At 42.5% G+C, this 288,358-nt stretch overlaps 3 protein-coding genes and 1 pseudogene across 3 annotated transcripts; 1 reads left to right on the top strand and 3 right to left on the bottom strand.

The window, feature by feature from the left end:
• Positions 1–38,955: 38,955 nt before the first annotated feature.
• On the top strand, positions 38,956–41,626 carry LOC132534679 (transcription initiation factor TFIID subunit 10-like; annotated as a pseudogene).
• Positions 41,627–75,223: 33,597 nt separating this feature from the next.
• LOC132534632 (tripartite motif-containing protein 75-like) lies at positions 75,224–216,110 on the bottom strand. Its single transcript, XM_060178838.1, has 2 exons — positions 215,673–216,110; positions 75,224–75,670 (listed from the first exon to the last, which is right to left on the bottom strand). Exons 1-2 carry the CDS (start codon positions 216,083–216,085, stop codon positions 75,415–75,417), a joined length of 669 nt encoding a protein of 222 aa, XP_060034821.1. The 5' UTR covers positions 216,086–216,110; the 3' UTR covers positions 75,224–75,414.
• A 4,943-nt stretch (positions 216,111–221,053) lies between these two features.
• LOC132534678 (tripartite motif-containing protein 75-like) lies at positions 221,054–221,944 on the bottom strand. Its single transcript, XM_060179144.1, has one exon. The coding sequence runs from the start codon at positions 221,942–221,944 to the stop codon at positions 221,054–221,056; it is 891 nt and encodes a 296-aa protein (XP_060035127.1).
• Positions 221,945–241,382: 19,438 nt separating this feature from the next.
• LOC132534677 (tripartite motif-containing protein 75-like) lies at positions 241,383–242,789 on the bottom strand. Its single transcript, XM_060179143.1, has one exon. The coding sequence runs from the start codon at positions 242,787–242,789 to the stop codon at positions 241,383–241,385; it is 1,407 nt and encodes a 468-aa protein (XP_060035126.1).
• Between the last annotated feature and the right edge of the window lie 45,569 nt (positions 242,790–288,358).

Raw genomic sequence — 288,358 nt, 5'->3', positions numbered from 1 at the left:
TACATCTACAAAATTAAAAAGAGGTTTACTGACATCTCCACAGTGTGCATTGCCTTAAGGCCATGACAGTTATGCTTACAGCAGGTTTTCTTTTTTTAAAATTTTTATTGGGGAATTAATGTTTTACATTCAACAGTACAATAGTTTGTACATGTATAACATTTCCCAGTTTTCCATATAACAATACAACCCTCGCTAGGTCCTTTGTCATCCTTTTTGGACCTGTATTGTCCCCCACGCCTCCAACCACCGCAGAGTCTTTTACTTTGGTGCAATACACCAATTCCAGTTCAGGTTCTACTTGTGCTTTCTCTTCTGATCTTGTTTTTCAACTTCTACAGCAGGTTTTCTTAGTCTCAGCACTACTGACATAGTGTGTACCTATAGAATATTTAGCAACCTCCCTACCTTTTACCACTAGGTGGCAGTAGCACCATTCCAAGTTGTAGCCCCCAATCTGGTCACCAAGTGTTGTCATGTGTTTGCAGAAGGGAAAGTTTACTTGTCCCCTGTAGAGAAATTAAGAATAGAGGAAAAAAAAGTAAAATAAGATGCAGTTAACCTGGTTGCCACTTATATGTAAAAACACTACATATAGTATAAGGGGAGATGGGACTCTGGTGGTTGAAATGATAAAGAATTATCTACCTATTATCTTATAATTTTGTAAATTAGTATTAAATCACTCATAAAAAATTAAAAAAGAAGGGGCCAGGTGGTGGCGCACCTGATTAAGCCTTCACATCACAGTGCACAAGGACCCAGGTTCAAGCCCCTGGTCCCCACCTGCATGGGGGAAGCTTCACAAAGTGGTGAAGCAGGGCTGCAGGTGTCTCTCTATCTCCTCCCCCTCTCTCAATTTTTCTCTGCTTCTATCCAATAATAAATAAATAAAAATATTTTTAAAAAATTAAAAAAGAAAGAAAACAAGGGCTTGAACTTGGGGGGGGGGGGGAGTTCGTCCTTGCAGGCTCACCCTTTGGTCTGCCAGTCTCCCCGCTATTGGGAGACGTAGGTCAAGAGTGCCCCTGTGGGTCCTGGAGCAGCTCAGCGTGTTGAGGGCGACGTGCACAGGGAGACAAATAACTCAGTCAGCCCTGGGAAAAGCCTCGGAGGGGGCAGTTCACTTATTTGAGAGAGAAAGCAAGTACATATACCCATTGCCCGGGTAGAAGGTCAAGGTCATCATTAACCCAAGCACAGAGCTACACAATGCATAGCCCCATGTTGACCTATAAACTATTTGGTCATAAATGAAGAATTACCATACAAGGTTTGATCACAAGCTTCACAATGCATATTTACCCCGGGGGGTAAATTACAGGCACCTCAGGATAAATTACAGGCACTTCAGAGGAAGGGGGGGAGGAGGGGGCAGTTGAGCAAGAATGTATGTGTTGGCTTCCATGTTAGGCCAAACACAATGTACAGTAATTCATGGCCTTTGTTTTGAGAAGACAGGCATGTGCAGAAAGATAGCCCCCTTTCCAGAGAAGCCATCCATCATTAGTTAAAGAGGTCAGGGGGACCTGCCCTTGTCTCAACCTAAAGGGACAGTGGCTTGGACTTCCCGGGACAGTGGGCCCTATTCTCCAACACATCCTGTCTGAGGACCTATCAGCATGCAAAGGCTCCAAAGACCCCAGGTTTAATCCAGGCAGAGATAAACTGTCCTCTGCTTTCCTCTTTTTCTTGTCCTCTCCTTCAAAACAGTAAATAAATAAATAGTATTTTAGGAAAAGATTAGAAGGACTTTTACTGGTTAGAAAACAACCAAAGTCGGAAAACTTTCACAGCCAGCATAGGCTGTAGAGCCAACTTCAGGAAGAAGTGACTGAGGCTGGAGCATGGTTCATCTGAGAGGGTGTGTGCCTTGCCTTGTGTGCTGCCCAGGTTCAATTCCCAGTAATGCATGCTAAGTGCCCCAGCACTAGGGGAAGTTCTGGCATCAATCTCTTTCTTTCTCTCTCTTTTCATTTTCTTTCTGTCTCTATTCAAAATAAAAAAGAATGAAAAAAAAAATCAAGCCCAGAAGCAGTGAAATTATACTTGCCCAAGGCCCTCTTACTATTGGGGCATGGAGGCGGGGGAGGAGGGGGAGGATCAGGGTTTGGTTTTATACCAAACTGAGAGTGATGGCCACCCATTATATATATCTATTAAGTAGTGTCCTGAGGAAGCTATGCAGAGAAGCTATGTGTTGAGAAACATAGCTGAGCATACATAAGAGAATGGTGGCGTAACTGTATAGGGTCCGATGGTAGAGTAACTTTATAGGGTGTGACTGTAGTATGGTAATGAGGAAAGAGAACTATGAAAGTAGTAAGTTAAGGAGGAGTCCACTCTACAACCTCAGCTGATAAATTCTGACCAGACTGCAGGACTTACCAGTACAAAAGTACTCCATGCGCCCCCCAAATGTTTCAGGGGGTGGGTGGGTATCAGATAATCCAAACTGACAACTCCAGTCAGTGTGTGTTTGTTTCTTTTTGCCTTCTTAATCCAACAGAGTCTGTAGAGACTGTCTCAGTTTTGGACAAGGTGGAAAGGGTGTGTGAAGTTTCACAAAGCTTTGATTATAAAGGACATGAAAACAATAATTAAAAGGGACATACACACCCCTGTGTTTACAGCTGCGCTACTCACAGTAACCAAAGAGTGGAATCACCCTAAATGTCAGAGGACTGAATAAAGAAGTTATATAATCCATGGGATACTCCTCTGAAATAATAATAATAGTAATAATAATAATGTCTGGGAGATGGTGCAGTGGATAAAACATTGGACTCTCAAGCATGAGGTACCAAGTTCAATTCCCAGCAGCATATACAACAGAGTGATGTCTGGTTCTTTCTCTCTCCTCCTATATTTCTAATAAATAAAATAAAAAAAAAATGATAATATATCTTTTGGCACAAAATGATGCAAACGGAGGTGATTAGTAGGAGTAGAACAAGAACAGGTTTGTATAGAAAATTTGGATTGAAAAAAAAAGAAAATTTGAATTGAGAAGGTACCATGCATTGTTAGAAGGGAATAGCAAACATCCCACAATTATAAGAACACTAGGAAGAAGACACTTTAAAGAAATTTACCTGGGGAAATTAAAAATTGCCACAGATAAGCAAATATAATAATCTTGGCTCTTCATAAAGTAAGAATTACCTACTTGTAATATTACACATACTGGCATATGAATTCCAAGATTATGTATGTGGGACCTTATATAAGAATGTTAAATTGGGGTGGGGGTCAGGCGGTGGCGCATCGGGTTAAGCGCACTTGGCACAAAGCGCAAGGACCCCCGGTTCGAGTCTCCGGCTCCCCACCTGCAGGGGAGTAGCTTCACAGGTGGTGAAGCAAGTCTGCAGGTGTCTGCCTTTCTCTCCCCCTCTCTGTCTTCCCCTCCACTCTCCATTGCTCTCTGTCCTGCCCAACAACAATCACATCAATAACAACAATAGTAACTACAACAATAAAACAAGGGCAACAAAAGGGAATAAATGAATAAATATTTTAAAAGAATGTTAAATCTGGATAGGGCAATGGTACAGCTGATCTAACACACACATTACCATTTACAAGGACTTGCGTTCAAGCCCCAGGCCCCTACCTGTAGGGAGGAAGCTTCCTGAGTGATTAAAGCAATACTACAGGTGTCTTTCTTTATCATTCATTATCCCACACCCCTTTTAATTTCTCTGTTCCTGTCAAAAAGAAAGATGAAAGAAAGAAAAGTGGGAAAGAAGGGAAGGAGGAAGAAGCAAAGAAAGAGGATGCCAGAAACTTTGGATTCCTCATGTGGGCACCAAGCCCAGCAATAACCCTGGTGGTAATTAAAATAAAGAAAGAATAAAAGGGGGGATATTGACAGCTATTAAAGTAATTTAAGACAGGAGTGTGAGCTGACAAGCATCATTTTAGTCAATGAAAAAGCTACAGAGTTATGATATGGGACAACTAGGTGGACCTATGATTCACTAATATTAAAAACTCAAATAAATCCTCCTCTGCCATTCTGGGCTGAATCTCTGATGCCCACTCAGTCCTCTCCTGCCCCACCAAATCCTTGACTTTGGTAAAGGTGATTAGATACAACCAATTCACATGTAATCATATAAGTATTTCCCTTTTTAAAAAAATCTGCTTTTTCCATTCTTTTATAAGTGAGATCCACCAGTATTTGTATTTCTTTTTCTGGATTATCTCATTTAACACGATACCTTCACGTTCCATCCAGCCTGGGGCAAAGATAATGATTTCATCATTCCTTACAGAGGAATATGGGGTAGGAAGACCGTTGGGCTTTAAGCACAGATATACAGCTCTCTTAACCATTCATTCGTCCTTGGGCATCTACGTTCGTGTGAGAACTCTGAATGCCCTTGCTCACATAGTGGAAATGAAGAAAGCAAGGGAATCAGTAAATGAAGACCAGCCTTTGTTTTTACACTGCAGAACTGAGGTTATCCAACTGGCAAAACAGCTCACACCTGGTGATAAATTTTACATCATTTTCAAATCTTGGCTACTGTGATGCTTCCATACAAGTATATGTAGATAATGCAGTTTTCATTCTGAGTTAATTTCCTTTGCATACAGTACCCACAAGTGAGAGTTCTGTACCATAAGTTGAGTATATTTTTAATTTGTTGATGACTCTCCACACTATTTTTCATAGTGGCTGTATTGATTTATATTCTAACATTACATCACACCTCTTTTTAATAGGGGACTAAAAATTCAATCAATTATTCATCTTATAATAGAATTGAAATTGGGACATATGAAAAATCAATATAAAATATAGCTAGCAAAAATGCATTTCCAAAGAGGCTTGCTAATTAAATTAATTCTATGCTTACATTTTATTTTAACTTGTGAAGCAACTTGATTAAAACTACAGGCTTTCTAAGATAAGTGTGTATTTGTTTTTTTAAAATATTTTATTTATTTATTGATGAGAAAGATAGGAGGAAAGAACCAGACATCACTCTGGTACTTGTGCTGTGGGGAATTGAACTGAGGACTTCATGCTTGAGAGTCAAGTGCTTTATCTGCTGCACCACCTCCCCAACCACAATAGGTGTGTATTTGAACCCTACCCCCTGTCAAAGATTCAGTAATTCACTTTCTCTGCCTGGTTAATGTGAGATGAAAACCCTTAAGAGTATAGTAAATGCAATAAGTGATAACAATTCCTAGAAACACTATTTTTGTGAAGAAAAATAACACTAATTTTCTCAAGAAAGATCACACACACACACACACACACACACACACACACACACACACACACACACGGAAACCTGCTCACCACAAGAATCACAAAAATCTAGAAAAGCCTAGGACACTAGCTGAACACTACTCAAAATTGTGATTTACAGAAACACCAGTGATTGTGCAAGAAGAGGCAGAACCACACCGTTTGTAGAGACGGGGGTGCTTAGTGGTAGGATAATATCCTTTGAGCAGGAAAGAGGTGCTCTTAGCCACCCAGACTAATTTCTCCACAAATAAACCATCTAAGTGTCTGCAGGTCTCGGGCGCAGTGCGCCACCCTGTGGCAATTTAGCGACTCAGTACTGCTCTGACTGCCTCCTCTGCATTGCAAGCCACTCGCTGTGCTGGTTAACAGTCTCTGCTGGTGGTGGCCAGAGGGACCAGACAGAGAGACGCCTGGATGAAGTGACTGCGACTCTGACAGCTGAGCTACCACACAGCTGCGTGGGCAGGAGGTCTAGTGACCTTTGCACAAGGGCTGCAGGAGGGTAGGAGTCACAGCTCCTTCCGCAGGGCAGGGATCCTGGCCACGCCCCTTGCCAGCATCCTTGCCACACCACTGGGACCAGGCCTGGCAGGGGCTCTGACTTAGGGGACAGGGCTGCAGAGATGAGGATCTGAGACAGACTTTCTAGGTGTCAGTAGGAGGGGATATGTGAAAGTAGGTGCCATCTCACCCAAACCGACCACCTCACCCCCAAAATTTGCACCCACCAACTGACCTGGAGTGCCTCCCCAGCTTGCTCTCCCCCAAAACACTCTCAGGACTCAGACCCCCAGGGAGCAGAGGCCATTATTTCAACCCTTCTCACCTCAAACCCAAGCTCCAGCCTCAGGTGTGCCCCAGGGCTGGAGAGAGGGCCCCAAGACTCTTCTAGGCACCCCTCTTCCTATTGGCTAATTCTCAACAAACCATGATCAGAAACACTAGACACAGGACAGGTGCTTCCCATTCTGGGGAGGTGAGGAGACCCTTGCTCCAGCCCTGGCTCCTTTGACCCTGGCTGCTCTGGAGCTGGCCTGCCCAGCCCAGCTGCACCCAACAAACTGCCTCGAAGCTCAGCAAGGCTGCTGCTGCTCCTGCCTCAGCTCACAGCACCCATGGCCCCTAGGTGCTATTGAAGGATAGGCACTGAATTTTAACAGTGTTAAGGTCCTGGGAGCTCATTTCAGCTTAACCCTTGGTATTTATGTAGTCCTTATACATGTTGATTTTATAGGCCTCTATATTACTTATTAAAGTGTTATAGACTATTATTAATTTAAAATCTGTAACTATTACTTTTTCCTTTCTTTTTTACTTTGTCATTTTTATTATCTTTATTTATTTATTGGATAGAGAGATCCAGAAATCGAGATGGAAGGGGGTGATAGACAGGGTGAGAGACAGAGACACACCTACAACATAGCATCACTACTTGCAAAGCTTTCTCCCTGCAGGTGGGGACTGGGGGCTTGAAACTAGGTCCTTGCACATTGTAACTTGTGCGCTCATCCAGGTGCACCACCACGAGGCCCCTCTTCTTTCTTCTTGTTTACTTCTCCCTGTGCTTAGCACTAAGCAGCCTGGTAGTAGGATTTGAACAGTGGGTAAAGTGGCTTCATATAATCAGCATCGCTGTCATTGTTAGGTTTCCCATTTGTTAGACATGGTTAGTGCTGGTGGTCAGCTCTGATTAGAGCATGGTCAAACAGCCATCAAATAGGAAGTTGCAGCCACTTCTGTGTCCAAGGAGAGCAGCTTCCACAAGCATATCCTCAGGCAAAGAACAGCAGAGGGGCCTTGGCCAAAGCCAAGTTGGTGTCATGTCACTTCAGTAGCCCAGAGGTCACCATGGAAACCACAGAGAAGAGGAGCTGTCCAGGCTCCAGGCTCCAGATCAGCAAAGGAACTGGGGGGGAATCTTAGACCACCCATCACTTCACCACTGTCACTTTGCATGAGGTGACCACAAAGAACATCTGACCATCCCACATCTGGACCATTCCAGTGGGAGACCTCTTTGGACTCTTGGCGAGCAAAGTCCCTAGTAGGAAGAGCAGGTCCCCCAGAAGTCCTGCAAGCTTCCCTGGGGAGTCCTTCCATGACAAAATCATCGCCCTCAGGGACCTGAAGCCTGAGAACATCCTGCCAGTGACAAGCACACTCTCAAGCTGACAGACTCAGTGAGGCTTCTGTGGGCCAGTTTCTGAGCACATGTGTGACAGGCCCTTTCTTGCTGTCCTAGAATCCCCACTGGTGGCACCAGAGGGTGTGTGAAGCCTATGGATGTGTATGTCATGTTACTGGGACCTGCCTCTGGAGGGGGGAGGACAGTACTTGCTTTTGAATTTGAAACATTTAAAGACAGTGACAAACCACGGCCACACCCTCCAAAAGAAGACAATGGACAAACATGAAACATCTGTGTCAGCTTGGCCATGAAAGGACTCAGATTCTAGAAGGAGCTGACCCCTGGTCCTGACCTCAGCGGCCCCAGCCCAGTCCTAGCCTGAAGGCTATGCTGTCCTAAGTTAGGACTTGCCCTGTCAGGTTGCCAGTCCCTTCAGCTCCTGAAAGGCTGAAAATGGCCAAATGGAGAAGCCTCAGGAGCCAGGGCCCAAATCTCCCACAGGATCTGACAGTTGGGTCCCAACCTTGAGTTCAGCACTGTCACCCACAGCCCAGCCCCAGCATGGCCCTGGGAACTGCCCCACACCCACAGTTCCAACAGCAATAGAGCAGCCTCAGAGCTCAGCTAAGGATCCCAGCAGAGTTCCCTGCCCCCTCATGACCTCGTGACCTGTGCATCACCTCTTCCTCTTCCTCTAGGAGGCTGCTCGCCTTCCCCTGACTGTGCTCTGAATATCACACACAAAGGATTCCTCCAAAGAAATTGCATCCCTCCATGGAGTGAGGACTGCGCATGGGCACTGCAGCTTTGTGAAGGGTCACCACCTCTACCCAGACACAGACATAGCTGGAGGTGGTTGCAATGAAAACAGAGTCCTGTGTGTCTGCTCTGAGGTGAAAACACAAGGATATATAGTCCCTGGAAAATGTACAATCTGCTTTTGAGTCCCCCATCTGGACACCTTGAAGACCTTCCAAAGCAGCATTCCTATTAGGACCTGGTGAGTAGAGCCTAGACTCTTTGGAGTCTTGGGAGGACAAGAGAAACTCCTTCCTGTGGGTGGTAGTCACCTTCCATGCCCAAGGGGAAACCTTGGATTCTTCACTCTTCTCCTGGGACTTTCTCCCAACCCTGCACTTTGTTTCTCCTTCCATCCCTGTGGGGACAGAGGATACTCTTAGGAAGTAGTTGAATCTTCTGGACCTTTGAGTCCTACTGACACTAGAGAAATGTAGCCATGATATTCTGTGTGCAGACTCAGTCATGTCCACTGATATGCCCATTCAAGCTTTGCTCTTCCCCAGATGGAATTACATAAAAATATACCGCGGTAGTACCCAGGTGGCATACACTCACCATCCCAGTGATCACTGGGGATATCTTTGTGAAATTCCCTGACTGCTATTTGATTCTTGGGTGCTTTCCTCACCACACACCTTTGTCTCATGAGCAGCGACTTCAGAGGGCAGGAGAGAATGAATGAATAAAGAGGACCACTGGTTCGGGAAGTGGTGCAGTGATAAAGCTTTGGACTCTCAAGCATGAGGTCCTGAGTTTGATCCTTGGCAGCACATGTGCCAGAGTGATGTCTGATTCTTTCTCTCTCCTCCTATCTTTCTCATAAATAAATAAAATATTTTAAAAAATAAAATAAAGAGAACCAGTGAGTCAAGAGTCACAGGCAACAGGTGAAAGAGCTGGGCTTTGAACCCATGGCTTCTGCTTCTGTATCCTACTTCCTATGCAGTGCGACCCTGTACCCTGCTGGAGGAACCTGCAAGCAATCCTGGATACCCAGCAAATAGCATAAATGGTGAGATTATATGGTTAATCTTTACATCCGAGTGGTGTGTTATTCTTATTTAATGTGATAAGGAAGACTGAACCCAGATCCAGGGGCATGTCTGATACTACTGAATTCCTACCTATCCAGATTTATTTTCTTTCCATTTTAGGCAGGGAGGGAAAGTGGAGATATTGAGACACAAAGAGGGGAGAGATGACACATCACTTCTTCACTGTCCATGGTGCTCCCACTTGGTGCTGGGGTTTGAACCCAGAGTCTCACACACAGGAGGTGAGCTATCTTCCAAAATCTAAGTGGTATTTTCCTCACCTGTAGCAAGTCTAACCTGACTGATCCCATTTAAAAACCCAAGTGCAGTTCCAGGTTGAAAATCGGGCATCCACAGTGCTAGCGGCAGCTCCAGAAAGAAAGTCCTGGAGTGGGGAGTCGGGTTCCAAATGGGACATCAGCACAGACACAGAGCCCAGCCAACAGCCTTGTGAGAGGCCACACAAAGATGGCAAAGATCCTCCCTTTGCCTAGAGTCCTGGGGACAACAGAATGGAAAGAGTCAAAGGTGAAAAGCCTTTGGTTTCACTGATGAATTTTACTCAACTTTTGTTACACTTTTCTCCTTCCTCTAAAATCATTGAGTTTTAAATGGAATGCCAAGACCCAGATGCCCTGCAACAATTATTATTTCCTTCTAGATTATCCTGAATAGAGTGTGTATGTGTGTGGGGGGATATATGAGGAGAATGATAAACTGAAAAAAAAAAAGATCAGCAAGAATGAGAACACAGAAAACACATTTTTGCCGTATCCAATTCCATCATTATTATCATTTGGAGAATTTTCTAAAGGCTAGAACCTGTTTTTCTTCGTCAAGTCTGTTGTGACTGTTTGTCATCTCACACGACTTATTTGAACTTGAGTTCATCTATGGGCGATAGGTCACCATTAGATTTCATACTAATTCCTTAATGCTAAAAATCACTAAATATTAGGGTGCCCAGATAGATTGTGATGTCACTAAGTTTTCTGTTACTTGGCAGGAGAAGACCGAAGTGTACCAGCATGATATACTCAGTGGGAAAGTTTCTGAGTACTCCCAGTACTCTAAACCAACCAGAAACCCCCAACCCCAACAGACAACATTTTGGGTTTCTAAGGGGAAGACTTGACCTCCATGTTAACAGTATCAACAGCACTCCCTGGAAAATAAATCTTATATTGTTATAAGTATAACCCTGCTGTGTTCATCAGAATTAGAAAGAGTTGGGCAGGTGTAGTTAACAATGGTTATGCAAAAAGACTCTCAGGCTTGAGGCTACAAGGCCCCAGGTTCAAACCCCACACCACCATAGGCCAGAAATGATTAGTGCTCTGGTAAAAAAAAAAAAAAAAAGGAAAGACTGTGGACCCCAAAACACGTGTAGTTGCAAAACCTTGGAGAAAGTCCGGAGGTTACCAGAGTGTGGCATAGGTAAAGTGATCTCTCTGGTGTGATGCCTCTAGAGCTGGACCTAATTTGAGCTTTTGGATAAACAAGGTAACCATGAAATGAGAAATAAAAACAATGTTCAGGGTTCAGGCAGTAGTGCAGCGGGTTACATGCACGTCACACAAAGCGCAAGGACCTGCGTAAGGATCCTGGTTCGAGCCCCGGCTCCCCACCTGCATGGTAGTCTCCTCACAAGTAGTGAAGCAGGTCTGCAGTTGTTTTCTTTCTCTCCCCCTCTCTGTCTTCTCCTCCTCTCTCCATTTCTCTCTGTCCTATGTAACAACAATGACAACAATAATAACTACAACAACAAGGGCAACAAAAGGGAATCAATAAATAAATATTAAAAAAATCAATGTTATCTGTATTTTTGAAATCCATTGATTTTAAAAGTCATCTCTTACCATCAATTCTTTACAAATTTTATTTCCTAAGGAATTAATCACTTATATATACATTTTTATCAGAAAAAATGTTTGTCTGTAAGATATAAACATGTCAGCATGTACAAATTTCCTCATAACCAGTTACTTCTGAATGAGTTTTTTTTTTGTTGTTGTTGTTGTTTCTGCCTCCAGGGTTATTGCTGGGCTGGGTACCTGCCCTATGAATCCACTGCTCCTGTGGCCATTTTTAAAATTTTATTATTACTATTTTTTGATAGGATAGAGAGAAATTGAGAAGGGTGGGGGAGATAGGGAGAGAGACATAGAGACACCTGCAGATCTGCTTCATCGCTTATGAAGCACCTCCCTGCAGATGGAGAGGCAGGGGCTCTTGCTCAGATAGTTGTCCTTCACTTCATACTATGTGTTCACCTGACTCTTGAGCATGAGTCCTAAGTTCAACTTTTGGCATCATACATGTCAAAGTGATGTTCTCTTTCTCTCTCCGATCCTCTCACTAATAAGTGAATTAAAAAAAAAAAACACAAAAAACTGTCAACACAGTATGTAAAATGTCTGCTAATTTAAAGGGGTTAATACCGCATGAAGATGATTTTCACAAATACTTGTTCATAGTTATGACAATTTGCCTACAGAAGTTCATGAAGAAACAAACCCTAAGGTAGTGACGTTTAATTTCAGTAGGGAAGCTTTATTCCTGTACTATTCCTGTTGTGTGATTTAGAACCTTAGGTCTAAATGGTGATTTCCATTTTGCTCTTTGAAACTTTTTTGTTTTATTGTAGTCTTATCCATTTAATAGTACATAAGCTTGGTGTATTGCACCAAAGTAAGACTCTGGGGTTGGTAGGGGGCAGTGTTCACCTGAGTTGTGCCTGTGATGACCATTATGTTATCTACCCCTGCCCTCTTTTTCAGTATGCCTTTATCTTCTGCTCATCTCTGGTTTATTATGGTGGTATGGGGGATTGAACCTGGGACATCGGAGCCTCAGGCATGAATGTCTCTTTGCATAAACATTATGCTATCTATTCCCTCCCAAGAAAAGAGTCTTAAATAGTCCATGTATAGTTGAAAATTGGTGTCTTTTAAATTATTTTATTTCATTTGACATTATCACCTGAACTTCACCATTCTTGGAATGTCAGTTTTCCCCCCAGATAGCTGCAGGGGCAGACAGGTGCGGGGGGGCGGGGGGCAGGGGAGGATCTTGATTAGATGTGAAGCAGTGCTGCAGGTCTCTCTCTCCCTTATCTGTCAATTTCTCTTTGTCTCTATCCTAAATAAATTAAAAAATAAGGAAAGTTTATTTTGAGACTTCCCTTTTAGGTACATACTCATTTAAGAAAATCAAGAGCTGGTGAAGGCAGATAGCATAATGGTTATGAAAAGAGACTCTCATGCTTCAGGCTTCAAAATCCCAGGTTCAATTCCCTGCACCACCATAAACCAGAGCTGAACAGTGCTCTGGTAAGAAAAAAATAAGCAGGGACAAAGCAGATAAGATTAGGGATTTTAGGATGGAAGAAAGCTAGGAAGTCCATTTTAGAGGGAGCCGGGCGGTAGCGCAGCGGGTTAAGCGCAGGTGGCGCTAAGCGCAAGGACCAGCATGAGGATCCCGGTTCCAGCCCCCAGCTCCCCACCTGCAAGGGAGTTGCTTCACAGGCGGTGAAGCAGGTCTGCAGGTGTCTGTCTTTCTCTCCTCCTCTCTGTCTTCCCCTCCTCTCTCCATTTCTCTCTGTCCTATCCAACAACGACAACATCAACCACAACAACAATAAAAAGATAAAAAGACAACAAGGGCAACACAAGGGAAGATAAATAAATAAAAAAAAAATGTTTCGAGAGACCCATGACTATGGTAGTTTTTTGCTTGAGTTTCATAGATAACATGGAGTTAGACAAAAATATTGTCTGAGAAAATAGTGTCACAGTAGAGAAAAGGGCTAGGAGCTAGGAGTAGCTCCCATTATTGGAAAAAAATAACTATGAATAAAATTAACTCTTTACCCCATTCACTGGACCCAGGCACATATATCTAGAGCCTGTGTAACCTCTGAATGCCTATTGGCCTGAGCTTTCTTCATCTACATCTTCTTTGCAACTGTCTGTCCACATTTATACATAGCTTCCCCTTCTTTTTCTGATTCAGTCCTCTTTTCCCTCTAAGTCACTCATAACATCATAACTACCTCCATATGTCCCTCTCCTTTTCCTTCTCTCTCTCTGGGTGCTGACTGAGCTAGAGTTCAGAACCCTCTTATCTTCATCCTATCACTTCTCCACTGCTGGGAATATGGATCAAGGTTGTTTATGGGGAGCAGAAGGTTCTGGCTTCTGTAGCTGCGGTTCTACTTAGCTGGGCATGAACAGGTCGATCCATACCCCCAGCCTGTTTCTATTTTTCCCTAGTGGACCAGAGCTCTGGAGTTGGGCATGTCTAGGACACATTGGTGAAATCATCTGCCCAGAGAAGTTGGGATGGTGTCAGATTCCATGTAGCATCTGTAACTTGGCGTCTGGAAGATGACATGAGTTAAGTTGAGACAAGATGATTAATGAACAAGAACCAGGATAGAACAAGAACAGGGTAGAAGAAATCTAGGAAAACCATTTTAGGCATGTTACTGGGAACATACAACTATGGTAGTTTTGCTTAAGTTTGCTAGCTAGTCTGAGGTTGGATAAGAATATTGTCTGATGGGGTAGCACAAGAATTAAATAGACACAGAGGCCACTCTAGCCCTTTAAATTGCGACCATGATCTCTGATGACTTTTAATAGCTAATGTGTTTGAATTATCTGCACAGTGGCACAAGGAAAAGATGTGTAACTGGCAGACTTGTCTCTCTCCTGTCTTTGCATTGACGGAATCTTTTAATTTTAGCCTTTTTGTTCAATTTGGATAGACTGAATATCCACTGGAACAATGAAATATTTTTTATAAGTTTTATTTATAAAATGGAAATGTTGACAAGACCATAGAATGAGAGGGCTACACTTCCATACAATTCCCACCACAGAACTCCATATCCCATCCCCTCCCTTGATAGCATTCCTATTCTTTATCCCTCTGGGAGTATGGACCAGGATCATTATGGGGTGCAGAAGGTGAAAGGTCTGGCTTCTGTAATTACTTCTCCACTCACCTTGGGCATTGGCAGGTCGATCCATATAGTCCATACTCCCAACCTTTCTCCCTTTCTCTAGTGGGGCAGCACTCTGAGGCTCCAGGACACATTGGTGGGGTCGTCTGGTCAGGGAAATCCAGCCCTTGAACCTCTAGGGTGGAACTTACTTTCCTGCATGATTCTCTAAATTCATACCAACTGATTCTGTATCTGTTGATCCCAACCTAATCAATGCAACCAGTATATTTCACAATGCATCAGCATATTTCACTTCAGACTGTGTCCAGAGGTGGCAGGCATGGAATATCAGCCCTTCAGCTTCATTACTCTGGTGAGACATTTCCTAGCTCATAGGAATCCTTGGTTCCATTTCAGGTGGTGCAGTTCTTAACAAAACATCAAAATATAGATATGGACCAGGGCCCATAAGATAGAGCATATGTACACATGTATCCACAAGTTGGGGGAAAATATATACCTTAAAGCAAAAAGGCAGAAAAGTTTCCAGTGAGTCAATAAATGAAATCTGCTTCTTCTTTGTTTAACAGACACACCAACTTTGCTCAACACTCATGTGGAGGAAAAAAGCCCCAAGTTGTACATAGATGAGGAAGCAAATGAGGCTGGTTGAAAGCTGGAGATAAATTTTCAGGTACAAGAAGACAGCTTGAAATATCCCTGGGCAACTATGAAGATTACAGACTGTGAGAAGAGTTGATCTGGATCCAGTCTGACTTTCTTGAGAGAAAATTAATGTTCCCCACAATTATTCATTTTACTGCTGTCCCAGTATAAGTGGTGTTAATGGGCATTGAGGGGATTAAGGAGGGATGTGAATATGACCATGAGATTGTGTAGATCTCCACTGCTCCAGGGTAGCCTGATGCCATTAAGGGATATGAATCCCTCCCAAAACAGAGCTCACAATTTTCTTAGCCACAGGCCAGCCCCACCCTGCCCTAGGTGGAGTCAGTAGTCACTGAAGGTGGGTCTCAAAGTTCCACCCACTTTATGTCACATAAATACTCTGGTCATATCAGAGAACACACTTCTGTTCCAGACTGCTTCACAAACCCTCTTGGTAGAACACACAGCTCAGGAGCCTTGAAGAGTGCACTCACCATTCAGGTAAGATGGCAATGGGGGTGTTTTAAGTCCAGGCTTTACCAGGACAAAATGATGCCCAGGGTGTATGATATCAAAACAAAACAAAAACAGAACTTAAAATAGTGTCTATCAATGACTTTCTGGCCCTGCGCTTTATGTTCTAGGTCAATTTTTTCAGGTAGAAAGTCAGAAAAAAAGACTGAGAAGAAGACACCAAAGTGTGGAAGAGGTAGGGTTTTGCCTGTGACAAATCAAACCTATTATGGAACGAGTTAAAAATAGCTCATCCCAATTCTTCTCTGTGTATTCAGATGAATCTGGAGTCACAAAACACACTTTGCTTATGCTCTACGGGTCTTTTCAGTATGCTTTTATTCCAGTTGTTTTCTACTTGCTTACTCAAATATTCAAGAGAAGAGTCTTCCCCATCATATGAAAATGTTAAAGAACTTGCAAAATATAGACTTGTATGCATAGAGGAAATATAACAAAGGACACAATTCCTACTGTAGTGGTTAAATGAGTATTTTACAGACTCCAACCAGGTAATCACATGAAAACTTTATTTTTTTAAGATTTATTTTGTGTTATTTTTGTTTGTTTATTTATTTTTAAATTTGTATATTTATTTATTTTCCTTTTTGATGCCTTTGTTTTTCATTGTTGTAGTTATTATTGTTGTTATTGATGTCATTATTGTTGTATAGGACAGAGAGAAATGTAGAGAAGAGGGGAAGACAGAGAGGGAGAGAGAAAGATAGATACCTGCAGACCTGCTTCACCACCTGTGAAACAACTCCTCTGCAGGTGGGGAGCCAGGGGCTCAAACTGGGATCCTACACTGGTCCTTGCGCTTTGCGCCACATGCGCTTAACCCGCTACGCTACTGCCTGACTCCCTGTTTATTTCATTTAAAAAATTATCTTTATTGGATAGAGATAGCCAGAAATTCAGGGGGGGGGGGAGGATAGAGAAGAAGGGAGAGAGAGAGACACTTGTAGCCCTGCTGTGTCAGCACTGTCAAAGCTTTCCACCTGTGGGTGGGGAGCCGGGCCTCAAGCTGGTCCTTGTGCATTGTAACATGTGCATTCAACCAGGTGCACTACCATCTGGCCCTCATATTCTATTTGTTAATGATATCAGAGAGAGAAGGAACTAGATCATGCTGGGGTACATAGAATACAAAGAACCAAAGTGGAAAAGCCATGCTCCAAAGTTGAATAGGTTTTGCAAGTTTTTTGGCCATACACACATACTGAAAAAAGTTATTGGCCATTTTAAAATGCCATTCCACAAAAAGAAACCGTTAAAAAATATGAAGGAAACAAAAACTCTATTCAGTGTTTAGATATCCATTTTATTTTATTAACTTTCATAGGATTCAGATATAGTTACTAGTCCAATTGCAAGATAGTAGATAGCCCCGATGTCAATTTCAGTTAATTCTCTGCAAAAATGAGATGTAAGAGACCAGAAGGATTAAGAAAAGATTAGCATTTCATTATGTAATTGATCCATTCTCCTCTGATCTTCCTCCCAGCCCCAGGCCATTTTCTCCCTAGTTTGTGGGTGGAGCCACACGCTTTGAAGGATGCCTCTAACAGCTCCACCCTCTTAGTGATTCATAAAAGTCCTGGTGTGGAGACTGCACTTGCACCAGCTCTCTGCAGAGAACCACTTCAAGCTCAGCTTCAGGGATCCACCCCACAGATCTGCCTTGAACACAACAGAATCCCTGGCTTAGGTAAGTGAGGGTGTGGGGCTGTGTGGGCACTGGAGGCCAGAGCCTGCTGGTTCCCAGGTGTTCCTGGAGTGTCTCTGCAGGCAAGATATCAGCTACTGGAGACAGCCAACCATTTTTTTTTTAATCAGACCCAGGATTTTAGCTGCTATCTTTTGATTTGAGGGCAAATGTTTTCCCACAACACTGCTTCCTTTTGACTATAGTTATCTGAGGGGTTGAGGATGTGGGTGTGTGCCTCACTCAATTATTGGAGCTGTGGTTCCAGGTCACTGTTCATAATCCCTTAAGTCCTTCCTGATGTTGGTGTGGGTGGAGGTGGGTTTTGGCAGAAGAACCACTGGTTGCCTTAAATGACGAGGTGGCCAGGGTCCTAATCGTCATCAGCTTTATGAACTAATAGGATATTTTCTCTCCCCCCAGGTGGAATGGAGACCTCTCTTTCTTGTGACCAGGAGAAAGAACTAATTAGCTGACTTATCCTTTCAGCTATTTGGACCATCACTCCTGTTCTGAGCTGTAAGGTGACTGTGCTTCATTCCCAGGGATCCTCGGTGTGATCAAACAGGGAGCCAGAGGAGTGAGGGAGTGTTTCTCATTGGCAAGAAATCTGAGAGCTGAACCTTCTGAGGAAACCCTGTTTGACCTAGCCCTTCCCACTTAGTGCAATGGAGGCCTCAGCAGTCCTGGAAGCAATGCTGGAGGAGACCAGATGCGCCATCTGTTTGGAATGCATGAGAGAACCTGTCACCATTGACTGCGGGCACAACTTCTGCGGCTCCTGCATCCAACAGTGTTTGAATGACCTCTGGTGTAGATTCTCTTGCCCTTTGTGCAGGTACTCTTGTAAAGGGTGGCACTTGAATGTCAACAGCCCACTGGCAAGAATAATTGACATCACCCAGCTCCACCACAGCAGGCAAAAGGAGCTGAGGCAGAAGGAGGAGTGCCTGTGTGAGAGACACTCCGAGGGCCTGAGTCTCTTCTATGAACAGGACCTGGGGGTGCTGTGTCCCCAGTACACTCAGCCCCCTAATCACCAAGGCCACCATGTGAGGTCTGTGGGTGAGGCTGCCTTCCATCACAGAGAAAGGCTCAGTGGCTATATTGAAACACTGAAGAAGCAGGTGGCAGAGGTGCAGAATCTTTTAGCCACACAGGACAGATACCTCAGAGAAATGAGTGAAGTGAAGGACCTGTATGGAATTGGGGACAGCAAACAATAGGCAAGTCTCCTAGCTAGCTGAGGAATATTCAGCAGACACTTAGCCAATGTACTACCTACCGCCTTTTCTGATTCCCACTCCACCCCTGACACTCTGCTCCAGGAGATGACAAAGATGACTGTGATGTCAGAACTAGACTTGCTGAGTGACTTCAGGAGTATCCAGCACAGGACTGAGAATTGGAGCCCCCAACCTTGTGCTCCTTCCCATAAAGGCGGGCTGCAGGCATCCTCCATTCAGACCAACCTGGACCAGATTAGAGACATTAAGAGAGCATTCAATTTGACTCAGCAATGTTCTTGTTAGTTTGTGACATTGAGAAAGAACAGTGTTAGGTCCTCTAGAGACTACGAAGAATTCTAGTGGGTCTTTGATCCTGGGCTCTGAAATTTTCCACTGTGGCCACTATTACTGTGAAGTACTGGAGTGCTGGTGGAGGACAAACTTAACTGGGGGCTTTCACCAGCTTTTCTTTTTTTTTTTCTGTGTAGAAGATCAGAGCCTCTTAACCTTCGTACCCTGGAAGCTTATTAAGGGTGAACTCTGAATTTCTTTGCTTCTTGTAATGTATGGATATCAGGCTGAAAATCTGAAGATTCTCAATGTTTCTCCATGAACTTTGGAAATAAATTATTTGACATTAATACACTCACAGTATTTTTGCATTTTTCTTTCTGTGTTACTTTCAGTATGTTCATAGATGTTTATGTGAATAACAAATTTGATTTATTTTTTATTAAAACATTGGCTGTCTTATAATCAAACAGCAAACAATCTTGGCTCAACAAACTTGTCCCCAGTGTAGAACACATGGCATTTCTGTACCAGGATGCCCCTGGGTTTTAAGGACACTGAAGGGTCCTTCTGGGCCTGGTGCCTAGATGAGGGCTGTGTGAGAACCCTATTTTGGCCCTTTAAGAAAGGGCTGTAACTCTAGGAGTGAAGACTTTGAGCTCTTGGAATCTCTGGGAGAGCAAATGCAGCTGAGTTTGGGAGAGTGGACTAAACTCTCCTCAGCTGCAGGTGTCTAGTCACAGGAGCCAGTGAAACTTAAAAAAAGGAATCTGTTGGAGGGGGAAATGGCATAATGGTTAATTAAAAATACTTTCATGCCTGAGGCTTCAAATCCCAGTTTTAATCCCCTGTACCACCATAAACCAGAGATGAGCAGAGCTCTGGTTAAAAAAAAAAAGTAAAAATTAAATAAATTTTAAATGAAATTTGAGTTCCCTTATCTCTTTCTACTTTTTCAAATTAGAAATTATTATTTATTCCCTTAATGAGACATCAATTAAAATCATAATGATAGGGTGGGGGAGATAGCATAATGGTTATGCAAACAGACTCTCATGCCTGAGGCTCCAAAGTCCCAAGTTCAATTCCCCATACCATCATAAGCCAGAGCTGGGCAGTGCTCTGGTGTTTCTCTCTGTGTCTCTCTCTGTCTGCATCTCTCTCAAAAATAAAGTAAATTAAAAAAAATCCAAATGATAGTATCTGTAGAAATATAGTAAAATATTTTTTAAAATTTTTATTTATAAAATGGAAACACTGACAAAACCATAGGATAACAGGGGTACAATTCCCAACACCAGAATTCCGTATCCCATCCCCTCCCTTGATAGCATTCCTTTTCTTTAACCCTCTGGGACCCTCAGAACCCAGGGTTGTTATGTGGTGTAGAAGGTGGAAGGTCTGGCTTCTATAATTGCTTCCCCACTGAACATGGGTGTTGGCAGGTCAATCCATACTCCCAGTCTATATTTTTATTTATTCATTTATTTATTGGGGAAATGTCTTACAGTTAAAAATTAATATAATACTTTGTACATGCATAACATTTCTCAGTTTCCCACATAACAATGCAACTCCCTCTATGTCCTCTGTCATCATGTTCCAGGAACAAAACTCTCCTGGAGTAAAATCTTTTTAATCACAATTGGAAAATGATTTCCAAATTGCAAACACAAGGTAGTTGCTATTAGTCAAAACTTATTAGCTCATTAGGGAAAGGAAATTGCAGGGTAGTTCGCTCAGGGTTCCCCACCTCACAGGCCATTGCTTGATGGAGGGTCAGAGCACCACCCCCCCCCCCAGGGGGTGGCTCAGGGCAGCTCAATGTGTCAAGGTCATGTGCGCAGGAAGACAAAGTCAGCTCTGGGAAAAGCCTTGGAGGGCAAATCATTTATTTGAGAGAGAAAGCAAGTATATATACCCATGTTTCTACCTTTGGGAGGCTTTTAGCTGTAGGTTGGTCCTGATTCATCTCTCCAATGGTTCTTGTTGGTTTAACCATTATTATAGTGTGTTATGAGGCCTTATTTCAGCACTTTTCAGTCCACTGATCACTCCTGCCTGGATTGACTTGTGTCTAAGTAAGGTACTTTAAGAGTTCACAGTTGTGGAAATTAACAGTTGTTTCAATGTTATCTCAATCCCTGAGTTGAAGCACAATGACTGTTAAGCCCCTTTTGTTCTTTCTCTTCCCTGTAGGCTATGGTAACCTGAGGGCTTTTTACCTATAAGTAGGTTTTTTTTTTTTTTTTTTTTTTAGCTTAATCCCTCACTCCTGACCAAGAGATAAAGCAGGGTGAGGGGGGGAGATAGCAAAGTGGTTATGCAGAGACTCCCTCACCCCAAGGACCCAACACTCTAGGCTCAATTCAGCTTCTCTGCCAAGCCAGGCAGCACTGCTGGCTCTGTGAGTTTCTAAACAAGTCCCATTTATAGTCTGTAGGTTCTGAGGCAATTACCATGTTCTCATCAGGAGAAAAATGTGGAAAGGCTCCCACCACACCGCCCCACTGCTAGACCACCAGGGTGTCGATCTTCTCCTGAGTTTCTTGGTCAATTCTCTGCTCCCCTTCTGTCAGTACAGGGCCTCCCCACTGTAGCTCTAGCCTCTGAGGGCAGTAGCAATGGAGACTCACAGTTGTGTTTGGTGAGTCTTAGGGAAGTCCTCTCCTCCCTTCAGCATTTTTTGTTGTTGTTGATAAAACAGATTGGAAGTGGCTCCTCAAGTGGCAAACTGTCAGAATGTTACCAAGCTAAGGAGTAGGTATGGGCTTTAGCCCCAGGAATCTCTCCTTAGGCTCCTCTCTGTCCATGAGCCACATGTTTTTGCATTCACTGGTAACTTGGTGGGTGCCCAAAGTAGTCCCAGTCTCATCTTGTTGCAGTCTCAGGTGATCTTTGATATTCCTTTTTCTTTAGAGAAGTTTCTCAACTGGGTAGATTGGAGTTCTTAGCACAGTTTTGGTTTCTGGATGCTCTGGTAATTTGATGTGTTCCCAAAGTAGTTCTAGTCCTGTCTTGTTTCAGTCCCAGGTGGTTTCCTTTGATATTCCTAGTTGACTGAGGAGAGGAAAGAAACGTAGCTGCTGAGCCCCCACACCTATGGACATTTAATCTTTGACAAAGGGGCCCAGACTATTAAATGGGGAAAGCAGAGTCTCTTCAACAAATGGTGATAGAAACAATGGGTTGGAACATGCAGAAGAATGAAACTGAATCACTGTATTTCACCAAATCAAAAGTAAATTCCAAGTGGATCAAGGACTTGGATGTTTGGCCACAAACTATCAGATACTTAGAGGAAAATATTGGCAGAATTCTTTTCTGCATAAATTTTAAAGACATCTTCAATGAAACGAATGCAATTACAAAGAAGACTAAGGCAAGCATGAACCTCTGGGACTACATCAAATTAAAAAGCTTCTTCACAGCAAAAGAAACCACTACGCAAACCAAGAGACCCCTCACAGAATGGGAGAAGATCTTTACATGCCATACGTCAGATAAGAGTTTAATAACCAACATATATAAAGAGCTTGCCAGACTCAACAACAAGACAACAAATAACCCCATCCAAAAATGGGGGGAGGACATGGACAGAAATTTCACCACAGAAGAGATCCAAAAGGTCGAGGAACACATAAAAAAAAATGCTCCAAGCAATTACAGAAGCCAGACCTTCCACCTTCTGCAACCCACAACGACCCTGGTTCCATTCTCCCAGAGGGATAGAGAATGGGAAAGCTATCAGGGGAGGGGTGGGCTATGGATATTGGGTGGTGGGAATTGTGTGGAGTTGTACCCCTCCTACCCTATGGTTTTGTTAATTTATCCTTTCTTAAATAAATAAATAAATAAATAAATAATTTTAAAAAAGAAAAAAGAAAATAAAAAATGCTCCAAGTCTTTGATTGTCAGAGAAATGCAAATAAAGACAACAATGAGATACCACTTCACTCCTGTGAGAATGTCATACATCAGAAAAGGTAACAGCAGCAAATGCTGGAGAGGGTGTGGCATCAAAGGAACCCTCCTACACTGCTGGTGGGAATATCAATTGGTCCAACCTCTGTGGAGAACAGTCTGGAGAACTCTCAGAAGGCTAGAAATAGACCTACCCTATGATCCTGCAATTCCTCTCCTGGGGATAGATCCTAAGGAACCCAACACATCGATCCAAAAAGATCTGTGTACACATATGTTCTTGGCAGCACAATTTGTAATAGCCAAAACCTGGAATCAACCCAGGTGTCCAACAACAGATGAGTGGCTGAGCAAGTTGTGGTATATATACACAATGGAATACTACTCAGCTGTAAAAAATGATGACTTCACCATTTTCAGCTGATCTTGGATGGACCTTGAAAAATTCATGTTAAGTGAAATAAGTCAGAAACAGAAGGATGAATATGGGATGATCTCATTCTCAGGCAGAAGTTGAAAAACAAGATCAGGAAAAAAAAAAAGCCACAAGTAGAACCTGAAATGGAATTGGCATATCCCACCAAAGTAAAAGACTCTGGGGTGGGTGGGTGGGGAGAATACAGGTCCCACAAGGATGACAGAGGACCTAGTGGGGGTTGTATTTGTATTGTTATATGGGAAACTGGGGGACATTATGCATGTACAAACTATTGTATTTACTATTGAATGTAAAACATTAATTCCCCAATAAAGAAAGAAAAAAAAAAAGAAATGCAGCAGCTGCTACTCTCCCCTACATTAGTTTTTCAACTAGCATCTGGTTCTAAACAGTGAACTATCTCTAGGATTCACCAACAAGATGTTATAAATATTTATATCTTCCCAGGAGGACACATGCCCTCTGTTCTTCTGTGCTAGGAATGACTTACATGCCTTATGAACAACAAACTTCGTCACTTCTGTTTATTTCCTAGTGTTCTTCAGACCACTTGGAGACTTTGAGCTACAACATCACTTGGTTTATATTTTCATGAAGGCTGAAGTTATTTCCTCACCTTTTCTGCAAATATTAATGTTTTTATATCTAAATCTTAGGGGCAGTAAAATAGGTAACTAGGATAGAATACATGCTTCACCATGTATTGAACCAGGGTTCAAGCTGGTGTCTGTCTCACTGCAGTGCCAAAATCATCGGTGCCTTAGTACTGTTCCCTTGACTCCTGCTTGTCTCTCTCTGATTGTCTGATTGAAAATGCCGTCCTGGAGTGACGATTCCCACAGAACAGATAAATACTTACTTATTCATGCAGATATCAATATGAGGAAAGGGTATTCCCTCTTGCATCACTTTTTTAAACAAAATGTTTTATATAACATTTGGGAAATTGTTAAATTAAATTAAATATAAATTGTTTTATAATTCGGGAAAATATGAAAAAGATACCTTCTGACAATAAAAATCTTGCACATCAACATTACTGCATTAAAGCAATAGCAAGCAGAAAAAGAATTTATTTAGTGTAGTAAAATGTCATTGCAGAGCTGGGGACATAACATAATGGTTATGCGAAAAGACTCTAATGCTTGAGGCCCTGATGTCTCATGTCTCAGGTTTGATCTCCAGCCCCACCATAAGCCAGAGCTGTGTAGTCTCTGATAATGTAGCTAAACCATTACATTTTATTTCTATTTTAGAATACAATATTTTCCTTCTATAGAAATTGAGTTTATACCCAACACATCCATCCAAAAAGATCTGTGTACACATATGTTCTTGGCAGCACAATTTGTAATAGCCAAAACCTGGAAGCAACCCAGGTGTCCAACAACAGATGAGTGGCTGAGCAAGTTGTGGTATATGTACACAATGGAATACTACTCAGCTGTAAAAAATGGTGACTTCACCATTTTCAGCCAATCTTGGATGGACCTTGAAAAAATCATGTTGAGTGAAATAAGTCAGAAACAGAAGGATGAATACGGGATGATCTCACTCTCAGGCCGAAGTTGAAAAACAAGATTAGAAAAGAAAACACAAGTCGAACCTGAAATGGAATTGGAGTATTACACCAAAGTAAAAGACTCTGGGGTGGGTGGGTGGGTGGGGAGAATACAGGTCCATGAAAAATGATGAATGAAATAGTGGGGGTTGTATTGCTAAATGGGAATCTGGGGAATATTATGCATGTAAAAAAAAAAAAGAAGTAGAAACGCAAAGCAGAAATTGACTGAGTTTGGAGTATGGCATCAAAGTAAGAAAGCAGAAGTACACTAGAGTTTGCAGTGAGTACCTCCCTAATGCTTCCTCTCCACTTTTCCAAGCTTTGGGTCCATGATTGCTCAACAATTTGTTTGGCTTTGTATGTTAACTCTCTTTTCAGTCACCAGGTTCCAGGTGTAATCAGGATGCTGGCCAGACTTCCCTGGATTGAAGACCCCACCAATATGTCCTGGAGCTCAGCTTCCCCAGAGACCCACCCTACTAGGGAAAGAGAGAGGCAGACTGGGAGTATGGACCGACCAGTCAACGCCCATGTTCAGCGGGGAAGCAATTACAGAAGCCAGACCTTCTACCTTCTGCAACCCACAGTGACCCTGGGTCCATGCTTCCAGAGGGATAGAGAATGGGAAAGCTATCGGGGGAGGGGGTGGGATATGGAGATTGGGCGGTGGGAATTGTGTGGAGTTGTACCCCTCCTACCCTATGGTTTTGTTAATTAATCCTTTCTTAAATAAAAAAAAAAATTAAAAAAAAAGAAATTGAGTTTATTATGTATAGCATATTGACAATTCTTCATTTTTCTTATCTGAAAATCTTTTCCCTTTTAATAGTTATTTAAGAGAAGAAAAAGGAGGAATATAAATAATAGTAGGAGGACAGACCCAGAAAATTACTCTGCCCTATGTAATGCCAAGATTGAATTTAAGACACTTGCTTGAAATTCCGACACTGTATCTACTATAACACCTCCCATACCACATTATTTGTATAGCAATTGGCTCATTAGCATAACATTTAGAAAAATATAGATATTACAAGTGTTTGGCTTTAGAGCTAGCATCCTACAACTACTTTTACATTTGTCCTGTATGTCCCCCTTTTCAAATGATTTTACTTAATGATTTCTCTTACACTCAATAGGTGTCCATCTTTGTGACCCACTGTAGAAGTACTTGTTTGGCTGTGTACATGAAGTAATATAACACAGATAGGGTTAGGAATCCTTCATGATATGTTTTTATTTCTTCATATACTTTGCTTCTAAAGCTGTTAATACTCCGATTATGTACAAAAGTATTGTTAACATTTCTCCCTTAACTAACCACTTTTGTATATGTTGTGTGGGAAACAGAACTCAGAACCTCACTTATAGGAGTGAGTCATGTTTTTTTTTTTAATATTTATTTATTTATCCACTTTTGTTGCCCTTGTTGTTTTATTGTTGTAGTTATTATTGTTGTTGTCATGGTTGGATAGGACAGAGAGAAGTGGAGAGAGGAGGGGAAGACAGAGAGGGGGAGGGAAAGAGAGACACCTGTAGACCTGCTTCACCACCTGTGAAATGACTCTCTTGCAGGTGGGGAGCCAGGGGCTCAAACCAGGATCCTTAAAATGGTCCTTGTGCTTTGTGCCACGTGCACTTAATCCACTATGCTACCGCCCGACTATCTCTTTTTTTTTTTTTTATTTAAGGCTTTATTTATTTATTCCTGAGAAAGGAGGAGAGAGAGAAAGAACCAGACATCACTCTGGTTCATGTGCTGCTGGTGATTGAGCTTGGTACCTCACGCTTAAGAGTCCAATGCTTTATCCATTGTGCCACCTCCTGGGTGACAAGTCATGTGATCATATGATGAGCTACCTCCTTAACTCAACTTTAAAAATAATTTTAAAATTATATATTAACATTAGAGAAGCAGAAAGAGAGAGAGACTAGAAGAACCAGAGCATCACTCTATCACCAGTGATACTGAGATTGAACTCAGATCCTGCTTTTACATCCAATATTGTCACCATGGTGCTGACTTCTATTCTTCCTTACTTGTGATTTTATATCAGAGATAAATGTAGAGGTTAAAACCTACAGATGAGACAGAACATCATTCCTGACTTGACTTGTTTTTGTCTTTGTTGCCTTCATTCATACGTGTTGCCAGCTCTCACACACAAAACTTGGAGCATTCCTGCATGTGCTCTGTCTTGTGTGGTGCTGGAAATTGAACCTGGGAACTCAGGGCTTCAGGCATAAACATCATTTTCATAAACCTTATGCTATCTCTCCAGCCCAGGGATCAATTATCTTTCAAAGTGATTAAGAAAAATTGAGTTTATTTTTTATTTTGCATTTATGAAAATGAAACACTGACAAAACCATAGAGTAAGAGGGGTACAACTCCACACAATTCCCACCACCAGAATTCAGTATCCCATCCCCTCCCCTGATAGCTTTCCTATTCTTTATCCCTCTGGGAGTATGGACCTAAGGTCGTTATGGGGTGCAGAAGGTGGAAGGTCTGCGTTTGTAATTGCTTCCCCACTGAACATGGTGTTGACAGGTAGATCCATACTCCCAGTCTGTCTCTCTCTTTCCCTAATGTGTGTGTGTGTGTGTGTGTGTGTGTGTGTGTGTGTGTGTGTAAGGTGGGGTGGGTCTGGAGATGCTGGAGATGTGGGGCTCCAGGACACATTGGTGGGGTCATCTGCCTAGGGAAGTTTGGTTTGGCATCATATTAGCATATGGGATGCATTGGATCGACCTTCTCATGGTGCATCCCGTGAGTACCCATTCATTGGGGAAACTGATGATCCTTCCTAGCCAACTGAATCCACATGGATCCCAGTCACTTTCAAAGTCAGCAACAAGCAGCTCCTGACAGCTTTCAACCTGATGCTGTTGACTGGCTACATAAGAAGGGCAAACGCTAGAAGAAGAAGAATTAGCATATGGAACCTGGTGGCTGAAAGAAGAGTTAACATATAACACCAAACAAAATGTTGAGTAATCATTAACTTAAAGGCTGATATAGTGCAGATGAAGAGTTGAAGGGTTTCCATTTTGTAGATAGCTAGTAGGCCTATTTTAGTTATATTCCAAAGGGTCTGTGACTATCCTAGTTTTTTTATTTGTTTTCCTGAGCCTGACATTTGATATGCAGGTGTATTCAAGTTGTCTGGGGAGATGATATCATGGCTGGAAAAAGGACTAGAAAGCTGCATCAGGGAAGAGAGTAGCTCCCAAATATGGGAAAGGTGTATAAATATTGTTGATTGTAAACCCCACCAATTTGTGTGATCTGGGGCCCATATTCAGCTTAGAAGCTGATGTGACCTCTGCATCCCTGTAGATCTGAGCTCACATTCTGTGGTCATGTGTAGGAATGATCCAGGCTGCCCCAATATCAGGACCCATCTTCCTCAGGTGGAAGATAGAGTATGTTGTCCAGCTTCCCTTCAAAGAATGGGACTTTCTCTACTGTTGATCCACATCCTATGGGGGCCCACAAAGGGTTCTATTGTGTTGTTCCTGATAGAGATGTCTGGTAACAATGGAGAGAGGGATCTATTTGAGGTCTAGGCCCATCATGTCTGTTTGGGAATCTCAGGACTCCCTGATTAGGGCCCCAGCTGATGGGGTGGCCTGATAGTGACTAAAAGGTCATCATTAAAGTATGCCAGTCTCTTGCCCTTATTCAGCTTTTGCAGTCCTTACTTTGATAAGGTTAGCTTTGGAGTGACTGAGGGAAGTGTAATAGGAAGTAGGTGAGTAGGGTATCTAGGTCCAAATAGAAACTATTTCATTAGGAACTTTTTGGTGTCTTTCTAGGTCTTTCTACTTGCTTGCTGCATATACTGACTCACTGTAGGATATTGTGCACTTTTGCTTTCAGGTATATATGTTGCTTTAAATTATGGATACATGTGAACATGTGTTTTATCTCATGGGACCTGGTCTATATCTAGGTTTTGGGACTTTCTTAGGAAGTGATCTACCTGAAATGGAATTAAAGAATACTATGAAAGGAACCTGAGTAATGAGGCTGAAGGGTTGGCATTCCATGTCTGACGTCTCTGGACAAAGTCTAAAGTGAGGCATGCCGAGGTGGTACTTTTTGCGTGATTAGTTTGGGATCAGCAGACGTAGTATCATTTGGTATGAATTGAGAGAAGCATGTAGGAAAGTGAGTCCCACCTTAAAGTTTCCAGGATTTGGGGAAATATAGTCTCTATAGAAGAAGTGGGAGGTTCCTGCTGTCTTAGGCTTTAAGAAGGCACTAGATAGAACCCACCTTCTCTGATTCATCTTGGATGGAGATAGAAGGAATCATGTTAGCATATGAGTGAGCTAAGTCATAAAGACAAATAAGAGTTTTTTCCCTTTTAATTTGTTTCAGGTTACTAAGCACTTTATTGGCCTAGAAATTCATTTCCTTAGTACCTTATTGATTCAACTATAAAAATGTGTTCTAGCCTGAAATTAATTTTACAGTATTTGCTTGAAAATATTTTCTTCCAGTTTTAAGAAAAACTATTAACCAAATAATTAAAGATATCTACTTCAATTTTTGTATTTTATACCTGAGATCCCAATATTTTGGAGCTTATAAAATTCTTTTTAATTAATTAATTAATTAAAAAATTATTTATTTACTTATCACTGGTTAGAGACAGAAGTTGAGAGGGACAGGGGAGATAGAGGGAATGAGAAAGGAGACAACTCCCACCTCCATTCTTTCCAGGAGACATTTTCCCACTCACTGAAGCCTTATTTCTGTGTGGGACTAGATTCAAGTCCTCTTTCCCTCTGTGGAGTAGGCGGTTATCAAGAATGAACTGTGACAATGCCTTGTTTCCTGCCCGTGATTATGAATGACCTTTAGAATGCTGTACAATAATTTTATGTTATTTTCTAACGTTTTGAAAGGACTCATCTATAAAAACTGAGTTTCCTGCCTTGCTTGCATGAAAATTTACAACTATGTACAGTAAAATTCCCTTGCTGAAACCTACAATCAACCTACATAGTGCTCTCTGCTCTCTCTTTCGAGATCATATCACTAAGGAATGTAAAATCAATTAGCAATTCATATTTATTTAAGTATCCAGGAAATTTTGTTTTTCTTTTACATTTTCACTTTCCTTCATTGTGACTAGTGTTGTATGTAGTTTTGTAACAGGAATTTGCTTATAGCCTCTCAGCTGGGAAAGTAAAGAAACCACATTTTTGGGCCCCACCATTGAATGTATGAGCCTGATTATTATTTTTTGATGACTACAAATTAATAGGAGTATACACAAACACCATTCCCACCACCAAAAGACTGTGTCCCAGGTGGTGGGGGTGTATGTGGCATGGGACACAGTCTTTTGGTGAGCCTGATTCTATAGTTTCAACTCTCTTATCATTCCTAAATAAAATAAAGTGGGAATAAAAGGAAGTGAAGAAATTATCTAATGTCCATATATAAAATCACCATTTCATGACTAGGGTGGTTCTTGTGTTCCCTACACCCTCCTTCTTTTTATAAAAAATTCTGTTTTGTAAGTGATTTATATCTTCCAGGTGGGAGCAAAGGGAAAAGTTCACACAGCTCATGGAGGGGTCTCTCACACCTCCCAAAGGATTAGGAGGAAGACACTGATCCCCTCAGATTATGAACCCAGTTCTTTGTAGTGGGTATAGCCTTGAAGAGAGTGGGAGAGCTATGCAGGCCCAGTATCTGTTTGTTGCTCATGATAGAATCAAATAAAAACTTTTTTGAGGGCTGAGAAGATTGCAGAGTGGTTATGCCTGAGGCTCCAAGTGTCCATTTTAATTCTCAGCACCACCATAAGCAGAGCTGAGCAGTGGCCTGGTGAAAATTAAGAATATAAATAAGTAATAATTTTTAAAAGGTGGGGGTGTGTATCATAATAATTATACAGATATTATTATGCCAGAGGCTCAAAAGTCTCCCATGTTTAATCCTCCAAACAAAAGTAAGTTAGAGCTGTGTACTACTATGGTAAAACATACCAAAATAAAAAAAATAAATAAAATAAAAACAAAAGCTAAAACTTTCTAAGATGAATTATTTAGTTCTTGCTGACAACCTATTGAGTATACTAAAATACTTTCTTTCTTGAAACTAAGCTGAGGGTGAGCATCATTAGCAAAATAATTACACAAAGAGACTCTCATGCCTAAGATTCAAAGCCACTAGTTCATCCTCTGCAACACAGTAAGCAAGAGCTGAGACATTAGAAAGAAAGAAAGAAAGAAAGAAAGAAAGAAAGAAAGAAAGAAAGAAAGAAAGGAAACAGATTGCATTGCTAAGTAAAACATCATTTTTTACATAAGGTGAATTGACACTTAGACATGATACACTAGTTCTTCAGTCTCCTTTATGTCATTTCTTCATCATCTATTGTTTGTTTATTTTTGTCATCAGCATTGTCTCTGGGCCATCAGACCTGCACTAAGAATCTAGGTGTTGCAGGAGTGGCCTTTTTTTTTTTTTTTTTTTTTTAAATTTTCTGGCTGAATGACTAGGGAACTAAGAAAAATCACCTGTAAGCCAAAAAGGGGTTAGTAGCATAAAAATACCTGAAAACAGGAAAACAAAATAAACAATCTCTCCTTTTTCTTAATCTCTTTCAAAGAGAATTGAACCCCGGGGCTGGAGAGACAGCATCATGTTTATGTGAGTGACTTTCATGCCTGAGGCCCTGAGTTTCCAGGTTCAATCCCTAGCACCACCAGAAGCCAGAGCATGTGCCTGATTGCTCCAAGCTTAGTGTGTGGGAGCTGGTACCACATGTGGAAGAGGCACAGACAAAAATACATTGAATTCATGGAGTTATGCTTAGGTGTTGGCGTTTTTCATTGTCTCTGATAGAAAATCACAGTTGAGGGGCTGGGTGGTAGCACACCTGGTTGATTGCACAACTTACCATGCACAAGGACCTGGATTCAAGCCCTCAGTTCCCATATGAAAGAGAAAAGCTTCCCAAGTGGTGAAGCAGTGCTAAAGGTGTTTCTCTGTGGCTCACCCTTTCTATCCCTTCCTCTCAATTTCTGACTGTCTCTTATCAAATAAAGATAATAATAATAAAAATAGTAAAAAAAATCACAGTTAAGGATGAATGGAGTGTGGAGGTAGATAGCGTAATGGTTATGCAAAGAGACTCTCATGCTGAGACTCTGAAATCCCAGGTTCAATCCCCTACACCACCATAAGCCAAAGCTAAGCTATGATCTGGTGTTTCTCGGTGTCTTTCTCTCTCTGCATCTCTGTCAAAAATAAAATAAAATACTTAAAAATAAATTGCGAGAGGCTGGGCAGTAGCATACCTGGTTGATTGCACATGTTACAGTGTGCAAGGACCTTGGTTCGAGTCCCTGGCCCCCATCTGCAATGGGAGAGCTTCACAATTTGTGAAGCAGTGCTACAGGTGTCTCTCTGTCTCTCTACCTCTCTATATCCCCTGTCCTGTCAGTATCTGACTGTCTCTGTCTTTATCCAATAAGCAAATAAAGATAAAGGGGGGGGGCAGAGGAAAGTTGGTGCCATGGATGTGAAAACATTGCATGTGAAAACATTGGATGTGAAGCAGGTTTCTGAGTTCAATCCCAGTGTCACATGTGCCAGAGTGATGCTCTGGTTCTTTCAATCTCTCTATTTCCCTGGTGTTAATATACAGTTTTTTTTTTTAAATATACAGTTTTAAAATCATTTTGAAAGTTGAGACAAGGAGGTAGCTCAGCAGAAGAGCACATGACTCACTCCCATGCATGAGTTTCAGAGTCCTATCTCCCACCAACATACATATTTAAAAAAGGGACTACTTAAGGGAGAAATCTTAATAGTATTTTTTTAAACAGAATTCAGTACAAACAGTTTTGGAAATAAAATATTTGAGGAAATAAAATTATATTGTTGTAAGTTTCATACCCTGATATGTGCTATATTGCTTCATGTAAACAGCAGAAAGTTAAAGAGAAATACCAGAAGCCTGACAAGCACGACTTGAGTCTGTCACAAAGAAGGGCACCTGACGAGTGTAAGAGAAATAATAAGATAAACTAGATCCATTTGGAAAGGAGAATATACAGGGAAAATATAAAAGAATTCTGAAGATGGTAGGTCTGAAAACAAACGTGGGGCCAGGTGGTGGTGAACCTGGATGAACACACATGTTACAATGTGTAAGGATCTGGGTTCAAGCCCCCAATTCCCACCTGTGGGGGGAAGCTTCACAAGTAGTGAAGCAGGGTTGCAGGTGTCTCTCTATCTCCACATTCCTCTCAATTTCTGGCTGTCTCTATCAGTATATAAATAAAGATAATATAAAAAATAAAAATAAACACATGTACTATCTCTATTTCCTTAGGGGATGCTAATGAAGCAATAGGAAAATAATGAGTTCTGGGAGGTGGCATAGGGGATTAGATGTTGGAATTTCAAGCAGATTTCCTACATTCAGTCCATAACATTACATGGGGCAGAGTGATGTCCTTGGTCCCTCTTCATTCCCTTCCTCCTCCACCTCCTCCTTTCTCTTCCTATCTCCACAGTGTCTCTTATCCAAATGAAGATCCAAGGTCTCTCCACTCTACTCTCACGAGTAAATAAGATTTATTATATATAGCATACAGACACTGTTCTTCACTTTTCTTATCTGAAAATATTTTCCCTTTTAACAAAGATTCATTTACTTATAGAAATAAAGGAGGGAGGGGCCAGGCAGTGGCACACTTGATTAAGTGCACATGTTATAGTGCACAAGAACCTGGGTTCAAGCGCCTGGTCCCTCCCTATCTGCAAGGCGAAGCTTCACCAGTGGTGAAGCCGGGCTGTTGGTGTCTCTCTGTCTCTCTCCTTCTCTACCTCCTCTTCCCTCTAAATTTCTCTCTGTCTCTATCTAATAATAATAATAATAAAGAAATAAAAGAGGGAGTGGAAGAGGGAGAGAAAGAGTAGTTGTAGGAAGAGGATAGACCCAAAAAATTACTCTGCCCCATGTAATGCTGGGATTGAACTCAAGACACTTGCGTGAAATTCCAGTACTGTATCCCAGGCCACATAACTTGCCTCTTGATTGATTCATTAGCATCCCTTTAGTAAAATAATACTATGACAAGTGTTTGGCTTTAGACCTTCATCTTAGTGCTGCGTTTATATTGACCCTGAATGTTCTCCTTCTCAAATGGATTGATTTGATTTATTTCTCCTACACTCATTAGGTGTTCATCTTTGTGACACACTCCAGAAGTACTTGTTAGGCTTATGGCATTTCTCTTCAACTTTCTACTGTTTACATGAAGTAATATAACACAGGGTAAGAATCCTATGATGGGGCTGGGTGGTGACACACCTGGTTGAGCACACATGTCACAATATGCAAGGACCCCTACAGCCAACATCATACTCAATGGTGAAAAACTGGAAGCATTTCCCCTCAGATCAGGTACTAGACAGGGCTGCCCACTATCACCATTACTATTCAACATAGTGTTGGAAGTTCTTGCCATAGCAATCAGGCAGGAGCAAGGAATTAAAGGCATACAGATTGGAAGAGAAGAAGTCAAACTCTCCTTATTTGCAGATGACATGATAGTATACATGGAAAAACCTAAGGAATCCAGCAAGAAGCTTTTGGAAATCATCAGGCAATACAGTAAGGTGTCAGGCTATAAAATTAACATTCAAAAGTCAGTGGCATTCCTCTATGCAAACACTAAGTTAGAAGAAATTGAAATCCAGAAATCAGTTCCTTTTTCTATAGCAACAAAAACAATAAAATATCTAGGAATAAACCTAACCAAAGAAGTGAAAGACTTGTATACTGAAAATTATGAGTCACTACTCAAAGAAATTGAAAAAGACACAAAGAAGTGGAAAGATATTCCATGTTCATGGGTTGGAAGAATTAACATCATCAAAATGAATATATTACCCAGAGCCATCTACAAATTTAATGCTATCCCCATCAAGATCCCAAGCACATTTTTTAGGAGAATAGAAAAAATGCTACAAATGTTTATCTGGAACCAGAAAAGACCTAGAATTGCCAAAACAATCTTGAGAAAAAAGAACAGAACCGGAGGCATCACACTGCCAGATCTCAAACTGTATTATAGGGCCATTGTCATCAAAACTACTTGGTACTGGAACATGAACAGACACACTGACCAGTGGAATAGAATTGAGAGCCCAGAAATGAGGCCCCACACGTATGGACATCTAATCTTTGACAAAGGGGCCCAGACTATTATATGGGGGAAGCAGAGTCTCTTCAACAAATGGTGTTGGAAACAATGGGTTGAAACATGCAGAAGAATGAAACTGAATCACTGTATTTCACCAAATACAAAAGTAAATTCCAAGTGGATCAAGGACTTGGATGTTAGACCAGAAACTATCAGATACTTAGAGGAAAATATTGGCAGAATTCTTTTCTGCATAAATTTTAAAGACATCTTCAATGAAACGAATGCAATTACAAAGAAGACTAAGGCAAGCATGAACCTCTGGGACTACATCAAATTAAAAAGCTTCTTCACAGCAAAAGAAACCACTACGCAAACCAAGAGACCCCTCACAGAATGGGAGAAGATCTTTACATGCCATACGTCAGATAAGAGTTTAATAACCAACATATATAAAGAGCTTGCCAGACTCAACAACAAGACAACAAATAACCCCATCCAAAAATGGGGGGAGGACTTGCACAGAATATTCACCACAGAAGAGATCCAAAAGGCCGAGAAACACATGAAAAAATGCTCCAAGTCTCTGATTGTCAGAGAAATGCAAATCAAGACAACAATGAGATATCACTTCACTTCTGTGAGAATGTCACACATCAGAAAAGGTAACAGCAGCAAATGCTGGAGAGGGTGTGGGGTCAAAGGAACCCTCCTGCACTGCTGGTGGGAATATCAATTGGTCCAACCTCTGTGGAGAACAGTCTGGAGAACTCTCAGAAGGCTAGAAATGGACCTACCCTATGACCCTGCAATTCCCCTCCTGGGGATATATCCTAAGGAACCCAACACATCCATCCAAAAAGATCTGTGTACACATATGTTCTTGGCAGCACAATTTGTAATAGCCAAAACCTGGAAGCAACCCAGGTGTCCAACAACAGATGAGTGGCTGAGCAAGTTGTGGTATATATACACAATGGAATACTACTCAGCTGTAAAAAATGGTGACTTCACCGTTTTCAGCCGATCTTGGATGGACCTTGAAAAAATCATGTTGAGTGAAATAAGTCAGAAACAGAAGGATGAATACGGGATGATCTCACTCTCAGGCCGAAGTTGAAAAACAAGATTAGAAAAGAAAACACAAGTCGAACCTGAAATGGAATTGGAGTATTACACCAAAGTAAAAGACTCTGGGGTGGGTGGGTGGGTGGGGAGAATACAGATCCATGAAAAATGACGAATGAAATAGTGGGGGTTGTATTGTTAAATGGGAATCTGGGGAATGTTATGCATGTAAAAAAAAAAAAGAAGTAGAAACGCAAAGCAGAAATTGACTGAGTTTGGAGTATGGCACCAAAGTAAGAAAGCAGAAGTACACTAGAGTTTGCAGTGATACTTACCCTAATACTTCCTCTCCACTTTTCCAAGCTTTGGGTCCATGATTGCTCAACAATTTGTTTGGCTTTGTATGTTAACTCTCTTTTCAGTCACCAGGTTCCAGGTGTCATCAGAATGCCGGCCAGACTTCCCTGGATTAAAGACCCCACCAATGTGTCCTGGAGCTCAGCTTCCCCAGAGACCCACCCTACTAGGGAAAGAGAGAGGCAGACTGGGAGTATGGACCGACCAGTCAACGCCCATGTTCAGCGGGGAAGCAATTACAGAAGCCAGACCTTCTACCTTCTGCAACCCACAATGACCCTGGGTCCATGCTCCCAGAGGGATAGAGAGTGGGAAAGCTATCGGGGGAGGGGGTGGGATATGGAGATTGGGTGGTGGGAATTGTGTGGAGTTGTACCCCTCCTACCCTATGGTTTTGTTAATTAATCCTTTCTTAAATAAAAAAAAATAATAAAAAAATAATAATAATAAAAAAAAGAAAAAAAAAAACAATATGCAAGGACCCAGGTTTGAGCCCCAGTCCCTACCTGCAGGGGGAAAGCAGTGTTGCAGGTTTCTCTTTGTCTCTCTCCCTCTCTATTATCCCCTTTCCTCTTGATTTCTGGCTGTTCTATCCAATAAATAAAATAAAGATAATTAAAAAAACTGAAAAAACCCCTGCTATAATGTAATTTTATTTTCTCATGTGCTTTGCTTCTCAGTTGTTAGTACTCAATACTGTACAAAAGTATTGTTAACATTTCTCCCTTAACTCGCCGTTTCTGTATATGTTATGTGGGAAACAGAACTCAGAATCTCATTTGTAGGAGGGAGTCATGTTTTTTAATGATTTTTTTCCTGCCTCCAGGGTTATTGCTGGGGTTCAGTGCCTGCATTATGAATTCATCACACCTGTGGCCATTTTCTCCATTTAGTGCTCTTATTGGACAGAGAGGAATTCAAAGAGGAGAGGAACACAGAGAAGCAGAGAGAAAGCTAGACACCTGCAGACCTGCATCACCACTTGTGAAGTGACTCCCCTGCAAGTGGGGAGCCAGTGGCTCGAACCCGGATCCTTATGCTAGCCCTTTTGCGCTGCGTCATGTGCGCTTAACCGGCTGCCACCGGGCTGCCATGTCATATGTTTTTAAGCTGATATACTTCTTTAATTCAATTAAAAAGATAATTTCAAGATTATATATTCACTATGGAATGATCTCACTCTCAGGCAGAAGTTGAAAGACAAGATCAGAAGAGAAAACACAAGTGGAACCTGAACTGGAATTAAAAGTAAAATGTAAAAGACTCCGGGGGTGGGGGTGGGGGTGAACAGGTCAAAAAGGGTGACAGAGGACCTAGTGGGGGTTGTATTATATGGAAAACTGGGAAAATAGAAATAACCTTGGAGGCAAAAAAAAAAAGATTAAATATTCACGAGAAAGAGAGAGAGAGACACCATAAATCTGGTACATGTGCTTGAGTTTGATCAAACTCAAGACCTCATGCTTTAGAGTCTAATGCCGCAGCCACGGCACCACCTTCCGATCACCATAATTAATCCTTTAAATTTAGTTGATAGACACAAATACATATGACCTAAATTTTTATTAAAAATTATCATGGGGGCGGGGCTGGGTGGTGGTCCACTGGTGAAGCGCACATAGTATGAAGAGTAAGGAGCGCTGAAGTGATCCAGGGTCGACTCCCCAGCACCTCACCTGCAGGAGGAAACACTTGTAAGCAGTGAAGAAGGTCTGCAGGTGTCTCTTTCTCTCTCCCTCTCTGCTTCCTATCCCATCTCATTTTTCTCTGTCCTATCTAATAAAATGGAAAATATGGCTGCCAGGAGCCAGATTAGTAATGCCGGCTCAGAGTCCCAGAGATAGACCTGGGAAGAAAGAAGCAAGCCAACCAACCAACAAACAAACAAACAAAATAGTCACCTTACCATTCTTGCTATTTCCAATACAACATAAAACACCAGAATAGGGAGTCAGGCGGTAGTAGCACAGTGGGTTAAACTCACGTGGCACAAAGCCTAAGGACAGGTGTAAGGATCGCAGTTTGAGCCCACAACTCCTCACCTGCAGGGAAGTCGCTTTACAGGAGGTGAAGCAGATCTGCAGGTGTCTATCTTTCTCTCCCCCTCTCTGTCTTCCTCTCCTCTTTCCATTGCTCTCTGTCCTATCCAACAACAATGACATCAATAACAACAATAATAGTAACCACAACAATGACAAAACAAGGGCAATGAAAGGAGAAATAAATAAATATAACACTAGAATAAAATGTAACTCACTAGAGTTCAAGTGCATATGCACTGGGAACAAAGGTGAATAACAATTTAAGTACAATTATATAGACACAGAGGGCATTCTAGCAGGCACAGACTAAACTGAGACCCTGACATCTGATGGCTTTTTTTTTTAAAGATTCTATTTATTTATTTATTTATTAATGAGAAGTATAGGAGGAGAGAGAGAAAGAACCAGACATCATTCTGGTACATGTGCTGCTGGGGCTCAAACTCAGTACCTCACGCTTGAGAGTCAAAAGCTTTATCCACTGCGCCACCTCTAGGACCACCACACTATCCGATAATTAGATATGTTTGAATGATCTAGACAGTGGCCTCCAGTTCTTCAGCACAAGGAAAATATGTGTCGCTAACAGACTTGATTCTCTCGTGTCTTTTCATTGAGGGACTCCGCCCCCCTACCCAATAGACATAGTTTCCTCTTAAACAGTGAAATTTGGTTTCTCCTTGTTTAACTGATCCCCTAACTTCACTCACTCTCACATGTTACAAAACATTGAAAAATAGAGATCAAGTTGAAGCTGAAGCACATGAGGCTGAGGGGAACATGAACATAAATTTTCAGATAAAAGAAGATTGCTTGCAAGACCTCTGGGCAACGGTGCAGAATCCAGACTGTGAGTAGAGCCACATTTCATGCAGTCAGACTTTCTGGGGAGAAAATTAACTCAACAGACAGGTGTTCCTTTCACTACTATCCCAGCAGAGGTAGTGTTAAGGACACTGACAGGATAAGGAGGAATGAATGAAAAGCAGTGAGATCGCCACATATCCTTGGGCTCCTAATTCCAATAAAAGGAATGAATCCCTCCCACAGACATAGCTCATAATCTGCTCAGTCCCAGGGTAACCATACACACCCTTATGCTGAATGAATAGTTACTGAAGGTGGGTGTCAAGCTCTACCCACCTGGAGACACATACATAGTCTGGTCACATCAGAAGAGAGCACACTTCAGTGCCAGACTGCCTCACAACTCCTGCTTGTGGGAACACAGCTCAGAGGCCAGCAAAATACTTGCCTTGAAGAGAGAAAAGTCACTAGCGCAAGTAAGGAATCTGTGGGGACCTTGGAGGCCCATCATTTCCCCAGGACTCTGGGGTGTCCAGGATGTAGATTCCCATGGGAGATTTTATTGTAATTTTACAAATTAAAGACATAGCACAGTGTGGCTGTGCTTGGCTTTAAAACAATCAAGGTTGTTACATGTTGGTTTATGGCGTGGCTTGGCAAGGGTTAAAGACAATTTAAGTTTTATTATGGCAGTGCAGTAGTATGGAAAGATGCATTTTAGGCACAGCAAAGAGTATGACAGGCACATGAGTCATAGCTTAGTGACTACAAGTTCAACTCCAAGTACTCAGTTTCTCTGGTCGGAAGCAGCATAGTGGGTCCTGGGTAGAAAACCAGGATCCATCTGACCAGGAGAAGGACCAGGGGTAAAGAGATTCATTTCCTGCCATTTTTACTTAAGTCTGTTATGATGCACTCACAATCCCTTGTGGTTTGAGTGAAGTCAAGTTCATACTGTGCACCATAGGATGCCATCAGCTAATTGCTAATTACAGCCCCTGCTAATTACATCCCATAGTCTTTCCTAACAACAGATTTTACTTAGACACTGGGGATCATGTATTATATTATATTATATTATATTATATTATATTATATTATATTATATTATATTATATTATATTCTTATTATATTATTTTTGGATACAGACAGAAAGTGATCCAGAAGGAAGGGGAGACAGGGAGGGAGAGAAGACGAGAAAGACATCTGCAGCTCTGCTTCACCAAGACTTGGGAAGCTTTCCCCCTGCAGTTGGGCGCTGGGGGCTAGAACCTGGATCCTTGCACATTGTTACATGTGTTCAGTCAGGTGCATTACCACCTGGCTCCAAAGCTCATTTACTTTCCACAGACCTAGTCACTTCTGGTGTAATTGATGTGGGTGGAGATGGCTTGGGAGCAGGAGAGAAGCTTCACTGGTTTCTATCAATGGAGAATGAGTAGGGTTTGAAACAAACCCTGAGTATCTTCAAATCTTCCTACAATCAGAATTGCTAAACTGAGCTCAATAGTCTACCAGCTATCTGAGGCAGCAAAGTCATTAAAACTAAGCTTCAAATGTTGAGTAGAAATCTGTGGCACCAAGCTCTGTACTTGGGGCTACTTTTCCCATGTTTCAACAGTGGCTGTGTTTCCCTCCCAGGAGTACTGTGCACAGAGGCTTGAGGCTGTGTCTTCCTACTCAAGTGAAACCTCAGACCCAAAGTTTCTGAGGAAAACCAGTGTGTCCCTCTCACCCAATGGAGGCATCAGGAGTCTTGTCAGTCCTGCAAGCAGAGTTCAATTGCCCCATCTGCTTGACCTGCATGAGAGCCTGTCACCATTGACTGTGGACACAACTTCCGTCAATCCTGCTTCCAACAGTGCTGGGAGGAACCTCAGAATAAATTCTCTTGCCTTGTGTGTCAGCACCCATGTCAGAAGAGGCACTGGGTTTCGCAGCAGCCTCTCCCACCGGCCTGATGAGGGGCAGCCGCTCTGGCGCGGACCCGAGACAGCAATGATCTCAGCCCCAGGCCTGGAGTCCGTGGTCTGGACTCCCACCACACTGCCTGCCAGCCCCACTGCAGAGAACAAGGCTGGAGCTGCGGAGGGGGGCTCGAGACCTGTGGAGGTGCAGGCCAGGGAGCTGATGGAGCAGTGTGGGGTGGCTTTGGTGATTGAGGGTGGCAAGGTGCCCCCCGAGGGGGCCTTGTCTAAGGGCAACAACGACCTGCTGAAGTCAACACGAAGCCTGTGGTGTCCAGTGCTCTGTTGGTGGACTTCTTGATGCAGCTGGACGACTACACGCCTACGATCCCAGATGGAGTGACCGGCTACTACTTGAACTGCACAGGCTTTGAGGCTTCAGACCCACACATAATATGCTCATCTCCCTAGCTGCCCAGAAATTCATCTCAGATATTGCCAATGATGCCCTTCAGCACTGCAAAATGAAGTGTACAGCCTCTGGCAGCTCTGGAAGCAAAAGCAAGGACCACAAGTACACTCTAACCATGGAGGACTTGCCCTCTGCCCTCAGCGAGTATGGGATCAATGTGAAGAAACCGCACTACTTCACCTAAGCCACCCAATCGAAATGTACTTGTCTGTCCCCTTGTCCTAACACCAGCCTGTTTTCATAATAAACTTTATTGTGACAATAAAAGAAGAAGAAGAAGAAGAAGAAGAAGAAGAAGAAGAAGAAGAAGAAGGAGAAGGAGAAGGAGAAGGAGAAGGAGAAGAAGAAGAGGCACTGGACTGACAATAGGCAGCTAGCAAGGATAATTGATATCACTGAACTCAGCGACATTAGCAGCAAGGAGGTGAGTCAACAAGAGGAGAACCTGTGTGAGGGCCACAACCAGGTGCTGAGTCTCTTCTGTGAGGAGGACCTGGAGGTGCTCTATCCTGGCTGTGTTCAGCTCCATGACCACCAGGGCCACCATGTGAGGTCTCTGGAAGAGGCTGCTACCTATTACAGAGACAATATAAAGGGCTATGTCACACTTTTAACAAAGCGCTTAGGGGAATTAAAAGTGGAAGAGAGGCAAGGCATAAAGTTCCAAGAAGGGAGAGAAAAAAAAAAAAAAACAGAAGTCTAAGTTGGCCTCTAAGAGCACTTAAATGAATTTATGAACACAGAGAAAGAGGCAGCTCTCTCCACACTAGCTCAAGAAAAGAATGACATTCTGCAGAGAATGGAAATGACTGTCACTGCCTTTAAAAACCACATCTCCACGACGAAGGCTCTGCTCCAGGAAGTTTCAGAGAGAAGTGTGATGCCAGACATGAACATTCTGAGTGAGGGCAAGAAGTTTGATGAAAGCTATGAGAGCCAGGAGATCTCAGCTGTGTGCTTCTCCCAGCTAAGGAGGGAGGTATATAGTCTTCCTCCACTGTATTCAGCCCTAGAGAAGATTCAACAGAAATTCAGAGCAGAGGTGACTCTGGATCCACATACTGCCCATCCTCATCTCTGAGTTGTCCAAGGACATGCAATCTATGACACTGAGGGAGACAAGGAGTACAGTTCTCCAGAGACAGCAGACTAATCCATTTAATCTTGAAGTCTTGGGTTCTGAAGTGTTTCATGCTGGCCGCCATTACTGGGAGGTGCAGGTGAATGACAAGTCCAGCTGGGCCTTAGGGCTGTGTAGCCACTCCCACTCCAGCAGGGGGCAGCAGCAGCCAAGGTCTGGTCTGAACAGGCGCTGGACCATTCACCTGCAAGATGGAGACTATGTGGCAGGAGGTGCCTGTCCTTTTCTATGACCTTGAAGAGAAAGCCCAGAGGGATTGGAGTTTACCTGGATTGGGAGCTGGGGCAGATTTCCTTCCAACTTGAGTGACAACTCCCACCTCCATTCTTTCCAGGAGACATTTTCCCACTCACTGAAGCCTTATTTCTGTGTGGGACCAGATTCCATTCCTCTCTCCCTCTATGGACTAGCTGATCTTTAGAATTCTGTACTATGGGTTTGGATTCTTTTTCTGAAAATTTCAAATGTCTCATCTAGAAAAACTGAGTCTCCTGCCTTGCCAGTATGAAAACTTACAATTCTGTACCGGAAAATTGCTCATGCTGAAAACTACAGTCAATCACACCGTGCTTTGTGCTAATAATAAAAAATTATGTGTTATGCATGTACAAACTATTGTATTTTACTGTGGACTGTAAACCATTTATTCCCCAATAAAGGAATTAAAATAAAGACAATTAACATTTATGTAATGATCCAGTAAGTTTTTGTTTTTCTGTTTGGTTTTCATTTTTCTTCATTGTGACTAGTGTTGTATATAAGGTTTTATAACAGTGAGGTGCTTACAGCCTCTCAGCAGGCAAAGTGGAGAAACCCCTTGCTTCATCAGCACTGGCTACTGAGTTTGGGCCCCACCGTTGCATGTATGAATCTGGTTCTCTGGTTTTATCTCCCTTATCACTAGTAAATAAAACAAACTGGAAGGAAGAGAAATTGAAGGTATTTTAGATATGCACTTATGTGAGTATGTACAATTGACATTCCATGACTAGAGTGGTTTTCCTGTATCTTACACACTCACTCTTTTTATACATGCTCCTGATTTGTAAGTAATTGATATCTCCCTGGTGGACAGCAAAGTGAAAATTTCACACAGAGTTCTTACGGTTCTTTCACACCTCTCTATGGTGTAGAAGAGTGCTGTGCATTTCCCCAGATTAAGCCTTCATTTGATGGTAGTGTGAGTGGAAGTGAGTGAGAGGCTTATGCAGGCCAAGTGCATGTTTGTTGTCCACAATAGAATCAAATAAAAACTTTTTCCCAGATGTAACTAAAATATGCCTACTCGCTATCTACAAAATGGAGGTCCCCCCAACTCTTCATCTGCACTATTCCAGCCTTTAAGTCCATGACTGGTCAACAATTTGTTTGGCTTTGTATGTTAACTCTCTTGTCAACCACCAGGTTCCAGATGCTAGCATGATGCTGACCAGACTTCCCTGGATAGACAACCCCACCAATGAGTCCTGGAGCTCCACTTCCCAGAGCCCCATCCTACTAGGAAAAGAGAGACAGGCTGAGAGTATGGATTGACCTGTCAATGCCCATGTTCAGTGGGGAAGCAGTTACAGAAGCAATTACAGACCTTCAACCTTCTGTATCCCACAATGACCTTGGGTCCATACTCCCGGAGTTTTAAAGACTAGGAAAGCTATCAGGGGAGGTGATGGGATACAGCATTCTGATGGTGTCAGTTGTGTGAAGTTGTACCCCTCTTATCCTAAAGTTTAGTCAATGTTTCCTTTTTATAAATTAAAAAATTAAAAAAAAATTTCCAGGACTGGGGAAATAGAGTGGTTATGCAAATAAACTTTCATGCCTGAGGCTCCAGGATCTATTCTGACCACCTGTTCCACCATAAGCCAGAAATTAGCAGTGCCCTGGTATAAAATAGGAATAGACAGCTAAGTGCATGTTCTGCAAAGTGCAAGGATCCCGGTTCGAGCCCCTGGCTTCCCATCTACAGGGGAGTGCCTTCACAGGCGATGATGCAGGTCTGCAGGTGTCTATCCTTCTCTCACCCTCTCTCTTTCCCTCCTCCATTTCTCTCTATCCTATCTAACAAGTCATCAATAACAACTACAACAATAAAATATAGGAATATAAATAATGATTTTTTAAAAGTAGATAATGTTGGTTATGCTGAGATTCTCATACGTGAGTCTCCAAAGTCTCAGGTTTAATCATCCACACAATAGTAAGAAAGAGTTGAGTAGTACTTTAGTTAAAAAAAAAAAAAAAGAGCCCAGGTCAAGTCACTGGCTCCCACATGTAGGGGGGTCGCTTCATGAGCTGTGAAGCAGAGCTGCAGGTGTCTGTCTTCCTCTCCTCTCTCATTTTCTTTCTGGCCTATCCAACAACAACAAAAGCAATGGCAACAATAACAACAAAAGGTAGAAGATGGCCTCCAGGAGCAGTGGATTTGTAGTGTAGGCACCAAGTCCCTGTCATAACCCCGGAGGCAGAAAAAGAAAATAAATAAATAAAAGAGAAAAATGATAAATAAATATCATTCTGGGATGAATGATTTAGTCCTTGCTGAATACTCTTTTTACTAAAATGAACTCTTAAAAAACTGAGCTGATGGTGGGGGTAGATAGCATCATGGTTATGTAAAGAGGCTCCTGCCTGAGGCTCCAAAGTCCCAGGTTCAATCCCCTGCACCGCCATAAGCCAGAGCTGAGCAGTGCTCTGGTGGAATTAATAAAAAGAGAAAGAAAGAAAAGAAACTAAGCTGAGTGTAATCATGTTAAGTAAAACTTTAATTTGGGCACATAGAAATGATACACAAGCTCTTCAGTCCTCTTTATGTCATTTATTCATCTTTTATTTATTTTTTTGCCATCATTATGCAAACGAACTGTCATGCCTAAGTCTCTGGAAGTCCCTCGTTTAATCGGCACACTACCATTAACCAGAGCTGACCAGTGCTCTGGTTAAAAAACAAACAAACAAACAAACAAAGGAATCTAACAGTCCTACTCCAGGTGATGCAGCAGTGGCCATTTTGTCTACTTTTCACGTCTCAGCCTCAAAGAGAAGCTTACAGTGCTGAAGAAGGCATTTTGCACAGCTGTAGTTTGGATTAGAAAGATAAATTACTTGAATGCTAGTTTTTTTTTCTTTTCAACTGATTCTCACGACAAGAATTTACAAGAATCAGTAGTGACTTCATTTCAGATTTCCTTTCACCAGAACTCATAGAAACAGACTGCTCCCCCACCTCCGTTCACCCCAGCCCCATGGAATTGTGGGAGATTGTTAGGTCTTCTCTTCACAAGAACATGAATAGGACAACTTTTTAGTATAAAAATTCTTTTTATAAATTGTTATCTATGAGCACCTGTGGCCAGTAGTTTTTGTAGTCTTCAGGTCAGCTCCTTGCAGTGCTTACTAATCCTCTAGCAGAGACTTTCAGACTCCCTTCCTCTTTTCCTTATTTAGGCAACAGGGAGACTGTGAGCTTTGAAGCCCAGCCCAGGGGTGAAGGAGACAGTTCTGAGTCTGGTATAAAAGATGGGAGAGGGAGTTGGGCGGTAGCACAGCAGCAGGTTACCTGCACATGGCGAAAAGCTCAAGGACCAGCATAAGGATCCCGGTTTGAGCCCCCGGCTCCCCACCTGCAGGGGAGTCGCTTCATAGGCGGTGAAGAAGGTCTGCAGGTGTCTCTCTTTCTTTCCCCCTCTCTGTCTTCCCCTCCTCTATCCATTTCTCTCTGTCCTATCCAACAATCATGACAACAATAATAACAACAACAACAATAAAACAACAAGGGCAACAAAAGGGATAATAAACAAATAAATAAGATGAAAGAAGGGTGAAGGGGGTACACTGCTGCAAAATGGCCACTGTTGGCAGCATGCTTTTTGCAAAATAATAAATGTCTTACTTCAACTCCTTATTTTTTGCCTTGATAAGTAATTTTTTATTAATTTCTTTTTCTTTTTTTTTTAACTGGGGAATTAGTGTTTTACATTCGACTGTAAATACAATAGTTTGTATATGCATAACATTTCTCAGTTTTCCACATAACAATACAACCCCCACTAGGTCCTCTGTCATCCTTCTTGGACCTGTATTTCTCCCCCACCCCCACCCCAGAGTCTTTTACTTTGGTGCAATACGCCAACTCCAGTTCAGGTTCTACTTGTGTTTTCTCTTCTGATCTTGTTTTTCAACTTCTGCCTGAGAGTTAGATCATCCCATATTCATCCTTCTGCTTCTGACTTAATTCACCTAACATGAATTTTTCAAGGTCCATCCAAGATCGGCTGAAAATGGTGAAGTCACCGTTTTTAATAGCTGAGCAGTATTCCATTGTGTATATATACCACAGCTTGCTCAGCCACTCATCTCTTGTTGGACACCTGGGTTGCTTCCAGGTTTTGGTTATTACAAATTGTGCTGCTAAGAACATATGTGTTCACAGATATTTTTGGATGGGTGTGTTGGATTCCTTATCCTAGGAAATAAGGAAACCAACACACCCATCCAAAAATATCTGTGCACACATATGTTCTTAGTAGCATGATAAGTAATTTTAATTGAACATCATTTACAACAAAATGGTGTCACCTTGAAGCGGGAATGAAAGGAAACAGCTGGAGGAGTGGGAGAGCAGTGACATTTTCTCAGTTTCATTTAAGTTTTACAATTTACCCAGGGCTGCTGAGCTCTGGCCTATTTTAGCAGTGACCATGGACCACTGAAAGTTCAGGCATGACTGGCTTTGGTGTGACCCTTGGTGTCATCACCCAGCTCAGTGACCATATTGTTTACTAGTATTAAGAGATCTTGCTATTGGAAATTTATGAGGTTAAAGTTATAAGAAAATTCAAAGATATTTCTAATATGTCTGCATTTGTATTTTCTGAAGTATAGAGACAAGGAATGAAGTAGTAACATTGGTGATAGGCACCAGGACCCTAAACTCCCAACCTTCTCCCCTCCCTTTGCTCCAGAATCCCTTACTTTGGTGAAATACATCAAATCCACTCTAATCTTTAATTTGTTTTTCCTCTTTCAGGTTCTTTAACAGCTGCCAATGAGGTGAATAATCACATTCATCCTGCTCTTTGGGGCTTAGCAGAGATATCATTTTTTTTCCCCAGTTCTGCCCAATCTTATCCAATCTCAAGCAGAGCCCCTTTTCATAGAGCTAAAAGAATTGGAGTTCTTAAGGTGATCAATGACAGCTGAGACAAATCTCATGACTAATATTAAGGATGCTTTGCCATCTGTGTCAGGATGCTCAGGTCTCAGTACCTAATGGAGGCCGCCATCTCTCTAGCACATCTGTATTCCAGCTAATCAGACACCAGACTGTTCATATATTCTGTTATTTGTGGAAGTGATCACCCAGGGTCTGTTGCCCTGCCAGTCCCTAACAGCACTGTTTTGGCTTTTTTTTTTTTTAATATTTATTTATTTATTCCATTTTTGTTGCCCTTGCTGTTTTTTATTGTTGTAGCTATTATTGATGTCATTGCTGGATAGGAAAGAGAGAAATGGAGAGTGGAGGGGAAAAAAGAGAGAGGGAGAGTAATAGAGACACCTGCAGACCTGCTTCACCGCTTGTGAAGCGATGCCCCATGCAGGTGGGGAGGCAGGGGCTCAAGCTGGGATCCTTATGCCCGTCCTTGTTCTTTGCTCCACAGGCACTTAACCCGCTGCGTAAGTCTTTTCAAACCATTAGGAGTTAATTTTAAAGAAATAGTTACTTATAAAGAAGCAAGAAGAAACAGAGCGACTCCCCAGTATCTGTGAAGTGAGGGATCAAACTCAGGACCCGATGCTTGAGAGTCTAAGGCTCTATCCATTCAGCCAGCTCCTGGACCACAGGGCATTCTTTTTAAATCATAAAGAAAAATAACTTCAATCTACTAAATTATCTTTATTCATTTATTGAGTAGAGACAGCCAACATTTGAGAGGGGAGGGGTGATAGAGAGGGAGAGAGACAGAGAGACATCTGCAACACAGCTTCACCACTCTCAGGTTTCCCATGCAGCTGAGGACATGTGTCCTTGGGCACTGCACCAGGTGCATCAGCAGCTACTCTGAGGAAAGTAACTTAAAAATCCTGCAGCGGCTCTGCCAACACATTCAGACGATGAAGGAATGGAGACATTTAGAGAATCTAACACTGCCATGGCAAGAAAGAGCATTTGCCTCAAGTAGACATCTGTTTCAGTTCTACTAACTCCCTAAGGAGACAAAGGTACCTAGAAAGGGTTAAGAGCAGATTCCCATTATTATGTAGTTAGGAAAACCTAATCAATACAGATCCCTTTCTCAGCCCCAGGATTTCTCAACCCACCCTTACTTGTTCCTCTGAAAGTTTTGTTCTAAGCCCCACCCACATAGTGTCTGCAAATGTCCTTGTCACAGCTGACAGCAGATTATTTTCCAGACCTTCTCACAAACTGCGTGGAAACTCACATAAGATCTCACCAAGCACACTCACCCCACACCTGTCCTGAAGGAGCAGGGCCACTGATCCAGGGAGACGGGACTTCATGGGCACTGGAGGTCCCTGCAGTGGCTTCCTGGCTCCTACTCTCTGCAGCTCCTGAGATGCACCTCAGAGGAAAGACAACCTCATTAGGTTTATCTTTAATCTCATTCAAACTAGCACTTGATTTGATCACAAGAAGTTTCTCTAGTCCACTCAAGTCTAGGTGAATTCAACAGTAGTTTTTACATATCCTGGTTCCCCTGACCCAAAGCTTATAAACTTTCTCTCAGTACTATGTGGTTCCTGAGGGTTAGATGTGGGTGGAAGTGAGTCTCAGGGAGAAGAGAATCAGTGGCTGACTCAAGTGTAGTGTAGAAAAAGATGGAGAGGGAGAGGGAGAGAGAGAGAGAGAGAGAGAGCACTGATCAGTTCTTGCTTTTGGTGGTGTGACGGATTGAATCTTTGACTTCAGAGCCTCAGGCAGGAGAATCTCTTTGCATAATCATTATGCTAACTAGCCTGCCTGCAATCTTACACTTTTTGCCATGCACAGATATTTTCTCTCCTTACATGATGTGGCCACTGACTGCCTTGTAATTAGGAGAACAAACTCTTAGCTGAGCTTCACCTGTTCCCAGCTGTCTAAAGCAACACACCTGTCCTGAGCTACAGGAGGTGACAGCAGACCCCCTGCAGCAGAGGCCACTTTTCTTGTACTTCAGAGGGTGCCTTTGATTCCCAGAGACAGTCAGCACAAAGGACAGCAGTCAGGTCCTGGGACATCCTATCACAGAGAACCAGAGAACTGAGATCATGCTGTTCAGATCTCCCCACTCAGCACGATGGAGGGATCAGCAGCTTTGGAAGCAATGCAAGTGTCCTGTTTGTTTCAATGGCATGAAACACCCCATCATCACTGAATGTGGGCACAACACCTGCTGCTTCTGCATCCAGTAGTGCTGAGAGGATCCTCAAGGCTTGTTCTTTAGCCCTGCTCCCACTCCAGTGTCACCTCTTGTCCTGTCTATTACCAGTGTAGCTCACAGTTGTCCAAGCTGTAGCCATCAGGAAATCATCTTCCCTTGTCAACTTTGCCCTGCTCTTCAAGAAGAGCAACTTGCCTGCCCAGCCTGCCTCTCTTATGTTGCCAGACATCCTGGGGCACCTAGGTGGAATTTCAGCCCTGATGCAAATTTAGGCATTCTGAGTCTGAAGTCAGTTGGGGAGAATAAAATGAAAGGGGAGTCGAGCTGTAGCGCAGCAGGTTAAGTGCAGGTGGCGCAAAGCGCAAGGACCCGCATAAGGATTCTGGTTCAAGCCCCAGGCTCCTCACCTGCAGGGGAGCTTCACAAGTGGTGAAGCAGGTCTGCAGGTATCTATTTTTCTCTCCCCCTCTCTGTCTTCCCCCTCCTCTCTCCATTTCTCTCTGTTCTATTAAACAATGACGACAACAATAATAACTACAACAATAAAACAACAAGGGCAACAAAAGGGAATAAATAAATAAAATAATAAAAAAAGAATAAAATGAAAGGAAGGGGACAGATGCATTAATATGAGTAAGGAATGACTGTGCCCTGCTCACCAGTATCCATTTTTCTTTTTTAATTTTTTTAAATTTAGAAAATGGAAATATTGATAAGACTATAGGACAAAAGAGGTATATTTCTACACAGTGCCCACCACCAGAGCTTCATATCCAGTCTCCTCCCTTGATATATTCCATGTTCTTTTTTCTTTATTTATTTATAAAATGGAAACACTGACAAAACCATAGGATAAGAGGGGTACAACTCCACACAATTTCCACTACCAGATCTCTGTATCCCATCCCATCCCCTGACACTTTTCCTATTATTTAACCCTCTGGGGTATGGACTCAGGTTCATTATGGGATGCAGAAAGTGGTATGTCTGGCTTCTGTAGTTGCTTCCCTGCTGAACATGGATGTTGACAGGTCGATCCATACACCCAGCCTCTCTCTCAGTTTCTCTAGTTGGGTAAGGCTCTGGGGAAGTGGAGCTCCAGGACACACTGGGGGATTCAACTGCTCAGAGAAGTCCAGTTGGCATCATGGTAGCATAGGAACATGGTGGCTGATAAAGAGTTAAGATATAAAGCAAAACCAATTGTTGACGAATCATAACCTAAAGATTGGAATATTGCAGATGAAGATCTGCTCCAGTTTGGAAAAAGATAGTAGGTCTATTTTAGGAACATTTAATGGAAAGAAGAGAGGTACCTCCATAATGTACTGCAAGCATCTCTCTCTCTCTTTTCTAAATAATTTATTTATTCTTGAGAAAGATAGGAGGAGCGAAAGAACCAGCCATCACTCTGATGCATGTGCTGCTGGGGATCGAACTCAGGACCTCATGCTTAAGAGATTAGTGCCTTAGCCACTGTATCACCTCCCGGACCACATCTCTCTCATTTTTAAATTTTTCACCAGAGTATTGTTCATCTCTGGTTTATAATGGTGCAGGATATTCAACCTGGGACTCTGGAGTCTCAGGCATGAGAGTCTCTTTGTATAACCTTTATGCTATCTACCCTGTCCCCCTCTTAGTTGCACCTGGCCTTGTTCAGGTCCTGGGGGACTACATAGGTCTGACTGCAGAAACTGGGAATCCAGGCTCATTCCCCTGTGTGTCTACTGGCATCACACGGGGCCAGTTGGCAGCAATGTGTGCCCCAAGTAGGCTAACTGTGCGCAAGCTTCTAGAAGTGACACCCCTTTACAAAGACACGCACAAACACCACACATACACACCAAGAGAGTGGCCAGGGTGTCCAGTTCCTACAGTCAGTCCTGTGCCACAGCTATAGTGGGCAAACCTAGCACACATGATAGCTGTTACAAGCCTGACCTACATGAAGCTATGTAAGGCCTGTGCTCAGCCTCCTGGCTGTCCAGAAAATGGGGCTCCAATTCCTTTGAACTGTGTCTCCAGCTGAATGGTGACTGGCCCACCCCAGGGTGGCTGTGATAACTGCTGAAGCTTTTTTTGTTGTTGCTGTTTTTCCTCCAGGGTTACCACTGGGGCTTAGTGCCCACATTAGGAATCCACTGCTCCTGGAGGCGTTTTGTTTTGTTTCGTTATTGCTGTTGTATAGGACAGAGAGAAATTGAGAGAGCAGGGGAAGATTGAGAGGAAGAGAGAAAGATAGACACCTTCAGACCTGCTTCACTGCTTGTGAAGCGACCTACCTGCTGGGTCCTTGGACCAGTGAAAGGAATGGTCTAATCCTTGTACCAGTCCTTTCACTTCACACCATAAGCGCTTTATCCACTGCTCCACTGCCCAGTTCCACATAACTGCTTAAACTTTCTTTTTTTTAACTTTTTAAAATATTTATTTATTTATTTATTCCCTTTTATTGCCCTTGTTGTTTTTTTTATTGTTGTAGCTACTACTGATGTCGTTGTTGCTAGATAGGACAGAGAGAAATGGAAAGAGGAGGGAAGACAGAGAAGGTGAGAGAAAGATAGACACCTGCAGACCTGCTTTACCACTTGTGAAGTGAACCCCCTGCAGGTGGGGAGCCGGGGGCTCGGACCAGGATCCTTAAGCCAGTCGTTGTGCTTTGCACCACATGTGCTTAACCTGATGCTCTACTGCCCAACTCCCCTGCTGCTTAAACTTTCAACAACAAATTTATGAAGTTGTAAAGAAGATTATATGAGAAATAATGCACAGTATGATTATGAATTGGCTTCTACAAGATCGCTAGATAATTGATACATGTGCTAAATCCTTTAGAAGTTTCCCTGCTGTGTCTGGGCAGGGCACACACTACCATGGGAAAAGACCTGGATTTGAGCCCTGCTCTACATCTGCCTGGAGGATTTTTCACCAGCAGTGAAACAAGTCTGCACTGTTCCTCTTTCTCTACCCCTATTTACTCCCCCCATTTCTCTCTGTCATATATATATATATATATATATATAAAGATTAAAATGGCCACCAGAAACAGTGGATTTGTAGCTTTGGCTCCTAGTCCTATCAATACAGATGATGGCAATTAAAAACAGAATAAAATAAAATGGTTTCTCTTGGGTGGGGGAGATAGCATAACAGTTATACAAGGAGGCCCCAAGACCTGAATTTAAACCACCTTAAGCCAGAGCTGAGCAGTGCTCTGGTAAAATAAATAAATAAATAAATAAAATTCTTTTAACTTGTGGGTTTTTAAACTAAGACTTTTTGGCTTGATGATCAAAAGTTCTATCATTGGGCTTTCACACAGCTTTGCTGGCCAGATCTTCTGCTCTTGTGCTTATATTATTGACAAATGAGTGGAAACTTGAAGGCGGTGCTCATTTTATTGCCCTTAATCACCTTTTGAAGGGAAAAGCTGGGTCTATTTTCTTACAAAGACATGAGTCAGCAACTCTTGACTCTCACACCACACTCATAACATATTAATCAAAAATGGTTTTCATCCCTGAGTTCACACACTAAGACCTCTGAAGTGATATTTCTACTTTAAACTGAGTCTACCTGGACTTTCACTGGAAAAAACTGTTTTCCAGATGGATTCTATATGCAATAGGCTGTTAAAGGGGCAGTGGTTTTAATCTGAAATTTGGAGAGTAAAAGTGTATTTAGATTCAACATGTGCATAATATGGTTATGAATTGTGGGAGGATTTGAAGAAGGGAAAATGGGGAAATATGGCACCAGTTTTTCTGTGTCTATGCCAGCATGTCAAGGCCTGATATTCAAGCCATAAATGAGAGCTCTCCCAACTCAGAATGACACAGAACTCTCATGACCTCTTCTGTGTCAAGTGTGCTGCAGGTTGATAGCTGAAATTGCCAGTAGCCATTGTGTGGATGTCGTGGAGTCAGAGCACTTATGGGGGAGGAGTCTTTACACATACCTAGGGACCAGTCCCCAGTGCCTCCCTCTTACTTCTACCTGCCACAAATGTCTGCCTGCATCAAAACCCTCACTACTCAGCACAGCTGGCTGAGGCTGGAGATAGTTGACAGAGAACAGAGATGTTCTTTCAAATCCAACACTTTTGCCATTAGTGGAGATGATAAGCGATGGGTGGGCAGCCTTGGGATCAAGTGTCAAATCACCTTAACTGTGCTGATCATTTTCTGTAGGCCAAAGTAATGTGGAGGGAGAGTGAATCTCTCTGTTTCAATTACATATGAACAGACTTCTGGGGGGGGGGTGTAGGCTTTCCCACCTGAGCTGAGGATTTCCAATGTTTGAGAGTAAATCCAGGTCTGGCTTCAAACTCTGCTCCACTACTGCATCTAACAGATCTCTGAGAGTCGACAAATGCTCTGAAATTTGGCTTTTGTTTTGAATTAATTTTTCTTGCATACTGGCCTTCTATTTAAGCAGTTTGTTAAGTTTTTCCACTTCCTGCTTTTTCAGGAAAACCTTCATGTCTTTAAATTCAAAGTACAACCCTTCCTTCCATTTATCCACTTTCCACTTAACTTCTTCAGGTTTTACAACTTGGCACTTATATGCCCTATTAGCTTCTTCCAGTTTCATCTTCAGACTCTTCTTTTTCGAAGTATTTTTTTTGTTAAATTTTTAAATATTTATTTTCTTGTTCCCTTTTGTTCCCCTTGTCTTTATTATTGTAGTTATTATTGTTGTTGTTATTGATGTCATCGTCGTTGGATAGGACAGAGAGAAATGGAGAGAGGAGGGGAAGACAGAGAGGAGAGAAAGACAGACACCTGCAGACCTGCTTCACAACCTGTGAAGTGACTCCCCTGCAAGTGGGGAGCCGGGACCTTGAACCGGTATCCTTAAGCTGGTCCTTGAGCTTTGCGCCATGTGCACTTAACCTGCCGCGCCATCGCCTGACTCCCTCATCTTCAGATTCTTCGGGTACTTCTTGAGAATCCTCAGGTGACCAGCTGTAGCATATTTAATAAGCATCAGGTGGTGATTCCAGAGCTGAGAGGAGATGCCACACTGGGGACACAGGAGCTCCAGGTCCTGCTCACAGAAGCGAACAAACTCTTGGTTGTGCTTCTCACACAGAAAGCCCTCTTGCTGCCTTTCCCTCTTGCAGGTCCTGGTGGGAAGCTGCTTGAGAATGTCAATGATGTGACATAATAGAGTGTTCCTCTGTGTGTGCCTATCAGGGCAGTGATGGAGGCACAAGGGGCAGGGAAAAACATCCTGGAGCCCTTCCCAGTGCTGCTGGATACAGGCTTCATAGAAGTTGTGCCCACAGTCCAGGGTTACTGGGTCTCTCAGGTACTTCAGTCAGACAGGGAAACTGGCCCCTGCTTGGAGCTCTTCCAGGGAGGCTGCAAATGCCATTGTGCAGAGTAGAATCTCTTTGAGGATAAATCTGACAGTATCCTGGTTCTCCAGAAGCTAGGACAAATAGAAGATTAATTGCATGCAACAATCATTTAGGGTTCCAGAAATGTAATGCCATACATCTGAGGGAAGTTTAGGCTCTCTAGGTTTCTTCCCTTCATGAATTAATGAAGTCATCTAATTTAAATAATTTTAATGGCACCATCATTGTCAATCATAAGTATGACATTGTTCTCAATAAACTAAACTAACCTACCTCTCTCTTTTCTTTCTTTAAGTCTCATCTTTTGCCGGACTGGGCTAGCTTCATGGGCAGTAGAGAGATGACCAGGGACTCTCATGGCTGAGCTGGGAAGTAGTATCTCATTTATTAATCAGATACATTGCCTTTTATGCATCTCTTCACCGGAAATGGCAAGGGAAAAGAAAATGACTAGGAGAGGGGGCGGAGCAAAAAAAGAATGTGAACAGAACGTAGAAAGCTTCCATCTAACCAGTGGGGATTAAACCAATACCCTGTAGGCAGGGCAGGACCCAGGTAAAACAGTGATTATGTAAATAGACCACATCGTAGGTAATACAAGCAAACCTAATGTGATGATCAAAACAGAAGGTCTTATAAGCAGAATTTAGAAGCATACCAACATTTCCCCCTTTCTTTTTAACTAATGGCCATAATATCAGGAGAGTCCAGTGAACAGAAACCTATATCGTACAGGCATTTTCAAAAGAACTGGCAAGCAAGAGAGCAGCAAGAACCAGTGTGATGCCAAGGGGAGGCCGGAGGGGGCGTTTCCTGCCTCAAAGGGCAAGGCCTATCAGGCGAAAGGGCATTTCTTGCCTCTGGGGGCATCTCTTTCCTCTGGGGGAGTTTCATGCCTCAAAGGGCAATTCCTGACTCTGTGGGCAGAGTCTGCAAGCAAGGGGACATTGCCTATAGAGTCCCAAGGCTTTGGCTGCAAAGTCCATGCCCTGCTGTGGTCAGTCTTTGAGAAACCCAGCAACATAAAGGGAAACTGCTGTAAAGTTGTGTAAAGTGTCCAAGAGGTGTGTCAGTAAGTTCGATAGAAGTGTCAGTCCAAAGCAGATGACCACTGATGAAATGCCAGGGGATGAAATGCTGCACGTCTGTCTTGATGGGTAAGGTCAACCATTGTAATTCGGCTTTTCTGTAGAGAGTGACAAAGAGCCCTGGAACATTCACCCCACTCCAGTGTATTCCAGCATGGTTGACTGAGTCCCAGCTGCACTGCCCTTATGAATATATACTGGTTCTGGTTCCAGAGATGTCTGACACCAAAATTCTAACCCCACCCTACACAACCCCAAAACAGTTTTACTTTTCACTGAGATATTATGGAATGCCATACAAATGTGTGACCTCAGACTAACATCTCTGGAAAGACAGCCATCTGTAGTCTTCACTGTTTCTGACCCTAGGACAGCACTAGAATGTATATCTTATAAGGATCTATGTGACTTTGGTCTATGCACTATAAAAATTAAATTCCTTTTAAAATTGCTTTTTAGAAAGTTAAACAGAAATTAGTTTTCCTTTGGACATTAGGTTTACCTCCTCTCTCAGGAAGAAGCAAATTTAGGAAGCTAAGATCTATCCATCCTGGCCTCCCAGGTGCCCCGCATTGTCACGTGGCCCTGCTTAACTGGGACTGGCTGTTCAGGATGATACTTATCTTAATTAAGGCCTGGTCTCTGGCACAGAAATCCTGGGGGATTGCATCAAGTCATTGGAATGTGAAATCTGTTTGTTCTCCAGTGTGACCCGGCACTTATATCCAACTTAGTTGGTGAGTTAATGGGACCCACCCAAAGTTGGAGCTGCCTCAAGGAGAGATGGGAACAGCAGAGTGTATTCCACAGGATTCTTATAGATGCTGGAAGAGGATCTCCTGGGAATTGAGGCCAGAGTTCTGTTCATCTGCTTGATGTCATCAGAATGGTCTTTAGACTACTGAATTATCTTTTTTTTTTTTTTTTGCCTTTGTTGTTTTTGTATAGGAGAAAGAGAAATCGAGAGAGGAATGGGATGATGGAGAGAAGGAGAGAAAGACCCCTGAAGACCTGCTTCACAACCTGTGAAGCAAACCCCCTGCAGGTGGGAAGCCAAGGGCTCAGATCAAGATCCTTAATCCAGTGCTTGTGCTTTGAGCCATGTGTATTTACCATCTGTGCTACCGCCAGGCCCACCATCTTTTTCTTTTCTCTTCTTTTCTTTTCTTTTCCCCTACAGGGTTATTGCTGAGGCTCAGGGACAGCACTATAGGTCCACTACTCTAGACTGCCTCCCCCTGCCCACCCATTTTAAGTATAAGACAGAAAGAAATTAAGAGGGGAGGGAGAGGGAAATATAGACACCAGCAGACCTGCTTAATCCCTTGTGAAGCATCCCCTCTGCAGATGGGCAGTAGAGGCTCAAGCCCCCAGTCCTTACTTGGGTCCTTGCTCATTGTGCTGGGCTTAACCAGGAGTGGACCAACCTGCCCCTACCTGATCCTCTGATGTCACTGAATCCCATCATAGAGGAGCTATGGAAAGCAAAAGGATAGTTAAGGGAAATTTATGTGTTTAACCATATTTTATTTGCTTTTCAAACTGAGCTCCCTCTAATACTCCCTAGAGGTTTGGAAATAATTTTCTGTCTGATAAGCATTATCTTTTAATATGCGACCAACTTCATCCAACAGCTACATTATCTTCAAGCACCTAAAGCTCTGTGATGGAACCACTTGCCTAAATGCAAATGCAAAAAAGCCATGGATGTATCTTTCAGTATTCTTTTATTTAAAATATTTATTCCCTTTTGTTGCCCTTTATTATTGTTGGTGTAGTTATTATTGTTGTTGTTATTAATGTCATTGTTGCTGGGTAGGACAGAGAGAAATGAAGAAAGGGGGAAAGACAGAGAGGGGGAGAGAAAGAGAGATACCTGTACACCTGCTTCACTGCTTGTGAAGTGACTCCCCTGCAAGTGGGGAGCTAGGGGCTTCAACTGGGATCCTTCCACTGGTCCTTGCGCTTTGCTCCATGTGTGCTTAACCCACTGCACTACCACCTGACTCCCTCTTTCAGTATTCTTATTCCTTAAGTCAACCAATAAACCAAGTCAAAGTCCAGGGTATTTCTCTCAAACCTTATGCATACGGATCTCTCTCTTTTCAGCCTCCCATTTATCGTTAGTTATTTTATGGCGAATTCCGTGTTTATGTATGTTCTGGCAGGCAGCAAGGTGTCATAAATCTAGGCAGGTTCTTGTTCTTCTCAGAATTAGTACTCATTCTGTCCTGCTTCGTCACTGAGATTATACGGCACAGCACAGCTCTCCTGATCCATGGAGGGGTTTCTGTTACTTCAATGGGAGAGGTCTGGAAAGCTTTCCTGAGCTATTTCCTCATGTCATAAAAACTTCTAATTGAGGGCCAGGTGGCGGCCCACCTGGTTGAGCGCACATGTTACTGTGTACAAGGACCCAGGTTCAAGTCCTTCATCCCCACCTGAAGGGGGAAAGCTTTATGAATGGTGAAATAGTGCTGCAGGTATCTCTGTCTCTCTCCCTCTATATCTCCCCCTTCCCTCTCAATTTCTGGCTGCCTCTATGCAATAAATAAATAAAAATTAAAAGTTTGTTTTTTTAAAAAATTCTAATTTACACGAAGTCAATATAGTGTGAAGATTTGTGGTGTGTCTGTGGTTTTAAATGGACATGGTTAAAAAATTATATATATATATATATATATATATATATATATATATATATATATAGTAAAGGACAATTTTTGACCCCAAGAGAGACTTTAGTATAACTATTAAACAAGTAAATGAGATTAAATTAGACTCCACTAAAAACCTAGGCCTATCTATTTCTTTTCTAACTCAAGGCTGGACTCTGTAACTTTAATGTGGGCTTGGATATAACAAATGGCCATCAATGCCTTAAGAACTAGGAGAAAATGAAGTGAGGCTGGGTCACTTAATGATGTTTATTTTACTCAGTTCCAAGCCACCTCATAACTTGGGTCCTAATCAAGGAATGCTTGCATTCTCTGATGGATACTATGGACCCAGACCTCAAGGGGATTCCTTTCTTTGTCATAACTGGTCACTTCCATTGAGAATGTCTCCATTAATTCTTCTGTTGGATTTTTAAAAAATATTTATCTATTTATTCCCTTTTGTTGCCTTTGTTGTTTTATTGTTGTTGATATTGATGTCGATGTTGTTGGATAGAACAGAGAGAAATGGAGAGAGGAGGAGAAGACAGAGAGGGGAAGAGAAACATAGTCACCTGCAGACCTGCTTCATCGCCTGTGAAGTGATTCCCCTGCAGGTGGGGAGCTCGGGGCTCGAACCTGGATCGTTACACCAGTCCTTGTGTTTCACACCTTGTGCGCTTAATCAGCTGCGCTACCACCCGACTCCCGGATTTTAAAATTTTTTATCAGAGCACTGCTCAGCTCTGGCTTGTGATAGTGCCCAGGACTGATCCTGGAACTTTGGAGCCATGAGAATCTCTTTCCATAGCCACTATGTCATCTACCCCCACCCTTTTTGGGACTCCCTGGGCATTACCCTCAATACAAACTAGCAAAGTAAGAACTGCCCCATTCTCTGGAGAGAGGATGAATCATCTTATTCTGCCATTGGAGGAGGGCTGGCCCAGTAATGTGTTCTAGAATGGTTATCATTTCAAATTAGAAAAGCATTTTGCAATTGTTCTCCGTAAGATTTCTGTACAAAAATCCTGATAGGAAATATGTAATTTTTAAAATTATTTCTGAGATAGTAACTCTAAAGAAATTAATTTTGTATACCACACAAACAGTTCAAAAATCAGCAGCTTTCAGTACAACAGAGAATGAGATTGGGGCACATTGGTATAAACCTTCTTGTATATTAAGACATCAGTGACTACTTTATTCTCCAGAGAAACCAGTTACAATACTAGAATTAGCTAAGATATTAGAGATTTGGTCTCTGATGGATAGTATGGACCCAGACCTCTAGGGGATTCTTTTCTTTGCCATAAGAAAGGACCCCAGTTCATTTATCTCACATTACCTCTGGTATAATGTATATGTATATAGATTATACATGTATATGTTTGCTTATGGTATAAGCAAATATGACACAAATCAGATTTCATAAAATATTTTAAATTAAGTTTGTGTATGTGTGTCTGTTGTATTTTTTGAACTGCTCAATTCTGGTTTATGGTGGTGCTTGGGATTGAACCTGAACTTTAAGGGACTCAGGCATAAAAGTATATTTTTATTTTTATTCCCCAAACACTGTGATATCTCTCTAGTCCTTAAATGAGTTTTCTTTGTGTGAGTAAACATTTATTATTAGCTCTGGAAACTTTCAAGATTGAGGGTTTTTTTTTGTTTGTTTGTTTTTGCCTCCAGGGTTACTGCTGGGGCTCAGTGCTGGCACCATGGATACACTGCTCCTGGAGGCCATTTTTTCCCCTTTTGTTGCACTTGTTGTTGTAGCCTTGTTGTGGTCATTATTGTTTTTGTTGATGTTGTTCGTTGTTGGATAGGACAAAGATAAATTGAGAGAGGAGGGAAGATAGAGAGGGGGAGAGAAAGATAGACACCTGGAGATCTGCTTCCTGGCTTGTGAAGCAACTCCCCTGCAGGTGGGGAACTGGGGGCTCTAACTGGGGGCTCAAACCGCGATCGTTATGCTGGTCTTTGCGCTTTGTGCCACATGTGCTTAACATTCTGCGCTACTGCCAGACCCCCACCTTTTTAAAAAAAAATTTATGTATTTTTAATGATTTTGAGGTAAACCTGGTTTACGAGACTTTATTAATTACCAGAAAACTGCTCAACTCTGGTTTATGATGGTGTGAAAGATTAAAGCTGGGACTTTGGATCCTCAGGCACAAGAGTCTCTCTGCATAACCATTATGCTGTCTCCGCCACCCATTATTATAGAGGGACTTTTCATCTTTCATAAGTGACACTGCACACACCCACAATGCAAGTGCCAACCTCCCTTCACCAAAGTTTCCTGACCCACTTCTGCTCTTGTAGCCCAGTTCTTCCTACATTCAATCCCACCATTTCTCTAGTCTGAGTCCAAACATTTATCTCTATTGAATTTTTCCTGTTTACCTTGCCTTGTTTGTCCCTACAAGTGAGGTCATGTTTTCATCTGACATAAGTCCCCATAGTATTTATGCTAAGACTGATTTTGTGACGATTAATTCCTTGTGACAACTAATTTTCAATTAGACTGCTTAACTAAAAAGATCCTCAACATTCCCTCAAACATTGCTAAGGAAGCAGCATGGAGTATCTCTGGCTGGATACCTTTTCCTTTCAAGACTGAATATGCACTGCCATTCCTTCTTGCATTGACAAATAGAATTATGCATTTTATTATTTTAATGAGAGAGATACAGAGAGATAGACCAGAGAACTGTTTCCCTGTGGTGTATGGTGATGTTAGGGATTGAACTGAGAACTTTGGGTATCTGGCATTGGGCATGAAAGTCATTTTGCATAACCATTATGCTGTTTACCAGCCCTGGGATTTTCTTTCTTTTTTGTTTTATCTTCATTTATTTATTGAATAGAAAAAGCCAGAAATTGAGAGGAGGAGAGGAAATAGAGAGGGAGAGAGACATAGAGACACCTGCAGACCTGCTTCACCACTTCCAAAGCTTTCCCCTTGCGGGTAGGGACTGGGGACTCGAACCCAGGTCCTTGTGCATTGTAACATGTGCACTCAACCAGGTGTGGCACCACCCAGCCCCATCCCTGGGATTTTCTTTATATCAGCCTCTTTACCTTTAACCTTTATTATTTTCATTTTATGTCTTGGGGAAAGAAAAATAGCAAGAGATTTTCATGTCTGTGGATCTGAAGTCCCAGGCTCAATCCCCCATAATGCCATAGGGCAAAGCTCAGGGTGGGGAGAGGTAGTTGGTCAGTATAGGTTTACAGTTATTTTCTGTGTTTTAAAAATTTTAAGATATCACTTTTTTGGGGGGGGGAGGTGTTGATTTATAGGACCACTGTTGCTCAAGGTGTGAGATTGCAAAAATCCTCATGGAATGTGTCAGTGCTCTACAGGCTCCAACATCTCTTCTGCCTCCAAATTTTAGATCCTACTACCTCTTCCTCTAGACTTGAATCTGCTACAAAAGATCATGTCTACTTAAGCTTTATCATGAATTTCTTCCCCCACATTTTTTTTTGCCATTTTTCCTTGTGTGCTTATGTATCTGTGCTCCTTGTGACTCTGTTCCCTGGGAAGACCCTGCTATCAATTGAACTGGATGCACAGGAACCGATTTAAGAGAATGCAACTAAACTCTGTATCTACATATTCTTAATGCTTTCATGTGGAGTGAACCCAGGGCCACATGCATTACTGATATTCCTTGTCCATATTTATAATCTTTCTATTTAAGGAAAGTAGAGGAAGCAGAAAGAGAGAGATGGAGAGGGCAGAGATACTAGCACACTGCTTAGCCATTCATGGGCTTACATGTGGTGCTGCGATTCCAACCAGAGCTTCACAACCAGCAGGTGAATTATCTCCCAAGAAACTAAGTGCTATTTTTATCACTTGTTGCAATTCTTACTGCTCTGATTCTGTTATCAAATAAAAGGAAATACTAATACAATAATAGCAGTAATAATAAAACAGAATGAAGTTCCAGGTTAAACATCAGGGATCCACACAGTTAGGGACAGCTCCAAGAAGAGAGTCCTAGAGTGGTGGCACATGTTCCAAATGGAGCCTCAACACAGACAGAGCCCAGTGAACAGCCTCATTGGTACATGTGATAACAGAGGTCACATTTAGAAGGTCATGCTTGAATTCAGTATTGAATCCACTTTGCCAACTGCAAGGCTACAAACACTAACTTTATTATTTATTTACTTTTTTGTTTATTTTTAAATGCTTGAAGCCTTCTATCTCTTTTTTGTTGAACAGAACAGAGAAATTTCGAGGTGCTGAGAGTAGAAGGAGAGAGACACAACTGCAGACTTGCTTTACAAATTGCAAAGCATTTTCATGTAGGTGGACATTTAATTTTCTTTTCCACCACTTGACAAATATACGTAATCACAATGAGAAAATAAGACAAAAAACAAAACATTACTTCCTATGCACATCTATCTTTCAGGGTTTTTAAATTCTGTTTTTCTTTTACTAGTATGATGTAGAAAATGGGAGCACAGAGCATATCTTAGTGCACATGGATCTTTCACTTACAAATTATTTTACATATTCAACTGATCCCACTCAAGGCTTCATGAATGCAGGGAGGTGAATTTAACTTCTTGATGAGACACCTACCAGTCCCATTTTTACCAGATCAAAGTCAGTACTAGAATAAAATTTTTGAGCAGAAAATGATGTCATTGTTCAAACTTCCTAACCTCTGACTGCACAGAGGGAAAGAGGTATCAAATCTGGTCCCACACAGAAATAAGGCTTCAGTGAGTGGGAAAATGTCTCCTGGAAAGAATGGAGGTGCGAGTTGTCATTCAAGTTGTAGAAGGAAATCTGCCCCAGCTCCCAGTCCAGGTAAACCCCGATCCTTCTGGGATTTTCTCCCAAGGCAAGAAGAACAGGACGAGCACCTACAGCCAGATAGTCTCCATCCTGCAGGTGAATGAACCAGCGCCTGTTCTTACCAGACCTTGGCTGCTGCTGCCCCCTGCTGGATGGGGAGTGGCTATACAGCCCTAGGGCCCAGCTGGGCTTGTCATTCACCTGCACCTCCCAGTAATGGCGGCCAGCATGGAATTCTTGAGAGCCCAGGACTTCCAGATCAAATAGATTAGTCAGCTGTTTCTGGAGAACTGTACTCCTTGTCTCCCTCGGTGTCACAGATCGCTTGTCCTTGGATACACAGAGATGAGGATGGGCGGTATGTGGATCCAGAGTCACTTCTGCTCTGAATTTCTGTTGAATTTTCTCTAGGGTTGAATCCATTGGAGGCAGAGTGTATCCTTCTCTCCTTAGCTGGAAGGAACACACAGCTGGGGGCTCTAAGATCTCACACCTGTGATGGATCATCTTGGCCTCATTCAGCATGTTCAGATCTGGCATCATACTTTTCTCTGCCACCTCCTTGAACAGAGCCTCAGTGGTGTAGATGTAGTCTTGAAAGGCAATTCTATTTGTCTTGTATTTATGCTGAATTATCTTCTTTTGTCTAGCTAGCCTAGAGAGAGCTGCCGTGTGCTCTGTGTTCATAAACCCTTGCTTGTGGAATACTTTAGAAGCCAGCTTCAGCCTCTCATTTGCTACTTCCTTTCTCATATCTTGGAGTTTCCTGTCTTGCATGGATTCACAGTCTTGCAGTTTCCTTACATACTTCATGAAGGGCCTAATGAGAACATTGACCTTCTGTCTGTAACGGGAGGCAGCCTCCGCCACAGACCTCAAGGGATGGCACTGATGATGAGGGGGCTCAACACAGCCAGGACACAACAGCTGCATGTGCTTCCCACAGAAGAGGCTCAGCCTCTGGTTGTGTCTCTCACACAAGCGCTCCTCTGGCTGCTTCAGCTCCTTGCTGTTATTGTAGAGGAGGAGGAGTTGGATGAGTTTAGTGATTTTTGCTAGTGGGTTGTTGAGGCTCAAGTCCCACCCTTGACAAGGGTGTTGGCATAAAGGGCAAGGGAATCGCTTCTGAGGATCCTTGCAGTATTGTCGAAGGCAGGAGTGACAGAAGTTGTGTTGACACTCAGTGGTGACAGGCTCTCTCATGCAGTTCAAACAGATGGCACATTTGCTCTCCTCCAGCACTGCTGCCAGGACTGCTGAGGCCTCCATTGCACACAGTGGGAAGGGTGTGGACACACGGTGCTTCCTCAGCAGGTTTGACTCTCACAGTTCTCTCCAGCGAGAAGATACTCCCTTGATCCTCTGGCTCCCTGTGCTGAGGAGCCCTGGGAATGGAGAGCAGCCAGTGCTGAGCACTAGCAGGTGGCCTCAGGTAGAGGCAGATAGATACCCAAGGGATTCTACTCACCTGCTGCTCAGAACAGGTGTGTCGGTCCAACCAGTTGAAAGGATAAATAAGGTAATCAGATATTTGTCCAGGTCACAAGGCAGACGGACACTACTCCACCTGTGGGGAAAGAAAATATCCTTGCAGGTCCTAAAGGTGATGATGATTCTGACCCTGCCCACCTCCTCATGCAGCCAGTGGTTCTTCTCCTGCTCACAACACACCTCCACACACACCAACCCCCATGGGACCGAGGATAGAGTCCTAGCACCACAGCTCCACTCACTGTGAGAACTCCATACTCTTCATCCCTATAGTGGAGGGGGAGGAGTGTTGTGGAAAAAGTTTTGCCCTCAAATTTAAAAAAATAAATAAAGAAGTTAAACATTTATACAAATTTATAAAGTGTGCTTTATAAAAACTGAAGTCAAATGAGTATCACTGGTTAACCTCTCACCTGCCAGGAAGTTATGGGTCCCCACAGGCTCTGACTCCAGTGCCCCCACAATCCCACTGCCCTGCTTACCTGAGCCAGTGACTTTGATGTGATAAAATCTGGTCTATGTAGTGGATTCCTGAATCTGAGTTTGAAGTGGTTCTCTGCAGAAGACCTGACAGCCAGTCTGGAAAGCAAGTGCTCTCTTCTGAGACCAGGGCTTTATGGACCACTAGGAGGGTGGAGCTGTTAGACGCACCCTTCAAAACCTGTGGCCCTGGGCAGGGGTAGATAGCATAATGGTTATGCAAACAGACTGTTATGCCTGAGGCTTTGAGGTCCCAGGTTCAATCCCTTGTACCATTGTAAACCAGAGCTGATCAATGCTCTGGTGAAAAAAACAAAAAACAAAAACCTGTGGTCCTTTCCCCAAATTAGGGAAAGAATGGCCTGGGGCTGGGAGGAAGGTAAGAAGGGATTGGGTTGATTGAAGTTGCATAGGGAAATGCTACTTTTTTCTTACTCTCTGTTCTCTTCCATCCATTTTTGCAGAGATTGCATTGGAATTTTCATTGGCAACTCTTTGATAAAGAGGAGACTCTGCTGGCCAGCAAGGGAAGAATCATGCAACAGAAGTGGTAATTATATCTGAATCTTATAATTAAAAAAATAAGTAATAAGAGACCCACAAGAGGTTTTACTATAACATTAACAATGGTAAGGCCAGCCCCACTCTCCAAAGGGAGTCTGGGACATTCTGCTCCACAAAGGATGTTACTGCTGTGACCATGGACTGTGAGCTCAGACTGACAGGGACTCAGAGGCACTTGTGTTAATGTGAATGTATATAGGCCCTGGGTGAAATGAATGGCATCAACAGTTCACTTTATTTATATACTTTCTTCGGGTTAGAGAGTTGCTCTCTGCATTAATCTAGCTTTCTAACCCTGCTGTCAACTATGACACCATCTTCCCAGATAGTATGTTTAGTCCACCTGCATGTAGCCACCAAGCTTATACAAACATTATTAAAGTCATGGGCCTCTAAAAACATACATAAAATAGACTTTCTAGCTTCTTTCTACCCCAGAATCCCTAATCTTATGTGTTCTACTTCAACTTTTTGTTCCTGCTTACTAAACTCTTTGCCCTGCTTTATATTTTACTTCCTTTCAGTTATCAAGTTGCAGATGCTACTATGATTCCATCCTGACCTCTCTGGGCAAATGACCTGAAACATCATCTCTCCAGAGCTTTACTCCATTAGGGAAAGATAGAAGTAGGCTGAAGTTATAAATTGACCCACTGATGACCATATCTAGCTAAGAAGCAATTGCAGAAACCAGAACTCACACCTTCTGCAACCTAATAAGAATTTAGGTCCATAATCTTAGAGTGCTAGAAATGTTAGGGCTTAACCAGAGGGTGCTGATTCCCAAACAGACACGATGGGCCTAGAGCTTAATAAATCCCTCTCTCCATTATTACTGGCCATCTCTATCAGGAACAACACAATAGACACCTTTGTGGGCACCCATAGGACCTTGCCCTCAATTTGGATCAACAACTGTAGAGAATGTTCCATCCTCTGGAGAGAGGCTGGGGTTACTCTGTGCTATACCAGAGGAAGATGGGTTCTGATATTTGGGCAGCTTGGAATGTTCCTACTCATGCCACAGAATGTGAGCTCAGATCTATAGGGATGCAGAGGTCATATAGGCTCCTAAGATGAACATGGGCCCCAGATCACATCAAATCAATGGGGTTTATAATTAAGAGTATTTCCCATAATTGGGAGCTACTCTCTTCCCTGATCCAGGTTTCCGATCCTTTTTACAGTCATGACATAATCTCCTCAGACAATAACTTAGATCCATCTGCAGATCTGATTTCAGGCTCAGGGGAAAGAAAAAAAAAAAAGCTAGTATAGCCATATAGCTACAGGCTCTTTGGAATATAACTAAATATGCCTACTAGCTATCTAAAATACGGACCCCACCCCCAACTCTTCATCTGCACGATTCCAGCTGTTAGGTTCATGATTAATCAATAATTTGTTTGACTTTATATGTTAACTCTCTTTTTAGCCACCAGGTTCCAGATGTTAGCAGGATGCCAACCAGACTTCCCTGGATAGACAACCCCACCAATGTGTCCTGGAACTCTGATTCCCCAGAACCCTGCCCCACTAGGGAAAGAGAGATGCGGGCTGGGAGTGTGGAGCAACCTGTCAATGCCCATGTTCATCGGGGAAGCAATTCTTCTTCTAGCGTTTGCCCTTCTTCCGTAGCCAGTCAACAGCGTCAGGTTGAGCCTGATGTAAAGTTTGAGACCTCCTTTGAATCTGGAGAGGTGGCAGTCGTTGACTATGTGGGTCATAGTCTGTCTGTAGCCGCAGGGGCAGTTCGGGTCATCTCTGGCTCCCCAGCGATGGAACATAGCGGCACACCAGCCATGGCCTGTTCGATAGCGATTGAGGAGGGCCCCATCATAACGTGCTAGGTCAAAGCTGGGTTGACGCTTGCAGGGGTCTGTGATGAGGTGTTTGTTCTTTACCTCAGCTGACTGCCAACTCTGTTTCCAAGAGACTGGAACAGAGAAGTTCAGTGTAGGCGTAGGAGACCAGATTGGGGAAGCAATTACAGAAGCCAGATCTTCCACCTTCTCCATCCCACAATGACTTTGGGTCCATACTCCCAGAGGGTTAAAGAATAGGAAAGCTATTAAGGAAGGGGATGGGATGCAGAGTTCTGGTGGTGGGAATTGTGTGGAGTTGTAGCCCTCTTAGCCTATGGTTTTGTCAGTGTTTCCTTTTTGTAAGTAATTAAAAAAAAAAAACAAAGCAGACTGGAAAAAAGGACATGTTGGATGTAGTAAGAAATATAGGTGTGACTCAAAAAGAAAGAAAAGGTAGCAGTATATAAAAAATAGGGAAATGTGTGTGTGTGTGTGTGTCTGTATATAAACACATAGTCAGTGACGATAGATATCAAAATGGTCATGAAAAGAGACTCTCATGCCAGAGACTGAATTCCCGGTTTCAATCCCCCATACACTCACACCCACACAAGTCAGAGCTAAATAGTACTCTAGAAAAAAAACAAAACAAAACAGATGTCATAGAAACAATAGTCAGGAAGTCGGGCAGTAGTGCAGCGGGCTAAGTGCACTTGGCACAGAACACAAGGACCAGAGGAAGGATCCTGGTTCAAGCCCCCGCCTCCCCACGTGCAGGGAAAGTTGCTTCACAGGCGGTGAAGCAGGTCTGCAGATGTCTGTCTTTCTCTCCCCCTCTCTGTTTTCCCCTCATCTCTTGATTTCTCTCTGTCCTATCCAACAACGATGGCATTAACAACAACAATAACTACAACAACAAAACAACAAGGTCAACAAAAGGGAAAATAAATAATAATAATAATAATAAATAAATAATAGTCAACAGACATCTGTGACCTGGGAAGAGCTACTACAGTTTCCAATTTAGTGAATGTGGACACAGAACTCTGGTGGTGGGAACAGTGTGGAATTATATTCCTATTCTCTCATAATTTTGTAAAACAATATTAAATCACTACTAAAGAAGAAAAAAACTATCAATTTGGATTTTGTGTCTAAGTATGTAATCCTCATTTGTATGAGAGATTATAAATTTTCTGTACATGCATTCATTAGCTTTACATTTGTTGTTTATCAGTCCTTAAAATGTTTTTATGCAAATTTTAGGACTGATGCTTAGATTTTTATAAAAGTTGATGCTAGAGTTTTGAAGAAATAATTATCTGGTAAGTTTTAGTGCTTTGGAATCTTTATGTGAAGCCTCAATGGGCCTGTTCATTAAGGGCAGCCCCTGATGAATAAGACAAGTGTCCTCAGCTGCAGGATCAGTGCCCAGGTCTGCACTCAGCCCCCACAGCTCAGCACAGGTGTGTTGCGTTAGACAGCAGGAAACAGGTGGAGCTCAGCTAAGAGTTTGTTCTCCTGGTCACAAGACAGTCAGTGCCCACTTCCTGTGAGGGAGAGAAAACATCTGTGCAGGGCAAAGAACATATGATACCACCAAGCAGGCTAGTTAGCATAATGGTTATATAAAGAGACTCTTCTGACAGAGGCTCTGAAGTCACAGGTTCAGTCCCTCACACCAACAAAAGCAAGAGCTGATCAGTGCTCTGGGATTTAAGGAAAAAAAAATGTTAAGATTGTCATCTTCTTCTACACCACACTTGAGATAGCCACTGATTCTCTTCTCCCCAGGATTCACCTCCACCCAAATCAACCCCAAGCGTGCTACATTGGACTGAGAGAAGGTGTTGGGACAGGGCTCCCAGGATATGTGAAATTCCTATTCAATTCTCCTATACTTGAGTTTACTGGAGAGACCACTTGTGCTCAGATCAAGTGCTAATTAGGCTTGAGGTTAAAGAAAAGGTTGTCTGTCCTCTGAGGTGAATCTCAGGCCCTGCACAGAGTAGGAGCCAGGAAGCCACTGCAGGGACCTCCAGTGAACACTAAGTCCCATCTCCCTCTTGACCTAGAAGTAGTGACTCTGGTCTGTCAAGGCAGTTGTGTGGGGTGGATACGCTGGCCTGGTTCTTAAGTATGTCTCTGTGCAGAGTTTGTGAGCCAGTCTGGAAGGTAATCTGATGTCAGCTAGAAAAAGACATTTGGAGCCACCATGCAGGTGGGGTTCAGGACGCAACTTCCAGAGTGAGGAACAAGGAGAGCTTGTTTGGCCTGGGGCTGAAAGAGGGCTCTGTATTGATTAGATTTTCCTAACACAACAATGATGGTGATCTGCCCTAATCCTCTCTACGTCCTTTAGACTGACTTGGAAGTGAATAGAATTGAAATAAGTGTGTGCTTGAGGCAAATTTTCTTTCTCACCATGAAAATGTTAGAGGTTCCCCAGATGCCTCCATCCTTTCTTTTTTTTATTTATTTAAGAAAGGAGACATTAACATTAACATTAATTAAAGGAGACATTAGGAGGGGTACAACTTCACGCAATTCCCACCACACAATATCTATATCCCATCCCCTTTCCTGATAGATTTCCCATTCTCTATCCCTCTGGGAGCATGGACCCAAAGTCGTTGTGGGTTGCAGAAGGTGAAAGGTCTTGCTTCTGTAATTGCTTCCCCGCTGAACATGGGCATTGACTGGTCAATCCATACTCCTGGTCTGCCTCTCTCTTTCCCTAGTTAAGCTTCATCACTCGGGTGAGACGTTTCCTTTCATAGCATTCTCTAATGCCTCCGTCCTTTCATAGCATTCTCTAATGCCTCCGTCCTTTCATAGCCTCCAGGTGTTGACAGAGCTGCTAGAGGATTTTGGAGTTATTTTTCACTATGATTTGAGAGTAATTCCCTGTGGTCCAGAAAGTGGCTGAGTAGATAAAGCCTTAGACTCTCAAGCATGAGGTTTTGAGTTTGATTCCTAATATTGCAGATACCTGGGAGATTCTCTGGTTCTCTTTGCTCATTTGTAAATATTCATTTCTTCAAAATGACCAGATTTTTTTTTTTATCCCATCTTGCCTGCTTTTTCAAACAATTCTGTTAGTGACTGGCAGGGCAAGAGACTCTGGGTTGCCGCAAGGGGCTGCTACAAATCAAAGAAAGTAAATGACCCGTCAGGTGTCTGTCTGATCAGCTGAAATGCAGATGCCTTGGAGATGGCTGCCTCCACAAGCTGCCGAGACCTGAACATGATGACACAGGACAAGAGGCAAAGCACCATTAATATTAGTTCTGAGACTTCTCCCAGCTGTCATGGAGCACCTTAAGGACTGAAATTCTGTTAGTCCTAGGAGAAGGGACTCTGCTTGAGACAGATAAGACTGGGCAGAACTGGGGGAAAAATCACATCACTGTTAAGCCAAAAAGAAAAGGATGGCTGTGATTATCTAACTCACAGGCAGGTGTTATGATACCAGAAAAGAGAACAACAAATTAAAGATTGAAGTGGGTTTGATGTATTTCCCCAAAGCAAGAGACTTTGGAAAGAAGGGAAGGGAGAAGTTTGGGAGTCCTGGTATCACCAATTACACTATTTCATAGACTATTTTTCTGGACCTTTGAAAGTACAAATGCAGAGATCTTAGAAATATCTTTGAATGGGAATTATTTGACTTCTAGGCCCATCATGTCTGTTTCTGCCAAGATCACAAATAAATGCCTCTCCCCATTGTTACCGGTCATGTTTATGAGGAACAATAAAATGAACCCCTTTGTAGGTCCCCCATAGGACTTTACCCTCAACTTGGATCAACAATGGTAGAGAATGGGAGGATGGACAACATACTCTATGCTACACCTGAGGAAGATGGGTTGATATTGACGTGCCTTGGAATGTTGCTACTCATGACCACAGAAAGTGAGCTCAGATCTACAGGAATGCAGAGGTCACATAGGCCCCATAAGCTGAATATGGGCCCCAGGCCAAATCCAATTGATGGGGTTTACAGTCAACAATATTTATACACCTTTCCCATATTAGGGAACTACTGTCTTCCCTGATCCAGCTTTCTGTCCCTTTTCCAGCCATGACATCATCTGCCCAGACAATAAGTCGGATCCACCTGCATATTAGATATCAGACTCAGGATAACAACAACAAAACAAAACAAAACAAAACAAAAAACAAGTATAGCCACAGGCACTTTGAAATATAACTAAAATATGCCTACTAACTATCTACAAAATGGAGGATCCCCCAATACCACTATTCTAGCCTTTAGGTCCTTGATTGTTCAATAATTTGTTTGGCTTTGTATGTTAACTCTCTTTTCAGCCACCAGGTTCCAGATGCTAGTACGATGCTGACCAGACTTTGCTAGACAGAGGACCCCACCGATGTGTCCTGGAGCTCCATTTCCCCAGAGCCCCACCCCACTAGGGAAAGAGAGAGGCAGGGATCAACCTCCCAACGCCCATGTTCCTCAGGGAAGCAATTACAGAAGCCAGACCTTCCACCTTCTGCATCTCCCAATGACCTTGGATTCATACTCCCAGAGGGATAAAGAATGGGAAAGCTATCAGGGGAGGGAATGGGATACGGAGAGCTGGTAGTGAGAATTGTGTGGAGTTGTACCCCTCTTATCCTATGGTTTTGTTAATGTCTCTTTTTTATAAATAAAGAAAGAAAAAAAGAAATGTCTTTGAATTTTTTTAAATTTAACCTCAGAATTTTCCAACAGCAAGATCTCTTAATACTAGTAATCAATATTGTCACTGAGTTGGGTGACGACACCATGGGTCACCCCACAGAACATCATGCCTGAGCCTCCAGAGGCTCCTGCTCCAATGCCCAGTGCTACCACTGGCCAGGGCTCACAGCACTCTGGGTAAATAGTATAAATACAAGGAAGCTGAGGAAAGGATGTCACTGCTCTGCGACTCCTTGTGTCTAGATCTCTCAAATATTTCCTTTTCATTTTCCCTACAAGGCCATATCATTTCAAGGAGCTGGAGTGGTGTGTGTGTGTGTTAGGGGGTGGGGGTTTCCTTTTATGATTCCTGACTGGCTGAAATGTGATATGGAGTGACTGCTGACTCTTGTTAATCCACTTACCAAGAATCAGTTGTAAAGGAAAGAAATAGACTAGCATTCAGGTAATTTAGCCATCTGACCCAAATTGAAGCTGTGCCACATCCCTTCATCTGCAGTGTCTGCTTCTCTTTGAGTTTGCTTTGAGTGAAGGTGTGAAAAGTACAGAGAAACGCCCACTCTTGCATCACCTACTGTAGGAGTGGCAGATTTCTAGGGTAGTTCCCGACCTCCAGAGAGAATGATGATGACAAGAATAAATATACAATAAAGAAAAAGAAATGACGAATGAACTTGTGTATCACCTCTGTGTGCCCAAATCATCCTACGTAATAACTGACTGTTTACTTCACGTCACATTCAAGTAAGAGCTTATAAGAGCTTAAGTAGAGGATACACAATAGGTAGTCCGCAAAAACTAAATTGCTTACCATGGAGTGTGAACTGACATGTGTGTGTTAAAAACAAATTCTTGTTCATCTTCTTTTTTTAAGTCAGAGAACTAGCTTATGGTGGTGTGGAGGATAGAACTTGAAACCTTGGAGTGTCAGGTATGAGAGTCTCTGTATAACCATTATGCTACCTATCTCCACCCTTTAATGTAAATTATTTACTTATTATCTATATTTTTACTTTTTAAAATGTATTTATGTATTCATGAGAAAGAGAGGAGGAGAAGAGAAAGAACTCAGGACCTCATGCTTAAGAATCTAATTCTTTATCCACTGTGAATCTAATTCTTTATCCACTGTGAATCTAATTCTTTATCCACTCCCAGACCACTATATTTTTACTTTTCACCAGAGCACTTCTCAGCTATGGCTCATACTCTCAGTGGGGATAGAAATGGGCCTTGCTGGAGTATGGATCCACCTGTCAATGCCCATGTCCATTAAGGAAGTAATTTCAGAAACCAGACTTTCCACCTTCTGCACCACATAAAGATGTTTGGCCCATAATCCCAGAGGGATAAAAATAGGGAATCTTCCAATGAAAGAGATGGAATACGGAAATTCTGGTGGTGGGAACTGTATCCTCTTCTCTCACAATATTCATGTTCATTATTAAATTACACATACAAACACACACAAAAAAAAAGTACAGAGAAAAAGGCAATGGGCCTTTGGAGCTGTAGGCATGAAAATTTCCTTGCAAAACCTCTCTGTTATCTCCCAATTCCTGAGGAAAAAAATCCTTATTTGATTCTATCAGAAACAGCAAATAAGCCCTTGGCCTGAACAAGGTTGTGCCCAGTATTATCATCTGAAGTGCTAATCTGGGGAGGTCCGCCATACCTCCAATACCATAGAGCAGTGGGAGAGACCCTCTCAGAGCTGTGTGTGAAATATTCACTTTGCTCTAACATGGAAGATACAAGTTATGTACAAATCAGGAACAGGTGTAAAAAGGGGGACTGTGTAGGACACATGAGAACCACTCTAGTCATGGAATTGCAATTTTTCATACTCACATCCGAGCATAACTAAAATACCTTCAATTTCTTTTCCTTCCCGTTTATTTTATTCACTAAGGGAGATGAAACTGGAGAACCATACTCATCCATGCAATGGTGGGGCCCAAACTCAGGAGCCAGTGCTGATGAGGCAAGGGGTTTCTCCACTTTGCCTGCTGAGAGGCTGTAAGCACCTCATTGTTATAAAAGTTTACATACAGCACTAGTCACAATGAAGAAAAGTGAAAACTGTGGTACAGGATGTGGTGCAGTCAATAAAGTTTTGGATTCAAAAGTATGATGTTCAGAGTTCAATCCCTGGCATCACATGTACCAGAGGGATGGCTGGTTCTTTCTCTCGCTCCTCCTATCTACTTCATTAATAAATAGTTTTTTTTATTTTAAAAAAAAGGAAGTTAAAAAGAACAACAAAAATTTACTGCATGATTACATGAATTTTAATTGTTTTTTTTATTTATTGATTGGAGGATAAAGGGTTTACAGTCCACAGTAAAATGCAATAGTTTGTACATCCATAACACATAAATTTTAACTTTTATTAGCACAAAGCATGATGTGATTTAATGTAGGTTTCAGCATGAGCAATTTTCCTGTACAGAATTGTAAGTTTTCATACAGGCAGTTTTTCTAGATGAGACATTTAAACAATTCAGAACAAGAATCCAAACCGATTGTACAGCATTCTAAAGATCAGCTAGTCCACAGAGGGAGAGAGGAATGGAATCTGGTCCCACACAGAAATAAGGCTTCAGTGAGTGGGAAAATGTCTCCTGGAAAGAATGGAGGTGGGAGTTGTCACTCAAGTTGTAGAAGGAAATCTGCCCCAGCTCCCAGTCCAGGTAAACTCCAATGCCTCTGGGCTTTCTCTTCAAAGTCAGAACAACAGGACAGGCACCTCCTGCCACATAGTCTCCATCTTGCAGGTGAATGGTCCAGCGCCTGTTCTGAACAGACCTTGGATGCTGCTGCCCCCTGCTGGAGTGGGAGTGGCTACACAGCCCTATGGCCCAGCTGAGCTTGTCATTCACCTGCACCTCCCAGTAATGGCGGCCAGCATGGAATTCTTTAGAGCCCAGGACTTCCAGATCAAAGGGAATCCTCTGCTCTCTCTGGAGAACTTTACTCCTTCTCTTCCTCAGTGTCACAGATCGCTTGTCCTTGGTCACGCACAGATGAGGATCTGCCGTATGTGGATCCAGGGTCACCTCTGCTCGGAATTTCTGTTGAATCTTCTCCAGGGCTGATTCCAGTGGAGGCAGATGATATACCTCCCTCCGTAGGTGGGAGAAGCACACAGCTGGAACCTCTCGATTCTCATAGATATGATGAATCCTCTTGACCTCACTCAGAAGCTTCATGTCTGGCATCACACATCTCTCAGAAACTTCCTGGAGCTGAGCCTTGGTGGTGCAGATGTGGTCTTTAAAGTCAGTGATATTTATCTTGATTCTCTGCAGAAGGTCTTTCTCTTCTTGAGCTAGTCTGGATAGAGCTGCTTCTTGCTGTCTGTCCACAAATTCTTTCAAGTTCTCTATACTAGAGTCTAACTTGGACTTGTGTTTAAGTATTTGGTCTCTCAATTCCTGGAACTTTCTGTCTTCCCTCTCTTCCACTTTCTGTAATTTCCGTAAGTCCTCTCTCAAGAGTGTGATGGAATCATTTGTCTTGTGTCTGTAATAAGAAGCAGCCTCCTCCAGAGACCTTACATGGTGTCTCTGTTGGTCATGGGGCTCAGCACAGTCAGGACAGAGCACCTGCAAGTCATCCTCACAGAAGAGACTCAGCACCTGGCTGTGCCTCTCACACAGGCTCGCCTCTTGTGGACTCACCTCCTTGCTTCCGTTGTCCATGAGCTGAATGAAATCCACTATATTTGCCAGCTTCCTGTTGGCAGTCCAGTGCCTCTTCTGACATCGGTTCCGGCACACAGGGCAAGAGAAAGTATCCTGAGGACCCTCCCAGCACTGTTGGATGCAGGAATAACAGAAGTTGTGCCCACACTCAATGGTGGCAGGTTCTCTCATGCAGGTCAAGCAGATGGGGCAGTTGAATTCTGCTTGCATGGCTGACAAGACTCCAGATGCCTCCATTGGGTGAGAAGGACACGCTGCTTTTCTTCAGCAATTTTGGGTCTGAGGTTTCACTTGAGTGACAAGAGGCAGCATCAGGCCTCTTTGCTCAGCACCCCTGGGATGGAAGCACAGCTACTACTGAACTACAATCACAGTGGCCCCAAGTACAGAAGTTGGTGGCCAAGATTTGTACTCAACACCTGAAGCTCTGTTTCAGTTAGTTTGTTGCCTCAGATAGCTGCTCGGATATTAAGTTCAGTTTAGGGATTTGATTGCAGGCAGTCAGTCCTCCAAAGTAGCCGCTGCACCTGAAGGAGAGAGATCAAAGATATAAAAAGGCTTTGGGTTTGTTTCAGCCTGCTCACTCTCCACTTGAGGGAATCAGTGAAGCTTCTCTTCTCCTCCCAAGCCATCTCTGCACATACCAACTACACAAGATGGGACTAGGTCTGAGGAAAGTAAATGAGCTCTGGTACTTGATCCTCAGAGGCTAAGTGAAATCTTCCACACTAATCTACACCCTGGAGCCATTTCCACCCACATCAACTACACAAGATGGGACTAGGTCTGAGGAAAACAAATGAGCTTTGGTACATGAAATCTCCCATGGGAATGTACATCCTGGACACCCTAGAGTCCTGGGGAAATGATGGGCACCCCAAGTTTCCACAGCCTCCTTACCTGTGCTGGTGACTCTTCTCTCTTCAAGGCAGGTCTCTGGCAGGCTCCTGAGCTGTGTTCCACAGGCTGGAGTGATGAGGCAGTCTGGAACTGAAGTGTGCTCTCTTTGGATGTCACCAGAGTATTTATGTGTAACCAGTGTGTGGAGCTTGACACCCACCTTCAGTAGCTATTGGCTCAGCATCAGGGTGTGTGAGTGGCTGGTTTGAGACTGAGAGGATTATGAGTTTGGTTGTGGGAGGGATTCATTCCCCTTTATGGGGATCAGGCCTCCCTATAGCTAAGGAGATTTACAGACTACACCTTTGCATTTCTCCTTAATCCCCTCAATGCCCCTTAACACCATACTTTCTGGGATAGTATATGATATGATTAGGTCTCCCTACAGCTATGGAGATCTACACAATCTTGTGGGCTTAGACACCTGAGGACCTTGTGCAGGTGGCCTGCTGTAACCCCTTATGAGACCATCAGCTTCTAGGGCAGTCTTCATGATGCTTCTCCACACCACAATCCTGAAGGCACAAAGACCTTTCCAGTCACGTCTCAGGTGCCCAGGTATAGTTGGTCCAATGCTACAATCATTTGAATTTGATAAACAGAGATGATATATAAGCTTAAAATGTCTATGTCAGGGAATCAACATGTTATTACCTGAGACCAATACAAACGTTCCCACTTAAATTATAAACTCCAGGTTAATTTTATATTATCTATAGCTGAGATGGACAATGTGCTGTTGTGTGTCTTTGTTATTTTTCCCATGCCATGACATTTTGGCCTGATGATCAGATTGAGTCTTCGTGAAGGCACTTAGAGCACAGTTTCTTCTTGTTGAATAAAAGTGCAATCAGCATAGATAAGAGAGAGAGAGAGATCTACATAATCTCACTGTTGCCTTAACTGGGTTGAAATATGCAGAATGAAACTGAACCACTTTATCTCACCAGAAACAAAAATCAACTCCAAATGAATCACGGCCCTGGATGGTGAGCAGAAAATATCAAATAGTTAAAGGAAACTATTGGCAGACCACTTCCCATCTAAACCTCAAGGGCATCTGTGATAATTCAATCCCAATTGCAAGGAAGACAAAATCAAAAGTAAATCAATGGGACTGCATCAAATTGAAAAGCTTTTGCACAGCAAATGAAACCATCCCCCAACAAAGAGACCTCTCACTGGGTGAGCAAAGATCTTTACAAGCCATACATCAGACAAGAGGCTACTAACCAAAATATATAAAGAGTTCATTAATGTCAGCTTCTAATCAGCAAATGACCCAATCCAAAAGTGGAGGGAGCATAACATCAGATAATTCACTACAGAAGAAAGACAAAAGGCCAACAGACATATGAAAATTTGCTCCAGATCACTGATTGTCAGAGAAATGCAAATAAAGATAACAATGAAATCCCACCTTATCCCTGTGAGTAGCTCATACATCAAAAATCCACAGCATCAACAAATGCTGGAGAGGTTGTGGGCACAAAGGAAACCCCCAGCCCTGCTGTAGGGAAGGTAAATTGGTTGAACCCTTGTGGAGAGCAGTCTGGAGAACCTTAGCCGGTCTTGAAGCTGACTTCCCTTATGACCCAGTAATTCCTCTCTTAGGGCTATATCCTAAGGATTCAATCAAAGCCATCTAAAAAGATACATGTAGCTATGTTCATAGCAGCACAATTTGTAATAGTTCAAACCTGGAAGCAATCCAGGTGCCCAACAACAGATGAAAGCCTTAATCCCCTCAGTGCCCCTGAACACCACTTTTATTAGGACAACAGAAACAATGAACCTGTGTGGAGAATTTGCTTTCTTCCCAGAATGTCTAGCTTGATCCAAATGAGCTCTTCTTACAGTCTTTCAGTCTTCAGAGTTGCCTAGCGATCTTTCAAAGTAGTTCCGTACACCTGATCATTTTTTATATCCAGGTTTCCTCTGTCAGTGTCATTTGCTTCCACATACAACTTGGTGTGTCCTTTTTATTTTTGAAACCTGTGGTTTGAGTGAATTTAGGAGAATCAATTAAACAAGACCCAGAATTCAATTTAGTGAAAACTCAGTCTATCCATATTGAAAAATCTAAAAGCTATACTTGGAAGATTCCCTCATTTAAAGAACAACAACAACAAAAATCTAACAAAAACAAAACAAACAAACACTGCTAGAAAGACAAGGCTGCAACTACATCTGTCTTTTTTGTGCTAACCTCCCAGAGGCCACTATCCAGACAATTCAAGTATTTCAAGCTATTCAAAGTCATCACAAACCATGGCCTCCAAACTGGCTGGCTAGAGAGCCTCTGTGTCTGTATAATTGTACTTAAACTATTATTCAGCTTTTCCCAATGCATATGCCTCTAAACTCCTGTGAGTTAGACATTTGCATTTTATTTTGCTTTTTAAGTAGCAAAAGTATTAAGATGAGTTTTAATATAGATCTATGTTAGATGGATGTGTAGCTCTCAACTTTATTTAAAGATTTAATTACAGAAGGGAGGGATAAAGAGTGGAAGATGGATAGGGAGACTCAGAATACAGGACGAGAGGTACTGAGGACTGGACTCAGAACCTCACTCTTGGAAGTGTTGTGTTCTCCCAGTGAACCCCTACAAGGGAACTATAGGGAATATACTCATTATTGTCCAAAATGAAGCCCATGTTCTTAATTGTATATAGAATATGAATATTACAATAATCAAAAGTCATTTTTTCAAAGAGTTCTGGAAATTTTCACTTTATTTAAATATATACTAATGCGATAAGATAGAAAGGGATAGAGATATATGGAGAGAGAGAGAGAAAAGGGGGGGGAGATGAAGGGATTCAGAATTAAGTTTTCCCAGGATTATTACTGTGGATTCCCACCGCTAGTATTTTTCAGTTTCCAGAGCCATATATTTTTCCTTCCTTATTCTTTTCTTTTTTCTTCCTATATCAAACTGAGTGTCAGACTTTCTCTGTAGACATTTCAGTGAAAATCCTAGGAAATGTTATTTTTCTTACTTCTCATTCTTGATGTCTATATACTGTGTGTTGATATTTTTATTAGCTCTTTAAGTATGCAAATACATATTTTTTTCACTTTCAATGAAAAAGGTGGCAAAATACCCAACAAATTTAAAAAATATTATATTTATTTATTGATTGGATAGAGACAGTCAGAAATCGAAAGGGGAGGGAGGGATAGAGAGGGTGAGAGACAGAGAGACACACCTGCAGCACTGCTTCACCACTTGTGAAGCTTTCCCTCTGCAGGAGGGGACTGAGTAGTGGAACCCAGGTCCTTGCGCATTGTAACATATGCACTCCACCAGGTGCTTCGCCGCCCGGCCCCAAAACCCAACTAATTAATTCTAAGATAAGAGTAATTCAGAAAACATAATCTATAAAAGAGCGAGATCACAGCTCCAGGGAGTGCCCAGTGCCATAGCTCTTCTCCATGCAGTGAGCGGTCAGCTGGGCGTTACAAAGCAATGCGGGTACCCTCACTACCAGGGAGTCAACTCTTTGTCCTTGGAATTTTATAAACCAAAAAGGAATGAGATCTCAGGTCTAAAACATAAAGATTAAATCATCAATCCTTCTGTTAAAATAATATTTTCTTCAAAATAGGAAAAACATTTTTTTCAAGCAAAGCCTTATAAAAATTATTTTCTTCCGGCTAGACTACAACCTTTTTTTCCCTTCTGGTTGACTGAATATGGTACTAAGAAAAATAATTTCTAAGCCAATATGTGATTAATGTCATGAAAATGCCTGAAAACAGGAAGAAATTGAGCAATCTCTTCTTTTTCTTTTTTAAAAATTTTATTTATAAAGAAGAAACATTGGCCAAACCATAGGATAAGAAAGGTGCAACTCCACACAATTCCCACCACCAATCTCTTCTTTTTCTTAACCTCTTTGAAAGAGAAGTGAACCTGGGCTGGAGAGAGAGCATCATGTTTATGCAAATGACTTTCATGCCTGAGGGCCTGAGTTTCCAGGCTCAATCCCCAGCACCACCAGAAGCCAGAGCATGTGCCTGAATGCTCCAAGCTTTGTGTCTGAGAGCTGGGACCACAGTTGAAACCAACACAGACTAAATCATGGAATTCATGGAGTCTTGCTTAGGTTTTGGCGTCTTTCATTCTCTCTGATAGAAAACTACAACTGGGGGCAGGGTAAGGGCGCACCTGGCTGAACGCACATGTTACAATGCACAGGAAGCCCGTTTCAGCCCCCTTCCCCACCTTCAGAGGGAAAGCTTTACGAGTGGTGAAGCAGGGATGCAGGTGTTTCTCTGTCTTTCTCCCTTTCTATCACTGCCCCTTCCTCTTGATTTCTGGTTGTCTCTATCCAATAAACAAAGAAATAAAAAAAAAGAAAAGAAAGAAGAAAACCACAACTGAAAGTCGTCATTAGCACAGTGGATTAAGCGCACATGGCGCGTAGCGTAATGACAGGCATAAGGATCCTGGTTCGAGCACCTGGCTCCCCACCTGAGGGGAGTTGCTTCATAGGTGGTGAAGCAGGTCTGAGGTGTCTATCTTTCTCTCTCCCTCTCGGTCTTCCCCCCCCTCACTCCACTTCTCTGTCCTATTGAACAACGATGACATCAATAACAACAACAATAATAACTACAACAATAAAAACAAACAAACAAAAAACCAAGGGCAATAAAGGGGAAAATAAATAAGTAAATAAATAGAAAGAAAAAAACAGGCTAGGGGTATTGATGAGCCTGCCAATGCCCATATCAAGCGGTGAAGCAATCACACACACAAAAAAAAAAAAAAAAAAAAAGAGAGAGAAAGAAAAAAAGAAAAAAAAGAAAAAGAAGAAGGAGAAGGAGACGGAGACGGAGACGGAGACGAAGAAGAAGAAGAAGAAGAAGAAGAAGAAGAAGAAGAATGAGAAGAAGGAGAAGAAGGAGAAGAAGAAAAAAAGATAAAAGAAAAAGAAAAGAAAACCATAACTGAGGGAGAATGGAAATTGAAGGCATGCTTACAACATTGGATGTGAAAGCAGGTTCTGAGTTCGATCCTAGTATCACATGTGACAGACTGATGCTCTGCTTCTTATACTCCATCCATCTTTCTCTAATGGTAAAACATATTTTTGAAATTATGCTTAAAGTTAAGTTAAGGAGGTAGTTCAGCATAAGAGCACATGACTCACTCCTAGGCATGAGTTTGAATCCTATTTCCCATTAACATAGAAAGCAAAAGTGACTACTTAAGGGAGAAATCTTTGTAGTACTTTTTTTTTTTTTACAGAATTTGATACAGTTTAGGAAAACAAATATATGAGAAAATAAAATTATATTGTAATAAGATTCTTATTTTATCATGTGGTATATTACTTCATGTAAACAGTAGAAAGTTAAAATGAAATGCCATAAGCCTAACAAGTACTTCTAGAGTATGTCAGACACACACACACACACACACACACAAAAAAAAAAAAAAAAAAAAAAACACCTAATGAGACTAGAGAAATAATAAAACAAAATAAATCCATTGGAAAGGGAGATATATAGGGCAAATATAAAAGAATTACTAAAATGGTAGGTCCTAAAGCAAAGCTGGTGTGGGTGGTGGAGAAGCTGGATGAGTACACCTGGTACAAGGTGTAAGAACCTGGGTTCAAGCCACCAGCCCCCATGTGTAGGGGGAAAGCTTCACAAGTAGTGAAACAGGGCTGCAGGTATCTCGCTATCTCACCCTTCCTCTCTGTTTCTGTCTGTCTCTATCAATAAATAAATAAAGATAATTAGAAAATAAAAGCTAACACACGTAATATCTCTATTTTCCTTAGGGGAAGCTTATAAAGCAATAGGAAAATAAGGAGGTCTGGAGGTGGTATAGGGGATTAAGGGTTGGAATTTCAAGCAAGTTTCCTAAGTTCAGTCCACAGCATCACATGTGGCAGAGTGATGTCACAGGTCCCTCTTCATCCTCCCCACGCCCCATCCCCTCCTCTTACTCTTTCTGTTCCTCCTCTTTCTGTCTTACCACCACCACCCATTTCCTTCATGAAAAATATTTATTAAAATAATCAAAGATTTATAAAACTGAAGGACTGTCTATATGTGATACATAATTAACCCAGTTTGTATATAAACATTTTATTAACATACATGATTAGGAAAACTACTTGATTCTAACATAGAGATAAAATAAAAGGCTTCAGCTACATCATTATCAGATGTAGTTTAAGCATAAGGATGTGTCTTCTTCTGCTGTATTATGAGCAAGAAGAGCAAGGTTATCAGAGACAAAAAGAATGAAAGATACTGTCTATGATAATCTTAAATGGATGTGAACCTAAATAGGAAGTTTCCAGGTGTGTGTTCACTTCTTAGAAGCTTGCCAGAATGGTTAATGGGCTAGTGCCCTGCTTTGCCATCTGGTGACCTGACTTTAACTTGGGGCCCGCTGGATTGGAAGAAGCCTCTGTTCCATGGTCTATTTGGCTCTCTCCCTCTTTGCTAGTTTGTCTTTGTCTCTATATGGGAAAAAAAAGTGGCAACCTAGGACATTGGAGTCCAGGTACTGACAGGAGATTTTAAATACAATACAATACAATACAATACAATACAATACAATACAATACAATACAATACAATACAATACAATACAATAAAATACAATACAATACAACAAACACAATACAATTAAATGAACCCCTTATGCAATACATTAAACCTAAATCCTCAACCATACATGAAATATTTAAAAGTCCTCACTTTCTGTCTCTTTACCACTAACATTATTGTTGGGGGTCAGTGTGCATGAGAAATCCACTCTCCTGAATGACGATTTTCGCTTTTATTTTGCCCTCTTTATTTTGTTATGGCAGAGAGAAATTGAGAAGCAACAGCGAGAACAGAGAAGGAGAGACACACACAGAGAGAATACCTGTCGCACTTGCCTCACCATTTATGAAGCTTCCCTCCTGAGGTGGGGTGGGAAGCCCCCAAATCAGGTCCTTGAACACGATCATTTATGCACTCAACCAGGTGCATGGCCACCCAGCCCCCAAGATTTTTCTCTTGAGTAAGTGACTCACCAAGTTGAAAATAAATCAGAAAGATAAAGGCATACTGAAAATACCTGTAGAACACAAGAAGAACGTGTTCTGTGATTTTTGACTAGTAAGAAACTAAACACATTGAAAATAATCACTATAGGGTCACCTACATAGCTGACTCACTTCCATAGAGGGTGAAAGAATAGGAAAGCTATCAGAGAGGGGATGGGGTACAGAGTTCTCATGGTGGGAATTGTGTGAAGTTGTGCCCCTCTTATCCTATGGTTTATTCAATGTTTCCTTTTTATAAATAAAAAATTAATTGAAAATATTAATCCTCCAATATGAAATAAACAAACCAAAAGAATTGGCCCATGTTAATATCAAATACCAAACCACATTCCGGAAATCACAGAGAAAAATTTATCAGGATAAATACTCCAAAACCTATACCAAGGCTCAGCATTTTCAAATTTCAGAAAAGCCAAAGTGAAAAAATAAATCTTGGAAGTTGGGCGGTGGAGCAGCCGTTTAAGTGCACGTAGTGTGAAACACAAGGCCTGGCACAAGGATCCTGGTTTGAGCCCCCAGCTCTCCACCTGCAGGGCAGTCGCTTCACAGGTGGTGAAGCAAGTCTGTAGGTGTCTGTCTTTCTTTCCTCCTCTTTGTCTGTCTCTTCCCTCTCCATGTCTCTCTCTGTCCTATCCAATAACAGTGACATCAATAACAACAAAAATAACTAAAACAATGAATCAACAATGGCAACAAAAGGGAATAAATAAATATTTAAAAAAGAAATAAAAAGAAAAATCTTAAATTAAATCACATATTTAGAAAAAATTTTATTTAGAGAGAAGCAGATACAGAATTAATATCTGGCTTCATATAAATCGTGCAAGCAAAACAGAATAGAGAAAATGTTACAAATATTTTAACATTTCAAGAAATCTTAAAAAAAAAAGTAAACACAATGCAGGCCAGAAAGTAGGACCTGTATATAATGTAAACAGAAATGTGAAGTTTCCATAATGACTTTCCATTTATTTTAAACTTGTTTAATACATTGAAAATAACATGCATACCAAAAAAAAAAAAAAAGGAAAGAAAAAGAAAATAGCAATGGGAGCAGTATACTCAATTTTGTATAATTAAGATATATTTTACCTTCTCCCTTTAAAAAATGTATGGGGAGTCAGGCAGTAGTGCAGCAGGTTAAGCATAGGCGGCACAAAGTGCAAGGTTCAAGCCCCCGTCTCCCCACCTGCAGAGGAGTCTCTTCACAAGCGGTGAAGCAGGTCTGCAGGTGCCTATCTTTCTCTCCCCTTCTCTGTCTTCCCCTCCTCTCCGTTTCTTTCTCTCCTATCCAACAACAACATCAATAACAACAACAATAATGACTACAACAATAATAAAATATCAAGGGCAACAAAAGGGAATAAATAAGTATTTAAAAAATATATGTAGTGATGGAAGTGAGAAGGGGCTGTAGGGAGAGGAGTTCGCCCTGTAGCTCTGGCTCCTGGTGGTGATGGAGACAGGACCTGAGCCTCTGTGTCCTCCGGCAGGAAGACAGGAGCTCTAGCCTTGTGATCTCTCTCCTGCCCTCTTAGTGATTTTATGAGTCTATTACATTTAGGCACAGTCTTTTGTTCTCTCAATCTGCTGTGGATCTCAGAGTTCTCTAAAATGAAGCTTCACGAAAACAATGAAAAATGAATCACACAGTTAAGTGAGAAAGAAAAGCTTTATTTAAGAGTGAGGAGTCAGAAATTCTTGAGCTGGACATGTGAAGTCACCCTAAGTAAATCAAAGGTCAAGAAAGAAACGAGAATTAACTGTTGAACTGAGCTTAAAGACAGAGGCAACACTCAGAGAATATTTGAGGATATGGTTTTACAAAGAGGTCAGCGAACGGCCAAGATCATATTTTTTTAATTTTAAAATATTTGTATTTATATATGAGAGGGGTAGGACGCATTGCTGTGAAATATAGAATTGGAACCTCCTAGGCTACTTTATTTAACACAATGGCCTATGCTGTTGGAGAAATATCTTCTACTTGTAACATTTTGACATAGTGTATGCATTTAAATTAATTTGTTTATTTTCCTTATTTAATTTAATTAATTTTTGTTGCCCTTGATATATATATTCCATTTGCTGCCCGTTGTTGTTGTAGTTATTATTGTTATTGATGTCACCATTTTTAGATAGGTCAGAGAGAAATAGAGAGAGGAGGGGAAGACAAAGAAGGGGAGAGAAAGATGGACACCTGCAGACCTACTTAACCACCTGTGAAACGTCTCCCTTCAGGTGGGGTGCCGGGGCTTGAACTGGGATCCTTACCCAGGTCCTTGTGTTTCGCGCCACGTGAGCATAACACGCTGTGCTACCGCTCAACTCCCGTGATTTTTTCTTTTTAATCCCCATTGATGGCCTGGTAAAATAGCTCAGTTGGTAGTGTATTGCTTTGTCACGGACACAGCCTAGGTTCGAAATCATCCACTACCTTTGTGGTATGGGAGGTGGTGCAAAGGATAAATCACGGGACTCTCAAGCGTGAGGTCCTCAGTTCAACCCCCGCAAGCACAGGTACTAGAGTGATGCCTCATTCTTTCTCTCTCCTTCTTTTTCTCATAAATAAATAAGATCTAAAAAAACAAAAAAATCAGCCACCACCATAGTGAAGGAGGTTTTGGTGATGTAGTCTCTGTATTAGTCTTTATCTTAAATAAATTTACATAAGTAAAGACGAAAATGCTCTGCTGTAATTAAAAACTTAAAGGACTTTGGTCGGAGTGTGGAAGCTGTTGGCATGGCTTAAAACAGAATTTAGTACATGGGGGTTCAGCAGTATGGAACGGTGTATTTTAGGCACAGCAAAATAAGTAATCATTGACAGGGGTAAGAATAGGGCAGAGCCATGAGAAAAGTTAATACTCAAAGCTCCGATTCATGTGTGTACGAGCCATGGGAGAAGCAGCCATGACTGGGCGAGCATCTAGGAAAGCTGGGAGCTGGACCAACCGACCACAGGAACCACCAGTAACTACAGCTGTGAAGTGTGGTAACAGCTCAGGTAAAAGAAAGGGCTGGACTTCCAGCCACCTGCAATTAAGTAACTTGGTTGACATCAGTCTGCTCAGCCTGACATCAGACATATGCTAAGTGTGTCCACATTCCTATGGTGAGCTAGTGTGTAGCATCACAACAATGTTCATTGCTGCTGACTACATTTTAGCTCACTCTGTCCATAAATTATCAACTCTCTGAATTTATTCATGGAAAAGTCTAGCGTAGGATGCATTGATTAATGCCTTGATTAATGCTGGGATGTTTTCACAAAGTCCATGTTCTAATAAGATTATTTGGAAGACTACTAGGGTTCATTAAAGCATGTAATATCATGAGGAGTCTCCTTTAGTATCTTCTAGAATGACTACGTAGAGAATAATCATCTGGGGTCCAGGTGGTGGTGGACCTAGTTAACTGCACACATCACCATGCTCAAGGACCTGGGTTCAAGCCTCTGGTCCCCACCTTTGGGGGAAAGCTTCACAATTGTTGAAGAAAGGCTTCAGTTCTCTCTCTCTATATCTCTCACTCTTTCCATCTCTCTCCCCCCTCTTCTCTATCTATCTATCTATCTATCTATCTATCTATCAATTAATCTGTGTGTCTGTCTTTTTCCTACCCTACTCAATAGTTGTGTTTCTACCCAGTCATAGATAAATTTTAAAAAATTAAAAGAGAATAACCATTTTCATTTTTGAGATTTCTTCATTTTCCTTGAGGGAAAGTGATCCATAAATAAAAATCCATTTCTCAATCAACATCCAGGAAACATGAAGCACATACCTAAGAAATTGCCCCAAAGCTAAGGAGGATTTCTAACAAGCCTTTCTTAGTGGATTTTACATATTTCATCAGAAAGTATCAAGTTCTCAAATTCTCAGGAACACTGAAGGTGGAAGTATTTTTGCATTCCAAATGTGGTGAAAGGTGCCAAGTATGGAAAAAGAACATCACCAGAAACTGGCCATTTCTTCTTTCCCCCCAAAAATTAAGTATTTAAGATCATATTGTTAACATGTTTATTTATGTATGATTGGATAGAGACAGAGAATAATAGATAGGGAGTGGAAAATAGAGAAGGAGAGAGAGAGAGACAGAGAGAGAGAGATCTGCAGCATTGTTTCACCACTTGTGAAGCTTTCCCCCTGCAGGTGGGGATGGGGGATTGAACACGAGTCCTTGTGCTCTATAATGTATACAGTCAACCAAGTGTGCTACCACCTAGCCTCAATACTTAGGATTCTTAGATGTTAAATTACTAAAACATTTCAAAGAAATTATTGCTTTGGTTCTTTTTAAATTTTTTTTAGTTTTAAAAATGTGTTTCTCATATTCTCTTTATTTTTATTATATTTTTAAAATTTCTGTATTGGGTTTAATATTTTACATTTGACAGTAAATACAATAGTTTGTATGTGCATAACATTTCACAGTTTTCCACATAATAATACAACCCCCACTAGGCTCTTTAATTTTTTATAAATTACTTTTATTTATGTATTGGATACAGACTGTCAGAAATCAAGAGTTAAGGGGGCGATAGAGAGGAAGAGAAATGGGGAGACACTTGCAGCACTGCTTCACCACTTACGAAGCTTTCCCCCTGCAGGTGGGGATCAAGGTCTCGAACCTGGGTCCTTGCCCATTGTAAAATGTGCAGTCAACCAGGTGCGTCACCACGTGGCCCCGACTGCATTGGATGCTTACACAGTGATCCACCCGACAATATGGCTAGATGCCTATTTATTATTCTAGCCATCATCATATTGATTCATCTCTGTATCTGTATTTAAATGTCTATGAGTATGTAGTTATGCCTCCACCAGTGTTATGCATGTCATTCCCTAATACAAGCTATTCTTTGATGGCATGATTTTTTCATTAAATCCTTTGTTAAAAATATTTATTTTCCCTCTTGTTTTTTATTGTTGTTGTAGTTCTTATTATTGCTATTGATGTCGTCATTGTTAGAAGGACAGAGAGAAACGGAGAGAGGAGGGGAAGACAGAGAAAGACAGAAACCAGCAGACCTGCTTCACTGCTTGTGAAGCGACTCCCCTACAGGTGGGGAGCCAGGGGCTCAAACCAGGATCCTTATGCTGGTCCTTGAGCTTTGCACCACCTGCGCTTATCCCGCTGAGCAACCATCTGACTCCCCCACTGGCATTTTTTTTCATGCTGATCATAAATTATGCATTTTTATTTCTCTCTCTCTTTGAATTATCTTCATTAACTGGATAAGGATGGACACAAATTGAGAGGGTAGGGGAGGTAGAGAAAAGAGAGAGAAAGAGAGACACCTACAGCACTGCTTCACCACTTGCAAAGCCTTCCCTCAGATTTTGGATTAAACCATCTGTGAAAACAAATAAGTCCTCATCCTCTACACACTTCTTCCTCTCCTATGGCGTAAACAGAGGACCTAACTTACCTAAGAGAGTGAATGTCTCACAACAAGGGCAGTCCTGGGTTCAAGCGTCAGCAACACACCACATGGAAGCACCATGGCTGGCACTGGGGGAGGTACAAGGATGGGAGAGAACTGCTGTGGCATCTCCCCTCCTCTCTCTATCTCTCTCACTCTCTGAAAAGATGAGACAGTGAGAGGTTACTCAACATTGGTATCATACACAATTTCATAGTTCTCTTTTGTTGGATTTGTAGAAGTTAGTGTTCAAGGATAATACCACAAACGTCTGAATAATTAAAGTTGCTGCTTCCAGTGTGATACCTCAGCTGAGTTGAAATCAGAGAAAGTACCTCATATTTCATGAGGAAAGGAGTCTGAGGGGTGCTGAGGAAATGGAAATCTCAAAGGTAATTACTTAGGATGCCCCCGAATGGAGAACTTGCAGGCCAAAAGCTCTGCACTGCCAGCTGTTAATGTCACAAGTGATGGAGGAGCTGAATGAGTCATGAGAGTGGAAACATGAAGGACTCCTACCATAAGGAGCAGAGAATGTGATGGAGGGAAAAAACAGATGAGAAGTGAGAAGCCACAAAGTGACTAGGCACTAAAGTATGCACTCCTTCCAAAGTACAAAATTTCAAAATATCCCCATGGAAACATGTTTATAGCTACTTTTCCTCAGTGGAGGGACCACTATCGATCCTCTGAAAGGATAATGTGTGGGTAAACATGCACCTTTGCCTGGCTAACCCAGAATGAAGATAGGACATAGACAACTAGTGACAGAAATGACAGAGGAACAGCACTATGGAATCAGGCAACACCATTGGCCATCAACTGAAACACTAACAGGAAGACTACTTTTATCTGGTCCAAGTGAATTTAAATGGATAATGGAATACTTTTGTTTTAGGCTTAAAAATCTCCTTTGTCTTTGTAGTTAGTAGGCTATGAGTCTGAGGGACATGTTTAGCATTGTGTCAAGACACTGTTTTGAAAATAGTTTGGCGAGAGAGTATAATAACCCAATGCAGCAGAGTTTATCCATTCTCAAAATTATAGAGCAATGTTGATTATTGCCATTTTACATTTTTTTCTAGATGATTTAAAAATAATTTACAAAGTAAGTCATCCTACAGTTAACTATAATAGCAATGATCAGAAGTCTAGGTGAATGTTTCTTGATAATAAGGATAACCTTGTTCACTAGTATAACGGTACTAACTACCTTTTGAATTTGAAAATAAGCATGTAACATATTGAAAAGCTGTTTGTTTTGTTATGACATTGAGCGTACCTTAGATAATGTGGATATATTAATTTACAACAATCTCGGATACGTAACTAATAAATTTTTATTTATTTTTATAGGGACAGCGAGACATTAAGAGGGGAGGGAAAGAGATAGACGTGACCAGAGAGAGAGAGAGAGAAAAAACAGAGACAGATAGAGAGACTTGTAGCATTGAAGTTTACCCCGGTAGGTAGGACTAGGGGCTTACACCACAGTCCTGTGCACTATGTGTGCCATCAGCCGGGTGTACCACCATCCAGCCCCTGTAAGTAAATTCTAGCATATATTTGATAAAACACTATGTGTAATAAACTATGACAAGTAGTATTTCTAGAATACATATGACAAAATTTCCTAGAAACACACCTGGAAAGCACTTTGGCATTGTAATACAGCAAAAAACGTTAAGAGAAAAAATATAGAGGCCATATCTCACAATACAAGTTATAAATATGTGTATATCTTCATAACTGTATAGACTTTTGCATTTTTTCCATGAAAATACTATATAGGCATCACCCTGTTCACAGTCCTTGGTATCGCTTTTCGCTGAGTTTCATATTTTCCAGCCTACTTAAAATAGAGAATCCTGCTGCCCTAAAAACATTTGTCTGTACCTTGTAGTTCACTTGAAAACAATTCTGGTGAGCTAAAGCTGAGTTACTGTGCTATACTCTCTAAAATGATGCAGAGCAATAAGGAAAGCAAACAGAAGTAGACACCATATCTGATTCTCATGACATCAGGAGACAGAGTGTTTTGCAAAGCTTGCATGACTGTGGGTCTGGAGTTGGCGTACTGGCTTAAGCGCACATAATGTGAACTGCATGGAACCACGGAAGGATCCCAGTTCGAGTTCACGGCTCCCCACCTGTAGGTGGAAAGCTTTGCAAGTGGTGAAGCAGAGCTCCCCATCTCTGTCTTCCTCTCTTCTTTCAATTTCTCTCTGCCCCATCCAACAACAGCAGCAGCAGCAACAACAACAGTGATAAACCTGTAGGCCAGAAAAATGGAAAGAAAGAAAGAAAAAGAGAGAGAAAGATAGAAAGAGGGAAAGATAGAAAGAAGAAAAAGAGAAAGAAAGAAAGAGAGAATGATAGAAAGAAAGAGAGAAAGAAATAAAGAAAGAAAGAGGGAGAGAGAAAGAAAGAAAGAAAGAAAGAAAGAAAGAAAGAAAGAAAGAAAGAAAGAAAGAAAAACCATGCATGACACATGAGTAGAGAAATGAATATGAAGGTCCAATAAATGACTGGACCAGAGTCCTGAGCTGAGACTGTATAGAACCTGGTGACACTAAAGGGTTAGGAGAGGATCTGGGTGATGGCAGAGCAAAGGCAGAAGCTAATTTCATCGCCAGACTGATGTTATTAGGTCTTAAAGGTCAGCAATCCTTTCACAGGTTTTTGTCTTGTTTTTGACATGCCGTTTGTTTTTATCTGTGGTCATTTGAAGGAGAGACTGATAATAACTTATATTTGCCTCAAGTATAACTCTACTAATGATTCTTGCCTAAAATATAGTTAAAATTCAAGCAGGGCCAGAGGCCAGGTGGTGAGGCCCTTGGTTGAGCACATATGTTACAATGTGCAAGCGGTGAGGCAGATCTGCAGGTGTTCAAGGCCTCAGTCCCCACCTGCAGGGGAAAAGTTTCACAAGCTGTAAAGCAGTGCTGCTGTAGGTGTCTCTCCGTGTCTCTCTCCCTCTCTAGCTCCCCTCCCCTCTGTATGTCTCTCTGTCTCTATCAGATATATAATTTGAAGAATTCAAGCAGCAAAGATTTTTCTAAGCATGACAGTACCCTCCCTTAGTGAAAATAACAGTAAAAAGTTAGACCTGGGTGTCAGGTGGTAGCACAGCTGTTTAAGCTCATGTGGCACGAAGCACAAGGACCAGCGTAAGGATCCCGGTTCCAGCCCCCATCTCCCCACCTGCAGGGGAGTCGCTTCACAGGTAGTGAAACAGGTCTGCAGATGTCTTTCTCTACCCCGTCTCTGTCTACCCCTCCTCTCTCCATTTATCTCTGTCCTATCTAACAATGAAGATATCAGTAACAACAACAATGATAACTACAATATCTGTAAATAAAAAAAAAACACACAAGGGCAACAGAAGGGAAAATAAATAAATATATTTTTTAAAAAGTCAGACTTACTGGAACATATAAAATTAGCATAGAAATGAGAATTAACTACACTTATAAAATATCAAAACTGTGTAGTAGAATTAGTAAAAATGTTTAAAAGAAGGTATAAGATTCTATGTATTTATGTGACTGAAAGATACTCCCTTGCTGACAAATACTTTATATGCTAAGTGTCATAGCCTTGATAATGAGATAGGAGGAATGAACGTATGGTCATGAGATAAAATATCCCTCTAAGTAAATAGCTTCTGGAGTTATATCTCTAGATTTATTAAAACAAACAAACAAACAAACTAACAAAAAAACGCGGAGAGGTCAGTGGTAGTGCAGTGGGTTAAGCTCACATGGAGCAAAGCACATGGACCAGCATAATGATCTGGGTTCGAGCCCCCAGCTCTCCACCTGCAGGGGAGTTGCTTCATAGTTGGTAAAGTAGGCCTGCAGGTTGCTTTCTCTCCCCATCTCTGTCTTCCCCTCCTCTCTCCATTTCTCTCTGTCCTATCCAACAAGGAATATACCAATAATAATAATAATAACTACAACAACAACAAAAAACAAGAGCAACAAAAGGGGAGAAATAAATAAACAAAAGATTAAAAAACAGCCATTTTTGAATAGTAACTGCTTTAAAATAGAATGATAGCTCATCTGAGTGTCATACACATTTTGCTTTTTTAACAATATTTTGCATTTTTACTATATATTATATTTTGATTTTAAAGACAAAAAGTTATATTTAAAGTTTACTTAAGAGCAATGAGGTAATTATTTTTAATAAGCATAAGGAATATGTACTGATATATGAAAGAACTGAGCAGAATGACAATATAAGCACTCTTGTTTGTCTAGAGACAAGGTTTGGTGTTTGTGGGATGTCACTGTTATAGTCTACTTCATAATTCAGATAGAGGGACAGTGAGAGAGAGAGAGAGAGAGAGAGAGAGAGTTCCGTCAGCACCACCGCTTCCTCTGATAGCATATTAACTCCTGTTTGATGCTGGGGCTTCAAATCTGGGCCAAGTGCAAGGCAAGGCAGGCACAATATGCAGTAATATATCTCTATGGTCACAACACTCAGTTTTGCTAAGTGTTGGAATAGAAACCTGTGGAATGAAAATAGCTGGTGGGGCTGGGCAGTGGTGCACCTCGTGAACTGCACATGTTACCATGCACAAGGACCCAGTGCCCCCCCACAGGGCGAAAGCTTCACAAATGGTGAAGCAGTGCCAGAGCTGCAGGTGTCTTTCTCTGCCCCTCTCTATCTCCTCTTACCCTCAATTTCTGGCCGTCTCTGTCCAACAAATAAAGAAGAGAAAAAACAAACAAACACATAAACAAAGCTGGTATCCACCACAAGAATTACTGGGCACGTAAATTCTGTTTAGTGGGAAAGTCTACACTGCCATTTTTCACAATTTAAATGATGACAGGAATTGGGAACATCAGAATCTATGATTTTGTCTAAAGTGAGAATGTGTGTGGATCTTGAAGACATCCTGGGGATATACCGACCTGTGGAATCAAGAGCTTAGGGAAAGTGGAGAGTTAACTGTATACCTCAGTTTTCAGCAAGGTTTGGATAGGAAATAAAGGTAGCAGATTGCTCTGTTATCCTGTCAGCCATAACACTGCATCGTATGACCCTTTCTCTCATCTCACTGCCTATTCAGAAACAGGATAAACCGTATGGTAACTGCTGTGATTTTAGTTCCAATGTTGGTGAACTCATCTGTGGTTTATCCTGATACCCAATTCACAGGATGGCCTCTTCATAAGACATGTGTCATTACGCTTACTATTTGGATGTGTTGTAACTTCAGATTAGTCTGAGAAAGTGCCACTGAAATAGTGCTAATCTCTTTTGACCTTGATATCACACTTATTTTAACTTTATTGAAACAGGAATACAAGAACAGTATCAAGGGTTTTCCTAGGATATATATACATATATATATATATGTATATATATATATATGTATATATATATATATATATATGGTGGTAATTTTAGGTTTCTTATGCTTTAGCTTTCTTGAATGGATTAAGTCTGAAAAATACTGCGGGATGAATATCAACTTTTATATACAGACACGAGAGTGAAAAATTGAAAAAAAAATCCATATACTTTCTACTATGTCCATTACCCCTATGGGTTTATGTTTCTCAAAATGTTTCTCATGATATTCTAGCCCTTCATTAGGCATTCATGTTCACACTGCCATCTCTATGCACACCGAGTCAAACCCACCACACTTAAAAGAGTGACTGGCATGGATCTGTTATTCTGAACACAGAAACTGAACAACAAATGGAATGAGAAACCTGACATTCAGAGCCTCAAAAACTCACACTGGTGACTCCTTTGCTTATTATATGCAGTTTTTTATTCCCTTCAAAAGAACAGTTTTCAAAGTCTGACCCTCAGTAAGTTAGATCTGTGATAGTCCATATAAATTTTGTTACCATGCCAACTGAGAGCTTCAGCTTTCTTCACCAGCCTGGTCACTGCACAGTGCCCTCGGGATTGCACCCTGTTCAGTACCAGAATATCCATGTCAGGAAGGGTATTATAATACACGCACACTATGACCACTTAGAACACTAAATTAATTTAGATAAGATGTAGAAAATTTTCTAAGGGTCAGGCAGTGGCACACTTCGTTAAGCACTCACATTACACGACACAAGGACCTAGATTAAGCCCCCGGTCCCCACCTACAAGGGAAAAACTTCGTGAGTGGTGAAGCAGGGCTGCAGGAGTCTCTATTTCTCTATGGCCCCCTCATTTGTCAGTTTCTCCCTGTCTCTAACCAGTGACAGATAAAATGCATTATTTTTTTAAAGAAAGATATTTCAAATTAAAAAAAAACACCTCTATTTTCCTTACCTGGTAGAACAGAACAAAACTGAGAGGGGAGTAGGAAAAAGAGAGGGAAGGAGACAGAGAAATACATGCAGCCCTGTGTCATCACTTGTAAAGTTTTCCCCCTGCAGGTGGGGATGGGGATTCGAACTCGGTCTTTGTGCTTGGTAATATGTGTACTTAAACAGGTGCACTGCCACCCAGCCCCTAAAATGAAACTTTTCTAATCCATCTCGGTACAGACATAAATCAGTATCACCTATAATTATTTCTGACCAGGAATGATAAGGACAAAGGTATCAATAAAGCATAAGAGGCCCTAGATGGTTTATAATTTTAATTGTTATTTTCAAAAATAACTATCTGATATCAACTGACCTACCTGTAAGTTACAGTGAATGCATTTTAAATATCAAATGAATCTTAGCAGTGCATGTTATTTATTTATTTTTAATTTCTTTATTAGGGAATTAATGTTTTACATTTGACAGTAAATACAATAGTTTGTACATGCATAACATTTCCCAGTTTTCTATATAACAATACAACCCCCGCTAGGTCCTCTGTCGTCCTTTTTGAACCTGTATTCTATTCCCCATCCCTACCCCAGAGTCTTTTACTTGGGTGCAATACGCCAACTGCAGTTCACTTAACATAATTCCATCTAGCTCCATCCAAGACGAGTCAGAGAAGGTGCGTTCATTGTTCTTAATAGCTGCGTAGTATTCCTATGTGTCTGTATACCACAGCTTTCAATGGAATACTACGCAGCTGTTAAGAACAATGAACCCATTTTAATAACTTGTAATGTAGCTAGAAGACACTGGGCATGCAGCTATTGCTTAGCTTATTATTGCTATAATGTAAATATACTAATTATTTTCTTGAAAATCTTGATAATGCATAAGGACCAGGTGGTAATGCACCTGGGGAGGCACACACATTGCAGTGTGCTAGGACCTGGGTTCAAGCCACACATGAGAATGATACGTGAACTTTGGCAACTATTTTGGCTGGTCGATGAATTCAGACAGAGTTACTAACCACCCAGAAGATTTTAGCCAAGACAAATACGTTGTGTTCATGGAAAGTCATTTACAGAAATATGGATAGCATTTTATTTGTAACTGCCAACACATTTTAAGGTACCCACGCTCCCTTCAACTTTGTAGGCTGGTGCAGAAATGGAGGCACTTCTAAAATTAAGCATGGCTCAGCACTGAAAAGATAACTATTCTTTGGATACGCAACATCCTGGATAAATATCAAATGTGCTAAGTGAAATGAGAGGCATCAGATGGAAAAGAGGACATGGTTGTTGCATGGCTTCAGAATGTGAGCAGATTCCATAGAATGCTATCTGTAAAAAAAAAAAAAAAAACTTTAACAGGGCTTAGACACATTAACTGGAAAAGACAGGTGAGTGGTTGCAGAAGCTGTGTATTGAAGACTGAGCACAAATAGAGAAACTAGTAATACCCCCTACTAACAAGTATGTAATCACACAGACTTATTGAAACTGATGGAGACCTGCACCAGCCACTGGAGCCCTGGGAGTCAGATGGAAGGTGCCTTGAGTCTGGGCCAGGCTGGGGTCTGAGGCAGGAGGAGAGACCCTTTGAGCAGTGAGGGAGGACTGCGTGTGTCATGGCCATTATGATGTGTGCAGCCTGTACTTTGACTCGGGCACTGTGACATCTTCCTGACAAATACACAAGTTGGACCAGGAAGCCAGCTGGGCAGTACTGGACAAACCCTAGGCCTGAGAGGAAGTGTGCCACCCACCCTGTGGCTCAAAAAAAAAAAAAAAAAAGCACCACCACTCAGATTAAAGCATAATCATCTTTTATTTTACTTGATTTTACTTTCAGCCCCACAACCCATCAGCAGACTCCTCAGCAGAAGCAGTTGACAGCAGAGCTCCGCAGAAGCTGAGGCCAGGGGTTGAGCTGGATACAGGGCCATTAATTAGTTCCCAGCAGCAGTGAGACTCAGTGTGGGGGCTGTCACCAGGGGCTGCGGTTGTGGGCACTCACCAGCCTGCAGAGGGGCTCTGGGTCATCAAATGCTGGCCAGCTGTGCAGAAGCTGAAGCCCCTGCTTGAGCTGGGGATAGGGCCAACACTTTGCTCCCAGCGTGACCCCTGCAGAGGAGAGAACAGACCAGTGAGACTCAGTGTGGGGGCTGTCACCAGGGGCTGCGGTTGTGGGCACTCACCAGCCTGCAGAGGGGCTCTGGGTCTTCAAATGCTGGCCAGCTGTGCAGAAGCTGAAGCTCCTGCTTGAGCTGGGGACAGGGCCATCACTCTGCTCCCAGTGTGACCCCTGCAGAGGAGATAACAGGCCATTGAGACTCAGTGTGGGGGCTGTCACCAGGGGCTGCGGTTGTGGGCACTCACCAGCCTGCAGAGGGGCTCTGTGTCCTCAAATGCTGGCCGGCTGGACCTGGGCCCTCCTGCCTGTTCGGGAGGGTCCAGAGCAGCAGAAACAGCAGAGATGTAGCAAGCCGTTGAGCAGCCTTCGGCCTTTACCGTGGCGCACTGGGATCCAGGTGGAGGGCGAGGTGTGGCTGGCTGCTGGGCCTTGGCTGGAGCGGGGGACATCTTCGGAGGAGGGGACGACAGAGCCAGCAGTGAGGGCAGTGGACCCAATGTTGGGACTCCCCGGCGGGGGGGCAAGGTCGGAGATGGGTGTGGAGGCAAGGTGCCAGTTGCCTAACTTTGGCATGCTCCATCTCCTGTAGGGGCTGCCAAGCTCCCGGGCTTGGGCTTTGGCCTCCGAGGCTGGGGCTGGTGGTGCAGAATCACGGTTTTGCCACAAGGCGACGAAGGGCATGCTGGACGCGGTGGGCTCATCAGCGGGCTCGGGTTCCAGGTGAGCCCCTGTTGGCCCGGAGCCCTGGGTCACCCAGGGGTGACACAAGATCTGGGTCCACCCCATTCGCCGCCTTGGGCTGCTCTGTAGCAAACCCTTCAGTAGGTGCTGGACTTGGGAGGAGAGGGTGTTACTCTTTTCTTCAAATGGCCCGCATCCTGGCCGGTGACCCTTAAGCATTTCGTGGAGTATTACTCCCAGGCCCCATAAATCCACCCCGGGTCCATAGTTGTGCCCCAGGTATACCTCGGGTGCTATGTACCCAGGAGTTCCACACAGGCCTCTCATTGGTTTTTCGAGAAAGTAATGTCCCATTCCGAAATCGGTGACGATGACCTTGCCCCTATCACTGTCCATCAAGATGTTTTCAGGCTTCAAATCCCTATGCGCCACGCCCTTGTGATGGCAATAATGAATTGCCGAGGTCAGCTGCAGAAAGATTCTTCTGGCCTCCTCCTCCCTCACCGGCGCGTTGTTACTCAGGTAGAGCCGCAGGTCTCCCCCGCTCACATAGGGCATGGTCAAACATACCCTGCCTCGCCTCTCAATGCTGTCCAGCACCCTCATAACATTGGGATGCTCCAAACCTCTCATGATCGTCTTCTCCCAGCGCGCCACCGCCAGTGTTGACCTTCCAGGCTTGCTCATCTTGACAACGTAGTGCCTGTCACTGCGGACATGCCGGACCAGCATCACATCGGAAAAGGTACCTGTCCCGATGGCACCTAGGACAAGGTACCTGGGGACCATGTCCTCTCCCAAAGGAGGGGGCTGGTCCATAGTGTAACTACACTAGCTACACTCACTAAATCTGTCTGTCTGTTAAACAAACAGAACCCACCCAAACCGAAACCCACCCCTCACCCTAACCCCAAACCCAAAAAACTATTTACAGTATATACACACTAGCTAGGGGACGGGGTGTGAAGAGGGGATGGGGGAATAGCAAAGAGAATGGAGGGAGGGAAGGGGGAGGGGAGGGGAGGGGAGGGGAAAGAGAGGGGAAGGGGAGAGGTAAGGGAGGGGGAGAGGGAGAGGGAGAGGGAGTGGGTGGAGGGTAAGGTACAGGGAAAGGTGGGTCAGAGAGTGCAAGGGTGAGGGAGAGGGAGAGAGAGAGATGGAGAGCGAGTGTAAGTGTTTGCGAGGAGAAGGAGGTCGTCTAGCTAGGGTCCGCCACAGGTCACCGAAGGCTTCCAGGGCATGTGGACAAAAACCCCAGCTCCGGCTGCGCTTTTTATATGTTTCTGGTCGGTCCCCATCATAATGGCCACCAGGAGGTCACAGCAGCAGGGTGGGGCAGGCATGGCCAAGTTGGGGCAGCAGGGCAGGGCAGGCATGACCTGGGCGGGGCAGTCATGGCCAGGGGTCACGGGGAGGTCAGCCCCAGGTTTTGCCCTTAATGTTGGAAAATCCAGCACAGTTGTATGATAGGGGTCTCCGGCCCTTATATGTCCCTGTGACCAAAAGTATCTGGCAGTGACTAGAGATGAACATTTGCTGAATCCAAAGCTGTAGGATCCTTCAGAGCATTCCCATAGCTAGTTGGAAAGTCTCTGATCATCTTGCCTCAACACTTGTGCCTCCTTTCCAAATGAAATGGATCCATAAAACTGAAGCATCACACCAGTCTTTAGGATATTTAGGGAACTTAGGAAAGTTGGGAAAACACACACACACACACATTTACCCAATTTTACCATCCTAGAGAATGGTTTTTATTGTTTTTTTAATATTTATTTTTTATTTATTCCCTTTTGTTGCCCTTGTTTTATTTTTGTAGTTATCATTGATGTCAAAATGCAAAGATAGGGAAGGAGGTGGCGGGGGGAGAGCTACCTGCAGACCTGCCTCACTCCTTGTGAAGCTTCCCCCTGCAGGTGGCTACCAGGGCCTGGAACTCAGTTGGGTCCTTGCACACTGTAATATATGCACTCAACCAAGTGTGTCACCACCCGGCCTGACTCAATTCTTTTCTAGTGTTGGCCAGCTGCTAGGGAAATAGATGCTTTAGTCCTTGACTGAGATTTGCTCTTCCCTGTCTCTGCTCAGTCCCCACTTCACCTTGTGACATGAGTGTAGAGTCAAGGGGCCCTGGTGTCCCTGTTGGTGCAGAGACCATGCAGTGAGGGGAAGAGGAGGAGGAGGCAGGGAGACAGACCTGAGCAGCCAGATGTGGGCCTGGGCCTTACCATCAGCAGCCAACAACACAAAGGGCTGCATGCTGCCTCTCTCTCTCTCTCGCTCTCTCTCCCTTTCTCTCTCTCTGTTTAATCTTTCTTTTCCTCTGACCTATTTATTGTGTCTATTCCACATTCCATGGTGAGAACCATGTGTCCTGTCTGTTTGATGATGTCTGGTCTACACTATGGCAACAGCAGGGCTGGGGGCAGGGCATGAGGGGGCACTGTGATGGAAGCCTCCTCCCCTCTGAGCCTTCTGTTTAAGACTATTTCCTTCTTTGGGCAAACATCATGGGTGTTGTTTGGAACATGGAAACTCCAGAGGCTGTGAACTTGAGCTCTGCCATAGAACTGGTACTTGGACCCAGGAAGTGAGGAAATGCCTTGCAGAGATGTGTTCTGAGGACCTTTAGGACATCAGGATAAGTCTTGATGGCTGTCGGAAGACCCCATCAAGGAGAACTAGGTTTGGCTAACTTTATCCTAATAAAGACCCTGTTTTCTAATCAAACATAGGATGCTTTTAGAAGAAGTGTGTGTGTGTGTGTGTGTGTGTGTCTGCAGGTCAAATTGTATCTGTGACTTCACAGAATATTTTCATTTTAGGGACTGTACCCTCACTTCCCAACCTCCCACCCACTTCCACGGCCAAATGTAGTTGTCTTATGTTAAAAGGGCATTTATCGAGGACACTTTTTTTTTGCCTCCAGGGTTATCACTGTAGCAGTATGAACCCACTGTTCCCAGCAGCCAGTTTTTCCATTTTGTTATATAGGACAGAGAGTAATTGAGAGGGGAGGGGAGACAGAGAGGGAGAGAGAAAGGTAAATATCTATAGACCTTTTTTGCCACTTGTGAAGTTTCTCCCCTACAGGTGGGGAGCCAGGGACTCGACCCCGGATGCTTGTGTGGGTCCTTGGACTATGTGTGCTTAATCAGATGTGCTACCACCTATTCCCCACATTAGTTTCATTAAGATACATATTTCTGAGTATTCACAGATGCCCTCTTTATATCTCTACATCCTGCCACGTCTTGTCTACTAATACAGAGACCTAAAAGAACACTGATATGTAGCAGAAACTGGAGAGTTAGACACAGACCAGATCACAGGACTCTGGAGAAGGAGCTGAGAGGGGCCACTCTGACTGCTACACTACTTGCTGCCTGTGTCAAAGCTGGTACCAAGTCATTCTAATCAATGTGATCGTTGTCTTCACTTTGTGGAAAAAACAGAAGACAACAACCGATCTCTTTTTGTTAGCAGAAATGCCTACTTAGGTGGTTCCTTCAGAGAAGCTGTGAGGGAGGCATAACGAGAACTTTTGTCAGGCAGGGACTGTTGTGGTGTTGTCATGATTAGACACATGGACAAACTAGGCCAGGTTGGTTTAGTCATGCCAGCTCTGTACCAGTGAGTGGTGGAGCAGGGTTCTGTCCCAACAGGCTGACTTCAGAGCTGAGCCGGCCTCCACTAGAGACCTGCTGTGTCCCAGGGATTGAAGGCTCCGCTATGTCCTCACTGTCTCACCCTCCATGGACTGTGTACTCAGCAGGTTCACAGAAGAGGTGACTGCCTCATAGAGCATCACCTGGCAGGGGACACGGAGCCACTTGGGTGGGTCACACTCACACTCCCCTGTCATCTCTGCCACACAGAGACAGGACCCCAGTGTGGAAACTCTCTCCTGCTGCTGGACTTGCTGTTTGGGAATTTCAGACTCTGCTCCTGTCCCCCACCCCGCCATGATCCTGAACTCATGGAGGATCTGTGGAGTGTTGTGTGTGTGTGAAGTGAGGAGATGCTGAGTGTGGGGTTGAGGAAGTGAGGCTCCCAATCAAGAATTGACCCTCATCCAAGTAAACTGTTTCCTGCTGCCAAGCTTACTTGCCAAACTGCTGAAAGAATAAATTTGCCATAGGTTAGAAAAACAGCTTGTGAATAGATACAACAAGGACGAGCATTCACAATGAAAATAGCACTCTCAAAACAGAACAGGAAGAAAACTGCCCAAGTAGACACAGGCTGCTTTGAGGGGGCTCAGCTGACAGAGCGCAGGACTTGCCAGCCTGAGCCCCCAGCTTCAGTAAGAGGTACTGCACATCTCAGGATGGCTCTTGTTCTCTCTCTCTCTCTCTCTAGCTCTTCCTCTCCCTCTCCCTCTTCTTTTCCCTCCCTATTTCTCTCTCTCTCAACTCATTTTGTTTTATGAGAGAAACAGAGAGAGAGTCAGAGAAACAGACAAAGGATGGAAGAAATGGAGAGAGAGAGGCCAGCTCTGCCATATGGCTTTCCCTGGGATTAAAAGAATATATTAGATTTCTCACAGGAAGCTGATCTTCCTGTTTGTTCTCCCCAGGGGCAACAATGTTCAGGGTGAAATAAGCCACTTTCTATGCAGTATAAACCTCAGTTCCAACACATGGGTGCACAGTCTTCATTCCTGGAAAAAAATATTTTGAACATGGAACTCTGGTGTTGGGAACTGTATGGAATTGTACCCCTGCTCTCTTAAAATCTTCTTAACCACTATTAAATCACTGATCAAAATAAAAATATATAGTATTTTGAAATGTATGTCAAGCGATGTGTAGTGTTTCTTGGGTCTGTGTTGTTTACCCTATCAGCGATGAACACAGGAGAGAAGTCACAATATGTGAATGTCCCCTTCACAGACCTCCTAGCAGTGAGCTAGGTTTTGAGAAGGCCTTGAGCTGAAGGAACAGCAAGAAAACTACCCAAGTAGACACAGGCTGCTTTGAGGGGACTCAGCTGACAGAGTGCAGGACTTGCCTGCCTGAGCCCCCAGCTTCAGTAAGAGGTACTGCACATCTCAGGATGGCTCTTCTCTCTCTCTCTCTCTCTCTCTCTCTCTCTCTCCTCATTTTGTCTTTGAGAGAAACAGAGAGAGTCAGAGAGACAGAGAAAGGATGGAAGAAAGGGAGAGGGAGAGGCCAGCTCTGCCATATGGTTTTGCCTGGGATTAAAAGAAGATTTGGTTTCTCACAGGAAGCTGATCTTCCTGTTTGTTTTCCCCAGGGGCAAAAATGTTCAGGGTGAAATAAGCCACTTTCTATACAGTATAAACCTCAGTTCCAACACGCGGGTGCACAGTCTTCATTCCTGGAAAAAAAGAATATTTTGAACATGGAACTCTGCTGTTGAAAACTGTATGGAATTGTACCCCTGCTCTCTTACTATCTTGTTAATCACTACTAAATCACTAATCAAAATAAAAAATATATAGAATTTTGAAATGTATGTCAAGTGACGTGCAGTGTTTCATGGGTCTGTGTTGTTTAGCCAAGGAGTGATGAGCACAGGAGAGAAGTCACAATATGTGAATGTCCCCTTCACAGACCTCCTAGCAGTGAGCTAGGTGTTGCGAAGGCCTTGAGCTGAAGGAACAGGAAGAAAACTGCCCAAGTAGACACAGGCTGCTTTGAGGGGACGCAGCTGACAGAGCGCAGGACTTGCCTGCCTGAGCCCCCAGCTTCAGTCGGAGGTGAGTGTCCCATGAGAGCTAGAAAAGACCAGTAGAAGGAAATGTCTTTGCCTCGTTGTTCCCAGACATACAATGACAAGCCTATTTAGCCTGTCCATAAAAAATAATTCTGTAGGCGTAGAGTTCAGCCTAATCCAGAGAAGGCGGGTCATTTTGACAGTTCAGTGTGTACCCTCGTATGTATTTATGTGAAATCGTCATTACTGGTTTACCCCCCTTAGGTAGGCAGGGGATAGTCTGTTCTCATGACAGGGCCAGGGCAGTGACAAAACAAACCAGCAAACAAACAAAAGCACTTCAGCCCAGCATAGTAGTTCACCTGGACAAGGTGCCCCCTTTGCCTAGAGCACAACCCAAGTTCCAGCACAGCCCCCACTGCACTGGGTGGAGCTTTAGGGCTGTGGTCTCTCTCTCCATTTCTCTATCCACGAAGCCCTGGACGTGGAAAAACATACAAGCAAAGAAGCGCCATTTCACCCTAGAGACCAGGAGAAATCACACAGTCAGTCATGACAAAGTTGCACACGCTGACTCTGAAAGGACCTGGGTTGCTTTGTGCACAGCTGTGTTCATCCTCAGCCTCAGTGATCCCGGGATCATGTGCCAGTTGGCTTCTATTCACTTCCATGCAGTGCTGCAGGTCCCTGTGTCAGTTTGGGCACCAAAACCCCTCTCAATTTCTCTCTGTCCTATCAAATAAGATGGAAAACCAAATGCAAAAGAACAAAGTGGCTTGCTGGGTTCATAGTGCCCTCACTGAATCCCAGGGACGAGAGGCAACATCATCAACAACAACAACCGCCACCACCACAAAAATTTAGAAATACCACAATAAATGCTTTTCCTGTGACAAAATTTTAGTAGCTACGACAGCCAGCCCATGGTAGAGTTAGCTCTGCAGGATTAAATAGCCCTCTCCAGAACTTGGTGACTTAGAAGACTCAATAGAAAAGTCCATGTGAGGACACTTTATTTTTTGATCACTGAGTATGAAGTATTTCTCTTTTCTCAAGAGGGAAGAGAAAACACTTGATCCTTCTAAGCTCACTGTGACTTCTTCCATACACACTAGAAGAGCTTGTAGTTTGATTCTTCATCTGAAAGAGCAGGGAGTATGCGATTTCTCAGAGTCCAAACTTTATGCACCGAGTCATCATTGTTTGTTGAGAGCTTCAGTTGAAGCTCAGCTTCATGAGTTGCTTGAATTTGTGTTTTGCTAAGATGCACCTTATTCCACAAAATGAGGGTTCCAAGTGCATGTTTATGCCTGTAAGAGAGACTCTTTAAAGTGCTGCCTGCATTGGGCCCCTTGGAATAGACCTAAAATAGACCCACTAGCGTTTTCCACCATGGAGACCACCAAATTTTCCTCTGAAATATTCTTGCCTTTAGGATCATGATTAGTCAGTAATTTATTCTGCTTCATATCTTAACTCTTTTTCAATCACCATGTTCCAGACGATACCATGATGCCAATGTCACTTCCCAGGGCAGACGACCCCACCATGAGTCTTGGAGCCCTGCCTCCTCAGATCCCTGCCCCACTAGGGAAAGAGTGAGACAGGCTGGCAGTGTGGATTGACCTGCCAATGTCCATGTTTAGCAGATAAGCAATTACAGAGGCCAGACCTTCCACCTTCTGCATGCCATAATGATCTTGGGTCCATACACCCAGAGGGTAAAGAATATGGAGGCTGTCAAGGGAGGGCATTGGACATGGACTTCTGGGGTTGTGCACTGTGTGGAAATATATCCTTCTTATCCTATAGTCTTGTCAATATTTCTTTCCATTTTATAGATTTTTTTTAAGTGCTGCCTGAAACACCCTGAGATAAAATGTGGGTGCTAGGTGTGAAAAGTCACCAGGACTTCTGCAGAAGGGACAGGTTCCTGATTGTGTCTGTCTGCAAAACAGTCCTCTCATAGTTGCACAGAGAGCCCTGCTTTACTATGAGCACAACCCAGGTTCAAACCCTGCGTCCACCAATTGACAGAAGCATCAGTGCTGTATTTTCTTTCCCTCACTTTCTCTTGTTCTTTGCAATTCTGCTTCTCTGGGTTTTTTTTTTTTGAAGTAAAGAACAAGAGTTAGCAAGGAGCAGGGAAGCTCCAGATATTACTAAAATATGTATTTATATTTTATGTATAGATTCAAGAGCTCTGTGCTACTGACTAGACACTTCCTGACTGGAGGCTTATATTTTAACTTTGATTTCTTGATCAATCTAGGATAAGTCACTGCACCTTATACTATAGTTATCACAGAAAAGAATGAGAAAACACAACTCAGATGGGTTTAATGAGAACCTCTTTTGTTCACATCCCTGAAAAACACAGAGATAGAATTAGCTGCAGGAGGATTCATACCTATTTACTGATGTCAAACGGATAAACACACAGATATTAAGCCGAGTAACAATCCAGGTGAAATGCTGTTCTTTAAATGTCATAGCCCAGAGTAGGCACTGGCTTCTCCAGTGGACATCCACCAGCATGTCTTATGTGTAGCTCAGCATAGTGCTGCCAATCAGGATAGTTCCATCAGCCAGACCTGCTAGTGCAGAAGCCAAGGTGGAATAATGATAAGGTGCATGGATTTAAGTTGCTCAGTGCCCACTGCATCTAGTTGTTAATATTTAGTGAATGTGTGTCACACATAGGATGTGCCCATAGCTGTAATATAATCCCCTGACTGTGCCCACTGCTACCCCCACAGTTCTCCGTATCTAATAGGTGCAGGTGGGGAAAGGGCTTCACTTCCTACTTGAAATTGGGACATCTCAGAAGAGAAGGGCTGCTGAGGAGATATCAGAGATTGCCCCCAACATATGGGCCAACATATTCTGCTACTCGAGGAAGACTGGCCTGAAATGAGAGCAGCCTAGAATGTTCCTACCTATGATCAGGGAATTCAGGTTACAGAGTGACATGGATGCATGGGTGATAGAAGCTCCTGTGGTAAATATGAGTAGACAGGGGCCCTAGGTCAGCGTGATGGGGTTTACTGTCCATGGTGTTTATATACTTTTTCCATATTTGGGAGCTGCTCTCTGCCTTGATCCAGCTTTTTAGTCCCATTCTCAACTCTGACACCAGCTTACCAGACAATATTGCTATCCCAGCTAGATGTTAGCTCTTGGGCTCAGTCAAAAATTAGTAAAGTCATGGGCCCCTTGGAATATACCTCAAATAGACTTCCTAACTTCTTCCAACATGAAGACCCCAAATCTCATCTGCTATATTCTTACCTTTAGGTTCCTGGTTACTAAACAATTTGTTCTGCTTTATATCTTAATGCTTTTCAGCCACCAAGTTGCAGATGCCACCCTGATGCCAACCCAGACTTCCCTGGGAAGACAACCTCACCAATGTGTCCTGGAACATCACCTCTCCAGAGCCCTGCCCCACTAGGGAAAGATACAGGCTGGTGTATGGATCACCTGTCCACACACATGTCCAGCAGACAAGCAGTTACAGAAACCAGACCTCCCACCTTCTGCTGCCCTTAAAGATCTTTGGTCCATACTCCCAGAGGAATAAAAAGAATAGGGAAACTCCCAATGGAGGGGATGGGATATGGAAGTCTGGAGGTGGGGATTGTATTGTACCCCTCACGCCTTGTCAATTGTTATTAAATCACTAATAAAAAATTAGAAAAAAAAAGAAAAAAATGGGTGCAGGGTGCAGTGGATTCATAGTGCCAGCACTGAGCCCAGTGATAATCCTGGTGGCAATAGAAAATAAAATACATAAATAAAACATAGCACTGTTTTTTGTTTTTTGTGGTTCTTCATTTCCCCCACTCTTGCATACTTAGTCAGTGCCAGTGTCCTACCCTTCTTGACCTTCATCCTAATGGTGACACAGCACATAAAAGGACACACTCCACAATTTCAGTATCTTCTGCTTCTTACACTCTAGTTTATCAACTGATTATATAATTGTCCTGGAAATAGTTGAAAGACAGATTTGCCAAATATATATATGATTCTTGCTTGTCGATTTATGGCACCTCATTCCCCATATGTAAAGTCTCTGAGCCAATGTCCCAAGAGAAAGGAAGAAAAGTAAAAAAAAAACTGGGAACCAGGTGGTGGTGCACCAGGTAAGCACATAGATTAGTAAGTGGATATCATAATACTAAGTGCAAGGATCAGTGCAAGGATCCCCACAAGGACCTGGGTTCCAGCCCTCATTCCTTACCTGCAGCCGGGACCCTTCACAAGTGGTGAAGCAAGTCTACAGGAATCTTCCCTCATCTCCCTTCCCTCTCTCAACTTCTCTGTCCTATCAAATAAAATGGGGAAAGGGGGGGGAAAGGGGCCTCTGGGAACACTGGATTCATGGTGCTGGCACCAAAGCTCCAGTGATAAACCTGGAGGCAAATAAATAAATAAATAAAATTAAAAAGTATTAAATGAGTTCCAGGTAAGTATAGAAATCCTCTCATATTTATAAATTTTACATCTCTATTCATGTCACACACACACACACACATGTCTTGTTGCTGTTATTTGAGATTCTCATATAGGTTCTGCAAACATAGCATGACACTGTACATTTCTGAAACCTAAGTTAAAATTCCCAGTGTTGAAAAATAATGTTGTTGAGAGGTCGAAATGAAGTATTGGATTTGTGGTGTGGGGATAGACAATTAAAATGTTTTCTTTGGTCTCCTCTCCTCTCCCGGATCAACTAGGAATACCAAAGGAGACCACCCGGACCGAAACAAGACAGGACTAGAATGACCACAGAAACCCAGTAAATCACCCGTGAGTACAAACACGCGTGGCTGGTGACAGAGAGGAGAGAGGGGCCTAAGGAGAGATTAAGTGACTGCTAACAGTTCGACAGTTTGTCAGTGGAGACACCACCTTCAGTCTGCTCCACCAACAAGGGGACAGCTGAAGGGAGGAAAGGACTCCCCAGAGACTCACCAAGTGCAACTCTGAATCTCCATTGCTACTACCCTCAGTATCTGGAGCAGCAACAGGGAGGGACACCAGGGTACAGAGATCTAACCGGGAAACTCAGAAGACCTATACCTCGGTGGCATAGCTGAGGGGCTGTGAAAGTCTCTTTGCATAACCACTGGATTATCTCTGCCACACCCTGCTTTATCTCTTGGTCAGGAGTCAGTGATTAAGCTAAGAAGCCTATTGATAGTTTAAAAGCCCTCAGGCTCCCATAGCCTACAGGGGAAAAAAAAAAGGCTTTTACACCACTGAACTCCAACTCAGGGATTGAAAAAACTGTTAACTTATTTAAAATGGTTAAAACAACAAGAAAAAATATTGGAGACTCGAACCAGGACAAGAGTCCAGCTAAAAGTCCTCTAGAGGGTGAAGCACAAAACAACGAGTTCAACATCCAAACATTAGCTAAGGAAATAATAACAGGAGTGAGTAAAGAATTTGAAAAAATTGTAATCAGAAATGCAGGAACAACAAATGAGAATATGGAAGAAAATTCTAATTATCTCATGGTTATTAGAGAGCTGAAAGCTGAAATTGCTGAGCTAAGAAGGCAACTAGTTGAACAAGCTAAAACAGTATCAGAGCAGGGCAACAAAATAGATGAACTCCAGAAAGCAGTAGAGGGCAGAGAGAATAGAATCAATGAGGCTGAAGACAGAATTAGCAAGATTGAGGATGAATTAGAGACAACTAAAAAAGAAGTAAGAGATCTCAAAAAGAGATTAAGAGATGCTGAAAACAACAACAGGGTCCTATGGGATGACTTCAAAAGAAACAATATACGCATTATTGGCTTACCAGAGGAAGAAAGAGAAGGGGAGGAAGAAAGCATTCTCCAGGCCATAATAGCTGAAAATTTCTCTAGTCTAGACAACACCAAAGACATAAAGATTCAAGAAGCCCAGAGGGTCCCAAACAGAATTAACCCAGACCTAAAGACACCAAGACATGTCATACTTAGATTGGAAAGGAATAAGGATAAAGAAAGGATCCTCAAGGCTGCAAGAGAAAAACAAAGAGTCACCTACAAAGGAAAACCCATAAGATTAGCAGCAGACTTCTCCATACAAACACTACAGGCCAGAAGAGAATGGCAAGATATCTATCGAGTGCTCAATGAGAAAGGCTTTCAGCCAAGAATACTATATCCTGCTAGATTGTCATTCAGACTAGATGGAAGCATCAAAACCTTCTCAGACAAGCAACAGTTGAAGGAAGCAACCATCACCAAGCCTGCCCTGAAAGAAGTTCTGAAAGGTCTCCTATAAACAGTCAGACCACCACAAATAGGACATATATCAAAACACTCTAAAACTCTACAAGAATGGCGTTAAAATATCTTCAATCTTTGATATCAATAAATGTCAATGGCCTGAATTCACCTATTAAAAGACACAGAGTAGGAAGATGGATCAGAAAACACAACCCAACAATGTGTTGTCTACAGGAAACTCACCTAACACAACAAGACAAACACAGACTTAAAGTGAAAGGATGGGAAACTATCATTCAAGCCAATGGCCCACAAAAAAGGGCAGGAACAGCTATTCTCATATCTGACATGATAGACTTTAAAATAGATAAGATTAAAAAAGATAGGAATGGACACTACTTAATGCTCAGAGGATCAGTCAATCAAGAGGACTTAACAATTATTAATATCTATGCACCCAATGAGAAGCCATCTAAATACATCAAACTTCTACTGAAAGAGCTACAGCAATATATTAAATGGACCTACCCTATGACCCTGCAATTCCCCTCCTGGGGATATATCCTAAGGAACCCAACACATCCATCCAAAAAGATCTGTATACACATATGTTCTTGGCAGCACAATTTGTAATAGCCAAAACTTGGAAGCAACCCAGGTGTCCAACAACAGATGAGTGGCTGAGCAAGTTGTGGTATATATACACAATGGAATATTACTCAGCTGTAAAAAATGGTGACTTCACCGTTTTCAGCCCATCTTGGATGGACCTTGAAAAAATCATGTTGAGTGAAATAAGTCAGAAAGTGAAGGATGAATATGGGATGATCTCACTCTCAGGCCGAAGTTGAAAAACAAGATTAGAAAAGAAAACACAAGTCGAACCTGAAATGGAATTGGAGTACTACACCAAAGTAAAAGACTCTGGGGTGTGGGTGGGTGGGTGGGTGGGGAGAATACAGGTCCATGAAAAATGATGTATGAAATAGTGGGGGTTGTATTGTTAAATGGGAAACTGGGGAATGTTATGCATGTACAAACCATTGTATTTACTGTTGAATGTAAAGCATTAATTCCCCAATAAAGAAATAAATTATTTAAAAAAAAATGTTTTCTTTGTCTATGATGCTAGGATTTAAAAATGATTCATCAGCACCTTGGGAACACAGAGCTATGCAAACATGTATGTGCTATAATCTAATATGAAAGTATAAAATGATCTGGGGAGACAACATAAAGGTTATGTGAAAGAATTAATGCCTAAGGCTCTGTGGTCCCTGGTTTCATACCTGGCACTATTGTAAGGCAGAACTTAGCATTGCTCTAGTCTTTTGCTTTGTATCTCTAGAAGCAACCTAGGTGCCCAACAATAGGTGATTGGCTGACAAAGGTGTGGTATACTACTCAGCTATTAAAACTGATGAGTTCACCTTCTTCACCTCATTTTGGATGGGGCATGGAGACATGTTAATTGAGATAAGCCAGAAAGGGTAGGTTGGGTCTGGGATGATTTCACTCATGGGAAGAAGCTGAGAAATAAGAACAGAAAGGGGAAACACAAAGCAGAACCTGGACTGTGCTGTATTGCATTAAAGCAAAGGACTCTAGGGTGGGGGTTGGGGGGCTTTCAGGTCTCGGTGCATGATGATGAAAGAGCACCTAGGTTGGAGATGAGAGTATTTGGAAGAATATACATGTATCAAAAACTGTATGTACTGTAAACCATTAGTTCTCCCAATAATTTTTTTTTTTTTTTCTTAACCAGAGCACTGTTCAGCTCTGGCTTATGGTGGTGCGGGGGATTGAACCTGGGACTTTGGGGCCTCAGGCATGAGACTCTGTTTGCATAACCATTATGCTATCTACCCTCCGCCCAATAAAAAATATTTTTAAAAGACTTTAAATAAAAGAAACTAAACAACAAACTTGTGAGCCGTCAATCTGAAGACATCTTTAATTTTTTTGACCCCTAAAGATTCTGGCCTCCACCCACCCATAGCCCTAGGATATTGGATCTCTGGATAAAATACAATATATCTGTGTAGGGAGAAAGACTATAATAGTAAAATAAAGCAAAGCACCATTCTCACTGGTGTGAGGTGATAAAGTCATTGTAATTTTCATTCCCTGTAATATCATGAAAGGATCTACATCTTTGTCTAAGACTATCAGTATAGCTTCTTTGGAGAAGCATCAGTTTATATCTTCTGTTTGTTGTTAGTTCTTTTGTTGGTAAGTTGCATGAGTCTTTACATATTTTGGATGAAGCTCTTTGTCAAGTGTCTGATTTGCAAATGTCATCTGGGTTTGTAGTCTCTTATTGTCCTTTTTTTCGGGATGCATTGGATAGACCTTCTCGTGGTGCATCCCGTGAGTACCCATTCATTGGGGAAAACTGATGATCCTTCCTAGCCGACTGAATCCACATGTCACTTTCAAAGCCAGCAACAAGCAGCTCCTGACAGCTTTCAACCTGATGCTGTTGACTGGCTACGGAAGAAGGGCAAACGCTAGAAGAAGATTGTCCTTTTCTTTTATTGTGAGATTAATGGTTTATAATATAGTTGTTGGCACATGAATACACTTTCTCATATAAGATAGGTGTCTGAAAATCACCCTCACTCACACAAATTATGTCCTGAAATGTAATGCCAGACTTTCTTTTCTTTCTTTCTTTCTTTCTTTCTTTCTTTCTTTCTTTTTTTCTTTCTTTTCTTTTTTGCCTTCAGAGTTATCACTGGATCTGAGTGCCTACACTAGGAATCCACCGCTCCTACATTTATCTGATTTATTTATTTTGGGGTAGGACAGAGAGAAATTGAGAGGAGGAGGAGACATTGTTCCCAGACATGCAATGACAAGTCTATTTAGCCTGTCCATAAAAAGTAATTCAGTAGGCGTAGAGTTCAGCCTACTCCAGAGAAGGCCGTTCATTTTGACAGCTCAGTGTGTACCCTCATATGTATTTATGTGAAATCATCATTACTGGTTTACCCCCCTTAGGTAGGCAGGGGATAGTCTGTTCTCATGACAGGGCCAGGGCAGTGACAAAACAAACTAGCAAACAAACAAAAGCACTCAAGTTAAACATGGTGTTCCTGGCCTGATGAAATTTTAATGTTTGGCAATTCTTGATTTAACAAAATTATTCAGTCTAATATTATTATTTCAAAGTGAGGTAAAAGATTATTTTAAACATTTAAGCTATGAGGTTTATCTTAGCCTTTTAAGTTACATATCAAAATCAAAGTGTGAAATCCATTAATAAAGTCTTGTACCCACCCTTGCTCATAGCCACTTCAAGGATGTGATAGATTTGTGATGAGTAAAGATCCTAACAACAAACTAAGTTTTAATATTTTACTTAATTTAAAAAAAATTATTGGGGAATTAATGTTTTACATTCAACAGGAAATACAGTAGTTTGTACATGCATAACATTTCTCAGTTTTCCATATAACAATACAACCCCCACTAGGTCCTCTGTCATCCTTCTTGGTTGGATCTGTATTCTCCCCCCCACCCACCCCAGAATCTTTTACTTTGGTGCAATATGTTTTACTTACAAATTTTAAGTGATATTAGAATAATGCTAAAGAAATAGTAATCATTTTAATCATGTCAGCATATTAGGTACAGACTTTCTATAATATACTGGTATATTTTAATAAACAGAGATCCTTCTAAAATCATATGAAGATACTTAAGCCAATTCTAACCATTGAGTCATCAATTCTAATGAACTTTCTTTTTCTTTTTTATATTGGGGAATTAATGTTTTACATTCAACAGTAAGTACAATAGTTTATACATGCATAGCATTCCCCAGTCTAGTGAACTTTTAGCTTGGTACAAGTTTTCTTCCTCCTAAGTAAATGATTATAGATATAGTCTTCACAACTGCTCACATAATAAAAACCAACTGCTCATATTATAAGATTTAAAACTAAAAAATTTTTCTTTTCATATATTTTATTCATGGGTGTGTGCTGACTCCTAAAGTCACTCTCATCCATAAGTTTTATATACTTCCCTCCTCTTTTATAAGCCTCTTAATTTTTAACTCGTCCCATGCCATAATGAGAGCACTTGACTGGCTCCTCCCTTGCTAGTTTAATTAAGACACCTGCTATTCAGACTCTTGGGGTTAACCCCCATGGCATAAACGCCAATGTCCTCAGGAAAAGTAAACAAAAATATGTTTTTGTCTCAACTTTTCTAAATTCATGTAGACTACAACTCAGACTGAAAAAAAGCTCAAAAAAGGTTATGAGCCACATGCTCTTCTGGTTTGCTTCAATAGACATTCCCATTAAATGTATTTTTGTTCCCTTTTGAACATTACTCTCATTACAATATTCCCTATACTATAACCTTTAGGCTCAATTAAATAAAATAAGAGGGGGACTGCCTCCCCAATATTCAGTTGGCTAAAGTGTTAATGGAGTAACTACAGAAAACCTTCTTAATATTTACAAAAATTTGAATTTTCCACCTATTATATCTCACTTCCAGTCATAGAGACATTTTTTTTTTAATGCTGGATGTCCACATGTCTGTTTTCCTTTTGATAAATCAGGCAGTGGCCTCACAGCTGTTGGTTATTATGGTGGATGCCTTTTGGTCTTGTGATATCCATGGAGTCCCTGTTGGCAAAGCCCTTACCAGAAAGGGCATCATGTCAGTATATAACCCTAGCCACCAATATTTTTATGGTTAAAAATTTCTTACATTCATTATCCATGACTCATGGTAACCCAGGTGGGCCTCTGGAGTCATTGGAAAACTTTATTACAGTGATGTTTCTAACACTCTTTCTGCTGATATTTTCATTTCTCGATAGTCCTTGCCTCTAGAGAAATTCAAATTCAAAATGTGATAACCAAGCAAGAACAAACCCTCTCTAAAGCTCTTGCCTCTCATTCCAGCTATGATATCTCATGGCCTGATTATCTTCAATATGCTATTTCTTTTGTTGACCAATCCCCTGTTCTTCCAAATGCCTCCAATTGCTTTTTATGTGCTTCTCTTCATAGACCTCTTCTAGCTGCTACACCAGTAAACAATACTCCAGCCACCCTCACCAGCCTACCCAAGTCCTCGCTTTCTGCTGACCTACCACCCCTTACCTCAATTCCTCTCTACATGGAAGCTATTAGCTCTGCCTTCATCCTTACATGTCTATTGTCCTCTTCCTTGTCTCCCAATATTCCTCGATGTCAAAGAAGCTTACCTTAAGGTCTAATGTGTATGTACCCCCTCTGTTCGTGTTCTGGTGTAATACCACCCTATATTTTCATGTCAATTCTTCTGACCTGGTCCTTGCCTCCTAGTTTCCCTTGCTCCATAGCTAAACCTCTACGAAGAAGAAGAATTCCATTAGCTGACTTTCCACCTGAGGACCAGACATGTGGTGTTTCTCTCCCTAGTCATTGGCATCAGATTGACTGCTTCCCTTGTGCTTGCTGGTGGTGCTCTGGGACGATCTCTATATATGTCTCATCAAGAATCAACTTCAACAGTCCATTGACTTCACCTCTGACAGTATGGTGTCTCTCCAGAGACAGATAAACTCTCTTGCCAAGGTGGTACTCAAGAACCGTCATGGTTTAGACTTGATTTTAACTCAACGGGGTGACTTTTTTTTAACACAAGAAGAAAGTTGCTTTTTCATAAATGAAACTGGATTTGTAGAAAAAAATGTTGATACCTTGCATAAACATAGCTGTGATATTAAGAATTCCTTTTCCGCATTCAGTACTAACTCTTGGTTTTCTTCTCCTCTAACATCTTGGCTTTTGCCTTTCCTAGGCCCTTTGCTAGCTATTATGGGTCTGTTTCTGATTACTCCTTGCCTCATCCAATTCCTCAAAAAGCACATACACACTATTATCAACGTTAAAGTTAAAAGGGTTTCTTTTCATTCCTACACTGTTGTTCCTATGACAGACATGACATCCTTTGCTGACATAGACCCACAGAAACTGTTCATTAATGAAAGAAAAATGGAGGAGATGTGGGACTATGTGAAAGCTTGTTAGAATATAGGGGAGCTCACCCATCCTTGGATGGAGGTCTGGAAAGACATCCTACTTGTTAGCCTCTGTCCTTATAGAGATGAGCCAAGGGGAAAAGTCTTAAAATGACTCAGTTTCCCCTTGTTAGTCTATCAAGCCCACAGAAAGCCCACAAGCCTCTCACACTTACTTCTCCCTGCTAGCAGGACAAATGGCTGCCTGCTTGAGGCTTCACTCAAAGTTCACTATAGTCATTCAAAGTTCACACATTTACTATAACTTAATTTTTTATCATATAGGAGAACACGCTGTATAATACACCCCTGCCAGTACCCAACAGTGAGACCCCATATTCTATTTCCTTGCTTCCTTTGATATCTGTGATTTACATCAAGTTTTGTTTTTTCCTTCTCTACCTCACCTTATAGGTTTAACCCCTATGCTTCTCTCAAATACTTTTAGATAATCAAATTGCCTACATCATGGAAAATTATTGTCTTGACCTTTATGAATCTCATCAATTCTTATCATACCAACCCCCTACCATGGGGGCAAGCTGACTTAACAAATGTGGAATTGGGAGTCGGGCTGTAGCACAGCGGGTTAAGTGCAGGTGGCACAAAGCACAAGGACCGGCATAAGGATCCCAGTTCGAACCCTGGCTCCCCACCTGCAGGGGAGTCGCTTCACAGGCGGTGAAGCAGGTCTGCACGTGTCTATCTTTCTCTCCCTCTCTTTCTTCCCCTCCTCTCTCCATTTCTCTCTGTCCTATCCAACAACGACAACAACAGTAATAACTACAACAATAAAACAACAAGGGCAACAAAAGGGAATAAATTAATAAAATAAATATTTAAAAAATATATTAAAAAAAGAGAAATGTGGAATTTCTGACATATGTGAAAAATGTTCTTTGTTTAACTCAGCATAAATCACTGTACCCATCTCCAAATAAACGGATGTTCATACCAGAATATCCCTCGATACCTCTTTGTAATTCATGCAGGAACTAGAGCTAGTAAGGGAGGTTTGGAGGATTTTTCCCCTGTTTGGAGCCACTCCACATGAGCACAGGCAGGCAATGACACACTTGTTCATCCCCTCCTACTAGCATGTGACAGAGCTGAGCAGTCCTCTGGTGAAACATATATAAGTAAGCAAATCAATCAATCAATCAATCAGATAAACAAGGTAAAGTGTGATGTCCATGTCAAGATTAACTGTAAATGCAAGGTCATAAAAATACTGCATGCAACAAAAGAGTGAGTGAGCCTTTCATATCCTACCACAGATTTGTAAATTTGTAACTTATCTATAATTAATTCACTTCCAGGCACACAGAGAACAAGGAAAATATCTGGGTAGATACACATTGAATGGAATGTTTATGCTTTTACTTGGGTAGCAACAATTCACAACTCTTAAGCTGACATTTACTACTGTTTCTGCCCATCAGGAACTACTTGATGCCGGGCTGGGACAGTCCCTGCTGAGAGGAGGGTCACCTGAGGATAGAGTCAGACAGAGAGATAGCAAGTCTGCACCCAGTGGCAGAGGGACTCTAAGGGCTGAGCCACCACTGCCTAGAACTTCCCTCCCAGAAGCTTGTGTGTGTGAGGAAAAGACACTTTTCCAGCAGGGCTTGGAGAGGCTGGGAGGCTCAGCTCCCTTCCCAGAGCAGAGACCCTGCTCCTGCCCCTTCCTGCTGCCAAGTGACTGGCTGGTGCTCTGTCTTAAAAGCTGGGGTGTTATGGCAAGAGGCTCAGTGCCTGGCTCTCAATGTAGAGCTAAAAGGACTGACAAAGAGGAGAGGTCATATATCCTCCACACCTGGGCCTCTGTACTAAATACTTCAACAGCATAGCAGCCAGGAGGATGCCCCAACATGCTCCCAGACCTCTCAAAAATCATATGCTCCCTACCATGCCTTCTGGCCCCGTCCCCTCAGGCAGCTGAGCCCAAGTTTCTAGCACTCAGCCCCTTGGCAAACTCCCATCTCAAGCATCCTGCCCAGGCACTTAGAAGATAGAACTATCTTCTAGGCACCCCTCTAACCATAAAGCACTTCTGACTCAACATGGTCCCAGACAACAATGAGGCCAGAAGTAGCATCTCCATTCTGAGAAGCTGAGGGCACCCTGGCTCCAGCCTAGCCCCCTAGGACTCTGGCACTTGTAGATCTGGCCTGGACACACAGAGCTGTGCCCACTGGCTTGCACCCAGCAAACTGCTAAGGAGCTCCACAAAGCTGCTGCTACTGCTGCCCCTGCCTCCACTCAAGAAAACAGTTCTTCCTCTGTTTTCCTCCCAGTCTGTTTCTACCCTCTGGCTTGAGGTCAAAGAGGAGGAGGTCTGTGACTCTCTCCTGAACTCTGTGCCATGGGTGATTTGTGTTGGAAATGGTCCCGTTGTCCCCTCCTGGGAGTCCCCCAGCATGATCTACCAAGTCAAGAGCATGTAAGAGACATCAGTGTGCAGAACCACCTGAAAGGAGGTTTCAGACAGGTGGCCAGGAATAACTTCAAGACAGTCACATCTTTGTAGTTTTCATGCTTTTTATTGAACAAAGATAATGAGAGGTGGGATGAGAGCTTCACGGGGAACAGGTGAGGGTGGAGATCCCAGCAGGGAAGCAAGGCTTGAGTAATAATAAAGCAAGAATTTATTCCCTGTGCCCACCTTGTGACAGGAATCTTTGACATCACATTTCCTAGTACTAGTGGGTGCAGTGAAGAAACAGGGGAAAACAAATACAAGGGAGACACAAAATGACAGACCCTTGGTCAGCAGACTGATGTTCAGTTTCTTGGGCAGTTGGGCATTTGTGACTGACTGGTGAGTGAGATCTAGCAAAGGTGAACACAGAGGACTAAAGTTTCACTTCTTAGAGAACAAGTCTGATTCAGGGCAGATACTTATTATTGTCTAGTGTGGTCCAAGGAAGTGTGAGGATCTCCCAATGTTGGTCATTAAGGCAGGTCTTCTACATTGCTAGATGTTGCGGTCTATTTGCATAGTCACTGTCCTGTCTGAGATCAGCCCTGCCTGCAGGGTATTGGTGTAATCCCCATTGGTTAGATGAAAGCTTTCTATGTTCTGTTCACGCCTTTTTTTGCTCCGCTACCTCTCATAGTCATTTCCTTTCCTCTTGCCACTTCCAGTGAAGAGATACATAAAGGTGATGTATGTGATCAATAAACGAGGGCATATTATGTTGCCGCTAAGACACAAGTTCCTGGTCTCTCTGTCTCCAGCGTAGCTAACACGACATGCTGTGCCCGAGAAGGGATTTTAACCCTGGACCCTCACATGGGACTTAACCCACCCATCCCCCAGATAAGTATATACTGCTTGGCTACCTGTCTGCCATGGATTACCTTCCTACCTCTGAAGAGGTTTCCCAAACCCTCTACAATTTTTTCATGAGACATTTTCTCTGTCTCTGGAACATTTTTTCTCTGGGCCACACCCTCTCAAGGGCCACACCTTGGTTCCTTATGACCATGATCGAAGAGCTTGGGGGATGCACAGAGATTTCCCCTGGGCCTTTCTGGACTCCCTCTCCTGTGTTTCCCACAGAGAAGGATGACTCTAACTTGCAGAGCCTTATCCACTCCCTTGGCAGTCCCCAAGAATGGAGACAAGTGGTTAGTTCTACCCTCCTGATTCAATACTTTCTTCGATGGAAAGACGTTTTTGGGGATGGGTTCCTGCAGCAATCTCGCAGGAACAGTCAAAACCATCATAGCTGCAATTTTGAGGCCTTTTTTGAAGTAGGACGCCCTCCGGGGACTCATAATGTGACATAGAGGGATATAAATAATCTGCTTCAAAATACCTACAAAAACAAACAAACAAACAAACACCCTACTGCTTTTCTCCCCTCCCCAGCGCTCTCTGAATATCTTAAATTTGCTGTCTAACTCCTCTGATTTCAGTTGTGTTTCATAAGAGAGAGATTTGAATGACTGAATTTTTCTATGACCTATTTTTCTCTGAGTATTCTGAAATTTAATTGACTTTACAAAAGAAACAAAAATGCTGGACGCAGCCATGATTTCTGGAGATATCCAGAAATAGTCCAAAAAATCTGTTTTTTTTCTCTTTTGATTTTTTTTAAGTCTTGTTATAAATGTGAAACTTTTAATCTTTAAAAGTATATGAGTATGGGTGGGGTAGATAGCACAATTGTTATGTTAATGAATCTCATGCCTGAGGCTTCTAACCATAATTCTTCTGTTTACCTTTCCATTTTATTGAGCTTAAACTGTTTAAACAACCTTAAAACCATACTAGAAAGGACTTCCAAAGTTTTAAAGTTACTTAAACCTATTATAATCGAGTTATAAATTATAGTAAACCTCTAATGTGCTACAAGTTTTGTTTCACAAGTAAGTGAATTACAGATGTCAAACCTTCACATGAAAAATCATCTGCTCATATGGAATTCCCAGAAATCCATTTGGACCCCTGTCCTCTGACATCGCCCCCCCTGAAAACAATGATGAGACCTGGAACGACCTGAAGAAACTGATTCACAGACTCTAAAGCTCACTCTCTACAGAAAAGCAGAATTACAGGGGCTGACCTTCCCCTGTGTACCGTTTCAACACCTAGCATTTCTTCAGTATTGGACTGACACATCTACTGGATTTAACTGGTACACCTCCTGGACACTTTACACAACTTTACAGCAGCTTCCCATTACGATACTGGGTTTCTCAAAGACTGACCACAGCAGTCTATGGACTTTGCAGCGAGCTGTCTTGGGGACTCTACCATACCAAATAGCCCCTTTGCTTGGGGGTCCACGCCCCCCACCTACAGACCCTGTCCCCAGAGGCAGGAAATGCCCCAAGAGGCAGGAAACACCCTTTCGCCTGATAGGCCCTGTCCTTTGAGATAGGAAACACCCCTCAGGCCTCCCCTTGTCATCACACTGATTTTTGCTGCTCTCCTACGTGTGCTCTCCTACTGTCTTGTGCCAGTACTTTTGAAAACACCTGCATGATATAGGTTTCTGTTCACCCCTACTCTGTTTTTCCCCTGACAGATATGGAGTCTTTTGCAGACACTGACCCATTTATATACGGCCATTAAGTAAGAGGGAGATGTTGGGAATTTGTGAGGATGTGGTTGAGCTTGGCAGGGCTTGAATCTGAGGGGTGTATCCATCCTGTTAGTCTCTCTCTCTACTGAGAGGTTGAGAAAGGAGGGACAATAGTACCAAAGGTGTGCCTCCTATCAGTCTCCCTGCCTCACAAAGCACTCCGCATGCCTGATACTATGGCAGTTAGATAAAGAGAAAGAGGGAGATATTGGTCATTAAGCCAGGTCTGCTGCATTGCTTGATGTTGTGGTCTATTTGCATAATAACTGTCTTGCCTGAGACCCTCCCTGCCTGCAGAGAATTGGTTTAATCCCCACTGGTTAGATGAAAGCTTTCTATGTTCTGTTCATACAGTATTTTTTTTGCTCCGCCCCCTCTCCTAGTCATTTCCTTTCCCCTTTCCACTTTTGGTGAAGAGATCCATAAAAGGGGATGCATCGGGGAGTCTGGCTGTAGCGCAGCAGGTTAAGCGCAGGTGGCGCAAAGCACAAGGACCGGCATAAGGATTCCGGTTCGAACCCCGGCTCCCCACCTGCAGGGGAGTCGCTTCACAAGCGGTGAAGAAGGTCTGCAGGTGTCTATCTTTCTCTCCTCCTCTCTGTCTTCCCCTCCTCTCTCTACTTCTCTCTGTCCTATCCAACAATGACAACAACAATAAAACAACAAGGGCAACAAAAGGGAATAAATAAATAAAATAAATATATAATAATAATAAAAAAAGGGGAATGCATCTTATCAATAAATGAGGGCATATAGCGTTCCGGATAAGCCTCAAGATCCCGGTCTCTCTCTCTCTCCAGCGACGCTAACCCAAAACCCCAGAATTGTTTACAACTCTGCCCAGCTCACCCATCCTGACATCCTACTTCACAGATGGTGAAGTGGATGAGTATCTGGTCCCACAGCAAAATAAAGCTTCAGTGGATGAGCAAATCTCTCCTGCCAGAAAGAATGGAGGAGAGACCTGTCATTCCAAGTGTTAAAGGAGATCTGCCCAAGCTCCCAATCCAGGTACACTCCAATGCCTGTGGGCTTGGTCTTTGGGGCCAGAAGGACAGAGAGTGCACCTCTGGCTACAGAGTTTCCATCCTCCTGCAGTTGAATACATATCATTCATTCCATCCCCCTCTGCCCAGGGAGCTGAGCACACCTTTCTAGCACTAAGCCCCTTGGCAATCTCCCATCTCAAGTGTCCTACGCAGGCCCTAAGAAGATAGGAGCCCCTGGCACTTCTAAGCACCCCTCTACCATTGAAGCACTTCTGACTCAACATGGTCCCTGACAACAATGAGGCCAGAAGTAGCATTGCCCATTCTGAGAAGCTGAGGGCACCCTGGCTCCAGCCTAGCCCCCTAGGACTCTGGCAGTTGTGGAGCTGGCCTGGTCACACAGAGCTGTGCCCACTGGCTTGCACCCAGCAAACTGCTAAGGAGCTCCACAAAGCTGCTGCTACTGCTGCCCCTGCCTCCACTCAAGAAAACAGTTCTTCCTCTGGCTATCCATGGGAAGCCCACAGGGATTGTTTTCCTCCCAGTCTGTTTCTACCCCCTGGCTTGAGGTCAAAGAGGAGGAGGTCTGTGTCTCTCTCCTGAACTCTGTGCCATGGGCGATTTGTGTTGGAAATGGTCCCGTTGTCCCCTCCTGGGAGTCCCCCAGCATGAGCTACCAAGTCAAGAGCATGTAAGAGACATCAGTGTGCAGAACCACCTGAAAGGAGGTTTCACACAGGCTACCAGAAATAATTTCAAGACATCCACATCTTTGTAGTTTTCATGCTTTTTATTGAACAAAGATAATGAGAGGTGGGATAAGAGCTTCACGGGGAACAGGTGAGGGTGGAGATCCCAGCAGGGAAGCAAGGCTTGAGTAATAATAAAGCGAGACTTTATTCCCTGTGCCCACCTTGTGGCTGGAATCCTTGACAGCACTTGTCCTAGTACTAATGGGTGCAGTGAAGAAATAGGGGAAAACAAATACAAGGGAGACACAAAATGACAGACCCTTGGTCAGCAGACTGATCTTCAGTTTCTTGGGCAGTTGGGCATTTGTAACTCTCTGACGAGTGAGAACTAGCAAAGGCAAGCACAGAGTAATAAGATGTCACTTCTTGGAGAACAAGTCTGAGTCAGGGAAGACACTTCTTATTGTCTAGGGAGGTCCAAGGAAGTGTGAGAATCCCCCAGTATTGTTTACAACTCTGCCCCGTTCACCCTTCCTGACATCCTACTTCACAGATGGTAAGTGGATGAGAATCTGCTCCCACAGTGAAATAAGGCTTCAGTGGATGAGCAAATCTCTCCCCCCGGAAAGAATGGAGGAGAGACCTGTCATTCAAAGTGTAAAAGGAGATCTGCCCCAGCTCCCAGTCCAGGTACACTCCAATGCCTGTGGGCTTGGTCTTCGGGGCCAGAAGAACGGAGAGTGCACCTCTGGCTACATAGTCTCCATCCTGCTGCAGTTGAATAGTCCAGCGCCTGTCCTTGACTAGTAGTGCTTCTTGCTCCTTCTTCTCCTCTTTCTCCTCCTTGTTGTCCTTCTCGTTGTCCTTCTCAGGGTTCTTCTTCCTCTGCTGCTTCTGCTGCTCCAGCTGCTGCTGTGTCCTGCTGGATGGGCAGAGGCTACACAGCCCCACAGCCCAGCTGGGCTTGTCCTCCACCCGCACCTCCCAGTAATGACGGCCAGCATGAAATTCTTCAGCGCCCAGCACTGGGAGTTGCAAAGTCATGCTGTGTGGTCTCTGCAGAACTTTGCTCCTTCTCTTCTTCAGGGTCACACTTCGCCGGTCCTTGGACACAGAGAGCAGGGGATGTGCAGTGTGTGGATCCAGAGTCACCTGGGCTCTGAACTTCTGTCGAAACCTGTCCAGGGCTGAATCTAGTGGAGGGAGACTGCAGTCCTCCCTCCTCAGCTGCAAGGAGCCCAGAGCTGGGTGCTGCAGGCCCTCACACCTCTCAGGGATCCTGCCCACCTCAGGCAGCAGGTTCCTGTCTGGCATGACAGTCTTGCCTGCCACCTCCTGGAGCAGAGCCTCAGTGGTGCGGAGTTGGTCTTTCAAGGCACTCTTGTGAATCTGCAGTCTCTGCTGAATCTTGGCCTCTTGCTCAGCTAGCCTGGAGAGAGCTGCCTCTTGTTCCCTGTTGACAAGTTGGAGCCTGTGTTCCAAGTCCGAGTGGAGCTGCCGGCTCTGTCTTCTCCCCCATTCTTGCAGTTGCTGGAGGCCTCTCTTCTGTCGGTCTTGTTTCATCTGAAAGGAGCCTTGAAGCTGCTGCAGGGGAGCGATGAAACCCGAGGTCATCTGTCGATAATGCATAGCAGCCTCCTCCACAGACATGACAGGGTGGCCCTGGTGCTCAGGGCTCAGCTGCACACAGCCACGACACAGCACCTCCAGGTCCTTGTCACAGAAGAGACTCAGCACCTGCTTGTGCTTCTCACACAGGTGGTCCTCCTGCTGCCTCTCCTCTCTGTCGCTGCTGCTCTGGAGGAGCTGGGTGAGGGCAGTCACCTTGGCCAGCAAGCTGTTGGCAACCCGCTGCTTCTCTCCACATGGGTGGTGGCACACGGGGCAAGGCGATGGGGCCTGTGCTTCCTTCCAGACCTGTTGCAGGCAGGAGTGACAGAAGTTGTGCCCACACTCGAGGGTGGCAGGCTCTCTCAAACAGTCCAAGCAGATGGCACATTTGTTTTTTGCCACCATGGCTTCCAAGACACTGGATGCCTCCATGGGGCCCGGGCCCACGGACTCCACCCTGCTGCCTTGGCTCAGCTGAGTCTCCTCCTTGGTGCTTTTTCTGCTCACAGGAGGAGACATTCAGGCTCAGGTCTCTGCCTCTCTGTGCTGAGTGTCCTTAGGAGGCTGGAGCAGCTCTGCTCCAGAAGCTACTGTTGCTGTTGCTGTTGCTGCCGCAGCTGCTGAAGACAAAGCACCAGGTGCAGAAGGGAGTGCCCAAGGAAGATTCAGGGCACCACCAGCAGGTCTCAGTGGGCTGGGAGACGTTTCAGCTCAGCTGCCCATGTCTTCTGGGTCATGGCCAAACTGCCTCTGTTTTCAGCCACATCACCTGAAAGAGAAAAGTGATGTGTCCATGGGTTAAATAACTAAGGATTCCTTTCAGAACTGTTGGCATGCGTCTAAATTCTGCTTATAAGACCTTCTGTTTTGATCATCACATTAGGTTTGCTTGTATTGCTTAACCCTGTGGTCTATTTACATAAGCATTGTTCACACTGGTTTAATCCCCACTGGTTCACTTGCTTTGTATTTCTACCCACCCCCTATCCTACTGACATCCTCTTCTGACCGGACACTTCTGCCTCAGGAGATATATGTATAGGACAGGATTGTGATTTGAGATAGCTTAGCTTGCACTGCATTCCTCATCAATAAAGATTGAACTGCATTCCCAGCTCAGCTATGAGTCCCTGGTCATCTCTCTCCCACCCACAAAGCTAGCCGGGCATCTGGTGCCCCGACTGAGACCAGCATATGGTGCCCAACCAATGTGAGACCTAACCCACCCATCCCCCAGATAAGTAAATACCTATCCACTATGGGCTGCCTTTCTACTTATGAAGAGGTTTCCCAAAGCCTCTACTCTTTCTTCATGAGACAGTTTCTCTGTCTCTGGAACATTTTGCTCTGGGCCACACTTTGGTTCCCTGACCGGAAACTTTGGTTCCTTATGACCGTGATAATAGAGCTTGGGAGATGCTCGGAGATTTTCCCTGGAGCTTTTTGGACTCCCTCTCCCATGGTTCCTGAGGAGAAGGACTACTCTAACTTGAACAGCATTCTCCGGTACCCTGGCAGTCCCCAAGAATGGAGACACGGGGTTAGTTCTACCCTCCTGATTACATTCTTTCTTCTATGGGAAGATGTTTTTAAAAATGGGTGCCTGCAGCAACCCAGCAGGAATTGTCAGAAGCACCCTAAATGGAATTTGAGGAACTTTTTGGACTAGGATGCCTTCCAGGGACTCATGGTGCTACATGGTAAGATATGGATAATCTGGTTCAAGATGAAAGAAGCAAAAACTGCCTACCACTTTTCTCTCGATTCCCCCCTTGTTGTTCTCTCTGAATATCTAAAGTTTGCTGTCTGCTTTAGTTGTGTTTCGTAAGAGAGTGATTTGAATGACTGAATTTTTCTATGACCCATTTTGCTGTGAGTATTCTGAAATTTAATTGACTTAAAAAAATGCTGGATGCAGACATGCTTTCTAGATACATCCAAAAAGAGTAAAATAAAATTGTTTTTTTCTCTTTTGATTTTTTTTTTTATGTCTTGGTATTAATGTGAAACATTTAATCTTGAACACTGTATGAGTATGGGCGTGTTAGATAGCACAGTGGTTATGTTAATGATTCTCATGCCTGGGGCTTCTAACCATTTGGACCCCTGTCCTCTGAGACTGCCCACAAGATCGCATGAAACAACTCCTCAGGCCTCCCCTTGGCATCACAATGGTTCTTGCTAGTTAAAAAGAAAGGGGAAAATGTTGGTTTGCTTCTAAATCCTGCTTATAAGACCTTCTGTTTTAATCATCACATTAAGTTCACTTGTATTGCAAAGTGAAATGGGGGATGGATTCTCTGTTGCAGCCTCTGTTGAAATTGAAGGACAATGACAAGGGGAGAAGAAGAAGAAAAAGAAAAGGTGGGGAATTAAGAAGAGGAGGGGGAGAAGGAGGAGATGGATGCCTGATCACTTGCCTGCTGAAGTTCCAGATTACCATGCACAAAAGCTTGGGGTTGAGTCCCTCTTCCCCACATCCATGGGTAAGCTTCCCAAGACCAGAATCAAGCACTACAGGTATCCTTTTGTCTCTCTTCTTCTCCAGAACCCACTCCCCAATCCAATTCTCTCTGATATATAGGGCAAAAGTAAAATAATTTACCAAAGAAAGAAGAAATATTATGTCTCCCAAGAGAAAGCACTGAGTTCTCTTCTGAATTTACTGACAATTAAAAAGATCACAATAGCTGTGATCAAAGAGGAAACATAATCAATGAAATTATTACAATGATAAGAATCATATCAGATGGAGTTTGTCGGTAGCACAGCAGTTTAAGCGCAGGTGGCCCAAAGCACAAGCAACACTGTGAGGATTACGCTTGGGGCCCCAGGCCCCCACCTGCTGGGGAGTCAGGTCACAAGCAGTGAAGCAGGTCTGTAGGTGTCTCTCTCTCCCTCTGTCTCCCCTTCCTCTATTCATTTCTCCTGTCCTATAAAACTATGATGGCTTCAATTCCAACAACAATAACTACTACAAAATTAAAGAAACAAGGACAACAAAAGGGAAAATAGATAAATATTAAAAATATATATCAAAGCAAACAAACAAACAAAAGAATCCTATCCAGAATGGTTAGCTGGAAAGTCATGTCTTCTGCAGGGCATGCATGACACTTGATCTTTCAGGTCCAATGGCATTTGTGCATGGGAGGATGAGCATAATGATTAAGCAAATCGATACTCATGCCTCAGGCAATGGCACACTTGTTAATCCCCTCCTACCAGCATGTGACAGAGTTGAGCAGTGCTCCAGTGAAACATACATAAGTCAATCAATCTATCTATCTATCAATCTCTCTATCTATCTATCTATCTATCTATCTATCTATCTATCTATCTATCAAATCAACAAGGTAAAGTGTGATGTCCATGTAGAATTAACTCTAAATCCAAGGTCATGAAAATGTTGCATGCAAACTCTGAAGAGTGAGCCTTTGTTATCCTACCACAGATTTGTTACTTATCTATTGAAGTAATTGACTTCAAGGCAGACAGAGAATAAGGAAAAGATCCGGGTCATTACACATGCAAAGGGATGTGTGTGCTTCTCCTTGGCTAGCACCATCTAGCAGCTCTTAAGCTGACATTTCCACCTGTTTCTGCCCAACACGGACCACTTGGTGCCGGGCTAGAACAGTCCTGCTGAGAGGAGGGTCACCTGAGGATAGAGTCAGACAGAGAGATATCGAGTCTGCACCCAGTGGCAGAGAGACTCTGAGAGCTGAGCCACCACTGCTTAGAACATCCCTCCCAGAAGCTTGTATGTGTGAGGAAAAGACACCTTTCCAGCAGGGCTTGGAGAGGCTGGGAAACTCAGCTCCCTGCCCAGAGCAGAGATCCTCCTCCTGCCCCTTCCTGCTGCCAAGTGACTGGCTGGTGCTCTGCCTTAGGAAGCTGGGGTGCCGTGGCAAGAGGCTCTGAGCCTGGCTTTCAACTTAGAGCTAGAAAGGACAGACACAGAGGAGAGGTCATTGCTCAACCCTGTGGTCTATTTACATAATCATTGTTATCACTGGTTAAATCCCCACTTTTTTGCAAACTTTTTCTTTCTCCCCACACCCTTTCCTACTTACATCCTCTTCTTTTTTTATTTTTTTATTTCTTTATTGGGGAATTAATGTTTACATTCAACAGTAAATACAATAGTTTGTACATACATAACATTCCCCAGTTTCCCATATAACAATACAACACCCACTATTTCCTCTATCATCCTTGATGGACGTGTATTATCCCCACCCACGAACCTCAGAGTCTTTTACTTAGGTGCAATATGACAATTCACTTAAATCCTCTTCAGACACTGCATATGGCTCCCCAGACTGGGACCAGCATATGGCGCCCTACCAAAGTGGGACCTAATCCACCCCGAACTGGGACCAGCACACAACCTGCTCACAACCCCGCTGGATATAACCTGCTAGCTGGAAGCCTCCTTCCCTCTGTGCTCCCCACCAGGCAGCTAGCTCCCCACACCTCCACTCCCAGTAGCCTGGAGACTGTACTACAGCCACTTGGAGACAAGATGCACAGAGGCAGAGAGAGATCTTCCCTTGAGAGATCACCCCATCCTGGGCCCCAAGGGAAGCTCTGGGCCCACCAAGTCCCCACTGCCTACATACCTGAGCTGTTCAGTCTGCTCTCTTCAAGTCAGTCCTCAGGATGGTTGGTGAATCAGCTCTCCTAAGCAGCACCTTCACAGCCAATGTGGAGCACAATGTGTTCCTTCCTTGTTGAGACCAGGGTATTTATGGGCCACTCAGTGGGCGGAGCTTGGTACCTGCCTACAGCAGCTATTGGCTCCCCCAGAGGGAAAGGAAGGCTGCACCTGAGAAGAGGGCTCCAATTGGCTGTGGCCAGAGGGATCACTCCCATTGGTAGGCTCACTAGGGGCTGCCTGGAGTGGGCATCTCTAATCCCATCATGGCTTGGGATGAAGGGTTCCAGGACAGAGTCTCATGTCGTCCATTCATCCTGGCCTTCTGCTTTCATCCATGGAATGGGTGAGCCATGGGACATGGCCTAGCAACATTGCAACTGTTGGTACAGAGACTAAGGACAGCCTCAGCTCTGACGGTGGGCTTAGAGGAGTAGGTTAGGCCTGAGCTGAGGCTCTGTGTCCTTGTAAGTTACTGGTCTTTGGAGAGTAGAGGGTGGGCATGGGGATCTGAGCCCCAGGACATAAGGAGAACATGCTGACCAAGATCTCAGGGCCTCTTCCCTGGGGATGGGTTTGATTTTCAGTGTCAAGGGTCATCCCTGGGTTTGATGCCTGCAAGATAATGGACCTACAACCAGAGAGAGGGAGATCCAGATGGGCTTGATGCTGAGGAGAAAATAGAGCCTCTGCAAAGTGAAATGGGGGATGGATTCTCTGTTGGAGTCCACTGTTTGGTATTTTCTTCTTCTTTTTGACTTATGCTGTTCTCCTTTTCAGGTAGAAATATTGAGAAAAAGAGAAAAGAAACACAGCTATTTACACCTCATAGAGCACATGCATTTCTACACACTAAGAAACCCAGTGCATGACACTGGGCCAAACCAGCCGGTATGAAAGTTCTGCAGTATGTATCAGAAATCAAGCCAGCTAGACAGAGAGAAAGAGAGGAAAAGAAAGTATGGAGGAAGAAGTAAGGATACCATGAAGGAAAGAAGCATGAAAATCATGCATTAAAAGCAAAGAAGAAAGGAGGGGATTAGGAACCAAGTAATTAAGGAAGGAAGGATGAAGAAGGGATTAAGGTGGGTGGGGACAGGTGTGAGCAATGAGACTGGAGAGATGAGGCTGTTGTGCACACAAGCCAATCCCTGAAGACCCTGTTGGCAATTAAAAATGAAATGCAATGAACAATAGAAGTAGTAAGTGTGGAAATTAAAAAGAAAAAGGATGAAAAATAGAGTCTAGTTGAAATATGGAGATAGCAGACTGCTTATGCTCAAATTGCTGTCATTCCTCAGCCATCCAAGACCTGGGTCTTTTCCCAGACATCATAAGCCAGAGCCAAGCAATGCTCTCATCAATTCAATGAATAAAAGAAGAAATCAATACTACACAAATGGAAGAAAAAGAGTTCTATCACAGCCTAATTAGCTCTCAAAGAAATACTCAAGATCATTGAAGTAAACTGGGTGGGATCTTTAAATCTACCGGTGTGTGTGTCAACAGTGTTTTTAGGTGCTTTGCTATTCAACAATATGGCTGCTGGAAGCAGTGCATTCCAGGGCATAAGCAGAGCCCCAACAATAATCCTGGAGAGAACAGAAAAGAGAAGAAGAGAAGAGAAGAGAAAAATAAAGAACAATTTTGTGACAATGAAATTGAAGAGGGACAATGATAAGGGGAGAAGAAGAAAAAAAAAGAAAAAGGTGGAGAATTAAGAAGAGGAGGGGAGAAGGAAGAGATGGATGCTTGATTACTTGCCTGCTGAAGTTACAGATTAGCATGCACAAAAGCTTGGGGTTGAGTCCCTCTTCCCCACATCCATGGGGAAGCTTCCCAAGACCAGAATCAAGCACTACAGGTATCCTTTTGTCTCTCTTCTTCTCCAGAACCCACTCCCCAATCCAATTCTCTCTGACCTATTGGGCAAAAGTAAAATAACTGAAGAAAGAAAGAAGAAATATTATGTCTCCCAAGAGAAAGCACTGAGCTCTCTTCTGATCTTACTGGCAATTAAAAGGATCACAATAGCTGTGCTCGAATAAGAATCATAATCAATGAAATTTTTCCAATGAAAAGAATCATATCAGGTGGAGTCTGTCAGTAATACAGTGGGTTAAGTGCTGGTGGCCCAAAGCACAAGCAACACTGTGAGGATCACTGTTTCAGCCCCAGGTCCCACATTCAGGGCAGTCGCTTCAAAGGCCGTAAAGTAGGTCTGTAGGTGTCTTTCTCTCCTCCTCTCTGTCTCCCCTTCCTCTATTCATTGGTCTCTGTTGTATCCAACAACGACGACATCAATTACAACTACAAAATTAAAGAAACAAGGGCTTCAAAAGGGAAAATAGTAAATATTACAAAATATCAAAAAAATTTAAAAAAGAATCCTATCCGGAATGGTTAGCTGGAAAGTCATGTCTTCTGCAGGGCATGCATGACACTTGATCTTTCAGGTCCAATGGGATTTGTGCATGGGAGGATGAGCATAATGATTAAGCAAATCGACACTAATGCCTCAGGCAATGGCACACTTGTTAATCCCCTCCTACCAGCATGTGACAGAGCTGAGCAGTGCTCTGGTGAAACATACAGAAGTCAGTCATCAATCAATCTATCAATCAATCAATAAACAAGTTAAAGTGTGATGTCCATGTGTAGATTCACTCTAAATCTGAGGACGTGAAAATGTTGCATGCAACATCTGAAGAGAGAGCCTTTGCTATCCTACCACAGATTTGTAACTTATCTATTAAAGTAATTAACTTCAAGGCAGACAGAGAACAAGGAAAAGATCCAGGTCATTACACATGCAAAGGGATGTGTGTGCTTCTCCTTGGCTAGCACCATCTAGCAGCTCTTAAGCTGACATTTCCTCCTGTTTCTGCCCAACACAGACCACTTGGTGCTGGGCTGGGACAGTCCTGCTGAGAGGAGGGTCAACTGAGGCTAGAGTCAGACAGAGAGATAGCGAGTCTGCACCCAGTGGAAGAGACTCTGAGAGCTGAGCCACCACTGCTTAGAACATCCCTCCCAGAAGCTTGTGTGTGTGTGTGTGTGAGGACAAGACACCTTTCCAGCAGGGCTTGGGAGGCTTGGAGGCTCAGCTCCTTTCCCTGAGCAGAGATCCTGGCCAAGTGCTTATTTCCTGCCAAGACAGGCTGGTCCTCTTCTTTAGGAATCTGGGGTGCCATGGCAAGAGGCTCTGAGCCTGGCTCTCAATGTAGAGCAAGGAAGGACAGATGAAGAGGAGAGGTCATCTATCCTCCACACCAGGGCCTCTGGACCAAATCCTTCAACACCACTGCAGCCAGAAGGATGCCCCAGCCTGCCCCCAGACCTCTCAAAACTCATAGGCTCCCTACCATGCCTCTGGCCCCCTCCTCTCAGGACCTGAGCCCACGTTTCAAGCTCTCAGCTTCTTTACAAGATCCCATCTCAAATGTCTGGCCCAGGGCAATAGAAGATAAGAGCCCCTGGCACTTCTAGGCACCCCTCTACTTATGAAGCACTTCTGACCCAACATGGTCCCAGACAACAATGAGGCCAGAAGTAGCATCTCCATTCTGAGAAGCTGAGGGCACCCTGGCTCCAGCCTAGCCCCCTAGGACTCTGGTAGTTGTGGAGCTGGCCTGGACACACAGAGCTGTGCCCACTGGCTTGCACCCAGCAAACTGCTAAGGAGCTCCACAAAGCTGCTGCTGCTGCTGCACCTGCCTCCGCTCAAGAAAAAGTTCTTCTTCTGGCTATCCATGGGAAGCCCACAGGGATTGTTTTCCTCCCAGTCTGTTTCTACCCCCTGGCTTGAGGTCAAAGAGGAGGGGGTCTGTGGCTCTCTTCTGAAATCTGTGCCATGGGTGATTTGTGTTGGAAATGGTCCCGTTGTCCCCTCCTGGGAGTCCCCCAGCAACAAAGATAATGAGAGGTGGGATGAGAGCTTCACAGGGAACAGGTGAGGGTGGAGATCCCAGCAGGGAAGCAAGGCTTGAGTGAGAATAAAGCAAGACTTTTTTTTTCCTGAGCCCACCTTATGGCTGGAATCCTTGACATCACATTTCCTAGTACCAGTGGGTGCATTGTAGAAACAGAGGAAAACAAATACAAGGGAGACACAAAATGACAGACCCTTGGTCAGCAGACTGATCTTCAGTTTCTTGGGCAGTTGGGCATTTGTAACTGTCTGATGAGTGAGATCTAGCAAAGGCGAGCACAGAGCACTAAAGTGTCACTTCTTGGAGAACAAGTCTGAGTCAGAGAAAACACTTCTTATTGTCTATGGAGGTCCAAAGAAGTGTGAGAACCCCCAGTATTGTTTACACCTCTACCCAGTTCACCCATCCTGACATCCTACTTCACAGATGGTAAGTGGATGAGAATCTACTCCCACAGTGAAATAAGGCTTGAGGGGCTGAGCAAATCTCTCCCCCCAGAAAGAATGGAGGAGAGACCTGTCATTCAAAATGTAAAAGGAGATCTGCCCCAGCTCCCAGTCCAGGTACACTCCAATGAATGTGAGCTTAGTCTTTGGGGCCAGAAGGACAGAGAGTGCACCTCTGGCCTCATAGTCTCCATCCTGCTGCAGTTGAATAGTCCAGCACCTGTCCTTGACTAGTGGTGCTTGTTTCTCCTCTCCTCCTCTTTCTCCTCCTTGTTGTCCTTCTCACAGTTCTTCATCTGCTGCTGCTGCTCCAGCTGCTGCTGTGTCCTGCTGGATGGGCAGAGGCTACACATCCCCACAGCCCAGCTGGGCTTGTCCTCCACCCGCACCTCCCAGTAATGATGGGCAGCATGAAATTCTTCAGAGCCCAGCACTGGGAGTTGCAAAGTCATGCTGTGTGGTCTCTGCAGAACTTTGCTCCTTCTCTTCTTCAGGGTCACACTTGGACACAGAGAGCAAGGGATGTGCAGTGTGTGGATCCAGAGTCACCTGGGCTCTGAACTTCTGTCGAAACCTGTCCAGGGCAGAATCTAGTGGAGGGAGACTGCAGTCCTCCCTCCTCAGCTGCAAGGAGCCCAGAGCTGGGTGCTGCAGGCCCTCACACCTCAGGCAGCAGGTTCCTGTCTGGCATGACAGTCTTGCCTGCCACCTCCTGGAGCAGAGCCTCAGTGGTGCGGACACCTTAACGGAGGAGAGAACTCCCCAGAGACTCACCAAGTGCAACTCTGAGTCTCCATTGCTACTACCCTCAGAATCTGGAGCAGCGACAGGGAGGGACACCAGGGGACAGAGATCTAACCAGGAACTCAGAAGACCTATACCTCGGTGGCATAGAAGAGGGGCTGTGAAGTCTCTTTGCATAACCACTGGATTATCTCTGCCACACCCTGCTTTATCTCTTGGTCAGGAGTCAGTGATTAAGCTAAGAAGCCTATTGATACTTTAAAAGCCCTCAGGCTCCCATAGCCTACAGGGAAGGAAAAAAAAAAAGAGGCTTTTAAACCACTGAGCTCCAACTCAGGGATTGAAATAACTGTTAACTTCCACCACTGTGAACCCTTTAATTAACTTACTTAGACACAAGTCAATCCAGGCAATAGTGATCAATAATTTGAAGAGTACTGATAAAGGGAACTCATAACATAATATATAAAATGGTTAAAACAAAAGAAAAAATATTGGAGAATCGAACCAGGACAAGAGTCCAGCTATCCCCAGAGACCCACCCTACTAGGGAAAGAGAGAGGCAGACTGGGAGTATGGACCGACCAGTCCATGCCCATGTTCAGGGGGGAAGCAATTACAGAAGCCAGACCTTCTACCTTCTGCAACCCACAATGACCCTGGGTCCATGCTCCCAGAGGGATAGAGAATGGAAAAGCTATCGGGGGAGGGGGTGGGATATGGAGATTGGGTGGTGGGAATTGTGTGGAGTTGTACCCCTCCTACCCTATGGTTTTGTTAATTAATCCTTTCTTAAATAAAAAAAAAATAAATAAAACTGAGACATCACTCAGAGTCTCAGGCATCAAAAAAAAAAAAAAAAAAGAGTCCAGCTAAAAGTCCTCCAGAGGGTGAAGCACAAAACAACGAGTTCAACATCCAAACATTAGCTAAGGAAATAATAACAGGAGTGAGTAAAGAATTTGAAAAAATTGTAATCAGAAATGCAGGAACAACAAATGAGAATATGGAAGAAAATACTAATTATCTCATGGTTATTAGAGAGCTGAAAGCTGAAATCGCTGAGCTAAGAAAGAAACTAGCTGAACAAGCTAAAACAGTATCAGAGCAGGGCAACAAAATAGATGAACTCCAGAAAGCAGTAGAGGGCAGAGAGAATAGAATCTATGAGGCTGAAGACAGAATTAGAAAGATTGAGGATGAATTAGAGACAACTAAAAATAAGTAAGAGATCTTAAAAAGAGATTAAGAGATGCTGAAAACAACAACAGAGTCCTTTGGGATGATTTCAAAAGAAACAATATATGTATTATTGACATACCAGAGAAAAAGAGACAAGGAGAGGAAGAAAGCATTTTCTAGGCCATAATAGCTGAAAACTTCTCTAGCCTAGACAACATCAAAGACATAAACATTCGAGAAGCCCAGAGGGTCCCAAAAAGAATTAACCCAGACCTAAAGACACCAAGACATGTCATACTTAGATTGGAAAGGAATAAGGATAAAGAAAGGATCCTGGAGGCTGCAAGAGAAAAACAAAGAGTCACCTACAAAGGAAAACCCATAAGATTAGCAGCAGACTTCTCCATACAAACACTACAGGCCAGAAGAGAATGGCAAGATATCTATCGAGTGCCCAATGAGAAAGGCTTTCAGCCAAGAATACTATATCCTGCTAGACTGTCATTCAGACTAGATGGAGGCATCAAAACCTTCTCAGACAAGCAACAGTTGAAGGAAGCAACCATCACCAAGCCTGCCCTGAAAGAAGTTCTGAAAGGTCTCCTATAAACAACCAGACCACCACAAATAGGACATATATCAAAACACTCTAAAACTCTACAAGAATGGCGTTAAAATATCTTCAATCTCTGCTATCAATAAATGTCAATGGCCTGAATTAACCTATTAAAAGACACAGAGTAGGAAGATGGGTCAGAAAACACAACCCAACAATATGTTGTCTACAGGAAACTCACCTAACGCAACAAGACAAACACAGACTCAAAGGGAAAGGATGGAAAACTATCATTCAAGCCAATGGCCCACAAAAAAGGGCAGGAACATCTATTCTCATATCTGACATGATAGACATTAAAATAGATAAGATTAAAAAATATAGGAATGGACACTAATGCTCAGAGGATCAGTCAATCAAGAGGACTTAACAATTATTAACATCTATGCACCCAATGAGAAGCCATCTAAATACATCAAATGTCTACTGAAAGAGCTACAGCAATATATTAACAGTGACACAATCATAGTAGGGGACTCCAACACCCCACTCTCTCAACTTGACAAATCATACAGGCAGTACATAAATAAAGACATAAGGGAGCTAAATGAAGAGATAGATAAACTAGAAGTATTGGACATTTTCAGAGTCATTCATCCCAAGAAACTGGAATACACATTTTACTCAAATCCACATGGATCATTCTCAAGGATAGACCATATGCTAGGCTACAAATACAGCAGCAGCCAATTCAAGGGCATTGAAATCATCCCAAGCATCTTCTCAGACCACAGTGCAATTAAACTAACACTTAACAATCAACAAAAGATTAGTAACAGTCCCAAAATGTGGAAGCTCAACAGTACACTATTTAACAACTTCTGGGTCAAAGAGAAAATCAAGGAAGAAATCAAAATGTTTCGAGGGTTCAACAAAAATGAAGACACAAGCTAACAAAATATTTGGGACACAGCTAAAGCAGTCCTTAGACTGAAGTTCATAGCTATACAAGCACACATTAGGAAACAAGAAAAAGCACAAATAAACAGCCTGATTGCACATCTTAAAGACCTAGAAGAAGAACAACAAAGGAACCCTAAAGCAACCAGAAGGACAGAAATCACGAAAGTTAGGGCAGAAATAAATAACATTGAGAATAGGAAAACCATACAAAAGATCAACGAAAGTAAATGTTGGTTCTTTGAAAGAGTAAACAAAATTGACAAAACTTTAGACAGACTCACAAAAAAAAAAAAAAGGGGGAGAAGACCCAAATAAATCGGATAGTAAATGAAAGAGGAGATATCACAACAGACACTTCAGAATATCAACATATCATGCGAGCCTTCTATGAACAACTATATGCCACCAAGATTCCTAGATACCTACCAACTTCCAAAACTAAGTAAAGAGGAAGTGGATAACATGAACAGGCCCATCACAGCTAATGAAATTGAAACAGTTATCAAATATCTCCCCAAAAATAAAAGTCCTGGACCAGATGGTTTTACAAATGAATTCTACAAAACCTTCAAAAAAAGAACTAATACCTCTACTTTTAAAAGTCTTCCAGAAGATTGAAGACACTGGAATACTCCCTGCCAGCTTCTATGAAGCCAACATCATCCTGATACCAAAAGCAGACAGGGACACAACCAAAAAAGAAAACTACAGACCAATATCTCTGATGAACATAAATATGAAAATATTGAACAAAATTCTAGCCAACCGGATACAGCAGTATATCAAAAAGATTGTTCATCATGACCAAGTGGGATTTATCCCAGGCATGCAAGGTTGGTTTAATATACGTAAATCAATCAATGTGCTCCACCACATCAACAAAAGAAAGACCAAAAACCACATGGTCATATCAATAGATACAGAGAAAGCCTTTGACAAAATACAACATCGCTTTATGATCAAAACACTACAAAAGACGGGAATAGATGGAAAATTCCTGAAGATAGTGAAGTCTATATATAGCAAACCTACAGCCAACATCATACTCAATGGTGAAAAATGGGAAGCATTTCCACTCAGATCAGGTACTAGACAGGGCTGCCCACTATCACCATTACAATTCAACATGGTGTTGGAAGTTCTTGCAATAGCAATCAGGCAGGAGCAAGGAATTAAAGGGATACAGATTGGAAGAGAAGAAGTCAAACTCTCCTTATTTGCGTATGACATGATAATATACATTGAAAAACCTAAGGAATCCAGCAAGAAGCTTTTAGAAATCATCAGGCAATAGAGTAAGGTGTAAGGCTATAAAATTAACATTCAAAAGTCAGTGGCATTCCTCTATGCAAACACTAAGTTAGAAGAAATTGAAATCCAGAAATCAATTCCTTTTACTGTAGCAACAAAAACAATAAAATATCTAGTAGTAAACATAACCAAAGAAGTGAAAGACTTGTATACTGAAAATTATGAGTCACTACTCAAAGAAATTGAAAAAGACACAGAGAAGTGGAAAGATATTCCATGTTCATGGGTTGGAAGACTTAACATCATCAAAATGAATATATTACCCAGAGCCATCTACAAATTTAATGCTATCCCCATCAAGATCCCAAGCACATTTTTTGGAGAATAGAAAAAATGCTGCAAATGTTTATCTGGAACCAGAAAATAACTATAATTGCCAAAACAATCTTGAGAAAAAAGAACAGAACTGGAGGCCTCACACTCCCAGATCTCAAACTGTATTATAGGGCCATTGTCATCAAAACTGCTGGTACTGAAACATGAATAGACACACTGACCAGTGGAATAGAATTGAGAGCCCTGAAGTGAGCCACCATATCTATGGACATCTAATCTTTGACAAAGGGGCCCAGACTATTACATGGGGAAAGCAGAGTCTCTTCAACAAATGGTGTTGGAAACAATGGGTTGAAACATGCAGAAGAATGAAACTGATTCACTGTATTTCAACAAATACAAAATTAAATTCCAAGTGGGTCAAGGACTTGGATGTTAGACCACAAACTATCAAATACTTAGAGGAAAGTATTGGCAGAACTCTTTTCCACATAAATTTTAAAGATATTTTCAATGAAATGAATCCAATAACAAAGAAGACTAAGGCCAGTATATACCTATGGGACTACATCAAATTAAAAAGCTTCTTCACAGCAAAAGAAACCGCTACCCAAACCAAGAGACCCCTCATAGAATCGGAGAAGATCTTTACATGCCATACATCAGATAAGAGTTTAATAACCAATGTATATAAAGAGCTTTCCAGACTCAACAACAAGACAACAAATAACCCCATCCAAAAATGGGGGGAGGACTTGGACAGAATATTCACCACAGAAGAGATCCAAAAGGCCGAGAAACACATGAAAAAATGCTCCAAGTCTCTGATTGTCAGAGAAATGCAAATCAAGACAACAATGAGATACCACTTCACTCCTGTGAGAATGTCATTCATCAGAAAAGGTAACAGCAGCAAATGCTGGAGAGGGTGTGGGGTCAAAGGAACCCTCCTACACTGCTGGTGGGAATGTCAATTGGTCCAGCCTCTGTGGAGAATAGTCTGGAGAACTCTCAATAAATGGATCTACCCTATGATCCTGCAATTCCTCTCCTGGGGATATATCCTAAGGAACCCAACACATCCATCCAAAAAGATCTCTGTACACATATGTTTTTGGCAGAACAATTTGTAATAGCCAAAACCTGGAAGCAACCCAGTTGTCCAACAACAGATGAGTGGCTGAGCAAGTTGTGGTATATATACACAATGGAATACTACTCAGCTGTAAAAAATGGTGACTTCACTGTTTTCAGCCCATCTTGGATGGGCCTTGAAAAAATCATGTTGAGTGAAATAAGCCAGAAACAGAAGGATGAATAAGGGATGATCTCACTCTCAGGCAGAAGTTGAAAAAGGTCATAAAAGAAAACAGAAGTAGAACCTGAAATGGAATTGGCATATTGCACCAAATTAATAGACTCTGGGGTGGGTGGGTGGGTGGGGAGAGTTCAGGTCCATGAATGATGATAAAGTGGGGGTTTTATTGTTCAATGGGAAACTGGGTAATGTTATGCATGTACAAACTATTGTATTTACTGTTGAATGTAAAACAATAATTACCCAATAAAGAAATATTTTTTTTTAAAAAAAGAAAGAATGAAAGGAAGGCAGGAAAGAAAGAAGGGAGGGAGGGAGAGAGGGAGGGAATCAGAGTATCTGATCACTCTGGCATTTGTAGTGCTGGGGCTCAAGCCTGAGACCTCCAATTTGCAAGTTCTGTGTTTTACCACTGTAATACCCCCCTGGCTGTCCCAGATCAGATTTCTGGTCCAAATATTTTTGTGGGAGACTGGGAAATAACTTACTGGGTAAAGCATGCACTTTAGCATGCGTGAGGCCTTGGATTCAATTCTTGGCACCTCATGGGAGAATCATGGGGTTGGAGATGGGGGTCCATGGATGTGGAAAATGCAGTAGCCTCTCCCACACACACAACCCCTTCTCTCTCTCCCATCCCCTAAAACTCCAGAATAGCTGGTCTAAGAATTGTAATATTGAGCATCTATGAGGCCCCAGTGTCATATTAAAAACATTAAACACACACACACACAAAACAGGCAAACTCTAAGACATGTGACAAGTTTGGTGGTTATCTTTGGGATGTGGGATGGTGGCATCACAGAATTTGCTGTGGAACTGTAGTCTGTCCGTGATTGTACGTGTCCACGGGTGTGCGTGGGTGCAAGTCTGTGGGTGGGCATGTGCGGGCACTGAAACTGGAGATAACATGGATATTCTGGAGAACAGAGGAGATTGAAAATTGGTGTGTGTTCATCTGTGGGTGTCCGTGTGTGTGTGGGTATGCGTAGGTGTGGTTAAGCGTAGGTGTGTGTCCATGTGGGTGTGTGTTGTGTAGGATTGCGTGTGGGTAGGTGTGCACTAAAACCGTTAAGAAGAGAACATGGATACTCCAGAGAACAGGGGAGCCTGAAGATGGGTATGCGTGTCTGTAGGTGTGGGTTAGATGCTCTGTAGTGCTACCACTATAATCACAGATAAAAAATTTAAAAATAGGGAGTCGGGCAGTAGCTAACAGGTTAAGCGCACATGGTGTGCACGGCAAGGACCGGCATAAGGGTCCAGTTCGAGCCTGGTTCCCCACCTGCAGGGGAATCACTTCACAGGCGGTGAAGCAGGTCTTCAGGTGTTTGTCTTTCTCTCCCCCTCTCTGTCTTGCCCTCCTCTCTCCACTTCTCTCTGTCTTATCCAACAAAGACACAAATAACAATAATAACTACAACAATGAAACAACAAGGACAACAAAAGGGAATAAATAAATAAATAAATAAATAAGAACCGGTGAAGCAGGTGTGCAGGTGTCTATCATTCTCTCCCCCTCTCTGCCTTCCCCTCCTCTCTCTATTTCTCTCTGTCCTATCCAACAACGACCACATCAATAATAACAATAACAACTACAACAATAAAAACCAACGGCAACAAAATGGAAAATAAATTTAAAAGATTAAAACATAAGAAATTAATAATAGTGGTCCGGGAGGTGGCACAGTGATTAAGCTTTGGACTCGCATGAGGTCCTGAGTTCGATCCCCGGCAGCATAAATGCCAGAGTCATATCTGGTTCTTTCTCTTCCTCCTATCTTCCTCATTAATAAATAAATAAAATCTTAAAAAAAAAGAAATTAATAATAGGGAGTCAGGCGGTATTGCAGCGATTAAACTCACATGGCGCAAAGCGAAAGGACAAGCGTAAGGATCCCGGTTGGAGCCCCCGGCTCCCCACCTGCAGGGGAGCCCCTTCACAGGCGGTGAAGCATTTCTGCAGGTTTCTATTTTTCTCTCCCCCTCTCTGTCTACCCCTCCTGTCTCCATTTCTCTCTGTCCTATCCAACAATGACAACGTCAATAATAACAACAATAAAAATAACAAGGACCACAAACGGGAAAATAAATAAATATAATAAAAAAGAAAACAATAATAATAATTTATGTCCAAATGTTTTATGAAACTTGAATTAACTCCATCATTAAGAAAATAAAATGTTTCACATAGATTTAGAACTATTTTAATGCCATTGATATTATTTGGTTTGGAAAATTCGTATAGCTAGAGAAGTTAGACAGATGGGTCAACTACTAAACCAGTGGTCTTGGTGCCTGTATCATTGTTAATTTCTTGCCTCTTACTATTTGTATTAGTTCCTTACAATATTTATCATCCATAATAATTCATTCATTTTATACCTTTTTTTAGTTTCTAAAATCTTTATATTGCAAATTGTGAACTGCAAAAACATTATGTATTGAATATGTCACAAGGATATATTATTTGATTTATACATATATCTATCTTTGTGCCCTTTAAAATTTTAATATGGTTTCACTGTGTGCAAGGGTACTTATAAATGTCATAATTAATCCAATCTGTTTACATAGTCCAAGCAGTACCAGTAGCAAAATCTGACAATCTTTGGCCTGGACCATGGTGTCTTTCCTATAATCCTCACTTTCTCAAGTCCCACAGTGATGTTCTAGTTCAGTCTCTCCATGTTGTCATTAGAAAACAGAAGGAATCACAGGGTTTATCTTTTTTTTTTTTCTGGCTGGAGTATGTAACAAGGTCATTTCAAAACTCCAGGGACACTTATATGAGTTTCCATACTTCCTCTATGCATACACATTCCTGGTTTGTGAGTTCTGTAATATTTTTTAAAGAGAAAAAACAGTTTCAGACAGTGATGTGGGAGGTGGTGCAGTGATAAAGCTTTGAAGCATGAGGTTCTGAGTTCAGTCCCCGGCAGCACATGTGCCAGATTGATGTTTGGTTCTCTCTCTCTTCTCATATCTTTCTCACTAATAAATAAATAAAATCTTTAAAAAAAAAAAACCAATTTCAAACAGAACACCTGGGTCATCTCTCACTCATCTAGAAAGCTTAAAAGGGAGTCTCTCATCTCTGCAGACTGTATCTTCACACGCCTGTACTGGGCCTTGGTGGTAAAGCCCCTGCTAGCCCAGTGCAGATTTTTTTTTTCTTGCCCATAAATGAAAAACTAACTTTCCCCAAGACATGCCTGCAAGATTGGCTTCCTTGCTAAAAGATTTGGATTCGATGAATTACGTATGGTGTATTCTAAAATAAACTCTCACCTGAAACAGAGTTTTTCATGTCAGGTACATTTGGCAGGGATGGAGATAGATAATATAATGGTTATGCAAAGAGGCTCTCATGCCTGAGGCTCCAAGGTTCTAGGTTCAATCCCCTGTACCACCACAAGCTAGAGCTGAGCAATACTCTGGTACAAAAATAAATAAATAAATTAGGCGCAGTTTCTTTTTCTTTTCTTTATCAGTGTTTTAAAATATTTATTTATTACTGGATACAGACAGAAATTAAAAGGGAAGAAGGAGGTAGAGAGGGAAAGAAACATGTGCAGCCCTGCTTTACCACCCGTGAAGCTTTTCCCCTGTAGGTGGGGAACAGGCCTGAACCTGGATCCTTGTGCACTCTAATGTTTGCACTTAGCCGGGTGTGCCATTGCACAGCCCTTCGATTCCTTTTCCTCCCACCCCCAAACTTCTCAGCTGTGCCTTATGGTATAGGTGATCGAACCTGGAACTTTGGGACCTCAGGCAGCAAAGTTGTTTACATCACCATTATGCTCTCTCCCTAGCACTGGGTGAGATTATTTGAACACATACACTGAGACAAATGGTTTAGAACTTGATCAGTCTTTGTTAGTCTACGGTATTATCTTAGTTTTTAAATTAAGGTTTTCAACAAAATTTAATATTTGGTGGGCAGAGGTAAATAGCATAATGGTGATGCACACAGACTGTCATGCCTGAGGCTCCGAAGTTCCAGGTTCAATCCCCATGCATCACCATAAGCCAGAACTGAATAGTGTTCTGGTGAAAAAAAAAAAAACACTAAAATTTAATATTTGGATTTGGAATAGTTAAGGCTTTTTATATCTTACTCCTATCAGAATAGTTTAAATACATGCCATTAGTGAATTAAATTAGCTGCCATGTTTCTTTTTTCTTCAAACTGTACTAGAGTGTATTACAGGAAACAAAATATGGGGAAATGGATTTTTTTATTGTTTTTTGTTTGTTTGTTTGTTTTGCCTCCAGTGTTATCACGGGGGCTCGGTGCCTGCACTATGAATTCACTGCTCCTGGAGGCCATTCTTTTTCTTTTGTTGCCCTTGCTGTTTAGCAATGTTGTTGTTACTATTATTGTTGTTATTGTCATTGTTGTTGGATAGGACAGAGAGAAATGGAGAGAGGAGGGGAAGACAGAGAGGAGGAGAGAAAGATAAGACACCTGCAGACCTGCTTCACCACTCATGAAACAACCACCCTGCAGGTGGGGATCCGGTGGCTCGAACCAGGATTCTTATGCTGGTCCTTGCGCTTTGTGCCATGTGCGCTTAACCCACTGTGCTGCACTCTTCAACTCTGGGTTATGGTGATACGATGGATGGAACCTGGGACCATTCTTGCCTCAGCTATGAAAGCCATTTTGCATAACCATTATGCTATCTCCCCAGCCTAGAAAAATGAATAATTAATGTGATGTGTCTAGTGACAAAGTACCCATGTCACATCAGAGGGAAATTGAAAAAAAGTATTTGACTAAAAACCTGAGAAGTTATAAAATTCAACTAGGATAATTCAGGACAGTAGAAAAAAAATCTGACATGCTTTTAAAATACAGTGTAGATGGAGCTAGAAGACTGAAGGCCTGTGACAAGCCCCACTGGCTCATATCACTGACAGTGGCACTTCCATTAGGCCCTGAAGATGTTGAGAAAGCCCAGCTCAGTGGTGCTGGACATTATGGTGGGAACACTGATGATATCTCAATTGAGATCAATATTTCATTTTTTTAATGGAATGCTTCATGAGTTTGCCATGATCCTTATCAGGAGCCATGTGAACCATCTCTGCTTTATTCAGTTTTAGTACAAGTGTTACTGAGGTGAGCATGGAAGTTAACATTTGTTTTACTCCGAGAGCAATACTTAGCTCTTGTTCTTCAGGCTGAACCTGAAAACGTATGTCCCAGGCATGAAAGGCTTCCACATAATCCCTGTGCCCGTTCTCTGGCCCTGAAGTCAACATTTTATATTCATTCCTTTGATCTCGGAGGATTCTTCAAAAAATCACTTGTGACTTATTGGCTACTATATTGTAATAGTGTGATTTCATATGTATATTGCCTCCAAGGTTATTGCTGGGGCTCAGTGCCTGCACTGCAAATCCACTGCTCCTGGAGGCTATTTTTTCCCTTTTGTTGCCCGTGTTATCATTGTTGTTGTTATTATTGTTGTTGTTATTGCTGCTGTTGTTGCATAGGACAGAGAGAAATTGAGAGAGGAGGGGAAGACAGAAAGGAGGACAGAAAGACAGACACCTGCAGACCTGCTTCACTGCCTGTGTAGCGACCCCTGCTGCAGGTGGGGAGTCAGTGCTCAAACTGGGATCCTTATGCCAGTCCTTGTACTTCGCACCAAGGTGATTTCATATTTTTAAAGCAGATAGGTTTGTTATTAATGTTTTTTGTTTTTTGATGAGGACTGGTTTTACCGAATTATCCTCAATCAAATGTGGAAAAACAAAACAAAGCAAATAAACAACAACAACAAAAAGAAAACTTTTTACTGTGACCTGGAAGTAACACTGGATAGTGTTCCATCTTCTTTGTATTGCATGTGTAAGAGTGATTCTCTAGTTCTCTCTCCTTCTTGCTTACATTAATAAATGATGAATATTCCTAGGTTGAATCCTCAGCACCATCATAATCCAGAACTGAACAGTGTTCTGGTTAAATTTTTTTTCATTAAAAACAACTTTAAAAAATAATAAATGGTGGTCTGGGTGGTGATGCAGTGATAAAGCTTTGGACTCTGAAGCATGAGGTCCTGAGTTTGATCCCCAGCAGCACATGTGCAATATCTCATTCTTTCTATCTCCTCCTATCTTTCTCATTAATAAATAAATAATAAAATATTTTAAAAAAATAAATGATGAATAACTACTAAAAGTTAACATTACAAACCTACTTCTTTCTTTTGCTTTAGTTGATTAAAAATCACATCAAGTATTAAATGAGAAATTGAGAGAAAGTCACAATTCCTTTTGTGCTGGGTGGTGGTGTACCTTGTTGAGCTCACATGTAGCAATGCACAGGGACTTGAGTTCGAGCCTCCACTCCCCACCTGCACTGGAAAAGCTTCATGAGTGGTGAATCCGTGCTACAGGTTTCATTCTATCTCTCTTCCTCTCTATCTCCCCTTCCTTCACACTTTCTGGCTATCTCTATCCAATAAGTATATAAAGATAACTTAAAAGATAAAAAAAAATATTCCTTTAATAACCATACGCTGAGGTTATTACTGTTATTTGTTTGGTAGTGTTGAGGATAGAGCCAGGGAGCTCAGAACTTAGGCAAGAAAATCTTCTTTGTAACTACTATGCTATATTCCCAGAATAAATAATAGAAGAACTAACTTGAGCTATCTTTGATTGGGCCATGGGTGTGCCCAGATGAACACAACACTTCCAAGAGTGAGGTTATGAGTCCAGTCCTCATTACCTCATGTTCTGAATTCTGAATCTCCATATCCATCTCCCACTCTTTCTCCCTCCCTTCTGTAATTAAATCTTTAAAAAAAGTTGAGAGCTACACACCCATCTAACTTAGATTTATATTAAAACTCATCTTAATACTTTTGCTACTTAAAATGCAAAATAAAATGCAAATGTCTAACTCACTGGAGTTTAGAGGCATATGCATTGAGAAAAGCTGAGTAATAGTTTAAGTAAAATTATACAGACACAGAGGCTCTCTAGCCAGTTTGGAGGCCATGGTTTGTGATGACTTTGAATAGCTTGAAATACTTGAATTGTCTGGATAGTGGCCTCTGGGAGGTTAGCACAAGAAAGACAGATGTAGTTACAGCCTTGTCTTTCTAGAAGTGTTTGTTTGTTTTGTTTTTGTTAGATTTTTGTTGTTGTTGTTCTTTAAATGAGGGAATCTTCCAATTATAGCTTTTAGATTTTTCAATATGGATAGACTGAGCTTCCACTAAATTGAATTCTGGCTCTTGTTTAATTGAGTCTCCTAAATTCACTCAAACCACATGTTTCAATAATAAAAAGGACACACCAAGTTGTATGTGGAAGCAAATGACACTGACAGAGGAAACCTGGATATAAAAAATGATCAGGTGTACAGAACTAGTTTGGAAGATCTCGAGACCACTCTGAAGACTGAAAGACTATAAGAAGAGCTCATTTGGATCAAGCTAGACATTCTGGGAAGAAAACAAATTCTCCACACAGGTTCATTGTTTCTGTTGTCCTAATAAAAGTGGTGTTCAGGGGCACTGAGGGGATTAAGGCTTTCATCTGTTGTTGGGCACCAGGATTGCTTCCAGGTTTGAGCTATTACTAATTGTGCTGCTACAAACATAGCTACATGTATCTTTTTAGGTGGCTTTGATTGAATCCTTAGGATATAGCCCTAAGAGAGGATTTACTGGGTCATAAGGAAAGTCAGCTTCAAGACCGGCTAAGGTTCTCCAGACTGCTCTCCACAAGGGTTCAACCAATTTACCTTCCCTACAGCAGGGCTGGGGGTTTCCTTTGTGCCCACAACCTCTCCAGTATCTGTTGATGCTGTGGATTTTTGATGAATGAGCTTCTCACAGGGATAAGGTGGTATTTCATGGTTATCTTTATTTGCATTACTCTGACAACCAGTGATCTGGAGCAAATTTTCATATGTCTGTTGGTCTTTTGTCTTTCTTCTGTAGTGAATTATCTGATGTTATGCTCCCTCCACTTTTGGATTGGGTCATTTGCTATTTAGAAGCTGACATTAGTGAACTCTTTATATATTTTGGTTAGTAGCCTCTTGTCTGTTGTATATCTTGTAAAGATCTTTGCTCATCCTGTGAGGGGTCTCTTTGCTTGGGTGATGGTTTCTTTTACCGTGCAAAAGCTTTTCAATTTGATGCAGTCCCATTGATTTGCTTTTGAGTTTGTCTTCCTTGCAATTGGGTTTGAATTATTACAGATGCCCTTGAGGTTTAGATGGGAAGTGGTCTGCCAATAGTTTCCTTTAAGTATTTGATAGTTTCTGCTCACCATCCAGGGCCGTGATTCATTTGGAGTTGACTTTTGTTTCTGGTGAGATAAAGTGGTTCAGTTTCATTCTGCATATTTCAACCCAGTTAAGGCAACAGTGAGATTATGTAGATCTCTCTCTCTCTCTCTCTCTTATCTATGCTGATTGCACTTTTATTCAACAAGAAGAAACTGTGCTCTAAGTGCCTTCATGAAGACTCAGTCTGATCATCAGGCCAAAATGTCATGGGATGTGGAAAATAACACAGACATACAACAGCACATTGTCCATCTCAGCTATAGATAATATCAAATTAACCTTGAGTTTATCATTTAAGTGGGAACATGTGTATTGGTCTCAGGTAATAACATGTTGATTCCCTGACATAGGCATTTTAAGCTTATATATCATCTCTGTTTATCAAATTCAAATGATTGTAGCATTGGACCAACTATACCTGGGCACCTGAGACGTGACTGGAAAGGTCTTTGTGCCTTCAGGATTGTGGTGTGGAGAAGCATCATGAAGACTACCCTAGAAGCTGATGGTCTCATAAAGGCTAGGGTAGGCCACCTGCACAAGGTTCTCAGGTTTCTAAGCCCACAAGATTGTGTAGATCTCCATAGCTGCAGGGAGACCTAATCATATCATATACTATCCCAGAAAGTAATGTGTTAAGGGGCATTGAGGAGATTAAGGAGAAATGCAAAGGTGTATTATGTAAATCTCCTTAGCTATAGAGAGGCCTGATCCCATAAAGGGGAATGAATCCCTCCCACAACCAAGGTCATAGTCCTCTCAGTCTCAAGCCAGCCACACACACACCCTGATGCTGAGCCAATAGCTACTGAAGGTGGGTGTCAAGCTCCACCCACTGGTTACACATAAAAACTCTGGTGACATCCAAAGAGAGCACACTTCAGTTCCAGACTGCCTCATCACTCCAGCCTGTGGAACACAGCTCAGGAGCCTGCCAGAGACCTGCCTTGAAGAGAGAAGACTCACCAGCCCAGGCAAGGAGGCTGTGGAAACTTTGGGCTCCCATCCTTTCCCCAGGACTCTAGGGTGTCCAGGGTGTACATTCCCACTGGATATTTCATATACCAAAGCTCATTTGTTTTCCTCAGACCTAGTCCCATCTTATGTAGTTGATGTGGGTGGAAATGGCTTCAGGGTGTAGATTAGTGTGGAAGATTTCACTTAGCCTCTGAGGATCAAGTACCAGAGCTCATTTACTTTCCTCAGACCTAGTCCCATCTCGTTTAGTTGGTAAGTGCAGAGATGGCTTGGGAGGAGAAGAGAAGCTTCACTGATTCCCTCAAGTGGAGAGTGAGCAGGCTGAAACAAACCCAAAGCCTTTTTATATCTTTGATCTCTCTCCTTCAGGTGCAGTGGCTACTTTGGAGGACTGACTGCCTGCAATCAAATCCCTAAACTGAACTTAATATCCGAGCAGCTATCTGAGGCAACAAACTGACTGAAACAAAGCTTCAGATGTTGAGTAGAAATCTTGGCCACCAACTTCTGTACTTGGGGCCACTGTGATTGTAGTTCAGTAGTAGCTGTGCTTCCATCCCAGGGGTACTGAGCAAAGAGGCCTGACGCTGCCTCTTGCCACTCAAGTGAAACCTCAGACCCAAAGTTGCTGAAGAAAAGCAGCGTGTCCTTCTCACCCATTGGAGGCATCTGGAGTCCTGTCAGCCATGCAAGCAGAGTTAAACTGCCCCATCTGCTTGACCTGCATGAGAGAACCTGCCACCATTGAGTGTGGGCACAACTTCTGTTATTCCTGCATCCAACAGTGCTGGGAGGGTCCTCAGGATACTTTCTCTTGCCCTGTGTGCCGGAACCGATGTGAGAAGAGGCACTGGACTGCCAACAGGAAGCTGGCAAATATAGTGGATTTCATTCAGCTCATGGACATCAGAAGCAAGGAGGTGAGTCAACAAGAGGAGAACCTATGTGAGAGGCACAGCCAGGTGCCGAGTCTCTTCTGTGAGGAGGACCTGGAGATGCTCTGTCCTGACTGTGTTGAGCCCCATGACCAACAGAGACACCATGTAAGGTCTCTGGAGGAGGCTGCTTCTTATTACAGACACAAGACAAATGATTCCATCACACTCTTGAGAGAGGACTTACGGAAATTACAGAAAGTGGAAGAGAGGGAAGACAGAAAGTTCCAGGAATTGAGAGACCAAATACTTAAACACGAGTCCAAGTTAGACTCTGGTATAGAGAACTTGAAAGAATTTGTGGACAGACAGCAAGAAGCAGCTCTATCCAGACTAGCTCAAGAAGAGAAAGACCTTCTGCAGAGAATCAAGATGAATATCACCGACTTTAAAGACCACATCTGCACCACCAAGGCTCAGCTCCAGGAAGTTTCTGAGAGATGTGTGTTGCCAGACATGAAGCTTCTGAGTGAGGTCAAGAGGATTCATCATATCTATGAGAGCCGAGAGGTCCCAGCTGTGTGCTTTTCCCAGCTACGGAGGGAGGTATATCATCTGCCTCCACTGGAATCAGCCCTGGAGAAGATTCAACAGAAATTCCGAGCAGAGGTGACCCTGGATCCACATACGGCAGATCCTCATCTGTGCGTGTCCAAGGACAAGCGATCTGTCACACTGAGGAAGAGAAGGAGTAATGTTCTCCAGAGAGAGCAGAGGATTCCCTTTGATCTGGAAGTCCTGGGATCTCAAGAATTCCATGCTGGCCGCCATTACTGGGAGGTGCTGGTGAATGACAAGCCCAGCTGGGCCATAGGGCTGTGTAGCCACTCCCCGTCCAGCAGGGGGCAGCAGCAGCCAAGGTCTGGTCTGAACAGGCTTTGGTGGACCATTCACCTGCAAGATGGAAACTATGTGGCAGGAGGTGCCTGTCCTGTTGTTCTGACTTTGAAGAGAAAGCCCAGAGGCATTGGAGTTTACCTGGACTGGCATCTGGGGCAGATTTCCTTCTACAACTTGAGTGACAACTCCCACCTCCATTCTTTCCAGGAGACATTTTCCCACTCACTGAAGCCTTATTTCTGTGTGGGACCAGATTCCATTCCTCTCTCCCTCTGTGGACTAGCTGATCTTTAGAATGCTGTACAATCGGTTTGGATTCTTGTTCTGAATTTTTTAAATATCTCATCTAGAAAAACTGCCTGTATGAAAACTTACAACTCTGTACAGGAAAATTGCTCATGCTGACACCTACATTCTATCACATCATGCTTAGTGCTAATAAAAGTTAAAATTTATGTGTTATCCATGTACAAACTATTGCATTTTACTGTGGACTGTAAACCCTTTATCCTCCAATCAATAAAAAACAATTAAAATTCATGTAATCATGCAGTAAATTTTTGTTGTTCTTTTTATCTTCTTTAAAAAAAAAACTATTTATTAATGAGGTAGATAGGAGGAGAGAAAGAACCAGCCATCCCTCTGGTACATGTGTTGCCGGGACATCATAACTTTGAATCCAAAGCTTTATTGACTGCACCACATCCTGTACCACAGTTTTCCCTTTTCTTCATTGTGACTAGTGCTGTATGTAAACTTTTATAACAATGAGGTGCTTACAGCCTCTCAGCAGGCAAAGTGGAGAAACCCCTTGCCTCATCAGCACTGGCTCCTGAGTTTGGGCCCCACCATTGCTTGGATGAGTCTGGTTCTCCAGTTCATCTCCCTTAGTGAATAAAATAAACTGGAAGGGAAAGAAATTAAAGGTATTTTAGATATGCTTGGATGTGAGTATGAAAAATTGCAATTCTATGACTAGAGTGGTTCTCATGTATCCTACACAGTCCCCCTTTCTACACCTGTTCCTGATCTGTACATAACTTGTATCTTCCATGTTAGAGCAAAGTGAATATTTCACACACAACTCTGAGGGGGGTCTCTCCTCCTGCTCTATGGTTTTGGAGGGATGGCAGACCTCCCCAGATTAGCACTTCAGATGATAATACTGGGCACGACCTTGTTCAGGCCAAGGGCTTGTTTGTTGTTCCTGATAGAATCAAATAAGGATTTTTTTCCCAGGGATTGGGAGATAACAGAGAGGGTTTGCAAGGAAATTTTCATGGCTACAGCTCCAATGGCCCATTGCCTTTTTCTCTTTACTTTCTTTGTGTGTGTGTGTGTGTGTGTGTGTGTGTGCGTGTGTGTGTGTGTGTGTGTGTGTGTGTCTGAGTTGTCTGTTTGTGTCTGTGTGTGTATGTGTAATTTAATAGTGAACATGCATATTGTGAGAGAAGAGGGTACAGTTCCCACCACCAGAATTTCCATATTCCATCCCCTTCATTGGAATATTCCCTATTTTTATCCCTCTGGGATTATGGGCCAAACATCTTTATGTGGTGCAGAAGGTGGAAGGTCTGGTTTCTGAAATTGCTTCCTTAATGGACATGGATCCATACCCCAGCAAGGCCCATTTCGATCCCCGCTGACAGTATGAGCCAGAGCTGAGAGGTGCTCTGGTGAAAAGTAAAAATATAGTGGTCTGGGAGGTGGAACAGTGGATAAAGAATTAGATTCTTAAGCATGAGGTCCTGAGTTCTTTCTCTTCTCCTCCTCTCTTTCTCATGAATACATAAATACATTTTAAAAAGTAAAAATATAGATAATAAGTAAATAATTTACATTAAAGGGTGGAGATAGGTAGCATAATGGTTATGCAGAGACTCTCATACCTGACACTCCAAGGTTTCAAGTTCTATCTTCCACACCACCATAAGCTAGTTCTCCGACTTAGAAAAAGAAGGTGAACAAGAATTTGTTTTTAACACACACATGTCAGTTCACATTCCATGGTAAGCAATTTAGTTTTTGTGGACTACCTATTGTGTATCCTCAAATAAGCTCTTACTTGAATGTGACGTGAAGTCAACAGTCAATTATTACATAGCATAATTTGGGCACATAGAGGTGATACATAAGTTCATTCGTCATTTCTTTTTCTTTATTGTGTATTTATTCTTGTCATCAGCATTCTCTCTGGGGGTCGGGAACTGCCCTAGAAATCTGCCACTCCTACAGTAGGTGATGCAAGAGTGGGCATTTCTCTGTACTTTTCACACCTTCACTCAAAGCAAACTCAAAGAGAAGCAGACACTGCTGATGAAGGGATGTTGCACAGCTTCAATTTGGGTCAGACGGCTAAATTACCTGAATGCTAGTCTATTTCTTTCCTTTACAACTTATTCTTGGTAAGTGGATTAACAAGAGTCAGAAGTCACTCCATATCACATTTCAGCCTGTCAGGACTCATAAAAGCAAACCCCCACCCCCTAACACACACACACACACACACACACACACACACACACACATACACACACCACTTCGGCCCCTTGAAATGATGTGTCCTTGTAGGGAGAATGAAAAGAAAATATTTGAGAGACCTAGACACAAGGAGTTGCAGAGCAGTGACATCCTTTCCTCAGCTTCCTTGTATTTATACTATTTACCCAGAGTGCTGTGAGCCCTAACCAGTGGTAGCACTGGGCATTGGAGCAGCAGCCTCTGGAGGCTCAGGCATGATGTTCTATGGGGTGACCCATGGTATCATCACCCAACTCATTGACAATATTGATTACTAGTATTAAGAGATCTTGCTGTTGGAAAATTCTGAGGTTAAATTTAGGAAAATGCAAAGATATTTCTTTCTTTTTCTTTCTTTATTTATAAAAAAAAGACATTAACAAAACCATAGGATAAGAGGGGTACAACTTCACACAATTCCCACTACCAGCTCTCTGTATCCCATCCCCTCCCCTGATAGTTTTCCCATTCTTTATCCCTCTGGGAGTATGAATCCAAGGTCATTGGGAGATGCAGAAAGTGGAAGATCTGGCTTCTGTAATTGCTTCCCTGAGGAACATGGGCTTGGGAGTTTGATCCATACTCCCAGCCTGCCTCTCTCTTTCTTTCCCTAGTGGGGTGGGGCTCTGGGGAAGTGGAGCTCTAGGATACATCGGTGGGGTCCTCTGTCTAGGGAAGTCTGCTCAGCATCATACTAGTATCTGGAACCTGGTGGCTGAAAAGAGAGTTACCATACAAAGCCAAACAAATTATTGAACAATCAAGGACCTAAAGGCTAGAATAGTGCAGATGAAATGTTGGGGGATCCTCCATTTTGTAGACATTTAGTAGGCATATTGTATTTATATTCCAAAGTGCCTGTGGCTCTACTAGTTTTTTGTTGTTGTTGTTGTTTTTTAATTTATTTCTTTATTGGGGAATTGATGTTTTACATTCAACAGTAAATACAATAGTTTTTACATGCATAACATTGCCCAGTTTCCCATATAACAGTACAACCCCTACTAGGTCCTCTGTCATCCTTCTTGGACCTGTATTCTCCCCACCCAGCCACCCCCACCCAAGACTCTTTTACTTTGGTGAGATAAGCCAATTCCATTTCAGGTTCTATTTGTGTTTTTTTTTTTTTCTTCTGATCTTGTTTTTCAAAAAAAAGAAGACATACTGGGAGTTGGGTGGTAGCACAGTGAGATAAGTGCACATGACAAAGTGCAAAGTTCAAGGACTGGCTCATGGCTGGTTTGAGCCCCCTGCTTCCTACTTGCAGGGAGTGGGGGTGGGGGAGATAGTATAATGGTTATGCAAAGTGACTGTCATGCCTGAGGCTCCCAGCATGTCTTCTAATAGCAAACTCCATTAGTTCTTGTATGCCTGGTACTGTTTTATTTATGTATTTATTTATACCAGAACACTGCTTAGCTCTGGTTTATGGTAGTGTGTGGAAACTGAACACGAGACTTTTGACACTCAGGCATGAGAGTCTCTTTGCATAACCATTATCTTACCTACCCCTGCCCTATTTATTTATTTTGCCTCCAGGGTTATCACTGAGGCTCAGTCTTCTTGTTTGCCCTTCTTCCGTAGCCAGTCAACAGCATCAGGTTGAGCCTGATGTAAAGTTTCGAGACCTCCTTTGAATCTGGAGAGGTGGCAGTCATTGACTATGTGGGTCATATTCTGTCTGTAGCCGCAGGGGCAGTTCGGGTCGTCTCTGGCTCCCCAGCAGTCTCTCAAGGAGTTTGTAACACACGGAGAGGAGGGAAATTGGTCTATAGCTGGCGGCCAGTGTTGGGTCTTTCTTTGGTTTCAAAACCGCTATTACCTTCGCACGACGCCAAACTGGACATAGACTCAGATTCCAAGATGTGGGACAGGAATGAAGCGAGCCACTTCTTTGCCGCGGGACCCAGGTTAAGAATGAGTTCTGGGTTGATGTTATCATAGCCAGCAGCTGTTCCCAGTTTAACCCTCTTCAAAGCGTCTTCCAGTTCAGATAGTGTAAAGGGAGAGATTTTTGGAGATGGACAAGATAACCAGAAGTGGGATGACCACTCATGGGAAATTTCTCTTTTCCAGACTGGGTCAATTTTAGCACGTCCAACTTGAGTTAGGTGACTGGACACTGAGTTTGGAGATACAGGAGGATGGGAGACGGGAGGGGGTTGGCTACCGGCACTCAGTCTGTGAAGAAGCTTCCAGGCCTTCCTACTTGAGTGGGTGAAGTTCAGACTTTCCGTGAGTTGTTGCCAGCAGGCTTGGCATGCTGCATCCAGGGAGGCAATGAGATGGTTAGCCACATCTGGGTCGCCCGACTCATCATACTGCTTTAGTAGTTGCTCGCATTCAGCATCAAGAGACAAGGCGTATAGTTAGCACATCTCCCATGAGGAATGGCTTGGGAAGCTGCTTTGAAGATGGCTTGGCGGAAGCGCCTGTAGGAATCTTCAGAGGGGATAGAGTTAATTGTAATTGCAGGAATAGATTTGTTGGTAAGATCACTGAACAGACGCCAGTTTGCTTTCCGAAAATTCCATCTTATATTCTCCGAGCACAGAATCAGTGGGAGCTGGAGACCAATGTGGATGATAGCTGGGCGGTGATGACTGTGCGGGAAGATCTTGAGAACTTGTCTCGTAGCGGGAAAGGCTTGGCCGTTGACTGTGCTAATCCAGCACAGGTCAGGTGACGAGTCTTTATTCCAACTAGCACTGTGAAAAGAGCCTGGCTGTTTGGGACTGTATAATAGGGAGAGGTTATTCACTGAAGCCCAGTTGGCTAAGATAGAGCCGTCAGCACCAGTGGAGGAATATCCCCAGTCTTGGTGATGACTATTAAAGTCTCCAGCGTAAACAGCTGGGTGATTTGGGATAGGCAGGACCTCATTATCCCATGAGGCACTGGGAGGCTTATATACGTTGACGAGCTGAATAGTTCCAATAGTAATGGAGTCATAGAAGGTCGAAGAGGCCGTATGGTAAACATCCGCAAGACACGATTTGGCGTAGATGGCTCGGCTGTGTTTAGGATGGAGATTATAGCGTATTAAATCGAATCCACTGATGGTGAATCGAGCAGCTTCATCGACTGCTATATGTGTTTCTTGTAGGCAGATAACATCTGCCTGATGCTGTATCGCCAATTGACCAATAAGAACGCGTTTGGCAAAGGACAGTCCCTCAACATTAAGTTGGAGGACTCGAAGAGCAGGACCAACAGCTTGAAAGCTGTCAGGAGCTGCTTGTTGCTGGCTTTGAAAGTGACTGGGATCCATGTGGATTCAGTCGGCTAGGAAGGATCGTCAGTTTCCCCAATGAATGGGTACTCATGAGATGCACCACGGGAAGGTCGATCCAATGCAGGCTCAGTGCCTGCATTACAAATCCACTGCTCCTGGAGGCCTTTTTTTTTTTTTTTCAATTTTGTTGCCCTTGTTATTCCTATTGTTGTTGGATAGATCAAAGAGAAATTGAGAGAAGATAGGAAGACAGAGAATGGGAGATAAAGATAGACACCTGCAGACCTGCACTCCTTGTGAAATGACCCCCTGCAGAAGGGGATCCAGGGGCTCAAACTGTGATCCTTATGTATGCCAGTCCTTGCACTTTGTGCCATGTGTGCTTAACCTACTGCTCTAACACCCAGCCCTCTTCCCTGTCTATTTGTAAAAAAAAAAAAAAAAAAAAAAAAAAAAAGGTCCTTGATAGTTTCACAGTGATGTGTCTTAGTGAAAGTCTAGGGTTTAACAGTTTAGAAGTTTTATTTTCTTCCAATGATGTTTTTATTTTCTTGAAGAGTTTCCTAATTTTTCACAGATTTGTTCTCATCCTAAGAAGTCAAAGAGTGTGGCCAGTTCATCTTCGATTTCTGATGTTCTCCCTTTTGCATGATAAGCTGACTGACTTCCTTGCCTTGCTCTTTGAGACAGGAATGCATTCAGTGTCCTGCAAATCCTGTAACGCTAGTTTCAAGTTCTCCATTTTGGTATCAAGTGAATTTTGGCTTTTGCCTCAGGGTTACTGCTGGGATTGATGCTTGCACTACAAACCCACTGCTTGTGGAGACTTTTTTTTTCCAGACTTTCATTGCCCTTGTTGTTTATCATTGTTGGTGTTATTATTATTGTTGTTGGATAGGACTGAGATAAATTGAGAGAGGAGGTAGAGACAGAGAAGGAGAGAGAAAGATAAACACCTACAGACCTGCTTCACTACTTGTGAAGCAAACCACCTGCAGGTGGGGAGCCCAGAGCTGGAACCAGGATCCTTATGCAGGTCCATGCGCTTCACACCATGTGCGCTTAACCTACCGAATCCCAGGTATAAAGTAAATTTTTCAATAGATGAGTGGGTGAGCAAGTTGTGGTACATATACACAATGGAATACTACTCAGCTTTAAAAAATGGTGGCTTCACCGTTTTCAGCCGATTTTGGATGGACCTTGAAAAATTCATGTTATGTGAAATAAGTCAGAAACAGAAGGATGAATATGGGATGATCTCAGTCTCAGGCAGAAGTTGAAAAACAAGAGCAGAAACGAAAACCAAGTAGAACCTGAAATGGAATTGGCATATCGCACCAAAGTAAAAGACTCTGGGGTGGGTGGGTGGGGAGAATACAGGTCCATGAAAGATGATAAATGGCATAGTGGGGGTTGTATTGTTAAATGGGAAACTGGGGAATGTTATGCATGTACAAACTATTATATTTACTGTTGAATGTAAAACATTAATTCCCCAGTAAAGAAATTTAAAAAATAATAATAAAGTGAATTTTTGAAATTGTGGATTTATGTCTTAATCCATTTCTCCATTAAAAAGTTAATGTGGTCTGGGAGAGATGTGTGATCTGGGAGGTGGTGCAGTGGTAAAGCTTTGAACTCTCAAGCATGAGGTTCCAAGTTTGATCCAACGCACCACATGTGCCAGAGTGATGTCTGGTTCTTTTTCTTTCCTCCTGTCTTTCTCATAAATAAATAAAATCTTAAAAAAAAAATTTTAGGGAGCCGGGTGGTAGTGCAGTGGGTTAAGCGCATGTGGCACAAAGCACAAGGACTGGAGTAAGGATCCAGGTTCCAGCCCCCGGCTCCCCACCTGCAGGGGAGTCGCTTCACAGGCGGTGAAGCAGGTCTGCAGGTGTCTGTCTTTCTCTCCCTCTCTTTGTCTTCCCCTCCTCTCTCCATTTCTCTCTGTCCTATCCAGCAACAATGACAACAACAATAATAACTGCAACAATAAAACAACAAGGGCGACAAGAGGAAATAAATAAATAAATAAATAAAATTTTAGAGATGTGTGGTCTGGGAGGTGGCACAGTGGCTAAGGCACTAAACTCTCAAGCATGAGGTCCTGAGCTCAATCCCAGGTAGCACATGCATCACAATAAATTAGCAATATATATATATATGGAGCTTTGCATTTTTGCAAATTTCCTGTCAATGTGTTACCTAAGCTTTTTTCTCTGACAGCTCTTCTGTATTTGTATAACTAAATTTCTGTAGCTAATCTTGATTTTGAAGAACCAGCATTTTCAGAATGTTGCCCAAGTTTTGATTTCTGTTGTTGGCCACAATTGGTTTTGGGTTCTGCTTTGTATGTAAGTTGTGAAGGGAAATCAGGAGCTGTGAAGTGATGTGATATCAAGGTTTCTGATGTTCTGTCTAAAAAAAAAAGTCAGTCTGGGTGTGAACAGTGGTTGTGAGATACTGTGGAGCCTGCATCTTTTTTTTTTTTAAGATATTTTATGTATGTATGTATGTATTACCAGAGAGAGGGGGAGAGATCCCAGACTCATTCCTAAAAGTAGAAATTCTTCTATGTGAAAGGGAAAATTTACAGACTCATGCATAGGAATGAGTCCCTGTCTTTTAATGCTGTGCTGCACCTCAGCTCAGTTTTATTGCAGTTTTAAACAGTTATATTTATTAACATTAGAGAGAGAGAGAAAGAATCAGATCATTGCCCTGGCACAGTGATACTATGCATGCACTTGGCACCTTATCTTTTGAAGTTCCCTTAATGGTGATTTTATATGTGAATGAAAATGAAAGCTCCAAACTTAAGCGTCACACCATCATTTATGAATGATTTCATTTTGTTCCTCTCATATGTGATCCTATGGCATAGAATCAGGACGTGAGGTCAGGGGTAGATAGCATAATGGTTATGCAAAGAAACTCTCATGCCTGAGGCTCCAAAGTCCTAGGTTCAATCCCCTGCCACCACAAGCCAGAGCTGAGCAGTGCTCTGGTTAAAAATATATAAATAAATAAAAATAAAAGCTAAAATAGAATCAGGAAGTCAACCACTAAAACATGTGCTCTGGCTTGTTCTGGTGCTGGGGATTGAACCTGGAAATTCAGAGCTTCAGGCATGAACATCATTTGCATAACCATCTTGCTATCTCCTCAGTCCCTGCAGTAATTATCTTTAAGTTAGGAAACAGAGATTTTTTTAATAGATACATTTATCTTAATTTTATTATGTTAATTAGAGACAGCCAGAAATTAAGAGAGGGAGGGAGAGAGAAACCTGCAACACTGCTTTACCACTCACAAAACTTTCCCTCTGCAGGTGGGGACCTGGGGCTCAAACCCAAGTCCTTATGCATTGCAACACATACGTTTAATAACGTGTGCCACCACCAGGCCCCATAGTATATTCTTTTAAAATACATTTTTTAAATATTTATTTATTCCCTTTTGTTGCCCTTCCTGTTTTATTGTTGTAGCTATTATTGATGTCTTTGTTGTTGGATAGGACAGAGAGAAATGGAGAGAGGAGGGGAAGATAGAGAGGGGGAGAGAAAGATAGACACCCGCAGACCTGCTTCACCGACTGTGAAGCGTCCCCCACTTCAGGTGTGGAGCTGGGCCCTCCAATGAGATCCTTTGTGCCATGTGAACTTAACCCACTGTGCTACCGCCCTACTCATTATTATTATTATTATTATTATTATTATTATTATTTTACCAGAGCACTCTTCAGCTCTGGCTTATGGTGGTTTGGGGAATGAAACTGTGACTTTAGAGTCTCAGGCATGAGAGTGTGTTATCCATTATGCTGTCTACCCCCGACACCCTTAGTATATTCTTATCTTCAGTCATGTTTAATTTTTTTCCTTGATACCAGACTCCTTTTACTAGGAAAAATTACTATGTTCTGGCATAATGGAAATTCATTTTGTCAGATTTTCATTGAAAAAAAAATGTTTCCTATTAGTTTTGAGAAAACATGGGATTTACTAAAATACTTACAGGCTTATAATTTACTCTTTGCCTTTTAATCCTGATATTCCATTTTTTATGGCTTATAAAATTCTTTGAATAAAGAGGCAAATTACTGTCTTACACACAGGAAAGGGGTGGAGAAAGGCAAAAGGGTGCTGGGAAGGTAGAAACTTCCTTAGCAACTGTTGGGAGGGTTTTAACTGGTGGGATTAATGATACACTGGATGCAGGGAGGGTCTTAAGAGATAGATCAAAGGAATGGAATGGGTGGGGATAATACAGGTAGAAAAATGATTAGATGGGCCATAGTATCAGGAATGCAGGGTGGAGTAGGGGAGAGCTGGCTTAAAAATTTCCCAACACTTTCTAATTAATAAGTAAATAAAAATATTTTTAAATAAAGTTTGTTTATAAGTTGTCTATTGAACTCTTTTATAGGCATGTGTATTTAAACAAAACATTACTTTGTGCTAACTGTTGTAAACCACTGTTTACTGTTTTAAATAAAAGTTGCGCATTAACTGGGATTGCTTCCTCTCTCCCGGTGTCTAGAGTCCAGGCACAACATCTAGCTTGTGGGGACTTTGCCATGCATAGAGAGATACCAAGTGAGAATGTAATTTTTAGAGCATGAAAAAGAAGGCTAAGGGAACTACATTATAAGACACCAGATAAAGGACTATTATTCAAACGATTATCAGTTTGGTTAAAATGTTGTTACATTTTTTCTATCATTTTTGCTGCTGTTTTTTCCTGCTTAAATGTACAGTCATTTCATTATGTGCTTTGCTCCCTGATTGTGTATATATATATATGGAAAGAAAGAGTTAATCAATACTACTGATGCTTTTGTTCTATTGCTGGATTAAGTTATTTCCCAGTTACTGTCAGTAAACTATTGTAATAGCTTAGGACAGTGGTCAGTGTCAGTTTGTTTTGAGTTACTGTTTTCACTGTCTGATTATCAAAGCCCTAATAAAGAGACACAGAGGTTTCAATAACAACAAAAAAAATGTATGAGTTGGGGGGGGTTGATAGCATAATGGTTATGCAAACAGACTCTCATGCCTGAGGCTCCATTGAGTCCCAGGTTCAATCCCCCTCATCACCATAAACCAGAGCTGAGCAGTGCTCTGGTAAATTTTTAAAAAGTCTGTATGTACATTATTTACATATTTTTATTTTTACCCCAGGTGTATTTATGAAGTTTGAAGCCTACATAGCAGCTCTGTTGCTCCTGGCAACTAATTTAGTGTTCACTCTCAATGAGTAAATCTTCCAATTTTTATCTTTTTTTTTTTTTTTTTTTTAATCAGGATAGACTGAGTTTCTCTAAAGACGTTGATCTACATGGTTCTTCTTTGCTTAACTGACCCTCAGTTTATTCCACAAGTTGCTCCTGGAAGCAGATGAGGCTACCTCAGAACTGTAGGCAATTACGAAGAGTGCAGACTGTGAGAAGAACTGGGATTCAGTTAGACTTTCCTGGGGAGAAAATTTATTCACGTGGTCTGGGAGGTGGCACAGTGGATAAAGCACTGGATTTTCAAGCATGAGGTTCCCAGTAGTACATGTACCACAGTGATATCAGTCTGTTTCTTTCTGTCTCTCCTCCTATCTTTCTCATAAATAAATAAAATATTTATTAAAAAAGTAAAATTTATTCACTAAAATAACTTTCATTTTTACCTACAATCCCAGTAAAGGTGGGAATAAGGGTCTTTGGGGGACTGAGGAGGAATGAAAAGATAAGAACGAGATTATGGAAGTTTCTTCTGCTCCAGGAGACCTAGTTTAAATCAGGGGCATGAATACCTTCTAAAGGCATAGTTTCTGATCAGCTCACCTCCATGCCAGAACCACTCTCCCATAGGGGAAGTCAACATTAACTACAAAAGGATCACAATGCTCCACCTATACTCTACATATACTCTGGCCCCATTCAGTGTGTATGCAATTTAAAACATGCATTTTATGTTAGAGCTTTTCTGTGTTTATCTTTTGGTATAATTTCAGAAAGTCATGCCCATCATAAGAGGTAAAAAGAAAATAAATCACATTTTATTTTTTTTGTTTGTTTTTATTATTTCTTTATTGGGGAATTAATGTTTTACATTCAACAGTGAATACAATAGTTTGTACATGCATAAAATTCCCCAGTTTCCCATATAACAATACAACCCCCACTAGGTCCTCACATTTTAATATTTTAGTTTGTATTCTCCTGAAATGGGATGTAATACATTGCTCATAATTTACATATAGCATATTATGCCTGTATCCCTTGAAAGTATTAATGTAAAGAACTACTTTCAAAAAGATCTTAAGGAGGGCAGGAGTAGATTGCATAATGGTTATTCAAAGAGACTCTCATGCCTGAGGCACCTAAGTCCCAGGTTCAACCCCCTGTACCATGACTAGCCAGATATGAGCAGTGCTCTGGTCAAAACAAACAGCGGGTTAAGCCCAGGTCATGCAAAGTGCAAGGACTGGCTAAGGATCCCTGTTCGAACCCTAGGCTCCCCACCTGCAGGGGAGTCGCTTCACCGGTGTTGAAGCAGGTCTGCAGGTGCCTATCTTTCTCTCCCCCTCTCTGTCTTCCTCTCCTCTCTCCATTTCTCTCTGTCCTATCCAACAACAATGACATCAATAACAACAACAATAGTAACTACAACAATAAAGACAACAAAAGGGAATAAATAAATAAATAAATTTTTAAAAAGTTCTTAAGGAGAAAGAGAGAGGTGGAGCCAGGCTGTGGCACACCTGGTTAAGAGCACACATTACAGTGCAAAAGGATGCAGGCTCAAGCTCCGGGTCCACATGCAGGAGGAAAGTTTCATGAGTGGTTAATTAGGAATGCAGGTATCTCTATGTCTCTCATATCTCTCTGCCACTCTATCTGTCCCCACCATTCTTTCTCTTTTTTTAAATTATTTATTTATTTATTCATTAGAAAGACAGGCAGAGAGATAAAGAACCAGACATCACTCTGGTACATGTGCTGCTGGGGATTGAACTTGGTACCTCAGGATTGAGAACCTAGTTCTTTATCCACTGTATCAACTCCCAGACCACTTCCCAACCATTCTCATTTTATCTCTGTCCCTATCCAATAATAAATAAATAAATAAATTTCTTTTAATTAATTTTATTTTTGAGAGAGATGCAGAGAGAGAGAGAGAGAGACCAGAGCACTGCTCAGCTCAGGCTTATGGTGGTGCGGGGGATTGAACCTGGGACTTAGGAGCCTCAGGCATGAAGTCAGTTTGCATAACCATTATGCTGTCTCCCCCAACCAATAAATTTCTTTTAAAGAGAGAAGGTCTTTCTTTGTATTAGACACACATAGCAGTCAAGGTGAGAAATTGGTTTAAACTTTTAGATGGGAACATGTAAAATTTGTATAAAATAAAAGTCTCCCCTCCACACACACTACCTGAAAGAACCTAAAAAAACAAACAAACAAACAAACAAAAAAACCTCTGGTCACATAAGAGTCATCACTTTTATTCCAGAAAGTTCATAAGTCCTGCTTGGGAGACCCACATCTGAACCAGCCTAGTGAAGGCACCCACACAACTGCCTTGAAGTCCAAGTGAAAGCTGGGTTAAGGGGCATAGAGGGGAATGGAGAGGAATGCAAAGAAGAAAATGACATTACCATGGTTTCTACAGCTCCAGAAAAGGCTTCCCAAAACCAAAGCTCACAACCCAGATCCAGGCCATTCCACCCAACCCTTCCTAAGTATCCCAGCAGGCAGTATGGGGCGGGGCTTAAGGCTCCTCCCACTTAGTCATGTATAATTGCCCTGAGAATACACTTGTAGTCCAGACTTACTCAGGAGCCCCGCCTGCATGACAGAAGAGTCACCAACCCAGGTAAGAGGCCATGGGAGAGGAGTCCGGGCGGTAGCACAGCGGGTTAAGTGCAGATGGCACAAAATGCAAGGACAGGCTTAAGGAGCCCAGTTCGAGCTCCCCCCCCTCCCAACTACAGGGGAACTGCTTCACAAGCAGTGACTTAGGTCTGCAGTGTCTATCTTTCTCTTCCCCTCTCTGTCTTCCCCTCTTCTCTGTCCAACATCGACAACGATAATAACTACAATAATAAAACAAGGGCAACAAAGGGGAATAAATAAATAAATAAATAAATAAATAAATAAATAAGAAGGCTATGGGAACTTTGTGGACCCGTTCATTCCCCTGGAACCACAATGAACAAGAGGAGAATACATTCAGCCTCTAAGAGTCTTGCCCCAAAGCTCATATATTTTCCTCAGACATGACTTCTTGTGGAGTGGATGCAGGTGATGAGAACAAGAGCTCCACTTTTTGAGAGTTCTTCCATCTTAGGGACCTGTTTCTTTTCAAGTAAAAGGGCGTAAAAGTTGAAAGACGCTAACCTCTCCCCCAGAAACATCCTAGGCCATCTGGGCAGCTATAGATAACTAGCCTGCAAGAGTGATGGTGGTGCAAATTAATGTTTATGTGACAGTTTTAAATCTGAATGTTCCTGCTCATTCTGTTTCTGTTTAGCTGCTTTGCTGAGGTAAAGATTGGTACCATAGATAGAGTTTGGAATGTATGACTTAGATAAAGGTCTGGAATGTACCCTTACTTGTATAATGCCCCTGTGCCCTTCTGTCTCCATTAGATAAAGAAGTGACCAAACTGCCCCCCCATCCCTAGGCATTATAAATACCCTTCATTTAGAGAACTCTTGGTCTCATTCTCAAGTGATGGGGCCTCTTTTGACACTCCAGCTTGGCGGGGAGAGGCTCAGCTCTCCTGAGGTCCATTGTGTGTGTGTGTCAGTTTCAGTGTCTACATGTGTAAGTTTGTAATAATGGCTATTCTACATGCTTGTGTGAATAAATACTTCAACTTTATATTCCTGTGTCAGCCTCAGTTTGTAATGGGTATGGTCTGAAGCAAAACTTAACAGTAGAACTGGCTTGTGAGAAGAAAGGAAGTCCCACTGCTTGCCTCAATTAAAGAGTGACCATGGACTAAAAACTATGAAGTATTCCACTGTGGTAATGCATTCTAGTTCTCTCTCTCAGGTAGAGTGTGGAGTCCTGACTGCTTTGAACCAAGAGAATTGCTAATCTGAGCTTCACCTTCTTCCAGCTGTTTAAAGCAACAACTGGCTGCAGGTGGTGAGCAGAATCCTTGGGCACCAACCTCTGCACCTGGGACTGCATTCCCTTGTAATTCAACAGAAGCTGCTCTTCATTCCAGAGACATACAGCATAAAGTTACAGATGACTGTGGCTATGCTTTTTTTTTTTTTTTTTAGAAAGAACCAGACATCACTCTGGCACATGGGCTGCCAGGGATTGAACTCAGGACTTCATATTTGAGAGTACAGGGCTTTATCCACTGCACCACCTCCAGGACCACGAAGCTGTGTCTTAATACTGCAGAGAAACCTCAAAACCAAAGATCCTAAGGAAACACAGTGGGTTGGGGTCCATCCCTTGCACTCAGCTCAATGGAGGCACTGGGAGTCTTGGAAGCCATGGTGGAAGAGAGGAGATGTGCCATCTGCTTGGACTTCATGAGAGAGTCTGCCACTACTGAGTGTGGGCACAACTTCTGCCAATCCTGCCTCCAAAAATCCTGGGAGGATTCTCAGGACAGATTCCATTGCCCTTTATGTTGACATCCATTTAGAGAGAGGCACTGGACAGTCAACAGCAAGCTGGCAAGAACGATTGATTTCATCCAACTTCTCCATAGCAGCAAGACTGAGGTGAGGCAGAAGGAGCCACAACTGTGTGAAAGACACAACCAAGAGCTGAGCCTCTTCTGTGTAGAGGACAAGGAGGTACTGTGTCTTGCCTATGTTGAGCTCCCTGATCACCAAGATCACCATGTGAAGTCCACGGAGGAGGCAACCTCCCACTACAGACAAATGATCAATGATTTCATCAGCTTCCTTATGAAGTACATAGGGGGAAATCAGAAGTGCGAAACTAAGCAAAATAAAAAACTCCAGGAACTGAGGATGCAGGTGAGAAAACACAGATGGAAGCTGGCCACTGAATTTTGGCGCAAAATAAAATTTGTGGACAGGGCAGAAGATGAGGGCAGAAGAGGCAGCTCTCTCCAGGTGAGCTGAAGAAGAGAGAAGCATTCAGCAGAGGCTCAGCACAAACATCATTGCCTTTCAGAGTCACATCTGCACCATGGATGCTCTGCTCAAAGGTGGCAGAGAAGAGTGTGATGCCACAGCTGAAAATGCTGAGTGATGCTGGGATGATCCATCAAAGATATACGAGTCTGGATCCTCCAGCTCTATACTCCTTTCAGCTAAGGAAAGAGAAGTTCAGTCTCCCTCCACTGTATTCAACTCTGGGAAAGATTGTACAGAAATTCAGAACAGACTTGACTCTGGATCCACATACTGCACACTCTCATATGTATATTTCCAAGGACAAGCATTCTTTGAGAGTTAGGAAGAAAATGGGTGCAGTTTTCCAGAGACAACCGAGATTTCTATTTAATCTAGTAGTCCTGGGTACCAAAGATTTCCATTGTGGCCGCCATTCCTGGGAGGTACAGGTGAATGACAAGCCTCGCTGGGCCATAGGGCTGTGTAGCCACTTTCCTTCCAGCAGAGGGCAGCAAAAGCAGCCACTGTCAGTTCTGAACAGGCGCTGGACCATTCAACTACAGGATGGAGACTATGTGGCACAGGGTGCTTGTCCTGTTCCTCTTGCCCTGAAGGAGCAGCTCAGAGGAATTGGAATTTACCTGGACTATGAAGTGGGTCAGATTTCCTTCTACAACTTGAATGACAGATCTCACATCCATTCTTTCTGGGAGACCTTTGAAGGCTCACTAAAGCCTTACTTCTGTTTGGGATCGAACTCTAATCCTCTTACATTCTATAATGTAGGATGTTTTGAAGGATGAACTGTGGCATTGCCTCCCTTGCTGCCTACAACGAAGGACAATGTGTAGAGTGTTGTACTACAGTGTGATTCTAGGAATGAGTTCTGAAAGAATTGAAGTGGGGTCATTTGCTTTGTTGTTGCTAAGTTTGCTGAGCTCTTGTATATTTTGATTATTAGTCTCTTGTCTGATGCATGGCATGAGAAGATCTTCTCCCATTCTGTGAGGGGTTTCTTTGTTTGAGTGCTGGTTTCTTTGGCTGTGCAGAAGCTTTTCAATTTGATGTAGTCCCATTGATGTGTTTCTGCTTTATTCTTCCTTGAAGTTGGGTTTGTGTCATCAAATAAGTCCTTGAAGTTTAAGTGGGAAAGTGTTCCTCCAATGTTTTCCTCTAAGTATTTGATAGTTTCTGGTCTAACATCCATGTCCTTGATCCATTTGGAGTTGATTTTAGTTTCTGGTGAGATAAAGTGGTTCAGTTTCATTCTTTTGCATGTTTCAACCTAGTGGAACACATGTGTTCTGTGTTTCTTCTTTCTACATCTTACGAGTAAGAAAGATTAAAAATCTATTAGAATAAAAATTGTTTTTCTTTTGAGGTTGTGAGTGATGAACCTTGATGGGTTCACATGTTACAATGTGCAAGGAACTGGTCTGGGTTTGAGTCCCCAGTCCCCACCTGTAGGGGGGAAAGCTTTGTGAGTGGTGAAGCTGTGCTGCAGTTATCTCTGTCTCTCTATCACCTCCTTTCCTCTAGATTTCTGGCTGTCTCTATCCAACAAATAAAGATCGCTAAAATAATAATAATAATAAAAAGATTGTCCTTATTTTGAATTAAGCACATTGGTTTGTGGTGGTACTTGGATGAAACTGGGAGCTTTGGTGGCTCAGGCTTGAAGTTTTCTTTTTCTTTTTCTTTCTTTTTTTTTTGCATAGTCATTACACATTTTTTCTCTCCAGACCTAGAATAAAGATTGGTGTATTTCACTGAAGTAAAGGTCTCTGGGGTGGGGAGGATCTAGATGAAGGGTTAGTGTTATGTGGAAAGCAGAAATTTTATACATGCACCAGGTACTATATTTTATTGTCGACTGTAAACTATTAATCCCACAAAAGGAAAAATTAAATACATAAAAATGACTAAAATATTGATGTAAATGTCATAACATTTTTCTTTCCCTCACTTTTTAAAATATAAGAACTCTACCCCTCAGGCAGAAGTTGAAAAACAAGATCAGAAAAGAAAACACAGACACATTTTGCTTCCAGACTGGTTGCAAGTACTTTGTTTGGTAGCACCTGAACGACCAGACCCTTGGAGTGACCGAAAAATCTGCCTTGAAGAGAGCAGACTCCCCAGCTGAGAGAAATGGAAGCAGAGCATCTCTCTGGTACATGTGATGGTGAGGATCCAGCCGGGGAGTAAAAGTTTTTAAGTGCATTGCTTTATCCGCTTTGACACTTCTGTCCCTGCATACATGGTTCCAGATGCTAGCATGATGCTGAACAGACTTCCCTGGACAGAAAACCCCACCAATGTTTCCTGGAGATCTGCTTCCCCAGTGTCCCTCCCCACTAGGGAAAGAGAAAGATAGGCTGGGAGTATGGATTGACCTGTCAATACCCATGTTCAGCGTGAAGCAATTACAGAAGCCAGACCTTCAACCTTCTGCATCCCACCATGATCATGGGTCCATACTCCCAGAGGGTTAAAGAACAGCAAAGCTATCAGGGAGGGGATGAGATACAGTGGTGGGAATTGTACCAAGTTATACTCCTCTTATCTGATGGTTTTTCCTTTTTATAAATTAAAATTTAAACATAAATAAATTAAAAAAAGAAAAGAAAAGAAAAGAAAAGAAAACTCACGTAGAACCTGAAATAGAATTGGCGTATCACACCAAAGTAAAAGACTCTGGGGTGGGTGGGTGGAGAGAATACGGTCCAAGAAGGATGACAGAGGACCTGATGGGGGTTGTATTGTTATATGGGAAACTGGGAAATGTTATGCATGTACAGACTATTGTATTTACTGTTCAATGTAAAACATTAATTCCCCAATAAAGAAATTAAAAAAAAAAGAACTCTACCCAAGAATATTCAGTCCAGAAGCTATTAATGGTGCTGGAAAGTGCTGAAGGGGGCTAAGCACTGTTAAACCCAGATGAGCCTGTATGTAACCATGTGTAAGGACCTGGGTTATGTAGACATAAAAAGTGCTATCAATCACATGTGAGAGCAAAGTTTGCTTTTATGTTCTCTTGACAGCTTCCAATTCCTTTATTAAGCACTCAGTACAAAGTGATTTATCATTATTTTATTGTTGGCACTAGGATTTTACCACAATAGCTCTCTCTAGTTTTTTTTTTTTTAGGTATAAAGATAGACACAGAGATAGAGATAGAAACACACCACAGCACTAAAGCTTCCTTCAGTGTAGTGGTGGTCAGACTAGAATCTGAGTTGTACTTCTGGTAAATCAAGTATACCTTGGAAGTGAAGTCACATAGCAGGCCCCAAAGTAATTATTTTCTCTGTATTTAGCTAATTAATCAGAATTTGCAGAATGCATTCTGCTTGTGTTCTTATTTTTTAAATGTTTTTATTTAATTTTAACATTATTATTTACCAGACCACTGCTCAGCTCAGGCTTATGGTGGTACAGTGGATTGAACTGGTACTTTGGAGCCTCAAGCATGAGAGTCTCTTTGTGTAATCATAATGCTATCTACCCCTGCTGCTGCTTGTGTTCTACTGATTTTTTTTAAGTTTCGACATTTTATTTTGTTTCATTTATTTAGTTGTTGGGTAGAGACAGAGATAAATTAAGAGGGGGAGATAGAGAGGGAGAGAGACAGAGAGATACCTGTAACCCTGTTTCACCAGTCATGAAGCTTCCCCTACAGGTGGGGACTGGGGGCTTGAACCTGGGTCCTTATGCCCTGCGACTTATGCGCTTAATCAGGTGCACCACCAACTGGCCTCTCTACTTGTCTATTTTTTTTTTGAGCGATCTCAATTTAATTACTTTGTCTCTTTTTTTTATTATATTATAGAATTACATGTCTACAGAGGTTTGAATCCACACCATTCCCACCACCAGAGTTCTGAATCTTCACTCTCCTCACTGCGATCCACCAAAGTTCCTCTAAAGCTCTAAACATGGGCCAACCATCTTCTCTTCTCTACAACTATCTCTCCACATTTATTCATTTTTACTTATTTTTGTTTTGTTTATAAAAAGGAAATACTGACAAAAATCATAGAATAAGAGGGGTACAACTTTACACAATTCCCATCAACAGGACTCCATATCCCATGCCCTCCCTGGATAGCTTTTGAATTCTTTTTGAAAATTTTATTTATAGATTCATGCGAAATTATAGGAGAGAGAGAAAGAACCAGGCATCACTCTGTTACATGTGCTGCTGGGAATTGAACTCAGGACCTCATGCTTGAGTGGCTAATGCCATATCCACTGCACTACCTTCCACACTACAGCTTTCCTATTCTTTAATCATCTGGGAGTATGGACCCAAGGTCATTATGGGATGCAGAAGGTGGAAGGTCTGGCTTCTGTGATTGCTACCCCACTGAACATGGGCATTGACAGGTTGATCCAAACTCACAGCCTGTCTCTCTAGTTCCCTAGTGGGCAGGATTCTGGGGAATTGGAGCTCCAGGACACATTGGTGGGGTCGTCTGTCCACGGAAGTCTGGTTGGCATCATGCTAGCATCTGGCACCTGGTGGCTGAAAAGAGAATAAACATACAAAGCCAAACAAGTTGTTGAATAATTGTGAACCTAAAGGCTGGAGTAGTGCAGATGAAGAGTTGGGAGGTCTCCATTCTGTAGGTAGCTAGTAGGCATATTTTAGTCATATTCCAAAGAGACTGTGGCTATACTAGTTTTCTTTCATTCCTTTTTTTTTTTTTTTTTTCCCTGAGCCTAAAATCTGACATGCAGGTAGATTCAAGTTATTTTCTGGGGAAAAAGGACCAGAAAACTGGTAGCACAGCTATATACAAATAATGTCAAAGGACATAAATTATGGTGATGTTGTGTATGATACATCAAATCCTAACAAAAGGATTTTTCAAAGTTAATCCAGTTGCCAAATAATGTCATTATAGCAATAACTATCTGTTGTCTTCTTAAACCCTAAGCCAGCAGGAACCCTCCACTTCCTCTATAGAGCCTATATTTCCCCAGTCCTGGAAACTTTAGGGTGGGGATCACTTTCACCCATGCTTCTCTCAATTCAAACCAAATGATATTGCATCTGCTGATCCCAACCTAATCAGTATAACGAGTACCGCCTTGGTATGCTTCAATTCACACTGTGTCCAGAGACATCAGGCATGGAATGCCAATCCTTCAATCTCATTACTCAGGTGAGACCTTTCTTTTCATAGGTTTCTCTAATTCCATTCCAGGTGGTTCACTTCCTAACCTAGATACAGAATAGGTCCCATGAGTTAGGGCATAAGTTCACATGTATCCATAAATGAGGGCAAAATAGATACCTGAAAGCAAAAGTACAGAATAGTCTGCAGTGAGTCACTATGAAGTTCATAATGAAATAGTGTCAATTTAGACTTAGATACCCTTCTCACCTATTTCCTATTATACTTCCCTCACTCACTCACAAGCCAAACTTATCAAATCAAGGACTACAAAAGCTAAATAAGGGCAGAGACTGGCATATTTTAACGATGAGTCTTTAGTCACTGTCAGGCCACCCCATCAGCTGGGGCACTATCCGGGGAGTCCTGAGATTCTGAACAGACATGAAGGGCCTAGCCCTCGAATAAATCCCTCTCTCCATTGTTACTGGTCATATCTATCAGGAACAACAAAATAGATCCCTTTGTGGGCCCCCATAGAACCTTGCACTCAAGTTGAATCAACAATGGTAGAGAATGTTCCATCCTCTGAAGGGAGGCTGGACAACATACTCTATGCTACACCTGAGGAAGATGGGTCCTGAAATTGGGGCAGCTTGGAACATTTCTACTCACGACCACAGAATGTGAGCTCAGATATACAGGGATCCAGAGGTCACATAGGCTTCTAAACTGAATATGGGCCCCAGATTATATCAAGTCAATGGTGTTTACAGTCACTAATATTTATTCACCTTTCTCTGTCCACATTTATACACAGTTGCCTCTTCTTTTTCTGATTCAATCCTCTATTCTCCTCTAAGCCACTCCTGGCATCATAGCTACCTCCATATGTCCTTCTAAGCCACTCAGAGCATCATAGTTACCTCCATATGTCCCTCTCCTTTTCCTTCTGTCTCTCTGGGTGCTGATGGAGTTGGAGTGCAGAGTCCTCTTATCTTCATCCTATCAATTCTCCCTTGCTGGGAGTATGAATCAAGGTTGTTTATGGAGATCAGAAGGTAGGAGTTCTGGCTTCTGTAGCTGCTTCTCCACTGAGTATGGGCATTGACGGGTCAATCTGTACCTCCAGCCTATTTCTATCTTTCCCTAGTGGACCAGAGCTCTGGAGATGCAAGGGTCCAGGACACATTGGTGAGGTTCTACTAGTCTTTAAAAATGTTTTTATTGCACCAAAGCAAAAGACTCTAGGGTGTGTGTGTGTGTGTGTGGGGGGGTCATCTCCTGGAACATGATGGTGGAGGAGGACCTAGTAGAGGTTGTATTATGTAGAAAACTGGGAAATATTATGCATTTACAAACTATTGTATTTTATTGCTGACTGTAAATTATTAATCTCACAATAAAGAAATAATTTAAAAAGTATTAGCAGTTTAATATCAGTTTATCTATTGGTATTTTTCATATCTCTTTATCTCCCTAATTCATTTCTACTTGTTCAGTCATTTGTTGAAGAGATAAATCTTAAATTTATGAAGTATAGTGGTGTTTTTGGGTCTTATATTTTTATATATACCATAAGGGTTTTGCTGTGACATTATCATATGGACTTCAATGCTGTGAGATGCCATTTTTTTCCCAGATAGAGACAAAAAAGGCATAACAAAAATTATAAACAAACTTTATATTTTATTTTTTTATTTTTGAGAGAGCTGCAGATAGACACACAGAGAAACCCCAGAGCACTGCACAGCTCTGGCTTATGGTGGTGTGGGGGATTGAACCTGGGACTTTGGAGCCTCAGGCATGAGAGCTATTTGTATAACCATTATGCTATCTCCTCTGCCCATAACTAAACTTTCTACAAAGCAAGGAACACTATGTTCTCATTTGGGTCACCACATGGCAAAGTAGGGTATTATTCAGTGATCTATTGTGACAGTGCTATTACTATTTAAAACATATTTGAAAACACCTTTTTATGTGCTTATTCAGTTAAGAATGCCATAGCTTAATTATTATTTATTTTATTGTTTATTTGTTGTTTTACCAGAGCACTGTTTAGCACTTTATGATTTATGGTGGTGTTGGTGATTGAAACTGGGATTTTAGAGCCTCAGGCATAAAAAGTCTCTTTGCATAATTATTATTAGCCCCACCCAGAACATTTTAAGCCAAGAATAAGAAATAAAGAAAGATAGAGAGAAGGTGGGGGAGATAGCATAATGACTATGCTAAGAGATTCTAGTGTTTGAGAGTCCAAAGTCCCAGGTTCTATCCCCTGTACCACCACAAGCCAGAGCTGAGCTGTGCTCTGGAGAGAGAGAGAGAGAGAGAAGCTCCCGTGACCTGATAATGATGTAGACTAAGTATTTCAATTTTGTTTCTACATTACTATGTAGCATTTCTTCCTATTCATATACTTTAATGAATCATTTATATACAAATTGAATTTATTTATTTTTAAGTTTTATTTATAAAAAGGAAACATTGACTTAACCATAGGATAAGATGGTTACAACTTCGCATAACTTCCACCATCAGCACACCATATTCCATCCTCTCCTCTGTTAGCTTTCCTGTTCTTTAATCCTCTGGGAGTATGGACCCAAGGTCATTTTGGATACAGAAGGTTGAAGGTCTGGCTTCTGTAATTGCTTCCTTGCTGAACATGGGCGTTGACAGGTCCATCCATACTCCCAGCCTGTCTTTCCCTTTCCCTAGTGGGGAGGAGTTCTGGGGAAGCAGAGCCCCAGGACACATTGGTGGGGTTGTCTGTCCAGGGAAGTGTGGTCGGCATCATGCTAGCATTAAGAACCTGGTGGTTGGCAAGAGAGTTAACAAATTGTTGACCAGTCATGGACCTAAGGGCTGGAATAGTACAGATGCAGAGTTGGGGGGGGGGTCCTCCATTTTGTAGATAGCTAGAGGGCATATTTTAGTTAAATTCCAACAATAGTGGCTACACTTTTTTTTTTTTCCTTTTTCTTTTTGCCCTTGAGCCTGAAATCTGATATGCAGGCGAATCCAAGTTATTGTCTGGGGAGATGATGTCATGGCTGGAAAAGGAACAGAAAACTGCATCAGAGAAGATGGTATCTCCCTGATATGGGAAGGGGGTATAAATATTGTTGACTGTAAACCTTATCTGCTTTTTAAAAAATCTTTATTTATTTGATAAAGACAGCCAGTCTTCTTCTTCTAGCGTTTGCCCTTCTTCCGTAGCCAATCAACAGGTCAGGTTGAATGCTGTCAGGAGCTTCTTGTTGCTGGCTTTGAAAGTGACTGGGATCCATGTGGATTCAGTCGGCTAGGAAGGATCGTCAGTTTCCCCAATGAATGGGTACTCACGGGATGCACCACGAGAAGGTCGATCCAGAGAGACAGGACAGCATGGGGTAGATAGTCTAATGGTTATGCAAAGAGACTTTCATCCCTGAGGCTCCAAAATACCAGGTTCAGTCCCTTGCACCACCATAAACCAGAGTTGAACAGTGCTATGTTTATATATATCGTGATGCTATATGCCCTGACACAGTGGTGACATCAGCTTTGGCAACAGAAGGCTGACAGAGTGTGCAGTGATCTACTACACAGGCGCATGGTGGACTGTAGGTGAATCCAGACTGCCGGTGTGCAAAGCATTGTGGTAGGCTGAATCAACTTAAAAGGACAGCCAGCCGGAACTCTGGGGCTCTTTGGATGTGGCTTATTCTTCTGGTCAGATGCTTCTCAGCGGAGGTGCCCCAGGCATCCATCCACCATATCTACTTCTCCTGGGAACTTCTTCTTCTTCTAGTGTTTGCCCTTCTTCCGTAGCCAATCAACAGCGTCAGGTTGAGCCTGATGTAAAGTTTCGAGACCTCGAAACTTGACTTGCTGTCTCGTGTCCCTATCATTTCAGGTCTCATTGGGTTCCTAGCCCCTGCTCACCGCCCTGCTGGCCGGGGCAAGGTTCTACTTATCTTTTCTTTTCTGACCTTGTTTTTCAGCTTCTGCCTGAGAGTGAGTTCATCCTTCTGCTTCTGACTTATTTCACTCAACATGGTTTTTTCAAGGTCCATCCAAGATCGGCTGAAAACGGTGAACTCACCATTTTTTACAGCTGAGTAGTATTCCTCCATTGTGTATATATACCACAACTTGTTCAGCCACTCATCTGTTGTTGGACACCTGGGTTGCTTCCAGGTTTTGACTATTACAAATTGTGCTGCCAATAACATATGTGTACACAGATCTTTTTGGATGGATGTGTTGGGTTCCCTAGGATATATCCCCAGGAGAGGAATTGCAGGGTCATAGGGTAGGTCCATTTCTAGCCTTCTGAGTGTTCTCCAGACTGTTCTCCACAGAGGTTGGACCAATTGACATTCCCACCAGCAGTGTAGGAGGGTTCCTTTGACCCCACAGCCTCTCTAGCATTTGCTGCTGTTACCTTTTCTGATGTATGACATTCTCACAGGAGTGAAGTGGTATCTCATTTTTGTCTTGATTTGCATTTCTCTGACAATCAGAGACTTGGAGCATTTTTTCATGTGTTTCTTGGCCTTTTGGATCTCTTCTGTGGTGAATATTGTGTCCATGTCCTCCCCCCATTTTTGGATGGGTTGTTTGTTGTCTTGTTGTTGAGTCTGGCAAGCTCTTTATATATGTTGGCTATTAAACTCTTATCTGATGTATGGAATGTAAATATCTTCTCCCATTCTGTGTGGGTTCTCTTGGTATGGGTAGTGGTTTCTTTTGCTGTGAAGAAGCTTTTTAGTTTGATGTAGTCCCATAGGTTTATACTTGCCTTAGTCTTCTTTGTAATTGGATTTGTTTCATTGAAGATGTCTTTAAAATTTATGTGGAAAAGAGTTCTGCCAATATTTTCTTCTAAGTATTTGATAGTTTGTGGTCTAACATCCAAGTCCTTGACCCACTTGGAATTTACTTTTGTATTTGGTGAAATACAGTGGTTCAGTTTCATTCTTCTGCATGTTTCAACCCATTGTTTCCAACACCATTTATTGAAGAGACTCTGCTTTCCCCATGTAATAGTCTGAGCCTCTTTGTCAAAGATTAGATGTCCATAGGTGTGGTGGCTCACTTCTGGGCTCTCAATTCTATTCCACTGGTCAGTGTGTCTATTCATGTTCCAGTACCAAGCAGTTTTGATGACAATGGCCTTATAATGTAGTTTGAGATCTGGGAGTGTGAGGCCTCCAGTTCTGTTCTTTTTTCTAAATATAATTTTTAATAAAAATAAAATCTTTCAATTTAAAGGTACTTTCAATCTTCCAGGTGAAAGCAAACGACAGTTTCAGGGCAGAGGGTAGACAGCATAATGGTTATGCAAACAGACTCTCATGATTGAAGCTTTGAAGTGCCAGGTCCTGTTCCCTGTACCACAATAAGCCAGAGCTGAACAGTGCTCTGGGGATAAAAATAAATAAATAAGTGAGTTGGTCAGTAGAACAGTGGGTTACGAGCACAGGGCACAAAGCACAAAGGACCAGGCATAAGGATTCTGGTTCAAGCCACGGATCCCCACCTGCATTGAGGTTGCTTCACAAGCGTTGAAATAGGTCTGCAGGTGTCTATCTTTCTGTCCCCCTCTCTGCCATCCCCTCCTCTCTCCATTTCTTCCTGTCCTATCCAATAAGGATAACATCAATAACAATAACACTAATAACAACAACAAAAACAAGGGCAACAAAATAGGAATAAATAAATATTTAAAAGAAAGAAAACAAAGGAAGAGTTTAAAACACAGCTCCCATTGGGAGCCACAGACATCCACACACTTTGAGCTCAAACATGTTTATTGGGCATAGCCTTGGAAGAGAGAAGAGCAGTAGAGTCAGGCAGGCGAAGTGCATATTTATTTGCTCATGGATATATGGACTATATGGACTTCACTGGGGAGATTTTTTTTTTTTCAGATGGACACAAAGACAAGGTGTGTAGGAGAGAGAGAGAGAGAGAGGGAGCATGAGGTTGAGGAAGAGGAAGAGAGAGAGAGAGAGCGAGGGAAAGAGAGAGGGAATATGAATTAGGACATAGAATTGAAGCCTTCTACAGTGCATTAGGTACCGGGTTCAAAAGTGAATCATCACATGGTAAAGCTGGGCATTATCCAATGAGCTACATTGATGGCCCTATAATGGTTTTGAAGCATATTTTGAGGCTTCTTCTTTTAGTTGCACTTGCATTGAAGATTGTCATAGATTGCCTATATCTTTTTTTCTCAACATTCCTTATTTTAAATATTTTATTTATTTGTTTATTTTTATATTTTTTTAGCAGAGCATTGTTCAGCTCTGGTTTATGGCAGTGTGGGGGATTTAACCTGGGACTTGAGAGCCTCACACTTGAAAGTCTCTTTGCATAACCATTATGCTATACCCCCACCCTAACATTCCTTATTCTTATTCTTAAAGTTCCTTGGTCTGATAGCTATGTAGCTTAGGCATTTTAATTTTTGTTTCTACATTAGAATAAAACAAGTTTTTTTTCCTATTCATATGCTTTAATGAAATGTTTAAATACAAAATGTGTTTATTGGCTATAGCATATAGAATGTCCTTAATTTCCCCTTAAATTGAATATATACATATGCTTATATATGTATATATATATTATTTTTTAAATATTTTAGTTATTTTTTAGAGAGATGCAAAGGGAGACAGAGAAACACCAGAACACTGCTCAGCTCTGGCTTATGGTGGTGTGGGGGATTGAACCTGGGACTTTGGAGCCTCAAGCATGAGATTCTGTTTGCATAACCGCTATGCTATCTCCCCTGCCCTATTATTATATTTTTTTTACAGGAGCGCTGTTAAGCTCTGGCTTATGGTGCTGAGAGGGCTAGAACCTGGGACTTTGGAGCCTCAGGCAACTACCCTTTGCCCTGATTTTTTTTTTTTTTTTTAACCAGAGCACTGCTCAGCTCTGGTTTATGGTGGTGCAGGGGATTGAACCTGTGACTTCAGAGCCTCAGACAAGGGAGTCTGTTTGCATAATCATTATGCTGTCTACCCCTGCTGGGTTCAAAACACTTTTTTTTTTTCTTACCACCAGAGCACTGCTCAGCTTTGGTTTATGGTGATGCAGGGGACTGAACCTGGGACTTTGGAGCCTCAGACATTGGAGTCTGTTTGCATAACCATTATGCTATCTACCCCTGCCAGAAATATTTTTTTAAGATTTTATTTATTTATGAGAAAGATAGGAGAAAGAACCAGACATCATTTTGGCACATGTGCTGCTAGGGATCCAACTCAGGACCTCATGTTTGAGAGTCCAAAGATTTACCATTGTGCCACCTCCCAGACCACCTTGAAAATTTTTTTTTAGTTTCTTTATTGGGGAAATATTTGTTTACAGTTGATAGTAAAATACAGTAGTTTGTACATGCATAACATTTCCCAGTTTTCCAAACAACATTCAACACCTACTAGGTCTTCCTCTGCCATCATGTTCCAGGACCTGAATGAAAACTTTTTTTTTTTTTTTTTTTTACTGGAGCACTGCTCAGCTCTGGCTCATGGTGGTGCGGGGGATTGAACCTGGGACTTTGAAGCCTCAGGTATAAGAGAGAGACAGAGAGTGAGGTTGAAGGAGAGGGATAGAGAGAGAGAGACAGAGAGAGAGAGAGAGAGAATGAATTAGAGCATAGACTGGAAGCCTTCTACAATGCATTAGGCACCAGGTTCAAAAGTGAATCATCACATGGTAAAGCTGGACATTATCCGATGAGCTACATTGATGGCCCTGTAATGAATGGATTTTGAAGCATATTTTGAGACATCTTTCAGTTGTACTTACATTGAAGATTATAATAGACTGCCCATATCTTTTTTTTTTTCCTCTTAACATTCCTCATTTTAGGGGGTCAGGCGGTGGCGCAGTGGGTTAAGCACATGTGGTGCAAAGCTCAAGGACAGGAGTAAGGATCCTGGTTCGAGCCTCCGGCTCCCCACTTATAGGGGAGTCGCTTCACAGGTGGTGAAGAAGGTCTGCAGGTGTCTGTCTTTCTCTCCCCCTCTCTGTCTTCCCCTCCTCTCTCCATTTCTCTCTGTCCTATCCAACAACGAACAACATCAACAATGGCAATAATAATAACCACAATGAGGCTACAACAACAAGGGCAACAAAAGTGGGAAAAATGGCCTCCAGGAGCGGTGGATTCATGGTGCAGGCACGGAGCCTAGCAATAACCCTGGAGGGGAAAACAAAATCCTTATTTTAAATATTTTGTTTATTTATTTATATATATATATTTCTTTTTTAGCAGAACACTGCTTAGCTCTGGTTTATGGCAGTGTGGGGGATTGGTCTCAGTACTCTCAATCATGAGGTCCTGAGTTCAATCCTCGGCAGCACATGTACCAGAGTGATGTCTGGCTCTTTCTCTCTCTCCTCCTATCTTTCTCATTAATAAATAAGTAAAAAAAAAACCTTAAAATATGAAAAAATGAAATTAATTTCTTACCATATTCCTTCTACTAGAAAAAAAGTGTTCTTTTGTCCTAATGTAATTTTTTTTTTTTGTCTCCAAGGCTCAGTGCCTGCACTCTAGGAATCTCCTGCTCCTGGAGGCTATTTTTCCCCTTTTGTTGTCCTTGCTGTTTATGTTTGTTCTTATTATTGTTGTACTTGCTGCCATTGTTGTTGAATAGGACAGAGAGAAATCAAGAGGGGAGAAGACAAAGGAGATAAAGATAGACATAGACACCTGCAGACCTGCTTCACCACTAGTGCAGCAGCCCCGCTGCACACGGAGATCCAGGGACCCACACCAAATTCCTACTCCAGTCCTTGCGCTTAGAGCCATGTGGCTTAACCCACTGCACCACTGCTCAGCTCCCCAAAATTTATTTTTTAAATGCTTATAGATTTATAGTTTACTTTTAGTAGTCTAACCTTATATTCCACTATTTTGTGATTTATAATCTTCCTTGGGAATCTCTACATGACCTTGCCCTCAATATTGAACGAACATGGTAGAAACAGTCTTATGTACACATGTATCCATAAGTTAGGGGAAATATATATATACCTTGAAGCAAAAGTGCACAATAGTTTGCAGAGTCAATAACTACAGCAAGCAAATAGAACGACCTGAAAAAAAACTGTGGTCCGGGAGGTGGCACAGTAGTTAAAGCACTGGACTCTCAAACATGAGGTCCCCGGCAGCACATGTACAGGAGTAATGTCTGGTTCTTTCTCTCCTATCTTTCTCATTAATAAATAAATAAATTCTAAAAAAAAAAGACACCATAAATTACTTAATCAAATAGTTTTTACTTAGACTTAGATACCATCCTCACCTACTTCCTATTTCACTTCCTTCAGTCAATCCAAGGCTAACCTTGTCAGACCAAGTAAGGACTACAAAAGCTCTAGAAGGGCAGGATTCCGTCATACTTTAATGACAGTTCTTTGGCCACTACCAGGCCTCCCCATTACCCAGGGCCCTCTCAGGGAGTCCTGGGATTCTCACACAGACATAATGGGCCAAGACCTCTAATAGATCTCTCCACTGTCACTGGTTATCTTCCCCAGGAACAACATAATGGACCCCTTTGTGGGCCCCTATAGGACCTTGCCCTCAATGAGATCAACAATGGTAGGGACAGCCCCATTCTATGAAGGTAGCTTGAACAACATACTCTACCATTCGAGGAAGATGGGTCCTGAAATTGGCACAGCCTGGAGTGTTCCTAGCCATGACCACAGAATGCAAGCTCAGACCTATAGGAAATGCAGAGGTTAGACATGTGATCAATATGGGCCCCAGATCAAATTGATGAGGTGTAGAGTTAACAATATTTATATACTTTCCCAATATTTGGGAGCCACTCTCTTCCCTGACCCAGATTTCTAGTCCTATTCCCAACTATATCTTCCCAGACAATATTTTTACCCCCCTGCATGTTAGCTGTCAGGTTCAGGCAAAAATTAGTAAAGTCATGGACCCCTTGGAATAGACCTAAAGTAGACCTAAAATAGCTTTTCTCAAAATTCATCTGCTACATTCTTACCTTTAGGTTAATGACTATTTGTTTTGCTTTATATCTTAATCCTTTTTTTCAGTCACCAAGTTGCAGATGTTACCATGACACTAACCTGACTTGCCTGGGCAGATGACCTCATCAATGTGTCCTGGAGTCCCACTTCTCCAGAGCCTTGCACCACTAGGGAAAGTAAGAGACAGGCTGGAGGTATGGATCGACCTGTCAATGTTCATGTTCAATGAAGAAGCAGTTGCAGATGCCAAACCTTCTACCTTCTGCACCCCATAATGATCATGGGTCCATGCTCACAGACGGATAAAGAATAGGAAAGCTTTCAAGGGAGCGGGTGGAATATGGAGTTCTGGTGGTGGGAATTTTGTGGAATTCTACCCCTATTATCTTATGATCTTGTCACTATTTCCATTTATACATATTTTTAAAAATAATATGCCTAAAATATACTTCCAGTTTCTTCCAACATGAAGATCCCAATTATCATCTGCTATATTCTTACCTTTAGGTTCCTGGTTATTCAACATTTTTTTTTCTCTATATCTTAAAGTTTTTAAGCCACCAATTTTTTTGTTGCTACCATGATGCCAACCTGACTTCCCTGGGAAGATGACCTCACCAATGTAACCTGGAACCCAATCTCTCCAGAGCTCTACCACACTAGGGAAAGATAGAAATAGGCTAGGGGTATGGATCGATCTGTTAATGCCCATGTCCAGTGGAGAAGCATTTACAGAAGCCAGACCTTCCACCTTCTGCACCCCATAAAGATCTTTGGTCCATACTCCCAGAGGGATAAAGACTAGGGACCCAGACTCTGGTGGTGGAAACTTTATGGAATGGTACCCCTCTTGTATTCAAATCTTGTCGACCGTTATTAATCACTACTACAATGAATTTAAATTAAAAAATCCCCCCTTCCCTACCTTTGTTTCCCCCCAATTCCATCACTTTGAGGCTATATACCATGCCCAAGCAATGTTTGATTTAGATTTATCTCATTTTAACTTGATGGCATCTATTCCAGATGTCTTAAAGATGATGATCTCATTGTTAACATCTGAGTAACATATATATATATATATATATATATATATATATATATATATATATATTCATCTATTGTTGGATATCTGGTCTCCTTCTGGGTTTTGTCTATTACAAGATGCTCAATTATGAACATAGGTATACAAAGATCTCTTCTGAGGGCTGAGGTAGACAGCATCATAATGGCTATGCAATTAAAAAAAAAACTTATGCCTGAGGCTCCAAGTTCCCAGGTTAGGTTCACCATAAGCCAGAGTTTACCAGTGCTCTGGTAAAGAAAAGAAAAGAAAAGAAAAAAGGCTCCTGATAGGTGCTTTTATTTTCTTTGGGTGAAACACTGCTGGATCATAGGGTAGATCTATTTCTAGTATTCAAAGAAATCGCCAGACTGTTTTCCACAAAGGTTGGACCAATGTCCACTCCCACCAGCAGTGCAGAAGTGACCCTTTTTCCTCACATCACCTCCAACATTTGTTATTACTATCCTTCATAATATACGACATTCTCACGGTTGTATAGTGACATCTCATTGTTGTCTTCTTTTAAATATTTTATTTATTAATATGTAAGATAGGAGGAGAAAGAACCGTACAACATCCTGGTACATGTGCTGCTGGGGATTGAACTTGGGACCTCATGCTTGAAAGTCCTGTTCTTTACCCACTGTGCCACCTCACAGACCACTCATTATTGCCTCTCTCTTTCTATATATATATATATTTTTCAAGCAAGTTTCCCATATTTAATCCTCAGCACTGCATGTGGTAGAGTGATGGTTTGGTTTCTTTCACCTCCTCCTCTTGTCTCCAAGGAGAAAGCCTGGGAGGGTCTTACACACTCAAGGTCCTGGAAATCCTGCCTCTGAGGCAGGGGCTTCAATCACTCAAAGGGTGCACTCAGTTTCTTTTATGGGGTGCCCCACAGCAGCACCACATCTGCTTCCAGATACAACTTGGTCTCTTTTGTTCTATTCATATATTATTATCAGTATTATTACTATTATTGCCTTTTCTTTATTTTTCTGTGATTAAGAATAGATTACAATTCCGCAAGGTACAGGGTATATTTCCACACAACACCCACCACCAAAAGTCTGTGCTGTTACTCTCCTGATGCTCTCACAAAGTCTTAGAGACAGTTTTGTTTTCGTCTTTTTATTTTTCATTGTCATCTATTCCAGTTCTGTAGATTTCTCACATGAATGAAAGCATCTGGTAGTTTTCCCTCACCTCTTTATTTCACTAGGCATAATCATCTCCAGTCCACTTTGTTTCCAAAGACACAATATCCTTCTTTCCCCACAGATAAGTATTCTATACATTTCATAACATTTTAACCAGTCACCTGTCAGTGGATGGTTAGGTTGCTTCTAGGTTTTGGCTATAGTGGATAATGAGGCTGTGAATATGGAGGTGCATATGTCCCTTTGCTCAAGTGCTTGCATGTTGGGTGGGTGAGGTGTCTCATTCTCTCCCTCTCCCTCTCTTCCCTTCCTTCCTTCCTTCCTTCCTTACTTCTTTCTTTCTTTTTTTTTATGTTTTTTTCCTTACTTCTTTCATTTCTCTCCTTTTTATTTATTTATTTATTTATTTATTTTTTTTACCAGGGATATTGCTGGGGCTTGGTGCTAACACCACAAATCCACTATACCTGATGGTCATTTTGTCCTTTTTTGTGTGTTTTTTAAAAATATTTATTTATTTATTTATTCCCTTTTGTTGCCCTTGTTGTTTTATTGTTGTAGTTATTATTGGTGTTGTTGTTGATTTCAATGTTGTTGAATAGGACAGAGAGAAATGGAGAGAGGAGGGGAAGACAGAAAGAGGGAGAGAAAGATAGATGCCTATAGGCCTGCTTCACCGCTTGTGAAGTGACTCCCCTGCAGGTGGGGAGCTGGAGGCTCAAACTGAGATCCTTATTCAGGTTCTTGTACTTTCCACTACCTGGGCTTAACCTGTTGTGCTACCGCCTGACTCCCCTCTTTTTGCCTTTAGCCAGAGCACTACTCATTTCCGGTTTATGGTGGTGCTGTGGATTTAACCTGGGATTTTGGACACTCAGGCATGAGAGTATCTTTGCATAACCATTATGCTACTTTTCTCCCTTCCTTCCTTCCTTTATTCATCCTTTCCTTCCTTTTTTTTCTTCATTTTTTCTCCCACCAGGGTAATTGCTGAGGCTTGTTGGCAACACTTCAAATCCACCACTCCCAATGGACCTTTCTTTCTGTCCTTCCTTCTTTTTTCTGCCAGTAGGGTTATTGCTGGGTCTTGTTGCCGACACTACAAATCTACTACTCCTGATGGTCATTTTGTCCTATTTATTTATTTATTTATTTATTTCATTTTTAATTGGAAAAAGCAAATTTTAATTTAATGATAGAAAAATGGAGAGGGGAGGGAGAGGTAGCAAGGGAGAGATAAAAAGAGACACCTGAGGACCTTCTTCACCAATCCTAATGCATCCTCCCTGCAGTTGGGGAGACAGGTCTCAAACATGGCTGCTTCCACAAGACAACACGTGTACTTAGCCAGGTGTGCAACTGCCCAACCCCCCCAAGACCATTTCTAAGATTCTGAGAAATCTACTGATTATTTTCCACAAGGGTTCATTCAATCTGCATTCCCACCTATAACAGAAAATATCTCCTTTCCCCCTGCATCCTCTGCAGAATGTTATTTCTGACCTTTCTAATATATGAGATTCTCACAGCCATAAAATGTTGTCTTTCCTTGCATTTCTCTGATAATTAGTAATGAGTCCCCCATTTTTTAGTATATTCTGAAAGATAGCTTCTATATTCCTTTAAAGCCACACCAAATGTTGGGATTGCTCATTAACTCACATGACTTATTTAAAGTAGAGTTAATATTTACTATATGGGTCACCATTAGCTTTAGTGCTAATTCCTTAATGCTAAAAACAGCTAAATAATCTATCTCCCCGTGCCACTGAGTTCTCTATTATTGGGCAGGATAGGACTGAATCAGACCTATCTGCTAACCCTGTGGGCACAACACTTCTAAAACTATCTCAGCCTTTGTAAAATCTCTGGAGGTTACCAGAGTGAATGGTAATGTGGCATTTGTGGGAACAAACCAAAGAGTCTCTGGTGAAGGAAGTATGCTGAGACCTGACTTCATAATCTCATGAGAAGAGATTATCTTGCTGAAATGGAAAAGTAAACCCTTCTCCCACATAGGAATTTATCTCCCCCTACATCAAACATCTCCAACTAGAAATGAAACAGTACTGAGGACTGTGATGCCAGACATGAACATTCTGAGTGATGCCAAGAGGATTCATCACCAGTGTGTGAGCCTGGAGGTCCCAACTGTGTACTCCTTCTAGGTAAGGAGGGAGGGAGGCTGGCTTTCTCCACTGCATTCAGCCCTGGAGAAGATTCAACAGACATTCAGAGCCGAGGTGACTCTGGATCTACACACTGCACATCCTCTTCTCTGTGTGTCCAAGGACAAGCGATCTGTGATACTGAGGATGAGAAGGAGTGAAGATCTCCAGAGACAGCAGACTCCTCAAATTGATCTTGAAGTTCAGAATTCCATTCTGGCCGCCATTACTGGGAGGCGCAGGTGAATGACAAGCCTAGCTGGGCCATAGGGCTGTGTAGTCACTCCTCAACAAGCAGGGAACAGCCAAGTTGTGGTCAGAACAGGCCCTGGACTATGTGGCAGGAGGTGTACATCTTTTTCCTCTGGCCTTGATGCGAAAACCCATAGGGATTGGGATTTACCTGGACTATGAGCTAGGTCAGATTTCCTTCTACAACTTGAGGGACAGCTCCCACATCCATTCATTCTATGAAATATTTTCTCACTCACTGAAGCTTTATTTCTGTGTGGGCCAAAATTTATTTTCCTCTGTGGAATAGAGAGTTATGTCGAATGAGTTGGTTTCTTCCAGGTTGGTCTGGACCAGGGCTGAAACTATACCATCCTGGGCGCTGCCCAGTGTCCTGGTGCAGAGCCAGCATGCTATGCTCAGACTGTGTCATCACGCTAGTGCTCTTCCTGCACGATACCGATTTACAGCATTCAAAAGAGCAGGAGGAACTGTTCATGCCCCTCACCTTCCTACTGCTGGTCCTGGGCTCCCTGCTGGTCTACCTAGATGTGTCACTCATGGACCTGGGCTACATGAATGTCCAAACAAACAAAAAAGAATGAACTGTGGCATTGCCTTCTTTCCTGCATGATAGTATGGATAATCATTAGGATGGTTATGACTACTTTTCATTTCTTCCTAACCTTCTGAAATAATCATTCTGATAAACAAACTCCTGTCTTGTCTGCATGAAAACTTGGGTTGATTACTAAAACTCTGTACAGTAAAAATGCCCGTGCTGAAAAACTACAGTAGATTACACTGTGCTCTGTGCCCCCTCTTAAAAGCAAATAAAATTGATGTATACCAACAAAGTTTTTGTGCTTCTTTTTTCCCCCTCCCTTTTCTTTACTGTGACTAAGAGTTCTTTGTAAAGCACCACTATGTACCAGGATGCATAACTCCCCTGCCTCAACTTCCTCCCTGGTCTTCTCACCCACAGTTCTTTGTTTTGGTAAAATACAGCAAATCCAGTCCATTTTTCTCCTTTCCTGTTCTTATTTCATAACATATGCTTAGGGGTGAGAGCATCCCACAATCATCCTTCTGCCCAATCTCATATTGTCTAAATGTGAACCTTTTTTTTTTTACAGGGCTAAACTAATTTTAGTTCTAAAGGTGATCAATTACAATTGGGGCAAATTGCATAATGACTCTTTCCCTTGTGTTCTCTGTCAGGATGTTCAGGTCTCAGTACCTTTTGGAGGCAGTCATCTCTCTAGCACATCTGTATTCCAACTCATCAGACACCTGACCGGTCATTATTTTCTTTTACTTATACTCATGGCAACCTAAGGTCTCTTGCCCTGCCAATCCTTATCAGTGGTGTTGGAAAGAGCAGGTAAGATGGCTAAAAACTTGTAGTGGTGTTAGGATAGTGTGATACTGAAGGCCCAGAGGGAGCTGCCAGATCCTTTATCCCCTCTCAAGTTTTAGCACTAAAATTTTAGAATTATGTGGTTCAAAGTAAGTAAAGTAGAGTCAGGAGTGCAGATAAAGGAAAGTTTAATATGGCAGCCAAGGGATAGAATCCCCAGTTGGGATGGAGAGCCATAAGTGGACCTGCTTTTGGTCCTTATATAGATTTGTTACTCTTTCTGGCATGGGAAGGGTCAGGGCATGAGTCATGTGATTTGTGATCCATTTCTGGTTGGAGATGTCCAGTGTAGGCAGGGGTAAATCTACCTGTGTGTGAGAGGGGTCTGCTTATTCTCAGCACATCCCCTCCAGTATTTTCCAGCAACATAATATCTTGCCATAAAAGTAGGGTTCCAGGCTTCAGGCATATTTCTTTCAGGCAGCCAAACTTTGAAAAAAAAACCTTTTTTAGTGGTCTGGGAGGTGGTGTAATGGATAAAGCACTGTACTCTCAAACATGAGGTCCTGAGTTCAATCCCCCAGCAGCACATGTACAGAGTGATGCCTGGTTCTTTCTATCTATCTGCCTATCTTTCTCATTAATAAATAAATACAATCTTTTAAAAAAAATATATATATATATTTTTAAATAAAGGAGCCCCACCATGGTGTTTGTGATGTCAGGGGTCAAGCTCAGGCCCTCATTTTCGAGAGTCTCAGTCTTTATCCATTTAGCCACCTCATGGGTCAGAGGAGATTATTCTCAAATCTAAGAGAAAAAATAACTTCAATATGTTTCAACTTCTCTGGTGACATACGCAGACTAGGAAGTAAAGGAAATAACTAGAGGCCCAGTAACATTTTTGTGAGAAAGCAATTTTTCTTGAGTAGGCTTTTATTTCAGTTCTACTCATTTTCAAATTAAAATTAAGTGCCAAGAGAGGGTTGAGGGCAGATTACCATTACCAATGTAGTTAGAAAAATCTATTCACTACTGTGGCCTCTCACCCTTATTTGGGTCCTCACTCCATTAGTTGTGTGCTAAGCCCCACCCACACAGAGCTCTATAAATGCCCTCTAGTCACAGCTGACACCAGATTCTCCTCCAGACTGGCTCAGAAGCTCCAGAGATTCACTTCAGGACCAGCCCTGTGGGTCTTTGGCACAGATGTTGCCATGCAAGCTGCTTGACACGGTAACAGCTTCACAGGAAGTTTAGCACGGCTGGACTCTCCAGGCCAAACTGAAACCATCTTGCCTTTTGCTATGTATAGGGTTTGGGAATAAGCTCCCTGTAGTCTTAATAATATTTACCTATGGCCAGGCTCAGAGCCTGACCAATAAGAAAAGTAATGACAAAATCTGCACTACACTCTGTAAGATTGATCAGAATGAACCAAGCAGTATCAGTAATGCAGAAATTTTCAGGAGGCTCCAATAGGAAAAATAGTTTTCCCCTTTATCTACACCACTTCCTTTAGTAGTCCCCCTAAAATATAGAGAAATATTGGTGGTCCCCACAGTGAAGGGGCCACCTTACATAGAATAATTAATAAATAGAAAGTTATGGGGCAGTCAGGCGCTAGTGCAGCAGGTCAAGCACATGTGGCGTGAAGTGCAGAGGGACGGCATAAGGATCCTGGTTCCTGCACCCGGATTCCCACCTGCAGGAGAGTTGCTTCAGAGGTGGTGAAGCAGTTCTGCAGGTGTCTAAAAAAAAAAAAAGAAAGAAAGTTATGGTACCTTGTGGTCTGGGAGGTGGCACAGTGATAAAGCTTGGACACTCAAACATGAGGTCCCGAGTTCGATCCCCGGCAGCACATGTGCCAGAGTGATGTCTGGTTCTGTCTCTCTCCTTCTATCTTTCTCATAAATAAGTAAAATCTATTAAAAAAAAAGTTATGGTACCCACCTATATACAATGGGCCTTTCAATCTACCACCCACCACTACGCTTCCACTTCCTTATACAGGAATAGTACATGAGAACCTAGGTCACATAGTGAGCATACAAGAAAGATAGATTCCAGTTAGAGAATTTAACTTTATGGAGAGGCTGGCCAGGTCAGCACCACCTTGGTGTCTTCTCAGTAAGGAACAAAACAAAACTTCTTTTTTTTCTCTTTATAAAACTTCTTTTTTAAAAATATTTATTCCCTTTTGTTGCCCTTGTTGTTTTATTGTTGCAGTTATTATTGTTGTTGTCGTCATTGTTGAATAGGACAGAGAGAAATGGAGAGAGGAGGGGGAAGACAGAGAGGGGGAGAGAAAGATAGACACCTGCAGACCTTCTTCACCGCCTATGAAGCGACTCCCCTGCAGGTGGGGAGCCGGGGGCTCGAACCGGGATCCTTCTGCCGGTCCTTGCGCTTTGTGCCATCTGCGCTTAACCCGCTCGCTACAGCCCAACTCCCAAAACTTCTTTATCAAACAACGAAGCAAATTTTATGAAAAATGGGCTGCTCAATTTGTTTAACCCCCCTAGAAATATAACAAGGTTGAACTTTTTATGAACCATGGCTTCTGATGCATAAGGACGAGAGAATGGAATAAATGTACATAATAGGTAGAATATTAATCAACAGGACATCTGCCTAGCACACAGTTACAGGAATAACAAAAGACATAGAAACTGTGATGTGATCTCTATGGAGAAAAATACCCCTGGAATGTAAATGTTCCATGAAGCAGGAAATATTCCCTACCTGTACTGTTCTTACTTGGTGATTTATTTATTTATTTATTTATTTTAGTTCTTTATTTATTGGATAGAGACAGAAATCAAGAGGAAGGGGGGTGATAGAGGTCCTATGGGACCCAGTATCCCCCTGCAGGTGGATACTGGGTCTTGAACCTGGGTCCCTGTGCATTGTAACACGTGTGCTCAACCAGCTGCTTTACCACCCGGTCCCAGTGATATTTGTTTTAATAATCAAAACCTTGGTGATTTTTGTATTAGTGATCAAATACTTGGTGATTTTTTTTTAAATAATCTATACCATGGTGATTTTTGTTTTAATGATCTAAGCCTTATGAAACTATAAAGTTTTCTTGAGTATGACAGAGATGCCTGCTTGAGCTTGCTTCAGCAACAACTCATTCTTCCTCATCTGCGCTGATGCCCCTCCTCCTTCAAGATACCCTAATAACCTGCCAAGGCTGGCTCTGGCAAGTCTTGATCTGTCTTGAAAGAGTAGAATCACTGGTCCAGGTCAGCAGTCCCCTATGCCCCCCTTCCCCCAGCTCGGCCTTTCTGCAGGGCCCCACCTCAGAGGACAAGCAAACCTCATTGGGCTTGTCTTTTATATCACACTTAATGAGATCTTGACTGAACTGGAAATCTTTCAGCTACTGAGACCCCTGTCCCAATGCTCATAAACTTTCTGCAGTCCTTTGGGGCCCTAGTGGGGTTGTTGTGTTCTCTCCATGGGGAGGAGAGAATCAGTGGCTGCCTCGAGTGTGCTGTAGAATGGGATGAGAATCATTCCTTCTTTGCCCTGCACAGATGTTTTCCCTTCTCAAGTGAAGTGGCCACTGACTGCCTTGTGATCAGGAGAACAAACTCTTAGCTGAGTTCCACCTGTTTCCGTTTGTCTAAAGCAACACACCTGTTGCAAGCTGCAGGTGCTGATTACAGACCTGGGCACTGACCCCCGCAGCTGAGGCCACTTGTCTTGCGCACCAGACATGCTCGGCACAGAAAGATGGCTGTCTGAGGCTGGGTCTTTGTATCACAGAGATCCTCAGAACTGAGTTATTTTCTTCAGTCCCTTCTCCTGCTCTGAGAAACTTGGGGTGCTCTGTTTTGAGCACTTTCAAATGCCATGTGAAAATGAAATGGATGCTTGCTGGGTTTTGCCCTAGGCAGTATCCCTGTAAATCTTTTTTGAGGAAGGGTAGATAAAAGCATATGGTATGTGTACTTGGATGTTTTTTTTACTTATGTTTTTATCTTACTGGATATATTTGACATTTCATATGACAGGTAATTTTTTATTTAATATTGCTTTTTTCTTCGCTCTCCTTTTTTTTTTTTTTAATTAGTGACTTAATGATCAACAATATTGTGGGATAAGAGGGGATACAATTCCCACCATCAGAGTTCCATATCCCTTCCCTTTCATTGGAAGGTGCCCTATTCTCTACCCCTCTGGGAGTATGAACCAAATATCTTTATGGGGTGCAGAAGGTGGGAGGTCTGGCTTTTGTAATTGTTTCTCCACTGGATATAGGTGCTGACAGGTCAATCCATACCCCCAGCCTGTCCTTCTATTTCCCTGGTGGGGTAGGACTGGGGAATTGGGGTTCCAGGACATACTGGTGAGGTCATCTGCTCAGAGAAGTCAGGTTGGTGTCATGGTTTCATCTGCAACTTGGTGGCTGAAAGACATTAAGATATAAAGCAGAACAAAGTATTTAATAACCAGTAAACTGAAGGTAGGAATATAGTAGATAAGGTTTGGAGTATTTATGTTGGAAGAAGCTAGGAAGTCTATTTTAGGTATATTCCAAGGGACCCTTGATTTTACTAATTTTGCTTGAGCTCTATAGATATCATGCAGGTGAGCTAAAAGTATTGTCTGTGAAGATGGTATCTGAGTTAGGAATAGGACTAGAAGCTGGATCAGGGCAGAGAGTAGCACCCAAATATGGGGGAAGTATATAACTATTGTTAACTGTAAACCCCACTGATCTGACCTAGTGCCCCTGCCTATTCATATTTGGCCTTAGAACCCCGTATACCCTCTGCATCCCTGTTGATCAGAGCTTGCATCCCAAAGTCATAATTAGGAATGTTCTAGCCTGCACTCTTGTCAGGGCCCATCTTCTTCCTGTGGCAGAATATATTGACCCAGCTTCCCTTTCGAGAGTGGGGCAGTTTCTACCAATGCTGTTCTACATTGAGGGCAAGGTCCTGTAAAGCCCCACAAGAGGGTTTATGATGTTGTTCCAGATGGAGATGACCAGTGATGGTGAAGAAGGGGGAATCTGTTAGAGGGGGGCTGATCATATTTATGTGGGAATCCCAGGATTCCCTGACTAGGGCCCAGAATGATGGGGTGGCCCAGTAATGACCAAAAGTCCATCATTAGAGTGTGCCAATCTCTTGCCCTAACCCAGCTTTTGTACTTTATTTGACAAGGTTAGACTTAGAGTGATTGAGGGAAGTGAAATAGGAAGTAGGTAAGACAAAAATATTTGATTAAGTATTTTATGATGTCTTTCTCAGTCGCATACAGCCTTAGGCCCCACATCGTCTCTACCTCTCAACAGGTTGCTCTTTTTTTTCTTTCTTGGTAAACAGGGTCTGTATCTGGTTGCATCTACCCCAAGTATGCCTTGTGGAGTGGGCAGCAAGTGACAGGGTCCTCTCTGTTGTCCATTGGGCGCAAATCCAGATCCTAGTGATCTGAAGTCCCCCACACATTTAACTGCAATATAGTCATTTTTAACTGGAGGTGTCCATGACTTCTGGTCCTCCACAGTCTTTAGCAGATTGCAGAGATCTGGATACCAGGTTCCAACTGGGTGGAGACCCTTCTGAGATGCAATCACGTCTCTGGTGTCCGGATGGCCATGTCAATGTCCACTTCCCTGTAGATTGAGGTTGCCAGCTCCCAATGCCTACCACTGGTGGCTTCTGTTGAGCTAGTGACTGGTCCTTCCCAAAGGCTCGTAGAACAGCATTCTAATTTGTCCTGCAATATAGGCTGGAGATCTGTAAGAACTTGGTAACAGTGGTGGGATGGGTCAGAGACAAGAGCATCAAGGATCATGACAGCAGCAGTCTGCCAAAAGCAATTTCAAAAGGAGACAGTTTATTTACAAATGGGAAGCAGTGCACTCTCAGAAAGGCCTGAGACAGGAGTGATACCCATCTCTCACCAGTTTCAAGGGTTAATTTAGTTAGTCTCCTTTAGGGTCTGCAAGCGTCAACCCGGCTTTGACCTAGCACGTTATGATTGGGCCCTCCTCAATCGCTATCGAACAGGCCATGGCCGGTGCGCTTCTATGTTCCATCGCTGGGGAGCCAGATACGACCCGAACTGCCCCTGCGGCTACAGACAGACTATGACCCACATAGTCAACGACTGCCACCTTTCCAGATTCAAAGGAGGTCTCGAAACTTTACATCAGGCTCAACCTGACGCTGTTGACTGGCTACGGAAGAAGGGCAAACGCTAGAAGAAGAAGGGTCTAATTTACCTCTCTACCTGCCCAGAGATATGGGGCTTATTAGCACAATGAAATTTCCAATTTGTTCCCATTTCTGGGCCATTTTACTGCCCCTTGGAGACCCCCTAAGAGAACCTGGTGGTATGACTGAAGGGGTATCACTGCTGCAATCATACATTTGTAACCATAAGACATACACAAATCCATATTAGGAGTTCACTAAAATTGATAATCCAATGACTAGAGTTGGCTTATATATCTTTATATAATTTTAGAAGGCCTTTTTAACAAACAGGTATACCAGTATAAAATGACAATTTTAGACTAAATACTTTTGCTAAATCAGGATTTGCCAAACAGCAAATATTTTTTTAAGAATAGTTTGGACAGTAGCCTCTGGTGCTTTAGTGTCTGTGTTCAGTGAGTAAATCATCTAATTTTAGACTTTTTCTTTTTCTTCAACCAGGATAGACAGTTTGCCCTAAATCAATGAAGTCTGGTTCATTTTAATACCCCACCCAGTTTTGCCTAAAACCCACATAGTTTTAAAGACATAAATTTTAAAGACATTTTCAATGAAACGAATCCAATTACAAGGAAGACTAAGGCAAGTATAAACCTATGGGACTACATCAAATTAAAAAGCTTCTTCACAGCAAAAGAAACCACTACCCAAATCAAGAGACCCCTCACAGAATGGGAGAAGATCTTTACATGCCATACATCAGATAAGAGTTTAATAACCAACATATATAAAGAGCTTACCAGACTCAACAACAAGACAACAAATAACCCCATCCAAAAATGGGGGGAGGAATTGGACAGAATATTCACCACAGAAGAGATCCCAAAGGCCGAGAAACACATGAAAAAATGCTCCAAGTCTCTGATTGTCAGAGAAATGCAAATCAAGACAACAATGAGATATCACTTCACTCCTGTGAGAATGTCACACATCAGAAAAGGTAACAGCAGCAAATGCTGGAGAGGGTGTGGGGTCAAAGGAACCCTCCTGCACTGCTGGTGGGAATGTCAATTGGTCCAACCTCTGTGGAGAACAGTCTGGAGAACTCTCAGAAGGCTAGAAATGGACCTACCCTATGACCCTGCAATTCCCCTCCTGGGGATATATCCTAAGGAACCCAACACATCCATCCAAAAAGATCTGTGTACACATCCATCCAAAAAGATCTTGGCAGCACAATTTGTAATAGCCAAAACCTGGAAACAACCCAGGTGTCCAACAACAGATGAGTGGCTGAGCAAGTTGTGGTATATATACACAATGGAATACTACTCAGCTGTAAAAAATGGTGACTTCACCGTTTTCAGCCGATCTTGGATGGACCTTGAAAAAATCATGTTGAGTGAAATAAGTCAGAAACAGAAGGATGAATATGGGATGATCTCACTCTCTGGCCGAAGTTGAAAAACAAGAGTAGAAAAGAAAACACAAGTCGAACCTGAAATGGAATTGGAGTATTACACCAAAGTAAAAGACTCAGGGGTGGGTGGGTGGGTGGGGAGAATACAGGTCCATGAAAAATGATGAATGACATAGTGGGGGTTGTATTGCTAAATGGGAATCTGGGGAATGTTATGCATGTAAAAAAAAAAAAAAAGAAGTAGAAACGCAAAGCAGAAATTGACTGAGTTTGGAGTATGGCACCAAAGTAAGAAAGCAGAAGTATACTAGAGTTTGCAGTGAGTACCTCCCTAATACTTCCTCTCCACTTTTCCAAGCTTTGGGTCCATGATTGCTCAACAATTTGTATGACTTTGTATGTTAACTCTCTTTTCAGTCACCAGGTTCCAGGTGTCATCAGGATGCTGGCCAGACTACCCTGGATTGAAGACACCACCAATGTGTCCTGGAGCTCAGCTTCCCCAGAGACCCATCCTACTAGGGAAAGAGAGAGGCAGACTGGGAGTATGGACCGACCAGTCAACGCCCATGTTCAGCGAGGAAGCAATTACAGAAGCCAGACCTTCTACCTTCTGCAACCCTCAATGACCCTGGGTCCATGCTCCCAGAGGGATAGAGAATGGGAAAGCTATCGGGGGAGGGGGTGGGATATGGAGATTGGGCGGTGGGAATTGTGTGGAGTTGTACCCCTCCTACCCTATGGTTTTGTTAATTAATCCTTTCTTTAATAAAAAAAAAAAATTAAAAAAAAAAGAAAAAAAAAACACTGATATCTGGTTTCTCTTTGTTTCATTGATCCTTTAACTTCATTCAACTCTCAAATGTTTAAAAAATAAAGAGATCGAGTTGTAGCTGGAAACACATGAGGTTGACTGAAACCTAGAAATAAATTTTCAGATATAAGAAGATTATTTGAAACATCTCTGGGCAAGAATGCAGAGTACAGACTGTGAGAAGAACCAAATGATATCCAGCCAGACTTTCAGGGGAGAAAAGTAACTCAACAATAACTTTTCACTACTCTCCCAGTAAAGGTGGTGTTAAGGGGCACTGAGGGGATTAGGGAAGGGATGTACAGGTAGCAATGAGATTGTGTAGATCTCCACACCTTTTTGGCCTGATCCCATTAAGGGGGATCCCAAGCTCATCATCCTCTCAGTCCCAGGCCAGCCACACACACCATGCTGAGGCAATAGCTACTGAAGGTAGGTGTCACACTCTGCCCACCTGGGGACACATAAGTACTCTGCTCACATCAGAAGAGAGCACACTTCAGTTCCAGACTGCCTCACAACTCCTGCCTGTGGATCACACCTTAGGAGCCTGCAAAAGAAGAGAGAAAAGCCACCAGCCCAGGTAAGAAGGCTGTAGGGACTGCCAGGGCCCATTTTTCCCTCCATGGATCCAGCATGTCCAGAGTGCAGATTGTGAAGGGAGATTTGATTTAGCATCTGGAGATAATGTATCAAAGCCCATTTACTTTCTTCAGACCTAGTCACATCTTGTATGTTTTTAAAAATATTTATCTATGTGGTCTGGGAGGTGGCTCAGTGGATAAAGCATCAGACTCTCAAGCATGAGGTCCTGAGTTCAATCCCTGGCAGCACATGTACCAGAGTGATCTCTCACTCTTTCTCTCTCCTCCTGTGTTTCTCATTAATAAATAAATAAAATATTATAAAAACAATAATACAAAATATTTATTTATTCCCTTTTGTTGCCTTTGTTTTATTGTTGTTATTTTTTTTTTTGTTGTTGTATTTTATGTACTTTATTTTTGAGAGAGATGCAGAGAGGGAAAGACACAGAGGCAAATACCAGAGCACTGCACAGCTCTGGCTCATTGTGATGTGGGGGACTGAACCTGGGACTTTGGAATCTCAGGTATGAGAGTCCCTTTGCATAACCATTATGCTGTCTACCCCCTCCCTGTTGTTGTTATTGATATCATTGTTGGATAGGACAGAGAGAAATGGAGAGAGGAGGGGGAAGACAGAGAAGAGGAGAGAAACAAAGACACCTGTAGACCTGCTTCTCTGCCTGTGAAGCAACTCCCCTGCAGATGGGGAGTCAGGGGCTTGAACCAGGATCTTTTTTTTTTTTTAATATTTTATTTGTTTATGAGAAAGATAGGAGGAGAAAGAACCAGACATTACTCTGGCACATGTGCTGCCAGGGATCAAACTTGGGACCTCATGCTTGAGAGTCCAAAGCTTTACACTGTGCCACCCCCAGGACCACGAACCGGGATCCTTATGCAGGTCCTTGCACTTTGAGCCACCTGAGTTTAACCCTCTGTGCTACCACCTGACTCCCCATCTTGTGTAGTTGATGTGGGCAGAAATGTCTTGGGAGGAGGCAAGACTCTTGACTCTTCACTGATTTCCTCAGTGAGGATAGTGAGAAGGGTCTTGTTAAGTTTTGTTTCTGACCATACCCATTGCAAACTAAGACAAACTGAGGCCAACATAGGACATAGTGGAGGATGTGTAAGCTCATTTCTAATCCAACTTCCACAATAGACACAGACACAGAGGACTATGAGTAAGAGGCTTTATTGAATAGATACATCAAATTCAAGCTAGTAGTGACTTTAGGCCAGTAAGACAGTTTCCTTCTATAGATTTCTACAGCTTCATTATGCCAGTGGGTGCCCTGACCAGACACCTTCAGTTATCTCAGACCATACCAATCTCCTCATGGAGGACTTAGCTGAAAGGATAGAACAGTATTCAAGAGGAGGAGCTATAAGTAAGATAGGGAGGGCAATTAACACACACAAAGACAAATGTACAAGGAATCAGACCACTGCTAAGGCCGTAGGAGAAGTGGGTTATAGCCAGTAGCCTATCTCTGGGGTGGTTAGTCAGAAAAAAACTATTCGATATAGAACAACAAAGATCAAAGCTATCACAAGACCAAGGAGAATCAGTTCGAGATCTGACAGAGCAGAACCTTAGTCAGCTGGTGTGGTCAGTCAGAAGGCTTTAAAGCTCCTGCCTGGCTTGCCAAATGTAAGAGCACTTCTGATCAGAACCCATACAAACCGACACAAAATAAAAGGAATTGACTCTTAAGTTTAAAAAAGTGAAAATAAGGCTAGTACTCAGACTTAACAGAGACGACACCAAAAGACAAACCTCAGCTGAGTGATCCCAGGCTAGTACCAAATCTAGTTCCATCGCTCAGAGATAACCAGGCTAGAAATTCACCCTCCTTTAAAAGGGAAAAGCGGGGGGGGGGGGGGGGTCTGTATGTCCTTGCTATTTTATCTTTGGGGTATAAGTTTCAAGGAGAACATTCAATTCTTATCTTCTAGGGAGGAAGCAAGCAGCATTTACAGAAGCCAAATGGACAAGTTAACATATAGCTGAAAGAGCAGGGGTTACAGAGTATGCCGTTTTCAAGGCAAACATTCCTATCCACCAGCTGAAACAATTAGTGCATTAGTGTAATTTCATCTTACCTAGTTTCTGAGACATTTTCTCTGTTTCAATGAATTCGTCTAAATTTGGGGAATTTCATTTTCTCAGTCTGAAACAAACCTTGAGCAATTTTACATCTGGTGATTTCTCTCCTTCAGGTAGAGTAGCCACATTGGAGGAATGACTGCCTGCAATCAGAATTGCTAATGGACCTTAACATTCATCCAGATACCTGAGGCAACAAACTCACTGAAACTGAGTTTTTCAGGTATTGGGTAGAAATTTTGGGCACCAACCTCTGCACTTGGGGCTATTTTTCCTGTAGTTCAGCAGTGACTGTGCTCCACTCCTGTGGAAAGTGAGCACAGAGACCTGACATTGACTTACTACTCAAGGGAATCCTCAGAAGTAAGTTGCAGAAGAAAACCAGCCTGTCACTCTCCCCAATGGAGACATAGGAGTCTTGCTAGCAATGCTAGCAGAGTTCAATTGCCCCATCTGCTTGGCCTGCATGAGAGAGCCTGTCACCATTAAGTGTGGGCACAACTTCTGCCAGTCCTGCCTCCAACAGTGCTGGGAACATCCTCCAGACAGTTCATCTTGCCCTGTGTGCCGGCACCTATGTCAGAAGGGACACTGGATTACCAACAGGAAGCTGGCAAGAATGATTGACAACACTCAGTTCATCCAAACAAGCAGCAATGAAGTGAGGCAGCAAGAGGAGAACCTGTGTGAGAGGCACAACCAGGTGCTGAGTCTCTTCTGTGAGGAGGACCTGGAGGTGCTCTGTCCTGGCTTTGTTCAGGCCCATGACCAAAAGGACCACCATGTAAGGTCTCTGGAGGAGGCTGCTTCTTATTACAGACACAAGGTAAATGGTTCCACCACACTCTTGATGGAACATTTAGCAAAATTAGAGGAAGTGGAAGAGAGGCAATACATAATGTTCCAGGAAGTGAAAGACCAAATAAGTAAACAGAAGTCAGAGATAGCCTCTGACTTAGAGCAGTTGGCTGAACTTGTGGACAGCGATAAAGAGGCAGCTGTCTCTAGAGTAACTCAAGAGAAAGACAACAATCTGCAGAGAATAGACAAGAATATCACTGACTTTAAAGACTGCATCTCCACCACTGAGGCTCTGTTCCAGGAGGTTTCAAAGAGGAGTGTGATGCCAGACATGAACATTCTGAGTGACACCAAGAGGATTCATCACCAGTGTGAAAGCCTGGAGGTTCCAATTGTGTGCTCCTTCCAGATAAGGAGGGAGAGGTGCAGTTTCCCTCCACAGATTTCAGCTCTGGAGAAGATTGAACAGAAATTCAGAGCCGAGGTGACTCTGGATCTACACACTGCACACCCTCTTCTTTGTGTGTCCAAGGACAAGCGATCTGTGATACTGAGGATGAGAAGGAGTGAAGATCTCCAGAGACAGCAGACGCCTCCACTTGACCTTGAAGTTCTGGGTTCTGAAGAATTCCATTCTGGCCGCTATTACTGGGAGGTGCAGGTGAATGACAAGCCCAGCTGGGCCATAGGGCTGTGTAGCCACTTCCCCTCCAGCAGGGGGCAGCAGCAGCCAAGGTCTGGTCTGAACAGGCGTTGGTGGACCTGCAAGATGGAGACTATGTGGCAGGAGGTGCCTGTCCTGTTCCTCTGGCCTTAAAAAGAAAGCCCAGAGGGATTGGTGTTTACCTGGACTATGAAGTGGGTCAGATTTCCTTCTACAACTTGAGTGACAGGTCCCACATCTATTCTTCCAGGAGACATTTTCTCATTCTTTGAAGCCTTATTTCTGTGTGGGACCAGATTCAATTCCTCTCTCCCTCTGTGGAGTCGGGGGTTATGAAGAATGAATTGTGACATTACTTTGTTTCCTGCCTGTGATTATGAATGACCTATAGAATGCTGTATGATGATTTTGAATGCATTTTCTGACTTTTTGCAAAGTCTCATCTAGAAAAACTGAGTTTCCTGCCTTGCTTGTTTGAAAACTTAACAACTCTATACTATAAAAATGCCCTTTCTGAAACCTAGAGTCAATCACAGTGCTCTCTACTCTGTCTTTCGAGATCATATTACTTCTTCTTCTAGCGTTTGCCCTTCTTCCATAGCCAGTCAACAGCGTCAGGTTGAGCCTGATGTAAAGTTTCGAGACCTCCTTTGTATCTGGAGAGGTGGCAGTTGTTGACTATGTGGGTCATAGTCTGTGTGTAGCCGCAGGGGCAGTTCGGGTAGTCTCTGGCTCCCCAGCGATGGAACATAGCGGCGCACCGGCCATGGCCTGTTCGATGGCGATTGAGGAGGGCCCAATCATAACGTGCTAGGTCAAAGCCGGGTTGACGCTTGCAGGGGTCTGTGACAAGCTGTTGGTCCTGCTCTTCGAGTCCTCCAACTTAATGTTGAGGGGCTGTCCTTTGCCAAACGCGTTCTTATCATATTACTAAGGAATGTATAATCAATTAGCAATGTAAAATTAATTAGAAATTCAAATTTATATACGAAAACAGTAAATTTTGTGTTTCTTTTACATTTTCACTTTGCTTCATTGTGACTAGTGTTGTATGTAAAGGTTTATAGTAGTAAATTGCTTATATCCTCTTAGCTGGCAAAGTAGAGAAACCATTTACCTCATCAGCACTGGCTCCTGAGTTTAGGACCCACCATTGCATGTATGAGCCTGATTCTATGGTTTCAACTCTGTTATAATTACTAAATAAAATAAATTGGAAGGAAAATGAAGTGAAGATGTTTAAGTTGTGTGATGGTAGTATTAAAAAATTGCCATTTCATGACTAGAGGGGTTCTCTACACATCTCCCCCCCCTCCCTTTTTTTAACAAGTGTTCTTGATTCCAGGTAGGAGCAAAGTGAAAATTCACACAGCTCATAGAGGGTTGTCTCACACCTCCTGAAGCATTAGAAGGATGCCATCGATCCCCTCAGATTATGAATCCAGTTTTTTGTAATGGGCATAGCCTTGAAAGAGAGTGGGAGAGCCGGGCAGGACCAGTGTATATTTGTTGTTTATGATAAAATCAAATTAAGACTTTTTCCAGGGAAGGGCAGATAGCAGAATGTTTATGCAAATAAACTGTGCTGCCCCAGGCTCCAGGGTCCATTTTGATCCCCAGCACTACCATAACCCAGAGGTGAGCAATGGTGCTGAGCTTCTGTTCCATGTAAAAACAATAATATAAATGATAAATAAAAATTAAAAGAAGGTGGGATAGATATCCTAATGATTGTTCAGATATTCTCATGCCACAAGCTCCAAAATCTCAGGTTCAACCCCCCACATAATAATACATTATAAATGACTAGTATTGTGTGGTCCGGGAGGTGGCACAGTGATAGGGCTTTGGACTCTCAGGCATAAGGTCCCGAGCTGGGTCCCCGGCAGTGCATATGCCAGAGTGATGTCTGGTTCTTTCCCTGTCTTCCTATCTTTCTCATAAATAAAGAAAAATCTTAAACAAAAAAAAAAGAAAAAAGTAGTATTCTGGCAAACAGGAGATAACAAAACAAAAGAACTTTCCAAGATGAATGATTTAATTTTTGCAGACAACCTATTGTGTATATGAAAATACCCTCTTTCTTGAAACAGTAGGGTTCGATGACATAATGATAAAACAAGAGATCCTCATGCATAAGGCTTCATGGTCTCAGATTCATCCTCTTACACCAGAGCTTTCCCACCAGTGGGGGAAACTTTCCAAAGTAGTGAAGCAGGGCTGCGGGGGACTCTATCTCCACATTCCACTCAATCGCTGCTTCTCTCTATCAATACATAAATAAAATAATTAAATCAAAGCAAACATGGGTCATATCTCTATTTTCATTAAGGGATGCTAGTGAACCAATAGGAAAATAATGAGGTCTGGGAGGTGGCATAGGGGATTAAGAGTAGGAATGTCAATCAAGTTTCCTAAACTCAGTCCACAGTATTTCATGTGGCAGAGTGATGCCCTGGGTCCTCTTCATGTCCTCTTCATGCTCCTCCTCCCTCTCCCCCTCCTGACACCCCTCCCCTCTTCCACCTCCTATTCCTTCTCCTCTTGCTGTTTCTCCCCCTCCTGATTCTCTTCCACCATCACCACCACACATTCCTATCATGATTAAATACTTTTTTTTATAAAAAAGTCAAAAGATTTTTCAGATTTGAAAAAATGAAGGACTGTCAGTAGATGTTACACAATAAACCTAACTTGTATATAGACATTCCGCTGACATATATGATTATCAAATTATTAGATTCTAACACAGAGATACAATGAAATACCGTAGTGCACTGGCTGAGTCTCTGCTGAATATTCCTCTCCCCCTCAGCTAACCTGGAGACTTGCTATTGCTCACTGTCCCCAATTCCACACAAGTCCTTCACTTCTCTCATTTCTCTGAGGTATCTGTCCTGTGTGGTTAAAGATTCTGCATCTCTGCCACCTGCTTCTCCAGGGTTTCCATATAGCCACTGAGCCTTTCTCTGTGATGGGAGGCAGCCTCACCCACAGACCTCACATGGTGGCCTTGGTGATCAGGGAGCTGGGTGCACTGAGGACAAACCACCCCCAAGTCCAGTTCATAGCAGAGACTCAGGCTCTGGGCATGTCCACCTGAACCTGGGACTCTAGAGCCTCAAGCAAAGTATTTTTGTATAACCATTGTGCCATCTCCCCCACCAACAGATTCCTTTTGTAAAAACCTCAAGGACTCCTGTAGCTAGAATCTGGCTAGACACTTCAGCTGAGAAGAGTCTAGTCCATTCTCCCAAACTCAACTGTATTTGCTCTTCCAAAGATCCCAGGAGATCAAGGGCTTGAATCCAAGTGTTGCAGCTCCTTTTATTTCATTGTATTTTTAGCTGTTATCATGGTTATTTCTGAGGGTAGGAGCCAGTGCTACAAATATACTGTTTCTGCTGGCCATTTTAATCTTTTTTTCTATTTGATTTGATAAAACAGAAAGAAATCGAGAGGGAGATAAATAGGGATAGAGAGAGAGAAAGAGAGACACCTGTAGACTTGCTTCACTGGTAGTGAAGGATCCTGTCTGCAGATGAGTGGATTTGTCAGGTACACACTGGCCACCAACAATAATGTTACTGGCAAGAAAGAGACAGAGACAGCAGAGAGAGAGATGGACAGAAAGAGAGAGAAAACTCAAATATTTCATGTATGGTTGAGGATTTCTGTTTTTATGTATTTCACAAGTGATTAATTGGATTATATTATATTGTAGCTTTAATTTCCATTACCACCTGGACATAATGCTCTAGGATGATTTTTTTTTCTTATAGAGACAATGACAAACTAGCAAAGAGAGAGAGCCAAACAGACCATGGAACAGAAGCTTCTTCCAATGCAGGGGCCCCAGGTTAAAGTCGGGTCACCAGATGGCAAAGCGGGACACTATCCAATTAGCCCTTGAAGCAAGCCTGTAAGAGGTTGACATAATGCAAGACAATTTTTATTAGCACTAAAATAACTACAGATATTATTATCATTGTAGACATGTTCTCCTTGAAAGTTTCTAAGACAGCCTGCCCTCCCCTAGGTGTTGACCACCTGCATGACCTTGGTGTGGCCAAGAGAACTTCAAACGTTATTCCCTTTCTTTTGGCTCTCTGTGTTGGTTAGCATATCTTTTCTGGAGCTCAGTCTAATTGCTTATCTTCTTAACCCATTCTTAGATGGGTCTAACTAAGTAACACTTTTCTAATATCTAGCAAACTGTCTACCTAAAGAAATCCTCTGCTGTAAAGTAAGCACAAACTATGAGGGTTCTCTTCTGGTTAACCTTTCTTTGTCTATATGAAAGTACACTAACTTTTGCCTATGTGAAGGTTTACTAAACTCTCCCATATATCCTAACATTAGCTATTTAACTACACAACCTCTGTATTCATCATAGGTACCTATAAAGGAAGGCAAGGGGTCTGTGAGTGATGACAAGCAATAGGGCCTCTTTATAACTAGGTGAAGACCACAGTCTGTCACTCATACTAAAAGCCACCCTTAAATCTGGCTTTTGGTCTGAGTCCAGCTAATTGAGAAGCTATAGTGGTGATAAGTAGCTCTTTCTCTGAAAGCCTGTCAATGAGTACAGCAGCTTTTGCTCCTAGACCATTTTTAGCCTTGCCACACTCACTGCCATAATCATTGTCACTGTGTGCTTCCCCTGGGGAATCTCTCTTTCATAGTTCCCAGGTATATTTGTATATATCCAATATAGCCAATAAGTCTTTAAATTTTCAATATAAGGAAAAACAGCTTCAGTTTAGTCTTAGGAGTCCCCACTTTGCTGTAAGCCCTAACCTGCTGAAGACTGTGCCATTCAGCAGGCCTGGCTTTGTTTTCATCAGGTGGTGGTAGAGAAGTAGGAGGAGGAGAAACAGAAAGAGGAGAAGGAAAAGGAGGAGGTGGAGGAGAGAAGGGGTAGCAGCAGGGGGAGAAGGAGGTGGAGCATGAAGAGGGACCCAGGATATCACTCTGCCCCGTGAAATACTGTGGACTGAATTTAGGAAATTTGCTTGACATTCCAACACTTAATCCCCTATGCCTCCTCCCAGACCACATTATTTTCCTATTGGTTCATTAGAATCCCTGAAGGAAAATGCTGATATTACACATGCTTGTTTTGATTTTAATTATCTTTATTTATATATTGACAGAGACAACCAGAAATTGAGAGGAATGTGGAGATAGAGAGATACCCGCAGCCCTGCTTCACTACTTGTGAAGCTTCCCCCCTGCAGGTGGGGATTGGGGCCTTGAACCCAGGTCCTTACACGTTGTAGCATGTGTGCTCATCTGGGTTCACCACCAACCAGCCTCACATTTGTTTTTAGACCTACCATTTTAGGAATTTTTTTATATTTTCCCTTTATATTCTCCTTTTCAAATGAATTTATTTTATTTTATTATTTCTCTTACACTAATTATGTGCCCTTCTTGTGACAGACCCTAGACTTGCTTGCTGGGCTTATGGCATTTCTGTTTACCATTCTACTGTTTACATGAAGTCATATACCACATACTAGGATAAGAATCATACAATAATACAATTTTATTTCCTCATATATTTGTTTTCCAAAACTGTCTGGACCCAATTGTGTAAAAAAAAAAAATAAATAAGTATTGTTAAAATTTCCCCCTTAGTGGTCTGGGAGGTGGCACAGTGGTAAAGCTTTGGACTCTCAAGCATGAGTCCTGAGTTTGATCCCCGGCAGCACATGTGCCAGAGTGATGTTTGGTTCTTTCTCTCTCCTCCTATCTTTCTCATAAATAAATAACATCTTTAAAAAAAAAAAATTCCCCCTTAAGTAATCACTTTTCTTTTATATGTTAATGTGAATTTGGACTCAGACTCACACATGGGATTGATTCATGTGTTTTTATGCTGAGCTAAGTCCTTAACTCAACTTTAAACTTACTTTTTAAATTATATATCAACATTAGGGATACAGTCCAAGAACCAGAGCATGTGATACTGGGATTCAACTCAGAACCTGTTTTTGCATCTAGCGTTGTAATCATGGCACCAACTCCAATTGCCCTTAATTGTATCTTTTTTATTATTATCTTTATTTATAAGACAGTCAGAATTTGAGAGGAAGGGGGTAAAGAGGGTTAGAGACAACTGCAACACTGCCTCACCACTTCTGAAGCTTTCCTCCTGCAGATAGGAACTGGGGGCTTGAACCCAGTTCCTTGTGCATTGTAACATTTCAATCAGCCAGGTGTGCTACCATACAGCCCTTCAACTGTCGTTTTATTTTTTAATGTTTTATTTACTTTTATTTTTGAGAGAAATGCAGTGAAAGAGAGAAAAACACCAGAGCACTACCCAGCAATGGCTTATGGTGGTGCGGGGATTGAATCTAGGACTTCGGAGCCTGAGCCATGCAAATCTCTTTGTATGACCATTATGTTATCTACCCCTGCTCTCAACTGTGGTTTTCTATCAGAAAAAAATGAAAGATGGCAAAATCTTAAGTATGACTCCATGAATTGCATACATTTTTTGTCTGTGCTGCTTTCGTATGCAGTCCCGGCTCTCACACACACAAAACTCGGAGCATTCAGGTGCATGCTCTGGCTTCTGGTGGTGCTGGGGACTGAGCCTGGAAACTCAGTGCCTAGGGCATGGAAGTCATTTGCATAAACATGATGCTATCTTTCCTGCCCAGGGTTCCATTATCTTTGAAAGAGACTAATAAAAGAAGAGATTGTTTAATTTGTTCCTGTTTTCAGGAATTTTCATGCTATTAACCACTGTTTGGTTTATAAATTATTTTTCTTAGTGCCCAATTCATTAAACCAAAAAAAAAAAAAAGTCCACTCTTGCATCACCTAAAGTAGGAATGGTTGATTCCTAGTGTGGTTGGAGAGGCAATGCTAATGGCAAAAGTAAACAAACATTAAAGATGAAGAAATGACGTAAGAGACTGATGAACTTATGTATCATTTCCATGTGCCCAAATGATCTTATGTAAAAATTGACATTTTTAAAAATTTGTTTTGTTTTTCCCTTTTGTTGCCCTTGTTGTTACTGATGTTGTCATTGTTGGTTAGGACAGAAAGAAATGGAGAGAAGAGGGGAAGACAGAGAGGGGAAAGAAAGATGGACACCAGCAGACCTGTTTCACCGCTTGTGAAGCGACCCTCCTGCATGTGGGGAGCCTGGGGCTCAAACTGGGATCCGTACAGTTGTCGTGTGCTTAATCCTCTGTGCTACCACCCAACCCCCCAAATTGACACTTTATATAACAATTCATTTTATTTATTTATTTATTACCAGAACACAGTTTAGTTCTGGTTTATGGTGGTGCTGGGGCTTGAACCTTGGATTTGGAGCATCGGGAATGCAACATTTTGTATAAACATTACGTTACCCACCTTCAGCTCAGTTGAAGAGAGTATTTTAGTATACATGATAAGTTGTCAGCAACAACTATAACATTCATCTTGGAAAGTTTTTTTTTGTTTGTTTGTTTGTTTTTACCAGAGTACTACTATCTAGAGTACTACTCAGCTCTAGATAGTATTGTGTGGAGGACTGAACATGGGACTTTGGAGTCTGGCATGAGAATATCTGAATAAGCATTATGCTATCTACCCAGACCTTTTTTTAAATTGTTATTTAGTATTTACATTCTTTTTGTTTACTAGGCCACTCCTCAGCTCTGGCTTATCATGGTGCTGGAGATCAAAATGGATGTTTGGTGTTTGGAGCCTCAGGAATGAAAGTTTATTTGCATAACCACTCTGCTATCTCCCCAGCCCTAGAAGATTTTATTTGATTCTCTTTCTTCTTCTAGCGTTTGCCCTTCTTCCATAGCCAGCGTCAGGTTGAGCCTGATGTAAAGTTTCGAGACCTCCTTTGAATCTGGAGAGGTGGCAGTCGTTGACTATGTGGGTCATAGTCTGTCTGGAGCCGCAGGGGCAGTTCGGGTCGTCTCTGGCTCCCCAGCGGTGGAACATAGCGGCACACTGGTCATGGCCTGTTCGATAGCCATTGAGGAGGGCCCAATCATAACGTGCTAGGTCAAAGCCGCGTTGACGCTTGCAGGGGTCTGTGATGAGGTGTTTGTTCTTTACCTCAGCTGACTGCCAACTCTGTTTCCAAGAGTCTGGAACTGAGAAGTTCAGTGTAGGCATAGGGGACCAGATTGGGTGACGAGACTTCAAGCGTTGGACAGGGTGGGCGAAGATATCCGCGTATATTGGCAGGTCCGGTCGAGCATAGATTCTCTCATGTACAACAAACAAGCACTAGGCCTGCACAGCTCAGCCACTCTCTTTCAAGGCAATACCCACTTCAAAGAACTTGAAGTCATAATCTGGGGGAGTCCGTGGCTCCCTCCTAAGCCATAAAGAGATGTGAGAGACCCCTTAAGAGCTGTGTGTGAAATTTTCACTTTGCTCCAACCTGGAAGATATAAATCATATATAAATCAGTAACACTTATAAAAAGAGGGAATGAGGGTGGAGGTAGATAGCATAATGGTTATGCAAACAGGCTCTCATGCCTGAGGCTCTGTCAAGTCCCAGGTTCAATCCCCCGTACCACCAAAGCCAAGCTGAGAGTGCTAAGGTTTAAAAAAAATAAAAGAGGGAATGTTCTCCTTGGTTTAAGTTTTTAAGAAAGTCAACATTTCAAAGACTCATCCTATGTGCATTAGAAAGTTTAAGACATTCAATCAATTTTCCCTTCTCATATTAATTGAGCAATAATTTTTTTTTTTGCCTCCAGGGTTATTGCCGGGGCTCAGTACCTGCACCATGAATCCACTGCTCGTGGAGGCCATTTTTTTCCTTTTGTTACCCTAGTTGTTTTACCATTGTTGTGGTCATTATTGTCATTGTTATTGATGTTGTTGTTGTTGGACAGGACAGAGAGAAATGGAGAGAGGATGGGAAGACAGAGAGGGGGAGAGAAAGACAGACACCTGCAGACCTGCTTCACCACCTGTAAAGTGAGACCCCTGCATGTAGGGATCCCTACACTGGTCCTTGAACTTTGTGCCACGTGCGCTCAATCCACTGCACTACTGCCCAACCCCCTAAGTAATGATTTATATGACTACAAATTAACAGAAGAGTACATAAACACCATTCCCACCACCAAAAGGCTGTGTCCCTTCCCATCCTCCCCCCTCCCACCCTCCACCCCAGTGAAGCCACCACCCCATTGAAGCCAAATATCTGCCCTCACCCTCAACCCAGACATTTTTACTTTGATGCCCTACTCCAAACTCAGTCAAATCCTGCTTTGAGGTTCCCTTTCTGTTCTTCTTTCTGAACTTCTGTTTATCAACCGGTGACATAACTCTATAAGACATAGTTATATAAAATAATGTCAAAGAACATAAATTATGGTGGTCTTCTTCTTCTAGCGTTTGCCCTTCTTCCGTAGCCAGTCAACAGCGTCAGGTTGAAAGCTGTCAGGAGCTGCTTGTTGCTGGCTTTGAAAGTGACTGGGATCCATGTGGATTCAGTCGGCTTCTTCTTCTTCTAGCGTTTGCCCTTCTTCCGTAGCCAGTCAACAGCGTCAGGTTGAGCCTGATGTAAAGTTTCGAGACCTCCTTTGAATCTGGAGAGGTGGCAGTCGTTGACTATGTGGGTCATAGTCTGTCTGGAGCCGCAGGGGCAGTTCGGGTCGTCTCTGGCTCCCCAGCGGTGGAACATAGCGGCACACTGGTCATGGCCTGTTCGATAGCGATTGAGGTGGGCCCAATCATAACGTGCTAGGTCAAAGCCGGGTTGACGCTTGCAGGGGTCTGTGATGAGGTGTTTGTTCTTTACCTCAGCTGACTGCCAACTCTGTTTCCAAGAGACTAGGAAGGATCCTCAGTTTCCCCAATGAATGGGTACTCACGGGATGCACCATGAGAAGGTCGATCCAATGCATTGGTGATGTGGTATATAATACAGAAAATCCTAACAAAGGGATTTTTCAAAGTTAATCCAATTGCCAAATAATTTGATTATAGCAATAACTATCTATTGCCTTCTTAAACCCTAAGACAGCAGGAACCTGCCACTTCTCTATAGAGCCTATATTTTCCCCCAGTCCCGGAGCCTCTATGGTGGGGCTCACTTTCCTGCATGCTTCTCTCAATTCATACCAAATTATATTATGTATTCTGATCCCAACCTAATCAATGCAACAAGTACCATTTTAGCATGCTTCACTTTAGACTGTGTCCAGAGACATCAGGCATGAAATGTCAACCCTTCAGCCTCATTACTCGGGTAAGACCTTCCCTTTCATAGGATTCTCTAATTCCATATCAGGTAGTTTACTTCCTAACAAAGTTCCAAAGCCTAGGTATAGACCAGGTCCCATGAGTTAGGGCATATGTCCACATGTATCCATAAATTAGGTCAAACATATATATATACCCGAAAGAAAAAGTGCATAATAGTCTGTAGTGAGTCAGTATATTCAGCAAACAAATACAAAGACCTAAAAAGACACCATAACATTTCTAATGAAATGGTGTCTACTTAGACTTAGATGCACTCCTTACCTACTTCCTATTATACTTCCCTCAGTCACTCCAAAGCTAACTTTATCAAAGTAAGGACTGTAAAAGCTGAATAAGGGCAAGAGACTGACACACTTTAACAATGACTCTTTACTTACTATGAGGCCACCCCATCATCTGGGGACCTAGTTGGGGAGTCCTGAGATTCCCAAACAGACAGGATGGGCCTAGAACCCTTTCTCCATTGTTACCAGTTAACTCTATCAAGAACAACAAAATAGACCCCGTTGTGGGCCCCCATAGAGCCTTGCCCTCAATGTGGATCAACAATGGTAGAGAATGTTCCATCCTCTGAAGGGAGGCTGGACAACATACTCTATGCTACACCTGAGGAAGATGGGCTCTGAAACTGAGGCAGCCTGGAGATCCTGGTGCAGGAGCCACCATGCGAGGTGCTTGACATGGTACCAGCTTCACAGGAAGTTCAGCAGGGCTGGACTCTCTAGGCCAAACTGAAACCATCTAGCCTTTTGTCATGTATAGGGCTTGGGATTAAGCTTTGAGTGGTCTTCATGATATTTACCTATTGCCAGGCTCAGAGCCAGACCAATAAGAAAAGTAATGACAAAACCTGCACTACACTCTGTAAGATTGATCAGAATGAGCCAAGCAATATCAGTAATGCAAAATTTTTCAGGAGGCTCCAATAGGAAAAACAGTTTTCCCCTTTATCTACACTACTTCTTTTAGTATCCCCCCTAAAATATAGGAAAAGATAGGTGATTCCCACAGTGGAGGGGCCACCTTACATAGCATAATTAATAAATGGAAAGTTATGGTACCTGCCTAGATACAATGGGCCTTTTATTCTACCACCCACCACTATGCCCCCACTTCCTTATGCAGGACTAGTACACGAGAACCTAGGTCACATAGTGAGCATACACAGTAGATGGATTCTAGCTAGAGAGTCTAACTTTATGGAGAGGCTGGCCAGATCAGCACCACCTTGGTGTCTTCTGAGTCAGGGACAAAACAAAACTCCTTTATCAAACAATGGAACAGATTTTTTGAAAAATGGAGTGCACAATTTGTTTAAGGCCCCCTAGAAACATAACAAACTAGAACTTTTTTTTTTACCACTGCTTCTGATGCATAGGGGCAAGAGAATGTCATAAACACACAGATAGAATATTAACCTTAATCAATAGGATATTTGTGTAGCACACAGGTACAGGAATAACAACAACAACAAAAAAAAAACATTGAAACTGTGATGTGATCTCTAGGGAGAAAAGTGTCCCTGGAATGTGACTGTTCCATAAAGCAGGAGGTGTTCCCTACCTGTGCTGTTCTTACTTGGTGATCAAAGCCTTGGTGATTTTTTGTATTAGTAATCAAAGCCTTGGTGATATTTTTTTAATGATATTAGTCTTTTTTTTAAATTTATTTCTTTATCGGGGAATTAATGTTTTACATTCAACAGTAAATACAGTGATAATGATCTAAGTCTTATGAGACTAAAAATAAAGTTCTGCTTGAGTATGACAGAGATGTTTGCTTGAGCTTGATGCAGCATCAACTCAGTCATTTCTCATTCTTCCTCATTCCGTGCTGACTCCCCTCCTCTTTCAGGTTACCCTAATAACCTGCTGGGGCTTCCCCCTTGGCATGTTTCTACTCATGACCACAGAATATGAGCTCAGATCTACATGGAGGCAGAGGTCACATAGGCTCCTAAGCTGAATATGGGCTCAATACTTCAAATAAATGGGATTTACAGTCAATAATATTTAAACACCTTTACCATATTTGGGAGCTACTTTCTTCCCTGATCCAGCTTTCTGGTCCTTTTTCCATCTGGGACATTATCTCCCTAGAGCATAATTTGTATCCACCTGCATATCAGATAGGCTCAAAAAAAAAAAAAAAACTACTATAGTCATAGAACATTTGGAATATAACTAAAATATGCCTACTTGCTATCTACAAAATGGAGACCCCCCCAAAAAAAATCTGAACTTTCCCAGACTTTAGGTTTATGATTAGTCAACAATTTGTTTGGCTATATATGTTGCCTCTTTTTTCAGCCACCAGGTTACAGATGCTAAGATGCCAAACAGACTTCCCTGGGCAGATGAAACCAACAATGTGTCCTGGAGCCCTGCTTCCACAGAAGCCTGCTCCACTAGAGAAAGAGACAGGCTGGGAGTATGGATCAACCTGTCAACGCCCATATTCAGCATGGAAGCAATTACAGAATCCAGACCTTCCACCTTTTGAACCCCATAATGACCCTGGGTCCATACTCCTAGAGGGATAAACAATAGGCAAGCTAATGGGGGTGTGTGTGTGGGATATGAAGTTCTGGTGGTGGGAATTGTGTGGAGTTGTACCCCTCTTACCCTATGTTTTTTTTTAAATTTATTTTCCCTTTTGTTGCCCTTGTTTTTTTTCCCCCCTTGTTTTATTGTTGTTGTAGTTATTACTATTGTTGTTAATGTTGTTGCTGGATAGGACAGAGAGAAATGGAGAGAGGAGCAGACTAAAGAGAGGAGGAAAGAAAGATAGAGACCTAAAGACCTGCTTCACCTTCTGTGATGAGATACCCCTGTAGGTGGGGAGCCGGGGGCTCAAACCAGGATCCTTAAGCCAGTCCTTGCACTTCACGCCACGTGTGCTTAACCTGCTGAGCTACTGCCCGACTTCCTTATCTCATGTTTTTGATCAGTGTTTCCTTCTTATAAATAAAAAATAAGAAAAAAAGAGGGAATTGTAGAAACATGAGAACCACTCTAGTTATGAATTGGCAATTTTATATCCTGAAATTAGAGAATATCCTAAACACTTTCACTTCCTTTTTCTTCTATTTTATTTTTTTTATCAATGATAAGTGAGATGAAAGTAAGGAATCAGGCTCATTCATGCAATGGTGGGTCCCAAACACAGGAGCCAGTGCTGATGAGGTAAATGGTTTCTCTACTGTGCCAGCTAAGAGGATATAAGCAACTGGCTACGGAAGAAGGGCAAACGCTAGAAGAAGAAGAAGAAGCAACTTACTATTATAAAACTTTACATATAGCACTAATTACAATGAAGAAAAGTGAAAATGTAAAAGAAACACAAACGTTACTGTTTTCATATATAAATTTGAATTGCTAATTAATCTTACTTTGCTAATTGAATATACATTCCTTAGTAAAATGATCTCAAAAGACAGAGCAGAGAACACTATGTGATTGACTGTAGGTTTAAGAAAGGTTATTTTATTGTAAATAATTATTAAGTTTTCATACAAGGAAGGAAGGAAACTCAGTTTTTCTAGATGAATCTTTTCAAAAAGTTAGAAGATGGATCCAAAATCATTATACAGTATTCTAAAGGTCATTCATAATCACAGGCTAGAAACAAGGCAGTGCCACTGTTCATACTTCATAACCTCTTACTCCACTCTCTAGAGGGAGAGAGGAATTGAATCAGGTCCCACACAGAAATAAGGCTTCAGTGAGTGGGAAAATGTCTCCTGGAAAGAATGGAGGTGGGAGTTGTCACTCAAGTTGTAGAAGGAAAGCTGACCCACTTCATAGTCCAGGTAAACTCCAATGCCTCTGGGCTTCCTCTTCAAAGTCAGAAGAACAGGACGGGCACCTCCTGCCACATAGTCTCCATCTTGCAGGTGAATGGTCCAGCGCCTGTTCTGACCAGACCTTGGCTGCTGCTGCCCCCTGCTGGAGGGGGAGTGGCTACACAGCCCTATGGCCCAGCTGGGCTTGTCATTCACCTGCACCTCCCAGTAATGGCGGCCAGCATGGAATTCTTGGGAGCCCAGGACTTCCAGATCAAAGGGAATCCTCTGCTCTCTCTGGAGAACTTTACTCCTTCTCTTCCTCAGTGTCACAGATCGCTTGTCCTTGGACACACACAGATGAGGATCTGCGGTATGTGGATCCAGGGTCACCTCTGCTCGGAATTTCTGTTGAATCTTCTCCAGGGCTGATTCCAGTGGAGGCAGATGATATACCTCCCTCTGTAGCTGGGAGAAGCACACAGCTGGGACCTCTCGACTCTCATAGATATGATGAATCCTCTTGACCTCACTCAGAAGCTTCATGTCTGGCATCACACATCTCTCAGAAACTTCCTGGAGCTGAGTCTTGGTGGTGCAGATGTGGTCTTTAAAGTCGGTGATATTTATCTTGATTCTCTGCAGAAGGTCTTTCTCTTCTTGAGCTAGTCTGGATAGAGCTGCTTCTTGCTGTCTGTCCACAAATTCTTTCAAGTTCTCTATACCAGAGTCTAACTTGGACTTGTGTTTAAGTATTTGGTCTCTCAACTCCTGGAACTTTCTGTCTTCCCTCTCTTCCACTTTCTGTAATTTCTGTAAGTCCTCTCTCAAGAGTGTGATGGAATCATTTGTCTTGTGTCTGTAATAAGAAGCAGCCTCCTCCAGAGACCTTACATGGTGTCCCTGTTGGTCATGGGGCTGAACACAGTCAGGACAGAGCACCTCCAGGTCCTCCTCACAGAAGAGACTCAGCACCTGGCTGTGCCTCTCACACAGGCTCTCCTCTTGTGGACTCACCTCCTTGCTTCCGTTGTCTATGAGCTGAATGAAATCCACTATTTTTTCCAGCTTCCTGTTGGCAGTCCAGTGCCTCTTCTGATATAGGTGCCGGCACACAGGGCAAGAGAAAGTATCCTGAGGACCCTCCCAGCACTGTTGGATGCAGGAATAACAGAAGTTGTGCCCACACTCAATGGTGGCAGGTTCTCTCATGCAGGTCAAGCAGATGGGGCAGTTGAACTCTGCTTGCATGGCTGACAGGACTCCAGATGCCTCCATTAGGTGAGAAGGACACGCTGCTTTTCTTCAGCAATTTTGGGTCTGAGGTTTCACTTGAGTGGCAAGAGGCAGCACGTCAGGCCTCTTTGCTCAGTACCCCTGGGATGGAAGCACAGCTACTACTGAACTACAAGCACAGTGGCCCCAATTACAGAAGTTGGTGGCCAAGATTTCTACTCAACATCTGAAGCTCTGTTTCAGTTTGTTGCCTCAGATAGCTGCTAGAATATTAAGTTCAGTTTAGGGATTCTGATTGTAGGCAGTCAGTCCTCCAAAGTAGCCACTGCACCTGAAGGAGAGAGATCAAAGATATAAAAAGGCTTTGGGTTTGTTTCAGCCTGCTCACTCTCCACTTGAGGGAATCAGTGAAGCTTCTCTTCTCCTCCCAAGCCATCTCTGCACTTACCAACTACACAAGATGGGACTAGGTCTGAGGAAAGTAAATGAGTTCTGGTACTTGATCCTCAGAGGCTAAGTGAAATCTTCCACACTAATCTACACCCTGGAGCCATTTCCACCCACATCAACTACACAAGATGGGACTAGGTCTAAGGAAATAAAATGAACTTTGATTTGTGACATCTCCCATGGGAAGGTACACCCTGGACACCCTAGAGTCCTGGGGAAATGATGGGTGCCCAAATTTCCCCAGCCTCCTTACCTGGGCTGGTGAATCTTCTCTCTTCAAGGCAGGTCTCTAGCAGGCTCCTGAGCTGTGTTCCACAAGCTCGAGTGATGAGGCAGTCTGGAACTGAAGTGTGCTCTCTTTGGATGTCACCAGAGTATTTATGTGTAACCAGTGGGTGGAGCTTGACACCCACCTTCAGTAGCTATTGGCTCAGCATCAGGGTGTGTGTGTGGCTGGCTTGAGACTGAGAGGATTATGACCTTGGTTGTGGGAGGGATTCATTCCCCTTTATGGGATCAGGCTTCCTAGAGCTAAGGAGATTTGTATAATCCACCTTTGCATTTCTCTTAATCCCCTCAATGCCCCTTAACACAACACTTTCTGGGATAGCATATGATATGATTCGGTCTCCCTGAAGCTATGGAGATCTACACAATCTTTTGGGCTTAGACACCTGAGGACCTTGTGCAGGTGGCCTGCTGTAACCCCTTATGAGACCATCAGCTTTTAGGGCAGTCTTCATGATGCTTCTCCACACCACAATCCTGAAGGCACAAAGACCTTTCCAGTCACCTTTCAGGTGCCCAGGTAGAGCTGGAAATGTGCTCAGGTTGGTCCAATGCTACAATCATTTGAATTTGATAAACAGAGATGAAATATGAGCTTAAAATAGTTATGTCAGGGAATCAACATGTTATTACCTGAGAGTAATACACATGTTCCCACTTAAATTATAAACTCTATTACAACTTTTCCTCCAATGTAGTCACACTGAATTCCAGGTTAATTTGATATTATCTATAGCTGAGATGGACAATGTGCTGCTGTGTGTCTGTGTTATTTTCCACATGCCATGACATTTTGGCCTGATGATCAGACTAAGTCTTCATGAAGGCACTCAGAGCACAGTTTCTTCTTGTTGAATACATATGTAATCAGCATAGATGCAAGAGAGAGAGTGAGAGAGAGAGAGAGAGGAGAAGTGATAGAGATCTACACAATCTCTTTGTCGCCTTGACTGAGTTGAAATGTGCAGAAGAATGAAACTGAACCAGTTTATCTCACCAGAAACAAAAGTCAACTCCAAATGAATCAAGGGCCTGGATGTTAACCAGTATCTAAAAAATACTTAAAGAAAAGTATTGGCGGAACACTTTCCATCTAAACCATCTATCAAGTGCATCTTTGATAATTCAAACCCAATCACAAGGAAAGCAAAATCAAAAACAGATCATTGGGACTGCATCCAGTTGAAAAGCTTCTACACAGCAAAAGAAACCATCACCCAATGAGAGAGACCCCTCACAGAATGAGCGAAGATCTTTACCAGCCATATATCAGCCTTTAGGTTCATGATTAGTCAACAATTAACTCTGCTTTATATCTTAACACATCTTCAGCCACCATGTTCCAGTGCAACCATGATGCCAACCGCACTTCACTGGGCAGATGAATCCCACCCATGTGTCCTGGAGCTCCACCACCCCAGACCCTTGCCCCACTAGAGAAACTGAGAGAGAGGCTGGGAGTATGGATCAACCTGTCAACAACCATGTTCAGCAGGGACTCAATTACAGAAACCAGACCTTCAGCCTTCTGCACCCCATAATGACCTAAGTCCATTCTCCCAGAGGGTTAAAGACTAGGAAAGCTATCAGGGGAGGGGATGGGATACAGAGTTCTGGTGGTGGGAATTGTGTGGGGTGGTACCACTCATATCCAATGGTCTTGTCAGTTTTTCCATTTTAAAGAAGAATAAAGAAAAAGAACAGGGAAGCTATCAAGGGAGGAGATTGGATGTGGAGCTCTGGTGGTGGGCACTGTGTGGAAATGGACCCCTTTGTTACTATAGTCTTATCAATATTTCCATTTTCTAAATAAAAAGAAAAATACTTACTGGTGAGCAGGGCACAATCATTCCTGACTTATATTAATTTATTTATCCCCTTCCTTTCATTTTACTCTCAACTGACTTCAGACTCAGAATGTCTAAATTCAGCATCAGGGCTGAAATTCCACCTAGGTGCCCCAAGGTGTCTGCAACACAAGAGAGGCAGGCTGGGCAGGCAAGTTGCTCTTCTTGAAGAGCAGGGCAGAGTGGACAAGGGAAGATGATTTCCTGATGGCTACAGCTTGGACAACTGTGAGCTGTACTGGGAATAGGCAGGACAAGAGGTGACATTGGAGTGGGAGCAGGGCTAAAAAACAAGCCTTGAGGATCCTCTCAGCACTACTGGAGGCAGAAGCAGCAGGTGTTGTGCCCACATTCAGTGATGTTTCATGCCATTGAAACAAACAGAACACTTGCATTGCTTCCAAAGCTGCCGATGCCTCCATCGTGTTGAGTGGGGAGATCTGAACAGCTGGATCTCAGTTCTCTGGTTCTCTGTCATAGGATGTCCCAGCCTCCTACTGCTGTCCTTTTGTGCTGACTGTGTCTGGGAATCAAAGGCACTCTCTGAAGTACAAGAAAAGTGGCCTCAGCTGCAGGGGTCTGCGCTCACCTCCTGCAGCTCAGAACAGGTGTGTTGCCTTAGACAGTTGGAAACAGGTGAAGCTCAGCTAAGAGTCTGTTATCCTGATCAAGAGGCAGTCAGTGGCCACATCATGTAAGGAGAGAAAACATCTGTGCAGGGCAAAGAGTATAAGATCTCAGGCAGGCTAGTTAGCATAATGGTTATCCAAATAGACTCACCTGCCTGAGGCTCTGAAGTCACTGATTGTCACTGAAGTTGCTTTCATACCATGAAAAGTAAGAATTGATCAGTGCTCTGATACACACAATCACAATCTCTTATCTTTTTCCACACCACACTTGAGGCAGCCACTGATTCTCTTCTCCCCAAGAATGTTGAAGGTCTGGCTTCTGTAATTGCTTCCCTGCTGAGCATGGGCATTGACAGGTGGATGCATACTCCCAAGCATTCAAACAATGTGTCTTTCTAATGCAAACTGTAGTTGTGCAAAATGCCTTCTTCAGCACTGTAAGCTTCTCTTTGAGGCTGAGGCATGAAAAGTAGACAAAATGTCCACTCCTGCATCACCTGGAGTAGCAGTGTTAGATTGCTTTTTTGTTTGTTTGTTTATTTTTTGACTAGAGCACTGGTCAGCTCTGTTTATGGTGGTGTGAGGGACTTCAGAGACTTCAGAGCCTCAGGCATGACAGTTTGCACAACCATTGTGCTATCTACCCCTGCCTAGCCAGTAGTGTAAAGCAGTCCCTGAGACAAAGAGATAATGCTGATGGCAAAATAAATAAACAACAAAAGATGAAGAAATGACATATAAGTGACTGAAGAGCTTGTGTATCATTTCTATGTGCCCAAATTAAAGGTTTACTTAACACGATGACCTTTAGCTTAGTTTCTGTTGTCTTTTTCTTTCCTTCTTCTTTTTAATATCTAACAGAGCAGAGCACTGCTGAGCTCTGGATTATGGCAGTGCATGGGATTGAACCTCAGACTCTGGAGCCTCAGGCATGAGTCTCTTTGCATAACCATTATGATATCTACCTCCACCCTCACCTCAGGTATTTAAGAGTTTATTTTAGTAAACAAAATATTCAGCAAGGTACAGGTCCATGAAGGACGATAAATGACATAGTGGGGGTTGTATTGTTAAATGGGAAACTCCCAGTAATGGCGGCCAGCAAGGAATTCTTGAGAGCCCAGGACTTGAAGATCAAAGGGAATAGGCTGCTGTCTCTGGAGAACTTTACTTCTTCTCTTCCTCAGTGTCACAGATCGCTTGTCCTTGGACACACACAGATGAGGATCTGCGGTATGTGGATCCAGAGTCACTTCAGCTTTGAATTTCTGTTGAATCTTCTCCAGAGCTGAATCCTGTGGAGGAAAACAATAACCCTCCCTCCATAGCTGGAAGGAGCACACAGTTGGGACCTGCAGGCTCGCACACCTGTGATGAATCCTCTTGACCTCACTCAGAATGTTCATGTCTGACATCACACTCCTCTCTAATGCTTCCTGGAACAGAGCATTAGATGGTGGGGATGTGGTCTTTGAAGTTAGTGATATTCTCGTCTGTTCTCTCCAAATTGTCCTTCTTTCTTGAGCTAGTCTGCAGAAAGCTGTCCTTTGCTCTCTGTCCACAAGTTCATTCAAGTGCTCTGAGCCAGAGGTCACCTTTGACTTGTGTTGACTCCTTTGGTCTCTCACTTCCTGGAATACTATGTCTTGTCTCTTTTCCACTAACTCGGATTTCCCTAAGTGCTCCATTAAGAGTGTGGTGGAACTGTTGACCTTGTCTCTGTAATAGGAAGCAGCCTCCTCCAGAAACCACACATAGTGTCCCTGTTGGTCATGGGGCTGAACACAGTCAGAACAGAACATCTCCAGGTCCTCCTCACAGAAGAGACCCAGCACCTGGTTGTGCCTCTCACACAGGTTCTCCTCTTGTTGATTCACCTCCTTGTTCCCAATGTTGATGAGCTGAGTGATCTCAATTGTCTTGGCCAGCTTCCTGTTGGCAGTACAGTGTTCTTCTGACATAGGTTCCTGCACACAGGGCAAGAGAAAGTGTCCTGAGGTCCCTACCAGCACTTTTGGAGGCTGGATTGACAGAAGTTGTGCCCACACTCAATGGTGAGAGGCTCTCTCATGCAGGTCATCTCATGCAGATGGGGAATTAGTCACTGGCATGAGGAAAGTGTTTGAAAGAGTTGTTATCAGAAATTCAGAAACAGTGGTCCAGGAGGTTGTGCAGTGGCTAAAGCACTAGACCCTCAAGCATGAGGTCCTGAGTTTGATCCCCAGCAGCACATGTACCAGAGTGATGTCTGCTTCTTTCTCTCTCTCCTATCTTTCTCATTAATAAATAAACAAAATATTTTTTAAAAAGTAATGCAGAAACAGCAAATGAGGCTCTGAAATAAAGCACTATCTTGAGGTAATTAGGGAGCTCAAAGCTGAAATAGCTGAGCTAAGAGCACAAATAGCTGAACAAGCTAATACAGTATCAGAACAGGGTAACAATAGCTGAGCGACAGAAAATAATAGAGGGGAGAGAGAATAGAGTAAATGAGGCAGAAAACAGACTTAGAAAGATTGAGGTGACTTACAGAAAACTAAGAAAGAAGTAAGAGACCTCACAGAGAGATTCAGGGAAAACATCAACAACAGAGACATAGGGGATGACTTCAAAATAAATAATATATGCATTATTGGCTTACCAGAGGAAGAAAGAGAGAGGGGAAGAAAGCATTCTATAGCATATAATAGCTGAGAACTTCTCTAGTCTAGACAATATAAAAGACACAAACGTTCAAGAAGCTCAGTGGGTCCCAAACAGAATTAACCCAGGCTTAAAGACACATCATATTTAGAATGAAAGGTAATAAGGATAAATAAAGGATGCTGAAGGCTGCAAGAGAAAAACAAAGAGTTACTTACAGAGAAAAACCCATAAGATAAGCAGCAGATTTCTCGACACAAACACTAACGGCCAGAAGAGAATGGTAAGATGCCTATCAAGTGCTGAATGATGAAAGCTTTCAGCCAAGACTACTGTATCCTACCAGACTGTCATTCAGACTAGATGGAGGCATAAAAACTTTCTCAGACAAGGAACAGTTGAAGGAATCAACTATCACTAAGCCTTCCCTGAAAGAAGTTCTGGAAGTTCTACCATAGATAGTCAGACCACCATAAATATGCCATCTATTAGAACACTCTAAAAATCTATAATAATGGCAATAAAATATCTTCAATCTACAATCTACAATATAAATAAATTTCAATGGCCTGAATTCACCTACTTAAGATGGATCATAAAATACAACCCAACAATGTACTGTCTGCTGGAAACCCAACCAACTCAAGAAGACAAACACAGTATCAAAGTGAAAGGATGGAAAACTGCCATACAAGCCAATGGACCACAAGAAAGGTGGTGGGGGAGGAACAGCTATGCTCATCTCTGACATGATAGACTATATAAAATAAATAACATTTTAAAAGGTAGGGATGGACATTACTTAGTGCTTAGAGCATCAATCATTCAAGAGGACTTAATGTTTATCAACGGCTATTCACCCAAGTAGAGGCTATCTAATTGCATCAAACATCTACTGAAAGAGCTACAGCAATATACTAACAGCAACACAGTCATAGTAGGGGACTTCAACACCCCACTCTGTCAACCTGACAGATCACCCAGGAAGAAAATCAAAAAGGAATGAGGAAGCTAAATGAAGAGATAAAGTATAAATATTTGACATTTTTTTCAGAGTGAAAATGGTGATTTCACCATTTTCATCCCTTCTTGAATGGAGCTTGCAGAAACCATGGTAAGTGACATAAGTCAGAAACAGAAGGAGACTCAGGGGTGGGTGGGTGGAGGGAGTTCAGGTACTGGAAAAAGATGGAAGAGGGCCTAGTTGTGCTTTTATTGTTGTGTGGAAAATGAGAAATGTTACTCATGTACAAACTATTGCATTTACTGTCTACTGTGAAACAGTAATCCACCAATAGAGAAAAAAAAAAAAGAAAAGAAAACAGATGCTAACCTTTTACACTCTGTGCAATTAGTGAAGTTTGAATTGACTAGGTGTATATACCCCACACATCACCTGTTCAGTTCTTATTCTTATTTACTCATGAGAGTAGAGAGTGGAAAGACCTTGGATCTCCATTTGGATTAGACATTGTAGGGGCAGGAAGAGAAAGGGAGACAGGCCTAGGCCTGTACCTTTACAATGAGGAACAAGATTGAGAGAATGGGATGGGCAGGGCTAGATAGTATAATGATTATGCAAGGAGACTCTCTTGCCTGCGGTTCTGAAGTCCTCTGCACCACCATAACCAGAGCTGAGCAGTGCTCTGGAAACGCGGGGGGGGGGGGGGGAGAGGGGGGAGAGAGAGAGAGAGAATGGGGCCTTATATGTGACCTAGGAGAAATGAATGTTGTGTCTACTATGAGGTGTGTACCCTGCACTGTCTTTTTATGGCCTTTTATAATCCACATCACAATAATGGGTAGACCAGAGATACTCCAAATGTTTGTTTATCTGTCTGTCTGTTTTAAGGTTTCATTTATTCTTTTTTTAATTTTTTTTTTTGGTTTCATTTATTCTTGAGAAGATATGAGAGAATGAGAACAAGAGTATGACTCTGGTACCTGCATTCCAGGGGTAGAATTTGCTAGTTGATGGTTGAGAGTCAGATAATGCATACTCTGTGCCACTTCCAGGACTATGATAACAAGTTATTTTAAAAAGACTAGCCCCAGAGACATATCGATACTGAGTAATCACGCCAATAGTTGGGAGTGAAGAATAAAGCACAGAAAAATAAGACAAGAGTTGAAACTTGTAGAGGGTGTGGTGTATTGCACCAAAGCAAAGGAGCCTGCAGGCGGAGTGAAAGGGCATGATGAAGAGACACTGGGGGTCCTGGTGTGTCTCCCAGATACCACTCAAGGGGAGATGAGAAGCTGTGTGTTGCTGACATGATGAAGATTAAATAACTTCCCAATAATGTTTTTTAAAAACGAGTCCCTCCTCCCTCATGTATAAAAATCACTAAAGAGGGAGTCTGGTGGTGGTGCAGTGTGTTAGCACACTTGGTGAAAAGCTCAAGCCCCCAGCTTCCTACTTCCAGGGGAGTCACTTCACAGGCAGTGAAGCAGGTCTGTCTTTCTCTACCACTCTATGTATTCCCCTCCTCTCTCCATTTCTCTCGGAACTATCCAACAATAACATCAATAACCACCACGATGTTAAACAACAAGGGCAAAAAAAGGAAAATAAATAAATTAATTTTTAAAAAATTTTATTTTTTAAATAAATAATTTTTTTAATTGAAAAAAATCACTAATGAATTTTTAAAATACAGAAATCATTTGCCTGTGTTTCCATTACAACAACAACATCTGAATAATTGAAACATGCTTAAATATAATCACTCTTTCAAAATTATACCATATGTCTAAACATTTTATATTTACTGTTGGAGAATAGGGCCTGTTGTCCTGGGAAGTCCAGACCGTTGTTTCCATGGGGTCCAAGCCGCTTGACCCCCAACTCTCCCTTCAGGTTGAGACAAGGGCAGGTCCCCATGGCCTTTTGAAGTAATGGTACATGGCTTCTCCAGAAATGGGGGTACCTTTCTGCACATGCCTCTCCTCTCCCCTTAAAACAAAGGCCATGAATTACTGTACATTGTGTTTGGCCTAACATGGAAGCCACCACATATATTCTTGCTCAACTGTTCCCTCCTAACTCCTTCCTCTGAAGTGCCTGTAATTTAGACTGAGGTGCCTGTAATTTACACCCAGGTAAATATACATTGTGAAGCTTGTGATCAAACCTTGTATGGTAATTCTTCATTTGTGATCAAATAGTTTATAGGTCAACATGGCGCTAAGCATTGTGTTGCTCTGTGCTTGGGTTAATGTTGACATTGACCTTCTACCTGGGCAATGGGTTTATGTACTTGCTTTCTTTCCCAAATTAACAAATTGCCCTCCGAGACTTTTCCTAGGGTTGACTGCTTGTCTCCCTGTGCACGTGGACTTGACAAGTTGAGCTGTCCCGAAGCCCAGGGAAGCAGGGAGATCTCTCTTGACCTTCCGTCACCCAATGGCCAGTGAGGTGGGAAACCCAGCGAACTACCCTGGAATTCCCTTTCCCCAATGAAATAATACTTTTTACCTAATAGCAACTACCTTGTGTACTCAAATTGGAAATCATTTTCCTATAGTGATTAGAAAGATTTTACTTGGGAAGAGTTTTGGTTGGTCCTGGAACATGATGGCAGAGGACCTACTGGGAGTTGCAGTGTTTTGTCGAAAACTGAGAAATGTTATGCATGTACAAGGCACTGTATTAATTGTTAACTGTAATACATTCCCCCAGTGAATAAATGAATAAATAAAAATACAGACTGGGAGTATGGATTGACCTGCCAACAGCCATGTTCAATGGGGAAGCAGTTATAGAAGCCAGACTTTCCACCTTCTACACCTCATAAGAACCCTTGGTTAGGAGGGTCACAGAGGGTTAAAGAATAGGAAAGCTATCAGGGGAGACAATGGATACAGAGTTCTCATGGTGGGAATTATGTGGAATTGTACCCCTCTTATCCTATGGTTTTGTCAGTGTTTCCATTTTATAAATAAAAATTTTAAAAAAAAGATTTTACTCTATTTCTACAGATATTATCATTATGATTTTAATTGATGTTTCAGTAAGGGAATCAATCATAATTTCTAATTTTAAAAAATAGAAATAGATAAGAAAATTCAAATTTCATTTTAAATTCATTCACTTTTTATTTTTATTTATTTATTTATTTTTTACCAGAGCTCTACTCAGCTCTGGTTTATGGTGGTACAGGGGATTGAACCTGGGATATGATGCCTCAGGCATGAAAGTATTTTTATTTAACCATTGTGCCATTTCCCCCTCCAACAGATTCCTTTTTTTAAGTTTCACTGGCTCCTGTGACTAGACACCTGCAGCTGAGGAGAGTTTGGTCTACTCTCCCAAACTCAGCTGCATTTGCTCTCCCAGAGATTCCAAGAGCTCAAAGTCTTCACTCCTAGAGTTACAGCCCTTTCTTAAAGGGCCAGAATAGGCTTCTCACACAGCCTTCATCTAGGCACCAGGCCCAGAAGGACCCTTCAGTGTCCTTAAAACCCAGAAGCATCCTGGTACAGAAATGCCATGTGTTCTACATTGGGGACAAGTTTGTTGAGCCAAGATTGTTTGCTGTTTGATTATAAGATGTCGGTCATCATTTCTCCTTTGGCTAATTCTGTTTCTGTTTCTATCTGCCAGGTTCTCCTGCATTGCTTAATGCTGTAATCTATTTACATAATCATTGTTTTGTCTGAGACCTGCCCTGCCTTGAGGCATTGGTTTAATCCCCATTGGTTCACTCTCTTTTCCCACTTTGCCCCCTATCCTAGTCACTTCCTGTTTTCCACCCTACCACTTCCATCTTAGAAGATATTTAAAGGCAGGTTCTTTTCGGATTAAAAAACACATTGGATTGCGTTCCCACTCAGCCATGAGTTCCTGGTCGTCTCTCTCCTGCCCGGCATCTGACGCCCAAACAGGGACAGGCAATAAGACAACCAATCTTTTAAGAAAAAAATAAATCAAATTTGCTATTCACACAAACACCTATGAACATAATGTAATTAAAAGAGAAAGAAAAATGCAAAAATACTCTGAGTGTATTATAATAATTTGTTTTCAAAGTTCATGTAGAAACATTGAGAATCTTTGAGTTTTCAACCTGATATCCATACATTACAAGAAGCAAACAAAGTCACAGTTCACCCTTAAACCCTTAATAAGCTTCCACTGTACAAAGGTTAAGAGGCTCTGAGCTCCCACACAGCAAAAAAAAAAAAAAAAGCTGGTGGAAGCCCCCAGTTAAGTTTGTCCTCCACCAGCACTCTAGCACTTCCAAATAATAATGGCCACAGTGGAAAATTTCAGAGCCCAAGATCAAAGATCCTCTAGAATTTTTTGTAGTCTCTAGAGAACCTTAACACTATTCTTTCTCAATGTCACAGACTAACAAGAACATTGCTGAGTCAAAATTGAATGCTCTCTTAATGTCTCTAATATGGTCTGAATGGAGGAAGCCTGCAGCCCTCCTTTTATGAGAAGGAGCACACGACTGGGGCCTCCAATTCTCAGTCCTGTGCTGGATACTCCTGAAGTCACTCAGCAAGTCTAGTTCTGACATCACAGTCATCTTTGTCATCTCCTGGAGCAGAGTGCCAGTGGTGGAGTGGGAATCAGGAAAGGCGGTAGGTAGTACATTGACTGAGTGTCTGATGAATATTCCTCTCCCCCTCAACTAGCCTGGAGACTTGCCTATTGCTCGCCTTTCCCAATTCCATACAGGTCCTTCGCTTCTCTCATTTCTCTGAGGTATCTGTCCTGTGTGGCTAAAAGATTTTGCACCTCTGCCACCTGTTTCTTCAGCGTTTCAGTATAGCCACTGAGCCTTTCTCTGTGATGGGAGGCAGCCTCACCCACAGACCTCACATGGTGGCCTTGGTGATTAGGGGGGCTGAGTGTACTGGGGACACAGCACCCCCAGGTCCTGTTCACAGAAGAGACTCAGGCCCTCAGAGTGTCTCTCACACAGGCACTCCTCCTTCTGCCTCAGCTCCTTTTGCCTGCTGTGGTGGAGCTGGGTGATGTCAATTATTCTTGCCAGTGGGCTGTTGACATTCAAGTGCCACCCTTTACAAGAGTACCTGCACAAAGGGCAAGTGAATATATACCAGGGTTCATTCAAACACTGTTGGATGCAGGAGCCAGAGAAGTTGTGTCCGCAGTCAATGGTGACTGGTTCTCTCATGCATTCCAAAAAGATGGCGCATCTGGTCTCCTCCAGCATTGCTTCCAGGACTGCTGAGGCCTCCATTGCACTAAGTGGGAAGGGCTTGGTCAAACAGGGTTTCCTCAGAAGGTTTAGCTCTCAGATTTCTTGCCAATGAGAAACACTCCCTCACTCCTCTGGCTCCCTGTTTGATCACACCGAGGATCCGTGGGAATGAAGCACCTTACAGCTCAGAACAGGAGTGATGGTCCAAATAGTTGAAAGGATAAGTCAGCTAATTAGTTCTTTCTCCTGGTCACAAGGAAGAGAGGTCTCCATTCTGTCTGAGGTGAGAGAAAATATCCTATTAGTTAATAAAGCTGATGGCGATTAGGACCCTGGCCACCTCCTTATTTAAGGCAACCAGTGGTTCTTCTGCCAAAACCCACTGCCACCCACACCAACATCAGGAAGGACTTAAGGGGCTGTGAACTGTGACCTGACACCATAGCTCCAATAGCTGAGCGAGGCACACACACCCACATCCTCAACCCCTCAGGTTCCTATAGTCAAAGGGAAGCAGTGTCATGGGAAAACAATTGCCCCCAAATCAAAAGCTAGCAGCTTAAGTCCTGGGATAGGTATGATTGAAAAAAAAAATCAGATATTGTTGGCTATCTCCAGTGGCTGATATCTTGCCTGCTGAGACACTCCAGAAATACATGGGAACCAGCAGGCTCTGGTGCCCACACATCCCCACACCCTTGCTTACCTGAGACAGAGATTCTGTTGTGTTTAAGGCAGATCTGTGGGGTGTATCCCTGAAGCTGAACTTGAAGTGGTTCTCTGCAGAGAGCTGGTGCAAGTGCAGTCTCCACACCAGGACTTTTATGGATCACTAAGAGGGTGGGGCTGTTAGAGGCATCCTTCAAAGCCTGAGGCTCCACCCACAAACTAGGGAGAAAATGGCCTGGGGCTGGGAGGAAGATCAGAGGTGATTGGATCAATTACACAATGAAATGCTAATCTTTTCTTAACCTTTCTGGTCTCCTACATCTCATTTTTGCAGAGAATTAACTGAAATTGACATTGAGGCTATCTACCATCTTGCAATTGGACTGGTAACTATATCTGAATCCTATGAAAGTTAATAAAATAAAATGGATATCTAAACACTGAATAGAGTTTTTGGTTCCTTCATATATTTTTAATTCAGTTTCTTTTTGTGGAATAGCAATTTAAAATGGCCAATAATTAGAAAAAAATCATGTTGAGTGAAATAAGTCAGAAACAGAAGGATGAATATGGGATGATCTCACTCTCAGGCAGAAGTTGAAAAACAAGATCAGAAAAGAAAACACAAGTCGAACCTGAAATGGAATTGGCATATTGCTCCCAGGTAAAAGACTCTGGGGTGGGTGGGTGGGGAGAATACAGGATACAGGTCCATGAAGGATGATAAATGACATAGTGGGGGGTGTATTGTTAAATGGGAAACTGGGAAATGTTATGCATGTACAAACTATTGTATTTACTGCTGAATGTAAAACATTAATTCCCCAATAAAGAAATAAGTTAAAAAAATAAAAAAATAAAACGGCCAATAACTTTCTTCAATATGTATGCATGGCCAAACACCTTGCAAAACCTATTCAACTTTGGAGCATGGCTTTTCCACTTTGATTCTTTGTATGCTATGTAACCCAGCATGGTCTGGTTCCTTCACTCTCTGCTATCATTAAAAAATAGAATATGAGGGACAGATGGTAGCATACCTGGTTGAATGTGCATGTTACAATGCACAAGGACCAGGCTGAAGCCCGGCTCTCCACTTGCAGGTATAAAGTGTTGACAGTGCTGACACAGCAGGACTATAAGTGCCTCTCTCTCTCTCTCTCTCCTTCTATATCCTCCCCCTCCTCCCTCTCAGTTATTGGCTATCTCTACCCAATAAAGGTAATTTAAAAAATAAAATAAAGACAAAACACAAATAAACCTTAAGAAAAAATAATTAAGTTTTATATTGCACTAAAGTAAAAGACTCTGGGGTGGGTGGGTGGGGAGAATACAGGTCCATGAAGGATGATAAATGACATAGTAGGGGTTGTATTGTTAAATGGGAAACTGGGGAATGTTATGCATGTACAAACTATTGTATTTACTGTTGAATGTAAAACATTAATTCCCCCAAAAAGAAATAAATTAAAAAATAATAATAATTAAGTTTTCATGTGATTACCTGGTTGGAGTCTGTAAAATATATTCATTTAACCACTACAGTAGGAATTGTGTCCATTGCTATATTTCTTCTATGCATACAAGTCTATGTTTTTCAAGCTCTTTAGCATTTTCATATGATGGGGAAGACTCTTCTCTTGAATATTTGAGTAAGCAAGTAGAAAAGAATTGGAATAAAGGCATACTGAAAAGCAAAGTGTGTTCTGTGACTTCTGATTCAGCTATGTTTAACCCATTCCATAATAGGTTTGATTTGTCACAGGCAAAAACCTACCTCTTGCACACTTTGGTGTCTTCTACTCACTCTCTTTTTCTGACTTCCTACCTGAAAAAAATGACCTAGAACATAAATCCCAGGGCCAGAAAGTTAATGATAGGTACTCTATTTTAAGTGCTGTTTTTGTTTTGATATCATACACCCTGGGCATCATTTTGTCTTGGTGAAGCCTGGACTCAAAACACCCCCACTGCCATCTTACCTGGATGGTGAGTGCGCTCTTCAAGGCTCCTGAGCTGTGTGTTCTACAAACAGGGTTTGCAAAGAAGTCTGGAACAGAAATGTGTTCTCTGATGTGGCCAGAGTAGATATATGACAGCAAGTGGGTGGAGCTTTGAGACCCACCTTCAGTGACTATTGGCTCCACCTAGGGCAGGGTGGGGCAGGCCTGGGGCTAAGCAGATTGTGAGCTCTGTTTTAGGAGTGATTCATCCCCCTTAATGGGATCAGGCCACCCTAGAACAGTGGAGATGTGCACAATCTCATGGCCATATTCACATTCCTCCTAAATCCCCTCAATGCCCATTAACACCACTTATACTGGGACAGCAGTAAAATGAATAGTTGTGTGGAACTCAGACTGGATCCAAATCAACTCTTTTCACAGTCTGTAATCTTCATAGTTGCCCAGGGATCTTTCAAGCTGTCTTCTTGTACCTGAAATTTATCTCCAGCTTTCAATCAGCCTCATTTGCTTCCTCATCTGTGTACAATTTGGGGCTCCCCCCCCCCCACATACGAGTGTTGAGCAAAGTTGTTGTGTCTGTTAAACAAAGAAGAAGCAGATTTCATTTATTGACTCACTGGAAACCTTTGTGCCTTTTTGCTTTAAGGTATATATTTTTCCCCAACTTGTGGATACATGTGTACATATGCTCTATCTCATGGATCCTGGTCCATATCTAGGTTTGGAGGTTTTGTTAAGAAGTGCACCACCTGAAATGGAACCAAGGATTCCTATGAGCTAGGAAATGTCTCAGCAGAGTAATGAAGCTGAAGGGCTGATATTCCATGCCTGGCACCTCTGGACACAGTCTGAAGTGAAATATGCTGATGTGGTACTGGTTGCATTTATTAGGTTGGGATCAACAGATACAGAATCAGTTGGTATGAATTTAGAGAATCATGCAGGAAAGTGAGTTCCACCCTAGAGGTTCTAGGGCTGGATTTCCTTGAGCACACAACCCCACCAATATGTCCTGGAGCCTCAGAGTGCTGCCCCACTAGAGAAAGGGAGAGAGGTTGGGAGTATGGACTATATGGATCGACCTGCCAATGCCCAAGGTGAGTGGAGACGTAATTACAGAAGCCAGACCTTTCACCTTCTGCACCCCATAACGATCCTGGTCCATACTCCCAGAGGGATAAAGAATAGGATTGCTATCAAGGGAGGGGATGAGATATGGAGTTCTGTGGTGGGAATTGTATGGAAGTGTAGCCCTCTCATTCTATGGTCTTGTCAACATTTCTATTTCATAAATAAAACTTATAAAAAAGATTTCATTGTTTCAGTGGATATTCAGTCTATCCAAATTGAACAAAAAGGCTAAAATTAAAAGATTCTCTCAATGCAAAGACAGGAGAGAGACAAGTCTGCCAGTTTCACATCTTTTCCTTGTGCCACTGTGCAGATAGTTCAAACACATTAGCTATTAAAAGTCATCAGAGGTCATGGTTGAAATTCAGTCTGCGCCTGCTAGAGTGCCCTCTGTGTCTATATCATTTCTGATGCATTTGCACTTGAACTCTAGTTATTTAGCCATCACTCTAGTGTTTTACTTTGCATTGTCAATGTCAAAAATCTTGAAATGATGATTTTTTTTAATGAAGACCCATGTAAGATGGATTTGTGATCCTCAAATTTATTTCAAGATTTAATTAGGAGAAGAATGGTGGGAGAGAGGGAAAGAGCAAGAGTTCTGCTGCACAGGAGGCACTGAGTACTGAACGGGGAGTTCCACTCTCAGAAGTGTTGTACTATACCTCTGTACCCTTCCATACTAAACATATACATGAAGAGTTTGTTCTTCATTATAATGTAATAGAAAATGTGTGATAATTATGATTCACTTTTTAAAGAAGTTCTAAGATGTATCTGCATGTCTAAACTTTACTAAAGTAGATAATAATCCGTGAGAGAGAGAAAGAGACTCAGAGCTAATTTTTGCCAGAATATCAACTGTGGTACCATGCCTTTAACAGTGAACACATTTCCAGAACCATATATTTTTCTTTTAGTTCCTTCCTACTTTTCTTTTCTTCTCTCTCTCTCTCTTAATTTCTTTATTGGAAGATTAATGGTTTACAGTCGACGATAAAATACAATCATTTGTACATTCATAATATTTTCACATAACAATACAGGTCAGAGGATCAGTCAATCAAGAGGAGTTAACAACTATTAACATCTATGCACCTAATGAGAAGCCATCTAAATACATCAAACATCTACTGAAAGAGCTACAGCAATATATTAACAGCAACACAGTCATAGTAGGGGACTTCAACACCCCACTCTCTCAACTTGACAGATCATGCAGGCAGAAAATCAATAAAGACATGAGGGAGCTAAATGAGGAGATAGATAAACTAGAAGTATTAGACATTTTCAGAGTCATTCATCCCAAGAAACTGGAATACATTTTACTCAAATCCACATGGGTCATTCTCAAGGATAGACCATATGTTAGGACACAAAGACAGCATCAGCAAATTCAAGAGCTTTGAAATCATCCCAAGCATCTTCTCAGACCACAGTGGAATTAAACTAACACTTAACAATCAACAAAAGGATAATAAAAGTCCTAAAATGTGGAAGCTCAACAGTACACTCCTTAACAACTACTGGGTCAAAAAGTAAATAAAGGAAGAAATCAAAGAAGTGGAAAGATATTCCATGTTCATGGGATGGCAGAATTAACATCATCAAAATGAATATACTACCCAGAGCCATCTACAAATTTAATGATATCCCCATCAGGATCCCAACCACATTTTTAGGAGAATAGAACAAATGCTACAAATGTTTATCTGGAACCAGAAAAGTCCTAGAATTGCTAAAACAATCTTGAGAAGAAAGAACAGAACTGGAGGCATCACACTGCCAGATCTCAAATTGTGTTATAGGGCTGTTGTCATCAAAACTGCTTGGTACTGGAACATGAATAGACATACTGACCAGTGGAATAGAATTGAGAGCCCAGAAGTAAGCCCCAATACCTATGAACATCTAATCATTGACAAAGGTGCCCAGACTACTAAATGGGGAAAGCAGAGTCTCTTCAACAAATGGTTGGAAAAAAATGGGTTGGAACATGCAGAAGAATGAAATTGAACCACTGTATTTCACCAAATACAAAAGTAAATTCCAAGTGAATAAAGGACTTGGATGTTAGACCACAAACTATCAGATACTTAGAGGAAAATATAGGCAGAACTCTCTATGGCATAAATTTTAAAGACAACTTCAATGAAACAAATCCAGTTACAAAGAAGACTAAGGCAAGCATAAACCTATGGGACTACATCAACTTAAAAAGTGTCTGAACAGCAAAAGAAACTACTACCCAAACCAAGAGACCACTCACAGAATGGGAGAAGATCTTTACATGCCATATATCAGACAAGAGGCTACTAACCAGAATATAGCAAATCTCAACAACAAGAAAACACAAGTAGAACCTGAAATGGATTTGACATATCGCAAGTAAAAGACTCTGGGGTGGGTTGGTGGGGAGAATTCATGTCCATGAAGGATGACAGAGGACCTCGTGGGGGGAAACTGGGAATGTTATGCATGTGCAAACTATTGTATTTACTGTTGAGTGTAAAACATTAATTCCCCAATAATGAAATTAAAAAAAGAAAAGATCAGAAAAGAAAAGAAAACACAAATAGAACCTGAAATGGAACTGGCATATTGCACCAAAGTAAAAGACTCTGGGGTGGGCGGGTGGGGAGAATGGAGATCCAAGAATGCTGACAGAGAACCTAATGGGGTTTTTATTGTTATATGGAAAACTGGGAAATGTTATGCATGTACAAACTACTGCATTTACTGTTGAGTGTAAAACATTAATAACCCAATAAAGAAATTAAAAAAAAATAGCGACAGAATTTTTTTATAAGAATGGAAGCTACAGGGTCCCTGTCCTCATCTAACTTTCTAGCCCTTTTCTCTACTCTGACACCATAGTCTCAGACAATATTCTTTTTTTCAAAAGAAACTTTATTATTTTTTTCTTTTATTGCCTTTGTTGTTTATCGTCATTGTTATTGTTACTGTTGTTGTTATTATTGCCGTCTTTGTTGTTGGATAGCACAGAGAGAAATGGAGAGAGGAGGGAAAGACAGAGAGGGGGAGAGAAAAGCAGACATCCACAGACCTGCTTCACTGCCTGTGAAGTGAACCCCCTGCAGGTGGGGAACAGGGTGCTGGAACAGAGATCCTGATGCCTGTTCATGCACTTTGTGTCATGTATGCTTAACCTGCTGCACCACCGCCTAGCTTCCTCAGACAATATTCTTTTTTAAAAAGATATTTTTTCTTTCTTTTTTAAAATTTCTTTATTGGGTTATTAATGTTTTACATTCAACAGTACATACAATAGTTTGTACATGCATAACATTCCCCAGTTTCCCATACACCAATACAACCCCCACTAGGTCCTCTGTCATCCATCCTTCTTGGACCTGTATTCTCCCTACGCACCCACCCCAGAGACTTTTACTTTGGTGTGATATGCCAATTACATTTCAGGTTCTACTTGTGTTTTTGGTTTTTTTTTTTTTTTTCTGATCTTGTTTTTCAACTTCTGCCTGAGAGTGAGATCATCCCATATTCATCCTTCTGTTTCTGACTTATTTTAAAAAATTTTTTATAATTATTTATTTCTGATTTTGTTGCCCTTGTTGTTTTTTATTGTTGTTGTAGTTACTATTATTGTGGTTATAGATGTCATAGTTGTTAGATAGGACAGAGAGAAATGGAGAGAGGAGGGGAAGGCAGAGAGGAGGAAAGAAAGATAGACACCTGCAGACCTGCTTCACCATCTGTGAAGTGACACCCCTGCAGGTTCAGAGCCGGTGGCTCGAACTGGGATCCTTAAGCCAGTCGTTGCGCTTGGCGCCATGTGTGCTTGAGCCACTGAACTACTGCCTGACTCCCTGTCAGACAATATTCTTATCCAACATCAGACTAGCTAGCAAACTTAAGCAAAACTACCATAGTTGTATGTCCCCAGGAACATGCCTAAAATGGTTTTCCTAGCTTTCTTCTACCCTGTTCCTGTTCATTAATCATCTTGTTTCAACTTAATTCATGTCATCTTCCAGACACCAAGTTACAGATGCTACCATGACTCCATTTCAACTTCTCTGGGCAGATGATTTCACCAATGTGTCCTGGACATGCCCAATTCCAGAGCTCTGGTCCACTAGGGAAAAATAGAAACAGTCTGGGGGTATGGATCGACCTGTTAATACCCATGCTAAGCAGAACTGCAGCTACAGAAGCCAGAACCTTCTGCTCCCCATAAACAACCTTGATCCATACTCCCAGCAGGGGAGAAGTGATAGGATGAAGATAAGAGGGTTCAGAACTCTAGCTCAGTCAGCACCCAGAGAAAGAGAAGGAAAAGGAGACGGTCATATGGAGGTAGTTATGATGTTATGAGCCCCGCAGCCCACAGGAGGCTGATGCCAGCACGCAGGAGCCCGATGCCACCACGCAGGAGCCCGATGCCACCACACAGGAGCCCGATGCCAGCACGCAGGAGCCTGATGCCAACACGCTGGAGCCCGATGCCAGCATGCATGCCAGCCCACAGGAGCTGGCTCTCCACCGCGTGGTGCAGGGCACTGGACGTGTGATCCCTCCACGCTGCTCAGCCACTGCGAGCAGGGCAGCAGACATGACAGGGCCATGGGGCAGGGCCGCGGCGGCTTATCATGGCCACCACCCCTGGGCACCTAGGCCCACGCCTTCTACATTTCTGGCCCGCCCACCCTCTTGCTATGAATTCTAGAACCATCCCGGACCTCCTGGACCCCCAGGCTCCCTGCAGAAACTGGGCACACGAGATCTCCAGCTGCTGGTCCAGTCAGAAGGCAGACAAGCTGGAGTACGCAGAGATTTGTGCAGAGATGGCAACCTGCAATTCCTAGAAGTGAAGCTGCCCAAGAGACCACCACTGGACAACGCACCCCCCCAACAAATAAGACAGTACATATCTAAATTCGTGTTTAAAATGACATGTCTTCGTAACAAACGTTTCTCTCCTCGTGTATTAATGACCATGTTTATGTGTATGTTTAAAATTTGGTAAACAGTAACTTTAAAGCTAAATTCTTACTAGTCAAAGTTAAATGAAAAAGGTTTTCAACGTAATTCTCATAAAGATAAAATTAACTTACATTTAAAGTCTGAGGTAAAAATTAGTTAACAATCAATATATTTTAAATAAGTTGGTCTAAACAAAAGGTTAAATAGGCTTGTTGATATGTAAAACTCTCCATTACCTTCTCTATTAGAAATGGTAGATGGCACAATGGCTATGCTAATTACTCTCATGCCTGAGGTTTCCTTTCCTGCGCACACCTAGGGTGTGTCTCCATCTTGAATGGGTGTAACAAAAGGTTAAAAGACGTTGTTGATATGTAAAAGTCTCAAAATCCTTCTCTATTAGAAACGTTAGATTGTGCTTGGTTATGCTAATAACAAGTTTTGTTTCATAGTAAGTAAATTGCAGCCAGCTGCCGTTGGGACTCTAGGCCGTTCCCCACCCCCATGCAAATGCCTGTCGAGGCAAGTATGCCCCCCAGAGGCAAGAAATGTTTGTTTTAAGCTGATAAAGTTTTGCCCACAGAGGCAAAAAAGGCCCCCTCAGGCCTTCCCTTGGCAGCACACTGGTTCTTCTTACTTGCTTACATGTTTCTCCATGTTTGTGCCAGTTTCTTTTTTAAAAATGCCTGTACGATATAGGTTTCTGTTCACCCCCACACCCTTGATACTGTAGCCATTTAGTTAAAAAGAAAAGGGGGAATTGTTGTATGCTTTACATTGGCTTGGTTGTTCTAGTTCTCCCCCGCCAAGAAAATTGGATCAGTCCTGCTAGTTTCGCGGGCCCGCTTGGCCCGGCCCCTAGGAACCCCGCGAGTGTTCCAGAGTTCGAGAGTTGGAGAGTTGCAGAGTTCGAGAGTGTTTGCGCCGCCGCAGGGGGAAAGAGGCAGCAGAGTTCTGTTTGGTGATCAGTTTGGTTTAGTTTATGAATCGTTGTTCCTGAATAAAGAAATATAGCTTCCGGGCAGGGGTAGATAGCATAATGGTTATGCTAACAGACTTTCATGCTTGAGGCTCCCTCAAGTCCCAGGTTCAATCCCCTGCACCAACATAAGCCAGAGTTGAGCAGTGCTCTGGTTAAAAAAAAAAAAAAAGAAAAAAAGAAATATAGCTTCCCTGCCCAGCCGTATGTCTCTGGTCATCTCTGTTACCCGCCCATGAAGATAGCCCGGCCAGCTGGAGCCTCCGAATTTTAACAACAGTTTACTGAACAGAAGAATATGTGAATGTGTGCACATACAAAGAGTCAAGATTGTGATCCTGGAGATGGCTCAGTGGATAAAGCACTGGATTCTCAAGCATGAGGCCCCGAGTTTGATCCCCGGCAGCACATGTACCAGAGTGATGTCTGGTTCTTTCTCTCCTCCTATCTCTCTCATGAATAAATAACTTTAAAAATGTACAGAAGCCAGACCTTCTACCTTCTGCAACCCACAATGACCCTGGGTCCATGCTCCCAGAGGGATAGAGAATGGGAAAGCTATCAGAGGAGGGGGTGGGATATGGAGATTGGGTGGTGGGAATTGTGTGGAGTTGTACCCCTCCTACCCTATGGTTTTGTTAATTAATCCTTTCTTAAATAAAAAAAAATTTTAAAAAAATTAAAAAATGTATTTTAAAAAAAAGAGTCAAGATGAGGAACTGGATGGCGATGCACCAGGTTGAGAGCACATCTGACCATACACAAAGGACCTGGGTTCAAGCCATTCTTCCGGCCAGGGGTGGGGGAGCTTCAAACTGGTGCAGCAGTGCTACAGACTCTCTCTCCCCATATTCCCCTTCCATCTCTGTTTCTATAGTAAGTAAATAAAGTGAAGATAGTCAGGAAAAGGAAGAGGCAACACACAGGAAACCATGTGAACATCCTTTTTCTGAGTCCATTCCCTATATTAGTCATTTCAGCCTCTTAACAATCATGTGTAGGTAGAACTACTATTATCCTATGTTTAATGTTATCAAAATGTTTTTATTTAATTGGGAGTTAATAATTAATAATAATATATATAGCCTTTAACACATAGACACAATCTCTCATCTCCAATTATTTGGTGCCTAGAAGATACACCAGGACCCCAATGTCCCTTCATCCTGTCTCATTCCCTCCTTCTCCAGAGTCCTTTGCTTTGGTACAAGACACCAAAGCCAGTCCAAGTTTCAAGTTGAAGTGTGGATCCCACTCAGGTTATACAGCAAGGTACAAAGAGCTCAAAACCCACTCTCACTACCGAATCCATGTTCTAGGTTAAACTGAGTGAGTGTTGATTAAAAAAACACAGCTGATGCACACAGCGAGAAAACACACAAGATTGGGGGGAGGGCATGGGCACACCCAGTTATGTGCACGTGATACTATGCAGAGGACCTGAGTTCGAGCCCCCCACTACCTACCTGCATGAAGTAAGTGTCTGTCTTTCTCTCCTTCTTGATATCTACCCCTCCTCTCTTAATTTATTTCTGTCCTATCAAATAAAATAGTAAGGGAAAAAAGGACACCAGGAGCAGTGGATTTGTAGTGCAGGCACCAAGCTCTAGCAATAACCTAGGTGACAAAAAACTTAGAAAATAAAAACTGCATATAAATAAATAAGAAGAAAACACACAAGATCTATCAATGTGCATAAAGTGAAATTACTTAAGTTTTAAATTTAAATGCTAAGCATGGGGGTAGATAGATTAATGGTTATGCAAAGAGATTCTCATGCCTGAGAATCTCTTAGGCTCCAAAATCCCAGGTTCAATCCCCCACAACACCATAAGCCAGAGCTGAGCAATGCTCTGGTATTTCTCTCTGTGTATTTCTCTCTATGCATCTCTCTCAAAAAATTAAACAAAGAAATTTAGATGCTAATTTAGATTATGCACTGTTTTTTAATAATTTCTTTATTGGGGGATTATTTTCCAGTGGACAGTAAATACAGTAGTTTGTACATGCATAACATTTCTCAGTTTTCCACATAACAATACAACCCCCACTAGGTCTTCTGTCATCCTTCATGGACCTGAACACTGCCCACCACCCACCCCAGTGTCTTACTTTGGTACAATACACCAAGCTTATGTACTATTAAAGGTTAAGACTACAATAAAAAACAACAACAACAAAAATTCAAAGAGCAAAATGGAACCATGTGACCACCAATCTCATCTGACTTTAAGCAGAGCCCCTTTTCATATGGTTAAAAGAATTGGAGTTCTTAAGGTGACCAATGACAGTTTAGACAAAATTTATCAGTAATATTAGTGACTAGGAAAGGGGGCTGAGCAGAAACGTAGCAATGCTTTCATCTAACCAATGGGGATTAAACCAATGCCCTGCAGGCAGGGCGGGTCTGAGACAAAACAATGATTATGTAAATACATCACAGTGTGAAGCAATGCATCAGCCAGGCATAATAACGAACAGGACCAGAGTGAGGGCTGGTCCTTTCACTCTCTCCTCCTATCTTTCTCATTAATAAATATTTTTTATTTAAGAAAAGGAAGTTCAAAAAGAAAAACAAAAATTTACTGGATGATTACATAAATTTTAGTTTTGTTTTGTTTTCTTTATTGATTGGAGGATAAAGGGTTCACAGTCCACAGTAAAATACAGTAGTTTGTAAATGCATAACACATAAGTTTTCACTTTTATTAGCACAAAGCATGATGGATTGAAGATAGGCTTCAGCATAAGCAATTTTCCTGAAAAGAGTTGTAAGTTTTCATACAGGAAAGGCAGGAGACACAGTTTTTCTAGATGAGACATTTAAAATATTCAGAAAAAGAATCCAAAATCATTGTACAGCATTCTAAAGATCAGCTAGTCCACAGAGGGAGAGAGGAATGGAATCTGGTCCCACGCAGAAATAAGGCTTCAGTGAGTAGGAAAATGTCTCCTTGAAAGAATGGAGGTGGGAGTTGTCTCTCAAGTTGTAGAAGGAAATCTGCCCCAGCTCCCAGTCCAGGTAAACTCCAATGCCTCTGGGCTTTCTCTTCAAAGTCAGAACAACAGGACGGGCACCTCCTGCCACATAGAATCCATCTTGCAGGTGAATGGTCCAGCGCCTGTTCTGACCAGACCTTGGCTGCTGCTGCCCCCTGCTGGAGGGGGAGTGGCTACACAGCCCTATGGCCCAGCTGGGCTTGTCATTCACCTGCACCTCCCAGTAATGGCGGCCAGCATGGAATTCTTGGGAGCCCAGGACTTCCAGATCAAAGGGAATCCTCTGCTGTCCCTGGAGAACTTTACTTTTTCTCTTCCTCAGTGTCACAGATCGCTTGTCCTTAGACACGCACAGATGAGGATCTGCGGTATGTGGATCCAGGGTCACCTCTGCTCTGAATTTCTGTTGAATCTTCTCCAGGGCTGATTCCAGTGGAGGCAGATGATATACCTCCCTCCGTAGCTGGGAGAAGCACACAGCTGGGACCTCTCGACTCTCATAGATATGATGAATCCTCTTGACCTCACTCAGAAGCTTCATGTCTGACATCACACATCTCTCAGAAACTTCCTGGAGCTGAGCCTTGGTGGTGCAGATGTGGTCTTTAAAGTCAGTGATATTTATCTTGATTCTCTGCAGAAGGTCTTTCTCTTCTTGAGCTAGTCTGGATAGAGCTGCTTCTTGCTGTCTGTCCACAAATTCTTTCAAGTTCTCTATACCAGAGTCTAACTTGGACTTGTGTTTAAGTATTTGGTCTCTCAGCTCCTGGAACTTTCTGTCTTCCCTCTCTTCCACTTTCTGTAATTTCTGTAAGTCCTCCCTCAAGAGTGTGATGGAATCATTAGTTTTGTGTCTGTAATAAGAAGCAGCCTCCTCCAGAGACCTTACATGGTGTCTCTGTTGGTCATGGGGCTCAACACAGTCAGGACAGAGCACCTCCAGGTCCTCCTCACAGAAGAGACTCAGCACCTGGCTGTGCCTCTCACATAGGTTCTCCTCTTGTGGACTCACCTCCTTGCTTCCGATGTCCATGAGCTGAATGAAATCCACTATTTTTGCTAGCTTCCTGTTGGCAGTCCAGTGCCTCTTCTGACATAGGTGCCGGCACACAGGGCAAGAGAAATTATCCTGAGGACCCTCCCAGCACTGTTGGATGCAGGAATAACAGAAGTTGTGCCCACACTCAATGGTGGCAGGTTCTCTCATGCTGGTTAAGCAGATGGGGCAGTTGAACTCTGCTTGCATGGCTGACAGGACTCCAGATGCCTCCATTGGGTGAGAAGGACACGCTGCTTTTCTTCAGCAACTTTGGGTCTGAGGTTCCACTTGAGTAGCAAGAGGCAGCACGTCAGGCCTCTTTGCTCAGTACCCCTGGGATGGAAGCACAGCTACTACAGAACTACTATCACAGTGGCCCCAAGTACAGAAGTTGGTGGCCAAGATTTCTACTCAACATCTGAAGCTCTGTTTCAGTTAGTTTGTTGCCTCAGATAGCTGCTAGAATATTAAGTTTAGTTTAGGGATTCTGATTGTAGGCAGTCAGTCCTCCAAAGTAGCCACTGCACCTGAAGGAGAGAGATCAAAGATATAAAAAGGCTTTGGGTTTGTTTCAGCCTGCTCACTCTCCACTTGAGGGAATCAGTGAAGCTTCTCTTCTCCTCCCAAGCCATCTCTGCACTTACCAACTACACGAGATGGGACTAGGCCCCCACACCTATGGACATCTAATCTTTGACAAAGGGGCTCCGACTATTAAATGGGGAAAGCAGAGTCTCTTCAACAAATGGTGTTGGAATAAATGGGTTGAATCATGCAGAAGAATGAAACTGAACCACTGTATTTCAATAAATACAAAAGTAAATTCCAAGTGGATCAAGGACTTGGATGTTAGACAACAAACTATCAGATACTTAGAAGAAAATATTGGCAGAACTCTTTTCTGCATAAATTTTAAAGACATCTTCAATGAAATGAATCCAATTACAAAGAAGATTAAGGCAAGTATAAACCTATGGGACTACATCAAATTAAAAAGCTTCTTCATAGCAAAAGAAACCACTACCCATACCAAGAGAACCCACACAGAATGGGAGAAGATATTTACATGCCATACATCAGACAAGAGTTTAATAAGCAACATATATAAAGAGCTTGCCAAACTCAACAACAAATAACCCCATCGAAAAATGGGGGGAGGACTTGGACAGAATATTCACCACAGAAGAGATCCAAAAGACCGAGAAACACATGAAAAAATGCTGCAAGTCTCTGATTGTCAGAGAAATGCAAATAAAGACAACAATCAGATATCACTTCATTCCTGTGAGAATGTCATACATCAGAAAAAGTAACAGCAGCAAATGCTGGAGAGGGTGTGGGGTCAAAGTAACCCTCCTGCTCTGCTGGTAGGAATGTTAATTGGTCCAACCTCTGTGGAGAACAGTCTGGAGAACTCTCAGAAGGCTAGAAATGGACCTACCCTATGACCCTGCAATTCCTCTCCTGGAGATATATCCTAAGGAACACAACATATCCATCCAAAGATCTGTGTACACATGTGTTCTTGGAAGCACAATTTGTAATAGCCAAAACCTGGAAGCAACCCAGGTGTCCAACAACAGATGAGTGGCTGAGCAAGTTGTGGTATATATACACAATGGAGGAATACTACTCAGCTGTAAAAAATGGTTACTTCACTGTTTTCAGCCGATCATGGATGGACCTTGAAAAAATGTTGAGTGAAATAAGTCAGAAACAGAAGGATGGATATGGGATGATCTCACTCTCAGGTAGAAGTTGAAAAACAAGATCAGAAAAGAAAACACAGTGGGTGGGGGTATAGCATCATGGTTATGCAAAGAGACCTTCATGCCTGAGGCTCTCAAGTCTCAGGTTCAATCCCCCACACCACCATAACCCAGAGCTGAGCAGTACTCTGGTAAAAAACAAAACAAAAATTAAAAAAAAAAAAAAAGCAAAGAAAAGAAACCACAAGTAGAATCTGAAATGGAATTGGCGTATCGCACCAAAGTAAAAGACTCTGGGTGGGGAAAATACAGGTCCAAGAAGGATTCAGTGGACCTAGTGGGGGTTGTATTGTTAAATGGGAAACTGGGGAACGTTATGCATGTACAAACTATTGTACTTACTGTTGAATGTAAAACATTAATTCTCCAATAAAACAAAAAAGAAAAAAAAAAAGATGGAACTAGGTCTGAGGAAAGTAAATGAGCTCTGGTACTTGATCCTCAGAGGCTAAGTGAAATCTTCCACACTAATCTACACCCTGGAGCCATTTCCACCCACATCAACTACTCAAGATGGGACTAGGTCTGAGGAAAACAAATGAGCTTTGGTACATGAAATCTCCCATGGGAATGTACACCCTGGACACCCTAGAGTCCTGGGGAAATGATGGGCACCCCAAGTTTACACAGCCTCCTTACCTGGGCTGCTGAATCTTCTCTCTTCAAGGCAGGTCTCTGGCAGGCTCCTGAGCTGTGTTCCACAGGCTGGAAGTGATGAGGCAGTCTGGAACTGAAGTGTGCTCTCTTTGGATGTCACCAGAGTATTTATGTGTAACCAGTGGGTGGAGCTTGACACCCACCTTCAATAGCTATTGGCTCAGCATCAGGGTGTGTGTTTGTGGCTGGCTTGAGACTGAGAGGATTATGACCTTGGTTGTGGGAGGGATTCATTCCCCTTTATGGGATCAGGCCTCCCTATAGCTAAGGAGATTTACATAATACACCTTTGCATTTCTTCTTAACCCCCTCAATGTCAAATACTGACAGGACAGAGGCTATAGAGATGTAGATAGACAGAGAGACACCTGCAGCACTGCTTCACCACTTGTGATGCTTTCCCCATGCAGGTAGAGGCCAGGGACTCAAACCCAGGACCTTGCACACTGTAACATATGTACTCAACCAGGTATGCCACCACCCAGCCCCCTCACCTTTCTTTTAAATTTTTTATTTATAAAAAGGAAACATTGACTAAATGGTAGGATAAGATGGGTACAAGTTCACACAATTCCCACCACCAGAACTCTGTATCCCATCCCCTCCCCTGATACCTCCTTAACTCAACCTTCGAAATCACTGTAAAAGTGCATATTAGCATTAGAGAGCATTAGAGAGAGAGTGAAAGAACCAGAGCATCACTCTGGCACATATGACACTGGGATTGAACTCAGAACCTGCTTTTGCATCCAATGTTGTAAGCATGGCACCAACTCCATTCACCCTTATTGTGTTGTTTTAATTATTATTATTATTAACTTTATTTGATAAAAGACTATCAGAAATTGAGAGGAAGGAGGTAGAGAGGGTGAGACACAGAGAGACACCTGCAGCCCTGCTTCACCACTTGGGAAGCTTTCCTGCTGCAGATGGAAACTGGGAGCTTGAAACCAGGTCCTTGTGCATTGTAACATGTGCAATTAACCAGGTGTGCTACCACTCAGGCCCTCAACTGTGTTGTTTTTTTTCTTTAACTTTTATTATTTTTACTTATTAGATAGAGAGAGAAATGAAGATGGGGAGATAGATAGATAGATAGATAGATAAAGAGAGACAGAGACTGAGAGACACCTGCAGCCCTGCTTTACCACTTGCAAAGCTTTTCCCTTGCAGGTGGGGACTAGGGGTTCAAACCTAGATCCTTGAGCATTATAACATGTGCGCTCAACCAGGTGAGCCACCACCCGGACCCTCAACTGCAGTTTTCTATCAGAAAGAATGAAAGACACCAAAACCTAGCATGACTCCATGAATTCTACATGCTTTTGTCTGTGCTGCTTTCGTATGTGGTCCCCGCTCTCATGCACAGAGCTTGGAGCCTTCAGGTACACACTCTGGCTTCTGGTGCCAGGGACTGAGCCTGGAAACTCAGGGCCTCAGGCATGAAAGTCACTCACATAAACATGATGCTGTCTCTCCAGCCCCGGGGTTCAATTCTCTTTCAAAGAGACTAAGAAAAAAAGGGATTGATTAATTTCTTCCTGTTTTCAGGCATTCTCATGCTATTAACCACTGTTTGGCTTCTAAATTATATTTCTTAGTGCTCAATTTACTCACCCCCCCAAAAAAAAAAGAAAAAGAAAAAAGAAAGTTCACTCTTGTATCACCTAGAGGAGGAATGATTGATTCCTAGTATAGAGGCAATGCTGATGACAAAAATAAATTAACAATAAAAGATGAAGAAGTGACATAAAAGAGACTGATGAACTTGTGTATAATTTCCAAGTGCCCAAATCATCCTATGTAAAACTGACATTTTACCTAACAGATCAGTCAGACTAGTTTATTTATTTATTAATTACCACAGCACAGCTTAGTTCTGGTTTGTGATGGTGCTGGGGCTGGAACCTTAGTTTTGGAGCCTCAGGAATGAAACACTCTTTGTGCCTTATGTTATCCACCTCCACCTTCAGCTACGTTGAAGAGAGAGAGTACTTGGAAAGTTAGTGTTTTTTTTTGTTTGTTTGTTTTTGTTTTTTTTTTTAACCATTGTACTACTCAGCTCTAGATATTATTGTGTGGAGGACTGAACCTGGGACTTTGGAATCTCTAGCATGAGAATATCTGAATATCCATCATGCTATCTACCCAGACCTTTTATTTGTTATTTATATTCTTCTTTATAGATACCTGTAGACAGACCTGTTTCACTGCTTGAAAAGTGACTCTCCTACAGGTAGGGAGCCCAGGACTCGAACCTAGATACTTCCGCTGGTCTTTGCATTTTGTGCCATGGCCACTTAACCCACTGTGCTACTGCCTGACTCCCAGTCTCACTTGATTCTGTCATGTACAACAAACAAGCACTAGGCCTGCTCAGCTCTCCCACTCTCTTCCAGGACTATGCCCACTACAAAGAACTTGAAGTCAAAATCTGGGGAGGTCTGTGGCTCCCTCCTAAACCATAGAGAGATGTGAGAGGCCCCCTAAGAGCCATGTGTGAAATTTTCAATTTGTTCCAACCTGGAAGTATAAATCACTTACAAACCAGGGGCACTTATAAAAAGAGGGACTGTATAGAAACATGAGAACCACTCTAGTTATGAGTCTGTAATTTTATATACTGACATCAGATAATATCAGTTCCATTTTCTTCTAATGTAATTTATTTGTAAATGATGAGATGAAAGTAAGAGATCAGGCTTATCCATGCAATGGTGGGGCCCAAACTCAGCAGTCAGTGCTGACGAGGCAAGAGGTTTCTCCACTTTGATGGCTGAGATGCTGTAAGCACCTTCCTGTTATTAAATTTTACATACAGCACTAGTCACAATGAAGAAAAGTGAAAATGCAAAAGAAAAACAGAAATTTACTGATGATCAATAATTTTTAATTGCTATTAGATTTTACATTCCTTTGCAATATGATCTTGAAATAGAGAGCAGACAGCACTACGTGAGTGAGTGTAGGTTTCAGCAAGGGTATTCCACTGTACAGAGCTGTAAGTTTTCAGGCAGGCAAGGCAGGAGACTCAATTTTAACAGACAAGTCCTTTCAAAACATCAGAAAATGAATCTAAAATCATTGTACATTCTAAAGGTCATTCATAAGAACGGGCAGGAAACAAAGTAATGTCACAGTTCATTCTTGATAACCTTCTACTCCACAGAGGGAAAGAGGAATGGAATCTGGTCCCACACAGAAAGAAGACTTCAGTGAGTGGGAAAATGTCTCCTGGAAAGAATGGAGGTGGGAGTTGTCACTCAAGTTGTAGAAGGAAAGCTGACCCACTTCATAGTCCAGGTAAACTCCAATGCCTCTGGGCTTCCTCTTCAAAGTCAGAAGAACAGGAGGGGCACCTCCTGCCACATAGTCTCCATCTTGCAGGTGAATGGTCCAGCGCCTGTTCTGGCCAGATATTAGCTGCTGCTGCCACCTGCTGAACGGGAAGTGGCTACACAGCCCTATGGCCCAGCTGGGTTTGTCATTCACCTGCACCTCCCAGTAATGGTGGCCAGAAAGGAACTCTTGAGAGACCAGGACTTCAAGATCAAAAAGAGACTTGATGTCACTATCTGGGGAGGTCTGTGGCTCCTTCCTAAACCATAGAGAGATGTGAGAGGGCCCTCACATCTCATAGAATGCTTGTGCTTGGATATATACAGATGAGAGTGTGCAGTATGTGGATCCAGAGTCAAATCTGTTCTGAATTTCTGTACAATCTTTCCCAGAGTTGAATACAGTGGAGGGAGACTGAACTTCTCTTTCCTTAGCTGAAAGGAGTATAAAGCTGGAGGATCCAGCCTCGTATATCTTTGATGGATCATCCCAGCCTCACTCAGCATTTTCAGCTGAGGCATCACACTCTTCACTGCCTCCTCTTTGAGTAGAGCATCCATAGTGCAGATGTGATTCTGAAAGACAATATGTTTGTGATGAGGCTCTGTTGAATGCTTCTCTCTTCTTCAACTCACCTGGAGAGAGCTGCCTCTTCTGCCCTGTCCACAAATTCTATTTTGCGCCAAAATTCAGTGGCCAGCTTCCATCTGTGTTTTCTCACCTGCATCCTCAGTTCCTGGAGTTTTTTATTTTGCCTAGTTTCACACTTCTGAATCCCCCCTATGTGCTTCATCAGGAAGCTGATAAAATCATTGATCATTTGTCTGTAGTGGGAGGTTGCCTCCTCCATGGACTTCACATGATGATCTTGGTGATCAGGGAGCTCAACACAGGCAAGACACAGTACCTCCTTGTCCTCTACACAAAAGAGGATCAGCTCTTGGTTGTGTCTCTCACACATTTGTGCCTCCTTCTGCCTCATCTGGGTCTTGCTGCTATGGAGAAGTTGGATGACATCAATCGTTCTTGCCAGCTTGCTGTTGACAGTCCAGTGCCTCTCTCTAAATGGATGCCAACATAAAGGGCAATAGAATCTGTCCTGAGAATCCTCCCAGGCCTTTTGGAGGCAGGATTGGCAGAAGTTGTGCCCACACTCAATAGTGGCAGACTCTCTCATGAAGTCCAAGCAGATGGCACATCTCCTCTCTTCCACCATGGCTTCCAAGACTCCCAGTGCCTCCATTGAGCTGAGTGCAAGGAATGCACCCTAACCCACTGTGCTTCCTTAGGATCTTTGGTTTTGAGGTTTCTCTGCAGTATTAAGACACAGCCTCGTGGTCCTGGAGGTGGTGCAGTAGATAAAATACTGTGCTCTCAAGTATGAAGTGCTGATTTTGACCCCTAATAGCACATGTGCCAGAGTGATCTCTGGTTCTTTTTTTTTAGTTAAGAAAGGATTAATGAACAAAACCATAGGGTAGGAGGGGTACAATTCCACACAATTCCCACCACCCAATCTCCATATCCCACCCCCTCCCCTGATAGCTTTCCCATTCTCTATCCCTCTGGGAGCATGGACCCAGGGTCATTGTGGGTTGCAGAAGGTAGAAGGTCTGGCTTCTGTAATTGCTTCCCCGCTGAATATGGGCATTGACTGGTCGGTCCATACTCCCAGTCTGCCTCTCTCTTTCCCTAGCAGAGCTCCAGGACACATTGGTGGGGTCTTCAGTCTAGGGAAGCCTGGCCGGCATCCTGATGACATCTGGAACCTGGTGACTGAAAAGAGAGTTAACATACGAAGCCAAACAAATTGTTGAGCAATCATGGACCCAAAGCTTGGAATAGTGGGGAAGAAGTGTTAGGGGGGTATTCACTGCAAACTCTAGTGTACTTCTGCTTTCAGTAGTACTGCTTTGCAGTAGTTTATGGATACGTGTGAACATATGCTCTCTCACAGAAACTGGTGTATATCTAGGTTTTGGGACTTTGTTAGAAAGTGAACCACCTGAGATGGAATTAGAGTATACTATGAAAGGAAAGGTCTCACCCGAGCAATGAAGCTGAAGGGTTGTCATTGCACACGTGAAGTCTCTGGACACAGTCTGAAGTGAAGCATGTTGAGGTGGCAATCATTGCGTTGGTTAGGTTGTGATCGGCGGATGCAATATTATTTGATATGGATTGGGAGAGGCATACGGGAAAGTGGGCCCTATCCAAGGGTTCCAGGACTGGGGGAAGTAGAGGCTCTATAGTAGAGATGTGAGGTTCTTGCTGTCTTAGGGTTCAAAAAGACAATCGATAGTTGATGTTATCATCACATTAATTGGTAATTGGGTTAACTTTGAAAAGTCCTTTTGTTAGGGTTTGCTGTACAGTACCCAGCATCTTGTATATAGCTGTGCTATTGGTTGCTTCTGATCTACTTGGTCTAGGCTTTTGAGAGAGTCCGCCTATCAATTACACAGCCTATATATTAAAAAGATTCAGTTTGTGTTTTGAAAAACTTCGAGACGTACAATTAATTTCCCCCTCTCATATTAATTAACTAGTGATTTATATGACTACATTTTACTAGAAATGTACATAAACACCATTCCCACCACCAAAAGACGGTGACCCATCCCTCTCACCCACTGGCCCAGGAAGCTGCATGTCTACCCCTTACCACAGGGTTTTTACTTTGGTGCCCTACTTACAATTTGGTCAAGTCCTGCTTTTAGTTTCCCTTTCAGATCTTCTTACTCAACTTCTGTTGATGAGTGGGATCATCCTATACTCATCTTTATCTTTCTGACTTAGCTCACTTAACATAATTCCTTCTAGCTCTGTCCAAGATGGGTCAGAGAAGGTGGGTTCATTTTTCTTGATAGCTGCATAGTATTCCATTGTGTATATATACCACAGCTTTCTCAGCCACTCATCTGTTGTTGGGCACCTGGGTTGCTTCCAGGTTTTAGCTATTATGAATTGTGCTGCTATGAACATAGGAGTACACACCTCTTTTTTGTTGGGTTGGATTTTGAACCCTGGTAGCACATGTGCCAGAGTGATCTCTGGTTCTTTCTAAAAAAAAAAAAAAAAAAAAGGCATAGCCGCAGTCATCTGTAACTTTATGCTGTGTGTCTCTGGAATGAAGAGAAGCTTCTATTGAATTACGAGGGAATGCAGTCCCAGGTGCAGAGGTTGGTGCTCAAGGATTCTGCTCACCACCTGTAGCCAGTTGTTGCTTTATGCAGCTGGAAGAAGGTGAGGTTCAGCTTAGCAATTCTCTTTGTTCAAAGCAGTCAGGACTTTTTTCACCAGGGCTACCACTTTGGGCTCTGTGCCTGCATGTCTCTACCACTGTTTCTGTTCTGGTTCTTTCTCTCTAATAGTAATAAATGAGTAAACTAAATCTGAAGAAAAGAAGGGAGGTAGAAAATAGCTCAGCACTGGAGGAAGATTCGGTGCTCTGGTATCTTTCCCTTGCTGGAAGAAATATATATACAGTGCAACAAAGCCTCATATGCAATAAAAACAATTTTTTAAAGGAGAACAAAAACCTGTCATGAGATTAAACAATGATTCCATGGTTTCTCCTAATGTGATTGATGGGAAAATCCATGCTCCCACCCTGAGCAATCTGACACTTAATTTAACTCTCCAGTTGAAAGTGTTTTTGAATAACTACAACATTGATTAGACAGCTCAATTGCCTGTGAGAGGGAATTGCCAATATCTCAGTTTTTAGTAGGAGTTTTAGTAGGCTATAGTTCAAAGTTTGAGAAAATCAGTGTGTTTAAGAGTGTGTTACTTAGAGTATGATTACTTAAAGTATGCTCATTTAGAGTGTGTATAAGATTAAGAATTATAGGTGGGGGTAGATAGCATAATGGTTCTGCAAAGAGACCCTTATGCCTGAGGCTCCAAAGATCCGAGATCAATCACCACACCACTATAAACCAGAGTTCAGCAATGCTCTGGTTTTAAAAAAAAATCAGAAGATTTTACAAGATGATTACAACATGATTAAGTTTAAGGTATTAAACTTCCAAGATGATTAAGTTTAAGGTATTTGGGGCCTGGTGGTGGTGCACCAGGTTGAGTGCACAAGGACCCAGGTTTGAGTCCATGTCCCCAAAAGCAGGGGAAAGCTTCATGAGAGCTGAAGCAGTGTTGCTATTTGCTTAAGTTATATAAAATATAATTACTAAAAATGTATTTACTAAAGTGTGCTTATAAAAGTTTGTTAAGAATATATTCTTAAGATAACTTTTTAATAAATTTAAATTATCTTTATTTGTGTATTCGGTAGAGACAGCCAGAAACTGAGAGGAAAGGGGGTGATAGAGAGGAAGAGAGACATCTGTTGCCCTGTGATACACCACATGTGAAGCTTAGCTGTGTGGACTTAGTAGGTGTGCCATCACCCAGCTTCAACTTAAGATGATTTAAAAAATATTTTATTTATTAATGAGAGGGATAGGAGGAGAGAGAAAGAACCAGATATGACTCTGGTATCTGTCCTGCCAGGGACTGAACTCAGGACCTTATGCTTGAGAATCCAACACTCTACTCATTGCTCCACTTCCTGGACCTTTTTTTTTTTTTTTTTTTTTAATGAGGGCATTGCTCAGCTCTGGCTTATGGCAGTATGAGGGATTGAACCTGGGACTTTGGAGCCTCAAGCATAGAAGTCTCTTTGTATGACCATTGTGCTATCTACTCCCCCACCCAACACACAAGAATAAAGTCTTAAAATGAAATATGCTGTGACGTGTGAATCCCAAAGATAAGAAGTTGGCCCCATTTCCTGGGATCCCGGGAAAGTACCCAAAGCTATACCACTAATCGCACATGCACATCTGCTTCTGTACCCTACCCCACCCTTTTAATAATATTTTAAAATTATGTTTATTTATTGGATAAGGACAGTCAGAAATCAAAAGAAGGGGCAGATAGAGAGGGAGAGAATCAGAGACATCTGTAGCCCTGTTTCACCACTCACAAATATCCCCCCGTAGGTGGGGACCTGGGGACCAGTGGCTCAAATCCGGGTCCTTGCACATTAGAACATATGAACTCAACAATTTGTGCCACAGCCAGGCCCCTCGCTTGTATACCTTTCCTTAGCTTGCTTCAGCCCCTACCCTGCCTAAGAATATAAAATCTAAGCCCCTAGCCTTGCTTAGATCAGGAGTTTAGGTCAGAGGAGTCGCTTCACAGGCAGTGAAGCCGTTCTGCAGGTGCCTCTCTTTCTCTCCCTCTCTGTCTTCCCCTCTTCTCTCTATTGCTCTCTCTCCTATCTAATGACAATATCAAGAATACTAACTAAAACAACAATAAAAAGATGGAAAGATGCGGGGGCTTGAACCAGGATCCTTACACTAGTCCTTGTGCTTTGCACCATCTGCACTTAACCCATTGCACTACCACCCGACTCCCAATTTAAACTTTTAAAAAATAAATGCACTGTTCAAAAAAAAAAAAAGATGGAAAGATTACTATTATCTATTTAGTTAGGGAAATCTAATCACCTGAGTCTCTTCTCAGCCCCATGCCAGCCATATCCATCTTCATTTGGGTCCTCACTCAGCAAGGTGCATCCTAAACCCCACCCAGATGGTTCTGTATAAATACCTTGGTCACAGTTAATACCGCATTATCTTCCAGACTGGCTCAGAGACCCAATTCAGGACCAGCCCTGTAGCCCCACCCCATAAATCTTCCTTGAAAAAGTGGAGTCCTTCCAGGTAAGCAGGATGATGGACCCTTTATGGGGCTTGGAAACCCCCAGCCCTGGATTCCTGGTTCCTCTTAGCAGGGCCTGAGATCCACCTCAGAGGACAGGAAACCTCATTTGGCTTGTTGGCAAATTACTGACCTCAATTTACTAATTAGCCATTGAATTGAGGACAAGCAGTCGCCTCTGTATCCCCAAGTGTAGGTGACTTGAATGAGCATATTAACAGCTACTGGGACCACTATACCAAACCTCATGCACACTCCAGTCCGATGTGGGCTCACAGGGTTGATGTGGGTAGAGGTGAATCATGGGGAGGGCAGAGTCAGTCCTCTCAAGTTTGCTGGATGAGACATGAGACGTGTCCCTGCTGAGGTATTTTCTCTCCCTCAGGTGGAGCAGCCACTAATTGCCTTGCGACCAGGAGAAAGCACTTAGCTGAGCTGCCCACTGTTTGAAACTACACACCTGTGCTGAGCTGCAGGGGGTGAGTACAGACCTGTGCACCAACCCGGGAAGCTGAAGCCACCTGCCTTGTTCATCAGCCAAGGCTCTTCATTCCCAGACACATTCAGCACAGGAGGATGGCTGTCTGAGGCTGGGTCTTCCTATCTAGAGTTCCTCAGAATTGAGAGGTTTTTTTTTTTTTTTTTTTTTTTGTCTTTCCTACTCAGCACAATGGAGGTGTCAGCAGCCCTGGAAGCAATGGAGACAAAGACCAAGTGTTCTATTTGCTTTGGTGTCATGAAAGAGCCTGTCACCACTGAATGTGGGCACAACTTTTGCCACGCCTGCCTCCAACAGTGCTGGGAGGATAATGAGGACATATCCTCTTGCCCTGTCTGCCATCATCCATGCGAGACAAAGAAGTTCATTCCCAACAGCAAGCTGGCAAGGATGATTAACATCACTCAGTGCCTCCTGAGCAGCAGGAAGAAGATAAGAGAGGAGGAAGAGCACTTGTGTGAGACTCATGAGCGGATGTTGAGCCTCTTCTGTGAAGAGGACCTGCAGTTGCTGTGTCCCCAGTGCACTCAGGCCCCTGACCACCAGGGCTACAACCTGAGGCCTGTGGCGGAGGCTGCCTCCCATTACAGGCAATGGTTAAGAGGCTGGAGTGAGACCCTGAAGAAGAAGGTATCAGAAGCTCAGGAACTGGAAACCACACAAGACATCAAAGCTCAGGAAATGAAAAGCCAGATGTACACCCGCAGGGAGACATTAATCTCTAGTTTTAATCATCTGGATGATCTTGTGGAAATGGAGCAAGAGGATGCTCTCATCTGTATAAAGGCAGGAAAAATAAAGGGGCCTGCAAACACTCCAGACAAACATCACTGACTTGGAAGGGCACATCTCCTCTCTCAAGGCTCTGGTCAAGGAGGTGGCAGACAAGAGTGTGACCTCAGAGCTGAATGTGCTGAAGGAAGCTGGGAGGATCTATCATCTGTATGAGAGCCTGAAGCCTCCAGTTTTGAGTTCCTTTCAGCTGACTCAAGAGGGCTGCAGCATCCCCCCACTTTATTCCACCCTGAATGATACCATAGAGAAGTTTAGTGAACAAGTGACTCTGGATCCAGAAACTGCTCATCCTGACCTACATGTGAGTGATGACATGTAGACTGTGTTCTATGTGAGGAAAAGCCATCCATTTCGTCGTAAGAAATCAAAGAGTTTTTCTTCTGGTCTAGAAATCCTGGGATCTCAAGCTTTTGAGATGGGTCGTCATTACTGGGAAGTGATGGTGGAGGGCAAGTCTAGCTGGGCTGTGGGGGTGTGTGTTTTCTCTCATCCCAGTACTGGGCATCATCGAATGTCCTCAGATAAGAAAACACACTGGGCCATTCGAAGGCGGAGAGGAAAGTATGTGGGAACTGGTTGTGGTTGTGTTTCTCTTGTCGTGGCGGAGGAGCTCAAAGTGGTTGGAGTTTACCTGGACTGTGAACTGGGTCAAGTTTCCTTCTACAATTTGAATGACAGGTCCCACCTCCTTTCTTTCGAGGACATATTTTCTCATCCACTGTATCCTTATTTCTGTGTGGGGCAAGACTCTAAACCCCTTAGAATCTGGTCTAGAAGGTTAGGATAGATGAACTGTGACTTTGCTTCTTTTGTTGCCTATTAGAAGCTTCTAGGACACTCAGTCTATTGGATCTCCTTTTTAAATAAACCCACTTGGGCGGTACCCCTCCTACCCTATGGTAGAGCACACTGTGTAGCACATACGGTCCCCGGTTCAGGCTCTCTGTCTCTGCTTACAGGGATAAGTTTTAGGAGCTGTGAACAGTGCAACAGTTGTGTGTCTCTCTTCTCTTTCCGTCTCAATTCCTAACTTTATCCAAAATAAATAAAATGCATTCTTTCTTTGATGTTGAATCACAAATAACAAACTGCTTTGGGGTAGGCAAGATGGCATGAAGATGGCAAATGACTTGTGTACTAGAGGTTCTGAGCTTCCAAGTGTCACATCCAGCTCCACCAAAAACCAGAGCTGATCACTGCTCTGATTAAAAAGATAAAAACAAGGGGCCGCGTGGTGGCACACTTGGTTGAGCACACATGATACAGTGGGCAAGGACCCAGGTTCAAGTCCCCGGTCCCCACCTGCAGGGGGAAAGCTTCATGAGTGGTGAGGCAGGGCTGCAGATGTCACTCTCTCTCTCTCTCTATCTCCGCCTACCCTGTCGATTTCCAGCTTTCTCTATCCAATAAATAAATAAATAAAGATAATAAAGATTTTTTTTTTAAAAAAAAAAAAGATAAAATAAACTGATCTGAAAGGAAGACTGTGTTTTCTCAAATTTTTCTCCATTGCATTTCAGTTTGGAAGGTTGCTATTTTGGGAAATTAAGGATTGGGTTTAACCTTTCCTGAAACTTTGTAAGCAATTAACCAAACTTGTTTCTGGGGACTTGACTCATTTATAGAGCACAATGAAGAATGTGCAAGGATTCCCCTCCCTCCCTCCCCCTCACACATTTAGATTGGGGGAGGAGGTGACTCACTTTAAGGTCTCTGCTTAACTTGGTATCCTGGGGAGGGAGTAGTGGGAACCCAGACTAAGTTGTTCCCAGGGGGAAGTGAAGCTTCTCCTGTGGACAGTTTCAAGGATGCTCCATTGCTGGTTCCATGCTGGGATATGGCGCAGTGGGAACTGTCTATTGTAGTGGTTAACATATGGCAATATGACCTTTTTTTCTTTTTATAAAATTTATTTATAAAATGGGAATATTGACAAGACCACAGGATAAGAAGTGTACAAATTCCTACCACCAGAACTCAGTATCCCATCCCCTTACTTGAAATCTGTGTCTTTCCTAATGACAGCTATTTTTTAAAATATTTATTTTATTTATTTACTTTAATGAATAAGAGGTAGAAAAGGAAAAGGCACACAGAGATACTAGAGCACTGCACAGTGCTGCCTTATTGTGCTTGGGGTGGGAACTCAGACTCTCAGGTATAAATATATGTATTTTTATTTTTTTATTTATTTTTTACCAGAACACTGTTCAGCTCTGGCTTACGGTGGTGTGGGGGATTGAACCTGGGACTTTGGAGCCTCGAGCATGAGAGTCTGTTTGCATATCCATTATGCTACCTACCCTCCACCTAGGTATATATATATGTTTTATGCATAACCATAATCCTTTCTCTGCAACCCGAAAGGACATCTTTATGGGAGCATTTCCAATTATAGAGAAAGAGACAAAGGCCCCAGCAGAGGAAGAGGCCAGATTTCAGCCTGTATGCCAGTGAAGGCTGTTGGTCTGTTTTGTTTGTTTGTTTGTTTGTTTTCTTTTTATTAATGAGAGGCATGGTACATATGCCACCAGGGATTGAACTCAAGACTTCATGCCTGAGAGTCCACTGCACTACTTCCTGGACCATGAGGCTTTTGGTCTTTGAACACAAGCAGCCAGATATAATCTAGCCCTTTAGGGTCAGGTGGGGATGAGAGGATGTGCTTGATGGCATCCCAAGGGGGTTTTCTTTTTTTTAATATGTATTTATTTATTTTCCCTTTTGTTACCCTTATTGTTTCATTGTTGCAGTTATTATTATTATTGATGTCGTCTTTGTTAGGACAGAGAAATAGAGAGAGCAGGGGAAGACAGAGAGGGGGAGAGAAAGATAGACACCTGCAGACCTGCTTTACCACCTGTGAAATGACTGCCCTGTAGGTGGGGAACCAGAGGCTCCAACCAGGATCCTTACCCTGGTCCTTGCGCTTTGTGCCAGGTGCGCTTAACTCACTGAGCTACTCACCCCCCCCAGGTGATTTTCTAATGTAATTAATTCATTATTAAGAATATTATTTTGTCACCAGGGTTATTACTAAGGCTGGCTGTACCACCAATCCACAGCTACTGGCAGCCACAGGACAGGGCAGGTTGAGAAGGAAAGAGGAAATAGAGACATTAAGAGGTTGCACGTGCAGTTCCTGCAGGTGGGGGACAGGGGCCTGAATGCTGGTTTTCGCAGTGGCAATGTCTTTACAACCAGTGCCCATCGCCAGGCCTTCCTGGGAATTTCTTGACAGACAGCTTCTCAGTCTGAGGTGGTAGGTATATCTGGTAATGTCAGAAGCTTATCTTGGTCCAGATAATGAGGGGGCTGGTGAGATTGTGTTTCTGTACCAAGAACCATCAGTTATGGTCACTGAGCTTAAGTGCAGGCGGCCAGGAACAACAGGGAACAAGCTCTGCTCTCCCTTCACCACCAGCTCTGGTCCTGACCGTCCCTGGTGCAGCTCAGCGTTACCCAGGCTCCAGTTACCTGGAGACCACCTGCCCTCGTCCACTCTTTTAGCCGTTCTCTTTGGGAGGGCAACTTCCCACCGTAGCCTGCCTGGTCTGTGATCCTAGTTCCTCAAGTCTCCTGGGGAGATGTCAGCCCTGATGCTGTATTAACCACCAGTAATAAAGGGAAAGGAGGGGGATCAACCCAGAACTCTAATAATGAAAGTGATTGTGGCCCAGGAGTTGGCTCAGTGGATAAATACTGGACCTACAAGCATGAGGTGCTTACTTGAGACCTCAGCATCATTTGTGATAGCAGAGCAAGGCTGTGGTTCTCTTCTCTTGCTAATAAATAAGTAAACAATATAATAAATGTTTGTAAAGAAAGTGAAAATAACTATAGTAATAGAGCTGAAACTCAAAGATAGACATAAGTGCTGCAGGAACCCAAATGTGGGGAATTGGTCATTTCCTGTTTGGTGACAAAGTGCTTATGTGAAGGGAGCATGTGGTGGCACACCTGGTGAGTATACATTTTACTGTTTACAAGGACCAGGGTTCAAGTCCCCAGTCCCCAACTGCAGGGAGAAAGATCCGTAAGTGGTGAAGCAGTGTTGAAGGTGTCTCTCTTTCTCCCTCTCAATCTTCCCCTACCCTCTCGCTTTCTGGCTGTCTCTATCCACTAAATCAAGAAAATAATATAAAAAAGAAACCATTGACATCTTAAATAAAATTAAAAATAACCCATAAAAAAGTGTTTATGTGACATCAGAGGGAAACTGATGGGAAATATTTAAAAAAATATCCCTCTGGTGTTGCTCTATGCAATTCCAGGATAATAATGACACTGGTGTTGTTTGAAAGTGCAGTGAAGATGATACTAGAAGTCTGAAAGCATATGACAGCCAGAGCTGCTCCAATCAGGGTCAGGAACAGATATATTAGGTCCTGAAGATGATGAGACAGACAAGTCCAGCTGAATGACATTGGAGATGATGGTGAGGACAACTGATGACATCAAAAATGAAATCAACTTATTTCTTAAATAAAATATGTATATATCCACTAGAAAGACAAATACCAAGATAGACAGAGCCAGGGTAAATCATATCTTGTAGAGTCAGAACCAGCACATAGAAAGCTTCAAGCAGGGCAAGGGTAGACAGCATAATGGTTTATTCTTCTTCTAGCGTTTGCCCTTCTTCCGTAGCCAGTCAACAGTGTCAGGCTGAGCCTGATGTCTGCTTGTTGCTGGCTTGGAAAGTGACTGGGATCCATGTGGATTCAGTCAGCTAGGAAGGATCGTCAGTTTCCCCAATGAATGGGTACTCACGGGATGCACCACGAGAAGGTCAATCCAATGCATCCAATGCAAAGAAACTCTTATGCCTGAGGCTCCAAAGTCCCAGGTTCAGTTCCCCGCACCACCATAAGCCAGATCTTTGCAGTGCTCTAGTATTTCCCTCTGTGACTTTCTCTTCTTGCATCTCTTTCAAAAATAAAAATAAAGAAAAGAAAAAAGAAAGCTTCAAGGCATGTAGCAGGTGTGCCTTTTCCTCTCTTTCTCCCTCTGCATCATACCCTCTTTAGTCTCAATTTCTTCCTATCCTGATAAAAAGGAAAGAGGTGGAAGGAGGCAGGCAGACAGCGGGAGAGATGGATCCATTATCCATCCTGGCACTGAACACCAAAAATAACCCTGGCGGCAATGAAAAAAAAAATGATAGAGTAAAGAACAAAAAAAAAATAGTAATCTACCTCTTAGTTTAGTTGATTTGAAACAGATTCTCTTAGGGGGGAAAGTATTATATTTTGTGTTCTTTAAGAAACTTCTATGCAAAAGGATAAACAATAATCTGAAGGAGCATACACAGTCCTGTGTTACTACCTTCCTTAGTCACAATAGCCAAAGGCTGGAGGCAGCCTCAATGCCAATCAAGAAATCATCACTGGCTAAAGAAGTTATGGGATATAACTTCCATGAAATAATAATCTGCAATCAAAAAGGAAAATATTGTGTCCTTTGGGACAAAATGGATGGAACTGGAGGTGATTCTGCTTAGTGAAGTAAGTTAAGAGATGAAAGACAGGTACTAGATGGTTTCCCTTAGATGTGGATGCTCGAGATCAGATAAACATGAACTTGAAGTTCAAGAACATACTCAAGCAGACTTGTGATAGCTAGGGTGGTTATCTTTGGGAGGCCGAGTCCTGGTAGTCCAGGAGCTGGCACAGTTCCAACTTCAATTCCAGGCAGCACACATTCCAGATAGACGTCTGGTTCTTTCTCTCTCGTCCTATCTTTCTCATCAATATATAAAATATCAAAAAACCACACATACATGTTCTGAATTGCATGAGTGGGCACATATTACTCTATGCCCCCTCTCCCTAGATCTCACCAGTAAACTGTTAAATATCTAAAAACAATCAGGATAAAGATTGGATTCTTTCCTTCATTTTTTTTTTTCTTACCAGAGCACTGCTCAGTTCTGGCTTATGGCAATGCAGGAGTGAAACTGTAAGCTTTGGTTCCTCAGGAATAAAATGTTTTATTTGTATAACCATTGTGCATTTTTATCTCTAGAACTTAGAATAAAGGTTGATGTAATTACTAGGTTAAGTTTTGTTATTTGCTTTTCTGTTTGTTTGTTTTTTTTAATGGATAAGAACTCTACCCATGAATATTCTGTCCATAGGTTATAATCATTTTGGAAAGAGTGCTGAAGGAGGCTGGGCAATGGTGTACCAGGTTGAGCACACACATTACTTGGGCTCTGGTACCCAATCCCCACCTGAATGTGGGAAACTTCACAAGTTGTGAAGAAAGTCTTTCTCCCTCTCTCTGCCCCCTTCAGTCTCAGTTGATACCTGCACTATCAAATAAAGAAAGAGGGACAATCAGATGGTTGCTAGGAGTGGTGGATTTATCCTGCAGGACCACGTCCCAGCAAACCCTGGTGAAAAAAAAAAAGAATGGTGATGATGGGATATTCAGGCAAATATACATAGACAAAATTTACCTTAGTTCTATTTTATTTTAGAGAGAAGAACAGAAAAGATTAAAAAAAAGATCCCAGTGCTGCTTCACCATCTGTGGAGATTCCACTGGTGTCACTTGTGTTGTCAGATTTAATCCTAGGCCACTCACATACAGGGTGAGAGCTATTATTACATGTCAGGCACTCTAGTTCCTGAATTTATTTTTTAATTATTAGTGAATTAATAATGCTCAACAAGATTGTAAGATAAGAGGGGTATAATTCCACACAATTCCCATGACCAGAGTTTACATCCCATCCCCTCCACTGGAAGCTTCCACTATTCTATATTCAATATCATCCCTCTGGGAGTATGGACCGAAGATCTTTATGGGGTGCAGAATGTGGGAAATCTAGCTTCTGTAATTGCTTCTCTGCTGGACATGGACATTGCCATACCTGTCCATAGCCCCCAGCCTGTTTCTCTTTCCATAGTGGGGTAGGGCTCTGGAGAGATGGGGTTCCAGAACACGTTGGTGAGGTCCTATGCTCAGGGACATCACATTGGTATCATGGTAGTATCTGCAACTTGGTGGCTGAAAAGCATTAAAATATAAAGCAGAGCAGATTGTTTTAATAATCAGGAACCTAAAAGTAAGAGTATAGCAGATGAGATTGGGGTCTTCATCTTCAAAGAAGCTAGGATGTCTATTTCAGGTATATTCCAAAGGGTCTGTGACTTCAGTAACATTTGCTGAGCATAATAGCTAACTTGCAGGAAGTTCCTGAATTTCTATGGCTTTGCTGTTTTCTACAGAAGTACTGCACTCATTATGCATGTTACAACTTGCAGTCCACTTGATTCTTGCCTACTTGGTGCCTTCTGCTCTAGTTGCTGTCCTCTCTCTCTCTTTCTCTCTCTATCTCTCTCTCTCTTTCTCTCACTCTCTCTTTCCCTCTCTCTGTTTAACGAATGGGTATTTTTTTTTCAAATATTTGCTTATTGGACAGAGACATCCAGAAATTGAGTGGGAAGGGGGTGATAGAGAAGGAGAGAGACAGAGAGACACCTGCACCTCTGCTTCACCACTTGTGAGGCTTGAACCTGGGTCCTTGCACATTGTAACATGTGCACTCAACCATGTGACACCACGCGGCACCTAGTTTCTGTACTCTTTTTGCATGAGCAGGTGTCTTCTCCTTGTTCACGGAGAATCTACAAGGGTTAAAATTATCTTTAGATAAGAAGTTAATATCTGAGGGGGTAGATATAGATTATGCAAAGAGACTTTCATGTCTGAGGTACCAAAGACCCAGGTTCAATCCCCTGTACCACCATAAGCCAGAGTTGAGCAATGCTCTGGTTAAAAAGAAAGAAAGAAAGGAAGAAAGGAAGAAAGAAAGAAAAGGAAAAAAATGTAATGTTCAGTTTACCATCCTGGATATCATCCTGGATAATTCCAATAGTTTGAAAGCTCCAGAGGTTCTGTTTGCAGCAAGTCAGTTGGAAAGGTTTCAAGGTGGCCTTATCCAAATTCTAGGAAGTATGGAATATAAAATCCTCCTTATGAGAAATGGTAATAGAAATTATATAGATTAAAAATATCAAGCCACCTCTGTCATGTATTGGAACTATTAGAAATGAAGCAAGCAAACATGCAAAATTCTGGTATCATCCTTTGGTCTTAGTCTGCAGGCCTGAGATCATCAAGTGGAATGGGGTCATATGTAGAGGATCCAGTGTCTTGGTGGACGATATGGGTGCTTTTATGGGGGATAAGTTGGGATAAAATAGTATGAAAATATGAGAAATTGTACTTCTGAGACCTTTATTGTCTGCTAAGTCGGAGTTAACTAAAAAACAATATATACATGTGTGTGTGTGTGTGTGTGTGTGTATATGTGTATGTGTCTGTGTGTGTGTGTGTGTGTGTGTGTGTATGAATGAGGACAATAATTACCAAATATTTTCTTTGTTTTGTGCCTTTAATGCTATTACTGGGGCTTGGTGCCTGCATTACCAATCCACTCCTCCTGGAGGCCATTTTTCCCATTCTTATTGCCATTGTTGTTATTGCTATATTACTGTTAGATAGGACAGAAAGAAATTGAGAGAATATGAGAAGACAGAGGGAAGGTGTAAGATAGACGCCTGCAGACCTGCTTCCCTGTTTGTGAACTGACCCCTTGAGATGGGGTGCCAGGGCCTGAACCAGGATTTTTACACCAGTCAGAGTGTTTTGTGTCATGTGTGCTTAATCCTGCTGAGCTAGCATCTGACGCCCAGCAATTATTTTCAATGTGAAGATTTCAAGGCACCACCTAGTGTTGGATTATTGTAACTTATTTTTTCAGATAATAAATTATTATTGACATATATCCTTGAGGAAACACTCACGAAAGACATGTCTCTGATATCTGATTACTGTAAAAAATGGCGACTAATCCCTAGCACTGCAAAAACGGTATCATCTGTTTTCCATCTACACCATGCCTCGGCCTCGCGTGAGCTTAATGTGCAGCTTGGCGATACGAGAATCCGGCATGAAGCCCAGCCAGTCTATCTTGGCGTTACTCTCAATCGCACTCTGTCATTTCACAAACATCTCATAAAAACTGCAGCAAAGGTGGGCGCGAGGAATAACATCATTGCAAGACTGGCCAGCTCCTCATGGGGCGCTAGCGCTTCCACACTACGATCATCCTCTCTGGCATTATGCTATTCCACTGCAGAATACTGTGCCCCAGTATGGTTCCGTAGCCCCCATGTCCACTTGGTCGATTGCAAATTATATTCCTCCATGAGGATAATTTCTGGAACCATCCGTTCCACCCCGGTTCCATGGCTGCCAGTTCTTAGCAACATCGCCCTGCCAGATATTCGTCGGGATGTGGCATCATCTAAGTTCATTTCCCATGTCTACGCTCGACCGGACCTGCCAATATACGTGGATATCTTTGCCCACCCTGTCCAACGCTTGTCAATCTGATCCCCTACGCCTACACTGAACTTCTCTGTTCCAGACTCTTGGAAACAGAGTTGGCAGTCAGCTGAGGTAAAGAACAAACACCTCATCACAGACCCCTGCAAGCGTCAACCCGGCTTTGACCTAGCACGTTATGATTGGGCCCTCCTCAATCGCTATTGAACAGGCCATGGCTGGTGCGCCGCTATGTTCCATCGCTGGGGAGCCAGAGACGACCCGAACTGCCCCTGTGGCTCCAGACAGACTATGACCCACATAGTCAACGACTGCCACCTCTCTAGATTCAAAGGAGGTCTCGAAACTTTACATCAGGCTCAACCTGACGCTGTTGACTGCCTACGGAAGAAGGGCAAACGCTAGAACAAGAAGATTGACATATAGGTTTTAGAACTGTATTTTGGAAATGCTTTCTAGTTGACATGTTTATTAATAACAGTAAATGCCACAGTACTATAATTATGTGATTTTCAATTAGTATAAATTAGGCAGTGCTACTTAGTTATGAAAAAGACACTTTAGAAGCTGGGTGGTGACAAACCTGGCTGAGCACAGATGTTATTATACACACGGATCAGGTTTTGAGCCCTTGGTCCCCACCAGCAGAAGGAAAGCTTTGTGAATGATGAAACAGTGTTACAGGCATCTCTCTCTCTTTCTATTCCCTCTTCCCCTCTTGGTTTGTCTTTATCCAATAAAATACAAATGATTATTTTAAAAAATAAAAGGGGCCTTACACTTATTTAGTTTAAGTATTTCCCTTAATAAAAATTCATTTAAATATTAATGGAATATCTGAAAAGTTGCAACATAAAGTTCCCATCCAGATAACAGAGTAGTTTATCTAGGCACACCCATGGCCCATCAAAAATAGGGCAAGTTAGTTCTTCCATTAGTTATTCTGGGAATATAGCATAGTAGTTACAAAGAAGACTTTCTTGCCTAAGTTTTCAGCTCCCAGGCTCTATCCTCAACACCACCAAACAAATAATAGCAGTAACCTCAGGGTATGGTTATTAAGGTCAATAAAGGAGTATTTCTTTTTTATCTTTTAAATCATCTTTATATATTTATTGAATATAGATAGCCAGAAATTGAGAAGGAAGGGGAGATAGAGAGGAGAAGGAACCCTGTAGCACTGATTCACCACTCATGAAGCTTTTCCAGTGCAGGTGGGGAGTGGAGGCTCGAACTCAAGTCCCTGTGCATTGCTACATGTGAGCTCAACAAGGTACACCACCACCCAGCACTAAAGGAGTTATGACTTTCTCTAGATTTCTCATTTAATAGTTGATGTGATTTTTAAAAATATTTATTTATAATCTTTTGTCGCCCTTGTTTTATTGTTGTAGTTATTGATGTCATCGTTGTTGGATAGGACAGAGAGAAACTGAGAGAGGAGGGGAAGGCAGAGGGTGGAGAGAAAGATAGCCACCTGCAGACCTGCTTCACTGCTTCTGAAGCGAGTCCCCTGCAGGTGTGGAGCCGGGGGCTCAAACCAGGATCCCTATGCTGGTCCTTACACTTTGTGCCACCCGCACCTAACCTGCTGCGCTACCAACCAATTCCCTTTGATGTGATTTTTAATCCTGTGTTCAACTAAAGCAAAAGATTGAAGTAGGTTTTTTATTTTTTAAAGTTTTTTTGTTAACATTTTTAACCAAAATACTGTTCAGTTCTGTCTTATGATGGTTCAGGCGATTCAACCTGGGAATATTCGTCAATTATTAATGTAAGCAAGAAGGAGAGAGAACTAGAACATCACTCTGTCACATGCAATACAAAGAAGATGGAACACTATCCAGTGTTACTTCCCAGGTCACGCTAAAAATTTTTCTTTGTTCAACAATTTGTTTGGCTTTGTATGTTAACACTCTTTTCAGCCACAAGGTTCCAGATGCTAGTAGGATGCGACCAGACTTCCCTGGACAGACAACCCCACCAATGTGCCCAGAGCCCTTCCCCACTAGGGAAAGAGAGAAACAGGTGGGAGTATAGATTGAACTGTCAATGCCCATGTTCAGTGGAGAAGCAATTACAGAAGCCAGACCTTCAAACTTCTTCATCCCACATACTCACAGAGGGTTAAAGAGTAGGAAAGCTATCAGTGGAGGGGATGGTATGTGGAGGTCTGGTGGTGGGAACTGTGTGAAGCTGTACCCCTCTTATCCTATGGTTTTGTCAATTTTTTTTTAATAAATAAAAATATAAAAAAATATTTCTTTGGTTGTAATTGTTGTTTGTTTTGTTTTTCAACATTGATTGAAAGTAGTTCAGTAAAGCTAATCCTCATAAAAAATTAATAACAAACCTATCTGCATTAAAAATGAAATCAACTTGGTGCAAAGTGCAAGGACTGGCACAACGATCCCAGTTTCAGCCCCCTGGCTCCCCTCCTGCCGGGGGCATCGCTACACTAGCAGTGAAGCAGGCCTGTAGGTGTCTGTCTTTGTCTTCCCCTCTCTGTCTTCCCCTCCTCTCTCGATTTCTCTCTGTGCTATCCAACAGCAGCAGCAATAACAACAACAACAACAATGATAACACGGTCAACAAACAGGAAAAAACAGCCTCCAGGAGTAGTGGATTTACAGTGCAGGCACTGAGCCCCAGCAATAACCTTGTAGGCGATATACATATGAAATCACACTAGTTATTACAATATAGTAGTCAGTAAGACACAAGTGATTTTTTGAAGAATCCTCGGAGATCAAAGGAATGAATATAAAATGTTGACTTCAGGGTTGGAGAGTGAGCACAGGGATTATGTGGAAGCCTTTCAGGCCTGGGCCATAAGTTTTCAGGTTCAGCCTGAAGAACAAGAGCTAAGTATTGCTCTCGGAGTAAAACAAATGTTAACTTCCATGCTCACCTCAGTAACACTTGTACTAAAACTGAATAAAACAGAGATGGTTCACATGGCTCCTGATAAGGATCATGGCAAACTCATGAAGCATTCCATTAAAAAAAATGAAATATTGACCTCAATTGAGATATCATCAGTGTTCCCAAGATAAAGTCCAGCACCACTGAGCTGAGCTTTCTCAACATCTTCAGGGCCTAGTGGAAGTGCCACTGTCAGTGATATGAGCAAGTGGGGCTTGTCACAGGCCTTTAGTCTTCTAGCTGCCTGTGCACTGTATTTCTTTTTTTAATTACTTTATTGGGGAATTAATGTTTTACATTCAACAGTAAGTACAATAGTTTGTACATGCATAGCATTCCCCAGTTTCCCATATAACAATACAACCCCCACTAGGTCCTCTGAATCCTTCTTGGACCTGTATTCGACCAACCCTCCCACCCCAGAGTCTTTTTTACTTTGGTGCAATACGCCAATTACATTTCAGGTTCTAATTCTGTTTTCTTTTCTGATCTTATTTTTCAACTTCTGCCTGAGAGTGAGATCATCCCACATTCATCCTTATGTTTCTGATTTATTTACCTCAACATGAATTTTTCAAGGTCCATCCAAGATCGGCTGAAAATGGTGAAGCCACCATTTTTTTACAGCTGAGTAGTATTCCATTGTGTATATGTACCACAACTTGCTCATCCACTCATCTATTGTTGGACACCTGGGTTGCTTCCAGGTTTTGGCTATTACAAATTGTGCTGCCAAGAACATATGTGTACACAGATCTTTTTGGATGGATATGTTGTGTTCCCTAGGATATATCCCCAGGAGAGGAATTGCAGGATCATAGGGTAGGTCCATGTCTAGCCTTCTGAGAGTTCTCCAGACTGTTCTCCACAGTGGTTGGACCAATTCAAATTCCCACCAGCAGTGTAGGAGGGTTCCTTTGATGCCACACCCTCTCCAGCATTTGCTGCTGTTAACTTTTCTGATGTATGATATTCTCACAGGAGTGATGTGGTATCTCATTGTTGTCTTTATTTGCATTTCTCTGACAATCAAAGATTTGGAGCATTTTTTCATGAGTTTCTCTTCCTTTTGGATCTCTTCTGTGGTGAATATTGTGTCATTGTCCTCCCCCATTTTTGGATGGGGTTATTTGTTGTCTTGTTGTTGAGTCAGACAAGCTCTTTATATATGTTGGTTATTAATCTCTTGTCTGATGTATGGCATGTAAAGATCTTCTCCCATTCTGTGAGGGGTCTCTTGGTTTGGGTAGTGGTTTCTTTTTTTTTTTAATTTTTTTAATATTTATTTTATTTATTTATTCCCTTTTGTTGCCCTTGTTGTTTTATTGTTGTAGTTATTATTGTTGTTGTCATTGTTGGATAGGACAGAGAGAAATGGAGAGAGGAGGGGAAGACAGAGAGGAAGAGAGAAAGATAGACACCTGCAGACCTGCTTCACCGCCTGTGAAGCGACTCCCCTGCAGGTGGGGAGCCGGGGTTCGAACCGGGATCCTTATGCCGGTCCTTGTGCTTTGCGCCACCTGCGCTTAACCCGCTGCGCTACAGCCCAACTCCCTGGGTAGTGGTTTCTTTTGCTGTGAAGAAGCTTTTTAGTTTGATGTAGTCCCATAGGTTTATATTTGCCTTATTCTTCTTTGTAATTAGAATGTTTCATTGAAGATGTCTTTAAAATTTATGCAGAAAAGAGTTCTACCAATATTTTCTTCTAAGTATTTGATAGTTTGTGGTCTAACATCCAAGTCCTTGACCCACTTGGAATTTACTTTTGTATTTGGTGAAATACAGTGGTTCAGTTTCATTCTTCTGCATGTTTCAACCCATTGTTTCCAACACCATTTGTTGAAGAGACTCTGCTTTCCTCATTGAATAGTCTGAGCCCCTTTGTCAAAGATTAGATGTCCATAGGCGTGGTGGCTCACTTCTGGGCTCTCAATTCTATTCCACTGGTCAGTGTGTCTATTCATGTTCCAGTACCAAGCAGTTTTGATGACAATGGCCCTATAATACAGTTTGAGATCTGGGAGTGTGAGGCCTCCAGTTCTGTTCTTTTTTCTCAAGATTGTTTTGGCAATTCTAGGTCTTTTCTGGTTCCAGATAAACATTTGTAGCATTTTTGCTATTCTCCTAAAAAATGTGCTTGGGATCTATATGGGCATAGCATTAAATTTGTAGATGGCTCTGGGTAGTATATTCATTTTGATGATGTTAATTCTACCAACCCATGAACAGGGAATATCTTTCCACTTCTTTGTGTCTTTTTCAATTTCTTTGAGTAGTGACTCATAATTTTCAGTATACAAGTCTTTCACTACTTTGGTTAGGTTTACTCCTAGATATTTATTTTTTTTTTTGTTGCTATAGTAAAAGGAATTGATTTCTGGATTTCAATTTCTTGTAACTTAGTGTTTGCATAGAGGAATGCCACTGACTTTTGAATGTTAATTTTGTAGCCTGACACCTTACTGTATTTCCTGATGATTTCCAAAAGCTTCTTGCTGGGTTCCTTAGGTTTTTCTGTGTATACTATCATGTCATCTGTAAATAGGGAGAGTTTGACTTCTTCTCTTCCAATGTGCCCCAGTATTTTAAAAGCATGTCAGATTTTTTTTTCTACTGTCCTGAATTATCCTAGTTGAATTTTATAACTTCTCAGGTTTTTAGTCAAATACTTTTTCTCAGTTTCCCTCTGATGTGACATGGGTACTATGGGTACATGTCACTAGACACATCACATTAATTATTCATTTTCCTAGGCTGGGGAGATAGCATAATGGTTATGCAAAACAGTCAATCCACATTTGTGGCCTTGGAAGAGCTACAACAGTTTCCAGTTTCCAATGGAAGGAATATGGACACAGAACTCTGGTGATTAGGAACAGTATGGAATCATACCCCTATTCTCTCATAATACTGTTTTAACAAATATTAAATAACTACTAAAAAAACTAAACTATCAATGTGGATTTTTCATCTAAGTATGTAATTCTCATTTGTATGAGAGATTATAAATTGTCTGCACATGCATTCATTAGCTCTACATTTGTTGTGTATTGTTCCTTAAAAAATTTTTATGCAAGTTTTATGCTCATAGATTTTTATAAAAGTTGATGCTAGAGTTTTGAAGAAATAATTATCTGGTAAGTTTTAGTGCTTTGGAATCTGTATGCTAAGCCTCAATGTGCCTGTTCATTAAGGGCAGCCCGTGATGAATAAGACAAGTGTTCTCAGCTGCAGGGTCAGTGCCAGGTCTGCACTCAGCCCCCACAGCTCAGCACAGGTGTATTGCGTTAGACAGCTGTAAACAGGTGAAGCTCAGCTAAGAATTCGTTGTACTGTTCACAGGACAGTCAGTGCCCACTTCCTGTGAGGGAGAGAAAACATCTGTGCAGGGCGAAGAACATATGAAGCCAGGCAGGCTAGTTAGCATTATGGTTATACAAAGAGACTCTCTTGACTAAGGCTGTGAAGTCACAGGTTCAATTCCCCATACCACTATAAGCAAGAGCTGATCAGTGCTCTGGGATTTAAGAAAAGAAAAAAAAAAAGTGTTAATATCATCATCTTCTCCCACCCCACACTTGAGACAGGCATTGATCTCTTCTCCCCAGGATTCACTTCTACTCAAATCAAAGCAAAGGGTGTTACACTGAACTGAGAGAAAGTGTTGGGACAGTGTTCCCAGGATCTGTAAAATTACTATTATTTCTCCTATACTTGAGTTTACTGGAGAGACCACTTGTGCTCAAATCAAGTGCTAATTAGGCTTGAGGTTAAAGAAAATGTTGTCTGTCCTCTGAGGTGAATCTCAGGCTCTGCAGAGAATAGAAGCCAGGAAGTCACTGCAGGGACCTCCGGTGCCCACTAAGTCCCCTCTCCCTCTTGACGTAGACTAGTGACTCTGGTCTATTAAGACAGGTGTGTGGGGTGGATTTGCTGGGTTGGTTCTGAAGTATGTCTCTGCAGAATTTGTGAGCCAGTCTGGAAGATAATCTGGTGTCAGCTAGACAGAGACATGTATAGCCACCATGTAGGTGGGGTTCGGGACGCAACTTCCAGAGTGAGGAACAAGGAGAGCTTGTTTGGCCTGGGGCTGAAAGAGGGCTCTGGATTGATTAGATTTTCCTAACACAACAATGATGGTGATCTGCCTTAATCCTCTCTATGCCTTTTAGACTGACTTGGAAATGAGTAGAATTGAAATAAGTGTGTGCTTGAGGCAAATTTTCTTTCTTACCAAGGAAATGTTAGAGATTCCCAGGATGCCTCCTTCCCTTCATAGCCTACAGGTGTGGACAGAGCTTCTAGAGGATTTTGAAGTTATTTTCACTAAGACTTGAGAATAATTCCCTGTGGTCCAGAAAGTGGCTGAGTAGATAAAGCCTTGGACTCTCAAGCATGAGGTTTTGAGTTTGATTCCTGATATTGCAGATACCTGGGAGATTCTCTGGTTCTCTTTGCTCATTTGTAAATATTCATTTCTTCAAAATGACCAGATTTTTTTTATATCCCATCTTGCCTGCTTTTTCAAACAATTCTGTTAGTGACTGGCAGGGCAAGAGACTCTGGGTTGCTGCAAGGGGCTGCTACAAATCAAAGAAAGTAAATGACCCGTCAGGTGTCTGATCAGCTGAAATGAAGATTCCTTGGAGATGGCTGCCTCCACAAGCTGCTGAGACCTGAACATGGTGACACAGGACAAGAGGCAAAGCACCATTAATATTAGTTCTGAGATTTCTCCCAGCTGACATGGAGCACCTTAAGGACTGAAATTCTGTTAGCCCTAGGACAAGGGACTCTGTTTGAGATTAGATGAGACTGGGCAGAACTGGGGGAAAAAATCACATCACTGTTAAGCCAAAAAGGAAAGAATGACTGTGATTATCTAACTCACAGGCAGGTGTTATGATATCAGAAAAGAGAACAACAAATCAAAGATTGAAGTGGGTTTGATGTATTTCCCCAAAGCAAGAGACTTTGAAAAGAAGGGAGGGGAGAAGTTTGGTAGTCCTGGTATCACCAATTACACTATTTCCTAGACGATTTCTCTAGACCTTTGAAAGTACAAATGCAGAGATCTTAGAAATATCTTTGAATGGGAATTATTTGAGTTCTGGGCCCATCATGTCTGTGTCTGCCAAGATCACAAATAAATGCTTCTCCCCATTGTTACCGGTCATGTTTATCAGGAACAATAAAATGGACCCCTTTGCGGGTCCCCCTATAGAACTTTGCCCTCAACTTGGATCAAGAATGGTAGAGAATGGTCCATCCTCCAAAGGGAGGATGGACAACATACTCTATGTTACACCTGAGGAAGATGGGTTGATATTGATGTGCCTTGGAATGTTGCTACTCATGACCACAGAAAGTGAGCTCATGTCTACAGGGATGCAGAGGTCACATAGGCCCCATAAGCTAAATATGGACCCCAGGCCAAATCCAATTGATGGGGTTTACAGTCAACAACATTTATACACCTTTCCCATATTAGGGAGCTACTCTCTTCCCTGATCCAGCTTTCTGTCCCTTTTCCAGCCATGACATCATCTGCCCAAACAATAAGTCGGATCCACCTGCATATTAGATATCAGACTCAGGAAAACAACAACAACAAAATAGTATAGTCACAGGCACTTTGGAATATAACTAAAATATGCCTACTAACTATCTACAAAATGGAGGATCCCCCAATAGTTCTTTTGCACTATTCTAGCCTTTAGGTCCATGATTGTTCAATAATTTGTTTGGCTTTGTATGTTAACTCTCTTTTCAGTCACCAGGTTCCAGATGCTAGTATGATGCTGACTAGACTTCCCTAAACAGAGGACCCCACGAATGTGTCCTGGAGCTCCGCTTCCCCAAGCTCCACTCTACTAGGGAAAGAGAGAGGTGGGCTGGGAGTATGGATCAACCTCTCAACACCCATGTACATCAGGAGAGCAGTTCAGAAGCCAGACCTTCCACCTTCTGCATCTCCCAATCACCTTGGATTCATACGCCCAGAGGGATAAAGAATGGAAAAGCTATCAGGGGAGGGGATGGGATACGGAGAGCTGGAGGTGGGAATTGTGTGGTGTTGTACCCCTCTTATCCTATGGTTTTGTTAATGTCTCTTATAAATAAATAAATAAAAAAAGAAATATCTTTGAATTTTCCTAAATTTAACCTCAGAATTATCCAACAGCAAGATCTCTTAATACTAGTAATCAATATTGTCACTGAGTTGGGTGATGACACAATGGGTCACCCCACAGAACATCATGCCTGAGCCTCCAGAGGCTCCTGCTCCAATGCCGAGTGCTACCACTGGCCAGGGCTCTCAGCACTCTGGGTAAATAGTATCAATACAAGTAAGCTGAGGAAAGGATGTCACTGCTCCGTGACTCCTTGTGTCTAGGTCTCTCAAATATTTCCTCTTCATTCTCCCTACAAGGCCACATCATTTCAAGGGGCTGGAGTGGTGTGTGTGCGCGTGCGTGCATGCGTGTGTGTGTGTCTGTGTGTTGAGGCTGGGCGTTTGCTTTTATGAGTCCTGACAGGCTGAAATGTGATATGGAGTGACTTCTGACTCTTGTTAAGCCATTTACCAAGAATCAGTTGTAAAGGAAAGAAATAGACTAGCATTCAGGTAATTTAGCTGTCTGACCCAAAATGAAGCTGTGCCACATCCCTTCATCTGCAGTGTCTGCTTCTCTTTGAGTTTGCTTTGAGTGAAGGCGTGAAAAGTATAGAGAAATGCCCACTCTTGCATCACCTACTGTAGGAGTGGCAGATTTCTAGGGCAGTTCCCGACCCCCAGAGAGAATGCTGATGACAAGAATAAATACACAATAAAGAAAAAGAAGTGATGAACTTGTGTATCACCTCTGTGTGCCGAAATCATCCTACATAATAACTGACTGTTTACTTCACATCACATTCAAGTAAGAGCTTATAAGAGCTTAAGTAGAGGATACACAATAGGTAGTCCACAAAAACTAAATTGCTTACCATGGAGTGTGAACTGACATGTGTGTGTTAAAAACAAATTCTTGTTCATCTTCTTTTTTTAAGTCAGAGAATTAGCTTATGGTGGTGTGGAGGATAGAACTTGAAACCTTGGAGTGTCAGGTATGAGAGTCTCTGCATAACCATTATGCTACCTGTCTCCACCCTTTAATGTAAATTATTTACTTATTATCTATATTTTTACTTTTTAAAATGTATTTATGTATTCATGAGAAAGAGAGGAGGAGAAGAGAAAGAACTCAGGACCTCATGCTTGAGAATCTAATTCTTATCCACTGTGCTACCTCCCAGACTACTATATTTTTACTTTTTTTTTTAATGTTGGAATGCAAGTTACTTTAATAATATTTTTACTTTTCACCAGAGCACCTCTCAGCTCTGGCTCATACTGTCAGCGGGGAGCGAAATGGGCCTTGCTGGGGTATGGATCCACCTGTCAATGCCCATGTCTATTAAGGAAGTAATTTCAGAAACCAGACCTTCCACCTTCTGCACCACATAAAGATGTTTGGCCCATAATCCCAGAGGGATAAAAATAGGGAATCTTCCAATGAAGGGGATGGAATATGGAAATTCTGGGGGTGGGAACTGTACCCGCTTCTCTCATAATATTCATGTTCATTATTAAGTTACACATACAAACACACAATAAAAAGTAAAGAGAAAAAGGCAATGGGCCTTTGGAGCTGTAGGCATGAAAATTTCCTTGCAAAACCTCTCTGTTATCTCCCAATTCCTGGGGAAAAAAAAATCCTTATTTGATTCTATCAGAAACAACAAACAAGCCCTTGGCCTGAACAAGGTTGTGCCCAGAATTATCATCTGAGGTGCTAATCTGGGGAGGTCCGCCATACCTCCAAAACCATAGAGCAGTGGGAGAGACCCTCTCAGAGCTGTGTGTGAAATATTCACTTTGCTCTAACATGGAAGATATAAGTTATGTACAAATCAAGAACAGGTGTAGAAAGGGGGACTGTGTAGGATACATGAGAACCACTCTAGTTATGGAATTGCAATTTTTCATACTCACATCCGAGCATAACTAAAATACCTTTAATTTCTTTCCCTTCCAGTTTATTTTATTCACTAAGGGAGATGAAACTGGAGAACCAGACTCATCCAAGCAATGGTGGGGCCCAAACTCAGGAGCCAGTGCTGATGAGGCAAGGGGTTTCTCTACTTTGCCTGCTGAAAGGCTGTAAGCACCTCATTGTTATAAAAGTTTACATACAGCACTAGTCACAATGAAGAAAAGTGAAAACTGTGATACAGGATGTGGTCCAGTCAATAAAGCTTTGGATTCAAAAGTATGATGTCCAGAGTTCAATCCCCGGCATCACATGTACCAGAGGGATGGCTGTTTCTTTCTCTCTCTCCTCCTATCTACCTCATTAATAAATAGTTTTTTTTATTTTAAAAAAAGGAAGTTAAAAAGAACAACAAAAATTTACTGCATGATTACATGAATTTTAGTTGTTTTTTTATTTTTTGATTGGAGGATAAAGGGTTTACAGTCCACAGTAAAATGCAATAGTTCGTACATGCATAACACATAAATTTTAACTTTTATTAGCACAGAGCATGATGTGATTGAATGTAGGTTTCAGCATGAGCAATTTTCCTGTACAGAATTGTAAGTTTTCATACAGGCAGTTTTTCTAGAAGAGACATTTAAACAATTCAGAACAAGAATCCAAACCCATAGTACAGCATTCTAAAGATCAGCTAGTCCACAGAGGGAGAGAGGAATGGAATCTGGTCCCACACAGAAATAAGGCTTCAGTGAGTGGGAAAATGTCTCCTGGAAAGAATGGAGGTGGGATTTGGCACTCAAGTTGTAGAAGAAAATCTGCCCCAGCTCCCAGTCCAGGTAAACTCCAATGCCTCTGGGCTTTCTCTTCAAAGTCAGAACAACTGGACTGGCACCTCCTGCCACATAGTCTCCATCTTGCAGGTGAATGGTCCAGCGCCTGTTCTGACCAGACCTTGGCTGTTGCTGCCCCCTGCTGGACGCGGAGTGGCTACACAGCCCTATAGCCCAGCTGTGCTTGTCATTCACCTGCACCTCCCAGTAATGGCGGCCAGCATGGAATTCTTGGGAGCCCAGGACTTCCAGATCAAAGGGAATCCTCTGCTCTCTCTGTAGAACTTTACTCCTTCTCTTCCTCAGTGTCACAGATCGCTTGTCCTTGGACATGCATAGATGAGGATCTGCGGTATGTGGATCCAGGGTCACCTCTGCTCTGAATTTCTGTTGAATCTTCTCCAGGGCTGATTCCAGTGGAGACAGATGATATACCTCCCTCCGTAGCTGGGAGAAGCACACAGCTGGGACCTCTCGACTCTCATAGATATGATGAATCCTCTTGACCTCACTCAGAAGCTGCATGTCTGGTATCACACATCTCTCAAAAACTTCCTGGAGCTGAGCCTTGGTGGTGCAGATGTGGTCTTTAAAGTCAGTGATATTTATCTTGATTCTCTGCAGAAGGTCTTTCTCTTCTTGAGCTAGTCTGGATAGAGCTGCTTCTTGCTGTCTGTCCACAAATTCTTTCAAGTTCTCTATACCAGAGTCTAACTTGGACTCGTGTTTAAGTATTTGGTCTTTCAATTCCTGAAACTTTCTGTCTTCCCTCTCTTCTACTTTCTGTAATTTCTGTAAGTCCTCTCTCAAGAGTGTGATGGAATCATTTGTTTTGTGTCTGTAATAAGAAGCAGCCTCCTCCAGAGACCTTACATGGTGTCTCTGTTGAGACTCAGCACCTGGCTGTGCCTCTCACACAGGCTCTCCTCTTGTGGACTCACCTCCTTGCTTCCGTTGTCCATGAACTGAATGAAATCCACTATATTTGCCAGCTTCCTGTTGGCAGTCCAGTGCCTCTTCTGACATAGGTGCCGGCACACAGGGCAAGAGAAAGTATCCTGAGGACCCTCCCAGCACTGTTGGATGCAGGAATAACAGAAGTTGTGCCCACACTCAATGGTGGCAGGTTCTTTCATACAGGTCAAGCAGATGGGGCCGTTGAACTCTGCTTGCATGGCTGACAGGACTCCAGATGCCTCCATTAGGTGAGAAGGACATGCTGCTTTTCTTCAGCAACTTTGGGTCTGAGGTTTCACTTGAGTGGCAAGAGGCAGCGTCAGGCCTCTTTGCTCAGTACCCCTGGGATGGAAGCACAGCTACTACTGAACTACAAGCACAGTGGCCCCAATTACAGAAGTTGGTGGCCAAGACTTGTACTCAACTCATGAATCTCTGCTTCAGTCAGTTTGTTGCCTCTGATAGCTGCTAGAATATTAAGTCCAGTTTAGGGATTTGATTGCAGGCAGTTAGTCCTCCAAACTAGCCACTGCACCTGAAGGGGAGAGATCAAAGATATAAAAAGGCTTTGGGTTTGTTTCAGCCTGCTCACTCTCCACTTGAGGGAATCAGTGAAGCTTCTCTTCTCCTCCCAAGCCATCTCTGCACTTACCAACTACACAAGATGGGACTAGGTCTGAGGAAAGTAAATGAGTTCTGGTACTTGATCCTCAGAGGCTAAGTGAAATCTTCCACACTAATCTACACCCTGGAGCCATTTCCACCCACATCAACTACACAAGATGGGACTAGGTCTAAGGAAAGAAAATGAGCTTTGATTTGTGACATCTCCCATGGGAATGTACACCCTGGACACCCTAGAGTCCTGGGGAAATGATGGGTGCCCAAATTTCCCCAGCCTCCTTACCTGGGCTGGTGAATCTTCTCTCTTCTCTGGCAGACTCCTGAGCTGTGTTCCACAAGCTGGAGTGATGAGGCAGTCTGGAACTGAAGTGTGCTCTCTTTGGATGTCACCAGAGTATTTATGTGTAACCAGTGGGTGGAGCTTGACACCCACCTTCAGTAGCTATTGGCTCAGCATCAGGGTGTGTGAGTGGCTGATTTGAGATTGAGAGGATTATCACCTTGGTTGTGGGAGGGATTCATTCCCCTTTATGGGATCAGGCCTCCCTATAGCTAAGGAGATTTACATAATACACCTTTGCATTTCTCCTTAATCCCCTCAAGGCCCCTTAACACAATACTTTCTGGGATAGTATATGATATGATTAGGTCTCCCTACAGCTATGGAGATCTACACAATCTTGTGGGCTTAGACACCTGAGGACCTTGTGCAGGTGGCCTGCCATAACCCCTTATGAGACCATCAGCTTCTAGGGCAGTCTTCATGATGCTTCTCCACACCACAATCCTGAAGGCACAAAGACCTTTCCAGCCACGTCTCAGGTGCCCAGGTATAGTTGGTCCAATGCTACAATCATTTGAATTTGATAAACAGAGATGATATATAAGCTTAAAATGCCTATGTCAGGGAATCAACATGTTATTACCTGAGACCAATACACATGTTCCCACCTAATGATAAACTCCAGGCTAATTTGATATTATCTATAGCTGAGATGGACAATGTGCTGTTGTGTGTCTGTGTTATTTTTCCCATGCCATGACATTTTGGCCTGATGATCAGACTGAGTCTTCATGAAGGCACTTAGAGCACAGTTTCTTCTTGTTGAATAAAAGTGCAATCAGCATAGATAAGAGAGAGAGAGAGAGAGAGATCTACATAATCTCACTGTTGCCTTAACTGGGTTGAAATATGCAGAATGAAACTGAACCACTTTATCTCACCAGAAACAAAAATCAACTCCAAATGAATCACGGCCCTGGATGGTGAGCAGAAAATATCAAATAGTTAAAGGAAACTATTGGCAGACCACTTGCCATCTAAACCTCAAGGGCATCTGTGATAATTAAAACCCAATTGCAAGGAAGACAAAATCAAAAGCAAATCAATGGGACTGCATCAAATTGATAAGCTTTTGCACAGCAAATGAAACCATCCCCCAAACAAAGAGACCTCTCACTGGCTGAGCAAAGATCTTTACAAGCCATACATCAGACAAGAGGCTACTAACCAAAATATATAAAGAGTTCATTAATGTCAGCTAACAGACTAACAGGATTGACACACCCCTCAGGCTCAAGCCCTTCCAAGCTCAACCATATCCTCACAATTCCCCAACATCTTCCTCTTACTTAATGGCCATATATAACTGGGTCAATGTCTGTAAAAGGCTTCATCTCTGTCAGGGGAATAGCAGTGTAGGGGTGAATGGAAACCTGTTGGGAAGAAAGCAGAATGATAGTGTGTAAGTGTCTTCAAAAAGAACTAGCACAAGACAGGGAGGGATAAGTAAGAGTAGCAAGAGACAGAGTGAGCCTGATGGGTGGAGGAGTGGGGGCCTGATAAGCCGAGGGGCTAAAGGGTGATCTGGCAATGCAAAATCCCGAGTCAGCTGGCGGTAAGTTCTATGAACTGCTACAGTCATTCTTCAAGAAGTCCAGCAGTATAAAAGGAGTGTCCAGCAAGTTCTATAGAAACATCAGTCCAATGTCAAAGGCCAGGAAATAAATGCCACACGTCTATCTTAATGGAGGAGGACGGCCACTGGAACTTTTCTTCTCTGTAGAGAGTGATCTGGAACCACCAAAACATGGTGGGTGAAACAGAAGCAGGAAGAGCAGACACCGATGGTTGAGAGAAAGGCAGTAGGAAAGTCTTGTCCTTTGGAGTCTGTGAATCAGGTTCTCCAGATCGTGTCAGGTCACATCATGGGTTTCGGGGGATGGCTGTAATTGTGGGTGATGTCAGAGGTCAGGGGTCCAAGATGGATTTCTGGGGATTCTATATGAGCAGATGCTTCTTTATGCGAAGGCTTGTCATAGCTGTAGTCAATTACTTATGAAAAAACTTTGTAACAAATTAGAAGTTTACTACAATTGATAACTCAATGATTATAATTGGTTTTGGTATCTTTATAATTTCGTGTAAAGGTCATCTTACGTGACCTCATGTAGCAGTCTTTATATAGCAGTTTTTATACCGAATTTAAGTTACATATATTGATTCTTAACTATTTTTACATTGGGTTTTTAAGCAAACTCAGGTTACTAGAGTTAACACATTTTAGTGACTTTTTTTTTTGGTACATTTACAATATCAGATTGATGCCAAATTTGTTGTGGATTAATTTCCACAAGATAGCTTACAGGACATTTTTGGGGGCCCTCCAAAAATGTCCTGTATAGAGAATTTGTATTTTAACTTAGGAGATGATGAATTGTCACATTGAATATTTAGAGTTTTACCTTAAACACTCAGTTACTTAAATGAATTGATTTTACCTCTTCTCGTAAAAATGTAGCTTCGAAGTTACAATTTAACTGTTAAGTTAATGTTTACCAAACTTGAAACACGCATATTAAACATATAGTTTATAACACACAGGAGGAGAAAAACTTGTAAATAAGATATATCATTTCAAATGTGAATTTAGATCTACTGTCATAGTTGAACCATCTTTACTCACACAGTTTAAGACTAAACATTTCATATTGATATCAAGACTTAAAAAAGAAATCAAAAGGGGGAATGAACAATTTTTGGACTGTTTCTGGACGTCTCCAGAAACCATGGCTGCGTCCAGCCGTTTTATATAAAGTCAGTTAACTTTCAGAGTACTCTGAGCACAATGGGTCATACAAAAATTTTGGTCACTCAACTCACTCAATTTTTTTTTTTCACTCACTCACTCACAAAACACAACTGGCCAGTCATAGCATAAGACATTCATTCGGGGGAGGGGGGGAGTTCTGTGAATCAGATTTTTTTTTTTGATTCTGCCATGCTGTATTATGGATCCTGGGGTGCATCCTGTAGCCAGTCCTCTTGCAGCCAGTCTTCTTGCAGTATTTCTTGTTCTTCAGGGATATCAGCGCCATCATGTGGGTATTGCCGGACATGGCGGGCAGGAACCCAAACAGGCTTGGAGTAATTTTGTGGAAAAATGCATGCGAAACCCCTCCCCATAGTCAACAGGGGGTCAGGTCCTTTCCAAATTTTATCAAGTGGGTCTTTCCATTTGACTTTAATAGCTGGGAGGGTGGGTGGTGTTTGCCAATGAAGACTTATAGGAGGTTGGTCGGAGTTTTTGTAAATATTAAAGAGATTTAATGTAGTTAAGGCTTTTGCCAGCTGGATATTAGGGGGGTACATTTCCCCTTTTTCTTTATTTAATTGAGCCTTAAGAGTTTGATGGGGGAGTCGGGCTGTAGCGCAGCGGGTTAAGCGCAGGTGGCGCAAAGCACAAGGACCGGCATAAGGATCCCGGTTCGAACCCCGGCTCCCCACCTGCAGGGGAGTCGCTTCACAGGCGGTGAAGCAGGTCTGCAGGTGTCTATCTTTCTCTCCTCCTCTCTGTCTTCCCCTCCCTCTCTCCATTTCTCTCTGTCCTATCCAACAACAACAATAATAACTACAACAATAAAACAACAAGGGCAATAAAAGGGAATAAATAAATAAAATAAGTTAAAAAAAAATTTTTTAAAAAAATAAAAAATAAAAAAAAAAAAAAGAGTTTGATGGGCCCTCTCAACAATGCCTTGTCCCTGTGGATTATACGGAATGCCTGTAGTATGAGTAATGTTCCAGAGGGAACAAAAATCTTTAAATTGTTTGCTGGTAAAAGCAGGTCCATTATCCGTTTTAAGTTGAAGAGGTAAGCCCATTACAGCAAAACAGGAGAGCATATGGCTTATAAGCTTTTTTGAGTTTTCTCCAGTCTGAGCTGTAGCCCACATAAACTTAGAGAAGGTATCAATTGAGACGAACACATATTTTTGTTTGCCAAAGTTAGGTATGTGGGTAACATCAATTTGCCAAAGAGCGTTGGCTTTTAAACCTCGAGGATTAACCCCTAGAGTCTGAATAGCAGGTGTTTTGATTAGACCTGCACAGGAGGAACATGTAGCAAGAATACGTTTTAACTGTGGCAGAGGAATATCAGGAAATCGAGCTCGAAGACCTTTAAGATTAACATGGGTTAGGGAATGAAAGTCAGCAGGATTAGAGACAGAGGCTAGGAGAATCCCTGTGGAGGCAAGGCGGTCAGCTGCAGCATTCCCTTCGGACACGGGACCAGGAAGAGGGATGTGGGAATGTAGGTGCTGAACATACAGTGGATGGGTTCGAGAACAGAGCATAGAGGCAATTTGAATTAAAAGAGGAGAAAGTGGGTTGTCATCAATTCTTACATAAGATCGAGCAAGCCATGGAAGTAAGTTAACAGTATACACACTGTCAGAAAAAAGGTTGAAGGATTCTGGTACAGCTTTTAATGCAAGGAAAACAGCATAAAGTTCTTTGTACTGAGGGGAATTATCAGGGAGTTCAGTAAAGAGAGGTTTGGGGTATTGCTGGTCTGGATAATATATAAGGGCAGCAGCTCCCTTTTTTCCACCATCAGTGAACACTGTAGGAGCAGAGGGGATGGGATCTCGAGAGAAAAGTTTAGGTACTAGTAGAGGCAACAGAGGTAAAGAAGCTATCAAATTATTAGAGGGAAAATGATTATCTAATTGTCCTGGAAAACCCATTAAACTTATGGCAAAACGAGAATGGTGGCGTATGAGACATTCTGTATCTGTGAGAGAAAAGGGAAGAATGATTGAATCTGGTTCCCTTCCTAAGACCTGAACCGATCTGTTTCTTCCTTGGCGAACCATAAATGCTAAGGCATCAATCTCGGTAAGGAGTCTTGGAGCTCCACCTACTGGCGTATGAAGCCATTTGAGAACGCCATGTTTCTGCCACAATGCCCCCACTACTGTGGGGGTGGAGTTAAAGATTAGAAGATTTACTGGAGAGGAGGGGGAGAACCAAACGAGGTGCATGTCCTGGAGAGCCTGGTTAACTTTTTCCAGAGCCAAGGAGGCTTCGGGGGTTAACATACGCTTTGAGGAGGGCTGTTTGTTTCCTTTTAACAGATCGAACAGTGGTTGCAGGCAGCTCGTAGGCAGATAAAGATACTGCCTAAGCCAATTCAAATTTCCAAGAAAACTTTGTAAAGAAGCAAGAGTGAGATTAGAAGGAAAAGTAACACAAGGTTTTAAAGGACGAATCTGCGTTAGGGAAATCTCTGAGCCTAAGAAAGATATTGGAGGGATTAGCTGTATCTTCTCAGGAGCTACATTAAGTCCACTTCTCTTTAAGGCAGGGATTAGAAAATCACGTAGGGCGGAGAGATCTGTATCTAATTCTCCCCATATTAACACGTCATCCATATAATGAAAAACCTTAAGGCCCTTATGAATATATGGAAAAAGGGCAGATTTAACAACCTCTTGACAAATAGTAGGACTATTAGCCATGCCCTGGGGCAGTACCACCCATTCAAATCTATCGGCAGGGCTGGCATTATTAATAGAAGGAACAGAGAAAGCAAAACGTTTACAATCTTGTGGGTGTAAGGGAATAGAGAAAAAACAATCCTGTATATCAATAGCTTTGATTGGAATTCCTGTGGGAATTGCGGAAGCAAGAGGCAAACCCCTTTGGGGGGAGCCCCAAACCTGCATGGTTTTATTAACTGCACGAAGATCTTGGAGGAGGTGCCATTTTCCTGAGCGCTTTTTAATTACAAAGACTGGAGTATTCCATGGGCTTCGAGAATGACGAATGTGTCCCAAAGATAACTGCTCTTGGACGAGTTTTTTAAAAATTTCTAGCTTCTCCCTAGGCAAAGGCCACTGTTCCACCCAGACAGGCTCATTAGAAAGCCAATCTAAGCGGGGAGTTCTGTTACGAACAGTGGCAGTTAGTATTGGGGGTGCTGCTTGGGTCTAGCACTCTCACAGGAGTGAGTGTGGTGTCCTGCAGAGGTGTCTGAGGATATCACTACATCTAAAGATTCCAGCAAGTCTCTTCCCAATAAATTGGTGCTTATATCAGCTATTAAAGGCTGAAAGCGTCCGGTAGTCCCTTCTGGATCTTCCCACACAAGGGAATCTCGTGTGCGGAATGCCTGAGTCAATCCTCCAACACCATGTAAGCGTGGTCCTGGGAGGAGTTCCCAACTCTGGGGAACCTCTGCTTGTCTTAATATTGTCTTATCTGCTCCCGTGTCAATCAAACACTTAAAAGGAATATTACCAATCTTTACTGTCATAGTTGGGTGACCCCTTTCTAAAACAGGGGTGGTCCATAAAATCTCAGGCTCTGAATTCGAGCTGTTCTCTTGCTCCAGCCGGTTATTTCTATGCTGGAAGTTCCCACATACCGCGGGTTCCTCCTTCTGCTCACCCTCTGTTATTGTTACTTGGCGTGGTGGGTGTAGCGATGGATTGGGTCCCAAGCTGGGCTTCTGTTTGTGGAAGAAGGGCACAGCACCAAGCGGGCGACCTTCTTCCTTCCCTCTTGGGGGCGGGGCTAAGGGAAGCCCCATACCTAGTTTAAATCCCTGTTTACATTTGGCAGAGGCGTGCTGTTCCTATGGAACCTTGACCAACAATCTCTCCTCCAGTGAAATCCTTTCTGGCATCTGGGACAAGGCATTCGTGGTCTCTGATTCCCTGTCTGCTGGCGGGGTTGCCCTGACTGGAGGTGGGGTCGCCCTGACTGGAGGTGGGGTCGCGGTCTATTTTCTGGACATTGGTTACGCCAATGCCCTTGGCGACTGCACTGAAAGCAAGCTCCTTTTTGCTTATGTAAGGTAGCTGCATAGGCCTGTAACATAGGTCCTTGAAAAGAGCTTGATCTGAGATCCTGTGTAGCTAGAATCCAAGTATCTGGGTGTTCGTTTTTAAGAGTGATACAGGCCTGTCGAAAATGCGGAAGCATTCCATCCCAGACTATGGATCGCAGAAGGAGAAAACGAGCGTCAGGATTATAAATCTTTCTTTCCAAACTCGACTGGACCCTGGCAATGAATTTAGCGAGGGATTCATCAGGTTCTTGTTGCAGGGAGAGAATGGGGGCTGAGGCTGCTCCCATGGGTGGTGTTAATCGCTCCCATGCTTTTAATGCACACAGGCGTACTTGATCAAAATACCCCGCTGGAAACTTGGCTTCCGCCTGTTGAATCCCTGTTTCTAATTGGCCTGTTCCAAACAATGCATCAAAATTACCCTCTGGCTGATTTTGAATATTTTTCTGCGATTGTTGTAAACATTCGTCGCGAAAGAATGCCTCCCATTGCAGGAAGAGGGGGCCTGGGAGCGTAGCACGAGTCACATCTCTCCAATCTTGAGGGGTATTAAGGTTCTGAAGCAGGCCTTGTAAAATGGACCTGGTCCATGGGGCATGAACACCATCATCTTTGATAGCCTGGCATAGTTCCTTCAGGTCTGTGGCGGAATATGGATACCAGGCCTGAGGTTTTTGTCTATTGGGGGCAACATTGACCGGAAATGTGTGGACTTGCTCTGATAAGTGTGTAGCGGTATGAGGAGTCATCGAAGTGGAAGCTTCTGGACAAGTGGCCGAAGAAGTGGTTTTGGAGGCTACAGGAGAATTCGGACATGTGTCTATCAAAACAGGGGTGGGTGAAGAAGCAGCCGTGGAGGCAGCAGGAGGTTCCGGACACGTTTCTGCCAAAATGGGGGTGGCCGAAGAAGTGGCTGTGGAGTCCAAAGGAGAATTCGGACACATGTCTGCCAAAATAGGGGCCTCAGGGCAAGATGCAGAGGAATTAGGGTCAAGATCACGACAGGCCTTTGCTTCTTCTTGTTTTTAAGGTGCTGGTTAAGTTCTATGATCACTTCCTTTATCTCTTGGACCTCAGCCTCTAGGTCCTTAAGCCTTTTGAGAGGTTGCCCTATATATCCCTTAAAAGCTGCTATGATGATCAACAGGATATAAGGTGAAGCCCCAAGAAAAATGTCCCAGATATATAAAAATTGTATACTGGAAAAAGAATGCAGGATTTGGAAAAGATTTTCCATGTTGGAGAGATCTCAGGAAAACAATAAGAAAGAAAAAAAATCACAGTGCCTTAACACAATATTGCAGATACCCAAAAGGTGTGTACTTATCTAAGATGTCTTCTTGAAAATCTGCTGCTTACGTGTCCCTGTTCCGGGCACCAGATGCCAGGATAGCCTGAGGGTACTTCTTCCCGAGCTAGTGCTCTCTGGGTTGGAGGGAACTCAACTGGAGCTGATCTAGGCTGCTGTGTGGGAGAGGGATCAGGAACTCGTGCTGCACCAACTTCCGCAGGAGATACACTCTGGAACTCTCGGAGCCGGAAAGCAATTTCCAAGTGTCTTTAATCAGAAGAGCAGCTGTTTTTATACTCTCCAAGTAGGGTGGAAACAGGATGTGATATAGAGAGGGTGGAGAGAAAAGTGACTGGTGAAAATCAGAGTGTGACAAAGAAGGGATCAGTGTGTGACAAGGAGGGGGTGGAGCAGGAGAGAATCCTATCATAGAACCACCAATGCCCTGGAGTGCTTTATGTAGAAGTGATTTATGTAAATAGACCAAAGCTTTGGATCAGTAAAATCCCTATATAGGGATATGGTTAAGCAGAAGCCAGGGGGAGGTGGCAACTACCCAACATCCAACAACAGATGAGTGGATGAGCAAGTTGTGGTCTATATACACAATGGAATACTACTCAGCTGTAAAAAATGGTGACTTCACTGTTTTCAGCCGATCTTGGATGGACCTTGAAAAAATCATGTTGAGTGAAATAAGTCAGAAACAGAAGGATGAATACGGGATGATCTCACTCTCAGGCCGAAGTTGAAAAACAAGATTAGAAAAGAAACCACAAGTCGAACCTGAAATGGAATTGGAGTATTACACCAAAGGAAAAGACTCTGGGGTGGGTGGGTGGGTGGGGAGAATACAGGTCCATGAAAAATGATGAATGAAATAGTGGGGGTTGTATTGTTAAATGGGAATCTGGGGAATGTTATGCATGTAAAAAAAAAAAAGAAGTAGAAACGCAAAGCAGAAATTGACTGAGTTTGGAGTATGGCACCAAAGTAAGAAAGCAGAAGTACACTAGAGTTTGCAGTGAGTACCTCCCTAATACTTCCTCTCCATTTTTCCAAGCTTTGGGTCCATGATTGCTCAACAATTTGTTTGGCTTTGTATGTTAACTCTCTTTTCAGTCACCAGGTTCCAGGTGTCATCAGGATGCCGGCCAGACTTCCCTGGATTGAAGACCCCACCAATATGTCCTGGAGCTCAGCTTCCCCAGAGACCCACCCTACTAGGGAAAGAGAGAGGCAGACTGGGAGTATGGACCGACCAGTCAACGCCCATGTTCAGCGGGGAAGCAATTACAGAAGCCAGACCTTCTACCTTCTGCAACCCTCAATGACCCTGGGTCCATGCTCCCAGAGGGATAGAGAATGGGAAAGCTATCGGGGGAGGGGGTGGGATATGGAGATTGGGCGGTGGGAATTGTGTGGAGTTGTACCCCTCCTACCCTATGGTTTTGTTAATTAATCCTTTCTTACTTCTCATTCTTGATGTTTATATACTGTGTGTTGATATTTTTATTAGTTCTTTAAGTATGCAAATACATATTTTTTTCACTTTCAATGAAAAAGGTGGCAAAATACCTAACAAATTAAAAAATTATTATATTTATTTATTGATTGGATAGAGACAGTCAGAAATCAAAAGGGGAGGGAGGGTTAGAGAGGGTGAGAGACAGAAAGACACACCTGCAGCACTGCTTCACCACTTGTTAAGCTTTCCCTCTGCAGGAGGGGACTGAGTAGTGGAACCCAGGTCCTTGCGCATTGTAACATATGCACTCCACCAGGTGCTTTGCCACCGGCCCCAAAACCCAACTAATTAATTCTAAGATAAGAGTAATTCAGA

This window comes from Erinaceus europaeus, chromosome 19 (genome assembly GCF_950295315.1).
Source record: "Erinaceus europaeus chromosome 19, mEriEur2.1, whole genome shotgun sequence".
Classification (NCBI taxonomy): domain Eukaryota; kingdom Metazoa; phylum Chordata; class Mammalia; order Eulipotyphla; family Erinaceidae; genus Erinaceus; species Erinaceus europaeus.
The sequence above is the reverse complement of the archived record's forward strand: the minus strand, read 5'-3'. Positions and strand labels throughout refer to the sequence as shown.

Bases quoted from the DNA above. Each gene is read 5' to 3' on its own strand.
- LOC132534632 (XM_060178838.1), bottom strand. From the start codon at position 216,085: ATGCCAGACATGAAGCTTCTGAGTGAGGTCAAGAGGATTCATCATATC. The intron at 75,671-215,672 runs GTCTGGTCAGAA...TGTTCAGAACAG, and splicing joins AGGGGGCAGCAGCAGCCAAG to GCGCTGGACCATTCACCTGC.
- LOC132534678 (XM_060179144.1), bottom strand. From the start codon at position 221,944: ATGTCAGAAGAACACTGTACTGCCAACAGGAAGCTGGCCAAGACAATT.
- LOC132534677 (XM_060179143.1), bottom strand. From the start codon at position 242,789: ATGGAGGCATCTGGAGTCCTGTCAGCCATGCAAGCAGAGTTCAACTGC.